Genomic DNA, 288,358 nt, shown 5'->3' with positions numbered 1-288,358 from the left:
GTTATTGGACATGGGAAGTGTCACGCGTGACTGAACCTCAAACGTAGTGGGGTTTTCTTTCTTCGGTATCTCCTGTGTGACTAATCCCCATCTAATTTGGCTGTTAGGCTCAATGAATCATGTAAATGATCACGGTCTATTGGTTTAGCGAATTCCTGAGTCTTAATGTCCACGTACAAACTCAATTGAGTGGTTGTTAAACCCAGTTGAGGCCTCAAATTAAAAAAAAAAAAAACTTATACAGACTTTGTTCAATCTCAATTATTAAAATTTCATCACTTATTCTCAATGGCACAGCTAATCAATGATCAAACATTTCGCACTGCGGCAAGTATCATAGAAACATTTCTGTAAATATCAGGATCTATTCAAAAATAATAAAACTAATTTTGATACATAGATCTATATTTATAAGTGTATAAGTTATTTACACATACACACACACACTTAAGTATACTGCATGTGTAAACACACACACACACACAAGAAGCTGTGATAATTAGCCATACATTTCTAGCCACGTCAAGGTCTTGCAGCTCGTCTCATTATTTGTTAGCAGACCACACGTGCAGAGTTCCAGAGATAGCTCTTCTTCCTGTTTTCTTCTTTTGGATGCAGTGAACTGTTTTCTTCTTTTGGCTGCAGTGAACTGTTTTCTTCTTTTGGCTGCAGTGAACTGTTTTCTTCTTTTGGCTGCAGTGAACTGTTTTCTTCTTTTGGCTGCAGTGAACTGTTTTCTTCTTTTGGCTGCAGTGAACTGTTTTCTTCTTTTGGCTGCAGTGAACTGTTTTCTTCTTTTGGCTGCAGTGAACTGTTTTCTTCTTTTGGATGCAGAGAACTGTTTTCTTCTTTTGGCTGCAGTGAACTGTTTTCTTCTTTTGGCTGCTGTGAACTGTTTTCTTCTTTTGGCTGCAGTGAACTGTTTTCTTCTTTTGGCTGCAGAGAACTGTTTTCTTCTTTTGGCTGCAGAGAACTGTTTTCTTCTTTTGGCTGCAGTGAACTATTTTCTTCTTTTGGCTGCAGTGAACTGTTTTCTTCTTTTGGCTGCAGAGAACTGTTTTCTTCTTTTGGCTGCAGAGAACTGTTTTCTTCTTTTGGCTGCAGTGAACTGTTTTCTTCTTTTGGCTGCAGAGAACTGTTTTCTTCTTTTGGCTGCAGTGAACTATTTTCTTCTTTTGGCTGCTGTGAACTGTTTTCTTCTTTTGGCTGCAGAGAACTGTTTTCTTCTTTTGGCTGCAGTGAACTGTTTTCTTCTTTTGGCTGCAGTGAACTGTTTTCTTCTTTTGGCTGCAGTGAACTGTTTTCTTCTTTTGGCTGCAGTGAACTGTTTTCTTCTTTTGGCTGCAGTGAACTGTTTTCTTTTTTTGGCTGCAGTGAACTGTTTTCTTCTTTTGGATGCAGAGAACTGTTTTCTTCTTTTGGCTGCAGTGAACTGTTTTCTTCTTTTGGCTGCAGTGAACTGTTTTCTTCTTTTGGCTGCAGAGAACTGTTTTCTTCTTTTGGCTGCAGAGAACTGTTTTCTTCTTTTGGCTGCAGAGAACTGTTTTCTTCTTTTGGCTGCAGTGAACTGTTTTCTTCTTTTGGCTGCAGTGAACTGTTTTCTTCTTTTGGCTGCAGAGAACTGTTTTCTTCTTTTGGCTGCAGTGAACTATTTTCTTCTTTTGGCTGCAGTGAACTGTTTTCTTCTTTTGGCTGCAGATAACTGTTTTCTTCTTTTGGCTGCAGTGAACTGTTTTCTTCTTTTGGCTGCAGTGAACTGTTTTCTTCTTTTGGCTGCAGTGAACTGTTTTCTTCTTTTGGCTGCAGAGAACTGTTTTCTTCTTTTGGCTGCAGAGAACTGTTTTCTTCTTTTGGCTGCAGTGAACTGTTTTCTTTTGTCCCAGTTCAACGTGATAGTAAAGTTAGTTCCCCTTTCAGGGCAGAATCTGTTTCTGTTTCAGGTACCCATTAGAGTTGGGTCGAAGAATCTGTTTCTGTTTCAAGTACCCATTAGAGTTGGGTCGGCTCAGGGGCGTCCTGAAGATCCCCAAATTAAAAAAAAACAGTCTTCACCGAGATTCGAACCCAGAAGCCCAGCGCTTAACCACTCACCCACCGCGCCCCCAACAGGTCAATGTGTTACACAATGGAAATTTGTGGAGGGGATTATACATTCATTTCTGAACCATCGTAATTATATTTTGATTGTCAGCACCCTTTAAACATCCGCACCTTTCAAGTCCTAACACAATTTGGATATCAGCACATTAAAGTCTTAGCACTTTTTCACTTTCAGTACCTTTTATATTTTAGCACCTTTAAAATAACAGCTAATTTTAAATCTCTTTAAATTTCAGCACATTTAGATTTTAGCACTCTCTGAATATCAGCATTTTTAGGTCAGGCACTACTGTTACGTGATTCACCTAAGGTCTTTTGGAACACCCAGAATATAAGCTCTTGTAAGTTGTACCTTTTTTACAGTTTAGAACACTTTGAATATAATTATTTTACAGTCTTAAAACTCTTTGAAGTGCAGCAAGCGCAAGTATTCAGCAACACAAAATATTAGATTTAGATTTGTAAACATTTCTTCTGCTTTTTGTATGCAAGAACTTATCAAGGTATTTATCTTTTAGCTCATTAACATTGTCATAATCATCTCAATCTCAGCATCAATACGCAAACAACAAATGTTTCTCATAAGACTAGTGGGCATCCTGTTAAAAATGTATCATTCCGCGCCCTTTTCTTTTTTCTGTTTCATCTACTGAAGAAAATTGCTCAAGAATATTATTTTTTCTTTGTGTGTGGATGTATGTATGAACGAGCGTGTGTGTCAGTCTCTGCTGTCAAGAAATGACAAGCAAGTAAACAAACATAAACAGCGATGTGACCTATCTGCACAGGTAGACATTTACATTTACCTGTCAGCCGGAGAAATGCGCTTTTTAATTAAAGCTATCAGTGTAACAATACAAAATAGAAGCATATGGCTTGCACTTGTTATAATGTAATACTGAATAAAACTCTATTATTCCATATTCCAATGGTATCCCTCGTATTCTGAACTTTTGTATTGCACCATGTTTATCCTAAATTGCTAAGGAGAGAGATGTAACACTTTGATCCACATCGACAAAACATCTCTTCACACCAGGGAGTGCCACTCCATGGATAAAACAGGCATTGAAGACTTAGACAAGAATAGGTAACTCCTCACTTTCGTGCACGTATATACACTGATACACACACACTAACACATGACTTTATCTTATTAGTTCAGAGTTCTCGAGGTGGTGGCCCGCGGTACTGTTATAGTCAATGTTTTTGTTGGCCTTCACTTTGTATTTTACATTTCGCACAGCAGAAGTGGGTTAGAGTTACACCCCCTTGGGATTTAAGCTACAAGGCTGTCTGTTACAGTGATACAAAGTCGTTACAAGTCCAGCAGGGTTACCACCTTTGCTGCTTGGTAGTGTAAGATGTAAGCTATATGATAAACATTCAACTCTTCAGAAAGGTGAACTTTTCCTGTTGCTAAGTTTATAACAAAATAATTGGAAAGGAACCCAACAAAATCTGATAATGGTAAAATGCTTCAAATCTGTGTACAATGTTCTAGCGTTATAACATATAGTAGATAACTTCCAGTAAGCTGCTGTCATACAGGGAATACTGAATAGAGTCGGTTAGAGTTTTGGTTTTGTTTTAGATAATGAAGATCTTACTTTTGAGTGACAAATACTTTATGTCGCCAGCCGTCAACTTACGACCAGAACTAGTTCAAACCAGATGTGAGATTATTTCTTTATCAATAACAAAGAAATAATAATTTTAAAAACAATATTAAACATAGAGTGATAGACTAAGAAATATTTGCCAAAAGAACAATTTAGAGGAAAAATATTTCCAAGTAAAATCAATTGCCTATGAGATTGACTTGAAATGATTATATATATATATATATATATATATATATATATATATATATATATATATATATATATATATATATATATATATATATATATATATAAGCTGTTCCTGGCTGTATTCCATTAATCTTGTCTGGGTCAGTTTGTATATTTGTGTAAGATAACGAATCACTTTCTGTACAATTCATCAGGGTGTACTCTCTGTCAAACTTGAACTTTTAGATAAACAGTTTCTATTTGTAAAGCTTATCTTTAAAGAAAAGAGACGACGAGAAAGGCTTATTATAACTCCCACACAAGAGAGCTCCTGATTACAATAACAGAAGCATTAGTAAACGCGTATGTCATAATTAGCTCTATTTTAAGAGACCAATCAAAGACGTTTTAAATTGAAACTACGGCCAATCAAATCTTGTCATGTGACTGTATCCGAGTTGAACAAACAATCAGATAACGGAGGCCAGAAAACATTCAATCAAACAGGAGACTAAAGGAGAATCATTAAAGCGTTTACACAGTCACGCTTTCACATACAGAAATACAGATCTAAATGAAACTTTCACATACAAAAATACAGATCTAAATGAAACTTTCACATACAGAAATACAGATCTAAATGAAACTTTCACATACAGAAATACAGATCTAAATGAAACTTTCACATACAGATCTAAATGAAACTTTCACAAACAGAAATACAGATCTAAATGAAACTTTCACATACAGAAATACAGATCTGAATGAAACTTTTACATACAGAAATACAGATCTAAATGAAACTTTCACATACAGAAATACAGATCTAAATAAAAATTTCACATACAGAAATACAGATCTAAATAAAACTTTCACATACAGAAATACAGATCTAAATAAAAATTTCACATACAGAAATACAGATATAAATGAAACTTTCACATACAGAAATACAGATTTAAATAAAACTTTCACATACAGAAATACAGATCTAAATGGCTACTGATGAAAGTGTGTGTGTGTGATTGCTAATGTGCATACAATAATGGTCAGATTTGTTTACGTGAAAGAAAGAGTACAGGGGCAGTATGAAGTCCGGACGGGATCTGAGCTCTAGACTAAATGATACGAGAGTCACTGAAGTCTGTGTCAGTAGGGAATTTCAGAAGTGAACAAATTGAATGATCAATATGATTTGGTGTTCAAACACGTGTTAGGGTGTGGCAATACACACTGACTGACAGACAGACAGACAAACAGATAGATAGATAGATAGATAGATAGATAGATAGATAGATAGATAGATAGATAGATAGATAGATAGATAGATCACAACACAGCACCAAGAAGCAATCAAAACCAAAACACTCTGTTGTGATTTAAAAGATTTGGTCCATATCTCCTATGTCCCACTGAAATGATTTAAAGATTTGGTCCATATCTCCTATGTCCCACTGAAGTGATTTAAAGATTTGGTCCATATCTCCTATGTCCCACTGAAATGATTTAAAGATTTGGTCCATATCTCCTATGTCCCACAGAAGTGATTTAAAGATTTGGTCCATATCTCCTATGTCCCACTGAAATGATTTAAAGATTTGGTCCATATCTCCTATGTCCCACTGAAGTGATTAATAAGATTTGGTCCATATCTCCTATGTCCCACTGAAGTAATTTAAAGATTTGGTCCATATCCCCTATGTCCCACTGAAGTGATTTAAAGATTTGGTCCATTTCTCCTATGTCGCACAGAAGTGATTTAAAAGATTTGGTCCATTTCTCCTATGTCCCACTGAAGTGATTTAAAGATTTGGTCCATATCTCCTATGTCCCACTGAAATGATTAATAAGATTTGGTCCATATCTCCTATGTCCCACTGAAGTGATTTAAAGATTTGGTCCATATCTCCTATGTCCCACTGAAATGATTTAAAGATTTGGTCCATATCTCCTATGTCACACTGAAGTGATTAATAAGATTTGGTCCATATCTCCTATGTCCCACTGAAGTAATTTAAAGATTTGGTCCATATCTCCTATGTCCCACTGAAGTGATTAATAAGATTTGGTCCATATCTCGTATGTCCCACTGAAATGATTTAAAAGATTTGGTCCATTTCTCCTATGTCCCACAGAAGTGATTTAAAAGATTTGGTCCATTTCTCCTATGTCCCACTGAAGTGATTTAAAGATTTGGTCCATATCTCCTATGTCCCACTGAAGTGATTTAAAGATTTGGTCCATATCTCCTATGTCCCACTGAAGTGATTAATAAGATTTGGTCCATATCTCCTATGTCCCACTGAAGTGATTAATAAGATTTGGTCCATATCCCCTATGTCCCACTGAAGTGATTTAAAGATTTGGTCCATTTCTCCTATGTCCCACTGAAATGATTAATAAGATTTGGTCCATATCTCCTATGTCCCACTGAAGTGATTTAAAGATTTGGTCCATATCTCCTATGTCCCACTGAAATGATTTAAAGATTTGGTCCATATCTCCTATGTCACACTGAAGTGATTAATAAGATTTGGTCCATATCTCCTATGTCCCACTGAAGTGATTAATAAGATTTGGTCCATATCTCCTATGTCCCACTGAAGTGATTTAAAAGATTGTATTTCGTGGAGCGGCAGTTTTGTGAAGTCTTCTGGGGGGAGTCTGTTACATAGACGGCTAATACTGCGGTCAGGGAGTGTGTGGGTGTGTGTGAGAGAGAGGGAGAGATCGGGGAGGATGAAACTACTGACCTGATGACCAATGCTTCCTCTACGCACTCAGATAATACATCAGAAACAATCCCGCAAGTTGTACTTTAGAGACTGGTCGGATCACTCCCCACGTGCTTGGCATTAATGTCAAATGTCCATTAAATCTATTGATCTTATCATTCTTGGTACACATTCAGACGATTTCTCTACATGGCTCTCTCTCTCACTCTCTTTATCTATCTATCCGTCCGTCCGTCCGTCCGTCCATCCATCCATCCATCTATCTCGTTCTCTCTTCTACACCGAGAGGAAATAATGCCGACAAAACATACTAAAATAAGATGTGTTTAACGCCTTTAAAAAACATGGTTACAAAGACAGTTTGTGTGTAAACACAAACTCAAAACGGGCCCCGAAGTGGTCCAACTAGGCAGGTAAAAAAAACAGAAAGAATATCAGAATGAAATTCTATCAAAAGCAAATGGCAGAGAAAAGGAGAAAGAAGGTTGACAGATCTTGCGTGGTGCCCCAATGGTCCAGCAGACCAAGGTATAAGTGAAAGTGAATGTGAAGTTAGATGTGAACCTGGCCTAACTGGTGTCATACAATGATTATCTAATTGAATCTATTTGTTTTGTAAAGGGTCAATCTCTTATTCAAAGCCTGAAGAAAAAAAACATTTCCGTATAAAAAAAAAAATAAAGTTCTTTAGTTCAGCGTTTTATATAATTGTGTGTGAGACTGCAGTTCACGCGATAATATGAAAATCTACTTATTATGTGTTGTTTTAAATTATGTTCCACTTATATGCATATTAAATACATTTTTTTTCTATTAAAATTTAAATAAAAATTTTTTTGGTAAATGTAGTAGTTAGAACGACAGACGTTACTTCCTTTAGCAAAAAGATTTTTTTTGACAAAAATTCTACAAATGTTTGCGTAAATGTGTTAAAATATGGTAAATAGTCATCTCCCTTACTAAATAATTAATTTTTTTTTGCATTCAAAAAAGAAAAAAAAGTAGCCGCTGCATCAGAACATTCAAAGGTCTAAAATATCATGACGTCGGATTTTCAATATCTTTTCTAGTTTAGGAGATCTAAACGGGACGGACGGACGGACACAGACCACACAAAACTAATAGCGTCTATTCCCCTGTCGGAGGCCGATAAAAAAAAAAAAGGAGAATGGAACTGTTTCTAATATCAACACTGAAGACATTAAACCACAAAGTACGAGCGATCGATGACGCCCACTGGATGCAATGAAAAAGAAGAGACACAAAGTATGTGTTCATGTAAACTGATGTATGTGTGTGTGTGTGTCTAGGGTATGTGTTTTGTGTACAGAACAACGTCTCGTGTTTTTTTTCTCTTCTTTACTTTGACCTACAGCCTTCACTGTAAAACTGATTTTAAAAAAACTCTACAAAATATATATATATATATATGTACGTGTTTGATCAAGAATAAGAGTCCAAATTTTGAACTTAAATGTTTTTCAAACTAAAAACTAATTTTGATTTAGACATTTGGGAAACATTCTGACCCCGTCTCTCTTTATCCCAACAGGATTTATTTTTTACAAAGCCTATATAAACTCACACAGTTGTTGTTATTGTTGTTATTCATATTGTTACCCAAAAGTTTGTTTTTAAAGTGATCCCAAACCGTCGGTAGAGTATACTTGGGTGTGGTGGGGGGTTCTCCGCTGTACGTTGAAGATTAGAATGTATTGAATGTAGCTTGTACCAGTGGTAGAAGAACGTATGAATACATCTGTGGTGACGGAGAACATAGCATTGTATCCATCCGCCAGTTATTGAGATCAAATTTCTCGGACTATTTCCTGGACAATGTTCTCAGGCAAAAAAAACAAAAGCACTGGATTTTAAAAGATGGAGATTTAAAATAACGAGACGATTGTCGAGTGCTGAAAAGTAAGAAGAAACTGAGTTCTCGTGTGCGTCTTATCTTCATTTCTTGGTTATTTGAAACAATCCAAACGGGTGGGGGGGGGGGTACACCGGTACAGGGGACCACGCGTCCACAGAATGGAGGTGGCGAGTGTCGTGGTCACGTGACATAAGCTCACTCAGCAGACGTGTGAGCGTTATCTCCCGCCTTCCTATTTGGCTCACTTACTACAAGTGTGTGTGTGTGTGTGAGAGAGAGAGAGAGAGAGATGATGATGATGGACAAATGTGTCACTCAGTGCATGTTTTCTACAGGTCGGCATTTTATTATTGGTGACTTTAATATCATTTTACCCATCGACCAACACACATTCGTAAGAGATCTGTGAGGGAATGTTAAGTATCATTGACAATGAAATACTATCAAGTAACTCAATGATCTCAATATGTCGTAGAATAACAAAACAATACATAGTTATAAGGAAACGTCTCTAACTGCCGACAAAACAAAATAATCACACAATAAATGTTTGTAAATATGATCAGAAAATTAATGCAAACACTAGTCAACTTTTTTGTTTTGTTTTGTTTATTTCTCGGCGTTTTTCCTACTCACCAACAAACCCACTTACTAAATTTACCGCAACAATTGAACTCGAGTAGGCTTAAACTCTCTTTTTGTTGCGTGTTTCTAGTTAATAGATTAAAGAATTGTATTCAAGATGTTCATGACACTTACAGAGAGCAGATGAAAGCATACTAATTAACACCAGATACGGATTTACAAAGAGAATTAGAAGATTTACTGAAATGGGAATCAATTTGGAGCATGTCTTTTCACCCAGAAAAATGCCAGTTATTAAGAGTAACTAAAAAAAAGTTTAAAAAAAATATAAAACTACTTATTTTCTTCACGGTGCACCAGTCACACAGACTAAAAGTCAAATTATCCAGGTGTATTCATAAATGAAAAGTTATCATGGAATCCCATTATTGATAAAATTATTTAAAAAATCAAACAAAACATTGACCTTTACCTTTACCTATCCCTTTGTCTGTTGGACCGTTGGGCACATTAGGGTTTATTATTTCTACAAATCAAATAGGAACATAAAACTAAAGTGCTATTTAACCTTGGATAGGCCAATAATAGAATATGTATCCTCTGTTTGGGATCCCACAAGAAACTAGAACAAATACAAATTAAAGCAGTGAGATTTATAACCAATGAATATTCCAATTTGATTAGAGTAACACCTTTAGTAAAATCACTAAATTTAGATACGCTCCAGGACAGAAGAATAAAAGTAAAGTAACAATAATACATAAAACACTGAATCATAATTTAAAAATAGACAAAAAAAACAAAACCTAATAAAGTACTCAGAAAGACACAAAGATATAGGCACAATTCTTATTCTTTATGCTAGGACAAATTCGTGCAAGTGCTCCCTCTTCCCTAGTGCCATTAGAGATAGGAATGGGTTACCTGAATCAGCCATGAAAACCAGTGACTTAGCAGATTTTAAGTCACTGATTTACATAACTAGATTGACACATGAAACTCACAGGACGTAATTATCTTTTTTTTTTGAAGTAAAGTCTGTAATGTAATCTACAAGATAAGAGCAGAGAAGGTAACTGGTAGGAGCCTGAATGACCAGGTCAGACAAATGAAGTTCCTGGTCAAGTTAGCAAACGGATAATTGCGAGACTTGCAGATAAAACAGTACTCAACAAAAATTTAGAAAAAATTGATCTTTGCTGGTATTTTCATGGGAAAGAAGAGATGTCAACAACTAAAACTAAAACAGATGGCAGTGAATAAAAGTAGATCCTAAAGGAACAAATACAAACAATAAAACTAAAACAGATGGCAGTGAATAAAAGTAGATCCTAAAGGAACAAATACAAACAATAAAACTAAAACAGATGGCAGTGAATAAAAGTAGATCCTAAAGGAACAAATACAAACAATAAAACTAAAACAGATGGCAGTGAATAAAAGTAGATCCTAAAGGAACAAATACAAACAATAAAACTAAAACAGATGGCAGTGAATAAAAGTAGATCCTAAAGGAACAAATACAAACAACTAAAACTAAAACAGATGGCAGTGAATAAAAGTAGATCCTAAAGGAACAAATACAAACAATAAAACTAAAACAGATGGCAGTGAATAAAAGTAGATCCTAAAGGAACAAATACAAACAATAAAACTAAAACAGATGGCAGTGAATAAAAGTAGATCCTAAAGGAACAAATACAAACAATAAAACTAAAACAGATGGCAGTGAATAAAAGTAGATCCTAAAGGAACAAATACAAACAATAAAACTAAAACAGATGGCAGTGAATAAAAGTAGATCCTAAAGGAACAAATACAAACAATAAAACTAAAACAGATCGCGGTGAATAAAAGTAGATCCTAAAGGAACAAATACAACAACTAAAACTAAAACAGATGGCAGTGAATAAAAGTAGATCCTAAAGGAACAAATACAAACAATAAAACTAAAACAGATGGCAGTGAATAAAAGTAGATCCTAAAGGAACAAATACAAACAATAAAACTAAAACAGATGGCAGTGAATAAAAGTAGATCCTAAAGGAACAAATACAAACAATAAAACTAAAACAGATGGCTGTGAATAAAAGTAGATCCTAAAGGAACAAATACAAACAATAAAACTAAAACAGATGGCAGTGAATAAAAGTAGATCCTAAAGGAACAAATACAAACAATAAAACTAAAACAGATGGCAGTGAATAAAAGTAGATCCTAAAGGAACAAATACAAACAATAAAACTAAAACAGATCGCGGTGAATAAAAGTAGATCCTAAAGGAACAAATACAAACAATAAAACTAAAACAGATGGCAGTGAATAAAAGTAGATCCTAAAGGAACAAATACAAACAATAAAACTAAAACAGATCGCGGTGAATAAAAGTAGATCCTAAAGGAACAAATACAAACAATAAAACTAAAACAGATGGCAGTGAATAAAAGTAGATCCTAAAGGAACAAATACAACAACTAAAACTAAAACAGATGGCAGTGAATAAAAGTAGATCCTAAAGGAACAAATACAAACAATAAAACTAAAACAGATGGCAGTGAATAAAAGTAGATCCTAAAGGAACAAATACAAACAATAAAACTAAAACAGATGGCAGTGAATAAAAGTAGATCCTAAAGGAACAAATACAACAACTAAAACTAAAACAGATGGCAGTGAATAAAAGTAGATCCTAAAGGAACAAATACAAACAATAAAACTAAAACAGATGGCAGTGAATAAAAGTAGATCCTAAAGGAACAAATACAACAACTAAAACTAAAACAGATGGCAGTGAATAAAAGTAGATCCTAAAGGAACAAATACAAACAATAAAACTAAAACAGATGGCAGTGAATAAAAGTAGATCCTAAAGGAACAAATACAAACAATAAAACTAAAACAGATGGCAGTGAATAAAAGTAGATCCTAAAGGAACAAATACAAACAATAAAACTAAAACAGATCGCGGTGAATAAAAGTAGATCCTAAAGGAACAAATACAAACAATAAAACTAAAACAGATGGCAGTGAATAAAAGTAGATCCTAAAGGAACAAATACAACAACTAAAACTAAAACAGATGGCAGTGAATAAAAGTAGATCCTAAAGGAACAAATACAAACAATAAAACTAAAACAGATGGCAGTGAATAAAAGTAGATCCTAAAGGAACAAATACAAACAATAAAACTAAAACAGATGGCAGTGAATAAAAGTAGATCCTAAAGGAACAAATACAAACAATAAACACGAAAATGTGTTGCTGCTAGCAATCAAAGCATTAGCCCTGTGTAATTAAACAATTAAACAGACAAATCCTATACAAAGATATGAAGAGAGAGAGAGAGAGAGAGAGAGAATAAGCTAGAGACAGAACGACCTGGCAATAATAAAAGTCTACTACACACCCCGAGATGTCTACAAGATATAAGGTTAATTGACTAATTAAAGCCTGGCACATGATCTACCCACAGGCTGCTGAGAAACACTGACCTGGACAACAAGCAGCGAGATAAGAAATGGGAAGAGCTTGTCAAGGACGGACACACACACACAAACATATAAAAGTGCATACCAAGCTCAAAACGCATGAAATATGCCAAATCGTAGAACTCTCAAGACACAGGACACATATTTATTTCAAAACACACAATATTTCAAGACACATACACCATGCCAAGACCGGGTCGTGTCAGCATAACGTCAGGACACACGAATGGCTAGTTAAGCGAGATAATGTGGTCATCAAGACAATAATCCATGTCAAGGCCATAAAAATGCATGCTAAGACAATAATAATCCATGTCAGGACAATAATAATCCATCAAGAATGAGAAATCACGTTGTGACCGAATTCGAAAGCACACACACAGGTCAAGACACAATACAATCAGGATACTCAAAGCACAGGTCAAGACACAATACAATCAGGATACTCAAAGCACAGGTCATGACACAATGAAATCAAGATATTAAGCACAGGTCAAGACACAATGTAATCAGGATACTTAAAACACAAGCCAAGACACACGCGATACAAGACCAGAGGTGGCCTTAAATATGTGAAGTACGTGCGTCTGAACAGGCCCACTGTAATCTAGTGGTGGCCACGGTTGTATTGAATATAATCCGCCCTGCATAATATTCATTAAAGACAATACGGACGAAAGAGTTACTAACAATACTTGTACCCAGGTTTAACACGTACGTAGAGGAGCCTCTCTGCTAGTGTAAGGCAGAGGAATATTTTTTTTTGTTTACATTACAAGACACACACATGACATTTACGACACAAACATTAACATGAGACCTCGTACAAAACACATCGATGACAAGACACCTGTCTACAAAGCAAAGCACAGACTGGAGGAAGCACGAAAATTTTGGACCTACCTTGTAGCGTGAGGGTCACGAGATATACCATCACTCCAAGTAGCACATTTGAACACATTTGTAATCTGTCTGATCACCAAGAAACAAAGATTTGCACTTCACCAATATCACATAATAATCCAAACAGGTCTAGACGATTCACAGGTTAAAGGTCATATCTATTAAATCCACTACAGCTTTAGTTCCATTCTGTTCAAATCCGTATTGTCAATTATGCACTTTACTGTAAATGGAAAAAAAAAGGTATGAGCCAACAGGATACAATCTATTCACAAATGTTAATGAACGTTTGAGCGCAATTTAAAACATTCACACATCCGTGTGTTTAAATCCATCTCCAATATGAACAATAAAAAAGTATTTAAAAATAAAAAAAAGGTAAGCCTACGGAAAGCTTGACATGGTAACTAACAAGTACTTGAATTTCCGATTTCTAAATATAACTGAAGTAGGAGCTATTTATAGCACCGGCGTGTGTGTTTCTGGCTCCTAGATGGACATCTATGTTTTGAAAACGATAAGACTAGGTTGTGTCACGGGTAGCGTATATACTTGACTAGTTAGTCATCGTCTGACAAAGAATCAATGACTAAGTTTTATAGCAGAGGTTCTCACGTTGTTACTGTGTGGTGTTGTGTTTGTGGAGAGTTCTGGCCCGACTTTATCACGTTCTTCAAAATAGGCTTTCAACGTACATGTCCATTGTCGTTTGAGAGAGAGAGGGAGGGAGGGGGTGGTGATATATAGAGAGGGAGGGGAGGTGAAGAAAGGAAGAGGTGGTGATAGAGAGGGAGGGGTGGTGATAGAGAGAGAGGGTGGTGATCGCGAGGGAGGGAGGGTGGTGATAGAGAGAGAGAGGGTGGTGATAGAGAGGGAGGGAGGGTGGTGATAGAGAGGGAGGGAGGGTGGTGATAGAGAGAGAGAGGGAGGAGTGGTGATAGAGAGGGAGGGAGGGTGGTGATAGAGAGGGAGGGAGGGTGGTGATAGAGAGAGAGGGAGGGGTGGTGATAGGAGGGAGGGAGGGGTGGTGATAGAGAGGGAGGGAGGGAGGGGTGGTGATAGAGAGGGAGGGAGGGTGATGATAGAGAGGGAGGGAGGAGAAGGAGGAAAGAATGGAGACAGAGAGAGAGAAGGAGAGAGAAAAAACAACAGGTAGAGTGAGAAAGGAAGGGGCACATAAAAAAGAAAAAAAAAGAAGAGCTAATGAAGTAGACAATGGAAGGGACTAGAGAGAGAGACATTCTTCACGTAGCTACAACTGTTGAGATAAAGCAAATTGTTTGCCTGACAACATTGGTGTGTGTGGCTCATGAGGAGTGATTTCACAACAACTTTACTACAACAAAACCAATTGATATTTATTTGTTTGGGAGGGGGGGGGGGTATCATGCAACCGAATCATCGATCAGCAAACAAGACTATAACTATCGCAAGTTGTGTCCAAGAATCGGAATCGTTTTTTTTTATGTTGGTATCGACTCTACAGCCAAAGATGCTTGTGGAAGTAGACTTTCTTTTTCTATGTCTGCAGAACATTTGTTTTAATAATTTCATACGCTGAAAAAAAAAGTCTGTATTGAATAGAAAGGGGCATGTTAGAGAAAGTGAAGGGGGAGAAACTCCGGACGGCAGAAGTGACGCAGACGTCAGCGATTTCGTAGACTTGACACCAGGTGTCTAAGTTCTTTCAGTCAAGTTGTGGACGCACACATGTCAGCACTTCCGGTGACACCGTGAAACAGGTGTTAGTCACGTCCGGGGGAGGGGGGGGGGGAGAGGGGGAAGGTACGACCAAGTCGAGGTAACTCAAAATAACTGCACCACAAAACCGCCAAGCGAATTCCCTGCTATTACTTTTTTTTTTTTTTTTTTAAAACACAAGCTGTTGGAGCGCTTCCATCTTTCTACAATAACAAATATCAATGTGGAAGTTCAAGGTGAAATTGATTGAAGGTCAAAGTATCTGGGTGACACTATGTGAGTTAGGGAGAGAGAAAAAAAAAGAGGGGGGGGGGAAGAGGAAACGAATACAAAGTATACAAGAGCACGATATAACTAACGAACGAATAGTGTGGTCATAGAGAGGAAGAGCGGGACAGAGAGGAAGAGAGAGAAGATGAGATGGAGAAACACAGAGGAGGATGAAAGAAACGACGAGTAGAGGGAGAAAGTGGGAGAGGGATTAGGGGAGAAGGAGAGTGAAGAAAAGGGAGGAGAAAAAGAGAGACAAAACATGGGGGGGGGGGAGGACGAAAGAACGAGAGAAAGGAAACAAATAAGAGTGAGAGAGCAAAGAGGTCGAACATCAGATGAAAGAAAGAGGAAGTGCACCAAGGAGTGGATGCATAAATCCAGCATCAAAGTGTTACCTTGGCGCAGTCTGCCAAATGTTCGAGTATCTGAGATTGTAAAACAACTACCTTCAGTATTCTGTTTTCATATCCGCGGGGATAAGGGAGCCTAGACTGCGTGAGTAGGAGCGTAAATAAGGGAGCCTAGACTGCGTGAGTAGGAGCGTGAATAAGGGAGCCTAGACTGCGTGAGTAGGAGCGTAAATAAGGGAGCCTAGACTGCGTGAGTAGGAGCGTAAATAAGGGAGCCTAGACTGCGTGAGTAGGAGCGTAAATAAGGGAGCCTAGACTGCGTGAGTAGGAGCGTAAATAAGGGAGCCTAGACTGCGTGAGTAGGAGCGTAAATAAGGGAGCCTAGACTGCGTGAGTAGGAGCGTGAATAAGGGAGCTTAGACTGCGTGAGTAGGAGCGTGAATAAGGGAGCCTAGACTGCGTGAGTAGGAGCGTGAATAAGGGAGCCTAGACTGCGTGAGTAGGAGCGTGAATAAGGGAGCTTAGACTGCGTGAGTAGGAGCGTGAATAAGGGAGCTTAGACTGCGTGAGTAGGAGCGTGAATAAGGGAGCTTAGACTGCGTGAGTAGGAGCGTAAATAAGGGAGCCTAGACTGCGTGAGTAGGAGCGTGAATAAGGGAGCCTAGACTGCGTGAGTAGGAGCGTGAATAAGGGAGCCTAGACTGCGTGAGTAGGAGCGTAAATAAGGGAGCCTAGACTGCGTGAGTAGGAGCGTGAATATGTGAGCCTAGACTGCGTGAGTAGGAGCGTGAATAAGGGAGCCTAGACTGCGTGAGTAGGAGCGTGAATAAGGGAGCCTAGACTGCGTGAGTAGGAGCGTAAATAAGGGAGCCTAGACTGCGTGAGTAGGAGCGTGAATATGTGAGCCTAGACTGCGTGAGTAGGAGCGTAAATAAGGGAGCCTAGACTGCGTGAGTAGGAGCGTAAATAAGGGAGCCTAGACTGCGTGAGTAGGAGCGTGAATAAGGGAGCCTAGACTGCGTGAGTAGGAGCGTAAATAAGGGAGCCTAGACTGCGTGAGTAGGAGCGTAAATAAGGGAGCCTAGACTGCGTGAGTAGGAGCGTGAATATGTGAGCCTAGACTGCGTGAGTAGGAGCGTGAATAAGGGAGCCTAGACTGCGTGAGTAGGAGCGTGAATATGTGAGCCTAGACTGCGTGAGTAGGAGCGTAAATAAGGGAGCCTAGACTGCGTGAGTAGGAGCGTGAATAAGGGAGCCTAGACTGCGTGAGTAGGAGCGTGAATAAGGGAGCCTAGACTGCGTGAGTAGGAGCGTGAATATGTGAGCCTAGACTGCGTGAGTAGGAGCGTAAATAAGGGAGCCTAGACTGCGTGAGTAGGAGCGTGAATATGTGAGCCTAGACTGCGTGAGTAGGAGCGTGAATAAGGGAGCCTAGACTGCGTGAGTAGGAGCGTGAATATGTGAGCCTAGACTGCGTGAGTAGGAGCGTAAATAAGGGAGCCTAGACTGCGTGAGTAGGAGCGTGAATAAGGGAGCCTAGACTGCGTGAGTAGGAGCGTGAATAAGGGAGCCTAGACTGCGTGAGTAGGAGCGTGAATATGTGAGCCTAGACTGCGTGAGTAGGAGCGTGAATAAGGGAGCCTAGACTGCGTGAGTAGGAGCGTGAATATGTGAGCCTAGACTGCGTGAGTAGGAGCGTAAATTAGGGAGCCTAGACTGCGTGAGTAGGAGCGTGAATAAGGGAGCCTAGACTGCGTGAGTAGGAGCGTGAATAAGGGAGCCTAGACTGCGTGAGTAGGAGCGTAAATAAGGGAGCCTAGACTGCGTGAGTAGGAGCGTAAATAAGGGAGCCTAGACTGCGTGAGTAGGAGCGTGAACAAGGGAGCCTAGACTGCGTGAGTAGGAGCGTGAATAAGGGAGCCTAGACTGCGTGAGTAGGAGCGTGAATATGTGAGCCTAGACTGCGTGAGTAGGAGCGTAAATAAGGGAGCCTAGACTGCGTGAGTAGGAGCGTGAATAAGGGAGCCTAGACTGCGTGAGTAGGAGCGTGAATAAGGGAGCCTAGACTGCGTGAGTAGGAGCGTAAATAAGGGAGCCTAGACTGCGTGAGTAGGAGCGTAAATAAGGGAGCCTAGACTGCGTGAGTAGGAGCGTGAATATGTGAGCCTAGACTGCGTGAGTAGGAGCGTGAATAAGGGAGCCTAGACTGCGTGAGTAGGAGCGTGAATATGTGAGCCTAGACTGCGTGAGTAGGAGCGTAAATAAGGGAGCCTAGACTGCGTGAGTAGGAGCGTGAATAAGGGAGCCTAGACTGCGTGAGTAGGAGCGTGAATAAGGGAGCCTAGACTGCGTGAGTAGGAGCGTAAATAAGGGAGCCTAGACTGCGTGAGTAGGAGCGTGAATAAGGGAGCTTAGACTGCGTGAGTAGGAGCGTAAATAAGGAAGCCTAGACTGCGTGAGTAGGAGCGTGAATAAGGGAGCTTAGACTGCGTGAGTAGGAGCGTAAATAAGGAAGCCTAGACTGCGTGAGTAGGAGCGTAAATAAGGGAGCTTAGACTGCGTGAGTAGGAGCGTGAATAAGGGAGCTTAGACTGCGTGAGTAGGAGCGTAAATAAGGGAGCTTAGACTGCGTGAGTAGGAGCGTAAATAAGGGACTTAGACTGCGTGAGTAGGAGCGTAAATAAGGGAGCCTAGACTGCGTGAGTAGGAGCGTAAATAAGGGAGCTTAGACTGCGTGAGTAGAGGCGGGGGTGGGAGACTGATGTCATCCTTTGAGAAATCTTGGCTATAAATAAACTTTTTTTTTTTTTAAAGTTCAGCGTTCCATTTTTTTTCCAACTGACGAGATTTCTTCTAGTGTTTTCTATCGTTTGTTCATTGGTGATAGAACGTAGGTGGGAACTTAACAGACACAGCGGTTCTCAACTCCTTTTTTTTTTTTTTTTTACTATCACGTACTCTTTGCGAGACTTTTTCGATATTTTAAAATCTTCACATCTTTGTACAACTTTCACTCAAAATTATATTTTGTTTTGTTTTGCTTGCCACAGTAGAAGACACCGAAAAAGTTGGCACCCAACAGGCAACTCTCTCTATAATTTACCTTCTTAGCCATGACGTAGTTCTCTTTAGACTTAGCCCAAATACTTGAAACAATGGTTCTAACCTCATTAACAAAGGATACTAGTAGAAATAATTCTAATTGAACAGTAGGGATGGCATTTAAAAACATATTTGAGATAATTATGCGAAGTTTTAGCAGGCGTGAGGCGGAAAAAAATAAGGTCAAATGTTCACAAATTTTACTAATGTCTATTTTATTGTATTTTAATTATTTAAAATAAACCATTTTTTTGGTCATTAGCAAGTTTTTTTTAAATATTTTTTTATTTTGTTTGTTTTGCTTTGTTTCAAGGATTTTCGAAACTTGAGAGTTTCTTTTATCGAGTACACCGAGATCTTCATTGATATTTATCACATTTCTTTTATCGAGTACACCGAGATCTTCATTGATATTTATCACATTTCTTGTATCGAGTACACCGATATCTTCATTGATATTTATCACATTTTTTTTTATCTTCTTAGTTTCTTACTGCGCCATTTCAAGGTTAGTTTCTTTCAAGACGAATTTATTTCAAGGTCAGTTTATTACAATCCGTGTTTATTTTAAGGAGAGTTTTTGTGTTCACGTCTGCTCCTCAAGACTTATGATCTCAGCTACTAGGCTGCAAAGCGGGAGGTCTATGCATTAGAAACTGCATTCACTGACACCTGTTGGAAAGTGAAAAGTTGTCTGACGTCCCCCCTCCCCCAATAAAAAAACAAAATAAATAAAACAACAAGGATGCCAATGAAAATAGTTTGAAAATCTCGCGCCAAAACAAGAGAGCTGTTTGAGAGCTGTTTGAAAGCTGTTTGAGAGCTGTTTGAGAGCTGTTTGAGAGCTGTTTGAGAGCTGTTTGAGAGCTGTTTGAGAGCTGTTTGAGACCTGTTTGAGACCTGTTTGAGAGCTGTTTGAGAGCTGTTTGAGAGCTGTGATTAGCAGCCAATAGCCCAAAGAGAAAAAAACGGGAGGGAGGGATGACTGGAGAAAGTAACCAATGGGAAACATTCCCTTCTCTTAACTAAGAGTAACTTTGTCTTTAGCTGAGAAATACGCTGCAGAACACAACATGATGTTGAAAGTTGTGCTACAAAAATGTTGACAAGAGATACAAGAGAAAAGAACTAAAGCAGGAAGATGTCAGTTCCTATGTCAGTTCCCATGTCAGTTCCCATTAGAAAGTCCATAAAAAGGGAATCCAATCATGTGATGTTTCTATGACCACATAGTTTTGAAATACTTGTTCCAATAACTCTCTACCAAGAATGCCAAACGTGAACCTCTCTATTCGGTAGCGCCACCTACCTAGATCTAAACTGATAAAAAACCAAATTGGTTAGTGGTTTGCTAATCGGGCACGGGGAGCTCTTCAGCTGAAGAGCTAATGGAAGCTCGAGACTGTCAACAAATAACGTCACTTCCGCTTAAACAAAACACGTGACGTGTTCTAGCAGACATGAGCATCAAGTTTGTCTGTAGAAATAAACAAAAGACATTCGTCTGTCTGGCCGCATCACGCTTGATCAACAGGAATACACGCACCTTCTTGCACGCGCAGATAAACATACACCGCACACACACACACACAACATTTTTGAGAAGTTTGGTTCAAGACCTGAGTGACAATACTTGGTTGTAGGTTTTTAAAAGGTGATATAGATTTTGGACTTATAGCGATGCTGAAAACTCTGTCAAAACAACAACAACAACAAAACAGCAAAATATAAAAATATAGCTTGTATAAGAGAAAGAAACGCTCAATAACTGTCATTTCTCTCAATACTACAAGATTTATTTTCGTTTTTATAGAAAACAATTGATTAATTATCACTAATTAATTAAATAATTGGTTTGTTGTGTTTTTTTTTATTCATGGTAGTCGGCAATGAATAATTGTGCCAAGTGTTAAAGTGATCCAAGAATTGGAAGTGGAAGAAAAAAGTGTAAAAGAATACTGACAGACAGACAGACAGACAGACAGACGGAGACGGTTAATTTATGCTTTGCAAAAAAAAAGGAAGGGAATAACGAAAAAAAAAAAAAGAAGAAGCACTCTAAATATTGATTAGAATAGAGTGGCGTTTCTCAAACTGTGGGACACCACCTTTTTTTTTACTGATTAGGGAAGGGGGGATCTCGAAGGCATTCAGTTTATGTTCAAGTACAAGCATTACAAATTGTAGTTACAAATGAACTCTAAGATGTTAATAAGGTAAAGTTGACATTATTTCCATAGTTTCAAAAATTTAAACAATTTAAATAAGAAAGGTCGTTTCATTGTATAAGTATGACCTTGTAGAATATATACCGTTTTCTCAAGAGGCGTCTGAAAGAAGATCGAATCAAAATTGTTGGTATTGTTTTTATTTTACTCGAATTTTTCAAGTCAGAAAGGTTCAACTGTTGCTCGCTGTCTTGCATCATCCAGACTTTTGATGGATAAAATAAACTGTATGTTGCAGAAGTCTTACTTAAGATAACAGACGATCACCACACGTACATGCGCTGTTTGCACCTCCCCTCACATTTCTTTGGAGAGTGCACGAAATGTGTTCGACTAGTGGAGCTTCACAGGTCAAAATTTGAGAAACACTGGGGACTGAAACGACAAGAAAAAAAAACCCGCTGGGGAAAATCGTTTCGTACTTAAGGGTTAATTTCTTTTTTTTTCATAAGTTGTTTTTAAGCATATCTCTGACATTACGTAAGAATTGATGACGTCATATTCTAGCACTTTCTACAGGATAGCATGAAGAGGGCCACCGAGGTCCGCTGTGTATAACACACAGAGCCATGACTTGGTTTTCAATTGAAATATGCATTTTTTTGTCTTTTTTTTTTCGGTGCATGAAAAGCCAAGTTTGTTTTTTTAGAAGACTTAAATGTCGCCACAATAAAGTTCCTAGAAGTCGTTATCCTACTAGAAGTGCACAAGATTCAAAGATTATAGACAGAAACATTCGGGCGTTGGTGAATGTTAGGGCAACAAGTCTCTGTTCTGTGTTTACACTACCTCTAGTTTATATTATGGTGCATGCGACTCTTGTCAGATATGTGCGAACTGACGTAACCTCTGCAATGTAAGAGACTTGGGAAGAAACACAACGCAATCTCCGAAGCAAACAAACAACAAAAACATGTCCGTTTGATCCAACATGAAGTATCGTACAACTCTATTTAAAGTAAGAGAATCCCATTAGGAAACTTTCTCTCGACGATGCAGTGCATTAAAAAGTGTTTCTGTAATTTGTCTGTTTTTTTTTTCATGAGGTACGATTAAAATTTATTTTTTTTTAAATCTTATTTTCTTCACTTCCATTTAGTTTGAAAGGCCTGTAGGATAAGACGTAGACACGACATCGCGCCAATTAACGTTTGATGTTCGTCTGCAAAACTATGACTTCAACTTGAAACATTCTTAAGACGAAGTTTATTTCGAAATTTTAATCGGATCTATTCACGATTTGTTTTCAGAACAAAGTGTTGATGTAAAGCTGTACAGAGAAACAAACAAAATAGAACAAATCCTTTTACAAAACAACAACAAAGTTTATCTAAATGGGAAGAACTCCGTCCTTAAAACTATATCTACCAATAATGTAAACGTTATTTCCCCTTATTCGATATTAAACAAAATAATTTATTACCAATAATTAAATGACTAATTAAGTATTTTTGTTTATTGATTCATGTTTTGTTTTTTGTTGTTTTTTTTTTGGGTACAATAAATAAATGTTTAAAGTATCAACTTGATCGGAGAAGGTGTGAGGGAGAAACAGCGTTAACAATTATTTTAGGGGACCAAACACAACAAATTTAACAACATCTGTGAATACTGAAGGATTAGTTTCCATAGTTGCTATTAGAAAAAACAATGAATCTCCACTAATTAATTGTCTAATTTGTTACTTTTTGTTTGATGTTCTGTCTATGTCAATGAAAAACAATAATTGCGCGAAGTTTCCAATTGATCCGAGATTGGGTGTGGGAGAAACAACGCGTACACACTTTTGACCAGACAGACAGACAGAGTGAATTGATAGAAGCTTGGTAATAAAAATAGTAGCGTCATTTTCTTGTCCGTTTAGATGATTATATAAACAAAAAAAAATGTCTGACATGAAATCGATTTGTTTGTTGAACGTTAAAACAAAATGTCTTTAACTTCTAAAGAAGATTTAACCTCTGGCTTTTAGCTAATGTTCATGTTTAAAGATACAGATGTGTTTTACAACAGACCTAGTCTCATTGCATCAAGTATTTAAAATTTAGGCCTACATAAATACATCTCAATAAAAGCTAAACAGTTATCAAAGAAAACTAATGGAACACTTACTTCAGTAGGTTTTTTTTTTTTTTTACCAGAGTCTAGATCCTAAATGATTTTGATGAAATTTCCCAGCACAAGACGAAATAATATTTAAAAACCAAACACGACTGGCAAATTGGAATGTCAAAACTGTCTGGCCAGTCCTAATGCGTACGACATTATTTCCGGTTGACAAACACAGCGGCAGGCGGCAGCGCAGGAGACAATAAAAGAGTCATTCTCTTAAGTGAGAACTGGGCTGATAAAGACGATACTGTGTGGGTAGGTGTGGGTGTGTATGTGTGTGACATAGAAATGTGGAGATGACGGTCTGCTAGAACTTGTATAACTGCCTGGTAGAGGAGTGAAATAATTGGGAAATAAACCTAACTTATAGAAACTATTTAAAATTAAAAAAAAACTATCCAAACAATACTATTCACTATTTCCAGATATAGTTAACAGGCTACCCTTACGATTGTATTCTATTGACAAAAAAAAAAAAAAAAAAAAACCCGCTAAAATTATGCTTAAACGTTAGCAATAGCTATTTCAAAGAGTAAACATATTGGTCATACAAATAGCAGAGAATAGCGTTGACTCCATTAATTTTAAAGCTTTTCTTTTTTTTTTCTTTGTATCCTTGAGTTAAAAATAAAATAAGTGTGATAGTACAAGATCAAAGTCTATAACAAAATAATAATAATAGTAATGAGGAGATGATAGAGTCTAGCATAAGCCACTATTTTAAACAAAGTAACAGCGCATGATTATGTTGATTGCCAGTATTCAATACTGTAAAAGTCCTCTCAATCACAGTAAGTATATCCGAGAGAGCGAGGGAGAGAGAATGAGAGAGACAGAAAGAGAGAGAGAGAGTAGAGTTGGTTTGGTGAAGACATTGCTATATCTTAACTCCTAGTGCTAGGTCTACAAGAAACTTGTAACTCCAACACAGTGGGTGGCAATCATTATTCTGTCCACATAAAAAGAGTGAATCAAACGAGTCCTACGCTGAAACCTGTTACGCGTTTCTTTTTATACGGCAATAAAATGACTGCAACTTTAACTGAGTTTCGTCGGATAGAATCATAACGCGCAGTGGCGTAGCAACGGGTGGGTCATAGCTCCGCATTTAGAATCACTGTTGTGTTGGTATTGTTGGTCAGACTAATTCGTTCACATTTTCAAAATGAAAAGCGTCAGTGAAACCAGTCTTCACCGTGCTGTAGATCTAAATAGTGAAGAGACCACGCATAGTGAAAAGAACAAGTGAATAAAATATGCAGCTACGTATTCAACCAAAATAAAAACACACTTTCAAAGTAGACAAGTCATGAAATATAACATCATTTACACGGGAAAATATAAATCTTGAACGCGCATGCAGGGTGCCTTGATTATTTGTTTTTTTAAGCTCAGAAGGGATTTGTTACGCGAGCTTTCACAGCACCCCTAAGTTGAAAGTCAAGGGACAGATGTTGATGATTAAAGTTTGCTTTAATACAATGTAATTAATCATTTATATTGTGCCTTCTATCCCCAATGTTAGTGACCTTATTCCTTGTTTAACTGACTTTAACAAGGCATTTTCCTAATAGAACAAGAGGTTTCTTTTTATTTTGCGTGCTTGCATTATTTATTTATTTTTTTTTTGCACCTTTTCCCGTTTCGACAACACAGGTGTGACATTTTTGCCTCTTGAAAAAATAATGAATATTGCAAGCAAGCGAGATACATTTTAAAGAAAGCGCAAAATAAAAGAACTATTTCCAAAGTGAACAAAAAGGAACTCGTTTCCTTGAAGTTCCAACATTTGGGTTAATTGAGTTAATTTTAACAGAATTAAGTCAACACTTTTGTCATTCTCTACTCAGCTGGACGCCATTTAGATCTGTTTATCTTTTTATGGAAACTAAACTATCTTGCACCATTTGGAAGTGACGAGTACTATTTGCAAGGATGTCATTAACTTGAAGTTGGTAAGGAACTTTTTCCATTTTTTTGTTCAAAGCACCTCTAAGTAGAGTTTGTTATCAATGAACTGCTATCAAAGAAAGGTTCTTTTCAAGTGTTTCCTGTAGCTCGACATCTAGCGAGCCGCCAAACGTGGTGAATTTCAAGAAGGTTGAAAAGGATAAAAAAAAAAGGAGTTGGCATTTGCGTCTGACATTTCACCGATATTTTTTTTATTAATTTTATAATCCAACGTAATGAAATTCATACTTCCTTGAGAACACACACTCACTGCCACATAAACGCGTATTCATTGTCACAACGTCTCTCATTCTCACAAAGTCTGAGAAACATTTACCTTCCAATAAACTTGCTGTTCACTTTCATATTTTTATTTCTCAAAGAAATACAAGTCGATTATTTTTATTGGTGTAGTGTTTGTGTGTGTGTGCCTCTCTAGACTAGACGTTTACAGCACATTGCTTGAAATACACGAGACATGAATTGGTAGGACTAAGTGCAATCTAATCAATATTAAATCAAATAAAGAATATACAAAACTTTCAATCAAGATCCATCGGCATAGTACATATACATAATATATATCCATACTAATAAGTCATCAACGTTAAACATTAAACCTAAATCAAATAACTTACAGCTTTCTTGAACAACAAATTTTAAGGATAAGTTGCAGGAAGCAAGATCTCGCATGCACTAATCTAGTGACTGCAGGGTGTAGAGGAACTGGCCAATGTTACGCCCACATTCTACGTAATTCAGAGCCTGACATACCATAACACTCCACGGATTAAGACACCATCCCCTAAATGGGAAATGGTTGTAGCGCGGAGCGCGGGGTGATCATGGCGGTGGCATCAGATAATACATCCTTTTTTTCTCGGCGGTCCTAAAACCTTGGCCAGTAGGAAAGTTATACAGTAATTGAGTTCCTGCATCTTTGCCATGGTCACATATATCATTATACTACTTTTATCAACGAAAGACCCAGATACCAGTCAGTAGAGAAAGAAAAATTCCATTTAAAACTCAGCATTTCACAAAGTGAATGTTTCCAAGTACCACATAGACAACGTTTAGCAAGGGGATGAGCCAGCTCAACTATCAACATTTTCTTTCCTTCGGAAATGTCATCAAGTACACGAATCCCGAAATTCCTCAAGCTCCACAAAGATTCGAACCCTAGAACCACTGCTTTACAGCTCAGAGACGGCACACCCAATAAGCTGATAAAAGAAAGGAAAAAGGATCTATATTTTTGTGCACACTAATAAATGCAGTTAATTAAATCACGCAGAAATATTTTTAGTGTCAACAGAAGAGAGATTCAGTAACAAGAAATGAAGACTCCATCAGCTTGCCTAGATATGGCTTCATGTTTGTTGCAAATTTTCAAACACTTTTAAAGATAAAATAATTACTTTGACAGACAATTGTCCTCCAACTCCAATAAGCAGTAGTTTAAAAAAATATAATAAGTTAAGATAATCAAACAAAAAATTAATAATAATATTAGCACCTTAAACTGCTGAATGGTATTTTGTTTCAAAAATTTTGCGAATCTATCAACTTTAAAAAAAAAAAAAAAAATTCTTATTGTGTTTGAGATGGATGTTGCATGTTGTTTATTATGGCTTTAGTTTTATCTTTTCGGGATGGAAAATGGGGGGGGGGGGGGGCAGATATTTTATAATGCTGAAATACCTTTTGGTAAGTAACGCCAATTTTAACCCAAACTGTTGACCGCATTAATATCATTTGACAAATAGACTTGACTTTACGATGTGTGTTAAATTTGAAACACTCTACATTTGCAGTCGCCTTGTAATGTTTATGTGATACACAGGAACGTTTTAATTACATGTTACATAGATGTCTATAACTTTAGAGATCTCTACACGTGCATTAAATTAGACCACGCCCATCATTAACAAGAAAACAAGGAAAGAGAGGGAGGTAGACAAGAGGGAGGTAGACGAGAGGGAGGTATACGAGAGGGAGGTAGACCAGAGGGAGGTAGACCAGAGGGAGATAGACCAGAGGGAGGTAGACCAGAGGAAGGTAGACCAGAGGGAGGTAGACCAGAGGGAGGTAGACCAGAGGGAGATAGACCAGAGGGAGGTAGACCAGAGGGAGATAGACCAGAGGGAGATAGACCAGAGGGAGGTAGACCAGAGGGAGGTAGACCAGAGGGAGATAGACCAGAGGGAGGTAGACCAGAGGAAGGAAGACCAGACAGACTTGTGACCGTTGTCTCCCTTTTTTCCACATAATCATCCTTCTATCTATTAATCCATTTGTCCGTCTAATCATTTATCATTTTCTTCTCTCTGTCTGTCTCTCCTTCTCTTATTGTCTCTCTGGCTGTCTCCCCTTCTCTTCTTGTCTCTCTGGCTGTCTCCCCTTCTCTTATTGTCTGTCAGGCTGTCTCCCCTTCTCTTATTGTCTCTCTGTCTCCCCTTCTCTTATTGTCTCTCAGGCTGTCTCCCCTTCTCTTATTGTCTCTCAGGCTGTCTCCCCTTCTCTTATTGTCTCTCAGGCTGTCTCCCCTTCTCTTATTGTCTTTCTGGCTGTCTCCCCTTCTCTTATTGTCTCTCTGGCTGTCTCCCCTTCTCTTATTGTCTTTCAGGCTGTCTCCCCTTCTCTTATTGTCTCTCTGGCTGTCTCCCCTTCTCTTATTGTCTCTCAGGCTGTCTCCCCTTCTCTTATTGTCTCTCAGGCTGTCTCCCCTTCTCTTATTGTCTCTCAGGCTGTCTCCCCTTCTCTTATTGTCTCTCTGGCTGTCTCCCCTTCTCTTATAGTCTCTCAGGCTGTCTCCCCTTCTCTTATTGTCTCTCAGGCTGTCTCCCCTTCTCTTATTGTCTCTCAGGCTGTCTCCCCTTCTCTTATTGTCTCTCTGTCTCCCCTACTCTTATTGTCTCTCAGGCTGTCTCCCCTTCTCTTATTGTCTCTCTGGCTGTCTGATACTACAACAAACACGTTCATCCGTCAATCTTAAATGCCAGGTAAATATTTGTACGAAGGGAAGCAACCCGATGCTACTAATCTCTGACATGGCTGAGTTCTAGGTGAATGTTGGTGTCTGCATGTTTCTTTTGACTTAGACCGACTACAAAATTAAGCCTTGGCGACCTTCAACTAATTCCTCCTTACCTCACACGCATTCTCTCCCCTTTATCCTGACTGTCGGACATGTATTATTATTTCCCTTGAAAACAGCATGGGGTGGAAGGGGGGCGCGGGGCGGCGGTAGTGATTAAAAGTAAAGATAAGTTTGCAGAGCAAGGTAGAAAATAGAAAATATTTTCCTCAACTAAATGGCACATTCCCTTTCCCACAGCCGCTTCTCACTCCCATCCAAAGAAACTGAAGTTATTGTACATGTCTGCAAGTGCACGCGTCTGGTGTTGGGTGGAACCTCAAGTAGTGAAAAGGGGGGGGGGGCTTCTGAATGGTAAACAGGATGAGTTGCTGAAGGTGAAAAAGTGTCTGTATGAAAAGTAACCCAAGTGTATTAATAGCTAAATTAAGGATTTACTAATCTACAATATATTGATATAAAACATTAATTCCCGCTTCACCCCACTCTTTTTCTGATGTGCCGCCCCTGATAATGACCCTGACTGAAAATATTACCTTTTTGTTTCTCTGAGTCCGTGAGATTTTCTCATAAGCTTGCATAAAAAAAAACTACATTCCTCGCCAGACGATAAGGTGGACCTATGGTGGGTTAAAGGTCAGGACCTAAGTCTTCTTCTTTTGGTCACGCATTGTTTCGACGGGGCGTGGTGCATGCTTAGCGGTATGACACCATGGATCAGACACACGTACTTTATACATTAAAGCAGGGGCGAAGATAAGGATGGGGTGTGGGGTTTGTCGTTAAACTTCGACCATTGTGTCGGTATTTTGTGGCCCACCCACTCTCCGCCTTACTTCCCATCTCAGCACATACACCTGGTAGTCTCATTTGCGAACCTACCATGGCTGTAGCTCATTCTCTGCAGATACAAACCTACCATGGCTGTAGCTCATTCTCTGCAGATACAAACCTACCATGGCTGTAGCTCACTCTCTGCAGGTGCGAACCTACCATGGCTGTAGCTCATTCTCTGCACATATGAACCTACTATGGCTGTAGCTCATTCTCTGCACATATGAACCTACTATGGCTGTAGCTCATTCTCTGCAAATATGAACCTACCATGGCTGTAGCTCATTCTCTGCACATATGAACCTACTATGGCTGTAGCTCATTCTCTGCAAATATGAACCTACCATGGATGTAGCTCATTCTCTGCACATATGAACCTACCATGGCTGTAGCTCATTCTGTGCAGATACGAACCTACCATGGATGTAGCTCATTCTCTGCAAATATGAACCTACCATGGCTGTAGCTCATTCTCTGCACATATGAACCTACTATGGCTGTAGCTCATTCTCTGCACATATGAACCTACCATGGCTGTAGCTCATTCTCTGCACATATGAACCTACTATGGCTGTAGCTCATTCTCTGCAAATATGAACCTACCATGGCTGTAGCTCATTCTCTGCACATATGAACCTACTATGGCTGTAGCTCATTCTCTGCAAATATGAACCTACCATGGCTGTAGCTCATTCTCTGCACATATGAACCTACTATGGCTGTAGCTCATTCTCTGCAAATACGATCCTACCATGACTGTAGCTCATTCTCTGCACATATGAACCTACTATGGCTGTAGCTCATTCTCTGCACATATGAACCTACCATGGCTGTAGCTCATTCTCTGCACATATGAACCTACTATGGCTGTAGCTCATTCTCTGCAAATATGAACCTACCATGGCTGTAGCTCATTCTCTGCACATATGAACCTACTATGGCTGTAGCTCATTCTCTGCAAATATGAACCTACCATGGCTGTAGCTCATTCTCTGCACATATGAACCTACTATGGCTGTAGCTCATTCTCTGCAAATACGATCCTACCATGACTGTAGCTCATTCTCTGCAAATATGAATCTACCATGGCTGTAGCTCATTCTCTGCACATATGAACCTACTATGGCTGTAGCTCATTCTCTGCACATATGAACCTACTATGGCTGTAGCTCATTCTCTGCAAATATGAACCTACCATGGCTGTAGCTCATTCTCTGCACATATGAACCTACTATGGCTGTAGCTCATTCTCTGCAAATACGATCCTACCATGACTGTAGCTCACTCTCTAAAGATACAAACCCACCATGGCTGTAGCTCACTCTCTGCAGGTGCGAACCTACCATCATACTACCATGGATGTAGCTCACTCTCTGCAGGTGCGAACCTACCATCATACTACCATGGATGTAGCTCACTCTCTGCAGGTGCGAACCTACCATCATACTACCATGGCTGTAGCTCATTCTCTACAGATACGAGCCTACCATGGCTGTAGCTCATTCTCTACAGATACGAACCTACCATGGCTGTAGCTCATTCTCTACAGACACGAACCTACCAGGGCTGTTGCGTACAAAACAACACAACCACTCTTGTGGATCATTTCGACACACATTAGTAATGTACGTGTAAGCTGATAAAGGTGGTTCTCAGTAGTGGACCTCTGAGTGGATACGTGAATCCTAGGTGGATGCTAGGTGAGGACTCGATTTAAAAGTCGACTTGGTTTTACTTTATAGGTGGACTCGAGTTGTAAGACTATTGGTGGACTATATGGGTGGACTCGAGTTGTGAGACTATTGGTGGACTATATAGGTGGACTCGAGTTGTAAGACTATTGGTGGACTATATGGGTGGACTCGAGTTGTAAGACTATTGGTGGACTATATGGGTGGACTCGAGTTGTAAGACTATTGGTGGACTATATGGGTGGACTCGAGTTGTAAGACTATTGGTGGACTATATAGGTGGACTCGAGTTGTGAGACTATTGGTGGACTATATGGGTGGACTCGAGTTGTAAGACTATAGGTGGACTATATGGGTGGACTCGAGTTGTGAGACTATTGGTGGACTATATGGGTGGACTCGAGTTGTAAGACTATTGGTGGACTATATGGGTGGACTCGAGTTGTAAGACTATTGGTGGACTATATGGGTGGACTCGAGTTGTAAGACTATAGGTGGACTATATGGGTGGACTCGAGTTGTGAGACTATTGGTGGACTATATGGGTGGACTCGAGTTGTAAGACTATTGGTGGACTATATAGGTGGACTCGAGTTGTGAGACTATTGGTGGACTATATAGGTGGACTCGAGTTGTAAGACTATTGGTGGACTATATGGGTGGACTCGAGTTGTAAGACTATTGGTGGACTATATGGGTGGACTCGAGTTGTGAGACTATTGGTGGACTATATGGGTGGACTCGAGTTGTGAGACTATTGGTGGACTATATGGGTGGACTCGAGTTGTAAGACTATTGGTGGACTATATGGGTGGACTCGAGTTAACGGCTGGTTAAAAAAAAACGGATCACGCAAAACGCATTAATAATAGCCATCATTTTCTGAGCAAAAATAACAACGATTTACTACTGCAGGGGCGAACGACTGTAAAGAAATACAATAAACGGACCAGACCAGGCATGTTTATTCTAATATTGTTCTATAATGCGTAAAACTTGGATGTCTTGAATGGCATTCCATCAACCAGTGAACACGATCCTGTTAGTTGTGTCATGATTTCCGAGTTTGTACCAATCAAAAGAGATCAAATTGCTGGAGGATGAAATAGCGTCCAATACTAATAAATAGATGTATTGCATACTTCTGCATTAAATGCTAACCTCTTCTATATGCCCTTAATAACCTTGTTAAACACATAAATCCCCCCCCCCTTCTTTTCAATCTTTCAAAACAAGAAACAGGTGAGATATGCAGAAGGTGAGAAGCTACAGCACGTGAAGTCAGTTGGGGGGGGGGGGGGACAGGAATGTGATCTTTGAGTTGCTACAAACTAAAAACATGATCTTTAATGTTGAACATTGCAGTCTGTTCGTCTGTCACATTTACATCTCAGTCTGTTCGTCTGTCACATTTACATCTCAGTCTGTTCGTCTGTCACATTTACATCTCAGTCTGTTCGCCTGTCACATTTATATTCAGTCTGTTCGCCTGTCACATTTACATCTCAGTCTGTTCGTCTGTCACATTTACATCTCAGTCTGTTCGTCTGTCACATTTACATCTCAGTCTGTTCACCTGTCACATTTACATCTCAGTCTGTTCACCTGTCACATTTACATCTCAGTCTGTTCACCTGTCACATTTACATCTCAGTCTGTTCACCTGTCACATTTACATCTCAGTCTGTTCGTCTGTCACATTTACATCTCTGTCTGTTCGTCTGTCACATTTACATCTCAGTCTGTTCACCTGTCACATTTACATCTCAGTCTGTTCGTCTGTCACATTTACATCTCAGTCTGTTCACCTGTCACATTTACATCTCAGTCTGTTCGTCTGTCACATTTACATGTCAAACACTAAATGCGCTACGGAAATCTGATGTCCCCATCTCACCTGTATCCTGGCTGAAGTAGTAGGCGCGAAGGAGACTTTCGCTCAACTTACAATGAACACAAAATAGTTTTTAAAATAAACAAGGTCACAAAGAGTTTATGTGGAAACACAAACCCAATATCGGTCCTTTCAGGCATGTAAAAGGGACAGGTTTCGATATTTTCAACACGAATATCAGAAAGTTTGTTGAAATACAAACCATTAATAACCACAACACTATCTCCGCCAATACAAAAAGAAAAGAAATGTAGGTTTCGAAAAGTGTTGCCGATACTATTGCATTGTTATTCAATATCTTAAATAGTTTTTAAGATCTAAACGTGACGGACGGACGGACAGACAGACCACACAAAACTAATAACGGCTATTCCTATTAACTATGCCATTATTAAAACAAGATGTTAAAAAAAACGTATTAAATTTAGCCACACTATTATTAGAGTCTATCGCCCAAGGCGGAAACACCATACATAGCCAGCTTGTTGGTGCATCCGGTGTCCAGAACAAAGGAAGTCTTGAAAAGCGAAGTTTTGTTTACTTTCTAAAACACTGCAGTATCAAACTCTCTGAGCTCCTCCGTTTGTAGCTAAATTTGCTGTACTATTTCATTTGCAACATTCAAGTTCAATTTAGAGTCCTTGACATTGTTGATCTTGAAAATGTCCAGAACAAATTCTACAACATTCAAATGAAACTATTTTGTCTTAAGTATCACACACATACAATGTTCTGCTCACCGCTACTTTATATCGATTAGACCAAATGTCGACAATTGTAATCTAGGCCCAGGGGATTCTAAGAGATGTTTGAATGCACCAATGATTCCTGGATGGCTGGCCCGGTCGTGTGTTGTGTGCAGCAACAAATGAACATTAAATCCTCTGCACTTCAACACTAAAGTAGCTTTAACAAATAGATCGGAAAATGTACAGGGGAGACAATCCAGCCAAGTCATTTTGTGTGGAGAAAGAAAAGTGAATGAAAAAGGTCAAAAATCAATAAACACCCAAACCAGAAGTGGTCACAGCTTAAGCAGCCCGATATAAAGTACAACGAATTTTAAGGAAAGTAGATGTTTAATTGTGTCTTGAGAGCACACCAAATACTGTCATGTTCCATTTCGGTATCTAATCATTTCGAGACGTTGAAAAAAAATTATAAAATAGATTTCATTGCAGAAATTCAATCTGCATATGTTTTATTTTCCCGCCATTTTCTAGGCCAAATGTAATATCGATACTACCCTTATTTTTATTTGGTAATAAAACTTTGAATAAAGCTTATTAAGTTAGTTATTACACTATAAAGATTAGTAAGAATTACTGCTGGCCTTGGCTTAAATATGTGCACCAGTATTTGATCAATAGCTATGGCGTGCCTGTGTGAAATTAGCAGACATGGAATAAAGCTGACCGGTATGTGGGAATAACAGATGACTTGTGTCAAGCCTGTCAACCATTCATTCTGAAACAAACAAAGTAGGCCAAATATCCTACACATCACCGGCAAATGAACGAGTCAACTTACAAAACTGTCAACACCACAATTTATTTGTTGAAATAAGTCTGTCTTGTTGTCTTCAGGGTTTGTCTCTTTTTGAGTACCGGTATTGTAAATGTTTATAAATTTTACAATAAAATATTATTTGACGTTATAAAACTAAGAAAATAGCGTGCCCCTACCACAATACAAGTTCCAGATTTGTCTGAGTTGAGATCCACTGAAGTCATTATATATCTTGTTAATGAGACGTATACAAACACACAGTTAATTAATCACACATAATTGCACATCAACACATTGTTTAGCATTGTGTGGCTTCCTGCACAATGATACATGGCAATCAGTCAAAATCTGAAACTGAAAAAAACAACAAAAAAACAAAAAACGAAAGGGTTTTTAAACTCTACTTCGGTTTTTCCAATGAATGAGTTCACGGCTCGTTTCGTAGTTGGCAACAAGATTTTGTCAATTTGGAGCTCATAGTGCTAAAGCAACTAAAGCTATAGTCTTTATTTTAAACAATAATCGCGTTAATAAATAAATCTAGGTTGACGCAGTTTGAATCGAGACAATCTATAACTAGTCGATCAAAATCGCCTCCAAGGCCTCAAAGGATGTCCACTTGGTCATGTGCTATACGCTCTGGACTGTGGTCTCGATGGTACCTAATTCGAATCCTGCAACCCCCCCCCCCCCCCGGTCGTCCCGTGAGAGCTCCGGGCTGCAATCTAGAAAAAAACAACATCCGAAACGTGTAAAGCAGAAAAAAAAAAAGACGTGGTCAACAAGACATGGGCAGTTAAGTCGACCAATTCTTTTTATTGACATAGAGTTATCTCCTTTCTCTAACAAATGACATAGGTTCCTCCATTACACCTTTTACGTTTCAATGTAGGATGCACATATATATGTTAAATAGATATTAAACTCTATTAAGTCATTGGTTTTCTTGCCGATTCAGGCAACACACCCCATGCTCTAAAAACAGTTAGGAAGAATGAGTACTTATATGATTTTGTCCTATCTATGGAATATGGAATGTACATTCATCTTTGTGTCTTTCTAAAGAAGCTCATTAGATCACACATAAAAATATTAAAACTTATTTTTAGTAGAAACTAGCCGAATATGACCTGTGGCACGCGGGCCTTAATTTTGGGTATTAATGATCTACTGGATTGAATTTAGCTCTATGTCAACTTTGGAGAATGTTTCCTTCAATTTTTTTTTTATTTTGCCACGAAAATAAAAGTAGAGTATGAAAATGGGTTTACCCGTTCAGCCGACATATTCATATACAATGTAAATTACTATGAAAACGGGTTTACCCGATTTTTCAAAAAGTTTCGTTCTTTAATAGAAATACAATTAGGTAAATTTTGTCTATTTTTAGCCCCCTCCACCTCTCCCGTTTGTGGTAGGGACATTCAACATACACTACAGTCTCTGCCATGATCTAAGGAACTTTTATGCCAAGTTGTATCAACATTGCTAAAAGGGTTTTGATTTTTATTCAAGACATACATTCATACATATGCCTTACTTTCTGCTCTATATATTAGATAAATAGAAAGAATCCCTCCCTAAAACTGGCGCAGACTGTACATGCAAAATAAATGAATAAATAACAATACTATTAACTGCTGTGTGAAGTTCAGTCAGCGATAGTGTCCTCAAACACGAGGCCACGGAATGGATATTTGATTCTATCCATGCTAGCAAGCACATACTAATGTTAATTTGATGTGGGAACGTATCAACAAGACGCAAATGTGACATACAGACATACAACATTGGGTCCAACACGTCTCTTAACATTCACACACACGCACACATATAAAATCAAATTCTATTTTTTTTCTATTTCACTTTCTTTATCGCGTTAGTGTAACTTCTTTCTTCAAAAGCTTATATCAACTCACTCCGTCTGTCTGTGTGTCTGTCTGGACAAAAGTTTGTACACGTTTTTTTCCGACACCCAATCTCGGATCAAGCTGAAATTTCGGGCAATTATTTCTTTTACCTGACAACACAAGAATAAAAAAATAATCAATTAGCTAATTAACTATTAGTAATAAATTACTTTCTTAGGTATCTCAAACAATGGAAAGAAATAGTACATGACTGAAGTGGTGGTATAAGCTGAATTAGTCCCCTTTAGATTAGGCTGCCGTCTTAGTGAACACAAACATGAAATAGAAACAATAGATAACTAGACAATCTCCGATGTTCATAGACTCATCTTTAGCAGAGTGGTTACCGCGTAGGCTTTAGCCCATAAGTTCAAATACAGGTCTTTCCTTTTGTTAAATACATTTAAAAGCGACCACCCAGATACCCCGTTTTTTTTTCTCTTCTTTTCCAACTGGTCCAGAAAAATGATAGGATCATAGCGTATTGAGAACGCTAAAAGCATGAAATTGCGCTACAAAAAAAACAACTGGTAAAAAAATAATCTAATCGCACAGTCTAGATCTATTACAAATGTAATTACATGACTGATACAAACTGATTGATACACTTTAATATAAGCTTTGTTGTTGTTTTTTAATAGCATTTTTTTTAATTTTGCTTGTTTAGGATTGTTTTCATACTCTATCCATACCCTCTTATTTCTCAACCCTCTCTTTCTCTTAAATAATCTTCCTATCACATCTTTTTTTCTCTATACCCTCACTTATCTACTTCCTCGTCCCCCTTAGCTCCCTCTATCCCTTTCCACTCTCCCTTTCTCTCTTCTGTATCTATCGCTCTCTCTTTTCTTTAACTTGCACGCACCTAACATCCCACAGATTGTATTTACTTATGTTTCAACATAACAAACAGCAAAGGGGAAAAAAATCAGGTATATCAACGTCACTTAACATGTTCTACAAATAGGCTGGCTTAATCACGTGACACCAACTGAACATTTACTGCCTGCTGCTAGTTTTATTATTGACATTTCTCTTTAGAACTCCAATCTCCACTTTAAAAAACCTTTCAATAATAAATCTTCATATTTCCACAATCTAATGTTTTTGGTTCATCTCCCCCCCCCCCCCCAAAAAAAAAAAACAGCACATAGTGCATATTGACGACAAGTCATAGATATACACACTCTTTTTCCCTTTCAGAACTTGCTGTTTCATTAATTCTCTAAATCCAGCTATAGTTAATCAGCAACTTTGAGTCATATATCTCTGTGATTGTGTGAAACGCAATATAAAAGTACGACAAACCCACGGGGGCAGCCAGCGAGTTTTGAGTGTTAAAAAAAACGAATTTTATTATTTATTTTTTTACAATATCTCTAATCAAGTCACTCCTTCATGGAACCTGGGTGGGTGGGCGGACAGCTGATCTCAAAAAAGGCTGTAACGATTTTCCTAGAAATTGAACAGTTGATGTATGTTGCTTAGAAAAGAATTACTAGCTCGTCGGCCACACGGGAAAAACTCTCGTTTGACCGCTATAGTTTTTTAAAGTAAAAAATAAATAAATGTAAACTTGGCTGGAGACTATATCTAGGTCTATAGCCAACATGGCTATTATTACCGTAAATATGCGAGAACTGAGTAAATTTAAAGTTGCTTCATTTTTAGCGGCCCTCGAAAGGGGAAAAGACGCTATTAGTTTTGTGTGGCTTGTCTGTCCGTCCATCTATCCGTCCGTCCCGTTTAGATCTCAGAAACTAGAAGTGAAAATGAAAATCGGACATCGTGATATTTTAGATCATTCAAAGTTCTGATGCAACGGCTACTTTTTTTCTTTTCCGAAAGTGAACCATCTAATTTAAAAAATTATATAAATAATAAAATATATTTTTCATTTATTAACTAACTCATTGAATAGAATACTGATTCAAATGTTGGTTTAAAAAAAAAGAATTTTGATACGAACTTCATTTTAGTTATAAGTTTCAAAAATAACAAACTACTTTTATAGCGCGCAGTTTTGACATATCCTCATTAAAGGGGCCTACACTTGACAGTCTAAATAAGACTAAATAAAGCCAAGATCTAGATATATTTATAATAAATGTATTAATAATTTGAACAAAAGCTTAGGGGTGCAGATTTATTTATTATGTAAACCAGTGATGCCCAAAATACGGCCCGCGGGCCACATCCGGCCTGCGACGTGGTCCCATCCGGCCCGCCGAAACGTCGGCACAAAGTGAAGAAAATCCCCCTTCCAAAAAAAAATAAGGTTGAAAAATGTATCTTCAACTACTTTAGGGCTCTCTGAATGGATTGGTACCATGACCTTTAACATTTGTGCGTTTATGAACTCTGAATGTAGAATCTACAAGGAAATGTTGGCCGGATCTTTACTTTTTATAAACATGACAATAAGCCAACATCTTTATTTTATAAAGAAAGTGTGACTGTTTAAAAAAATACAACAGCATACACATCGACATTATAAAGTAAATATGGCGACATCCTTGGTTTGAACTACGATTAAAAGATTGATTAACTACTAATAGAGATTGGAGGATTGATGGGAATATTCCCCAAAAAGAAACAAGAAAATGTATCGGTTTTAATGGCACCCACACTGTTACTAACATTTTAAGTAGAGAAATGAAGCTATTTTCTCACGCTTAAAAAATTATAATCGTCAAATATCACACGAATGTATTACTAAATCTAGGGGGTTCTTGTAAAGAAGTTTTAGAACAGTTCATTTAATTTTGTAACTTTTCGGTCATGTGGCCCGCGAGACGAGTGTTGGAAAATTAAATGGCCCGCAGGTCGAATTAGGTTGGGCATCACTGGTGTAAACAATAGTATCACATTAAGAAATCAATCGGATAGGAACAGCATAGTACACCATTGGCTGACATTAGTAACATGGCATTACCCGGCCTATTATTCATGATCATAACATTGGCCTAGGTCTATTAATTGTAAGATTAAACGTGTAAATTCATACGAGTTCAAGTCTAGATACAGTAGATTCTATATCAAGATTCTATATCTAGTTCTAGATCTAGAAGATCTAGATCTAGACTTAGATCTAATAAAATCTAATTATAGACTAGACTTAGATTTAGATCTATTTCTAGATCTAGACTTATATCTAGTTCTAGACCTAGACTTAGATCTTGAATCTAGATTTAGATCTAAAACTTGGTCTAGATCTAGCTAGATCTATGTCTAGTTTGTATGACAAATGACAATGGAGATATTAATTTCTATTTAGCGAGGGGAATGTCTGGTCCAAGTAGACCTACTCCAAGTCTATCAAGTCATTGCTTGCTAGCTCACTACCTAACTAAAATAGGTCACTTTTTTTTTCGTGTTGCCAATATATTTAATTTTGTAAGAAGAATAAATATTTTTTTTAGTTTCTCTTTATCACATGTAACTTGTTATTAATTTTGAATGTATGGATAAGGTTAATAGGTAATTATTATTTTAAAAAATATAAGTGTACGCTAAATGAATATATGGACATGCTGTGGCTGAGTGGTAAAGCACTTAAATTGGAACCAGAAGTCCCGTGTTCGAATCCTGGTGAAGACTCTAATAGGTAGACTACTTCGGGGGCCGATTTTGAGTTTGTGTTTCCACACAAATTGTCTTTGTAACCGTGTTGGGTTTTTTTCAGGTTTATAAGCGTCGCTTATATTTTTACATTAATCTAATATAGATTACATCTAGATTCTAGATTTAGACTAGATCTTAAAGAGTTCTAAATCAGAATTTTAGGTCTAGTTTTAGATCCATATAATGAACATACTAATAAATAATTGCATAAGTATGCCATCCTCTCTGGCCGAATAAAAAATGCGTTAGTTCCTATCAGATGACAGTGTCACTGGTTCGATACCCGAATTGAACCGAAACAAAAATTATTTCTATTTTTGTATTATTATATTTGAAGCTTAATAATGGAGATTTTGGATTTTAAAAAAAATATATTTTAAAATGTTTTTCTTGTTTCACTCTGTGTGATGCGCTTATTTAAAAGTAAGACGTATTACAAATAAGTCTTGAGACTTTTCATAACTTTCACTTCAAACCGCAACGTTATTTTTATTTATTTAACTTCATTGCCATATATATATATATATGACTATATATTAGTAAAGTGTGTTATTAAATTGATTAAAAGACAATGGTATAATGGCAGAGCATGTTCTTGCGCTGATAATGCTCAGAAGATCAATATTAATCAATCAATATCAATTTGTAATATTTTAAGAAAAATATATATCGATTCTTTTTTTTTTTTATAATGGATAATTATAATGATGTCATATTTGTATTGTAATGTCTGTTAACTGACAGGATTAGGGCTGCAATGAGCTTTTCATCAAGTGAGAATAGTGGCCGTACGCACAAACTTACTTCAATTTGAAAACTTTACTTTGTAATTCTGTATAGTTTAGTACATTGTGAATTGATGCAAGGGGATACTGTAGAAGGGGGGGGGGGAGACACCAAGAATTTCACGCACCGTGTGAGGCCAAGCCAAGCGACGCATGCACACCCAATGGTGTATCCGTTAGAACTTGTACTAACATTTCAGGTAGCTACAGGTGTCGAGCCCTACAGATGCGGATTGCGACATTACAAGGATTTAATGTACGTTCAAACTGATTCTGGATTTACTAACTAAAAAAAAAAGGCTTCCACATATTTTTGTTTGTTGTTTTAGTTAAAATCTGTGCGGGGTGGCTAGATGACTATGTACCGCTAGATGACTATGTACCGCCACACTCAGAGCTCAACAAACGTGAAGCCATAGTAACGTTAAAAAAACACACAAAAAAAAAACAACAACAAAAAAACAACAACATTGAGAGCCAAAATCCTAAGAAGTTCATCTGTTAGGATGCAATGAACCAGAACCAGAATAAGTCACAGATACATGTTAAAAGAAAGCCTTGCAATATGGAGGCTGGGGGAGAGGGGAGATAAATAGTGCTGACGCTGCACTTGTTACGCCTCAGTAATCTGATGCGTTAAGAAAGAGGTCATTACCATGACTACTGCACACTTTTATTCAATGTCACTTACACAAACTTTGAATTTCACTTGGCTTCAAAATGATAGTAAATCTACTTCTTTATAATATGGATTTGTAGAAAGCAGATATTTTTCTTTATGATATGGATTTGTAGACAGTAGATCTACTTCTATATGATATGGGTTGGAAGCTAAATAATCTACTTCTTTATAATATGGGCAGTAAATCTTTGTAATATAATCAGTTTAACCGACTTAAATGTATCAAGGAATTAGGTGAGTAAGTGAGCTCAATGCACCCTTAGGACCATACTCTGGGGGCATCCCAGTAAGGTGATGCGAAGGTTGTGAAAAGGCTACCCTAAGCCCAAGTATAGGGAAGTGCCATGATGTGCATCTCTAAAGGCAATATACTACACAACATTTCGTTAGATGGCGCTGTGGGCTGTGCGTCAATAATGCAATGTAACAAATCAGTGTTTCAAACACTTTTTCCTTAACGGAACACTTCGCACAATCTGTGTATTTACTGGAACACTTCGCACAATCTGTGTATTTACTGGAACACTTCGCACAATCTGTGTATTTACTGGAACACTTTCCTTTTATTTAAAGAGAGTTCAATTCACGGATGGCTTAATAGTTAAATTATTCCAGTAGTTTGTGGACCACCTACCTAACCAGGCCTCGTGGAACACTAAGGTTACGTGGAACACAGTTTGGGAAGGCCTAAAAATATTGCCTTTCGTATGAGTCAATATATGAAGCGCGGTAAAAGTTGTAGTCCCGAGTGTTATCACTAAACTATTTGGGGCCACGATTTTTTGTTTCTTCTCAGCGGAGAAAGATGTTAGAAGGATCCGAAGCTTAACAATGTTTGGGGGGGGGGGGGGAGCTACATAGAAAATTAATCCCCCGACATTCATGCACATCTGCACTCCTCTGCTGTTAAGCGTCTGACCTTCCCCGAAAGTAAAGCCTGTGGCCTAATTGTTACAAGAATATTGGAAATTTTCATACATGGCTAAAAAAAAAAAAAAAGATACAAAAAGCAAAACTATTTGGTGCATCATGGGTACAAACTAAAGAAACTGCTGATATGTTTTGTTTTGTAAAAGTATGTGATAGTTTTTTGTGTGCACATTTTTAAAGCTACAGAATCAAACATTGAAGCTCTTCCTTTTGATAGTACACATTTCAATAGTGAGGTCGAGGGTCACTCTATGACTTTAAACTTATCTTTAAAACAAATGTGCAACTAAATAGAAGTCATATGAAGAACAACTCCCAGGCATTGAGATAGTGTTTCAAATTAGGCCTATAACTCAATTCTTCAGTTGGCAACATGAAAGTTCAGTTTCGAGTCCATGTTTAGTTTAACGTGAAAATCTCCAAATTGGCAGCACAACATTTGGTCATGACTATTAAGAATGTCTAAGTTCATGGTTTAAAAAAAAAAAAACGAAAAAAAAAGGGCAGTAATAAGTTTACTAGAGTCTAGACTTTTGTTTTCAGCGCACATCTAGCAAAATTGTCCAGAATTGGCCCGTTGTATTGTCCACGTGTACCCTATGGGAATGTAAACTACCGACCACAACCTGTAAATACAAGTAAAAATGGGTAATAGTAACTTATATATGTAATAATAGTCTTTTGGAACCAGTTTGTTCCCCCTCCTGTTGAACTACATTAACCATTAGGGACTGACACATTGTTTGCATCTGAAGTATTGTTGGGACAAACTAGTCTGAAAATGTCCTAGTGTAAGTTTGAATAACAATCGACATGTCTTTATCATGACATCGTGATTAATGGTAGTCTAGTGTTTCGACCTAGAACGACTTCCTCGTTGCCATATAAAGGAGAAATGGTAGCTACACTTTTAGTGTACACCAGACATGACGCCATGTGGGTTTATAAAAGATGTGTGAGGGAAAGTGACTCAAGACATCAATGAGATCTTTGTTATCTGTTATAAGGAACAAGGAAGCTCACGGTAGAACAGACGTGACCTGAGGTCATTAGTACCGGCCAACGGCCCAAATATGCATTCATGCCATTTATCAAGTGGTACAAGAATCAATATCTCTCTCTCTCTCTCTCTCTCTCTCTCTCTCGCACATAGGCCTATATAAACACACACGCACACAGATAAAGCCAATTATGAAGCAAGTCAACAGAAATGAAAGGATCAGGTTCTAACAGTTCTGTTATCAGCACCGATCACATTACCCGCGGGGAAGTGAACAGGACGCTATCTAGTATCCCAGTGCGAGAATCACTGATTTGCGAATTCCAGATAAACAAACGACAATTTGTATCAAATTTGATCTTTGCCCAGATTTGTTTGTCTGACTAGGTGATAAAGAATTGAACTAAATCCCTGGACAAACACGAAAAAGAAAACTGGCAAGTCATAAGTTTAGATTTGATCTCTGTCCTTCCTGGCCCTTTTTGTTTTTAAACCGCACAACTAGAAAAATACTGGTCGCTGTATCCAAAATAATAATAATTACTGGTAGAAACATTGTTGAATTTTAGACTTAACTCTCTCTCTCTCTCTCTCTTTAACTTTGTTTCTCTCTCTCTCTCTCTCTAACTTTGTTTCTCTCTCTCTCTCTTTAACTTTGTTTCTCTCTCTCTCTCTCTTTAACTTTGTTTCTCTCTCTCTCTCTCTCTTTAACTTTGTTTCTCTCTCTCTCTCTCTCTTTAACTTTGTTTCTCTCTCTCTCTCTCTTTAACTTTGTTTCTCTCTCTCTCTCTTTAACTTTGTTTCTCTCTCTCTCTCTTTAACTTTGTTTCTCTCTCTCTCTCTCTTTAACTTTGTTTCTCTCTCTCTTTAACTTTGTTTCTCTCTCTCTCTCTCTTTAACTTTGTTTCTCTCTCTCTCTCTCTTTAACTTTGTTTCTCTCTCTCTCTCTCTTTAACTTTGTTTCTCTCTCTCTCTCTCTCTTTAACTTTTTTCTCTCTCTCTCTCTCTCTTTAACTTTGTTTCTCTCGCTCTCTCTCTCTCTCTTTAACTTTGTTTCTCTCTCTCTCTCTCTCTCTCTCTTTAACTTTGTTTCTCTCGCTCTCTCTTTAACTTTGTTTCTCTCTCTCTCTCTTTAACTTTGTTTCTCTCTCTCTCTCTTTAACTTTGTTTCTCTCTCTCTCTCTTTAACTTTGTTTCTCTCTCTCTCTCTTTAACTTTGTTTCTCTCTCTCTCTTTAACTTTGTTTCTCTCTCTCTCTCTTTAACTTTGTTTCTCTCTCTCTCTCTTTTTAACTTTGTTTCTCTCTCTCTCTCTCTTTAACTTTGTTTCTCTCTCTCTCTCTCTTTAACTTTGTTTCTCTCTCTCTCTCTCTCTTTCTTTAATTTTGTTTCTCTCTCTCTCTCTTTAACTTTGTTTCTCTCTCTCTCTCTCTCTTTAACTTTGTTTCTCTCTCTCTCTCTCTTTTTCTTTAACTTTGTTTCTCTCTCTCTCTCTCTTTAACTTTGTTTCTCTCTCTCTCTTTAACTTTGTTTCTCTCTCTCTCTCTTTAACTTTGTTTCTCTCTCTCTCTTTAACTTTGTTTCTCTCTCTCTCTTTAACTTTGTTTCTCTCTCTCTCTCTCTTTAACTTTGTTTCTCTCTCTCTCTCTCTCTCTTTAACTTTGTTTCTCTCTCTCTCTCTTTAACTTTGTTTCTCTCTCTCTTTAACTTTGTTTCTCTCTCTCTCGCTCTCTCTCTCTTTAACTTTGTTTCTCTCTCTCTCTTTAACTTTGTTTCTCTCTCTCTCTCTCTCTCTCTTTTTAACTTTGTTTCTCTCTCTCTCTCTCTCTCTCTCTTTAACTTTGTTTCTCTCTCTCTCTCTTTAACTTTGTTTCTCTCGCTCTCTCTCTCTTTAACTTTGTTTCTCTCTCTCTCTCTCTCTTTAACTTTGTTTCTCTCTCTCTCTCTCTCTTTAACTTTGTTTCTCTCGCTCTCTCTCTCTCTCTTTAACTTTGTTTCTCTCGCTCTCTCTCTCTCTCTTTAACTTTGTTTCTCTCTCTCTCTCTCTTTAACTTTGTTTCTCTCGCTCTCTCTCTCTCTTTAACTTTGTTTCTCTCTCTCTCTCTCTCTTTAACATTGTTTCTCTCTCTCTCTCTTTAACTTTGTTTCTCTCTCTCTCTCTTTAACTTTGTTTCTCTCTCTCTCTCTCTCTTTAACTTTGTTTCTCTCTCTCTCTCTTTGTTTCTCTCTGTCGCTTTTTCTCTCTTTAACTTTGTTTCTCTCTCTCTCTTTAACTTTGTTTCTCTCTCTCTCTCTCTCTTTAACTTTGTTTCTCTCTCTCTCTCTTTAACTTTGTTTCTCTCTCTCTCTCTCTTTAACTTTGTTTCTCTCTCTCTCTCTCTCTTTAACTTTGTTTCTCTCTCTCTCTTTAACTTTGTTTCTCTCTCTCTCTCTCTTTAACTTTGTTTCTCTCTCTCTCTCTTTAACTTTGTTTCTCTCTCTCTCTCTTTAACTTTGTTTCTCTCTCTCTCTCTCTTTAACTTTGTTTTTCTCTCTCTCTCTCTTTAACTTTGTTTCTCTCTCTCTCTCTTTAACTTTGTTTCTCTCTCTCTCTCTCTCTCTTTAACTTTGTTTCTCTCTCTCTCTCTTTAACTTTGTTTCTCTCTCTCTCTCTCTTTAACTTTGTTTCTCTCTCTCTCTCTTTAACTTTGTTTCTCTCTCTCTCTCTCTTTAACTTTGTTTCTCTCTCTCTCTCTTTAACTTTGTTTCTCTCTCTCTCTCTTTAACTTTGTTTCTCTCTCTCTCTCTCTTTAACTTTGTTTCTCTCTCTCTCTCTCTTTAACTTTGTTTCTCTCTCTCTCTCTCTCTCTCTCTTTAACTTTGTTTCTCTCTCTCTCTCTTTAACTTTGTTTCTCTCTCTCTCTCTCTCTTTAACTTTGTTTCTCTCTCTCTTTAACTTTGTTTCTCTCTCTCTCTCTCTTTAACTTTGTTTCTCTCTCTCTCTCTCTTTAACTTTGTTTCTCTCTCTCTCTCTTTAACTTTGTTTCTCTCTCTCTCTCTCTCTCTTTAACTTTGTTTCTCTCTCTCTCTCTCTTTAACTTTGTTTCTCTCTCTCTCTCTCTTTAACTTTGTTTCTCTCTCTCTCTCTCTCTTTAACTTTGTTTCTCTCTCTCTCTCTTTAACTTTGTTTCTCTCTCTCTCTCTCTCTCTTTAACTTTGTTTCTCTCTCTCTCTCTCTCTCTTTAACTTTGTTTCTCTCTCTCTCTTTAACTTTGTTTCTCTCTCTCTCTCTTTAACTTTGTTTCTTTCTCTCTCTCTCTCTTTAACTTTGTTTCTCTCTCTCTCTCTCTCTCTTTAACTTTGTTTCTCTCTCTCTCTCTCTTTAACTTTGTTTCTCTCTCTCTCTCTCTCTTTAACTTTGTTTCTCTCTCTCTTTAACTTTGTTTCTCTCTCTCTCTTTGTTTCTCTCTGTCGCTCTTTCTCTCCTTCCTACAAAAAGGAAAAAAAAACAATATTTTTCTTTATTTCTATCAGATCTTGTTCCGGTTTAAGAGACACACAAACGTATATGTAAAAAGTATAATAAAGTTTATTAGAGCATGTGTACCACCTAAAACCTGGCTAACTCGCCACAAGTGTGAAGCCAAAAACTCTAAAATCTTGTTGGATGTCCCTGAATGTGACGTTTTGGTGCAAGATATCCTGACTATTAAAGCAATGCCCCTTAATAAACAAACATGTACAAGGCAAAAACTATTTAAGGCAATGATATGAAACACTAACACGCATCTACATGCAATGAATATCACACTGATTAATGAACATGGATGGCTGCCTGGTCGTGTGGTATTGTCTCTAGATATGTGGCCTCGAAAGTCTCGGGTTCAATCCTCCTCTATCCTTTGGGAGATTTTTATTTGCATGCTACAAAGCTTAATTCTGAGGGAACATTCAAACACATATAAAATGTACAAAGTATGATAGGTCAAACTACTACCTGGGACCATGATATAATCGTATGCCCCCCCCCCCCATTCGTCAGGTGTGCGAAACGCATATAATCTCATTCATCATTTTTTTTAGTGTAAAGTATTACAGATTAAACTAATCATTTTCGTTTCCACTTAACTTTGCATAAATTGTTTTGTTTTGTTTTGGACAATATTAAAATACACAAGAATGTTATAATGAAATTTTAACAATAATTACAAAACAAACTTAAATACAAAACTAATGGACACAAATATCTCTTGTTCTGTACATGACAACTACGTTACACACAAACACACACACAAAACACAGGTATGTCTCAGTCTTATGGAAAGAAATAATACAATAAACATAAACAATGTGGTCAAAACATGTCGCGCCAATACGTCCCCATCACCAAAACGGCTGCGCCAAAACGTCCTGCTTCGCCCCGAATTTAATTGTTGCCAGCTTTTTACATTTATATCCGGCTCATCATAGAATAAACTAAAGAATTAAAAGCCAAATTAGGGAGAGTTATGGCATCAATAGAATTGTTTTACGAACGTTAATGCAAAATTGAAGTTTCGTTACTGTCATTTACAAGCATGTCATTTACATCCATTGATAAACACAATCATACATTAAATGGTCTTTCTCCCCCCCCCACACACACACACATACAATACATGCAAAGTTGTTCGAACCTACTAGGCCCAATTAGCCTTTTTTTCCCCTCTATTTCATGTGGTTTTATCAATCGCATAGAGCTGGTATAATATGTGTGTTAACAGCGATGTATACATTAAATCATTTGTGTTAAGTTGTCAAGAAACCATCAGAATTCTAAATTCCCAACAACAACATTACAAATAACACAAACTGTAACCCCTCCAAAAATCCAGGGTTTGTTTTTCTCCCTCAAACCAGATGCAAACAGTATGAAGATTGACAAAGTCTTGAGTACGATTGACACTGCGTTAACACTCGTACATATAAAAAAATACATTTAAAAGCGGGGGGTATGGGGAGGAGAAATTCCTTCATAACTTTCTAAATAAAAAATGATCTCCAGCCATACATTTATGAAATACATCGCGGAAACTTAATTTTTTTCTAAGCTTATATCAGCTCTGACTGTCTGGTCAAAAGATTGTTCACGTTTTTTCTCACACACCCATTCTCGGATCAAGTTGAAATTAGGCCACAACTATTTCTCTTACCAGACAACACGAGAAGCAGTAAAAAAAAAAAAAAAATTAGTTAATGAACTATTGGTAATTAATTATTTTGTTTGTTATCGAACAAGAGAAAGAAATCGCGATGTGGTGGTAAACGTTGAATTAAAAGCTAACAATAGATAAGTATTACAAAATTATATTTTCAAAAGCGATTGGCTAGCACAGCGGTTGTTATGTTGGGTTGAGCCCTCAAGTTCGAATTTAGATCTAGGTCTTACAGGTCCCTTCCCCCTTTTCCCAACTGGTCCAGGTACTTTATCTCCATGTGAATTCTAGAATGTACCTACATAGCTCTAGACTCTAGATTCTAGATCTATGTCTTATTAGAGGCATTCCTTCAATTAATTGCAGTATAACCCCCACCCTTTTGTTTTCCAGCTAAAAAAACTATCAGTTAAATAAAAAAATCAATAAAAGAAGCTGACTCAGCCAAAAATACAATCTCCGTGTCTTGCAGTGCATGTTACATTTATGTTAGATTCAATATGTAACATGTTTTACGTGTTCAATAGACAGAAAGTGTGTAGTTAATACATATACTAATCATAGAGTTTAGACTTATAGAACTAAATATAGGTAGGAGCTGAAATAATATGTTAATTCAGGTCAAAGTTTGCCGGAAGACGAAATGCATGATAAAAAAGTTATCGTCTGCTGCAAGTCAATGGAAGTTGGTGTGTTTCTGAAGAAGCTTTGGGTTTGGGCTTTGCAATGCATTCTTGTGTGACCGGTGACATACGAAAACAACACACACACACAAAACATAGGCTACGAACACGCAATGGGCATAGATATCTAAAAAAAAAAATGGGCCAAAAGTCTCAATCTTATGTCAACCGTCATTACAACGGTTACGATGGTATCTACACTAGACTGTAGATAAAAATGTATACTAATTCTAGATCTAGTTCCTTTACAATTGTCTCAAAATGTATTTTTATATGGGTGTTGTAACTAAATTAAATTTCTACGTCAACTAATAACCTTGACCTTTCCAAAAGATTGCGAAAAACAAAACTCGTGTTGCAAGTAAATCTGTTTGCTAGTTTGTAATCCTTACTCACATGACATAATCAATTACCTTATCACCGTACAGAGGTCGCTATAATCCATAAAAAGCTTAAAAACATAAACCACAGTTGTTTTTAACGGAACAAGTAATAGATGTACTGTTTTGTGTTTAACACGTGAAGGTCGAAGCTAACAATGTTAAACAGTATTGCCGAGTGTTAGGGCCCTTGCAGGTAAACACAGCAGCTCTGAGCAGACGACACGAAGTGACGTAGCGGCTTTTTTTTTAAATATCGGTGACAAGACTGCAGGACACAGGGCTTGACTCGATAAACATTCAGGACGTGGCAGGAGGGGGGGGGGGGCGACGTGGTGGGAGGGGATGTAAAGCGATCTTCTGCACACTTCAATTGTGCCATATTTCTTCTAGGAGTTGCTGATATGGTAAACTGCCTGATAGCAGAAGTCACACACGATCAATCTCTGGCCCTTTGCTTACTGTCCGAGTTTTACTAGACAACAAAAAACCTGATAAGACTGTAAGTTTAGCCGTTGTCCTCAACAGCGTTTAAAAAAACAAAATGACCCATTTTTCGTGACTGTGGACTTGTAAGTAATTAAATCGACCAGCTTAGGGCGCTTACATCAGCTGCTCAGAGTTCAGGCCGATGAGCAGGATTCGTGAATGCTGGATTAAAAGGCGCCTCACAGAACAATTTGGGCCACTACCCAGGCTGTAACATGATATGTGTCTGATGTATGAAGATAACATAACAAGATTTAAATAAGCCATTAGGACAGCGCCAGATTAAATGGTGTTTTATTCAATGGGACATTCATTTCTTTTTCATTATTGTTGTGGCACGCCCACGGGATTCTAATGATTACACAAAGAGGATTATTTTTAGTCATGGAAAACAATCAAACTTGTGATTATTTAATCTCTCTCTCTCTCTCTCTCTCTCTCTCCCAGCTCTATAATACATGTATCGCAGAGGATGATATACTTTAAAAAAAAAAAAGAATATAAAAAAAAAAAAACTACCCAAGAGAAAGTAAACCAACATTTGAACATTGAGTTTGTTCTAGAAACACACACACACACACACAACACACAAATAATTTGCTTTGGACTATTGTCTACATTGACAAAAGAATAAAGAAGTCAAATGACATATTGATCCACAGCCCTGGAGTCGTCTGGCTGTGTCCCCTGTACAACCAGCAGACATATCACTGCTACTACTATAGGAATGGACTACACGTCGACAGTAATTCTGTTCAACGGAAAGGGGGGAGGGGGTGGAAGTGAGAATCTCTGGATTAATGTTTGAATACATTTAGTCAACAGAAGATTCCCGGCCGACACAATGATCATCAAGTTCTCAGCTGTGGGATGTCCAAATAGACTTACTTCTCAGCTGTGGGATGTCCAAATAGACCTACTTCTCAGCCCTGGGAAGTCCAAGTAGACCTACTTCTCAGCTCTGGGATTTCTAAATAGACTTACTTCTCAGCTCTGGGATGTCTAAAAAGACCTACTTCTCAGCTCTGGGATGTCTAAATAGACCTACTTCTCAACTCTGGGATGTCTAAATAGACCTACTTCTCAGCTCTGGGATGTTCAAATAGACCTACTCAATTTCATTATAAAAAACGTTGAATATTTCACAACTGCACAGAACTTCAAGACATGTATGATCACTAGCTTCAAGACATGTATGATCACTAACTTCAAGACATGTATGATCACTAGCTTCAAGACATGTATGATCATTAACTTCAAGACATGTATGATCACTAACTTCAAGACATGTATGATCACTAACTTCAAGACATGTATGATCACTAACTTCAAGACATGTATGATCACTAACTTCAAGACATGTATGATCACTAGCTTCAAGACATGTATGATCACTAGCTTCAAGACATGTATGATCACCAACTTCAAGACATGTATGATCACTAGCTTCAAGACATGTATGATCACTAACTTCAAGACATGTATGATCACTAACTTCAAGACATGTATGATCATTAACTTCAAGACATGTATTATCACTAACTTCAAGACATGTATGATCACTAACTTCAAGACATGTATGATCACTAACTTCAAGACATGTATGATCACTAACTTCAAGACATGTATGATCACTAACTTCAAGACATGTATGATCACTAACTTCAAGACATGTATGATCATTAGCTTCAAGACATGTATGATCACTAGCTTCAAGACATGTATGATCACTAACTTCAAGATATGTATGATCACTAACTTCAAGACATGTATGATCACTAGCTTCAAGACATGTATGATCACTAACTTCAAGACATGTATGATCACTAACTTCAAGACATGTATGATCACTAACTTCAAGACATGTATGATCACTAACTTCAAGACATGTATGATCACTAACTTCAAGACATGTATGATCACTAACTTCAAGACATGTATGATCACTAACTTCAAGACATGTATGATCACTAACTTCAAGACATGTATGATCACTAACTTCAAGACACTGTTGACTTTGTGATGTTGACTGTACTTTGAAATGAAGTCATTAATTAGTTCAATTATTTAATCTCTCCTCTTTTTCATGACCCCTTTGTATAAAGGTAAATGTACTTACTGACACACACACACACACACACATTCTTACTAAGACCCGTTATTTTACTTATAAAAACTATTCCTTTAAGTTCCTTATTTGTAATATTCTCTGTCAATCAATCGCTCAATTACTTTATGCGATTAATGATTAAAAGTTAATCTAGTTAGCTATCCATGACCGCCCGCTGCAGGTCACTAGTTAGGCCAACATGCTAATTGAAATGAGTGTTGAGAGCTATTGATTAGAGGTCATAGTGATTGGCCGTACCGGTGGCGTGGCCCGGTGGTGATAGTTGGACAATAAAAAAGTAACAGTGTTTAGAGTAGACTTGGTCTGAACAATGTATTACGTTTAGGACTAGTCCACATTTAGTTTATATTACATCCGTCAAATAGATCTAATAATTACAAACTGCCCCTGTTTTCCTGACTGACAGGAGGGGAAGTAACCTGGTCCAGAATATCACCGATGCAGACGTACAGAAGTCAGAACAATCTTGCCCGCAATGAGTAAACAGTTAAGGTATTTGGTCAAAGACGTTATGGGATATTTAGACTTAGGCCTACAAGAAGTCCCTTATTGCTCTCTCTGTCTCTGAATATTTGGCCCACTAGAAGCCCTTTATTCCCCTCTCAGTCTCTGGGGCAATATTCTAGGGCCCTCTACGTTAGCCACCCAATAAACAGATCTAGTCTCTACGTATGGATTATGGGAGCTGAAAAGAAATCTTTCAAAGAACGAGAGATCTAGGCCTACATGAAGCCATTCTTAAACACTGATGATCGTTTGCAGATCTAGATCATGGGTTAAAGATCTAGATCAAGTAGATTTTAATCTTTTCTAGGTAATCTTCTTGACTGGAGTGTCTAGATCATGGGTTAAAGATCTAGATCAAGTAGATTTTAATCTTTTCTAGGTAATCTTCTTGACTGGAGTGTACACACTTTATAAAAAAAAATAGACCTGAGTTCTTGAGTATGTATATCTAACTCTAATCTAACTAGACATGTAGATCTAGATATCTAATAAGAAACCTAGATGTAGATCTATATTTATCATTCTATGTGGGGTGTATAATGTATAAACATATAGATCTATTTTTTATTAACGTAAATGATTACATTTGAACTAGCGACTGGTGTGTGTGTGTGTGTGTGTAAGACTTACCATTGGCATTGGCAAATAATCCATAGCACACAAACACTGACACACCCATACACAACAATCCAAAAAAAGAAATATATAAACACTTAGATCTAGATCTATATATATCTGGAATCTAGGTCTAAACTAGCCCTAGATCTATTTCACACGAAATAGCGGCACAGTGAGACCGACGTGTGATGTCCATGCCGGTGAAAGCTGAATAAGCAAGACCAACTAATCGATCGTCTCCGCTGCGCAAATTTGTGCGGGTCAGTGTAGTCTGCAGTCAATGAGAAAATTATGAATGAATTTAAAACACAATTAGCAAGCCACGTGACGCAATTCGACAATGATGAGTAGTGCCGTCTGCTCTCATAACATTGAATTAACGATTTCTAGCATTCGAAACATTCCCACACTTTTTCCCCCCACCGTCCGAGAGCTACACGGGTGGTTTCATTCACTCCCCTTGCCGTCTGCTTCAAGTCGCGCGACCTACATGAACCACAGGAAGTCCAACCCACCCTTATTTTTTTTTTTATTATTGAGTGCATCCTTGTTGCCACTTGGAGTTGAATAGAAAGCACAAACTTCTGCATCTGGTGTTGAGATGTTTTATGTTACATGCTATGCCCGGAATGTCAGTATAGTTGCCTGATGATTTCGTTTTATTCAACTCCTGAAAGGAGATCTGGCATCTTACACACCTATGATGGCATAAAACTTGATGAAATAGATATTGAAGCTAAATTTAGTAGCAAACATTTGTGTATGTAGAATAACTTAGATTTACTATTTACGTAAGGCAAGGATCGGTACTCGTTTAAAAAAACAACTAAACATACTGCCAAAATGAGAAAAGAGAGAGAGAGAATAAACATAGGTGTGCCTATAATTTTGTGCATGGGCGCCGCAGGCTTATATTCAAGTCATTGCAGTAAACATTTCGAGGAAAGTTAAAGTGTAAATAAAATAGTGTAGTCCTAGACCTAGAGGTATTGTCTTTTTTTTTTGTTTTGTTTTAAATGTATTTTTTAAATGTTTGTTTGTTTGTTTGCTTGTTTTTTGGAACACTCACGAAGAGGGCTTAACTAGACGAACAGGACAATAAATCTTGAATCATAATCTCATTATCTGTTTCCGTAGTACCGAGTTCATTGCACTTGGCGAGGATATGAATAAGGCTCGCTATTCCACAATATACACCACTAAAAGGAACATATTTCCTGTTGGTCCTTCCACGGTACACTAATGAAGGATTCCGCAAGAATATACAGTTTCCGGTATGGACCTGGTCACTTCTGTGATTCAATACGTTTACAGACACCTTCAGTGAGAGTGAAAGAGAGAGAGAGAGGGGGGATGAGAAGAAGTTGATCTCTCATTTCTTCTTTCCTGTCTATTTGGGAAAAGTCATTCTTTAATTCCAAAATTGTTTAAAGCCCTTACCATAGACACACTCTGTCGTTGGTAGTGAAAAGGTTTGTATTAGTTTTGTGTGTTACATAAAACTGTTACGTACCGATGAGACTTTTAATGATACAATAACAAACTCAAATATGGTAGATTAGGATGACTTGAATCTTGAGTTACAATTAATAATGTGTCAACAATAACTTTGATTTTACATTCCTCCATCTCCGGATCCCCTCCTCTTTCAACACACATCCGCACCGTTCCACATTGACACTAACATGCGCACGTAACACAAACGTTTGGAACAAAATTACAGTTTTTTAATAAATAGAAAACAATAGAGTAGTGCGTACATAACAAGTGTAAATCATAGAAGTAGTGCAAAGACGAATTTATTTTCTAATACAAAATCTTAATTTTCACTTATTATCTTTATCCCTACTCAGATTGGGCACGCGCAATCCGTTTCGCATACGGCTTTGCTTCCAATCAATACTCAGCTGAAAAAAAAAATAAATTGAGCCGGATTTACACTTGCTAAGGCCTTTAGTTTTTGATGGGGACATGCGTAAAAAAAAAAAAAACGGCAATTTTTCCTTTGCTTTCTTAAAAATGAGAAAGAATATCTCTGGAACCATTTTTTGGGGGTAGGGACCGAAGCAAGTGGGGGCCCTAAGCTACAGTATATGTTGTTTATGGCTAAATCCAAGACTATAAATCAACAGTAACTAAATAGGTTACTCCTTTTTTTTTATTTGCATAATAATGATAATAAAAATCAAAAGTCAGAAGTCTAAAAAGTTAATTAGCAGTTATACATAAAACACTGAACCCTAATCTTCAAACACAAAACAAAACCTAATAGCATACCCAGAAAGACCAAACGATAAAGGTACAGTTCTTGTCCCATGTGCTAAGATAAATGTGTTCTACTACTCCTTCCCTAGCGCATGCAATGTTCGGCCTAAATCAGCCAGGAAAACCAGCGACTTTGCAGAGTTTAAGACATTGATTAACATACATGACTAGATTGACCTAAGGACTCGCTTAGGACGTAACCATATTCTTTTTTAAAGTAACGTCTGTATTTTATAAGATCCAAAGAAGCTTTCATTTGAAACACATAAAGTTTTACATTTCAATGACTAAGTCTTCACGTAAATCTCTATTCCATTTAAATATGACAAAAAATGATTAATTAGTTTACGTTCAATTAAATTTCTATGTAGATCTTTCTTCAAAATAATCTTCAAACTTGTGGTTATACTCTTTACAATGGCTGTCTGGTCGTGCGATTTGCGCGCTGGACTGTCGTTCAGATTTATCGATGGTCCCGGGTTCAAACCCTGCCCGCTCCCATCCCCCGTCATCTTGCGGGAGGTTTGGACTAGGAAGTAAATTATCTTCCACTTTGAAGGAACATCCGAAACATGTAAAAACAACAAACAACTTTAACACAGTGGTTCCCAGAGTACGGGCCAGATGCGGCCCGCGACGTGGTTTCATCCGGTCCGCCGAAACAAAGTGTAGAAAACTCCCTCCCCCCCCCCCCCCCCCCAAAAAAAAAGAAGAAAACGTTGAAAATGTAGCTTTACTCAAGTTAGGGACTTTTTGTTTTCTAATGGATTGGTACCACGACCTTTAACCCTTTAATGTCAAATGTACCAGGAAAAGTTGAACGGATCTTCAAATTTTTGTGGAACATGAAAATAAGCCGATATCTTTGTTTTATAAAGAAAGTGGGGCAGTTAGGAAAAATAAAACAGCATATGAACAGTATTATGAAATACATATGGCGGTATATATTTAATAAAAAAAGACAAGAAAATGAGTCGGTGGTAAGTCTTACTACAATGTTGCTCGTATTTTAAGTAGAGTAACTCATTTTCCAACGCGTGAAAAAAATTAAAATCCCATTAGATCCACGGTTTTCTCATAAAATTAGTTTGAAATCAATTTCATTTCGTTTTTTTTTTTTTTTTTTTTAACCTTATCGGTCATGTGACCCGCGACACGAGTGTCGGAATATAAAATGGCCCGCAGATGGAATGAGATTGGGCATCACTGGTTTAACATATTGTAAGCTTCAATCTAAAAGCACTTTTGTGATCAAAGATGTGGTCAGGAAAGACAACCGAATTAATAAAAGAAAGGCGGTCAAGATTATCCCCCATTAGCAATATTTACCGTATCACCAAATAAGTTAGTACCTATTTTTTTTTTTAAAGTCTAGATAATATCTTATCTTCTTATCTTATAGGCCTAAAATACAGACTTTATTTCCAAAAAGAAAATATTTACGTCCTACGCGTGTACCTAGTCATTGGTTTTCCTGGTTGACTTAGGCAACCCGTTCAATGCTCTATAAGCACTAGGGAATAAGGAACATTTGTACACATTTGTCCCAATATATAGTACAGACAATGCGTCTGTATCTTTGTGTCTGAATATTTTATGAAGTTTTGTTTTTGTATTTGAAGATTATGGTTCAGTGTTTATGTATAATTGCTACTTTACTTTTAAGTCTTCTATCCTGAAGGCTTTCTAAATTTAGTGATTTTACTAAAGGTGTTACTCTAGTCAAATGTGAATATTCTTTTGTTATGAATCTCACTGCTCTATTTTGTGTCTGTTCCAGTTTCTTAATGTTTTCTTGAGTTGAGGGAGTCCCAAACAGAGGATGCATATTCTATTATTGACCTATCCAAGGTTAGAAAGGAATATACTTATACAGTGGAAGCGACGAGAAGCCATCAAAGAATGGAAAGGCCTGTCAGTGAATGAAATTATATCCAAGGCAAGGGACTGGAATGGAGAAAGACGGTTGACAGTTTTTGTATGGTGCCCCAACATCCAACAGACTAAGGAATAAGAGAAGATGAAACTTATACATACATATAAATTTGTAAGTATGAATGGCAATGTGTTTTTGTGTATACATGAAATAATCTTTGAACAGCTCGAGAATTCCGTCCTATGGCTCAATGGTTGTTTTAAACAGTAATGTAAAAGGTAAAATGCTTGTAACATGTTGGATGTTCCTTTAAGAGTTAAAGATAATCTATATCGAAGTCCAAACTTCCGGCAGAGTGACGTGGGGATGGCAGCTGGCAGGGGATGAGCTCGGGACCATCGAGACGTCCAGACGACAATCCAGCGCTCATACCGCACGACTCCATGATAAAATAATTGGTCATTTTTAGCGACCCCCGAAAGGAGAAAAGACAAAGACGTAATTAGTTTTGTGTGGCCTGTCTGTCAGTCCGTCCGTCCCGTTTATATCTCAAAAACAAGAACAGAAAATGAAAATCGGATATCATGATATTTTAGATCATTCAAAGTTCTGATGCAACGGCTACTTTTTTCTTTTCTGAAAGTGAACCATCTAATTTTGTAAATTATCTATGAAAGCAGAATTTTCACAGAAATACACCTTAAATGAAAAACTTCAGGGAATGTAAGTCTTTTAAAAAGGCCACAGACTTCTTCATTAATAAATCAAGCTTCATTCATAGATTCGCGCATTGGTACAAAAAAATTGCATCTAAGGTCACAATGGAAAAAGTCTCAATGGATCATTATAAAATATATTTTCTATTTATTAACTAACTCATGTAGTAGAATACTGATTCAAATGTTGTTTTTAAAAATAATTTTAATACGAACTTCGTTTTAGTTGAAAGTTAAAAAAAAAAAAACGAATAACTTTTATAGCGCGTAGTTTTGACATATCTTCATGATACACTTTACAACAATCTAAATTACAATCAATAGAGGCCAGATGTAGTTCTAGATTTAGAGTTAAACGTATTTAACAATTTGAACAAAATGTACATCTTTAAATTATTAAGGAAATTGTTTATCTTCTTACAGTTTAGGGGTGCAGATTTATTTATTATGTAAACAGTAGTATCACAGTGAATGTGATGAGAACAGCATAGCCAGTGCATTATAATCCAGTAGTAGGCCAACTAGATCTACATCTAATCCTGATTATGATATTGGCCTAACTCTAGGTCTAGTAATTTTAAGATTTAGCCTAAAGTCATACAAATTCTATTCTAGATCTAGATTATATATCTTATCTTATATAATACAGACGTTACTTCAAAAAAGAAGATGATTACGTCCTACGCGTCATACATTTAGTCATGCATATTAACCAATGACTTAAATTCTGCCAAGTCACTGGTTTTCCTGGCTAGCTGTCCTAGCATATGGGACGAGGAATGTGCCTTTATCTTTGTGTCTTTCAGAGTATTTTATTAAATTTTGTTTTTGTATTTGAAGATTATGGTTCAGTGTTTTATGTATTATTGCTACTTTACTTTTGAGCCTTCTGTCCTGAAGGCTTTCTAAATTTAGTGATTTTACTAAAGGTGTTACTCTAGTCAAATGTGAATATTCGTTTGTTATGAATCGCACTGCTCTATTTTGTGTCTGTTCTAGTTTCTTAATGTTTTCTTGAGTTGAGGGGTCCCAAACAGAGGATGCATATTCTATTATTGGCCTAACCAAGGTTAAATAACATTTTAGTTTTATTTTCTTATTTGATTTATAGAAATTTCTTTTAATAAATCCTAATGCTTTGTTTGATTTTTTTGTAGTTTCATCAATATGTGGATTCCATGACAGTTTTTCATTTATTATAACACCTAGGTATTTTGCGTTTTTAGTCTGTGTTACTGGTTTGCCATGAATAAGATAAGTGGAATTAATTTGTTTTAGTTTTTTTGTTACTCTTAACAACTGACATTTTTCTGGGTGGAAAGACATGCTCCAATTTGATTCCCATTTCTGTAATTCATCTAATTCTCTTTGTAAAATATCTGTGTCTTGTGTTGTTTTTATTGTTCTATATATTATGCAATCGTCTGCAAATAATCTGACTTTTGTTCCTGAAGTAATGCAATTTGGTAAATCATTTATGTAAATTAAAAATAGTAGTGGACCCAAGACTGTTCCTTGAGGTACACCTGAGTTTACTGTTATCGGTGTTGATTTAGAACCATTTACTATTACAGTTTGTTCTCTCCCTATCAGAAAGTCTTTAATCCACTGATGCAGTGGACCATTAATACCGAAATATTTTAATTTTTTAAGCAAACTATGGTGGTGAACTTTGTCAAAAGCCTTAGAAAAATCTAGTAAGATAGCATCTATTTGTTCACTATTATCTAAACCTTTTGAAAAATCATCAATTAGTCCTATTAGTTGTGTTTCACATGATCTATATTTCCTAAAGCCATGTTGGTATGGTGTGAGGACATTATGTTTGTCTAAGTGGTTTATGATGTTGCTACATATTATGTGTTCTAGGATTTTACATGTGATGCTGGTAAGTGATACTGGTCTGTAGTTTCCTGGGTCAGATTTTTCTCCTTTTTTATATAGGGGGGGTGACATTAGCTTCTTTCCAGTCCTTTGGTACTCTGCCCTGGTTAAGTGAAGCCTGAAAGAGTATTTTGAACACTGGGGCTAGCTCATTACTTAGTTCTTTGAGTAATCTAGCTGGAATACCATCAGGTCCAGAAGCTTTATTTGGTTTGGTGTTGGCTAATAGTTTTTGAATTCCATTTTCTTGTACTACTATATCTTCTATGTTGTCTACTTGGTTCAAATTCAGTAATATGTCTTTGTCTCCTGGGGCTGAGAATGCTGATGCAAAGTATTTGTTTAGAATGTTTGCTTTAGTTTCATTGTCATTATGTATTATGTTATGTTCATCTTTTAATGGCGCTACGCCTGTTGTTTCCATTTTCTTAGACTTAATGTATGACCATAGGTTTTTTTTGTTATCTTTAGATATTACATTGTTTATGTATTCACTCTGCAGCTGTCTGCTTACTTTTTGGGTTAAGTGTTTAATTTTTATATACTTTTTGTAAACTCTTTCTGCATTAGTTTCTTTAAATTTTCTATATAGGTTTTCCTTCTGTTTACAAAGCTTCTTTAGTCTATTATTAAACCAGCATTTATTTATATTGTTTGATGTGTATTTAGTTGGTATATGATTTTCTATAATGCTTTTAAGATGGTTTTTAATGAAATTCCAGAGGTCATCGACTGGTTGGTTAATGTCTTTTTCTAATAAGAATGTTTGTTGAAAGTTTAATGCAGCTTGGTGTAGTTGTGTTAGGTTACATTTATTCCAGAGTAAGATTTTTCTTTTGGGTTTTGTATTGGCTACTGCTTTTATCTGACTGTGTATTTTTATGATCTCATGGTCTGATAGACCAGGGATAATATCATAATCAACTACTAATCCAGGTCTGTTGGTTAAGAAAAGATCTAATGTGTTGTTTAATCTAGTTGGCTTTTTAATGATTTGATCTAAACTTAGGTTGTGTAAAGTTTCTATGAAAAGCTCATTTATGTCCTTAAGGTTTTGGTGTTTATCTATGGTTAGTGTTTTCCAATTTATATCAGGTAGGTTGAAATCACCCATAATCCAAAAAACTGCATTTTTATTTGTCTCTTTAAGTGTAGTAATCTGATTACATAGTTCCTGCATGTATTCTAAACTAGAATTCGGTGGTCTGTAAATGCTGCCTATTATTAGATTCTAGGTCTAGTCTAGATTCTATCTGGGAGGTTTCCATTCTGTTTTTAGGTGATCATTTGTATTCCTACTCTACTTTTTAGGTGATCAGTTGGATCGTACCTTATCTTATATAATACAGACGTTACTTCAAAAGAAGATGATTACGTCCTACGCGTCATGCATTTAGTCATGCATATTAACCAATGACTTAAATTCTGCCAAGTCACTGGTTTTCCTGGCTAGCTCAGATCTTATTCCAGAAGAGTTAGAAGAGTCTTATCAAAGACGAAGTGTTGTCCTATTTGCTTTGAAAAAAAAAACGGCAAATGATTTTTTAGAATTTCATTAATTTAAACGATCAAAACAAGACTGTGGCTTAAATATTCCTAGTCCATTGATGACTTTGATGGGGGCCGAATCTTGTTTACCATTGATTCATGTTTTGTCATCGACAATGAATAATTCTGCAAAGTTTCATCTTGATCCGATAATGGGAAGTGGGAGAAATAACGTAAACAAGATATGTACCTGACAGACAGATGGACAGAGTAACTTAAGCTTTTACAAAAAAATGAGGGCATGCCCTCCTTTTGCCGGACCGTATCCCTACTACTAGGTTTCGAGTAGTATTTACTAATAACTTATTTCATCCTTTTAGGCTTCCAACCGAACATAAGGCCCCAACAGTAGGCCTACTTTGCTCCTTTGGTGTTTGCTGGGACGTTTCCCACAGGCTGTAGCTAGAGAATTCGCTTCAATATTTTGTTGGTGAATGCCTGCAGCAACTGGGGCCTGTATTCCTATTGGTCCCTCTCCTGTCTCTGTGCCAACTAAAAGAACTGATTTCAAAAATTGTATTAAAAAATACGAATTTTATTGTGTATGGACAGTGCTTTTGACCGCTAGATCGGCCTAAAACATGAATCTAGAATTATATTTTTAATGATAGTGTTTTTGAGCATAGACTAAACTTTTCTTCTGCAGATACACTATAATATATGTAACAGAAGAAGGCGTAGAGAGAGTGAAGACACAAAAATGCAATTAAGGTTCATGTATGTTTCAGGCAGCTTGAGTTCTTTCCCTTGGCAAGTGGGTTGGGAATAACATTACGAAAAATTCCCGTCAAACATTTTGATTTTATTATTTAAATATTTAAACTTTTGAAATGATAATTGGACAAAAAGAATGATTTCTATTACATAGGCACACATTTGAGAGCCTAAGAAGGATCTTGAAGACAAGCGCAGAAGAGGAGGGTTTTTTTAACTCAAAACCCCCTTGGTTACGCTCATAGAATTTGGTGACTAGTTTGCTTTACCAATAATTTTTTTTTATCGAAGAGGGGGTTTTTAACCTCAAAACCCGATGGAAAAAAAGGGGGGGGGGGTTAAAACTTAAAAACCCTAATAGAATTTGAGGATTGTTATTTGCTTTAGTTTTATGAGGAGGTTTTGAACGTCAAAAAAACTCTGAAAGGGAGGGGGGGGGGGGTTAAAGTCCAAGCCCCCCATGTCTACAATCATGGAATTTGGTAAGGGTGACTGTCGTTTGCTTTATTTTTTTTTTTTTATATTGAAGAGGGGGGTTTTAACTTCAAAACCCACTGTAGAGGGATTTTAAAGTTAAAAAGTCTTCTTGGCAAAAAAAACAACAGTTACAAGTTTCCATCCCCCCCCCCCCCCGAAGTAAACAATAAATATAGAACAGCAGGAAAAGTTATTGCATTATAGTTACCTAGAACCCAAGGGAAGCTACTGCCAATGATAGATGCGAGTGGTTGACCCCTTCAGACACTTGATCTGTCATGTTATGTGGCAAAATATGTAGGTCACATCAGTGTCTAGACAGTCATATGGAAAAAATGCACTATTCCCTAATCTCTGAGACAAACATTATATTTAAGGCGAATGCAACATGAATGCAACAATAAACCACTTCTTATTATATTATGTCTGAAAAGTTGTACCAGTACCAATGCCACAGAGTTCTAAATAAGGAGAGTTACTGGGTTACCTCAATAGTAGAAGACTTGTTGGGTTACCTCCACAATAGGAGAGTTAACCAGTTACCTCCACAGTAAGAGCTACCAGGTTACATCAACAGTAGGACAATTGCTGGGCTACCTCATATTATAGTTCTAGGTCTGTGGTTACCACCCCTTACTTTCATAACTTTATACATTTATCTTCTGCTGTTCTAAAAAAAATCTGACATAAACAAGTCTGGTCAACCTGCAGATGGGTTGTGGTTCAAACTCATAACCATAGCGAGGACACCAAACAGCCACCTTCAATTCATCCAGACAGACTGGTTTTACAAGGCATCTATTCCTATGACAAAATTTTTAAAGTTCCTAAATGTATGTTTTGGTAAGATTTTAAATGTTTGAAATCAGAAAGTAACTAATGCTGAAATTGTTAAATATCAAACAATTAATGGGGCAACTTTCACAGGCAACTTTGGCACATAATTGTTGGCCTCCTTCAGTCCTAACGACTAGGGTTCATCTCACAGAACAAGCGAGATGAAAGCCTGGGCATTGTTTATAGATGGAACGATGTTGCCCACACAACAGTTCTGTGGTCTCAATATCTGAACCACACGTGAAGACCAGGGTTGGACTGGTTGTCAGAGACTATTTGAAACACAAGACCAGAGTTGGACTGGTTGTCAGAGACTATTTGAAACACATGAAGACCAGGGTTGAAATGGTTGTCAGAGACTATTTGAAACACATGAAGACCAGGGTTGGACTGGTTGTCAGAGACTATTTGAAACAAATGAAGACCAGGGTTGAAATGGTTGTCAGAGACTATTTGAAACACAAGACCAGGGTTGGACTGGTTGTCAGAGACTATTTGAAACACAAGAAGACCAGGGTTGGACTGGTTGTCAGAGACTATTTGAAACACATGAAGACCAGGGTTGCACTGGTTGTCAGAGACTATTTGAAACACATGAAGACCAGGGTTGGACTGGTTGTCAGAGACTATTTGAAACACAAGACCAGGGTTGGACTGGTTGTCAGAGACTATTTGAAACACATGAAGACCAGGGTTGGACTGGTTGTCAGAGACTATTTGAAACACATGAAGACCAGGGTTGGACTGGTTGTCAGAGACTATTTGAAACACATGAAGACCAGGGTTGGACTGGTTGTCAGAGACTATTTGAAACACATGAAGACCAGGGTTGGACTGGTTGTCAGAGACTATTTGAAACACAAGACCAGGGTTGGACTGGTTGTCAGAGACTATTTGAAACACAAGAAGACCAGGGTTGGACTGGTTGTCAGAGACTATTTGAAACACAAGACCAGAGTTGGACTGGTTGTCAGAGACTATTTGAAACACATGAAGACCAGGGTTGAAATGGTTGTCAGAGACTATTTGAAACACATGAAGACCAGGGTTGGACTGGTTGTCAGAGACTATTTGAAACACATGAAGACCAGGGTTGAAATGGTTGTCAGAGACTATTTGAAACACAAGACCAGGGTTGAAATGGTTGTCAGAGACTATTTGAAACACAAGACCAGGGTTGGACTGGTTGTCAGAGACTATTTGAAACACATGAAGACCAGGGTTGGACTGGTTGTCAGAGACTATTTGAAACACATGAAGACCAGGGTTGGACTGGTTGTCAGAGACTATTTGAAACACATGAAGACCAGGGTTGGACTGGTTGTCAGAGACTATTTGAAACACAAGACCAGGGTTGGACTGGTTGTCAGAGACTATTTGAAACACATGAAGACCAGGGTTGGACTGGTTGTCAGAGACTATTTGAAACACAAGACCAGGGTTGGACTGGTTGTCAGAGACTATTTGAAACACAAGAAGACCAGGGTTGGACTGGTTGTCAGAGACTATTTGAAACACAAGACCAGAGTTGGACTGGTTGTCAGAGACTATTTGAAACACATGAAGACCAGGGTTGGACTGGTTGTCAGAGACTATTTGAAACACATGAAGACCAGGGTTGAAATGGTTGTCAGAGACTATTTGAAACACAAGACCAGGGTTGGACTGGTTGTCAGAGACTATTTGAAACACAAGAAGACCAGGGTTGGACTGGTTGTCAGAGACTATTTGAAACACAAGACCAGAGTTGGACTGGTTGTCAGAGACTATTTGAAACACATGAAGACCAGGGTTGAAATGGTTGTCAGAGACTATTTGAAACACATGAAGACCAGGGTTGGACTGGTTGTCAGAGACTATTTGAAACACATGAAGACTAGGGTTGGACTGGTTGTCAGAGACTATTTGAAACACAAGACCAGAGTTGGACTGGTTGTCAGAGACTATTTGAAACACAAGACCAGGGTTGGACTGGTTGTCAGAGACTATTTGAAACACAAGACCAGGGTTGGACTGGTTGTCAGAGACTATTTGAAACACATGAAGACCAGGGTTGGACTGGTTGTCAGAGACTATTTGAAACACAAGACCAGGGTTGGACTGGTTGTCAGAGACTATTTGAAACACAAGACCAGAGTTGGACTGGTTGTCAGAGACTATTTGAAACACAAGACCAGGGTTGGACTGGTTGTCAGAGACTATTTGAAACACAAGACCAGGGTTGGACTGGTTGTCAGAGACTATTTGAAACACATGAAGACCAGGGTTGGACTGGTTGTCAGAGACTATTTGAAACACATGAAGACCAGGGTTGGACTGGTTGTCAGAGACTATTTGAAACACATGAAGACCAGGGTTGGACTGGTTGTCAGAGACTATTTGAAACACATGAAGACCAGGGTTGGACTGGTTGTCAGAGACTATTTGAAACACATGAAGACCAGGGTTGGACTGGTTGTCAGAGACTATTTGAAACACATGAAGACCAGGGTTGGACTGGTTGTCAGAGACTATTTGAAACACATGAAGAACAGGGTTGGACTGGTTGTCAGAGACTATTTGAAACACAACACCAGGGTTGGACTGGTTGTCAGAGACTATTTGAAACACATGAAGACCAGGGTTGCACTGGTTGTCAGAGACTATTTGAAACACATGAAGACCAGGGTTGGACTGGTTGTCAGAGACTATTTGAAACACATGAAGACCAGGGTTGGACTGGTTGTCAGAGACTATTTGAAACACATGAAGACCAGGGTTGGACTGGTTGTCAGAGACTATTTGAAACACATGCAAATGGAAGCATTGGTTAGATAATGGTGTGCATAGCCACTTGCGGAAACTGACATAATGCATACAGAAAAACCAACAAGAAAATTAATAATATTAATAAATAAACTTAAAATATAATTTTATTCTTTGTTTTTGTAAGATAAAAGCCACAAATAAAATGTGACTACTACAAGATTTTTATATTGGACACAAATTTATAGTTAAAAAATGTTTCGTTTTCCTAAATTTTTTTTTTGACATTAAAATCTTTCTAATAATGATTTAAGTTACAATACGAACATTCATTTTCAAAATACAACTGCCAATTGTGTAAATTTATCAGTGACAGAAAAACAAGACAAGTCTCTAGCAATACATGTGATGAACGCCAATATTGCAGTACAATGTGCAAACAGTGTCAACATGGAAACACCAACTCAACACATTTCCCAACCCAAAGATATCTGGCATGGCATACATTCTTTACACAGAATGACAATTCATAGATATAGATCTAAATAGATTCATATATAAGTATAATAAAAGCAAACAGTTAAGAAACTGATGCCAGATGCCATTTCAGATTTTGAAAATTTTGCAACAGTAATAAAAGAAAAAACTACTAACTAAAAAGCAAGAAACAAAACTCTGTGAATGTGTAGATATAGTGTTAGATCCAAAGTTTAATTGTCAAAAATAAACATTTTATGTTCATTGAATAAGTTGTGATAAAAACAACTAGAGTGCAGTTACAACCTCAGTTCAAAGTACAAACCATACAATTCAATTTGATCTAGATGTTCAAAGCATTCAGCTGGAATGTGTTTCACAGACTATTAAATAACCTTTTAACACAACGCAGAATACAATGGATGCTCTAAAGTTTGTCAGTTTCAAAGTCGTGAGAATAAAAAATATAAATGTATAAAAGATGTAAATAAATAAAGTTAAAAAAGATTTTTTTTTAAACTTAAAAAATAATAGTATGGGGTTAAAAAAAAAGATTTAAGAAAATGAATGAACTAAAACTATGAAAATGTTCTCATGGTATATTAAAAACAAAGAGCTTCACTTAGAGTAATCAAAACATTTTGAAATAGAACACAAGTCATTTAGAATTCATTTGTTAGCTTTGATCAAGTCATTTCATAGGCATCGCATAACACAATTCAATTCTTATCATTGACAGATCTGATATAGACAAAGATGGCTTCAAAAAGATTTACAGCTCTATAGTAAAGGTCAAAGTCTCTGGCCTCAAGACTGAACGTTAAATAACATAGGTTTCCATATTTATAATTAGGAGGGATTACAGCTAAAAAAAATGGATTTTGCAATTTTGAGAGGACAAACTTGGCATGGTTAGAGGGAGAAAAAAAATCAAGGGAACGCAAGCTATTTGAAAGCACTTCAACAGTCAAATTCATTAATTCGTACACCCCAATCTGAACCTAAATGCATTATTAATAAGTCTTCTTTGAAATAATTTCCAAGTTGGCTATCATTCTCAACAATGTCTATTTTCTATTCCAGGATTATAGTCTACAATAGGCAACACATATTTACAATCAGTTCAACTGGAACAATATCATTGAAAGCCATCCATCACAGTAATATGTCTGCTCTATCACTATGGCACCTTTCCTTAAAAGGTTACGAGCTAAAATTTGACTTAAGACAACTGAATCTGTGTAAGATGGTTCACACCCAAATTTGGGTAGCTTCAATACATTAGAACAAAGGAAATGCAACTGAGTCTAAATATGCTCTCTCAGTAATGTATGTTCTATTTTATTCATACAGCATCTTCCTTCCATTTCCCTTTCACAGCCTATGTGACTCATATTTAAACATAAGCCTTTTATGACCATAGCCTTGACTTTTATGGTCTATTTAATACTTGACTTCATTTATAAATAGAAATGGATATAAGTAATACTTACATATTCATCAAAATGATACTTATAATTTACATTCTACATATAGATCTGTGTATCAATGTATAAAGATTCATTTTATTTTGCACTTACATAACTGTCTTATGTATTGCCAACATTGATGTGCTGTACAATTGCTGTGTACAATATGAAGCTGCTCCATCCACAAAGTTTCAATTCAATAGTAAACAAATCATCAAACACACAAGATGAATTATGTAAGCCAAAAAGATCATGTCAACTGACTCTGGTCAGATAGTAAAACTCTGCTGTTGGAAGAGTCCATGCTCTTGACCATGTTGTCATCTTGTGGAGATGGTCCGTCCTGCAGAGTGTTGTCACCCTCCGCAGAGCTGCGTATGCCAGACATTTCCAGGACAACCTCATCACCATCAGGGCTGAACTTCATGTCCAGGCTACGGTGGCTGGAGAATGGGACCTTGGAGTTAAATCTGTTGGAGTTGTTGGTATTGGAGCCAGCTACTGACCGCTTTTGGCCATCACCAACCTCCACAGTGTCAAGATTAGACATTGAGCTCCGCTTGTTTAGTCGGTTTCTACGATCCCCACAACAGGTATCAGGTTTACAAGCTTCACCATTTGCATTACAGAGCAATGCACAAGGCTGATGCTCCAACTGTGTTTCTTGATACTGTCAAAATATATTTAGGATTTATAGTGTTAGTACTTACAACAACAGGATTGGATATTAAAACAAACACAAAGGCTTGCCACAATTCAGGATAAAAGTTTTTTTTAAATTCAGGATAAATATTTTTTTTAAATTCAGGATAAAGGCTTTTTCAAAATTCAGGATTATATAATACAAAACATTTTATAAGAAATGTTGGTCACTAGAAAGATAAAAATAATAATTTAAAAAAATGTCCATAATAATGTTAAATGATTCTGTTATCAAACTTCTTCAAGTACCAACATCTTTTTTTAGTCTAATTAAATAGAGGTTTTAGAAAATAGTGCAAGCAGTTGAATGGTTAGTGATACATTCACATGGAAAGGTTGAACTTTGAACACATTTTTAAAAAATTATATATATAAATATCATTGACTCTTTTGAAACAGTTATGGATATATATTTGTTTAAAATTGTAGTTGTATTTATACAATTTAAACTAATTAAAAATAGAAAACTGAATAGAATAAGCTAAATATTTGGTTTAAGTTTTTCATCTTCTGCCATTTTCATTCTATTTGAGAATATAAGAAATGGATGGAATAAATAGATTGATTCAACAATTAAGAACAAAAATGAGTTAAATGTAAATTCTCTAATTTAAAACAGTCAATCATAGGATGACTTTTTTTAATTGATAGAAATCAATGTTCCATTTACTAGCAGAACAACACAGACAAAAGAACAATGCTGATTAGTAAACTCAGTTTGGGTTATTTTTTTTAGAAGACTTTTTTTCTTTTTAACCAGACAGCATAAAATTGTTATTCTCAAAAAGCCCACTACATATTAGAAAAGAAAATGGTCTTGCTAAAGTATTGCACAAAAGTCAATGTTGTCCATATTAACAAAACACAAAAGTAGTTTGAAATGTTAATGTGTTCAACATGGAGAGTTGTTTTGCTCTTTTTCAAACTAGCACCTAACCAACAATTAATTAGCGCTAGCAAAAAGCATCTAACAAACAATTAATTAGCGCTAGCAAAAAGCATCTAACAAACAATTAATTAGTCTTAGCAGTAAGCAATGATAAACAATGTAAAATAAACAACCCCAAAAAAAAACCATTTAAAAAAATATAACAGATAAAAGAATATCATTATAATATAAAAAGAACAAAAGTTAGTGATCAACATATTTTAAATAATGAAAGAACTATTTATACCACATAGGATGTGGTAAACAATAAATGAAAAAAAAAAACAACTATAGGATCTTGCATAGGGTTACTAATCACAGAGATAGCAATACTAAAATTAAGGCAGATGATCTATGACTCAAAGTCATATACAAATATATTTAAATTCCTGAGGTAAATCACAATGAATTATAAAGGTCAATAAATTAAAGATAACACAATAATTCACACAAAGAAATGCTGATAATAAAACAGTCAATAAGATTGTACAGAGGTCCCTACAATGGAAAATATTTTTTTTTGTTTTATAAAATTATATAATTGAGATCCCCAATAATGGATAAATCAGGCAAAGCTTTTAAGTAAATTAGCAATATTGCTATAGGCTGCCCATTATTTCTTTAAAGAATGCTAAAATATTTGACAGGGGTAATATAGAAGAAAAACATATCTCCTTTATGCAACTTACTGAGCGATTGTTTTTCTCTTCAAAATGAATGAATGTTAGATTTTAAAACATTTTTTTTTAACACCCCACCCCTCTTCCCCTTCTCCCCAAGAAAGAATCCTGGTTAGTGAATGTATAGATCTAGTACACATTTTAATAGTCCAATGATAAGCATTTAGATCTAGACTTAGAAGACAATGCACAATGAACATTAATTTATTAAACTCTTAAATCAATAAAGCCTTACATCTGGAAATTCCAGAACGTGATAGTTCTTTCAAGAACGCAATAGTCCTTTCAAAACCGATGTAGGATCTAGACCTAGATGTAGTCTCTAGTCAAATTTACATTTATTTATTTTTACAATGAAAAATTATAATGGTCAAAATAGAATTGTTCCCAGTGTAGCCAACTAGCTAGTAATTCTTTTCTCAACGCTATACATCAACTGTTACATTTCTAGGGAAATCGTTAGAGCTGTTTTTGAGATCAGCTGTCTACCCACCCACCTAGATTCCTCCATGATGAACTGACTTAAATAAAGGTAATATTAAAAAAAAAAAAGTGGACAAAATTCCAACCAACTTGAAGCATCACAACAAATAATTAAAATGTCAATAACTTCATCATGGCCTGTAAGTCAGGGTGACATGGATTGTAGACAAACGCTGGTCTACACTATGAAGAACTTACATCAATAAACTCTGGCTGAATTGTTGTTGAATGAATCCCAGCCTTGTGGAATAGAGCTTTGATTTGAGCTGCAAGTGTCATATATTCCTCTATGCCATGACAACGTATGTGGGCCGAGGCCACAATACGATTTCCTGCTAGTTGCCATATATGACACTCGTGGACACCATAAATACCATCCATCTAAGGGAGAGAACATAAGAAAGTGTAATAAAAGATAAGATCCTAACAATGAGAAGTTGAAAAAAAAAGTAAGACTCTGAATGAAAACCATGCATCTTTCAATTCTAAGTTCAATAACAAAGATAAACAAACAAATTGAAACTGGCTTTCATTGCATTGAACTATAAAATTATTGTAAAAAAGTAAAGTTTCCAAAGGAGATCCAGTGGTCTCTGTATAGAATACCTTTAACAATCTTATCTTATAAATTACAGTTGTTACTTCAAAAGAGAAGACACCATAGCGATAGCTATAGCTAACAAGAGCTATATGTGGTCAGCAAAATGACCTGATGTTTTCCACAAATCATGCAACCTTAAGAAATACATTTGCAATGATGTGAATAATACCTCAAATTACAAAAAAATTCCAGTCTTCTCTGGGATTACAGGAGAACCATGGTTTGGAAGGTAAAACATAAATATTATGAATGAAAGTAGAAAAACAGAATGTCACTACTACTTTTTTTTTTCAGCAACAGTGGTTCATAAACATTTAAATTGAAGAATTAGAAAACTATTTATTAATAATCAATTATAATATAATTATAATTAAAATCAATAATTCTAAAAAAATCTAACAATAATGTTCAAACTATTTAAAAATGATTTTTAAATTATTAATAAATCATCCTATGACTATTAATTAATAATTCTCAAACTATAAATCAATAATTCTCAAACTAATAATCAATAATTCTCAAATTATTAATCAAATAGGGATGATGAGCCATAAATACAGTAATCAAAAAGATTTCTGGTTGCAGAGAAGATAATGTAAAATTAATTACTCATAGTTGCCACACTTTCAATATTTTATGATGATAAATTCATAACTTATTTTCATGTTAAGGATTTATTTTTGTTACATTATCACTCTTTTTATTGTAGTAGTTTTTTTATCTCCAAAAAATATTAGCACTTACACAAATCTGATGAAGGCCCAAGGATTAATACTCAAGTGAGGGCGATGAAATACTTCAAGAGTTTAAGTATTTCATTGCCCTCACATCATCAGATTTTTGTTTGTAGTAATACTAAAGACCTAATTGTAAGAGCAACTGACCTGCTCCAGTTCCTCAATGATATTCTCCACATTGACATGAGATGGAACTGTCTGCAGCAGAATGAAAGCAGATTCTTTCACTGAAAAGAAACAAGATTAGATTAAGCTGACTTTAAAGTAAGATAAAACTAAGATTAACATTAGCCATTGTCTGCAGTAAAACAGAGGACCTTAGTGTGACCTTGACATAATCTATTTGTTCCAATATTTTCTATCTTTCTTCTAACATTAAGTATGTTAAGGTTGTTATAACTATTTGGAAAATACTCTAATGTAGGTATACATTACACAAAAATACTCTAATGTATGTATAAATTACATACAAATATTCTAATGTATGTAATGTATAACTTACATAATGGGATAGTTGTACTCAAAATAATGATCACCATCATAATGCTAAACAGGGAAAGACAAATAATCATTAATCTTACAACACATATGTCAATGCAATGAAAGTGATAAATATTGAACCAACAGCATTTAAAAATAAAATGAATGATTTTGTCTTAATACCTCAAATGAAGCACATCTTCAACACAACAACACCTAACAATAAGTTTAGAAGGTATTGAAATGATCTTGATTATAAGATAAAACCAAAAGTCTGACCTCATAGAAGGATCCACATAAAATCTCCAGTCCCCTTCAGCAAACCAGATGACCAGGGCCGAGACAATGACCACCACAGAGCCTAGAGCATCCCCCAACACATGGAGAAATACACCACGCATGTTCAGCTGGTTGGACGATGCTGGTGTAGACAGATAGAGAAGAAGTTAATGCAAGCAGTCATTAAGAGTTTGAATGAGAACTGCAGTAATAAAATGTTTAGTACAAAATGATGGAGATTGGTCAAGATTGAAAGCCATGCCGCATTTACAGTGAAATGTACTCATTATATAATATTATATCCTATTTACTATATTCTATTCAAAATTTATTAACCAACACGCTTAATCAGATAAAAAAGACCTCAAAATATATTAGTTTTATATTAAGATTACTTTCTATACAGTTGACCTTTGGTGGTTCAAAGATTATGGGACCAAGGTGGTGTCGGATTATTGAAAACATCACAATACCATAAGTTAGCTGTACTCCAAAGAATTTAGCTTTACATGTCATGAATAAAATATTTATGTTGTAATGTAATAAGACATTCTCATAAACTTTCAATGTCCAAAACAAAACAATAGAATTTATTGATCTACAAAATTCCTCAACTTTGGGATATTTGCTTGATTTAAGTGTTTTTCTCTTGATGTGGTCTCCAAAGGATTTTCTCTGTATTTTTCCTAAACCATGCCATAAATTAAAAAAAAAAAAGGCAGTGGAAGCTTCACCACTGTCATCCCTCTTAACCATGTCCCATTTTTCAGGTAGAGATCATGTTTTAGGCTTACATTTGCCAACTTTGCTTACCATTCTTAAAGAGAAACAAAAACTTGAACACTAAAAACTAGAGCAGGTAAATTATAAAATAGCAATCACAGAAAGACAATCAAGAATGTATCACCACTTAACTGAGGCCAATTGTTACAGTAGGCCTCAGCACTGAACTTAAACTTCTAGTGCATTACAGACTATTAACTACATTGAAACTACAAAAATATCATTTTTAAATAATTATAGTAAAAACTAATTTTTTTAAAAATAGTATGAAATTGTTTGGTAATTATATAAATGGCATTATAAATGATATCACTTAATACTCTCAGTATTTGGAACATGCATTAAATTAACAGTCCTTACTTCTTAATTTCTAAACAATATAAATTGAATGATTTTGTGAATTTTCTGCAGAACATAAAAGGACACAAATAATATATAATTAATCAAACACTTAGCTGTAATTAACTATAATAAGTTTGGAAGACTTGAAATAGTGGTTACTGTGAATAAAAAAAAAAAAAAAAAAGAAGAGACATTGTGACATTAAAACCATTTCATTACCTAACTTTGGCTTTTTCATTTCTATAGTTATATTGGGATCCACTGAAGTGTATATTTCCTTGTCTGAAGTATCAGAGACAAGAATGCTGTCCTTTTGAACCAATGCTTCATTTTCCACAGGTGCTCCATTAGGCACAGCTTTGTAGGCTTCTCCATCAGGGGTGTGTCTGTCCCCACCATGACTGTGGCCATGGCCATGCCCATGACCATGTCCACCATGAGAGTGACCATGGGAACCACCACCATGAGAGTGACCATGACCTTTAAAAATAAAGAAATGTACACATCAATTGATACATTTGAATGTGCAAATATTTAATTTAAAATAATAAACTAAAATTCTTTAAGTCATTAATGCCATATCCAGCCTGTGAGGCAGTGCTATTTACTGCTTGGAAACTTATGCCAACACATCATAATGAAGTCTAAGAAACTGTTAAAAATAGATGCCAATTTTTCTCTGCAATGCAACCAGTGGCAAGCATGTTGAATATTTATTTGTATTTGTCCCTCAGGTTAATAAAGGTTGAGGGTTCTAAATACACTCATTATTAAAATATGCTAAATAACTCTTAAACTCTTTAATAAGTTGTGCTCCTTTCAGTTTAAAACAAAGAGGTAACCTCTCTTTCTGATAAAGTATGCTCAACATTTTCAAAATATGTTTGAAGTTTCCTGTTTAGTTTTGAGAGAAATTCTCTCCTATTTAGACCTTACTAGATGTGATCATCATAATAAGCTGCTACTGAGTAAGAAATGGCACTAGTTTCACATTCTGCATCTCAAGTAGGACTGGTTAAGAACATCGGAACATCAGAGAAAATAGTGTCACAAAATTTGTAAGAATGTTTTACTTAATTGACTGCTAATTGATTTGTTTCAAACCATAACAAGTCTAGTCCAATTCTTCTCCACAGTTAACTTATCAGCTTCAGATGATGTGGCATAAAATATGATCCTAGGTGAAAGGTTTAGTTAAACTATCATCCGCACAGATGGAATGGATTCAATGAAAGGAATGTGTACAATATAATTAACTAAAAAGAAAAAAGGGAATATATTGAATAGAGGGAATAATATTTAGATGGCATATAATAACTAAAGGGAATAGAATTTAGATTATATATATATATATATTATAAATTATTCAAAGTGAATTTCTTTTCATCCTTGAGACCATGTCTTTTTTTCTCCTTTAGAAAGTTATTAATGTTGTGTGAGATGAATATTAAAAGAGAGACAACAATAATTCATCAACCATCAACTGGCTGCCTGATCATGTGGTATGTGCTCGTGTCATCTCGGTGGTCCCGAGTTCAACCAGCCCAAGCCAATCCCCTGCCTTCCTGTAATAATCTTCATATCGAAACCCTGGAAAACCAAGCAAATATAAAGCTGGTATTTGAACTAACATATTATTTAGACAGATTTTGGTTTCTTTTTTTTCTTCCCACTAACATAAATATTTTTCTGATTTGTGATTGACACATTGTTTCTTGAGATTCAATTCACATTCAACATTACCTCCAAAGAGAACAAGTCCAATCAAATTAATTCCTAATCCAGCTGCTCCTACTATTAACAGAAGTTTGGGATTGTCCACCGTTTCCACCTGAACCAATCTCTTCAGAGCCTCAACAGTAATAGAGAAACAAAGTGCTAGGAGGAACACTGCATTCACAAGGGCACCCAGAATCTCTGCTCTGACCCAGCCATAAGTGTTTCTCTTGGAAGGCCACTTAGAAATCTGCAATGGGATTTACATAAATGAAAGTTAAGTTACATCCCTGGCATTAAAACTAAAAATGGTATTCTAGGGGCATGGTGGCTGACTGGTAAAGTGCATGGCTTCTGAACCAAGGGGTTTTGGGTTCGAATCTCTGTGAAGACTGGGATTTTTATTTTTCTGATTTTAGGACCCTCCTGAGTTTACCCAACTGTAATGGGTACCTGAAAGTAAAAGTGGTTGATCATATACTGACCCACCATATAACACCCTCATTTTTTTTTTTTTACAATAAAACAGATAACCTTTACATTATATTTTTACCCTATCACAAGGTCTGCAAGGGGTACTTTACTTTTACATTCAAAATATATTCTATGCTGACATCCATGACATGGTTAAACTAGTTTTTTTTTTCCTTCAGGTTTGCCTTCTAGACTTCTGAGTGCTTAAGATAATATTCAGCATTAAAAAAATGAGTTTCTTATAATATAATTAATGCTTTAAGATATTTTAGTGTGTCACAAATTTTTTGTGGGTTTTGTTTTACTTATGAATAAATTAAATTTGAAATGAATGCCAAATAGTGCATTAATTTTGTGCTTTTATTTTGTTTCCTACAAAAATATAGTTCCTCTGTAAAATAAGAAATGGAAATAGTTTATGATCAGTTATATGGAACTGCATAATATAATAGGAATACATGTAATTGAATATTTCAATAAAAATACTGCAAAATTTATTAACAGTAATAAATTCAATAATACATATATTAACAGAATTATATCAAATATTCATCATCACTCCTATGAGTTCCTCATGGAACATAGGGCCTCGACAAAAACATGCCACTCTCCACGATCTCTTGATGATGATGATGATGATGATATCAAATATTACATATATTAATACAACTATATCTAATAATACATATAATAATAGAACTATATCTAATACTAGTACATATCTTAATAAAACTACATTTTATGCTGCAAATTTCATAAAATATTATAATTGGAACTTGCCTATTACGTGTTCTTCTACCATTTTTAATATCTCAAACAAAAAAAAAGTTATTGTAAGCTTGCTCCTTTCATTACACTCACCCTGACAGAAGCAAAGCCCACAATGAGAGCCACAACATCTGATAACATGTGGAAAGAGTCAGCCACCAGAGCAATGGAGTTGGTCAGATAGCCGACAATTATTTCCACTAAGAAGAAAGAGGCTGTCATTATAAGCATTGTGCTCAGGCGGCACGTCTTTCCAGAATAGCGTCCCATCTTGATTCTGGTCTGGTGAAACTTTCTTCTGGAAAAAGCAGAATAAAATAAAGTTATAATTATGACATTTTTTTGTTTCTATTTTCAACAGCGTCAACTATATTCATTGAAATACACTGAATCAACTCATTACCTTACAAAAAAATGCTTTTTTCCAATAAAACATGACTGATATGTAACACAGGCAATAAAACAGTACCAGACGGGTCACGACCAAAAACTACAATATGAATACAAACATGATTACAAAATACTAGCATGATTACAAACACAAGTAACACACAGGTTTAGTTAATGATTACTCTGCTAACAATATCAACAGTCCAACTTAATGAACTACACTGAAGCATGAATTTAAAACAGGCTTAAAAAAATAGTTGGGGGTAGCTTAACAAAAGCTGAAAGTATTGGGTTCAAGTCCTGGAGACATTTCCAGTTAGTATGTTTGTGAATCCACCTTCTTTAACTTCACATTCATTTTGAAAAATAAAAGTGTATATGCTGGCCTATTAACATTTCTGTAAACTATTAGTAATGAATTTGAGTTCCATTGAGTCCTCAAGGTCTTTTGTTCTTGATTTGGTTATGACTGCTGCATGACCTTAGCTTACAAGTTTCCAAAAACAAATTGTATTAATCTGGGTAGAAGATGGTACACATTTGTAAACAAAAGTAAAGGATTTATATAATAAAAAACACATGATTGGAAATGTATAGATATTAGTTTCCCCACTAAGTATGTGAATTATAATGGAACTATTGTTTTACTGAACTGAGTTTGAAAGAAATAAACTCAAGGAAAATATATTCTTCAATGTGTTTCTTCAGAATGTTTAAATGCAGGCACCTCTGAACTCACAAGTCAGACAATATTTCTCTCCACAAACAAGTGGTGACAGTAAGCAAGAGGACTTAATCAACAGCACACAGTCCTTGGAAACTAAGACAATAGAAGGCTGACAAAACTCACATTCAAATATGTCTCTTAGTTAAACAACTCTTGTAACTTGGGGAAGATCTGATCCTACAGAAACATTCTAAGACATTTCACAATGACCTTTATAGATCTGAAATGTAAAAAAAGGAATTTCCTAATGAGACAATGATATCATTAGCAGACAATAAATCAGGATGACAAACAAAGCAACCATTAGTGAGAGTAGCATAACCTATATAATTGTGTTCATGTCACACATACCAGAGAGACTGCCTAGAAGAGAGAAGTGTGCATCAGTCTGTCTAAACTATCATTTTATTTCATTAATAGTTTTAATTCAAAGTTTAAGAGCAGAGCCATGGGTTTAGTGTGTGCGTGCTAAGCAGAGCCATGGGTTTAGTGCGTATAAGCTAAGCAGAGCCATGGGTTTAGTGCGTATGTGCTAAGCAGAGCCATGAAGTAGACAGATTTAAAGAGTGCTGGTCGAGTGTTTGGACATTGTGCAAACACAAGCAATCAAAATTTATGTTACATAATGTAATAAAGAAACTAGCACTGTGTACACCTATAAAGCATTGATATCTAAAGAATACTTCATACACTTAGCCACTCCAAACAACAACAACCCAAAGTTGTAGACCTTCAGTTAGAAAGTTCTACATGTACACGTGAACTACATGTAGCCTACTGTCTATTTTTAGACTCCATAAAAACAAATAGAGACAAGAGAATGTGACACCAACGTGTTCATCTTATCTGTGAATTGTGTCAATGTGTGATTTGTTTGTTTTTTTAGTTATCTCTCTTGCATGTACAATAGGTCGGGATTCCAACTATCTCTAACAGATTGGATCAATTCCAAAATATTAAATACTGTCGCGCCAAAATCAACAGCTTGACCTAATGACCTAATGAGGAGCAGAAGTAAGAATGACTTTCTTTTTTCCAAAAGCTTCAAATATGGTCAAAACGTATTTTCCAGATCAGAAGACGCACAAACATATACATATCGTCTTAATGCGCAAATAAGCTACTTGACACAGCCTTGGCACGAGCCTCTGACGTCATCATGCCGCAGGCGTAGTTGACCAAGTCTCCTGTGACCAGACAAAAAGTTAGATCTAGTCCCGAAGGCTCAACTCTACCTGACAGTTTCAAGAAGATCTAGTCCCGAAGGCTCAACTCTACCTGACAGTTTCAAGAAGATCTAGTCCCGAAGGCTCAACTCTACCTGACAGTTTCAAGAAGATCTAGTCCCGAAGGCTCAACTCTACCTGACAGTTTCAAGAAGATCTAGTCCCGAAGGCTCAACTCTACCTGACAGTTTCAAGAAGATCTAGTCCCGAAGGCTCAACTCTACCTGACAGTTTCAAGAAGATCTAGTCCCGAAGGCTCAACTCTACCTGACAGTTTCAAGAAGATCTAGTCCCGAAGGCTCAACTCTACCTGACAGTTTCAAGAAGATCTAGTCCCGAAGGCTCAACTCTACCTGACAGTTTCAAGAAGATCTAGTCCCGAAGGCTCAACTCTACCTGACAGTTTCAAGAAGATCTAGTCCCGAAGGCTCAACTCTACCTGACAGTTTCAAGAAGATCTAGTCCCGAAGGCTCAACTCTACCTGACAGTTTCAAGAAGATCTAGTCCCGAAGGCTCAACTCTACCTGACAGTTTCAAGAAGATCTAGTCCCGAAGGCTCAACTCTACCTGACAGTTTCAAGAAGATCTAGTCCCGAAGGCTCAACTCTACCTGACAGTTTCAAGAAGATCTAGTCCCGAAGGCTCAACTCTACCTGACAGTTTCAAGAAGATCTAGTCCCGAAGGCTCAACTCTACCTGACAGTTTCAAGAAGATCTAGTCCCGAAGGCTCAACTCTACCTGACAGTTTCAAGAAGATCTAGTCTCCTGTGACCAAAGAGTTTATCTAGTGCTTCCAGAGGTACTCTAACAAGCGTGTTTCCTTTTCCTTACTGGTTTTGGGGGCAGAGGGGAAATCTAATTTACTTACTGCCAACACCTAAAAGAATGCCCATACAGGAAAGACTTTCATATACAGTTCCTTTTAAACAGGAGCTAGTCAAATATGTTAATGGGCTCTGACATTCTACGTATTCAATACATTGTATATTCTTAAATATACACAATGTCAAACAAACCAGGCAGACTTGAATATATAACCCAGTAGAAGGATATCCTATGTACCATATACAGACTAGATCGACTACAATATTCAATGGTAGATATATATCCCATATGTACCATGTACAGACTAGATCGACTACAATATTCAATGGTAGATATATATCCCATATGTACCATATACAGACTAGATCGACTACAATATTCAATGGTAGATATATATCCCATATGTACCATATACAGACTAGATCGACTACAATATTCAATGGTAGATATATATCCCATATGTACCATATACAGACTAGATCGACTACAATATTCAATGGTAGATATATATCCCATATGTACCATGTACAGACTAGATCGACTACAATATTCAATGGTAGATATATATCCCATATGTACCATGTACAGACTAGATCGACTACAATATTCAATGGTAGATATATATCCCATATGTACCATGTACAGACTAGATCGACTACAATATTCAATGGTAGATATATATCCCATATGTACCATGTACAGACTAGATCGACTACAATATTCAATGGTAGATATATATCCCATATGTACCATATACAGACTAGATCGACTACAATATTCAATGGTAGATATATATCCCATATGTACCATATACAGACTAGATCGACTACAATATTCAATGGTAGATATATATCCCATATGTACCATATACAGACTAGATCGACTACAATATTCAATGGTAGATCCATATCCTTTAGCGAATAGTAATGTGATTCACAAGACTTTAGAGGCTGGAGAAATATCATAAAGTGATTCCCATCAGAAGATGATGTAGTCTAGAGTTTCATTAAATAATATATACAGATCCTCCGTTATTTTCAAACATTGCAACGTCTAGGGAATAATTTGACTGCCAACAATTTCATTTTCAAATCTGTTGAGCTCAAGTAGACACAAATCTGCCGAGTTTTAGTTGACTCATAGGTCAGTTCGAACTAGATAAAGGTCAAGGGTTGGTTGTTTAACGTATAACTATTACGTTGCTAGCAGTGGATAGCTTCACTGTATCAGTAGCCTATGATAGATAGCCTCAAACGATAGATAGCCTCAGTCCTACACTTCGCCAGTGACCCTCCCCTCCCCACAGTCTCTCTCACTCTCCTAAGAAACAAACGGCATCATTTCAATACTAGAAAAATAAATGAGTCGAAATTTCAAGGCATTTGAATTGGAACCAGAGCTCAGTGGCGTAGCATCCATGGCGCGAAGGGGTTCAATATTGAACCCGGGCCCAAGACCAATAGGAGCCCATAGCTTGTGGCATATTAACAAAGGCGCAAAGGGATTCATTAGCTTGGACCAATGACTAACGACCAATCGGGACTTACATGAAGCCTAGGCGCCCCTAAGGGATGATAACTAAGAAGGAAAAAAAATGAACTTTTTGTAAAAGCTGATTTAGAAAACATCTTCAAATATTCTAAAAGTTATACCCAACTTTATATTCATTTCAAAACGTGAACCTGTGTTTTCAGCTCGAGTCTGTGTACCAGCGGCTTAAACGTCTTTAATGAAAGGAACTGCTTTCCTCGAGTTTATTGTAATGGCGGCTAGCCCTACTCACACTGTGTGCGTTGGTGGTAGCATAGATTCTTTCTCTGTACATTCATAAAAACAGTTGATAGGTTTTCATATTTGTGACAACCGGATGTATGCAGAATTGGTTCCACAAATACCCCAAGTAATGAAATATATCACCACATTCCATCAAATAAAAAGAAGACCAAGGTTATGATGGTGCTTCTAATAGGAGTGGACATTGCGATCAGGCATTGCTTCAACAAAGCAGCCGCTTGAGTACTATGTTCAATGCGCTAATCACAGCTTAAACTTGATCTTGAATTATTCCGCCAGCTGTGTTCAATAAGTTGCAGCTTTCTATGGCTTAATAAAAAAAAAATTACGCATGTGTTTTATGCTCACAGCGCCTTACAATGTCATCAAGGAATGATGCAGTAACAGCAATGAGATTCAGATTAATGTACTAAATATGCTATATTCCCCCAGAGAAAAAAGAACTGCTGGAAGCTGCACACTTAGGGAAAATTTAAAACATTTCGATAAGGGTTACTATTATTCTGCAAATCGCCCAGTACAAAATGTAAGCGCAATCAAAGTTGTGTCAAAAATATTGGGAAATGAGCAGCAATCTCTACATCAAGCAATGCGTCTACTGGAGAAGAACTAGATTCTATAATCAAGTAAGTTATTTGAGAGGTGACTTGGACACTGTAAAAATGACGATTCTGAAGTAGTTCGACCAAGATGCAGAGAAAACTTTCGAAATCCACATTTGACCGAACTATCGCTGTTCTCTACATGACACATTTTTTGAGCAGACAAACGAAATAGTCACCAGGTTTCAGTCGTTAATGCTGAGTTCAAGGGCAAAGGGTTATAGGATGCCACCATGTTTCAGTCGTTAATGCTGAGTTCAAGGGCAAAGGGTTATAGGATGCCACCTTGTTTCAGTTGTTAATGCTGAGTTCAAGGGCAAAGGGTTATAGGATGCCACCATGTTTCAGTCGTTAATGCTGAGTTCAAGGGCAAAGGGTTATAGGATGCCACCATGTTTCAGTTGTTAATGCTGAGTTCAAGGTCAAAGGGTTATAGGATGCCACCATGTTCCTGGTCTTAGCTACTACAAGATTCTAGTTTTCATCCATGTTTAACAGTTTGAAACATAGCAGTGTTTTCGGAATGAAACATTTGTTTGAGTCGTTTAATACTGTTAGAGGTTGTACAACTATTGAGTTTTAAGTAACTATTACTGCAACGGAGTCAGAACTGAATCAAACGCAAACTACTCGATATTTTAGGTCACACAATAAATTTGGCTTATTGGTAAGGGGGGGCACCCACATATTCTTGAACCCGGGCCCTCGGGTACCTTGCTACGCCACTGCCAGAGCTGCAAGTGAAACATGTTGAACACACAAATGACAAGCACGAGACAAGAACTTGACTGGGACACGAGACTTTGGAGACACGGTCTACACGCCCAGTAAATAAAGGTAATTTGTAACAGCTTTTAGTGACTGATGACAGACGACTGGGTCAGTGCTAGCTAGATAGTCAAGTGCTAGACTTTGATTACGTCACACACAAGCACGCAACGACGTCAAATGACACTCATTTCTTTGTTGACCTTTTTCTAAAACACTTGTGCATGAACTCTCAACAAGGCTGTGTGTGTGTGTGTGTTTATCGTTCATATAGTTCTCTTTCTTCTTTATCTAAATATGAAGGGGGCGAGGTGACCTCCCATATTTTATTGCACACAACCGAATGGTCACCAGAAGGACAAAAAATCGAAATCTTGGAAGACAGCTGAAAAACTTTGCTGCTGAACCAAGGGTCGCCAGCTCGGAAGTTATACATAAAAATATAATATAGACCTTATATACATTAACAACGATTTAATTAAAAAATTAAGAAAAAAAAGTTGAAGTATAAATTAGTTTTCAAAAAATAACGTACACGCAGCAGTTAGATAAAACTCCGTTAAGTCATTAAAAAACGCATAAATATATCTGCGCACTTGACTGTCTTCGTGATGGGCCCGGGTTGGAAGCCCTGTCCGTCTTAAGGGAGGATGCGCAAGTACAGAAGAATCTTTTTATTTGTGGGACTCAAACAGCGAAGAGAAAGACTGGAAGAGATCAGTAGAACAAGAAGCAAAGATGGCAGGATGGACATAGACCCAACTGAGGGAGATTGCCCGGAACAGAGTCTGATGGCAGGATGGACATAGACCCAACTGAGGGAGATTGCCCGGAACAGAGTCCGATGGCAGGATGGACATAGACCCAACGGAGGGAGATTGTCCGGAACAGAGTCCGATGGCAGGATGGACATAGACCCAACTGAGGGAGATTGCCCGGAACAGAGTCCGATGGCAGGATGGACAAAGACCCAACTGAGGGAGATTGCCCGGAACAGAGTCTGATGGCAGGATGGACATAGACCCAACTGAGGGAGATTGCCCGGAACAGAGTCCGATGGCAGGATGGACAAAGACCCAACTGAGGGAGATTGCCCGGAACAGAGTCTGATGGCAATGTACTGTTGCGGCCCTATGATCCACTAGGAGTCGAAAGGACCAAGCGGCTCCTTCGACATAGGTCACGGAGGTCACGGACCAAGTCACTTCAGAAAAACGAAATGCACACACACACAGCATGGCGACCGAGATGTCCGCTGGTTCTCTTACTGACATCATCCTCAGTCATCCCACGATGAAGCAAGCCGCACTGCGCTGCACAGTATGAACACAGGGCAATGGTTCTCAAGGAGTGTAACTTAGAGCAGTCCCAAAACAAACACGCGCCGAAATCGTATTCACTAAACAAACACAAAGGACCATAAAATCTTAAGGGGAAGTTATTTGAAACACATCGTAGACTCTCGCTCTCTATATACATGCATCAGTCAGACTATATATAATATGACTGCGATAGTACAAGATCTCAAAAACTACACAAGATCACAGAGAGACTCAACAAAAAATTGAGTTTAATGAAATGCTGATCAAAGAGAAAACTCTTACCAGCAACTTCACTATCCAACTAAATCTGTCCACATTTCAACTCTAAATAAACCCAAGCAGCCTGAATGAATGAAATCAAAAAGTCTTGTATTTTTATTTTTTTTACTTAAGTTCTAGGATAATACCTGATTTCCCCCTAGTGGAGTTGGCGAGATGACGGATGCATATTAGAATATCGAAAAGGGCTTTCAACATGAAACAGTTTAACGTTACTTTAACACTGCTTGCTGCCAATGTTTGTTTGTTTTTGTTTGTTTGTTTGTTTTTTAAATTTCAATTGGTACTGTACTGAAATAAACTTCAAAGAAATACAAGAAAGAGTTGTATGCAGGAAAAAAACAACATAAAAAGCTTGTAGTAAATAAACCGATACATTGAAAGAAAACTAAAGGCTGATAGAAGCTGGAAACGCTAAGTGATAAGCAGTTTTGCATCAGGCATCCTGTTTTAAGGACTACATTTGAGGCCTAGAACACTAAGACACACACACAAGAAAATGTGTCTATACCTCAACTGGACACCCAACAACTCAGAACTTATCTGTCATCCCGTTCCTTGCCTATAGCATTAGTAGAATGCATTCCCTATACATAACACATTCCCTATACATAACACATTCCCTATATAGAACACATTGATATATTGTTATGATGTATTACAAATATATGTCACATTGATAAAATGTATAGCATATATATGTCACATTGATAAAATGTACAGCATATATATGTCACATTGATAAAATGTATAGCATATATATGTCACATTGATAAAATGTATAGTATATATATGTCACATTGATAAAATGTATAGCATATATGTCACATTGATATCATGTATTGCCTTTGTAGGTCACATTGATAAAATGATTAACCTAAATGTTATATTGGTATAAAAAAAGTATGACCTTTGCACTGCAATTTGCTATTATGTACTACCAATGTGTGTATATATATATATATATATATATATATATATTCACACACACACATATATGTATATATAAATATGTTGACATGTTTTGCTTAGGTATATCATGTTGATATTTTGATATTATGTACAGTCAATGTATGGTATTTTTTTTTATCTAATGTACATATGTCATGGTGTCGTAATATGTTTTGCCTAGGACTGTGTGTATGGCTTAGATCGAGGCTAAAGAAATGGCTTTCAAACATAATGCGCTGGTATTCATGTCCAAAACGAGGTGCCACACTGCCACTACTCCGTGTCTTGTTCAGTTGTTTACTGTTTCCAACACAACCAGCGTGTTCGCTGTTTACAACTGATCTTACATACACTAAGGTCAAACACACAGTAGATCTATACATCTAACGTATAATGTCTAAAAGTAACCCACATCTTGCCAGATCGAGCTGCCAAGAGGGAAGTGAAAAGGGGGAGGGCTCTGTAAAGTAAGCGCACAGCCTGGACCTATGAGGTAACACTAGTGGACTTAACGGGTCCTAAGGAACTCGATTCAACACAGGCAAGTTACCCATAGGTCACCAGACTAGTGACCAATCGCTTTCCATGGATCCACGCTGACTCTTGCTTAAGTAAGCAGTTTAAGATGATACACAATGTTGACTTTGCCCCACCCCCACCCCATTACGATAGTACATACTCGATGACTTTGTCCTAATCAGATATGCATTGTATTACGGATAAATAGGCTAAGAGTGAATAGTACAAGGGCTACAAAGGTCTCTTGAACAAAGAAAAATGTGCCCCAAAAAGGATTTTGTTGAATGACATAACACGAGAGATGAACTGGAAAAATCAATTAAACATAAGTCATTGCAATAAATCTATATTTCCAAACAATACGAACTCATTAATACTTGATGCGACTGACAAACATTTTGATTTGAAAACAAATGGGGGGGGGGGGGGGGTGCGGGGGGATGTAGGTTGACATAAATGTTTAATGTTTCTGGGCCCAATCCCATAAGATGTATCATAAACTGAATCATTTTAATGTTCAATATATATTTGTGTCTTACATTAGAAAATAAATTTTAATACTCCAAAAGGCTTGTAGACAGTCGTATCCAATTCACCTTGCTTACTTTACATCCCGAAACTCTGACCACTCTGATGGGATTGCTTTGGGTCCTAAATACCTGCTGGTTCGATTTTCCGGAGTCGACTACATAATAGGATCTGTTTCGATGCTTTAGGATTTGGCCCAAATGAGCGGCTTTTCAGATTAACCAGATTCGACTGTATATTATATAGCAACTCTTCCCCCCCCCCCCCCCCCCCAAAAAAAGTCAGTTTATCATCTCAGTCAACATCAAACAGTTGTCTGTCTTGCTATAGTGCACATTCGGTCACTAGTAACAAATCCACAAAGCGAGGTGGTCTGTTGTAGTTAGAGATTACGTATAAGGTTACAAAGACAGTTTTGTGTGGAAACACAAACTCAAAATCGGCCCCCGAAGGGGTCCACCCAGGCAGGTAAAAAGGCAGGTTTCAATATCATCAGAAATAATATCAGAATGAAATTCTATCAAAGGCAAATGACAGAGAAGAATGGAGAAAGAAGGTTGAACGATCTTACATGGTGCCCCAACAGTCCAGCAGACCAAGGGATAGGTGAAAGTGAAGGTGAAGTTTAATGCGAACCTGGCCTGATGTCATATAATGATTATCTAATTGATCTAATTGTTTTGTAACGGGTCAATCTCTTATTCAAAGCATAAAGGAAAAAAAACAACATAACCGTAAGAAAATTTTTTAAAAATCCTTTCGTCGTTCCATCTGTACCTATAGCGCGGCGATGCAGTTCAAGCGATATGAAAAACTTATTTATTAATTTTGTTTCACTTATATGCATATTAAATAGATTTTTTCTCTTTAAAAAAAAATAAGAAACTTTTTGTAAATGTAGTAGTTAGTATGACAGAACTTACTTAACAATACATTTATAAAAAAAAATTTTCTAAAAAAATCTACAACCGTTTGCATAAATGTGTTAAAAATATGGTAATAGGCCATCTCCCTTACTAGATAGCCTCCCGTGTTTGTTACTATTAATAGTGAATAGTTGTAAAAATGGTGTATTTAAAAAAAAAAAAACTTCTTGCATAGTTGATTTTAAAAGTTAATTTTTTTTATTTTTTTTTGCTTTCAGAAACGGAAAAAAAAGTTGCCGTATCATCAAAACTTTGAAAGGTCTAAAATATCATGAAATCGTATTTTCAATATCTTTTCTAGTTAAGAGATCTAAACGGGACGGACGGACGGACAGACCACACAAAACTAATAGCGTCTATTCCCCTTTCGGAGGCCGATAAACAAAAAAGAGAAAACTAGCTATAAAATGTTGCACAGATCTCCAAAAGAAACCCTGAGATGCACAGATAGATCTTAATAGCTGTAAAAAGTAAGCTCCTACAGTATATAGCGGATAGTCTCGAATGATTCAAACATTTTGTACACACCTATAAGAACAACGTAAAATAGGTATGCAACTACAGGATTATTCTCGTACAATGTAAATTGCATACATATAGATCTGTAATCCGCGTTGTTACTCACATCCATACTCATACGTCATACACTCAGACATAATCATAACACTTGGCTTACATCAGACATATTGCTAACATCAGTATGTTTTGCAAACATAATATGCACATTCCTTATCCCCTTTAAGTAATCCATGCCCACGCATCAAAAGACAGCTCAAAAGAGCCGTCCCCTCTTCATCTTTCCAAGGATGTCTCAGGTGAGGGCTTGCCTTGTAATGTAGGATGCAGGCTTACGGATGGTGTGACCTATCCATCTCCAGCGTCTCTGAAGGATATCTACTTCAATCGGCTTCTGGTTTGTTCTTTGCTACAGTTCCTTATTAGAGATCTTGTCCGGCCAACGGAACAGAAGAATCTTCCTCAGGCAGGTATTGATGAATGCCTGGATTTTTTTTTCATGGTGGTGATGGTGGTTCTCTAAGTCTCTGCTCCATACTGTAGCACTGATCTTGGTGGTGGTGCTTATTTCCCTAGATCCCCAGGGTTCTTCAGCTGACGGAAGCCTCCTCGACCTTTAGCAATGCCGGTTCTGACATCTGCATCTATTCCTCCATGGTTGTTTAGGACTGCCAAGATAGGTGAAGTTTTCCACCTCTTCCAGAGCCTCGCCTTGGACTGTAATGGGTGAGTTGTTGGGCGACTTGAACACCTTTATCATCTCTGTTTATGGTAAGACACATTCGAGCTGAATTGTCCGCAACCGCAACGTCGCTTATCTTTTCCTGCAACTGTTGTTGGCAATTCATCTGCGAAGTCAAGATCGTCTCTAGTGTCCACTTGTCGGTCATAGAGAGATTGATCTACAGCATCTTTCATTCAGTTCAGCACAATTCGGGTAAACACCTTTCGCGGAATGGACAGCAGCGTTATTCTATACCCTCGGTAGTTGGATTAGGAACTAAAGTCACCTTTCTTGTGGAGTTTTTTTTTGAGGTAGCCCCACTCTGGTGGCACTTCTTGTTCCCATATCTTACAGAAGCGAGGGTATAATAGATTCACACTGGTATCAATGTCTGCTTTTATTGCTTCAACTAAGATGCCCTGCAGTAGCTTCTGGAAGTGCTCTATCCAGCTCTTCTTTTGTCCTTCTTCATCTGCTATCACTTCTCCACCCTGACACTATACTAATCTCTATGGCTTGGCAAATTCTATTTTTTTGATGACCGAGTTCAGGTCTTTAGTGCTGTTCTGAAGGGCTTCTTCTTCTGCTTCTTTTGCCAGTGCTTCAAAGTGGTTCCACCTGTTTGACATTTCTGTCTGCTTCCACATAATTTTATTTTTTGCTTAGGCTGCTCTTGTTTTAAGGTGATTTCTTCGCTCTTCTTTCCTTTATCCTCTGAGGAGTTTTTCTGCAGAAATCTCCTCTATGGGTGTATGACTATGACTTTGGATGTGGAGGTCACTGTTTCTTTCACTTTCTGCCACTTCTGTTCTAATGTCTCCTCTTTTAGCATCTCTTCTATGAGCTGGAACTTAAACGGTTGATAGGGTGACCTTGAACTCTTCCTGTTTTGCGCAGTCTTTCAAAAAAATAGTATTGTACAAAAAGAAGATGATCTGAAACAACATCTGCTCCTGTCTGACTCTTGCATCCTGAAGAGAGCGACTGGAACTTCTTCACAATACAGACGTGGTTTATTTAGTTCTCTGTTGACAGGTCTGGTGATACCCAAGTTGCCTTTTGCATTCCTTTGTGTGGGAAGACAGTTCCTCCAATCACCAAGTTGCTTGTGGCACACATGTTGGCGAATCTCTCTCCATTTTCTTTCCTCTCACCTAGTCCCTGCTTTCCCATGATCTCCTCATATCCTCTGTTGTCATTGACAACCTTAAAGTTGAAGTCGCCCATTATGATGATGACGTTCTTTTTAGGTCTACCATATAGGATGGTAGTCAGTCTGTTGTAAAAAAGCTTCTTTCTTTTTCTCTTCACTGTTCGTTCGGGCGAAGCATTGGATAATATCTAAGTCGATCCTCATGGTACATGCGCTTCCCCTCCATTAAGTGCTCTCTGAGTACGCTTAGACAGCACCAGGGGTACTCCTTGAGTGTGTTTAGGCTCCTGCTCATGTCCTGAGAATAAAAAAAGGAGTTCACCCGAAATTGGTCGTCCGGAACCAGTCCATCTGGACTCGCTGATTCTTAAGATGGCGGAGGTTGTACCTTTTCATCTCGGCTGTCTTCCCAATCTCATACATGGCTCGAACGTTCCATGTACCAATGGCGGTGATGGTTCTGATAGAGACGATGGTCCAGATGACTCTAGATTTCACTGACCAGTGTCATAAACCTTTCAGTTGGACATACACTCCCAAGTCCGTGACTTATGTCGATTTACTGTTTGGTGTTTCTGTAGCAAGTGTTTTTTCCACAGGGTAGGGTAGCTAGCTCTACGCCCAACTTCCCTGCTGTTTCAACTTCCCTGCTGTTTCAACTTCCCTGCTGTTTCAACTTCCCTGCTGTTTCAACTCCCCTGCTGTTTCAACTTCCCTGCTGTTTCAACTTCCCTGCTGTTTCAACTTCCCTGCTGTTTCAACTTCCCTGCTGTTTCAACTCCCCTGCTGTTTCAACTCCCCTGCTGTTTCAACTTCCCTGCTGTTTCAACTTCCCTGCTGTTTCAACTCCCCTGCTGTTTCAACTTCCCTGCTGTTTCAACTCCCCTGCTGTTTCAGTCGGGCCTGGGACCGTCCTATGACGAAGTTCGAGTAGGGTTAGACCAAAACATTATCATTCATTATGGGTTTAATGTCCAGACGATTTCTAGTTTTGTTTTTGTTTTTTTTAAACATGCTCTTGGATACCAGTTTCTGATTACATCTTAATAGGTTTCACTCTGAGCTAGACTGATATCTATCATTTCAGCTGAAAGCATCAATAAAAATGATAAAACTAACTGTAAATGGCGTGGGGGTAGAGACATTTCAATAGTTTAGAATTGAACATTTTCTCTATGTTGTGTAGTTTCAAGGTTTAGTAACGAGGTTTAGTTTAGATTCAGGATTTACATTCGTTTTAACTTCATTTGTAAGATTCACTGAAGTTTAGTAACAATGCCAAAATTGAAATGGACGCAGGTATTACCGTGAAAGTGGATTTATTTAACGTGTGGACTTGGACAGAAACTAATTTAGTTGTGTGTGTCAGTGTATTGCAGTGCATGTATGTAGGCTATGTATTTGTGTGTGTCTGCCACCCGTATTTAAAAATGCCTTTTCAGGCTTTTCTTTCTCGGGAAATCCCGAACTTCAAAAAGAGCACTAGATCTAGATCTATGTTGTTGTTTTTAGAATATCAAAATGTTCAGTAGAAACAAAAACAGGCAAAAAAATGCATAGACTCTAAATATTATATCTTATTAATAACCCATGTATGTATATGTCGATATCAAAGAAATACGTAACTCACGCTAAGTCTATTGTTACCTACCAGTATTCTACAAAATTAGGTCACACCTTTGAGCCCGCTAGCTGTAATATGTCCTATTTGTTTTCCTGCCTATGAAATGGTACAAGCATTAAGTCCACACTACATTCGAACATGTCACTCGACCACAACTAGCTTCACTGATAGAAACTGGCGAAAGAGACTATAATCATTTATCAGCACACACCCAGCACACGAAGGCTTAGTGCAACAGGTCTACAGTTGACCTGACCCTAAGTATCGGGGTCATCGGTTTACTGGGCTCTTCTATTACACTCGTGTCAACTGCTACCAAAAAAGACCACACTAAGAATAGATATAGACTAGTAGATATAGTGTTAGTTTGATGAGTTCGGTCAGGACTGTGGTGCTAAGTATGGACCTAAAGAGTCGCTCATTTTATTTTGAGATCAGACTGAATTGTGATTGCAATATAAAGAGCTTGAGTTTTATTTCCTTCGTTAGTATTTTATCATAGACGAAAATGAAGAGAACGAATTGCTTTCTTCCGAATTCCACAATTCAATAAACGACTTAACAATATCAAATTTAAAAAATACATTAGAAATATATTTTTTAAACACAAATTTATTTTTATTTAAAAAAAAAGGGAAAATAAATAGTATAGAAGTCTAGAGCATTAAGTTTGGAATGGACCAGTTCAGTTTGTCCTAGCGATTCACTATGTACTAGCGATTCAGTTTGTACATCCAGAGCTCCAGATTTTTATTTTATAAAATTTCTTTTCCTTTTTTTGGTGCACTCAACACACACACACACACATATATATATATATATATATATATATATATATATATATATATATATATATATATATATATATATATATATATATATATATTTTAAAATCATTTTTGCCTGTATTTTGTATTTAATGCTGTTATGATTTAACTTCTTCCTAAGTGTCAATCTAAGATAAAGATGTTACCCACTTCATTCTTAAAATGTTCAGATCAGTTTTTAGCAATCAAAAAACAAGAATATACACATTTGGTCCTAATGCTTAGAAATCTTTCATTTCCAGTCAACAGACTGTCACTAAGCCTACTTACTTCTTATCTATAGCTACACTACACACAATTGGCAAGTATTGGTCATAGGTCAGGACCTAGTATGAACACAAAAAATGTTGTAATTTAGCCTACATATATTGAATACAAGCCAGTGTAACTATGGAGGATTTTAAAGTGTAGTGAATGTCTTCAGAGTATAAAGAGTTTAATGTCTGATCCAGACTTACTAAATGTTAAATTACATCTAGATGTCTAGTTCAGGTATCACATGACCAGAAAGATCTTTGGGGTGGAGCTGGGGGAGATTTTTGTTGTCAATGTAAGCTCATCATGCAAACAATTGAAGCCTCTACCACAGATTCTTATATACCATAACAACCTTTTAAAAATCAAAATATAGTTTGCTGATTTTTATAATGCAGGAAATGTTAATATTATAGAAATCTTTCCTAGCATCCAGATGTTTATATCAATAACCATAAAATTTGTCAACCAAATAATAACTGCTAGATCACTGTAGATAAGTCTATATCTTGGGTTCATGAAATAAATGTTAAATGCTAGATTCTAGTCTTAGTAGATAATAGAATTCAGTAAATCTATATACTTACAATTAGAGCTTAATTTCTAGATAAATTTAACATAGGTCTAGATCAATATATGTAAAAATACAATGAGAATTTACTAGACTAGAACTGACTTTGAGATTCTAAATATTTGTATTTTCACACATCACCATGAACTGCTAAAGATTGTTTTTGCATTGTCAAGTGTTAGTCAGCTGTGGGTTGTGTGCAAAATAAGTTGGTCTAGTCATAAAATTGTGCAAAATTGTGCTAAATACTTGTACACATACTCATGAGTAATATCGCACTGTCATACCTGACACAGAGGCATTGCCTTTAAATGTTCTAAATCTAGATAGATAGTTAACTTTTCTTCATTAAAACAGAAAAAAAATGGAGATAGGTTTATTTTTTTTAAATGCTAGACTAGATCAGATCTACAGAGCCTAACTAGATATAGCTATATATATATATATATAATATTCTTTAGAGTGACTAGATCTAGATAGCCTACAAAGCCAAAGCCGAGGGATATATTTGATATAACTAGATCAAGGATGATGATTTATAAATAAAATGTAAATTTTATGTTGTAGATCTAAATTCTAGATATCTAGAATAAGATATCTAGAATAATCTCTATAAGATGATGTAGCTAGTCTATTTTATAAGTATTATAAGTATCTAGACCAGTAAAAAAAAAAAATAGAGAGATAGACATACTCAAATTCAAACGGAGAACATAAATATAGTGATTAGTGTATGCTAATATACATTTAAATATGATAGTTATTGTAGTGTACTTTAATTAACTTTAGAGAATATAAATCTTATCTAGATCTAAATTTAATCAATTTAATTCTAGATCTCTAATCTATGTGTCTAAATTTAGTCAAAAGTCATGGGTATATATAGTATATAATAACTATTATATACAAGGAAAATATTTTTTATAGATATCTAGATTCTAGAATCTAGATATGGAATCTATATGGATGCTTACAATTTTGAATTTACAATAGGTTCTAGATTCTAGATCTAAATTTCTAAATTACATTTACAGTGTTATGAGTGTTACTTATAACTTATACTGTGCTGACTTACACTGACACTAGATTTCACTAGCTAGATTAGTTAGGTATACTCACTCTAGTAAACTCTAGTACTAGTCTATTGAGACTGAGTCAAACTCAAATGACAATACTTGAATACAAATCTAGATCTAGATCTAAATCTAAGTCACTTACTAGATCTAGACTCTATAGTCACATAACATAGTGTAACTATGACACTATGACTATAGATATAGATTATAGTCTATAGACATATACTGATACAGACTAGATCTAGAATCTAGATAAGATAGTAAAGAAAGATCTAGGTCTAGATCGTAGATCTAGATCTATAGATTTTATTATTAATATTATACTTTTAGCCATGAGTAACGTAACAATTTTAGCAGATTTACGCAGATAATGTTTAAATTTAAATAAATAAATTTAATGTTATCAAACAATAAGAACTTACTAGAATAGATCTAGATTCTAGTTCATCTAGTCTAGAAGTAGAAATCCTTATTTGCACGCGTTACGGTTTATTGTTCACTCGTCACATCATCATGATCATGATTTCATATTAAATGCACAAGTGGAAAATTGTTACTGCAGACTGCACTGCTGTGAGTTGAGTGCAAACCAGGCTACAGCTACAATTCCATTCTGATTGAACCATTGTTTGTCTTATTTAAATCCAGCTAATAGATATCTATAATCTAAACTTAAATAAATACCAATTCTAGATTTAGAGTCTATGTACAATTTCTTTGGGTTAATAAATTAAAAAAAAAAAAACCAACTTATTCTAATATGCATGAATTGCTAACCGGTCGAACTTTGTAACACGCAACATAAAGTTTATATTTATTTTTGGTACTTTCGTTTCATTGTGAATAACAATTATTATTTTGAGAATTATGTCGCTTGAATGACGTCACATGTCAAATCAAATTAAAAGAAACAAAATATAATTTCTCTCAAAGATAATTTTTCTAAGTTAAATATTTTTAAGGATCATTTTGGCCATACCTACTGAAGGATTTATTTCCCTTTTTGGTATCAAACAAAAAAGTTAGGTCTAATTTCCAGTAATTAAATTGACTATTTTTTGTTTTCATTTATTCTTGCTTTGTTAGTTGTAAGAAATGATTGTGTTAAGTTTCAACCTGACCCGGAGGCACAGTGGCTGAGCGGTAATGAGCTAGGCTTACGAACCAGGTTCCTAGTTCGAATCCTGGGAATTTTAATTTCGGGATCTTTGGGTGCCTCTGATGGGTACCCGACATTAGTTGGGGAAAGTAAAGGCAGTTGTTTTGTGTGCTGGCCACATGCCACATATTATGGTCATCTGCCCTATAGATCACAATCTTATCTTATATAATACAGACGTTACTTCAAAAAAAAAAAAAAAGAAGATGATCACGTCCTACCCGTCATGCATTTAGTCATGCATATTAACCAATGACTTAAATTCTGCCAAGTCACTGGTTTTCCTGGCTAGCTCAAGCAACCCATTCCATGCTCTAATAGCACTAGGGAAGGAGTATTTGTACAAATTTGTCCTAGCAAGGTCTGAATTGGGAACTTTACTTTTCAACCTGATCCGAGAATGTGTGTGTGGTAGAAACATGTTCAAAATTTGTAGGCCTACCAGACAGACACACGAGTGCGTTGATATAAGCTTTGTAAAAACAAAAAAGAGGGGGGGGGGTGGACGGGCTGATATTGCAATGTTTTCTTACTGAGATTCTCCCGACATCAAGAAGGCACTATTCATCATGATATAAAAAAAAAAGTCGCAGGTAAAATTAAGACTAATAAAGGATTATGCAGCACTGGCCAATTACTATTATGTGAAGGACATACGAGATACCGATATATGTAGCCTAAGTTAATGCGTCTGTAATAGACGTGATCGTTGTCAAGTTGTTACGTAAGATAGGCCTATATCATCTGCGTTGAATTGTTATGAGTCGATAGTGCTGCAGACACCTCTCGCGAGAACGGTATACGATGATGAAACGTTTCATCCCTGTTCATTTGAGCAACACATAGGCCTTAGGTTTAGGACAGGGCTTATACAAACAACATCCATTAGAGCTAGGGAGGGAATGACTGCCCTGGTCTCTTTGGATGAAAGAAGAGAAAAACAAATCCTGTCCCAATTCACGAAAATAGAATCCTTATACAGACACCCACTCAAATCCAAAATCCACAAGACTGGCACCCAAAAACGGCTAAAAAGAACTCATTTTGTTCAGGAATCATAGAACCTTAAAAAGAAATACCACTAAGGAAATATCACTATTGAGTCAACAAAGCAGCATAATGCTTTTCTTCCCTGGGACCAGAGTTCCCTCCTTCCTATAAGAGACAGCATCGAAAGCGTAACAAAAGTATCCGATCACAACCAAACAGAGCTCAAGGAATTAGTGAACTCTTTTCTAAAAGCTCATTACCCCAACAACCAATGGGTCAGAGTCTACGCAGATGAATCCTCCCCAAAAAATACAACACAAACTGAGGAGCTGGCATACCAATTGAATGGCCCAAATGGAGAAAGACTAGAAAAGTCAATTGCAACTGGCGATCTCTCAGACAGCCATAGAGCAGAAAGGCAAGCACTGGAACTAGCAGCTACCACACTAATAAACTACCCATGTACACCAAACAGCCAAATTGTCTTACTGACCGATGCCAAAACAGTCCTTCAAAGCCTGAAAAACTCGGATACTTCCCTATAAAACAACTCAGGACAGCTCTTGTAAACCTTAACATCAATAGCCAGGAAACTGTTCTTCATTGGATTCTGGCACACATTGAATTAGAAGGCATGAAAAAGTAGACATACAGGCCAAAGATGGAAGAACGAACAAACAAATGAAAATCCTTCTCTACCCAGAAAAAATGATGAAAATAATAGAGAAATGAGAATTGTAACAGCTCACATCACAAATCTCATTTTTCGACTCAGAACCGGACATAACAGAATGAGGCAACATGTGTTCTGGAAGCTAAAAGTCCTTGTGGAACATCACCAAAGAATGCTGACCATGTTCTTCAAAGCTGCATACTATTTCAAAAGGCCCGAACAAGACTCTGGCCCCAAAACCTTCCTATAGAACAAAACTATACGGAGAACTGCCTGACCTGGAAACCGCTGCACAGTTCATCTCAGATATAAGATTACTGATATGAACCCTCAGACATGTAAAATGAAGAAAGTGCAACGTTTGGTAATAATGTCATTTTACTTAATATTCAAACATGGATTTATAACTGCACGAAAATACGACTTAAGATAAATGGCTTCGCCATCCCCCCCCCCCTTCCTTTCTTTTTCCCAATTTTTTGTCAGGATGTCACATGCCCCTTGATAAAGGTTACTATGGCATCTGCGCGCCCAAAGGACGACAACGCCTTACGCATAAAAAGACAAAGTTAACTTTAAAAACAAGGTTACAAAGACAGTTTGTGTGGAAACACAAACTCAAAATCGGCACCCGAAGTGGTCCACCCAGGCAGGCTTCAATATTTTCAGAAAGAACATCCGAATGAAATTATATCAAAGACAAATGACAGATAAGAATGGAAAATGAAGATTGACAGATCTTGTGTAGTGCCCCAACGGTCCAGCAGATCAAAGGATACGTGAAAGTGAATCTTAAGTTAGCTGTGAACCTGGCATAACTAGTTCCCCTTTCGGACCTTGTGGTCTATAGGGCAGATAATGTAAAGTTCATCTGCTTTTGTGGCCTACTGTTAACGAGGGTGGCATATAGCCAGCACCACGACCAACCGCCTTTGCCTTTCGCCAACTAATGTCAGGTACCCATTAGAGCTGGGTGGACTCAGGGGCGCCCAAGGATTACGAAGATGAAAATCCCAGTCTTCCCCAGGATTCGAACCCGGGACCCCCGGTTCAGAAGCCAAGCGCTTTACGGCTCAGCCACCGCGCCTCCCTTGGCCTAACTGATGTCTTATAATTTATCTAATTGTTTTGATAAGGCTCAATCTCTTATTTGAATCCTCAAAAAAAAAAAAAACTTTTCCGTGCATATATATGACATTATGTTTAAGAAAAGAAAAAAGTAGCCGTTGCATCAGAACTTTGAATGGTCTAAAATATTGTGATGTCGGATTTTCACTGTCTTTCCTAGTTTACGAGATCTAAACGGGACTGACGGGCAGACATTTCACACAAAACTAATAGCGTCTTTTCGGGGGCCGCTAACTAGCTTTTAGTTATAATGTATTGGATGAAATATGTCAGTGTATCATTTAGCATCATTTAGGTTTCTTTTGAGCAGCCTTGAAGATCTACGCCTTTGTCAATGTCATTATAGAGTCAAACCGTCTTTATTAGGTTAGAATGGTCTAGAATAAATGCACCCACTTTTTAAAAGATTTAATTACATTATATTTTTCTGAATTTAGAAACAAACACAAAATCACCACCACTAAAATAGTTTTGCTTTTCAAACAACAAAGCTGTCAATAAATAAATGTGTTGACTACAAATTGTGTGTGGGAATTTGAAAGACTAGAATTGATAGATACCCATAGACATATATATATATATATATATATTGATGTCTATGTAGATACCGTAGTCTGTTTAAGACAGGGTTTAAAATAGAGAGAGTGAAAACTCTTAACATCTTCATTTTTTTTCTAACTACATTTTAGGGTATAATAACTTATTTAAGGTTTTGTACAGTTTGCATTGTGCCTTTCATGATCATGTGACAAGTAAAGAAATACAAAAAAAAAGGTTCACTTTAATGTTTGAAAAAAACAAACAACTTGAGCAATTTGAATGAATAAAAAATAAATGCATTTTTTAAAAAATCCTATTGGGATGCACGGACCGCACGGAAAAACAATAAATAGTTTTTTCACGTTAGTTTTGTGAAGTCTAGTTGCGGCTGCATGGCGCTCAAGTCGAATTCGACTACCAGGGCCATCAGGTGTCATCTAGCAAACGCCGTGGAACGTTCTGGAGCACTGTGGTCATCCACTGCACCCCAAACCAGCTATAGTTGTCTGGACTCTGTTCTGCCACTGGATTCAGCTGGCAAGGGGCGAGAGAGTGAGGCTGATGCAGCGCAAATCTCCCTCACTTTAATAAATTTTCATCGTGCAAGCCACATTCTCATCTCCATGTTCATCAATCAAAAAGTCCTGTGGCGATAGGAAAGTGGCGAAGTGGCATTTGTGAATACACTGGCAGCCATAGCTACAAACCTACACATAGGCGGCCCAGACCGTGTGGTCGCTTGCCAGTGACTGGGACAGCACTGGAACTCGGCAGACGTCTGAGCGTCTAAGCAGCCCTTTTTAGGATAGCACTGCTTACCTCCTAGCACGAGGAAGGGGCTAGAAAAGGTGCCCTAAACATTACCTGTCCCCCATGACCCTGGCCAGTCTCCCGCGACTGGCGGGGATCCCACTAATGCGGGAGAAACAAATCAAACACAAACCTCAAGAAAAAACAAATCAAAACACATGAACTTACACTCGGCGCCTGGAATGTCCGGACTCTCCTTGACCGTGCTGGATCAAACCGTCCTGAACGTCGTACTGCCCTTGTGGCACAAGAACTAGTCAAATACAATGTAGATATTGCAAGAGAACTAGCCAGATACAATGTAGATATTGCAAGAGAACTAGCCAGATACAATGTAGATATTGCAAGAGAACTAGCCAGATACAATGTAGATATTGCAAGAGAACTAGTCAAATACAATGTAGATATTGCAAGAGAACTAGCCAGATACAATGTAGATATTGCAAGAGAACTAGCCAGATACAATGTAGATATTGCAAGAGAACTAGCCAGATACAATGTAGATATTGCAAGAGAACTAGCCAGATACAATGTAGATATTGCAAGAGAACTAGTCAAATACAATGTAGATATTGCAAGAGAACTAGCCAGATACAATGTAGATATTGCAAGAGAACTAGTCAGATACAATGTAGATATTGCAAGAGAACTAGCCAGATACAATGTAGATATTGCAAGAGAACTAGCCAGATACAATGTAGATATTGCAAGAGAACTAGTCAAATACAATGTAGATATTGCAAGAGAACTAGCCAGATACAATGTAGATATTGCAAGAGAACTAGTCAGATACAATGTAGATATTGCAAGAGAACTAGCCAGATACAATGTAGATATTGCAAGAGAACTAGCCAGATACAATGTAGATATTGCAAGAGAACTAGCCAGATACAATGTAGATATTGCAAGAGAACTAGTCAGATACAATGTAGATATTGCAAGAGAACTAGTCAAATACAATGTAGATATTGCAAGAGAACTAGCCAGATACAATGTAGATATTGCAAGAGAACTAGTCAGATACAATGTAGATATTGCAAGAGAACTAGTCAAATACAATGTAGATATTGCAAGAGAACTAGCCAGATACAATGTAGATATTGCAAGAGAACTAGCCAGATACAATGTAGATATTGCAAGAGAACTAGCCAGATACAATGTAGATATTGCAAGAGAACTAGCCAGATACAATGTAGATATTGCAAGAGAACTAGCCAGATACAATGTAGATATTGCAAGAGAACTAGCCAGATACAATGTAGATATTGCAAGAGAACTAGTCAGATACAATGTAGATATTGCAAGAGAACTAGCCAGATACAATGTAGATATTGCAAGAGAACTAGTCAGATACAATGTAGATATTGCAAGAGAACTAGTCAGATACAATGTAGATATTGCAAGAGAACTAGTCAAATACAATGTAGATATTGCAAGAGAACTAGTCAAATACAATGTAGATATTGCAAGAGAACTAGTCAGATACAATGTAGATATTGCAAGAGAACTAGTCAGATACAATGTAGATATTGCAAGAGAACTAGTCAGATACAATGTAGATATTGCAAGAGAACTAGTCAAATACAATGTAGATATTGCAAGAGAACTAGTCAGATACAATGTAGATATTGCAAGAGAACTAGTCAAATACAATGTAGATATTGCAAGAGAACTAGTCAGATACAATGTAGATATTGCAAGAGAACTAGTCAAATACAATGTAGATATTGCAAGAGAACTAGTCAGATACAATGTAGATATTGCAAGAGAACTAGTCAAATACAATGTAGATATTGCAAGAGAACTAGTCAGATACAATGTAGATATTGCAAGAGAACTAGTCAAATACAATGTAGATATTGCAAGAGAACTAGTCAGATACAATGTAGATATTGCAAGAGAACTAGTCAGATACAATGTAGATATTGCAAGAGAACTAGTCAAATACAATGTAGATATTGCAAGAGAACTAGTCAGATACAATGTAGATATTGCAAGAGAACTAGTCAGATACAATGTAGATATTGCAAGAGAACTAGCCAGATACAATGTAGATATTGCAAGAGAACTAGCCAGATACAATGTAGATATTGCAAGAGAACTAGCCAGATACAATGTAGATATTGCAAGAGAACTAGCCAGATACAATGTAGATATTGCAAGAGAACTAGTCAGATACAATGTAGATATTGCAAGAGAACTAGCCAGATACAATGTAGATATTGCAAGAGAACTAGCCAGATACAATGTAGATATTGCAAGAGAACTAGCCAGATACAATGTAGATATTGCAAGAGAACTAGCCAGATACAATGTAGATATTGCAAGAGAACTAGCCAGATACAATGTAGATATTGCAAGAGAACTAGCCAGATACAATGTAGATATTGCAAGAGAACTAGCCAGATACAATGTAGATATTGCAAGAGAACTAGCCAGATACAATGTAGATATTGCAAGAGAACTAGTCAAATACAATGTAGATATTGCAAGAGAACTAGCCAGATACAATGTAGATATTGCAAGAGAACTAGTCAGATACAATGTAGATATTGCAAGAGAACTAGCCAGATACAATGTAGATATTGCAAGAGAACTAGCCAGATACAATGTAGATATTGCAAGAGAACTAGCCAGATACAATGTAGATATTGTTGCCCTGAGTGAAACGCGACTGCAGAAGAAGGACAGTTTACAGAAATTGGCGCAGACTACACGTTCTTCTGGATCGGCAAAAAATAGCGAGGAAAGGCGTGAAGCTGGTGGTCTCTTCGCGGTGAAATCCAAATAAGTCAACAAGTTAGCAGGATTACCAAAAGGCATAAATGACCGTCTAATGACATTACGCCTACCCCTGACCTCAAGGCGACATGCAACTCTAATAAGTGCCTATGCCCCAACTTTGTCCAACCAAGACAACATCAAGGAAAACTTCTACTCGGATCTGAACTCTGCAATAATCAAAACGCCCAAAACAGACAAACTCATAATGCTGAGCGACTTCAATGCCAGGGTAGGCTCTGACTGGAAAACATGAGTAATGTTCTGGGCAGACAAGGAATTGGTCACTGCAATAGCAATGGTGCATTGTTACTAGGATTGTGCACAGCCCACAAGCTGACAATAGCAAATACTTTTTTTCCAGCTACCTCACAGAAAAAAAGACATCATGGATGCATCCCAGGTCCAAGCACTGGCATCAAATAGACTTCATCATTGTCAGACAGTCTGATAGACAAGAAATATACTTCATCATTGTCAGACAGTCTGATAGACAAGACGTCAAAGTCACCAAAGCATTATGCGGAGCTGACTGTTGGACTGATCATCGCCTAATCGTATCTGACATAAAAAATATGCATCAAACCACCTAGACGGCCCAAGAATGCAAAGCGCCTAGATGTTGGTAAGCTCACTGACCCAGACATCAAGCAAGAGCTCATCAACGAACTAGACAGTGAAATTAAAAACCTGCACATGAACATGGATGTGGAAAACAGCTGGAATAAACTAAAGGATTCTGTGTACTCTCTGGCTAGAAGCGTCCTCGGTCAGCCAAAACGCAAGCACCAAGATTGGTTTGACGAAAACAATGTGCAAATTGAACAGCTTTTAACACACAAGCAACATTGCTTTAAGGCCTTTCTGTGTAATCCAGATTGCCCCCAAAATCAGAGAACGCTACACTAATGCCAAAGGAGAGATCCAGCGGAACCTGAGACTCATGAAGGAGTCATGGTATAACAAAAAAGCAGAAGAAATCCATCGACATTCACGGCTTGGAAGCACAAGCTCTCGATTGCTCCTCATGGCGTGAAGCTGTGACTCTCGGAGTCTCAAGATGTTAAGCAAGAATAGCCAGGGAGAAAGAGCGCCGAACCAACAAAAAGATGAGAGAAGAAGCAGGCCTATCTGCAACTGACCTAACCCACCCATGCCACGTATGCGGCCGGCTTTTAAAAGCGAGGATTGGACTGTACAGCCATCTTCGAGTCCATAGGAAATGAAAAATGTGCTCATCTTCGACCACGAAGGAAGGGCTATATATATAGAATTCCTTAACACACTAGTACTTTCATTACCGATATAGGATCTAGACCTAGATTTAGTCTCTAGCCAAATTTACATTTATTTATTTATATTTTGAAAAATTATATCGGTCAAACTAGTTTTCCCTGTGCGGCCAACGAGCTAGTAATTCTTTTCTCAGCGATATACATCAACTGTTATATTTCTAGGAAAATCGTTAGAGCTGTATTTGAGATCAACTGTCTGCCCACTCACCCAAGTTCCTCCATGAAGGAGTGACTTGACAAAAGGTATTGTAAAAAATGACAACAGATTTCATAAGAGTGTCTTGGCCAGTAGACTGATCAAGAGAAAGTTTTTAAAATAATATTTTTGACCTGTGTAAGTTAAGCTTATCAATTTGTGAAAATGGTTTAATAAAAATGTCAAATTGTTTCCTTGTAATAATATGAAATTATTAATAGTTTTGCACAAAAAGTAGTGAAACAAATTTATATTACATTTCAATTTAGAAAGACAAACATAATTTTCACAAATTAAATGACTTAAAAAAACAAACAACACAACTATAAAGTTTTATTTTAAACCTTTACAATTTAAACCTTTACAATTTAAACATTTCAGAATTTAAATGGCTACAAAATACAATAAATGTGAGATAGCAGTAAAATATGTTTTACATTTTCAGAAAGAAAAAAAAAACATGAAATATTTAGAGAATGATATGTTCATGAATTGTTTGCACTAAGTACATATTTATAGTGAAACATTTAAGAGACTAGAACTATAACAAAAAAGAAATATTAACTGGAGACTTCATATGTCCTGAGTTTTTGATTGGTTGTTTGGTTAATGTGCTAAATGTGTTGTTTTTTTTCTTCATTTTAATGTTCAAATTTTCTTTTCTATTTGAAATGTACTAAACATTTTTTGTTTCCAATATTTAAGTGATAATTAGATCTTGATACTAACATTCATTTCTGCCTTTTTGTCATGACATCCTATTCAATAGTATAATATGGCATAAAATACAGCTTGCTCTAATGACCCGGATGAAATGTTGGGTGTTAAACTAAATAGTTTGATGATTTCAGTTTTCAATTTAGAAAATATTGAGTGAAAATTCACAATTACTTATTTGGAAACCTAAAAATGAAAATACTTTATGTTGTGCTAATGAATCAGGACTAACATTTACAGGCTGCATTCCGGAAGCCAATTAGTTATTAAGTAGTTAGAAACTCTAGCAGTCATAATATCTGAAGTGAAATCAATTTCAAGTCAATGTTAATTTACACAAATCATATTTTGACCATCCATTTGTAACATTTGAAATCCTATATACTACAAAACTCATGATGTCAAAGTATCGGTCAATCTAGCAATGTAAGCATCGTATCCTGCCAACTGGTACTGCCTTGCAGCCACTGCTGGGTCCTTGGCTTGATAAATTCCACGACCTACAATGATAATGTCAGTGCCCCGCTTTGTAATCACTTCTGAAGGGGTCAAATACTGTTGTCCTAGATTATCATGAGCTTCTTCTAACTGGACACCTGAAAAAGAAAGAAAACCTTAAATAGACTTTTGAAACCTAAAAAAACAACAATGATGCTGATAATGTCAAACTAAAAGAGAAAGAACATGAATAAAGATCTAAATGTCATTAGATACCTGGGGTCATGTGAATCAGTTCTGGATCAGCTGATAAACTTCTCAATGAAATAAAGCCAATGATGAAATCTTTATTTTCTTGTGCAACTTTCACACAAGCTAAAAAAAATTTTTTAATAAAAATATTGCTGTAAATGAAAAATCATAAACTAGTGGCTTAAATAAAAAAAAGATCTAACAAGTGGAAAATAACTACAAAAAAAAAAAAAAATAAAAAAAAAATGAAATATTAATTTCAGTTAATTGGATATAATTGAAATATTTTGATCCTTTGATTTTGTGAATTTTTCTTCATCATCCATCCTTTTTGCAGATTGCTATTGTTTATGAAATGTTTACACAAATGATGTTGTGATGAATGGTGGCAAAAGGTCTCAATTTATGTGGGTCATGTGGGTGAAGTATATTTTGCGAGTTTTTCTTGTAACAAAAGCATGTATATATATACTGTATATGTTAAATACCATAAGATAATGGACACAAACCTGTCAAATTTATATTGCAATGCCATTTGGGAACAAAAAAGAATTAAATAAACAGAAATTTCCTTCTTTAGGCTTAACTGAATTCCTATATTATAGTGTTGTAATTTATCTTATAGGGCTAGAGGTTATATCTGCTTTATTGATAAAACTGCCAAGTTTAATTCTTTTCTGACCCATTGTATTTCTTTGTTTTCAATTTGACTTTTCAGCAGAGGCTGTGATTACTGTTATTTTTTTAACAAACTTCAAACAACACTGTAAAATGTATGGGTAAATTTCCTTTAGTTTTTGTTTATGTATTAGAGTAGCTGCTTAACATATTTAATGGGTAAATAAGGGATCAGGTTTTGTAATTCTGCATATGATTCAAAAGGTTGAACGCTTATTATCTTTTGGAATACTTTTTGAACTACGATTAATCCACAATATACAAGCTTTAAACCCACTATTAACCCCCTACCCTTTTGCACCATTGTCGTTTCCTTGGACATAAAGAGTGTTTAAAGCTCTCCTTGTATTGTGCTAGTTACATGTTCTCTGCTTATGTCTTCTATTATTGTAATGGTTTGTTTATGGCAAAATCTTAAGATAACAGACATTTGTTGAACTACAGTTTCTAGTACATTCAAGCAAAAAATATTTTGCTTCTTTTACCCTACCTTCACTAGTAACTGTTTTTGACATCTGTGCAATCAAAACTTTTGAACAGAAGTTAAAGTATTGGATTCATAGGATTAAGTACTATCAGATAGTAATCATCTTCTTTTTTGAAGTAACAAAAAGATCTGCATTATATAAGATAAGATAAGATGCAAAAATAAAGTTTTTAAGTAATGGCTAAGCCTTCAATGCATGAAGCCCCTCAAACCGTGACATTTTTTTTTTTTTAAATTGAATCTACAAGTATGTTAATTTTAGCTAGAATGACACTCATTTATTAAAGTCTGAAATTACCAAAGTAAAGAAAAGTTTTAGATTAACTGTGTCCATGTTAAAAAACAAACAACTCCATGTGAGAATCATATCCTCTTTGAATGCCACATTTGAATCCACCTTAAGCAGACCTTACTACCACTTCAGCCCAACATAACTAACACTCTGTAAGACTGCAAAAGATTCTTCAGCTCAGCAGCAAAAAGCTGGCTAGAAGAAACCAAATGCATAAAAAACTTATAGAGTATTCTGAATCCAAATTGGGCATTGATTTGCTAGTTGATTTTTTTTTTTATTGTGAAGATTTTCTCCTTAGTCTTTTGTTATATCCTTATTGCTGATTGCTACAATGGCATCTTTGATTTTAGGAGGACAATATTTGTGTTAGAAATGTGTTAAATTAATTCTACTGTAAAACATTTCTAAGATGTTGACAAGTTCTGTTGAAGAAAAAAACAACTGAAACAAGACTTACCTTCAGTATATTCCCCTGTTGCCAAGTTTCCTACAGAACTCATTTCAGCAATAAGAAGGCAGCCTCTGCCTTTAGAAAGACCTGCCTAATTTCAAGAAAAAAAAATCTATTAACTCAAGGTAGAAACATTAATAATTTCAAACTTTTTTTAAAAATATAAATTATTGACTTTGAGACAGTAAAACTTGTAAAAAGTACAGTAGTAATTGTATACATCTGTTTGTTATGTACTATATCCATGCTGTAGTTAGATCCTAGGTGTGACAATTGGTTAGATGTATAAAAAGGATTCTGTTTGTCTTGCAAGTTTCAGATGTTCCTCAGTAAAAAAAACAATTACTACATCCTAACCAAAACCTCCTGCAGGATGACAGTCCAAAGTGCATACCACACAAACAGGCAGCTATCGCTATAAAGTAAAACTGAATACTTAACTGCAACAGAATTTAGACATTTCTCTGAGATTTAGTCAGTAGTAATGGAAGAGGTGTTAAGTTGACTAACAAAGACCCATGGGTCATTATCTTATCACTAGTGAGTTAAATAAACAAAAATACTTGAAAAATGTATTCTTAAACAAACATTTCACTTGGGGCACTATATAATCACAGGTTAACTCCTATGTCTTAAAATGTTAGTTCACAACTCAACTTGGCTTCTCAGCCACTTCTCTATTTTCCTTGTACATAAAATTCTACATGAAATGAAACTGACTTCATTTGTTCATCAAACTGCCAATATGTTCATTAAGAAACATTACATTTGTTCATCAAACTGCCAATATGTTCATTAAGAAACATTACATTTGTTCATAATGATTGAAAGAAACATCAAGCACAAGTTTCCTTACCTGTTTCAATCCCTGCACAATGCCAGGTCCAGGCAACAAATGAGCATTGATGATATGAGCCCATTCACTGATGTGATACAGCCCTCTAGTATACTGATGGACTACGGTGTTACCTATATCAGCAAACTTTCTAAAATGAGAGTTTATGCTTTTTAAAACTTTTAACAAGTACACACATGCTCTGGTTAATTTATTAGCTTCGTTCTTTTATCAAAACATATATTTCAAATAAAGTATGTATTTCAATGTATAAACAAGCTATAAAAACTGATCCTGGGTGAGACTACGTCATGTTTTAATATTAATATAAATATACTTTTAGAGGCCCCCGAAAGGGGAAAAGATGCTATTAGTATTGTGTGGCCTGTTTGTCCGTCCCGTTTAGATCTCAGAAACTAGAAAAAAAAAATGACAATAGGACATCATGATATTTTAGATCATTCAAAGTTCTGATGCAACGGCTACTTTTTTCTTTTCTGAAAGCGAAAAATCTAATTTTTTTGATGAATAATGCAAGCACTTATTTTTATAAAAATACATCATTTTTACTACTATTCACTATTAATAGTAGCAAACACTGGAGGCTTTTTAGTAAGGGAGATGTCTATTTACAATTTTTTTTACACATTTATGCAAATGGTTTTAGATTTTTGGTCATAAAATATATATTTTTTTTACAATTGCATTGCTAAGTTATGTAATTTCTGTCATATTAAATACTACAGTTACAAAATAAATGTTAACTTTTTTTTTAAAGAGAAAAAAATCTATTTACTATGCTAATAAGTTGGACATAATTTAAAACAACAATTAATAAGTAGTTTTTCATATTATCGTTATATAAGATATCAACCGTGTACAAAACAGTTAGATCAATTAGATACTCATTAAAAGACATCACTTAGGACAGGTTCACTTCTAACTTCACATTCACTTCATCTATCCCTTGGTCTGCCGGACCTTTGGTGCACCACACAGGATTTATCAACCTTCTTTCTCCATTCTTCTTTGTCATTTGCCTTTGATAGAATTTCATTATGATATTCTTCTGAAAAAATTGAAACCTGCCTTTTTTCCTGTCTGGGTGGACCACTTCACTGCTTTTGAGTTTGTGTTTCCACACAAACTGTCTTTGTAACCTTATTTATGTTATTATATCAGTCTATTTTGTTGTTTTTAGCAGTCCTTAAAGAGAAAAGCCAATATATTGTGGGGATTTTTGTACTGTCTGTCTAAAACAATTAAATGTGGTATTGAAAATCTAATTTCACAATTGTCTTCATTGTGATTTTTATAGTTGCAAAAGAATACTTTTTGATATTCTGGAAAGGGGAAAAGATGCAATTAGTTTTGTGTGACCAGTCTGTTGGTCAGATCTAAAAAACTTATTGAAATTTATTGTTTTTTTGTATGCACAAACCATATAAACCATTAATAAAACATATTAAAATAAACAGTTTTAAATTTTTGAAAATTTCGAATAACAATTTTATATGGTTTAAAATTATTGCAAAGTCTACTAATTGTTCTTTAAAAGTCAATTAAATGACAATTAAATCAATGAGTGCGGAGTGTCTATCCCATAGACGGTCTGTCTGCCCCTAAACGCACGGAAAGTCTATCCCATAGACGTTCTTACCCTACCTTTGTTTCGTTGCATTTTTAAATTAAAATTTTCAACTAACAACAGTGGAACTATTTTTACTTTATAAAAGAGTTCTTCATCCTTTGTTTACATAGAAATTATAAGCTTTTGGTTTTATTTAGACATTTATTTATTACTTTTTTTATTTTTACAATGTAAAAAAACGTTGCCATGACTACGCTAGTCCAAGACACACCCACAATGTTGACTATTGAAGAAACTTTATAATTATTCTAAAATTTATCACAAATAAGTACTAATAATGAAGAATTTGATCTAGATATATAGATTAGATCCAGGTAGGTCTAAATTTAGCGTATTTAATTTATTTATATCATATTATTTAGATTATAATTTGTATCTTATATTTAACTATAAAGATGTTTACATTTTCACATTCTCCATTCATTTACCTTTACTTTGATACCAAATATGTTACTATAGCATCATTGGTACTTAAACAATACATTTTTGTTTTAGCCATGTTTGGAACATTTTCTTGTTTTAAAAAAAAAGTAGCATTTTTTGGAAAAAAAAAAACACCGCAGTCAATGAGTTAATAAACCATTTACTAAAAAAGACTGAGAAAAACTTTTGTGATATATGCAGCCTTAAATAAACATGATTTCCTTTATTGCCTACATCTGTATTTTTTTTAAAGTAATCGCACTTCGTTTTAGATTTCTCTGATGAATTTGAAAATGGAAAGTACGAGCTTTAAATAATGAGAAACATAAGTAAAGATGAGCCCTTAATAAATATTAGCTAAGTCATAGCATAGTACTCTGAATTTAAGCAAAGACTTACCTATCTTCAAATATGACAAAGTTGTGTTTGTCTGCCAATTGTTTGAGTTGAGCAATAAAATCTTCACTAAAATCTTCCAGAATATCAACATGTGTTTTCACCATACAAATATAAGGACCAGTTTTATCAACAAGCTGAAACATATCAAATCATAAATCAGAACGCTAATTAACATACAAAGCACATTACAATATTCATACATTTTAGAAAATGCAAAGTAAATAAACCTGTAACAACTGCTTGCAGTCTGTAACATCAGCAGAGAGTGCTAGATTGGTTCTCTTTTCCTCCATTACTTTGAAGAGACGCTGAGTGACAGGATTAGAACACAATACTGCTCTTTCACCATAGGCTAAGGTCTAAATATCAACAAATCATACCTTTATTAATATAAGGGTAACACATTTGCATGTAAACATGTTTATATATATATATATATATATATATATATATATATATATATATATATATACCAGTACAGATTTTGTAACTGTTAAAAATAATGTTATGTGTTATGACATGATTAGGAAGTAGCTAGGAATTAGTTATTTGTTTCGGGAATAGGGTAAAGTTTTAATTAGCGACAAGTGACGTGACAGATCTTTTAAAAAATAAGAACGCTCTAAACGACGCTAGAAGGAGGACGCTTATTGTATAGTAGTAGACTTGAGTACGACATTATTGACATCGGACGATTCCCTTTTTGAGTATTAAACATATTTGTAGAACAACATATCAGCGTCGACTACATATTTGATTGTTTCGGCCTTTCGCCGGTGTTACTGAAGTGTTGAGTTCAGCGTTACCTACAGTCAGATCTACACTAGACAGATTGTCAAGAATCAACACCGCGCAGAGGTCTTAACAACAAATAACTAATTCCTAACTACTTCCTAATCATGTCATATTAACTCCTCCCCCTCCCGCTAAAAAAAATTGCCTGTCAAATTTTTAATCTACTGTCTTAGTCTTACAATGTGCAAGGGCCAAAATGTAGGGAAACATAAAAGACAACACAACTTGAGTCTTGATTGCGATTTCAACTTCTCTTTCTGTGTCCACAATCAAGTTCCTCTGAACACATATTTCCCTCAAGTGTCACTAACTGATACTGTCCAATGTGATGTGCCATAGGTGACCGCAGACATAGTTCGTTTGCGCTGACACTATAGGTGTGTCTATCTATACATCATCACATCAGGTTCCGGAGGTTACACCGCTTTCCCTCACACGTCAGGACAGACAATTTACCTAATATGACAAATTGACATTTATCAATACTCGTTCTCCCACTATACACCTAACGTTCTTTCGGGCATTTACAAGTGTATTTTATTTCCTCTCTCCACTTACTTGTCCCCACACGACCTAACTCTTTATTGATGTATGATCATGATCAAATACAAAGAATAAATTATAAACTTACTTTTCCTTGATGTAACTACATCGTCGCCTTATAAATGCCTTTTCTATTCATACAAACTTACATACAATTCATACATACTACCCGAAATCAATAACCAACATGAGCTAATCTAATAATAACGCAATCGCATATACATTATAACATAAATATCATATTCAAAGATACCTTAACACAACCTAATACATGTCTAGTTATGACTACTAGTTATGTCAATTAATTAAGAATAAACAATTTAAATAAAATCCAACTTATTTACACACTACGGTCTCATAGTGCTATGTTTCACAGGCTATCTACACGACTCATACATTTGTTCTCTCCAACTGGAGTTAACATCTCTTCTTACACCACTATAGCCCGCTTGTGGCCTTCTACCTCTGTATGACTTGCGATTACCGCTACCATAGTCATCTCTTCTACCATCACTATCGGATATAGACCTGCGCCTCCTATCCGAACTCGCAATCTTCTGCTCAGACTGTTCTGCCCTACTCCAACAGTCTTTAGCGATGTGCCCATGTTTATGGCAGTTAAAACAAATTCTGTCATTTCTAGGTTTATTTCGCCTCATGTTGCCATCCCTGCTTTTCCAACTTCTAACCTGTTTGTCAGAAGCGGCGCTGACACCTGCTACATTTCCAAGTAAAACATCTCTAGATAACCTCGGCATGGCTACACCTTCGCAATACCCTGTGTATAATGGAGATCGAAGGAACACTTTGCATGCTTCGAATCTCTTAACTGCGCCGTCTGCCAACCTGACTGATTTGGTATAGCCTAAATAATCCTTAGATTTCACTAATCCCCCTCGAACTGCGAGTGTACTGCTAGCTGTGTCCCGGATCACATTTACCTGTTTATTATTTATCATGCCTGGATATAGTTTAAATCTATCTTCCCCACAATCAACGTAATTAATTTCTTCATCTGGTTCACTATGTCCACTATCACGATCCCTGTCTTGGATGCTCCTTACAAAATTAACCCTATCTGGTGGCCGATTATCCCTCTCTTGTCTACGGTTTCCTTGATTACCTCTCCTATCCCTAGTGCCACTATTATCCTGTGTATTCCCATTGCCAGCTCCATTCCCTCTATGTTTCCTACACTGGTATGCCATGTGTCCCTTTTCCTGACAGTTAAAACATGTAACATCCCTAAGGTTTCTATCACCCGCTTTAGGTCTATCTATTCTCCTATCATAACTTTCCCTGCCATTGTTTTCATTTTCCCAAGGTCTATCATTTAAGCCCTCATAACTATCCCGACCATTGTTCCCATGTTCCCTGGACCTATCATTTCTCCTACCATAATCCCTATCATTACCATCATTTCTCTTTACATAATTTACCAGGTCAATAACTTTTTTGTGGTCGCTAACTGAAAGTGGGTTGTTTGGGTAAGCATTCTTAAAGATCCTAATAATTTCTACCAAGTCTTCAATTACCTTAGGGTTTCTTTCTTTTACAAAGGACTGTAACTGAGGGTCACACTTGTTGATAAAATTGTCAATCAGAATAAAGTTCTTCAACCCCTCGTAGGTGTTCTCTACATTCTCGAATCCGAGCCATTTAGTGAAGAAGTCTTTCTCTGAGTTGATGGTTGTTTGCGGATCAACTTGGCTGGATGGAGTGTTTTCGTAATACTTCTTTCGGAATGTTTCCGCATTGTGCCCGTATGCGGAGGAGTTGTTATGACATGATTAGGAAGTAGCTAGGAATTAGTTATTTGTTTCGGGAATAGGGTAAAGTTTTAATTAGCGACAAGTGACGTGACAGATCTTTTAAAAAATAAGAACGCTCTAAACGACGCTAGAAGGAGGACGCTTATTGTATAGTAGTAGACTTGAGTACGACATTATTGACATCGGACGATTCCCTTTTTGAGTATTAAACATATTTGTAGAACAACATATCAGCGTCGACTACATATTTGATTGTTTCGGCCTTTCGCCGGTGTTACTGAAGTGTTGAGTTCAGCGTTACCTACAGTCAGATCTACACTAGACAGATTGTCAAGAATCAACACCGCGCAGAGGTCTTAACATATGTACATTTTGAATTTATTTCCAATTAGGGTCATGAAACTTTGTTATCTCTAATACCCTGGTAAATTAGATAGCTAAATAAATCTTCTTCATGATGTGATTACATATACTGGTACTGCTTTTTATATTCATACTAAATCTTGCTGAACAGCATTAACTCACTGAAAAAGGCCAAATATTACATTTTATGAGAACTCAATCATTTGGGCTCAATCGTTTTATAGAATTATTTGAGACATTGGGATGTTGAGCTATTGCAGTCTGTGTCAAACTAGGTTAGAAAGCAAATAGTGTTTTATAAAACTTGCCTACACATAAACTAATTATTGTCAACTAAATCTAATTGGTGTTGGATCAGCTATAGTATATTTACATAATTAAATTAAATAAGAAGCTTTCAGCCTTATTAAATAGCCACCTGATACACTTTTTTTTAGGTCAAAGTTTAAAATGTTATGCTATTTTTAAGGCCTTGAGTTTTGAAAGACAAGTAATGTGTCCAAAGGATTCCTTTTCAGGACACATGTCATGGGCAGTTATGCAGTAGATAAAGAAATCATATATAACAGGCCCCCTCACATCTTTAAAAGGTAATACATTTGATACCAATTCAGTTGATAGCCCCATTGCTTACAGCATACCTTATTTAGGCGTATAACCACAAAGCAGTTTAAGTTTTGAGATTTTTGTCCAACTAGACTGTTGAACTCATCATCACAACACTCTGGTTGGAAGATGTCCACTTTCAATTGTCAGTAAAAGCGGTTTTAATTGGCTTAGTGTTTAAGCATGAGTATCATACAAGAATTTAAAGAACTAAAACTCATTGCTTACAATATCTAATTTTAAAGAAAAAAAAAGTAACTATGGATGTGGTGTTAACATTTCAAAACTTTATAACATGCTGGTAATTCCAATATAGATAGAATTTACAGACTATTCATCTATGCTCTAAGAAATTACCTCCTAGACAACTATCAAGCCAGACATTAAAAGAATAGTATTAATCATTTAAAACCAATATTTACTTTAGGGTTAGCTTCATTCTGAATAGCTTGACCAGGGTTGAATCTGTTTTGGGTGATATAATTTGTAACCCTATCAACTGTCTCGGCAGACATTTTGTCAGCATCTTTCAGGACAGTGAGCACATCAGTGATGGTGAATACACTGTTAATAAACAAAGGTTACATTAGTCAGTCTATCAGCAATACATAAATAAATGAGTGTTCTTTGAGTCATAGTAAATACAAGTGTATTCAAAAAATTATAGAAACAATAGAAGATGTAAAAGCCAGCAGTTTTCAACCTGTGGTCTGAAGCAATCTCTCTCTGTTGATTTACAAACTAGACGTTAATTGCAATGAAATGAAATTACTATTTTTACAAATTAAAATACTTTGCTAAAGAAATTTGAAGAACCCAAAATTGAGTGGAAAACTACAAGTCATAGAATTTAAGAGTAAGGAAATACAAGTCTTTAAGTAAACATATAATTTTTTTTTTAAATAGAAATAATACTTTAGAGATTAAAATATACCTATGCAGTTCTATGCCAGCCTTTTTGAGTTTTTCATAGCCACCTTGCTCCCTGTTTAATAACACTACTGCATCTTTAACAATCACACCTTCATTGCTTAAGGCCTTCCAAAAGAGGGGGGAAAAAAAGAGGCAAAAAAACAAACAAACATTAATAGAAATTTTCAAAACATTTAATCATACACAAATAAAATAGGAAAGATAACATGCTAAATTACCTCAGCAGTCTCCATGATACTTAATCCACTGGAAACAACATCCTCTATAATAAGACAAATATCACCATCCTCATATTTGCCTTCTATTAGTTTTTTTGTGCCATAACTTTTGGCTTCTTTTCTGCGAATAAGCATTGGGACATGGCGCTCTGCTGATATGATCTAAAAATTTTTTTAAAAGTTGAATGTTAAATAACAAATAAAACTATATTAAAAAAATACAAAATTTAATGTGGCAAGTCAAATGATACATCTTGGCTCTAAACTCTAAAGCATAGACTAGGGGAGTTTCTTTTTTTTTCTTAAAATCAAGCACATATAACAAAGGAAAATTATCTCCAGCTTATTTTTGTAACATCTAAAATGATGAAGCTACAACAGTAGGTCTAGGTCATAAATGGCGAGGGGAGTGTTAGCTACAGCCCAACTCTTGTTAAAAATTTGAATACTCACAGTAGCAAATGGGAGTGCTGTGTATGGGACGCCACATACAGATTGGTAGTTGCAATGTGCTACTTTTTCCCACAAAAGATTAGCAACATTTACCTGTATTTCGATTAAAAAAAGGAAATATATATTAGATAGAATCTAGTAGAGATCTAGTACTATAGTAGAATCTAGAATAAACATAAATGTTATAATAAGTATGTATATATATTATAGTTCTAAATTCTAATTAAATGCCATTGTTTTTATTCTTGAATAGTAAAGATCATAAGTAGATCTACAATAATCTAGACAGAATCTAGATCAGGGGTTTTCAACCTGCAGGTTCGATTGACATTTAGCCAGGTGTCATCAAAGACCATCGAAAATATTATTTCTTAAATTATAGGACTTCTATCCAGATCTAGGATTTAAAATAAAATTTAATAAGTATCTACAGTTACAGATAATCAAGCTTTAACTTTAGAAGCATTTTTGTTGAAAATTGTATTCAGTTAAGAACTTAAGATCTAGTTTCTAGATTTTTCTCTTAACACTCAGTCTTAAAGTTAAGGCTTAAGCACTTTTAAAAGGTTTCAAAGTTACAGTCTATTATTATTAAGTTTTAAGTGTGATAAAGTACTTCTATGTTAAAATTGTTGATCATTTCCCTTTTTACAAGTAACTCGACTTTAAACAAATTAATACCATTAGTGCATTAGTATTAATGGCATTACCAAAAAATAAATTCCTGAACTTGAAATTAGGATAAATATTTTAATATCACTGCTATATAATGTGTCTGTTCCAGTTTCTTAAGTTTTTCTTGCATTGAGGGGTCCCAAACAGAGGATGCATATTCTATTATTGGCCTAACAAAGGTTAAATAACATTTTAATTTTTGTTCTTATTTGATTTATTAAGTCAGTATAGTCTCCCTTAGTGACACTTATAGACTTAGTCTAATATACAATAGATCTAATTTAGCTACTATATAATGGGTCATTACCATAACATCTGGGTAGGATATTATGACTCTGAGGTCAAAATAAACAGGTGATTGTATCCCACTTTTCAACTTAAAATCTCCAAATTTAACTGCATTTATTTCATGTAAACGTAGGATTAGCGACTGAATAGCAGAATTCATACATGCCGCCATGATCTTTCTTAGCTTGATCCAGATCAATATATGCCAAATTGGCAAGCTAAAAAATGGCCAGGTGACAAAATACTTAGAGTTACCTGCCCGTCTGTAGTCTAGATTTGGGCATGATTTGAGTAAAAAGATGAGCTCTGGACCCCAAAACGTTCCCATTCACCAGCCTGTCTGAATTACTGTTCATTCTGAGGCAATCCAGACATATGTAGGGCCCAGTGGCGTCACTAGGGGTGCGAGGGATGCGGGTGACACCCAAATGGAAAAATTGAATATTGCCAAAACTAGAAAATAAAAGACAAAATGGAAAAATTGAATATCGGCAAAAACTAGCTGATTCAAAAATAAATAGGCCTAAATCTCAACATATATACCCAAATATGACTAGACATATCTACGGTACTAATTTAGATCTATATATTTTATTTAAATCCTTATTGTATATATTTTCTTTTCTTTGGTAAAAATTTCCAAAAGGTTACGTGATAATAAGGGCGACGCAAAGGCAGTTTTTGTTTTTTTAAAGAACAAACATTGTTTGTATTTGCATTGTAGTTATTTTAAATTTTAGTATTAATTAGCCGTGGAGGCGCGGTGGCTGAGCGGTAAAGCGCTTGGCTTCTGAGCCGGGGTCCCGGTTTCGAATCCTGGTGAAGACTGGGATTTTTATTTCGGGATCCTTGGGCGCCTCTGAGACCACCCAGCTCTCATGGGTACCTGACATTAGTTGGGGAAAAGTAAAGGCGGTTGGTCGTTGTGCTGGCCACATGACACCCTCGTTAACCACAGAAACAGGTGACCGGGGGGTGGGCGCGACGCCATGACCAATAAGGAGAGAGTGAAGCAATTCAAATTATTTTACAGGGGTATAATTAAAAATTTGTCTGTTCATTGTAGTTATCAATCAAATTATGAATATTAACCCAGTGAAATGACTTTATCAATGTTTAAAAAGTTAAAATATTGCAAGATAAAGACTTCGTATCTTCTACTAAAAAGGATCTTTCAAAATGTTTACCGTTTTTGTGAGAGGCGTCTGAAAAAATATCAATTAAATTTTTTTTAAAGAAAACATGTCAAAACGTCTCTACTGGCCTGGTTCTTTTTGAATGGTCAGAATGGTCGAAATTCTCTAGTCTGAATGGTCAAATTTATCTCAAGTGTTTAACATCTTTATGTTGACGACCTTCGTGGGACAAAAACTAAAAATTTCGCGGCAAGGCCTCTTACTGAACATGAAGATGATCTTAAGACATATGTGCGCTACATGTACCTTGAACATCCCCCGTGTAATAGTATTGGCCAATGCTGCCTCCTTCTTTAATAGACTTAATATTAGCAACTTAAAAAAGTTTTATTTTTAATTTACAAACATTATTGCATATACTTGTTATAGGCTACATATACAATTCCTTTACAATTTTTCTTATAAACTACCAGTAGGATTCAACGAACAATATAGGCCTATGTAGGCCCGGGCATTATGAATGAAATTGTTATGACAGTGTATTTTTGGCATGGACCAGTATTACAGTAATATAATTTTCACCTCTTTCCTGGTCTGTGACGGTAAGCGCGGCCCTTGGTAACTCGGGCGACGGCCGGGCCGGTATGGATATATTTACGGTCATGGATCTCATTTAGTGTAACGAGGGCTAGATACTTGCATGGCGGGGCCCATCCCTCTCTATGCTTGACCACAGCCGATTACCTCCAATTAGGTGATTCGCCTTGGTCCTGAACATGTGACCGTTGTAGTCCATCAAGGGACTCTTCCGGCCTGCCCGGTGACATTAGTCTAGAACCCTTTCGCCCAGTGGTGCCATGTTATCACCACCCCCTCACATGGTTTAGTCCGCCAGCTGAAGCGGTTTTCCAGGGCATGGCGCTTGGAGCCACATGTGAGAGATTTAAGTGTTGGAAGGGGGAGGCCGTCCACCTAAAGGTGCAGCATGCCGGGCCACCGCCTTCCAGTAACCCCTATGACAGTGTGCAATAAAATAAAAGTTTTAGGCCATCGATTATGCCCCCCCCCCCCCCCAGGAAATTTGTGAGACAGGGCGTGAAAGTTGGTCTTTTTTTTTTTTTCAGGGACAAAAAATCTGTTGTATTTCCACTATAGTTATACACCCATATTTGATTATTCACCTTCACCTATCCCTAGTATGTTGGACCGTTGGGCATCACACAAGATTTATCGACCGTCTTTCTCCATTCCTCTCTGTCTTTTGCCTTGGATAGAACCTCTTTCAATGGCAGGCCCGTCCATTCTATTATGTTGTCTTCTCATCGCTTTCTCTGTTTTCCTATTCTTCTTTTTCCTGGTACTGCTCCCTGTAGGAAGGTCTTTGCAAATTCCTCTAAATATCGACACTGTCATCATGGTTTCACACAATATAACCAAATCTGTGGCACCCCTGGAATAATGCAGCGGGTACTGAGCAACATCATTATTACTCCTTGGCCCACCAGGGAGTGCTATTAACACCACCTACCGAGCAGGCTGTGGTTCGAGTGCTGGAAAAAGTCACAAAAAGCCCGCGGGGTATAGGAGCACATGAGGCGTCCCGGCCGCGCTACCCCTGGTGAAGACTTCCCAGGACTGAGCAAGTTCTAAAACTGCAGGATAAGCCACTGTGCCAAACTTCAACTCACAGTGCCCTCGCTACAGGGAAGAAAAAGAAACCGTGTCTTATATTCCTTTCAACTGCCCCAGACTTGCTGATCTCCGTCTAGACAGGTCTGGATAAAAACAAATTCTCGCTCTGTAAGGTGACATCTATGCACTACGCAAAACAGCAGGGTTTCTGTCCTTGGCTTTTACAAGAGAAGATTTGAGCCCCTCCAGCCCTCACTCTAATGGAGTATGATGACAACTGTTCTCCTTTCCGCTCTGTCTTTAGCCATGATTTAGAGTCTCTTCCGCAGACAGGCCAGCCCATTCTTTGATGTCCTCCCAACACCTCCTTTGTATTTCATTCTTTCAGCCCCTCTTACTCCTCATTGCACTTTATTTGATATGTGCTTTATTTCTACTAGGAAAACTAGAGCGTTACTCACCAAATAACCTCAGACGCTTAATGCAGGAAAAAAGCTTGGCCCGATGAGGGAGCTTACAGCGTCCAAGACTTCTACTCAATTTAACAGTTTTTTTTACTATAATTAAAGTCTAAAAATTATGCTTTATTTTGCCTTTTGTGTGTTAAATGCCAGGTATGTAACCAGAAAGCAGAGCAGCTTTTCATAATTTATTAATGAAGTTAGTTAATTTGATCGAAATTTTTATTCTTAAATTGAAGAAATATGTTAACTATGTATTTTAATAAATATCCAAAACGATAAAAACAAATTCTATTGGTAAAAACAATATCATCCAACTTATGGGCTTGCAACATCTACTATGGGTAAACGAGAAGAGAAGTCGAGTCAATTAAAGCCCCAAAAATATTGCTTTTAATGTCACTTATTAGCTGATTTTCCACCGTGGATCCCAAAAGCTGAATAAATTCTTTTAGGATTGTGGTACCGGTAATGGGTAGGAATAGTTCTTGGCGTTTCCATGACATTTCAAAAATGATTAGCTAATAGTTTGTCAAACTGAGATACAAGTTTTAGATAGGCTACTCAACAATACGTTTCAACATTTCAGTCATTATGAAGTGCTCAATTTGCAACATGATTGTGCAGTCGAAGATTTTGTTGAATCAAATGCTTTATGCAGACCACATTATTGGTTGTGTATATTTTTCCACAGCTTCTTGTTTCAAACAGTATATTTCTAATGATGCCAGGCATCCTTTTTAATAATAATTATTCTTTAAGCTCTCTAAATTATAAGCTTTTACAATGATCTGGATTTTTTTCCCCACGATTATCAATTTTTTTGTCTCAAACGAAACTGTTAAAAGTGAATCTAATACATTCTAGTGTTATTTTGTAGCATATTCTGAGTACCAGGTACATTTTATTTATTACATTACTACATGTAGCCTCTGGAACATTTATGCTAGCTGCTCCTCTGTAGTGGAGCTATCAATAGAGCTTGTGAGCCCAAGAGGATATGAACCTTATTTCATCGCCTGCCACATAAAAAACTTGATAGTCTGTAAATTATGTTTAAAAATTGTCCTAAAAATTAAAATGATAGTTTTTGAACCAACATACCTTCAATTAGTGAATCTCTACACATACACATACAAGCATATAAAAAGAGAGGAGAAAGCACAATATGCTATATATCAACACACAAACACACACAAGCACTGAATCAATAATAAATAAATAAGTTCATTTCATATCTTAGGCATGCATCAACAAACACACACATAGTGAGAAAATATTTAGTACTTTCTGTCAACAGTAAGGATTATGTACATCTAGTAAATCTGAGGAGTCAATGAAAAGCACTATAAACCTAACATCTCATTCATAACAAGGGACACTTTTAAAACTAGTGCTTCAAATCAAACAAGTGTAGATACAAAGTTGGACAAAAATTTATTTCAACAATGTTTCCAATGTTAATCCAGATTTTCAGACATAATATATATATATATAAGTGAACAACATAATTTTTAAATGAGTCTCTGAAATAATTTACAAACATAAGATGAAATTTAATAGATGTTCTTGAAAATAAAAATAATATTGCACACATATTCTAGTTATATGTATGTTCAACTAAGTTATTTAAATTAAACTTAAGAAAACTTTGACAATCAGGAAAATATGTATTTTCCATTAAACTCTATTACTCTTTAGATTAAAGTAGAGCAAAAGAAAATACACAATCAAGGACAGATGTAGACAGTGAAAAGAGAATCTAATCAACCACCGACAGACAATGGTTATGTCTGCTCTGGGTGTTGCAAAATATGTAGGTCGAAGCTGGGGCTGTGTAGCAACGTGAAATACTGAACTTCTCATAAATCTTCATACTCAAATACAAACCTTATATTATAAAACAATATAAAACCAAAAAAAAAAAAAAAAAAAAAGAAGTTGGAACACTAAAGTTATGGACAAATCCTGACACAATCATCAGATTATGAAGTTCTAATTTAAAGTTTGTTCACAAATCTTATTGTTTCTCAGCATCTTAAACAATTTAACAGTTTGAGAATGTACAAGTAAAAAAAACAAAACAACAACAATGTGAATAATATAAAGCAGAATAGAACAAGTTATAGATATATAGATATAATAATGAGAATGAAAGTTTTAGGACTGCAATCACACGTTTTTTTATTTATAGAATTTCTTTAAAAATGAATACAAAAAAATATTTTTTTTGTTACTGTAAAGTATTCCTTGCATTATCTAATGTTAAAAACTGAGATTAATATAAAAAAAGATGATGCCTGAATAAGTAGATAAATAGCATGGCTATCAAGGAGACTGACTTGAAACTTCAGATATAAACACACATATCAACACAGAGATAACTATAGAATAATTACACATAATAAAATTATGCTAAGATGGACATTTTGGGTACCTTGAAATCGGTCTTCCGATACATATCATTTGCCTTTTTATAGACCAGATGGTGATAGGCTGTTCCTAACAAAGACTTCGCACATTTGTCCTGATTTTAATCATTCTAGCAACAAAGAAATTACAACCCTATAACTTGCATTTGACTAGAAGACATTAGCTATGAATTTAAAAACTCAAGATCTAAGGGACAGATGATTTAAAGCCCATCTGATTTTTTTGGCAGAAGATTAACAAGGATGTCATGTGGCCAGTTGAACTATCAACTGCCTTCACTTCCTTGACACTTGACACATGCCAGTACTCATCAAGGTCATTTTAAAAATCCTAAAGTTCAAATTATACTAATCAAAAATAAGAAAATAAAAATTCTGATAGGGTTACATGGAACAAAAATTAGTTAAGCAAAGCTGATTGTCAAAAACTGGATTTGAGTTTGTGAGTTTTTCACAGATGTCTAGTATAAAAATAAAGGGCCTACTAAAAATCCAAAGAGATGTTAACCTGACACCACTGCTATGAAGGCTTATGGATACACCTAACGGCCATGCCATTGACTATAAGTATGTATTACTGGTCTATATACATATAACACAAGTTATCCAACTATCAGGCAACAGTAATGTATTCAAATCTTTTTAAAAACTTCTAAAATTTAGTTAATAAATAATCAAAAGCACCTAGTCCAGATATTTCTTTTTTATATTTAAAATTATTTTTTTATCAGTGAACAAAGTACAAGTCAAAATTTATGAAAGACTCAGTAATTTCTGCTAAGGTAAAATGTAAAATTTACAAATTTAAACAGGAATATTTCATAAGTAAAAAAAAAAAAAGCAAAATGTTAAGGAGTCAATGCTCTGAGAGATGTATATTTAGTCTAGCTTATAGTTACAATGCAAATTATTAAAACAACATTAAAATATCAAGTAATGATTGTAAAACTAAAGCTCTTATACATTAAAAAAATTAAAACATTATAAAACAAAATTGGTAAAATAGACAAGTACTTAGCAAAACTACTATGATCTCTGTAATTATCAAAATGAACTTTAAAATGCAAGTTAAACTAGTGTACAACTACAATGAACAAACAAAAAAACAATGAACATATAAATATGGACAAGAGCACTTATAAAAACTGATGAACTGTTAGAATGAATTAAAAAATTCTTGATGAAAACATGATAATGAAAAAAAGGTAAAAAAAAAGTTTTGTTTGTTTTCAAATATAACAGTACAGGTAATATAAACAAATCCAGTAAAAATAAAATCTATTAACAATAACATGAATTTATCTGTACGCAGACTCTGCAATGACAAGAGATATTTTTGAAGTTTGAATGCCCAATACAACCAGAAAATTCTGTCCAAGAACATCTATTAAAAAAATAATTTTGATTGTGATTATAAAAGAATAAGCTGGGAAGAGGTGTACCGTATTTATTTTAGAATTGTAATCACTAATACTATCAATGGGAAGCGTGGTCGAAAGGCTAAGTGCGCTTGAACTTGGCTTGTCTTGGCTACCTAGAAGGGGGCTCGAGGTTCGACACCCGACTCGGGCAGAGTTGTGTTTACTGAGCGCCTAAAGGCAGCACGGAAAACCAACTCCTAGATATCCCCTCCCCCCTCCCCCCCCCCCCCCCCCCCCCCCCACTGGTCCACAAATGAGATTGGACCAAAAGCGCTCTGAGCATGCTAAAAGCATGAAAGTAGCGCAATATAAAAGCTATAATAATAATAATGTCTTATACATTGACTTTTCTCTGAGATGCATTAGAACCAATTAGAAAAATAAACAGTTGGGTCTGAAAAGTTAGCAAATATTAAATCATTACAGGTATTCTCATTAACCCAAAAGCTATTTCCAGTTTTAAAAAGTTGTGTCTCAAAGATAAATAACTAAACAAAAAAGTTGTAAAAAAATGTTTTTTTATTCAGAATATATAAACAAACAAAATTAGGGGTGCACCGGATAGTCGCTCCGGCTCCGGCTTCTGCCGAATATCCGGCGTTTTTTACTATCCGGGTCTATTCGGCTCCGGTCGGATATCACTACCGGATAGTAAACCGGATAGTAAAAAATACACCTATTTAATATGCATAAAGTGGACCTCGTTCCATTAATGTCTGTTGTAGAATGTATTAATGTTTATATTAAAACAAAATAATGTGCTTAAAAATAGAGCCATTATGAATAATGCACCAAACATCGTTTATTATAAAGACAAGGCGTGTTAATAACTTATTATAAATAGAAATGAAACTTTACATCATAAATGCACTTTACATACAGAGCAGCAATGGCTGGCACTTTTTTCAATTTGTCTCGACCTTTGAGTAGGTTAGTTAACATGTTAAAATGCTACATTCCTTGACTACGTCATGCTGACCAGACGTCTGTCTAGCTGTGCGGGTATATCTCCAGAGGTAGAGATGAACAACTCCCACCCCTTTTATTTGTTTAGTCCATCACATTGAGTTTTTTTTATAGGTAGGTGACCACAAGTTCAATACGATGGACGTAAGTTTAATGTCAGCGTATTGACACTCTCTAGAGGTCACACCTTTCGAGGAAACTGAGTTTGTTTATTTAGTAGTTAATCTTTATTAGGGGGGGGGGGGGGGGGGGGCTGGACTACAAGAGCCACACCTCTAAGGTAACCAGGTATATTTCCAGATGAACAACACCCTCCCCCTTTTATTTGTTTAGTCCATCCCATTGAGTTCATTGATTGACAGGTGACCACAAGTAAGATACGATGGACGTAAGCACTCTCTAGAGGTCACACAAGGGAACTATGTTTGTTTACTTAATAGCTAATCTTAATTGGGGGGGGGGGGAGTGGACTGGACTTCAAGCCTAACATCTACACAGGTATCCGGACAAAGAGTTTGCTTATTTGGAGAAAAATCTTAATCACGTGGTTGGGCTAGAGGCCACACCTTTTCAAGTGTGCCGAGTTACTTGAACATAAATCTTAATTAGTAAGCTGGACTAAAGATCACACGCACCTAAACGAGTGACCTTTAGCTACACAGAACACAAACCGCGAGATTATATAGCCCAGTAAGCCAGTAACTAATTATTTTGTAGAAGACACGACCAGAGCTATATCTTGAAATGGAGAGATAAACACCCCCTACTCTTTATTTCTTTGGTCCTTGACACCCAATGTATTGATAGACATTGATCATTTTTTTAAGCCAGAATGAAAAAAACACAACGTGCTAACAAAGGATATTACACTGTCGATAAATATTTTTCTAACGTCTTGACTTGAATATTACTCCTGCAGTTAAGTGTCTTGATTTGATATCAATATTCTTTATAATTTGTGACAGTCAATTAACTCCCTACTAATTTTTTTTACTTAAGATGCGTACTTAGCCACTGTGTATCAGGCTAGGACGACTTTTACACACCTGACATCCATAGGCTTACTATCGTTCCCTTTTGTAACAGTTACTGAAACCACGAATAAAATAATTAATAAGTAATAATTAAGGAAGCTGTTTCTAACATACGTTCTTTGCATTTAATGTTTCTTACGTACGTTCTTTGCACAATAAAATAAAACAAAGATGTGCATGTTTGCGTGTGTGTATTTTTTTTGCCTTGTATTAAAACCTTTAGAAAGAAAGCTAATTTCATTATTTAATTCTTTTGGCTTAATAAATAACGGAAAACCTTACAGTACATTTTAAAATCGCATAAAATAAATTGAATAATAATACCGCAGTTAGATCTAGCAAACAAAGAAACAATATGCTGGAGCGTAAAAAAAAAAACCTTGACCTCTAACTAGTGGACGGGTATAATTTATCTACATGCTTGACTGACCATGCCAATGTGTTATCTTTTTTGACTGACACCCAACTCTATTGCGTGCGTATGCTCAAGGAAAAAACAATGCTTGATGGTTAACACAAACAACTATACACACTACACTAGGACTACATGTGTAACCTCACTAGGTATATCTGACCAGGTTGTTGGTCTTAAATTCATGAACACATACATCCGACCACTATACAAGGCAGATTGCAATTTACTTATGAGAGATTTACATTAGTAACTAGTTAAATATATACTAACATTATTTACATTGACCTTCCTACACACATCCTTTACAGTTGGTGGCATCGTACATACACACAGACACACTCATGCTATACCGATCTTTAGAAATACTGTTAAGCTTGAATAAATCAATCAGTAACAGAGTTTAAAACAATACGGTATATAAAAGGAAAAAAAAAAACAACCAATATAGGTATGTTATTTAACAGTTTCGTAAAATGTTCAGCAACACAAGCTATTAACAAGACACTTAGGTATCCGGCTCCGGCCCCGGCCGAATATCAAATTTTACTATCCGGTCATATCCGGCTCCGGCCGGATATCAAAAAGTACTATCCGGTGCACCCCTAAACAAAATACAAAGCAATTTTTTTAAAAAAAGATATTCAAATGTACTAATAAGGCCATTATAAAGTACTATTTATAAAGAGACTCAAAAGTTGAATTAGGATGCAACCTTGACCAAAGAAAACCTTCAAATATTTTCTGTGTTTCTCTTTACATCAACAAGAAGTTTCTATTTATAAGTGGCAGTCATAGAATATTACAAAACATCTTTCAATAATTAAATAATATCACACAAGATCTACTCATTATACAGTAAAAAATCTCGAAGACTTGTCCACTTCTCACTGTCTTTATATATATAGGTCATGGATGCGACCAAGGACGGCTGCAGACAAGTTTGTTGATATTCAAAAAGCCAGAGAGTCAAACCCCACATAATAGCAGCAAACCAAGGGAATACATTGGTTTTGGGCTCAGGGACAATTTTCTTCTGTACAAAAAGTTTGGCCAGGCCGTAGATCACTCGAGACATAAGGTACAGGTTGATCTGTAAAGAGTAAATACACCATGATTAACCATGTCAGCTTGAAATATGTTCATGAAATCTTACACTCTAATACTAGTCATTCTTGCACATAATATAATAAAAATCATATTTCAGAAAAAAAATTATTTTGTAAAAAAAAATAATTAAAATAGGAATGTAAACTTCTGAGTTACAAATATCTTTTTATATATTTTTTAAATACCAATAGCCATGTCACTTTTAATGATTAATATATTCAAATTCACACTGGCCTAATGAGTTATGCTGAAGATTAAATGCTGAGTGGTAAAGTGCTTGGCTTCTGAACTGGAAGGTCCCAGGTTCAAATCCTGGTGAAGATTGGGATTTTTAATTTCACAATCTTTAGGATGCCTTTGAGTCCACCCAACTCTAAAGGGTACTGGTACCTAACATTAGTAGGGGAAAAGTAAAGGTAGTTGATTGATATGCTGGCCACATGACACCCTCATCAACTGTGGCCCACAGAAACAGATGACCTTTATACCATCTGCCCTATAGACTGCATGGTCTCAAAAAGAAATATTAATATTATTATGATTCCCAGTCATTTCACCCCCTGTTCTCTTCATCATCTGATCATGAAACAAATAGTCATTGTACAAATCATGAAATAAGCAATTATTTAATATACCGGTAGCCTATTCATTTTTATTTACATGACAAAAAGTGTGACACATAAGATAAGAATAAAATTAATTGCCATTTAAAACTATACAAATTAAACATGTATAAATATAGAAGTCATGTTAAAAAAAAAGTGTTTGTGTTCATCTACATAAGATGGTGACCCGACAAAATAGCACAGACAAAATAGCGTGAAATTTCCAGACAAAACGCAAGACAAAATAGAGCAGACTTATACGGTATATGATGTGTATAGAAGTCCCAGATTATTAGTAATTTAATGTGCTGCTTATTTTTGTTGATGTTTCTATCTTTTTCAATATGAATAGATCTGAAAGTATGCTATGTTTGCACAGAATGAGAGTACTTTAACTCTTTATCTCCGTAATTATTTTCTATGTTCTGGCTGACTTGTTCATTCTTCACATTTGTACATTCTACCCTGTTATGATTACACTTCAATAACATTTTTGTTTGTAATTAGAAAACGTTACTTTTTGGTATAGGAGAATGCATGCTCTATTCATATAACACAAATAAGTTTTATAAAACCAAAAATTTATTTTATTTAATGGGGTCAAATCAACGATGGTATCATTAATTAGGAGAGAAAGAGTTAAATTTTATATCATTCTCCCTTTTCACCAATGTTTAAAATGCATAACTTGCTAAAAATAGGATTTTGAAATGTGATGACCCCGTTCAAGCAGTGATGGAATTTCTACATGACATTTCCTACAATTTAACTTTTTGAAAGTTTGTGTGTGTGTGTATAAATCTGAAGTATCTTTGCCTGTTTTCAAAGTACACTTTTTGAATGTAAATAAATTCTATATTTTGAAATTGTTCATTTTAGTTTATAATAATTTTTGCTTACTGTTTGCATATTTATGTTTGAAGATATCTAAAGTGTTTCCTGCAAAATAACTGAAAAATAATTATAACTTTAAAACAAAAACAAAAAAAATTTACGATATCTATAGTATTTCTGTCAAAATGACAGAAATATATTTTTTCTGCGCTATTTTGTCTGTGCACCACATAAGATAGATAGGTAAGAAAAGATAGGTAAGATAAGATAGATAGGTAAGATAAGATAGATAAGTAAAATAAGATAGATAGGCTATTGATTGTAAGTACAGAAGATTATCCATCAATTCATATTACTTAACAATGTTTTGCAAGTCTCTTTGATAATATAGCACAATTTACAACTTTAATGTTTAAAGAAATAAGACTAAAACTAAAAACAAAATAAAACGACATGATATTCTGAGGATGGGTGAAGTCAGCCTTTATTAGAAAAAAATAAAACTTTATTTCAAGGCCCATTTTCAAGAAAGAGCGATTGAAAAATAAAGTAAAGTGAAAGATGGTCATCAGGAGTTATCAGCAACATGATCATAAGCATTCTAATCGTTCTCATCTCTTAAATGATTTCCACTACTTCTACCACACCTTGGCCTTTCATCATTACATCATGCGCAGGATAATATTATAATATTACATCCTCCCCATCCAATAGAAGCCCTATAGGTAAGTAAACACCCAGACTTACAATATAATCTCACTAAGAATGTAAAGTTGAAGGGGAAACACAATAAATGCATTAATAACATGTCAAAAAATATAAAAAAAGCATTCTACATAATCCTATTTATATATTAGATGAAATGAGGGCTTTAAGTCAAAGCCTTAACAGCACAATTAAACAATGAATAAGAAAAAAATATTTAATTGGGGATGAAATGGTCAGTCACCATATACTGCATGATTTTAAAAATATAATTTATAAGTGCTATTTATTAACATATATTTTCCCTAGTTTTTCAGTAATAAATAGGAGGCCAAACTCTTTTACTAATAAAAAACAATGAATACTATTTAAACAAATGGAAAATCGTGCACCATTACTTTAACCATCATATTCTATTGGGAAGGTACAATTTATGTGGAGCAAGTCTTAACAATCTTGATATTACAACCTTATTTACGTTGAAAATATGACTGATCCAGGTTTAGTTTTTCATGCACGTTTTTTATATAAGTTATACTGAGAGCAGGATAAACACTTACCTGTTCATTCACCTTGTTGTATTTGCCAAAAATAACAAAGCCAGCACAAAAAGCTGAGAGAAATGCATGAAGCTGATGGGACTTGGACTCACCCCATGACAGTGTGGAGGTTAAACCTTTAAAAGCAAAAACAAATAATGCCAGATTCCTTGAATGTGTGTAAGTGGCTTCAAAGATTGCTAAGATTTTGTCCTTAAGACTGAAAAAAAAAAAAAAAAAACAGATACAAATATGATTATTTAAAAATAACAATAGCTAATCAATATATTCATTTAATAATGCAACCAATAAAACAATAACAATCCAATTATTATAATTCTAAATAGAAAAATAATAAAAAAAACAACAACCAGGTTATAAAGATAGTTTGTGTGGGAACTCACAGGCAGGTTTCAATATTCTCAGCAAGAATATCAGAAGCTATGAACTACAAACTATCAATAACCACATTATCTCCGACAAAGTAAATAGTATAGTATAAGTATAGAAAGTTTAGACGATATTCTTTTATTCTAAGGCTGACTGATGGCATGACACCACTAAATATGCATATGTCACAGATGTGTGTGTGTGAACAATGTTAATTATTTTGTAAAGACAGATGCAGAAGATTTAGTAGCATTAGTTTAGCCATGGGTTAGGGTCTCCGCCTATATAGAGTCGAGTTTTGGGGCAATCGGGACACAGCACCATGTAGTGTTAGGGTTACAAACAAGTCGCCTAGGCTAAGGGACCAGGGTAAGAACGAATGTTTTTATTAGTTATATATCTAGCATTAGATGTTAGTCTATTATGAATAAATAGAATTTCGCTTTAGCTAGTTGTTAGCGATATCTTGGTTATTTGTTTATTTAGAGTGACAGTCACAGTCATAGTCTGAGTGACAGTCGCAGTTAAAGTCAGAGTTAGAGTCAATGTCAGTCAGAGTCCAAGGCGATAGATGGCAGTCTGGGTAGCAGTCTTGAGTATGTGACAGTCTAAGTGTTGAGGGACTGAATAGATGTTGCGAAGACCAGTCAGCAAGACAATGAGCGACATGCAGTGATTGGCATCAGATGACATGGACAGCGGTACTGAACTCTAATGCAGTCTGCGGCGCTGGGTCAATTACATGGAGAAGGGAGTAGCCATGGTGGTCTTATTGGCATGGGTAACTAATTGCTGTGTTGTTGATTATGTCTCTATTGTTTATTATGTCAACCAATACACACTAGTTTTATTAGTATATAGTACTGAAGCCACTTGTCTTATTATTTTATTTATGTTAATCATAATCTATATTTGCAATTATCAATTCATTTATCAATCAATCATTACATTTATTACATGATTTTAAAGTGGTCATCGATGCCCTAATTAGAATATTAAATATTAGTTTTAATTAAAAAGTTTGAGTTTATGAGTATTCATTATGTGGTCATTGATGTTGTGACATTGTTGCCATTAGTTAAATTTATATAGATTCAAAGTACTCTAATAATTATGCAGACAAAGTAATTACACACACCAAGAGTGAGAATCATCACTAGACGAAAAGAGCCAATGTAATAATACTGATAAATACATATATAGTAAAATGAGGTAGTGACGAGAGGGGGAGAATCGGGTCGTGATAGCATATATGAGTATAAATTAATTTTATTATAATTACTTTGGTAATATCCCTATGCATTCAATGAACTGATGATAGAGAAGATAAGGTTCAATGTGAACATGGATTATCTGATGTTATTGAATGATTATCTGATTGTTTTCTAAAGGGCCAATCTCTCACTCAAGATCACGAGGAAGAAACTTGTGGTTAAATTGTTTGTAATGTAATAAATTGCACTGCAGTGCATAATACGAAACACTGCTTATTAAATGATGTTTTAAATTAAATTTGACTTATATACATACCATACTACACATTTTTTTTCATTTTTAAAACACAAGTAAACAGGTGTTTTTTTTTAATGTAAGTATTTTATACAAGAGAATACACTTAATTTTAAAGTACTAAAACATCATGATGTCGGAATTTTTAATATCTTTTCTAGTTTCTTTGATCTAATCAGGCAGACAGAAAAACAGACTACACAAAACATTAGGGGGCTGGTAAAAATATAAGGGAAAAATTACAAATGCCTTGTAAATGTAATCCCAATAGCAGTTTAGGTATATGGAAGTCCTAAATAAAAATAAGGCTAAATGTAGCCAGCACAATGACCAACTGCCTTTACTTTTCTGCAACTAATGTCAGGTACCCATTAGAGCTGGGTGGATTCAGAAGAACAAAAGCAAAAATCCTTTGCAACTTTTCATGTGACTAAAGAGGCAGATTCTTGATAAACATTCATGGTTAGGGGTTAGGCATTTGTAATTATCATACACTGACTTTTCCTCACTTCTGCAAATCAGGACTTCTTCTTTACACTTGCCTCCAAATGGATCTATCCTATGCTTGCCATACAATAGATCTTCTTCCATCATTCTAGCTGCTTGGTTTGATCTGTAATTTTTTTTATTGATTTGGATAAAAGGGTAGGTCTAGGCCTTTTTTATGACATCATATAGAGATTTGCTATTGCCTAAGGACAGACTTTTTAAAATTTTGTTGCAGGTATCCCTCCAGAATTATTTAAAGTGCAATTTTTTTCTTGATTAGCAATTTTGAATCAAGGGCTATGGTTCAAGTTGTGTAAGATTTGCCTCAAACCAGTCAATTATTTTTGCATTCTTGAGGTCCAAAAGTATTAAAAGCTAGGTTTCTCCCATCTGGTTGAGATGTTTACTTTATCATTTATTATTGATCTGTTTAGAAGCTTCCCAAATAGTTCAAATTTTTCTTGATCAGCTTAGTTTTTGATTGGCCTGAATTATAAGCTTCTTAAGAGGTAATCTGAGGTTCTTATTGTTAGCTGTCACAGCATTGTTTGAAGAGATAGACTTGTGTTGTATATCTTCTCACTTCATGACAAATGGATTTGGAGGTGCTGTTTATATAAATCACACTCGTAAGATACAATAAAATGACACAGTGTAGAGTTTAATTCTTTTAAACTTGAAACAATAAATATATACACAGTAAATGATTCAGATACTGGATACCGGTACTGTAATATTAGTAATAATCAAATAAACTAACCATCTACCATACTTACTTTAAACAAGCCACATCTAGCTCTCACTCTCTGAGTCCTAACTGTTAACTGACCCTGAATGCAATTGACCCCCAAAACTTCAATTATCTTTCATAATTTTATCCCCAAAACTGTATAAGCGTACTCCCACACCATCTTCAGCCTTGGCCTTTCATTATCCCATCTTTTTGTCACCTCACTTAACTGATGCACATGGACCTGCACTGATGATTATCTGAACTTGTGATGTCCTATTCTTGTGTCCAGTCTACAACCTTAAGCGTGACAATAATGAATGGTCAGAATAGACCCCATCATGAGGTTTAATGGTATTCCTAATGGCACATGTTTGTTATTCACAAAAGCCTATTGCCATTTATCTTGCCAATACAACAAGGACCCAAACAATTTGGCCATTAGCCATTATGAGCTCCAACTGGCATCTGCCTTGTCCTTTTTCGCTGCAGTAAAGGTTGGTGAGTAGGCATAAATACTATTTGCTTGCATAAATGCCATTTATTTATGTCAAATGAATATCTTGTGATGAAACAAATCCGTTATTTAACTGCATTTTTTTTCTCTTCTTTAAAAATCACATATTGTTTATGCTATTTCTTTGCAATTCTTTTTTTTATTTGGTTGTGTTTTGAACCCGAATAAATAATAATTCACATATGACTGGAAAAACCATCTATGGCTCAATTCAGTATTATCGGAAAACTATAAACCTCCACGCAATGATTTCCTGGTTATGATTACTGAGCTCTGAGTTTGTTCACACAAATGCAAGTTCTACAAGACTATTAGAAATAAAGGCCTTGTTTCTTAGCAGTCCCTAACAGGGGAATAGACGCTATTAGTTTTGTGTGGTCTGTCTGTCCGTCTGCCCCATTTAGATCTGGTACACTAGAAAAGATATGGAAAATCTGACGTCATAATATTTTAGACCATTCAAATGATGCAACATATATTAATAAATTATTATTTAATTTCTGAAAGAGATTTAATTATTAAAATCAACTATGCAAACAGTTTCTTCACAAAAATACACCATTTTTACAGCTATTCACTATTTATAGTAACAAACACAGGAGGCTATTTAGTAAGGGAGTTGACTATTTACCATATTTTTAACACATTTATGCAAACGGTTTTAGATTTTTTTGTCAAATTTTTTTAATTTTTTTTTACAATTAAATTGCTATGTTATGTAAGTTCTGTCAAACTAACTACTACATTTACTAAAAAAAATGTTTACTTTTATTTTTACAAATAAAGAATCTATTTAGTATGCATATAAGTGGAACATAATTTAAAACAACAATTAATAAGCAGTTTTTCACATTATCTTCTTCTTCTTCTAACCCTAGCCAGCTTCATTGTTACGAGCTGTGAACTCTTTTGCTGACTGTGTCAAGGAAAAAAAAGTGTGCTGTTTTCTTCAGTTGTTCAGCATTGCCGTACAGGGTGTTGGTTATGTTGGGCTGTAGTGGAAGTAGGGTCTGCCTAAGGTGGATTAGGAAGGGGCATTCAAAGAGGATATGGTTTACGGTTTCATAACTATCTAACATGACCTTAGGGTGAGGTAGTTTACAGGTCATAGATGAAACTGCCTTTGATAGTTTATTGCCAAGAGTGGGAGAACTAACTCACAAATAAACTCTGCACTCTATCCAGAAGAAATGAAGAAATTAATTGTAGATAAAATAAATGAGAAATGGACGAGCTCCCATCCAAATCACAAGAATGATAACGCTTACTATAAGCTATCCTGACAAGACCAATGTCTAATCTTTCGACTCAGGAACGGACACAACAGAATGCGACAACACATGTACTGGAAGCTCAAAATTGGAACCAGTGAAATCTGCCCATGTGGAGTATCACCAGAAAATGCTGACCACATCCTCCAAAACTGCTCTCTTTACCAAAAGGCCTGTATAAGACATTGGCCCCACATCACCCCAATAGAAAGAAAACTATATGGAGAGCTCCCTGATTTGGAAACCACTGCGCAGTTCATCTCATGTATTGGTCTAGTCATATGAACACTTCAACATAACAATGAGAATGATGAAGAAGAAGAAGAAGATAGTTTATCTGCCTTTTCATTTCCCATGATGCCAATGTGTCCAGGGATACACTGTTGTGTGATATTGATATTTAATTTTGATATCATCTGATGGATTATCACAATTAGTGTTGTCAACTCTCTTGGGCTGTTTGAGGTGCTGCTGTTAAGTGCTTGCAGAGTGGATTGGGAGTCTGTAAAGACAACAATATCTGATGGTGATAGCACGCCTTCATATTTGTTTTCCACTGTCTGTAGTGCTATGGTAATTGCCTCAATTTCGGCTTGAAAGTTTGAGCAGTAATTGCCACAGGGTGCACTTATTTCAAAGTGTTTATTTTTAGGGAAAACCAGGAAGGCATTGATGGTGGCTTTGAAGGCAGATCCGTTGGTATATATATGGATTGCTGTTTTGAGATAGCTTTCAATTGTATTGAGCATGCCAACTTTGAGGTCCAGTGGATTTGATTCTTTTGTTAAGGTGTTATTTAGTAAATGTGTTTTAATGGTTGGTTGTTTGTAGTTTAGTCTGGGCATTATGTTTGAAAATCTGGTAATTTTTTTCTCTGTTATTGGGTAGGTGGTGTTTTAGGGCTAGTTCATCAGTAAGTTGGTTCAGAGTTTTTTGCTTTTTTTGGGTTGTTTTTCCTATTTCTCTGTGTTAATAATTTATTAGGATGATCGTCCTCCAACCTTCTGTATCTCTCAATAGCTTCTAATGCTGCTCTGTTGCGCCTTAACTTAAGAGGTTCAATATTGGAGTCTATTTCACAGGCTGCTGTGGGAGTAGTTCTCATACCTCCACTAATTAGACGCAAGGCTTGGTTTTGGATTGTGTCTAATGATGATTGATAGGTTTTGTTGATGGCTACTTGTATGGAGAGACAGTTATCCAATACAGATCTGATGTATCCAATGTATTAACTGCCTTAAGGTTTTCTTTTCAGCTCCCCACGATGTCCCTGCTAGTTGTTTTATTATGTTTAATCTTTGTGATGCCTTTTCTTTTAAATCTGACGTGTTTAGAGACAGTCTTTGGTCTAATTTTACACCAAGATATTATGGACTTTCTTCTTTATTTATTGGTTGTGAGTCTATTTGTAGAATGTAGTTTCTTTTTGCTGTTTTGTTGCTGTGGCTAAAGATTGATGAATAAACTGACTTTTCTTTGTTTAAGACTAAGACTAAGACTAAGACTGCTTTATTGATCCTTACGGAAATTTTGAATACGTATTTTACAAACATTTTTTTTACAACATTACAAAAACTTTTAAAGGTCTTTCTTCTATTGATATTATTGAAAATAATATCAACGTCTATTGAATCATGACTAAGACATTTATTTTTCCATGTACAGTTTGTTCCTTTTTGATGAATAGTTATCAATAGCTGGTTAAAAGAGACTTTCACATTTTAGTGAGGACATTTGGTATTGAACTATCCAACAGTTAACATTAAATCACTTTAACTTAAAAAAAAAAGAAGACTTTTTTTTGTATTTCTGATTTGTGAGAAACAAAAACAACTGTGACTTTTCAATCTTCATTTTCTCTACATACAGTTTCATGACATAATTTTTTTTTCTTTTACCTCCTTGATACAATTAGCTAATGATAATACCTGCCTCTCAATGTGGATCTTTGTTAGTTGTAATTGTCATGAAGTTTTGATTAGCATAATGCTTATCAGTGAGGTTGTCAATATTATGTGTGATGTAAGAACTACATGAGAGTTTCTTCATAACCACAATGTGCTGAGGAAAAACTGCCAAATTGTTCTTTGCCTGAATGTGTCCAATGATTAACAGTGTTGATAAAAAAAGATGTAAAAGTCTTTTGATGCAAGATGCATAAAGGAAAAAAGTTTTCTATCAGGTAAGGCAGCTTTCTTTCTAAAGCTTGACTTTCTCTAGGTTAATTGGCTTGTCAACTCGGCACATATAACAAAACCCATGGTGTTTTATTCATTTAATTTTAAAAATTCAATACAAAATTTGACCCCAAAAAAAGCCTCTTTTATGCTGTTGTAAACAAAAATGTAGATAACAATTTAGATCTATATAAAGTATCTCTCAAGAAAAAAATAAAGTAATGGCAAAATAAAATATATTTTTAAAACAGCCAAGTAAAATTATGTTTATTTTAAACCTTTTCAAAAGCACAGAAAGAACAAAAAAATGGCATGCATTTCTAAAAATATAATATATATATATATATATTAAGAGAATTCACCACACTTTTTGTTACAGAACAATAATAACAAAATGTCTACATCTATGACCCTAACACCATACCTTTGTTCAACAGAAAAAAAAAATATATAAAAGAAAAACAAAAAACCCCACAACATTTAAATTCAACATTATTAAAAAAAAATTATTTTAGCTAAATTAAACATTATTAAAATATTAATATTATTATAGCCTACACATTCTATTATATCATTTTATCTAGAGTCTACATATAGATATACAGATGTATGCAAACGCGACATGAAGCTCTTCGAAATCGACACTAGCAGCTGGGAAGAGGTAGCACTGGATAGATCCACATGGAGAGAGAGCATAAAGGAAGGGTCACGGATTGCAGATGTCATACACAACAGAAGCAGAAAGAAGGGTGAAAATGCAATGATGCCTGGTGATTATATATGCCCAACCTGCGATATCAGCTGTTTATCAAGGATTGGCCTCTGTAGTCACACAAGAAGTTGCAAAGGGAAAAGATCATCTCTCGAGACGTAAAATGCCACAGACATATAGATAACTACATCTAACATGAACTATTGCTTTATACTACTACCAACAGAGCTGCACTGCCTGCCAGAGATAGACAGCGAGCTGCCATTAAAGGGGTCCTCTATGTAAAGTTACATGCCTACCTAAAAAAGTCCAAATGTGTATTTTGGCACCAGAATGTGTTTACAACACTTAAACGATCAACTATTTAGTCAAATACATATATATATATACACACACACATATATACACTTACACACACTCACACACATATATGTATTTTAAAAGCAAAATAAAATTATATTTAGATCTACCTATATATTAAAGAAGACAATTTCCTTTTTAATTAATACAGGCCATCAAATCTGTATGAAAACTGCCACTAATAAATTTAGAATCTAGATCTAATCTATTAATCTAGTAGTTGCAGAGCTCTAAAGACTAGATCTAGAATCTAAATCTACCTAACTAATACATTAATTTATATAATTTTCTAAGTCTAGACTCTAGATACCAGAAAAGACAAGTAGAACTAATCTAGATAGATCTATGTATAAAGACCATAATCTTAGCCTAAATTATATAAATTCTAAATCTAGACTTACTTTTTAATTATTTAGATCTAAATCTACATCTTCTAAATAGATTGTCTAGATTTAGAAGCTTTAGAATAGATTTTTTAGATGTCATCATTAAATCTAAATCTAGATCTACGTGAGATGATATCTAGATCTGGACTCAAGAGTGTTAGGCCCTACCAATCCCGTGGATCCACTACAAACGTAGGCCTACTCCAAACTTTCGTAGGCCAACCTTCAATTTTGATCTAAGAATCTAGATTTAGACATTATCCATCTAGATTATACTAGATTAGATCTAGAATGTAGAGAATGGAAACGTAATGTCTAGCTAGACTCTATAGTAGTCTATAGGGTTGTAGTCTAGACTCTAGATCTATCCCTGTATAATAAGTAATCTAGATCTGCAAGGGGATTTGAATCGATAGCGCTTCAATATCTTTTTTATTAAAATAAATGTAATACGGGAATCAGGGATTCTTGTTTTTGCATTCGACTTTTTTAAGCTCCAATTTCTACTAATGAACTTAGTCACGTTGGTGTAGCAGCTAACTGACGGTACCAAACAGCCACTCCACCACTCTCCCATTCTTCCTTTCTAGACTAAATGTAGATCTTATTGCTATCAAGAACCAATCAAGGTATACATCTGGGCACAATGTGTTCACACCACCTTTTCTGTCCGCCCCCCCCCCCCCCCCCATAGGACGGCTTAGCGAGACCTCCATGACCGCTAAATACTAAATGCGTAACGTGGCGGGTTAAATCTGTATTTGCATACTGGCGGTCATTTTTGTGAGATTTCGCGTAACGAAAAGCATTTTGTGTAACGGTAGGCAGGTCTGTTACATCCTTTCTCTAAATACCAACCAAATATTAAATTTTGAAAGTAAACACTGTTATGTAGGTCTTCATGTTAGACCAAAATACTCTGAATATTGAATTGGTTGGCCAGGGATTTTTTCAAAACTTTTTGCATCAGTTTCTGTTAGTAATTTGAAATGTGCTTTTATGAAAGGGAAAACTTACTTTTTTCTTTACTTTATAGTCTAGTTAAAGAAAATAAATCATTATACCTGCCATTTCTGAATAGGAATGTCATCACAAGTGCATGTGGAAAGCGAATCTTAGCTCCATATCTATTGAGGGGAAAAAAAAAACAATAATAAAAAAATAATTAATTACACTAATTACAGTATATAAATATAGACTAGTACTAATCTAGTTTGTTTTAATCTTCAAATCTACGTCTACCTAGAAGAGAACTATAAATACTATATAATATATATATATTATATATAATCAATTCATTAATGGTAATATCTTGACTCCGAAGATTAATAATATTATAATAAGAATAAGTCTATATATATAGGAGTACATATAGTAATATAGTATGCTTAAAATTATAGACTAATATATAATAATAATAATATAGATCTAGATCTATTGGTATAAAATAAATGAATGAGAATAAGATGACATCTTCAGAAGCTGAGAAACCCTCTCGAAGTCTTAGTTTCTTCTGTGTGATACCATGAATTTAAACCTGCTCCCAATTAATCTTAGTCAAAGTCAAAGCTGTTGTCAGTCTTTTACAGTTAATAGTTATGTTTATTTTAGTATTGAAAACTCACCTGGGCCTGGGCAGTGAAAGTCACTGAAAGTAACACTGAGTCTAGTGGCAGTACTGATGCGCCAGAGTCTCAGTCTGAGACTAGTGCCACTAGTCACTAGTGGACACTAGTTGGTAGTTATAGGATAGGGACAAGATGTAGATTTAGTCTAGATATATAATTGACTCTCATCGTCGATTATCGAGACTCAACAGACTTACACTTTACACTTACAGAGTTACAGACTCATATCCATGAGTCACAGTCACAATGATTATGAGTGAGACTCAGAACTCAAGACTCAACGCACCTCACCGTGACCGTCACCATCTGTCCACCATGATTATGATACGCCGGTATGGCTAAACTTAGGAAAAAAATGATATTTAGATTGACTACCTATATCAAATCTAGACGTTATTTTGATACTCAATTTTACTTACACAGCTCCATTTCGAAAGCCCTTTATGACAGACAATATATGCTTATGTTCTCCTGAGGCTAACAACCGATTGACGGCGTCTATGAGGGCCGCCATGGTTTTGTTGATATCAGGTGATGTCAACCTTTTTATAAACTTCAAATTTCGAGATCTTTTTTTTTTTCTTTAGTTTGTATTATTACTATGCGACTATTTTTTTCACTTTAAGTAGATCTAATGTAGACATAGATCTAAATTTAATGTAGACTCTAATATAATTGCAATGAAAATGATATAAAATACGAAATTTAACTCTAAATCTAGATCTTATTTTTCTGACAAATAATATCTAACGGCGATCATTTTGTGAATGCATGATAGGCATTTCAAGTCTGAGGTCAAGGTTGACTAAGTTCGACTGCACCAGCTTAGAATCACCTTTGACCTGAAACGTTATAATTAGCTTAGACTGCAGTTTTTGAACCCAATAGCCGATTACGTCACGCCGTTATTGGAGTTGTCAGCACGAAGACTAAGCCTTCAGGTTCTTTGTCGATTCCTTGTGTATAGATCTTTTTTTTTTTCCCCTTGAATCATGGCTCTTTCTAGAATTGGGATAGTAAGAATTGAATATAAACCAGGCATGAGATTTTTAGTGTGTCATATATATTTCATGTCACAGGGGAGGGGGCGCAAAGTCCGCATGCTACACAAGTTACTCATACCTCAAAGCAAGCTAGGACTAAAGACGCTAAATCGTGCTGAATAAAGTTAATTGCAAAATTTTGAAACTATCTGATTTTTAAAAAATTATCTAAGGGAAAGAACTTCGCATTTATCTATATTTAAATAATCTTGAAGTTATTCCCTTAATCGATGTTAAACATAATAATTAATTACCAGTAATCAATTGACTACTGGTTAATTTTTATTGATTCGTGTCTTTTTTATGCTTACTTGACCCGAGAATGGGTGTGGGGAAAAATGTTTTAGCCTACCAGTCATGCACTACTTTCTGTGTGCCTGGTCGTGCGGTTTGCGCGCTGGACTGTCGTTTGGATTTATCGATGGTTCCGGGTTCTAACCCTGCCCACTCCCATCCCCCGTCGTCCTGCGGGAGGTTTTGACTAGGAAGTAAACTATCTTGAACTCTGAAGGAAAATCCGAAACATGTAAAACATATCATAAACAACATTTTAATCACGTTTCACGATTGAAACCGCACTATAAGGTTAAATTTACCGATAACAATTTTCTATTCGCAAATTATAGACCCAATATGTTTTTTTAAAGCCAACATATAAAAAAATACAAAATATTGTAATAACTTAAGGGAGGCAACTCAACGCGATATAGATGTTTATTTACTAATATTTACACGGAGACATGACAAACACATAGGACACCTGCCTTGAGCACAGCATCTTCATTTCGGATCTAGACTTGAGCGGAAATCGTCCCCTCTTCTCTAATGTCAACAACCTTCCTACTAGTCACCAATAGTGCGCACCTTCTGTACTATCTTGGATGACTGTGTGCATGGCAGGGTTAGAACATTGCCCCCTTCTTAGCGCTTTTCGTCCCGAAAAGAAACAGTGCAGTGGATGGTTGACAGTTCAGGTGGAGGTCTATCAGTGGGAGCCACATACGCAGGGAACGTGTTTCCCACGAAGTCATCCGCATTGTTTTCCTCCGGTGCCGTTTTCTCTTTCTCCAGTTGACCAGGCTGTTCTTGAGACGATGACGTGGCCGTTTGACACACAAAGAGATAGTGTCAAGCACTGTTTTCAGACGGCTCTCAAGGGAGGTTCAGGTTCACATGTATATAAACGAAGTTCAATGCACCGGGGTTATCCTCAGCTAACAGTCTCACGTCCAGGAGATAGGTCTCTTCAAGTTTCGGATGTCTTCCTCTTGCCAGCTCAGATTTAACCTGGATTGACTGACATTCGTCTATGACAATGTCGTTGATGATGGCAGAAGTACAAATACTTTGTTGGTGGTTTTCTTGGCATCTAAATTCACTGTGTGATGCGCCGCACGTACAGTTAATACTTAGCCTCTGGATGCAATTGTCGAGCCTCGAATTTCCCACGAAAGCACCGGCAGATAGGCAGAGGTCTTTAAGGTCCACAGCAACAGGCTCGGACGCAGATCCGACGTTGTCTTGATCTGTCCGGCTCATTAAGGTACTGGTAACAGGTACAACAGGAACAAACGCTTCAGGACATAACAAACTTCAGTTTCCTCATTTATTTCTTTCCTTTCAATTCGGTACATCCCGTTGAGATTGTCGCAGCAATCGTTGTCACACTTCTCATCTTGAAAGTCACACCCACATGGCTTGCCCACAACACAGCCACAGACAACGCTCCAATCCCCAGCGTCTTTGTCACCACTGTTTGTGCAGCCACAGTCCTGGCCATGCAACTTCTTCACCAACGAGTCTACAGGCAACTGCTCCTTCACCAACGAGTCTATTGTTTTTTTCGGTTGAGACACCATTTTATCAAATTGATCTGTTTGTCCTTTCACTTGCAATACACTTTCTACTACCTTGTTCCCCATCCTGTTAATTTGTTCACACATTGCATCAATATCTTACTGTATCTTGCCAATGAGCTCAACAATCTCTGTCTCAATTTCAAATAGGTAGGTCTCCAGATCTTCTTCTTCATCGATCAGGGCTTGTCGGAGACCAGCTGTAAGCGCCTCCTTGCTACCACCAAGCTTCAAGCGTCTGTACCGAAGTTCCTGCCTTAGCTCTTTAACTAAGAGTTTGTCTAGTTGTTTCAAGCATGCCATTGAGATCGAACCCTACCTCTTGTTGATTCGAGTTGCCTATAATCCCACTTCTGACGCCAATGTAAAAACTGTAGGGAGGCAACTCAACGAGATATAGATGTTTATTTACACAGAGACATGACAAACACATATGACATCTGCCTTGAGCTTCTTCATTTCGGATCTAGACTTGAGCGGAAATCGTCCCCTCTTCTCTAATGTCAACAACATTCCTACTAGTCACTAATAGTGTGCACCTTCTGCTCTATCTTGGATGACGGTGTGCATTGCAGGGTTATAACAATATATATTCTCATATGAAAAAATACAAGATAATTATTCTCATATGAAGCTGACATTTGCTGAATAGGCCTACGTGTTTTTGTGTGTAAAAATGTATCTAAAAATAAATTAAATGTATGTTTATATTATATTATTGTATGTGTTGAGAGTGGAGATAAACAAACAAATTAATATAATCTAGAACTCTAGGCTTGGGTTGGGTAAGAGAGCGTTTCGACGCCAGAATGATAACAAAAAAAAAGGGTCCGACCAAAAGCAGCAGGGCTTATAAAATCTATATTGAATCAATAGAAGCCGAAGAAAATCAGTTGGGTCACGGAGGTTACGGTCCAGTGCCAGTGATTGTATTTAAAAGAATTCTTTTTATGGGTGTAATCATAGACATAAATAAATATAGACTGGAAAAAGGAAATAATTTCATGTAACTTGAAAACATTTATAACTATTGTCGTCGGATTTCCGAATTCTGAAAAGTTGCATGATCTTCAGTCTTAGAGATTAAACAAAACTACACTGCTCATAAATGTTTGTGCTGTATAACAAAGTACACAAAATTGCAAGTCACAAATTTTCGTTTCATAAAACTCTTTTATCGGCCGATCATGGAACTATCGGCCAGTCAATGGGTGTAATGTAGGTGAAAGTTATATTATATATAGGTCTGTGCTGTAGATCTAGGCCAGGTCTATTTGTTTCGAATATTTTTACGAAACATTTTTTTTAAAACTTAGTTACTCATATAAACAACATGGCGTTGCCAATTTTTCGCCAAAAAACTACCCCAAGCGCCAAAAGTAAGTAAAAGCATTTCTAGATCTAATATTATTAACGAAATTCCACAAAAAGAAAACAATGGTAAATCTGAGATAAATGTATTGGAACTCTTTTAACTTCTATTCATTACAATAGGATATGTATTTTGAAATTGAGAAAATTATCTTTTGTACCAATAATTTCAATTTTATAATAAATAATATTATTATTATCTATAATTAATTTCAATAAATTGAAAAGAATTTTTATATTAAACTAGCTAACCTAAGCCTAAAGTGCGGCTTAAGCGGTAATCCTAATTGAAGTAATTAGAAATTAGAATCTATATATTTTTTTTTAAACTTTTTAAAAGCTTCGATCATGACAATCATGTAATGTAGATTCAATATGCATTCATATGATTCATCTTTCCAAACTTATAGGCCTATTTAGCCCTATTTATTCAATCATAACTTGTCATTTTTAAACTTACATTTTGATTCTACAGTGCAAGAAATATTCATGACAGCAACAGAGCAGGGTGACACTGAGACAGTGTGTAAATTACTTGATGAGCTACACATCACTCCTGATATTGCTGCTGTACGTGAGGGATTAGGGCACAGTGCTCTCTCTTTGGCTTCAACTTATGGACAAACATCTGTTGCTGCAGAGTTATTAAAGGTATCATTCTTCAACCCTTTAATTTATTATATAAAGCATTGAACAGAAAATATAACTGCCATTGAATTTGTTGATTAACTGCTTGATTATTGTCTGGGTTGATTTGATGGGGGTCTGTTTTATTGCGTTAGCATGTTTGTTTCATGGCTTCTGACAAATTATTTTCATTCAGATGTTCACACATGTGAAATTACTAAAAAATTGGAGGAAAACAATTAATTACTAATTACAATGAAATTACATTATGACATCATATACACAGCATACATTAGTTAAATAGGTAGTAGATGCAAAAACATTTTATTACACAATAGTAAATATGTCACACCTCAATAATACTATAGTTGTACAGTATAGCACATCTATTATGGCCTTGCAGTGTTTGCACTGCACCAAAAGTCAGCTATCTCTCATTGCAACACTGGCTCAACACTAGCCTGCATTGATTGAGACTCAGATGATTCTACTGTACTTGGCCTTAATTTGTTACCTTTGTGAAAATGAACATTTGGTGAAGTGCGGATAGGCTACTTACCAGAATCAAAACTGGTACCTTTTGGATTACTTCGGGAGTTTGGTAGCCTCATCTCAATAATGATATCCAAGTCCCAAGGGTGAATTCAAAAGAGATCCATCAACCTAGTACAATAAAACTGCCATGCAATTTCATGAGAGAGTTTTCATCAGTGTCCCAATGGCTGGCTGTAGAAGCTGTCATTACACACTGCATGATCACCATGGACTATGAATATGAAAATTCCCAGTGATGTACGCATCTGGCTGCGTCATATAGTGGGTCCACGATTGTGGGTCTGCACTACATATATTATATGGTGGGATCAAACCCGTAATGTTCACATACATTGAGGAACCTTCAGATAGGACTATGACTATCTGCTGCCTTATGGACATTCTCAAAGGCTCAACACTAGCCCACAACACTATCAGGACCCAAGCTAGCTCCTTAGAATAAACAAAGGACTTTGCCTTTGTAAAAGTTACCCTAGAGAAAAATTAGCATTGAAACATAATGTTGAAGGTATTAACATTAATATATATATATATATATATATATGTTAAACAGTGCTTTTTTTGTAAAAAAAAAAATAGAAGCCGGTACTCAGTAGTTGATTGCCTAACTTTTAACTACTAAAAATTAATAATATATGTTAAAATACAAGAAAAGTAATAATTTTTTTCAAAAAGGTGCCGGTACACCGTACCGGTGCATACCGTGACAAACCCCCCCTGCATATATATATATATAGTTTTTTATTATAAAGCTTTTAATTAATTTTTTGTACATGAAGAATGGAGCTAATCCTTGTCTAGTCAGTGGAGTAGGAAGGATACCATTACATGATGCCTGTATTAATGGACATTTAGAAGCTGCACAGCTGCTTACAGAATACATGACAGATAGTGATTTGAATATCCAAGACAACAGTGGCCAGGCAGCTGTACATTTGGCTGCTTTTAATGGAGAAACACAAGTTCTAAAACTACTTATTCAAAAAGGTTTGTATTGATGCATTATTGGCAAGGAATTGATGAGGTTGGGAAGAGAAAAGGAATCTGTTAGGAATAGTAAGTTGGATAAAAAGTCAGAAATCGTTGGTTAGCCTACATGAGGAATCTGTTGGATTGGTTAGGATGTGTATGATATCAAGTTAGAAATTGTAGGAAAGTAAGAGAGGAATTGTAGGAGGATTGTAAGTTGAGAATAGTTAGGATAGTATTGTGGAATTGAAGGATACTAAGTTAGGAATAGTAGCATACTAAATTAGGAACCTGTAATTTATACCAAAATTGTGTTCCTCTTTTTTTTTTTATCAATACCTCTAGTAAAATCAGGAAGGCAGGTGTTGTCTTTTAAAAAAGTATTTTTAATGTTTCTCTTATTCCACCTTACTTTAATTCAAATGTTTCCAATCTATCCAACTTTTTAAAATAATCTTTTCTAATATATAATTCTTAATTAGCATTAGCAGAAATCAAATTCGTTAGTTGTCATTAATATTTAATGACATGTTGCTAAGCATCATCTTAAGTTTTTCAAGTCCTTGGGGAAAAAAAAAATTGTAATAGAAAAACCAAAAGTAAAAGTTTGTGCAATGTAGAGGGTCTATAATAGTCCATATGATTCTATGTTTCTCTCTCATGAAGGGGCCTGCTTAACAATTGTAGACAAGAAAGGGAGACAGCCAGTACACTTGGCTGCCTCTAGAAATTTTGTTGGAATTTTGCAGCTGCTGTTTGACAGTGGAGTTGATTTCGACAGTCAATGTTTCTCTGGCAAAACTCCTCTTCATTATGCTGCCCAGTTTGGAGGTAAAAAAATTATCCTGTTTAAAAATAAGCTGTCATTTTAAAACCTTTATTGTGATACGATTAGTCTGTGGGAAGCGTGGTCGAGAGGCTAAGTGCGCTTGAACTTGGCTTGTCTTGGCTACCTAGAAGGGGGCTCGAGGATCAACACCTGACTTGGGCAGAGTTGCGTTTACTGAGTGCCTAAAGGCAGCATGGAAAACCAACTCCTAGATACCCCCTCCCCTCCACTGGTCCACAAATGGGATTGGACCAAAGCGCTCTGCGCATGCTAAAGCATGAAAGTAGTGCTATATAAAAGCTATAATAATAATAATAACTGTCTTTTTGAAGAGAAACTCAACCTATTTGAATTTTAAATACAACAGATTATAATTTAATATTACAAAGTTCTAACTTGTTTGTTAATAGAGTTTATTAATGGCTTTTTCTGGTTTTAACATTTTAGAGAAAACATTTCACTTCAGGGAAGGTGGATGGTAAAACACTTTACTTCCAAAGTGAATGTCTTGAGTTAAAATCCTGGTAAAAGCTGTAATTTATAAACTGAATATTAGGGTGACCATGATCCTATTTATTACTAAGGGTACTAGACTACCAGACATCAATAAAGAGAAGTTGATAAGTCATTGTGCTGGCCTTTGAAAACCTTCAGAAGCAAATTAGCTTTACATTTTCTACTTATAAAAGCTTAACGATTATAATCTACTTATAATATCGAAGCTACATCATCTACTTATACAAGTTTTACATCATCTACTTATAGAAGTTTTATGTTTATTTACTTGAAGAAGCTTCACATCATCTACTTATAGAAGTTTTATGATTATTTACTTGAAGAAGCTTTACATAATCTACTTATATAAGTCTTGCAATCTACTCATAGAAACTTTATATCATCTTTTTGTATTGGCGGAGAAAGGATTGTGGTTGGTGATAGTTTTTAGTTCATAGCTTCTGATATTCTTGTTGAAAATATTGAAAGCTGCCATTTTACCTGTCTGAGTGGACCTCTTTGGAATCTGATTCTGAATTTGTGTTTCAACATAAACTATTTTTGTAACCATGTTATTAGAGGGAAATAAATACAATCACTGACATGTCTAAGTAATTTCATTGATTATTTCCCTTCTTCACCACCCTCTCTTAAAAGAATTTGTTTTATTCATGTCACGGTCACAGTTTGACAGCAAGGTCGGCCCTTAAAACTGTTGAAATTAAAGTTTGGTACACACTCATCCTTGAAGAGTTTGATTGTGTTGATCCTTAAATCAAAAGAATCAATGGATAAATTATTGAAGGATGGAGTTTAGGCTTGTTGGTTTATTTCTATGTTTAAAAAAAAAGCTCTCAATAATAGTTTATAGACAAGCCCAGAGAGACAAGAATTTTTTTTATAATTATTTTTGAGTGCAACTCGTCTTCTGAGTAAGTCAAGGGCCAAGGACTCATCTATGAAATATTTTGTGAACTTCCTCTTATTTATATTTACCTGTTTTCTTCAGGGCTAGAAGCAGTGAAATTTCTTGTTGCTACGGACTGTGACACAACGCTTGAAGACAAGTCATCTTACCTCCCAGCTCACATGGCTGCCAAATTTGATAAGTTGAACTGTTTAAAGTTTCTTATTAAACAAGGGACAAGTATTGATGCAAAACAAAGAACAGGCAAAGCTAGCACTCATATTGTAAGTAACAAAATACTATATTACTTGATGATTATTAAGTTTTGAGCAGATACTTTAAAACCAGACATAAAAAAAAACAAATTGGTTCACTTTTTTCTTTCTTTCAATTTTTTTTTTTAGCTCTTATGACAATAGGCCTACCTGTATTATATTTTGTTTAGATGACATTTGTAAGCTTGATTATTAGAGGCATGTCATATTAGATGGTACTTAAACTTTATGAAGACATTGGTTTTCCAGGATAATTCAATTATGTATAGGGATTTCTTTCTGTGCCTTTTGTTATGTTGTTTTAAGCTAACCCATTTACCCCTATTCCTCTCTTCTTTGCCTCTTCATGGTTTGACTTTTCAGATTCATTTAGGGTTTTCATAATAGTTGTAGTATCTAGCATTGTGCATGCCAAAGATGATCTGCCTACTGTAAGCTATAAGGATCAATTCAGGCTCCATTTTGCCCTCACTGGCTGGCCTCTGAATGAGACAGTTGCTGAGCTCTCACAAAGGCTGCAGGACACCATTTGAGACCCAAAGAAAAGCCCTTATTGAAGACAGGCACAGAAGACAATAAGGCAATTATTTTGCATGAGATGTGGAAAAATATGTCGCAAGTCACAACTTGCGTTGTCATGTGAAACACTGCACTCATCCTTAATCTTCAAAGACATTGCCATTATCTAGCATGATGAAAAAAACACAAAAATATGTTTTACATGACTGTACAGTAGCAAGTTTGTAGATTTTTGGAGACTAAAACATTAAAATTAAAACTGGAGAGGGCTCGAATAGGAATCATGAAGAAGACTAGGTATTTTTTATTTGATGTGAGTTTAGTGTTTTTACTGAGCACCTGGCAATATGGAACCTTCTCCCAGATACTCCTTCCACCCAAACGTCCTTAGATTGGTTAATACGCATGACTAAATGTATGACGCATAGGATATGCCGATCTTCTTCTTTTTTGATGTAACGTCTGTATTATATAAGATAAGAAGAAGATAAGATTGGACTAGAGTGCACAGAGCATGATAAAGGACCATGTAAGATACACAATACAAAAGCAAAAAAAAAATAAAGGCATTGAGTTTATGTTTAGTCAATTCCCAAGATGAAAGATAAGTGCAGCATTTCAAATGACTTAACAAACCAAGTTGTGACCTGCATATTTTGGAACATGTAATGCTGTTGTTGTCTTTTCATTATCTGCCCCTGTCTATTATAATAATAGCAATATGAGATAGTGACTAAGAACTCTTAGCAAAATATATTTCAAATTGGCTTAATAGGTACCAGGAAAAAAAAAAATTTTTGGTCTTCTGTCTAGGCTTCATGTCATGGAGCATTCAATGTACTACACTGGCTACTTGATAACAGAGCAGAGGTCAATTTACAAGACAGTAAGCCAACTTGCTTTATTTTGAAATGAAATTGTGTAATAGATTTATTTTTGTTTGCAACTTTATGTTTTCCCTTTTTTTATATTGTAAAAATCAAACTTACTATGTAAGCCAAGTGAGATCAGTTCAAGTTAATCATTTAGTGATCCATGAGATGTAGTGTATGCTTTCAATTTTTGATTTGATAGAAACAATTTTAATGAGTAAAAGAATCATTTCTAACATGAATGAAACATAAATAACCAGCTGCACAAAAAATAAAATAAAAATAAAATAGTCAGTTGGTGATTTGCAGTTTGACTATCAAAGATTTAATGTTGCCTGTTTTGAAAAAAACAATATTTAGTATTTACAGTGGTAAAAAAAATATTACAATGCAGTGCAGTAGATTTCTTCTTCTTCTTCTTCATCGTTCTCATTGTTATGTTGGAGTGTTCATATGACTAGACCAATACATGAGATGAACTGCGCAGTGGTTTCCAAATCAGGGAGCTCTCCATATAGTTTTCTTTCTATTGGGGTGATTTGGGGCCAATGTCTTATACGGGCCTCTTGGTAGAGAGAGCAGTTTTGGAGGACGTGGTGGGCATTTTCTGGTGATACTCCACATGGGCAGATTTCACTGGTTCCAATTTTGAGCTTCCGGAACATGTGTTGTCGCATTCTGTTGTGTCCGTTCCTGAGTTGAAAGATTAGACATTGGTCTTGTCGGGATAGCTTATAGTAAGCGTCATCTTTCTTGTGATTTGGATGGGAGCTCGTCCATTTCTCATTTATTTTATCTACAATTCATTTCTTCTGGATAGAGTGCAGAGTTTATTTGTGAGTTAGTTCTCCCACTCTTGGCGATAAACTATCAAAGGCAGGTTCATCTATGGAACAACCAGATAGACCTGTAAACTACCTCACCCTAAGGTCATGTTAGATAGTTATGAAACCGTAAACCATATCCTCTTTGAATGCCCCTTCCTAATCCACCTTAGGCAGACCCTACTTCCACTACAGCCCAACATAACCAACACCCTGTACGGCAATGCTGAACAACTGAAGAAAACAGCACACTTTTTTTTTCCTTGACACAGTCAGCAAAAGAGCTCACAGCTCGTAACAATGAGGCTGGCTAGAAGAAGAAGAAGATAATGTGAAAAACTACTTAATAATTTCTTCTGGATAGAGTGCAGAGTTTACTTGTGAGTTTGTTCTCCCACTCTTGGCGAGTGTGTCAGCCTTCTCATTTCCTGCTAGTTGTGTGTGAGCTGGTATCCATTGAATAACAGTTTTTTTTGCTGTTGTTGTTGAGATTTGTAAGTGCTGTTCTGAGGTTTTTAATATAAGGGGAATCAGAGTTTTGCAAGCTTTGGAGGGTTGTTTTCGCGTCTGTTAGAAAGACAATCTGACTGTGAGGGGAACTTGGATGATTTGCTAGCATGGTAGCAGCTAGTGCTAGTGCTTCCCTTTCTGCTCTCTGACTGTCAGAGAGCTCTCCAGTTGCAATGGATTTTTCTAGTTTTTCTCCATCTGGCCATTCGATAAGTATTCCAGCTCCTCCATTTGTGGTGGCTTTATGGGATGAGCCATCCGTGTAAACTCTGATCCACTGATTGCTAGGGTAATTGGTATGAAGAAAACAGTTCACTATTTCCTTGAGCTCTGTTGGTCTGTAATCAGATTTTCTTTTTATGTTTTCAATATGGTCCCTTATAGTAGGAAGAGGGCTTTCGTCCCAGGGTGGAGATTCATTATAGTGTATCGAGGATTCCAGAGTAATTTTTTCAAGTTGGTGTTTCTTTTTTAGGTTTAGAGATTCCTGTATGAAATTGGTCCTTTTGAGACGGTTTTTTGTGCCAGTTTTGTGGATTTTTGTTCTGAGTGGGTGCCTCTCCAAGGTTTCCAATTTAGTGAATTGGGAATGGATTTTTATTTCTCTTCTTTCATCCAGAGAGATCAGGGCAGCGGTTTCCTCCATAGCTCTTATGGGTGTTGTTTTGATTGCTCCTGTCATTATCCTTAGACCAATATTTTGAACCTTGTCTATTTTTCTTAGGTTGGTTTGGACTGCTGAGCCCCATGCTGTGGCACCATATTCTAGTACAGGTCTTACATAACTGGTAAAGGTCTTTTTCAGGATGTTGTGATTAGCTCCCCAATCTGTGCCAGCTAATTTTTTCAAGAGGGATAGTCTCTGGATGCCTTTACTCTGTGTTTTATCTATTTGTTTTTTCCAGGTTAGTCTCGGGTCATAGGTGACTCCAAGATAAGTAGGGCTGTCATTTTTTTATAAAGCTTCCTTATCTAATGTTAATTTTATTGTTTGTTGTTTTGTTGACAGTGAGAATATGGTATATGTTGTCTTTTTTGTGTTAATGGACATGCCCCAGTCTTTGGACCAATTATTGAGTTTATCAAGAGCATCTTGTAATCGAAATTTCGATGTTCCTACATATTCTTCTTTGCTAATTAAGGCAAGGTCATCTGCATACATGCTGCTTTTAACTTTTTTTGGTAGGTTTTGATTTAGATCGTTTATGAATATTAGGAAAAGTGTTGGGGATAAGACTCCTCCTTGGGGGACGCCATTGTTTATACCCACTGTGTGGCTTCTTTGTCCTTGCATGCAAACTAAGGCTTTTCTATTATTTAGGTATTCCTTTATCCAGTTGTACATTCTGTGGGATATGTGATGCTGGATTAGCTTGAGCTAGAGACCTTGTTCCCAGACTTTGTCAAATGCTTTTTCTAAGTCAACCCAAACAATTGTTGTTGGTTTCTTTTCTTACTACTAGTCTAGACTAGATGATAGATCTAGATCTAGACTCTAGACTACTCTATCTCTAGACTATTGGCAATTGGAATTGCATTTGCCGTATTGCCACTATTGGAGTCTATAATTAGTATAATCAGAGTATTGTCACTATTCTAACAGTAACTAACACTAACTCAACTGGTTTCTTAGGTTTCTAAGTCCTAATTAATCTAGAAAAGGATTTTTTTTTAAAAATACGTTATTAAAGATCTAGTTCTAGATGATACTAGATCTAGACCTAAATGTAATTAATTTTATTAGACACAGTAAGGCTAAGGCCTAAATAAGGCTACAGTTAGATCTACTATTCTACTTATTAGTATTATTACATCTTATAGTCTAAATTAATTATTAGTTTAGTTTCTAGATCTAAAAGTAAAAGTAGGACTAGCACTTCTGCTAAATCTCTAGAGATCTGTCTAGAAATAGACTTAGAAGGTGATAGATTAGATTCTAGTTTATTATGTAATAAATTTACTATTTATTTAGATCTAGTTCTCAATAAGTTGAATAAGTCTATAGATTAGTATAGATCTAGACTGACTAGACATTAATATTTAGATCTATAATCTATAATATTATTTTTATAATCTGTGTTCTTAGACTTATTAGGACTTATTAGATGTAGGTCTAGACTAGGTAAGTCACTAGTAGACTCTTAAATTATTTTAGTTAGATCTAGAACTAGAGACAACATCTAGGGTTATTAGAGTGATTAGAGTAGAGCCCTAGAAAAGGATAGATAATCAAGTAGATCTAGAATAATCTAGTCAGTAGATTTATATCTAGTAGTAACAAATAAAAATAGATATTAGTAACATTTGAGTCTAGGTCATTAGAATACATTTTAGTTAGAATTCATCATTTAGGAGTTAGAACTATTGATTTCAAACAAAGGACATAATTATGAATTAAAGGTTTTCTTACTTTTAATTATACTATTTACATCTAATTTATAAGAAGCATGCTATTGTTGTTTTTAAAGTAATATAATTGAAGTTTTATTTATATTGCGTACAGTATTGCTAACAAACGCGTTTATGTTCCACATTGGGGCTCAAAATTCCACATTTTCAACCTGAGTGTTCCACATTCTGGGTCTTGGGGGTAGGCATGTCTGCTCCTCTAGGAATTGATTCCTTAGCTGCTAGGAGGATTGCTTTGGAGAAAGCTGAGAATGACTTATTAACCTGATTTGATTTGCAGTTTATTGAAGTTGTGTATAGGTCTGTGAGCTTTGAGAATATGTGCCAGTTGGCTTTTTTGTAGTTCCATCTGGGGATGGTGGAGTTTTCTGATATTTTGAAGACGGTATCGATACTGATCAATATGGGTCTGTGGTCACTGGTGGCTAGCTGGTCTGCAACTTCTCTGGTGCACTTTTTGGATAAGTTGTCTGTTGCAAAGGCTAGATCTGGAGTGGTTGATGTTAGCCAGGCTCTTGAAAAAAAGGTTGCTTTGTCCTCAGGTTTATTTAGCAAGATAAGTCTGTTCTCTGCTTGCCATTCTTCAATTTCTTCTCCCCTGGCATTTAGGTCTGGGTATCCCCAGCTCTGAGAGTGACTATTCATATCTCCTAAGATTAGACAGTCTTCTTGGTCAGGTATTTGTATGTGGTCAATCTCTATTTCCTTGTCTGGTGGGAAGTAGCAGTTAAATAGATTAATATTTCCATCTGGGAGAATTAGCTTAGTTCCCATTATTTCTGATTCTGAGGAGTTGGGCATAGTTATGTTGTGGTAGGGATGTCATTTTTAATGAGGGTGAGGATTCCTCCTTTGGGTCTGATTTCTCTATCTTGTCTGATGCAGGTGTAGCCTCTAATGGAGAAACGAAGATTACTGTTCAAATGAGTTTCTTGGATGCAAGCTACATCAATTTCTTTCTCATGCAGAAATATTTTTAGAGCTTCTTTTTTCTTTTGGATGCCCTCTGCGTTCCATTGTAAGATTTGGTCGTGGAGTGTTGGCCAGTAGTATTTACTTTCTTGTCCCTGCTCCTGGCTCCACAGGCAGAGATAGAAGAACCACCAGCTCGCTTGTTTGGGCTCCTTGGAGGCGGAGAGCCTGGCCCCCTACCTGCGCGGTGGGATTCCACAGGCAGGACGCCACATCCATTAGAATCGTTACTGAACTCCAACATAGATGAGGTTGCGTGTCAATGTGTTATGCGCCAGGAGGCCCATTGACTCCGACTTCAGCCTGCTTTTCTTTCTGGGTGTGCTCCCATAGCCTTTGATCATCCAAAATCATCTGCAAGGCAGCAGGTGTTTATTTTCGGAGTTTTCTCTCCTAGATGAACTGCTATCCCTAGCTAACGGGTTTCATCTACCCGGGTTTAGAGTTAGAGCGCCCTATACTCGCTTTTTGCAATCATTTCCCTGGATTTCTGAGATGTTTTTAGTAAATATTCTAACAACTGGAATACTTCACCTCATCCTCCATGACTGCAAACCAGTTGGTCCGCTGCTGTTTATTTGCTATTCATAGCTAACCCTTATATCTAAGGGTCTTTCCCCTATCCGCCACCTGGGGACGCGCTTGGTAGAAGGTGGTAGCTCCCCCAAGGCAGTGCAGTAGATAAAATATCTTTGTTACAACACTTATACTAGCTCGTTGTGTATCTTTCTTGTACATCTGGATTTTTGCAATAGATTTTTTAATCACTTGTACACATCAAATTTGGCATAAAATATCATGATCCATGACAACACATGCATCAATATAAAAATCAACCAGTTAGTTTATCAATTAGTTTTAATTAATTTAGTTTTTATATCTAATATATAGAAAAAAAAACAACAGTAAGCTAAGGGAGATACCTTTTGTAGAAAATAATATTTCTTAGCCAAGGAGAGATAAGTCTTTTGTAGAAAATAATATTTCTTAGCCAAGGAGAGATAAGTCTTTTGTAGAAAATAATATTTCTTAGCCAAGGAGAGATAAGTCTTTTGTAGAAAATAATATTTCTTAGCCAAGGAGAGATAAGTCTTTTGTAGAAAATTAGATCATAAAAATTGAAAGTTAAATTAGTTATAGAATAATTAAATGTTAATGTTAAAATTATATCAAATACTGTATGTGTATTCATCAATTAATAAAATAAAATTAATAAATTGTTAACATTGTCTTACTTACCGTCTTCACAAATTGATTCCATTAACAAAAAAATACACTGACTTATGTAGTTTTATGTGGAGAGCCTAGGGGCCTACTACTAGAATATTGAAGCAGCTGAAATTAATCAGCATAATGTTGATCATCTAGAAAGGCATTAAACACATTATACAGTTATGGTACTGTTTGCAAGAGAATGTTGCCTTCTACAAAATTACTATGAAATTAAATAGTTTAATCTTAGACTTGATCACTTAAATAAATCAGTGGCTCGAAAATGATTGTAAAAATTGAAAAGACTAAAAAGATGAAAATAATAAAAAGTAAAAAATGCTTATATTAAAATGCACTAAAAAGTAGAAATTAATATAAATGTTGTAAAAAAAATAAGAGTTGGGTGTGTTTAGTATGAGTTAAAGTGAAATTCACACCCAACACTTTTTTTTTAACAACATTTATATTGTATTCTACTTTTTAGTGCATTTTAACATAAGCATTGTTTAAAATTTTTTATTTTATTATTATTATTATTATTATTAAAAATTTAAATATGTAGTTTTAAGAGTTAAATTAAGAATAATGCTTTTTTTAAAAGCTAAAATAGGTAAAGATGTTAGATTTAGGTATATACAACTAAATAATTAGGATGGCTGCCTGGTCGTGCGGTTTGCGTGCTGGACTGTCGTTCGGATTTATCGACAGTCGAGGGTTCAAACCCTGCCCGCTCCCATCCCCCGTCGTCCTGCGGGAGGTTTGGACTAGGAAGTAAACTATCTTCAACTCTGAAGGAACATCCGAAACATGTAAAACATTTTACAAACAATTAAAACATCTCCTTTAATCAGTTTTTCATCTATAGCAAGTGTGTCTGTAATTTTTTATTATAGCCTTACCTCATGTAAAGTTAGGAAACATTCTAAAGATAGCATCTAGAGAACACTTACTGCTTTTATCCTGAATATTGGAATTAACTTTTTTTATTTAAAAATTGACCCTTTGGGAGTTAACTTTAGAAAGAAGCCTAAAAATCTCTTTTTGCAGATGACATTCACTGATATTCTATAATTTGTAAATAATGAAATAGCAGCAGAATGTAGTTAAAAAAAACAACAATTATGTGAGAGAGCTCTTGATTGGATGAATATTTGTATTGACTCAGAAATAGTGTGAGCTTCTTGAAAAACATATTGAGCAGAAAAACAATAAATATGTTGACAAGAAGTAAAAAAAAAATATATTATAATTCTATTTAATTCTTTGTACATCTACATCAATGCAAAAACATCCGTTATTATTTGCTTTCTCTCCATCTCTGATGTTAATCCCACCTTTACCTGACATCCATTTAATCCCTTCCACCCAACTGTTCTATTTAACCACAGGAAATGGACATATGTAGAAGCAACTTAGAGGTGAAACCCTTACACCCACAATATTTCACACCAGGAATTTATTTTCAGTCACTGGCAATCTTGAGGTTAGGACCTGTAGACAAAAAATGGTGGAGTTTTTGTTTTTCTTATTCCTTCTGTCCCCTTCCCTAATCACCAGTAACAAATACACAGACTTGAATTTACCTTTGAATCAATATAGACTTCTAATACTTCTAATGAAAAGATGCCATACCTATTATGATAACTTTTATTGCTCAGCAGATCAACTGCTTTTTTTTTTGTCACAGATGATGGGAATACTCCTGCCCACTGTGCTGCACAAGAAGGCAAAGCAGACTGCTTCAACTGTTGTGCTCAGCATGATGCCAATTTAGATCTTCTTAATGCCAAAGGAGACACACCTTTAGATACTGCCAAAAAATCTGGCCACCCACTGCTTATGGCTAAAGCAGGTATTCCTTTTCACAACCAAAATAATATTCTAGAATAGTGCAATGTTTATTAATATAATATACTTAAAAGTAAACAAAACATTGTACTTTTATTGTAAATTATGGGGTCACAAAACTTTTCAATTGCCGTGAATACATAAAATATTTTGGAGTTATTGATAGATGTTATACTTGTTACTTGTGTTTAGTTTTTGCCATTACAATATTTTAGTTGCCAATGTGGTAATGTGCCCACTGTGCCTACAGAAATGTCAGAAGGAAGACTATGACAGGAAACACCCTCCAACTGATGTTGAGAAGTCCATCATGGCTATTAGGAATAAAGCGTATGCATCCCCTTTGCCTAAATATAATGTGTAAGTATCTCACTGAAATTATTTTCTAAGAACGTCTTAGGACTTCAGCCTTCTGTAAGAACCTACATACAGTTCAACAGGAGTATTTGGACAATTTTCACAACAATTACTTGAGCTAACTTGAAAATATGTCACCAATCTTGGGCCACGAGAGCACACATGAAAAACAAGGTATTCAGGAGAAAGAATGTATAACAGTTTAGATTAATAATGATAATAAGGCTTGTCGTTGAGTCAGAAGATAAATGAGGAATGTAGTATTTCCAGTAGCTATGCAGCCCCAGCTGTGACTTGCAAGTTTTTCCACTCCAGCGCAGGCATAACCATTGTCTGCCAGTGGTCAATTTAGATTTTCTTTTCACCATCTATGTCTGTCTTCGGCAGCAGATTTTCTTTTGGTCTCAAATGTGTATTTGTAAGATTCCTCCAGCTGTTTCCTTCTGAAGCTGCCTGCAACCAGATGGATGTCCTCTTTTATGTCAGTTAAAGCAAGTTGGCGCATAAGCTGTGGGGCACCTCTGATACATCGACCACCTTTCAGCTCACCAAAAAAGACTGCTTTGGCATAGGTTTGTCCCCCATACGTGATACATGCCCTACCCAGCATAACTGTCAGACCATAAGAAGCCATTCTATACTGTTCATACCAGCATTCGCAAGGACATCACTGTTTGTAGTGCGGTCTTGCCACCATATGTCCATGATGGAGCGCAAGCATCTTTGGTGAAAGCATTCAAGTAGTTTTAGTTGGTTCCTGTATAATACCCATGTCTCAGATCCATATAGAAGAGTTGAGAGAACCACTGCTTGGTAGACACTGATTTTTATAATAATTATATTATTTTATAATAATTCACTAACAAAACTTATAATGATCTAAGTAAAGTACTGGTAAGTAAATTTCCCATTGCAGATCTTGTGATCTATAGGCCAGAATATGCTATGGCCAAGGGTTAACAAGCACAACAACAAACTGCCTTTACTTTCGCTAACTAAAGTCAGGTACCCATTAGAGCTGGGTGGTCTCAGGGGCATCCTCAAATCCCAGTCTTTGAACCTGGGACCTCCCGGTTTGGAATCCAAGTGCTTTACTGCTAAACTTTAATAAATAGAATTAAATAGAATAAAAAATTTTAGTTAAATATCCAAAGCATAGAAAAAGTTATTGTCTTCTTTACTCCAAGAAACCATCTATCAACTCACAAAACTTCTTATGTCATACAAAACTTTTAAAACATTCAGACCATATAATGTACATACTGTTCAATATTCATACTCTGAGAATATGTAAATGCAGGAACATATTTTTTTTATACATCAGTAGCAAAAAAAAAATGCATTCAGTCTCACCCTACATGCTACTGACAACTACAAATGACATGCTACTGACACCTACAAATTACATGCTACTGACACCTACAAATTATGTGTTGATGACACCTACAAATTATATGCTTCTGACACCTACAAATAATTTGAGTTACATATTTACTAAAACAATTTTTTTTTATATTGCAGGAAACTTGGAGGCAACAAAGTGGGTCTCAAACCAGACTCAGCCAGAAGCACCAAGAGAAATCTTGCCCTCAAAGAAGTAGCAGTACAAGATAGACCTCACCGTGATTTACCAGCCAAATATTTTGGTGAGTTTGTTGATCCCAACCAAACATTTCAATTTAAAATGAAATGAGATTTGCCAAAATTAAACAACACGTTTTTAGCACTATGAAATCTCTTTTGATGGCTGATTTGACACTGCTAAAAATACTCCTGTTTCCATTGTTATCTCTATAACTTGTGTGTGTGTGATACAACATTGATACTGTGATAGCCAAAATATATTCTAAATATACAATAACTTTAAAACCTTAAGATAAGAAAATGTTTTTTTTTATTAAAAATGATTTATAAACACTTGCCAAATTATTTGTCTTTATTTGTACATATGCAGACTTTTCAAAATCTTTTACCTTTGATGTTTGTATGGTGTATAGATTTAAGTTTGATGAAACTGATATCTTCTGGTGATAGTTTCTAGTTATGTGCTTAGTCATAATAGAACATGGATGCTATAAGCGCACTTGACAAAATTGAATCCTATCCAAGTGATTTAAAATCATGGTATCCTATGAAACCATTGTCTACACAAACTGGTTCTGAAGATGATTAGGTCTCAAAAGGAATTTTTTATACTTTTATCTAATTAACCAGTTTGACAATAAAGATAACATATTTGACTTCTTGGAAAATGAAAGAGGCACTATTGCAGTTATCCTTATTTATCCTTAGTGTTGCTACTAGTGAGATACTGTGCATCTGCATTTTTCTTTTTCTTATGCATTCTCTCTTATTAGATTGGATCAGACTGACCTTGCAATCTATAGGGCAGATGATGTAAAGGTCATCTGTTTCTGTGTCCCACAGTTAATGAGGGTGTCATGTGGCCAGCACAATGACCATCTGCCTTTACTTTACCCTAACTCATGTCATGTACCTGTTAGAGCTGGGAGGAGCTCAAAGATCCTGAAATAAAATTCCAGTCTTTACCAAGATTCAAACCCAGGACCCCGGTTTGAAAGCTAAGCACTTTACCACTCAGACATCCCGCCTCATAACATGAGAAATTAATCCTTCAGTGTCTAGCAATATGGCTTAATTTGTCGGGCTTTGTCTTCTTAGATAATTTTACATATTATTTCTCTCACACCCATTCTCGAATCAAGTTGAAACTTTCCACCATTATTTATTGTACATAACAAAACATGAATCAATTTACAAATTAACCAACTTTTAAACCAAAGTTTCCCTTTTCAGACCTGACTTTGCAATTATAATTGGTATATCAAATTAGTGAATTAATTATTGATAATTTTTTTTTTTCATATCAACAAGGGCAATTAATCCTTCAGTATTAAGCAATATGTTTAAATGTCAGATTTTGTCCCTTTAGATAAATGTACACGTTATTTCTTTCACACCAATTGTTTTTTTTTTAAAGTATTTTTTATATTTTACTTGTTTTTCATCAATGCTGATATTTTGAGGCCAGTGTCTTGTTTTGGCCTCTCAATGGAATGCAGTTTTGAAGGACTAGGAATTCTCCAGTGACACTCCACAAGGATAAATTTTACTGGTCCCATTTTTCAGGTTTTTTTAACTTGTGTTGTCTCGTTCTTTTGTGTCTGGTTCTGATGTGAAAAAAAAATATAGATTGTTCATGTCGGGATAGCTTATAATAGGAGTTGTTATTAACAAATAATATAATCAATTAGTTGTAACACATTATTTTTGTTTTATATAGAAAAAGTACTGAGTTAAGGGGAAATTAACCTTACAACATGGAAAGATATAGCAGTGACTGAATGGTGTTATCCCTTTACTCAATTCTTCTTCTTTTAGCCATCTTTTTGCTGCTGAGCTGTAGGCTCTTATGCAGTCTGTGTCAAACAAAAAAAAAAAGCGTGCTGCTTTTTTCATTTGTTCAGCGACAGTGTGTTAGTAGGGCTGTAGTGGCGGTAGGGTCTGCCTAAGGTGGATTAAAATTCAAATAGAATATAATTAACAGTTTCATAAGGGTGGGTGCAGTGTCTACAGAGGGGTAAGTGAGATATATTCTGTTAAGGTGATCATTTAAAGGTGTGTGTCCTGTTCTTAGTTGGAATAGTAGGTTGCACTTTGCATGGGAAGAAATTGCTATTCAGTTTGTCTGGTGTGGTCATTTGTAGTCATTTCTTTGTACCTTGCTCTGCCAGTGCTTTCTTATGCCCTCTGGTTGAGCCACTCCTTTTTTTTTTATTGTTGGCTAATATTGACTTGAGAGTGAGGTAATGCCTTTGTGCCCAGGGATCCATTGCAATGTGACTGTTATATTAAATTTTGCTGTTATATGATGGGTTATCATGATTGGTGTTATCAATTCTGTTGGAGTAGATGAGGTGTTGCTAGTCACTACTTGAAGAGTGGATTTGAATCTGTAAAGACAGCGGTAACTGGTGGTGCTTTGGTTCTGTCATGGAGCTTGTTTTCAGATGTCCACTTTTGCTAGCAGCTATTTGTATAAAAGACAGCTATCCATGACAGATCTAGAGTTTTCTTAAATGTTTTAAAGACAGTCCTTGATCTAGTTTTAAATGCAGGAATTATAGAAAAAGTTTGAGGAAATGCCCTTGTTGTTTTTTTTTAAAAGTATTTTTGTAATATTTTGTCTGTTGGTTTATTCCATTCACTAGCAGTAGGATTTAAGTTGATTGTGAAATGGTGTTTGAATTCTTCTTTGGGTTGAAAGAATGAAAAAAAAAAAATGAAAGTGAGTCAGATTTTAAAAAGTTTATTTTTGGATTTGAATAAAAAAAAATTCTACTGCAGTAACAATTGAACAGTTGGTTTGAAAGAGGTTTAGTTTTGAGCAAGATGTTAGGTTTAAATTGAGAGGGAAGAAGAAAAGTAATTAGTTTGTTTCCTGAATTTTGAGATTTAAAGTTTTTAGTTTTTTTTTAATATTTAAAAATAAAATAAAAAAAATGAGTGACTTTAAATTTCAAGTAAGAACAAACAAATTAGGTCAACATCTATTTATATTATGTAAACTAGGTCAACATCTATTTATATTATGTAGACTATTGGACAGAACTGAGAATACTTCAAAAGTCAACGATTAGAATTATTCCACTCGAAAAGATCGTTTTTCTCATGTTCAATTTAAGTCTACTGTAGAAATACATTACGGAAATGTGCACAGTACTTATTGTTTGTTATGTCTGCGCTGGATGTGGCAAAACATGTAGGTCACAGCTAGGACTGCATTCATCTATGGTCTCAAAGACAAGCTTTTTTATTATATGCATCGAATTATCAAATGGTGTGTATAATCAACGCATCTTATTAGGCCAAATACAAAGTTAAAATTATTTTAAAATATATAGTTATATATAAGTAATTAAGCCCTAAGAATAGTTGCAATTTATAAAAAAAAAAAGATGAGATAAAATGCATTACTTATTTATAAGAAAATGTAAGATTATCAAGACAGTCAAAGAATAAATGAAATATTCGATCACACACAACAACAACAACAACAAATGAACATCTACCTTCATCGTGACTTTGGCTATCTATTAAGAATTAATCTACATATGGCATACATTTAAAATTCGGATGTAAATGTGAGCAATGATTTGAGGTTTATAGTACTGGCAGAATGCTCACATTTTGATGCTTTACTCTTGTCAGAATTGCATTCCATCAGACACTGCAATCATATAATTCTAATTCGTGAAATAGTGTTGTCAAGCAAGAGAATAATCAAAGTAAGATAACATACGTAATGCTTTTTGCACAAAGACAACCAGGATTTATCTCCCCTATTTATTGATCATCAGCATTATTATTGTTATTATTATTTTTCAAATAATATTTTTTTTAATAGCAGCAATATTGCACAAACTAGGCTACTTGTCAATCTAGTTAGGCTCACATGAAAGTCTGCAATTATTTTAATAGTTTGCCGCGTTGATGTGGACAATTTTCTGTTATCTTTGTGCAATGGAAGTGCCATTTTTTTGTTCAGTTATTCTCATTGATGCCTTAATGTAAGCTGTTGTTAGATGGCCTAGTGAGAGTTGTTTTGTTGGTTTTTTTTTGCTTGCAGACGTTCGATGAGATGCATTTGTAATACATTTGATTTGATAAGATCATCATAACTAGAAGATCTCGCGGCCTCCCTCTCTCTCTCTCCTTCTTGTCTGTCTTTCTTTCACTCTCAATCTCTTTATCTCACTCTTTCTCTCCTCTATTTTTCTCTATCTCTTTCTTTCTGTCTCTCTTCTTTTCATTCTCTCTCTCTAATCTTGCGCTTGTGTTCTCTAGTTTCAATTCTAATTTTTTTCTTATTTTGTTTAAAAGGAAATAAACAAGACAATGTTACAACAGTAGAACTAGATATGTTTTATTGACTGATTTCACAACATATTGAATTTCTGACCAAATCTCCAAAACAATTTTAGATACAAACAAACGAGAATGGGAGACATTGATCTATGAACTCTTTTCAAAAAATACATCATGAGTTTTACTTTTCTATTCGACTTTGTTTAGTAAATAATCTACCTTTAACGATATCTCTTCTAAATCTGTACTATTCCAATAAAGCCCTTTCACTTTCTTTTCGCCACATATCTCTTCTAAATCTGTACTATTCCAACAAAGCCCTTTCACTTTCTTTTCGCTACATATCTCTTCTAAATCTGTACTATTCCAACAAAGCCCTTTCGCTTTCTTTTCGCCACATATCTCTTCTAAATCTGTACTATTCCAATAAAGCCCTTTCGCTTTCTTTTCGCCACATATCTCTTCTAAATCTGTACTATTCCAACAAAGCCCTTTCACTTTCTTTTCGCTACATATCTCTTCTAAATCTGTACTATTCCAACAAAGCCCTTTCACTTTCTTTTCGCTACATATCTCTTCTAAATCTGTACTATTCCAACAAAGCCCTTTCACTTTCTTTTCGCTACATATCTCTACAAATCTAAACAGCAAGCATTCGTTTATTTTTTAAATATGTAAACATCGTTGATTTCTTTCGCCTTTTGCTCCCAATGACAGAAGCTACTACGAACAGAAGTAACAGAAATTTAATCCAATGAACACAGTTGTAATGGAACTTCTATCCCCAGTTCAACCCAGACATATGACGTAAAAAAAAATAACCACTGCCTGAATCGCTTAATGATAACACCAAAGCAGGTCCAAGCCTTTTTAAAAATATTAACTCACTACTCGATTCCCACCCCCCCCCCTTTTTTTTTCTTTTCTTTCTCTATAGCACCTTTCTCATATTTTTTTTTTTGCTGGTGGTGGTTGGTGTGTTTGTGTGTGTGTGTGTGTGTGTGTGGGTAACCCCAGGCCGATTAGTTTAAGTTTTTCTTCCTTACAATCCAATATTTCGACAGCTTTCTAAAAATATCCTTCCAAATCTAGCGTCTAGACCGCTACAGCAGCCACCTCAAGGAGATCCAGGTATATCCATTCAACATGTCTTCCTTATCTTGAAAATAATGCACGGGCAAAAAAAAAAAAAAAAGAAATAATAATAATAAAAGACGAAAAAATTTCCCCCACGTTATCACAGCAGACGAGAGAAGCAGTCAGCAAGCTATTCTTCTTCCTTTTTGTTCCTCTAAATCTGGTTGGAATATTTAGCAACAGCTATAGATACACTCTGAAGATCTAGGTATATATGTTTCCTAGATCTGGGTGTGTAATTTGGTCACTTCTGCGCTTAGCATTAGACCAGAACCTTTTGTTCTTTCTAAACACCTTCCAAAAATATTTTACTGTAGAGAAAATTTAGATCGATCGTTCCATAAAAAATTAGGTGTGTTTAGTATGCAGTGTGTATGCCATTAGGCCTACAACGTGCAGTGTGTGTAGTGTATGCCGAAATGTGAAATGTCTTCTACCTTTTGTAATATGTGTGTTGAATTTGCAATTTGTGTACCAAAGGCTGTGTGTGTGTAGTATATGTGCAGCTTTTGAAGTTAGGTCTAATGTGTAGCCCTTCGGAGTGTGTGTTGTGTCTGTGAAGTGAGTTTATCATATGCAGTGTGTGTACCGTGTATATAGTATGTACAATATGCATAATTAGTTTAAAAACCTTTTGGTGCTTTGTGTCTGCATTGTCTTTACAAATATGTAAAGTATGTATTATCTACAGTGTTTGTCTTTACAAATATGTAAAGTATGTATTATCTACAGTGTTTGTCTTTACAAATATGTAAAGTATGTATTATCTACAGTGTTTGTCTTTAATGTGTCCGGTGTATGTGAGAGACTATTTAGTCATTCTCTTCTTATTGTCTTTACTTTGACTCTTTACTAGCCAGCAAACAAAAAATCAGCATGTTCAATAGTTGTATTTCCATTCAAGAAATTCCGTCAGAAAGTGATAGGCCTATTTATCCAACTTTCGGCCTCACCGTGTACATTAAATATGACATAAAGATCAAGAAAGATCTACTTTGAATCAAATCCATACCTATGAGAATAAAGAGCTCTACAGATCTAATACATACATGTCACTATGAAGACCTATCAAAAATACATATAGCCTACATATACGGTTACCAAGACCTATACAAATCTACACATCTATACTATCATTGTACACGTATGATTTATGTATAGCATTCTATAGGTCAGTGCTTATGTTTTTTTTTTTTTTTCGTAAGTCTTGATCCAAAGAAAGCCATCATTTTGTTATTACTGAATATTAATCAAAAATATGATTACTTTCTGATAAAGTGAAACAAATAAGACATTACTAATGTATTTCTCTAGGATTAAATGCTGAACTATTGGGGCCTATTGCTATACGCCCCCCCCCCCCCCCCCAACAATCCGAACTATATGAAGAACCTAAAGCGAGGCTAAGGAAACATTACGAGACTATACACTTTTATTTACAAATATTTAGTCAGTGAACAAAGAATAAAACATTGTAACAATGAAGAACACAAACAACAGAATTAGAACATTACTTAACAGTAGGAATAAATGAGAATATAGGAACAAACAAAACATTGGGTTTTAAGAAAATAGGAGAGTTAAGAAATCAAATCACAAACACATTACAGAGTCGAGCAAAGCAGGTTTTGTTGAAAACATTAAATCAATTCTAGAACTGTGCAGGTATTGTAGAAAAATCAAGTCAATGTAGGAATTGTCGAAACAATCAAGTCAATTTTTTAAACATGTTACAGGTGTTCCTTCAGAATTGAAGATTACATTCTAGCCCAAACCTCCCAGAGGAAGACGGGGATTGCGGCAGGCAGGATTCGAACCCGGACCCATCGAGATGACAATCCAGAGCGTATAACCCTTCCACCAGGCGGTCATCAAATGTAGAGCAGCCCAGGTGTTGTCGAAAAGATCAAGTCAATCGCACGGGTTAACAAAAAAAAAACAGCATTAAAAACAACGGAATAACAATAACAAAAAAAAACAAAACTTGTCAATGAAATACACATCTAAGCGCTGAGAATTATGCCTGGTCAAATTATGCCTGGTCAAATTATTTGTCCAGCTCTAGTATTATCATTCGCCAAACGAATGGCTGAACTCATCACATGTTCCTCTTGAACTCATCACATGTTCCTCTTGAACTCATCACATGTTCCTCTAGGTGTACACCATAAAGACTCAGTCGTCTTTACAAACAAATTTGTTTCGAGTCAAACTTTCAAACTTGTTGACAGCAATCCATACGTTGTAAAAGAGATGTAGCGAGACGTGGAGCTGATAGTAAACACCTTATTGCAGCGTGAAACAAAAGACAGAATTGTGTTCAAATTAGAAAGTAATCACTAGATATCCATCTGTGTACTCTGTTTCTCTTACGGCTAGGTAAACATGGTTAAACATTGGACAGATGATCATAAATAGGTGTATACGTTTATGTTTAAAATTGTATTTGAAAGTCTTATCCCCTCGCTTTACTTGTATGCTTTCCAAAAAGGAATCGATAGCTAGTCAACTCGTGAAACAAAAGCAGTTTTACAGGCCTACATTCCCTAGCACAAACTTCGGGAATGCGATCGTGCGAAGTATCAAAACACCACAAACGTTTTAAATACAGTTTGTCCTTGTACATATTCAATGGATACACAGGTTTAACATTGCTAGGAGGCTTCTTCTGAACAATATATACAAGTTTATAAATAATTACAATTTGATTAGTAAACACAGCGAATCACAAAATAGACATCTAGAGCAATTTAGACTACACAAAAAATAATCATTTAAAAAAAAAGGAAGCTACCAAGAAACTCGTTTGCTGTGACCTGCAGCAAGTTGAGGCGCATTCTATTCTAGTCTGAGAAATCTCAAAACTTGGAAGTATACAAATAAATGTAAAGACCAACCATTTTCTTCGGGCTTCAGTCAATCACCCCGAATCCGAAAAAGAATTTAAGAAAAAAAAAAACACACACACAAATTATAAGTATAAGGAGAGAGAGAAAGAGAGAGGGGTTCTTCAATATGTTGCAGTATTGTAAGACATGAAAGCATCTTCGTTGAGACTGTTTGGTAACTCTTGAAAAGACAAGGAACGTTGGCCTGGATCAGACGCAAGCCTTTTATTGTTACCGTTTCAGTTATTGTATTTATCAGTAAATTGTTATAGTTTAGATCCTAACATAATAAGACATAATAGCAGTACATCTCGTAGCATTAGACACAACACAAAGAACATAAATACTCATGTCTAAATGCTAAACAAACAAAATAGAAACAGCAATAAATTATGAGTTAACAAAATGTATCATCAGCAACACTGGCCGTCGTCAGGACGTCACCAGGCCTTTCAGTCATGACGTCGAAGACACGTCATCACGACGTCTGATCGAATGTCTGTGAAAATGTCTGGCAGAAGCCAATCTTTCTTCAGTTCCCATGATATCAAACTAAATGTTTTCTTCGCTGATAAACCGTTTTTTTGATTTATCGCTCTGTCTAACACAAAGAAAATAAAATGAGGTTGAACATATTTTGTCAGTTCAGAATGAACAAATCCATTGACGAGCTTGATCAAGTGCAATTATTATCATGATCAGGTCATTGAAGGTCATTTGGCATTCATTATCGGCCAGTATAGTAACGTGGTCAATACTTTCAAAACTTCCTTATATTAACTTGGCAATATCTTCCAAGGTCGCTGCTATGAGTTTTTACAGTGACTTGGAAAATATCCTCACAAGGTCATTTCCGTGACGTGGGCAATACCTTCCCAAGGTCATAATATAGGCGTGGACAATGTCTTCACATGGTCACTACTGAGACAAAGGTATGTCGACTCAGATGACCTTTTCTCATCCCGTTTAATTCCTGGAAGATTTCCTCTTCAGCCTGTGCTCAAGCAACAAGACTTGTGCCAAATAAGACCTCAACTAAATGCCTTTCTTTCTTAGGGGATTAAATGGAACTGAGTAAATAAAACATCTGCAGCAATGGAATCACTGCAGTTTTAGAAGCAGAAATTACTGGCCAATATTTTATTTTGATTATTTGGAAAATTATTTGGCATTGCCAAAAAAAAAAGTCATTCTGGCACATCTCCGCTAGCTCCTGATCATAATATTTGTTTGAATTCACACGTTTGACAGATTTCTCCAAAGTTCGTTTCTTCACCTTTTTTTTTTTAATTAAACGAATGCTCTCTCTTTCTAGAACTGTTGAGATTTGTCTATTCATAGAATTGTTTCGAAACTTCTGAAGCAGGTTTTAGGGTGAGCCCATCAGATCAAACGTGAGATCGTCAATGGATTGGCCAGGTAGTCAGTTGGCCACCTTCATGAAATTACTCAACGCCCGATCTTCCAGCTCTGTTTTGGACATAGTGTCTCTTCGGTTGGCGGTGTTTCCCGAGGTTGTCTTGACCTTATCCTTTCCTTTCTTTCCTTTTTTGTCTTTCATCTTCTCCTTATCGTTCTCTTTCTCCTTGTTTCCCTTTTTATTCTTTTTGGTGTTCTGTTTTCCTTTTTTCGGAGGTTTCTGGTTTTTCCCGCCCTTTTTGTTTTTGCTTGGTTTCTTCCCGGTGTCCTTAGCGCCCTGTGTGGTTCCGGTGCCGCTAGGAGGTTTCGTTTCCCCGTTCACAACCATTTCCCGGAAGATGCCCTCGCACGTGTTGCCCTTGTGGATGGCCTTGAACCCTTTTTTGAACTCTTTGTCCTTCTTGTTCCAGAGCATCCCGAACTTGACGATGATCTTGTCGTCTCTCTTGATGCCCATCAACATGTAGCGCTCCGTTGTGGAGTTGATGGTCTGGCACGTGCAGCTGGCCCCGCCTTCGATCACCGCCGTCAGCTGGCGCGCGTTTTTGAAGAGCTTCTCTCCCTTGAAGAATGTCCTTTTGTTTTTCAGGATGAGTTCCTTGTTTCCGTTCACATTACGGAACTCTTTGATCTGTACCCGCATGGCTGAGGATGAAAACAAGGGAAAAGAATTATCAGCTGTTGAAAGTATTTTTTTTTTAATTAAAATTATACAGGCTGGTCGTATACAGGGTGGTCGCTAGAAAAGCGGGAAATTTGAGTCTCAGATGAGATCCTGAAGAACAAGCTCCAAATGCCCAGAGTTAAAAGTCATGGCTTAACGCGCTTGGGGCTTGCTGTTAACAGAGCTTCTGAATAGTGGACGTGACAAGTTACCCTTCACGACGCTCCACGAGCTTGGGATTTCCAGGTTAAGACACTGCTCTGAAGTGCACTGACGACATGTTGACAATCTATGAGTTTAATAAAACATATACCTTTAAAAACTTATAAAAATTATCCTTGTTACAAATAAATAGCTGTTTTACACATTTTCCACTTTTCTATCAATCACCCTGTAGTATCGAAAGTATGGCCATGAATTTAGAGTAGGACAAATTATTATGTGCGGTTTTTTTGTGTGTATGCTGTATGTTTAGCTGGTTTCACAATATTGTAATAGTATTCGATGTCTAAACTTGGAGTGGAGAGTTCGGTGATTTAAAAATATGAATCGAAAATTGTGAAAAAAGAAACAAAAACTCATTTCTGGCAGTTTCTACGTCTTTAATTCAAATACCTTCAACTCCACCAAACACAACCATTGGAGACAGAGCTCTGTCCACCAAACACAACCATTGGATACAGAGCTCTGTCCACCAAACACAACCTTTGGATACAGAGCTCTGTCCACCAAACACAACCATTGGATACAGAGCTCTGTCCACCAAACACAACCTTTGGATACAGAGCTCTGTCCACCAAACACAACCTTTGGATACAGAGCTCTGTCCACCAAACACAACCATTGGATACAGAGCTCTGTCCACCAAACACAACCATTGGATACAGAGCTCTGTCCACCAAACACAACCATTGGATACAGAGCTCTGTCCACCAGACACAACCATTGGATACAGAGCTCTGTCCACCAAACACAACCATTGGATACAGAGCTCTGTCCACCAAACACAACCATTGGATACAGAGCTCTGTCCACCTGACACAACCATTGGATACAGAGCTCTGTCCACCAAACACAACCATTGGATACAGAGCTCTGTCCACCTGACACAACCATTGGATACAGAGCTCTGTCCACCTGACACAACCATTGGATACAGAGCTCTGTCCACCAAACACAACCATTGGATACAGAGCTCTGTCCACCTGACACAACCATTGGATACAGAGCTCTGTCCACCTGACACAACCATTGGATACAGAGCTCTGTCCACCTGACACAACCATTGGATACAGAGCTCTGTCCACCAAACACAACCTTTGGATACAGAGCTCTGTCCACCAAACACAACCATTGGATACAGAGCTCTGTCCACCAAACACAACCATTGGATACAGAGCTCTGTCCACCTGACACAACCATTGGATACAGAGCTCTGTCCCCCAAACACAACCATTGGATACAGAGCTCTGTCCACCTGACACAACCATTGGATACAGAGCTCTGTCCACCTGACACAACCATTGGATACAGAGCTCTGTCCACCAAACACAACCATTGGATACAGAGCTCTGTCCACCTGACACAACCATTGGATACAGAGCTCTGTCCACCTGACACAACCATTGGATACAGAGCTCTGTCCACCTGACACAACCATTGGATACAGAGCTCTGTCCACCTGACACAACCATTGGATACAGAGCTCTGTCCACCTGACACAACCATTGGATACAGAGCTCTGTCCACCTGACACAACCATTGGATACAGAGCTCTGTCCACCAAACACAACCTTTGGATACAGAGCTCTGTCCACCAAACACAACCATTGGATACAGAGCTCTGTCCACCAAACACAACCATTGGATACAGAGCTCTGTCCACCTGACACAACCATTGGATACAGAGCTCTTTCCCCCAAACACAACCATTGGATACAGAGCTCTGTCCACCTGACACAACCATTGGATACAGAGCTCTGTCCACCTGACACAAACATTGGATACAGAGCTCTGTCCACCAAACACAACCATTGCTTTAGAAAAGACGCTATATAGACCAACCATATGGATCGTTAGAGGTTCGATAGTTGGTGAAGTGGAATACCTCTGGGGGAAGCGTATAGATCTGAAAGAAGATTTCTTTCTATTGATTTGAAGAAACACTAAACCTCATTCTAGTGTTAGGTCGGAGACTTTTCAGATCACCCACCTATGTATATCTGAATGTATCAGAACACGTTTTAAAGGTCTAACAGCATGTCCGAGGGTTTCATTTAGAAAATTTTGACACGTTTCGGATGCGCCTCCTTCAGATTTGAAGCTAATTAAATCTTAGTCCAGAATTTTCCCACATTTTTAAGAAAGACGATTAGATCATTGCTAAGAGGATAAAAATAGATAGAAGGGATAGAGTGAGAGAGAGAGAGAGAGAGAGAGTGAGAGTGAGAGAAAGGTGAAAAAAAAGAGAGAAACAAAGAAGGAACAAAAGGTGCATTAACATTAACGAGATTGTATACATCTGTACTTTCTATTTCCACAAAAATCGTGCATAATATAAATTAGAACAATAAAATGTGTAAATAATTAAACGTAAAAAATGCATTCTGTTTATTTGCATGGCTTCTGGCCTGAGGTTCTGATCCACTAGAAGCCCCGCCATTACGTTTTGTTAATTAGTTGATCTGTGTGCTCAGTGTCTTCACCAGGCTTCTTTCCATTTCTTTTTTGACTGTCTTTGTCTCAAACCACACAATTATCTACAAACTTAGATATCTAAGTCCTTCACTCACACACACACACACTTATATGCAAACATATCTAGGTCCATCACACACACACACACACTTATATGCAAACATATCTAGGTCCATCACACACACACACACTTATATGCAAACATATCTAGGTCCATCACACACACATACACACACACTTATTATTAGCAAACATATCTAGGTCCATCACACACACACACACTTATATGCAAACATATCTAGGTCCATCACACACACACACACACTTATATGCTAACATATCTAGGTCCATCACACACACACACAATTATATGCAAACATATCTAGGTCCATCACACACACACACACTTATATGCAAACATATCTAGGTCCATCACACACACACACTTATTATTAGCAAACATATCTAGGTTCATTACACACACACACACTTATATGCAAACATATCTAAGTCCATCACAGACACACACACACACACACATTTATATGCAAACATATCGAGGTCCATCACACACACACACACTTATATGCAAACATATCTAAGTCCATCACAGACACACACACACACACATTTATATGCAAACATATCGAGGTCCATCACACACACACACACTTATATGCAAACATATCTAGGTCCATCACACACACACACACACACTTATATGCAAACATATCTAGGTCCATCACACACACACACACACACATATTATTAGCAAACATATCTAGGTTCATGACACACACACACACTTATATGCAAACATATCTAGGTCCAAGACACACACACACACACACACTTATATGCAAACATATCTAGGTCCATCACACACACACACACACATATTATTAGCAAACATATCTAGGTTCATGACACACACACACACTTATATGCAAACATATCTAGGTCCAAGACACACACACAGACACACACTTATATACAAATATTTCTAGGTTCATGACACACACACACAGACACTATTAAAAGAAGAAGGAAACATCCCGTGAGCCATTTCTTTCTAATCTGTTTGAATTGTCTGCAGAAGCCTCATGTATCCATAATACTGACTTTACTACAATCAACTCTGTTTGAATTGTCTGCAGAAGCCTCGTGTATCCAGAATACTGACTTTACTACAATCAACTCTGTTTGAATTGTCTGCAGAAGCCTCATGTATCCAGAATACTGACTTTACTACAATCAACTCTGTTTGAATAGTCTGCAGAAGCCTCATGTATCCATAATACTGACTTTACTACAATCAACTCTGTTTGAATTGTCTGCAGAAGCCTCATGTATCCAGAATACTGACTTTACTACAATCAACTCTGTTTGAATAGTCTGCAGAAGCCTCATGTATCCAGAATACTGACTTTACTACAACTAACTCTGTTTGAATTGTCTGCAGAAGCCTCATGTATCCAGAATACTGACTTTACTACAATCAACTCTGTTTGAATAGTCTGCAGAAGCCTCATGTATCCAGAATACTGACTTTACTACAATCAACTCTGTTTGAATTGTCTGCAGAAGCCTCATGTATCCAGAATACTGACTTTACTACAATCAACTCTGTTTGAATAGTCTACAGAAGCCTCATGTATCCAGAATACTGACTTTACTACACTCAACTCTGTTTGAATTGTCTGCAGAAGCCTCATGTATCCAGAATACTGACTTTACTACAATCAACTCTGTTTGAATAGTCTGCAGAAGCCTCATGTATCCAGAATACTGACTTTACTACAATCAACTCTGTTTGAATAGTCTACAGAAGCCTCATGTATCCAGAATACTGACTTTACTACAATCAACTCTGTTTGAATAGTCTACAGAAGCCTCATGTATCCAGAATACTGACTTTACTACAACTAACTCTGTTTGAATTGTCTGCAGAAGCCTCATGTATCCAGAATACTGACTTTACTACAATCAACTCTGTTTGAATAGTCTGCAGAAGCCTCATGTATCCAGAATACTGACTTTACTACAATCAACTCTGTTTGAATAGTCTACAGAAGCCTCATGTATCCAGAATACTGACTTTACTACAATCAACTCTGTTTGAATAGTCTACAGAAGCCTCATGTATCCAGAATACTGACTTTACTACAATCAACTCTGTTTGAATAGTCTACAGAAGCCTCATGTATCCAGAATACTGACTTTACTACAACTAACTCTGTTTGAATTGTCTGCAGAAGCCTCATGTATCCAGAATACTGACTTTACTACAATCAACTCTGTTTGAATAGTCTGCAGAAGCCTCATGTATCCAGAATACTGACTTTACTACAATCAACTCTGTTTGAATAGTCTGCAGAAGCCTCATGTATCCAGAATACTGACTTTACTACAATCAACTCTGTTTGAATAGTCTGCAGAAGCCTCATGTATCCAGAATACTGACTTTACTACAATCAACTCTGTTTGAATTGTCTGCAGAAGCCTCATGTATCCAGAATACTGACTTTACTACAATCAACTATGTTTGAATAGTCTACAGAAGCCTCATGTATCCAGAATACTGACTTTACTACACTCAACTCTGTTTGAATTGTCTGCAGAAGCCTCATGTATCCAGAATACTGACTTTACTACAATCAACTCTGTTTGAATAGTCTACAGAAGCCTCATGTATCCAGAATACTGACTTTACTACAATCAACTCTGTTTGAATAGTCTACAGAAGCCTCATGTATCCAGAATACCTACTTTACTACAATCAACTCTGTTTGAATAGTCTACAGAAGCCTCATGTATCCAGAATACTGACTTTACTACAATCAACTCTGTTTGAATAGTCTACAGAAGCCTCATGTATCCAGAATACTGACTTTACTACAATCAACTCTGTTTGAATAGTCTGCAGAAGCCTCATGTATCCAGAATACTGACTTTACTACAATAAACTCTGTTTGAATAGTCTACAGAAGCCTCATGTATCCAGAATACTGACTTTACTACAATCAACTCTGTTTGAATAGTCTGCAGAAGCCTCATGTATCCAGAATACTGACTTTACTACAATAAACTCTGTTTGAATAGTCTACAGAAGCCTCATGTATCCAGAATACCTACTTTACTACAATCAACTCTGATCATTAATATTTATAACTGATCTTATAAAATATCAATAGGATAAAGGCTTGCAAGATTGTTAGGTGAAAAAAAAAAGCATATCAATGTACTTTTTGAACTTTTGGATTTAAGTGAATTAAATGAACATATTTTTTTTCTCTTAAAATTGATGACAACTGGAAATAAAGTCAAACTGGCAAGTCGTCACTAAGGCTACAAAACATAAAGTCAAACTGGCAAGTCGTCACTAAGGCTACAAAACCATCTTCCCTTACCCCGTAACTAGTTCTATATACTTTTCCAATGTAGACTTTACAGACTTTGCAGATCTATAACTGAATTCAGCGTCTCTAAAGAACTGTCTGGTGTCCAGTGTTTCCCGAAGCTCAAAATCCTCATAATCGAGAGTAAGCGCTACGGGGAACACCCGTATTTTGTACCACATCAGCCTTGCGTCGTCCGCCTTACAAAGGCCCCTCAATCGGGTGTGTAGATTGTGACAGGGTTGATTGTTGAGGCTCTCTTCCATCCCCACCAGTGCAAGGAACTCGGTTCCTTGAAACCCCAACGGGGGTTCTGTTTTACTTCCCTGTTGGTTATTCGTCTCTTCTAACGAACGTTTCCACCAGAGTGTCACGTTCAGGCTGAGAAGAGTTGGCCAGATTTTTAAATTTACCTACATTCTCCCTAATGAAGCCAGGAGAGTGAATTACTGAAGCTCAGGGTACAGGAAAACAATGGAGGCTCTGCAGGGATCGCGCTCGGGTAGCTTACAGCACTCACCTAGATCCATTAGCTCGCTAAGAAAGGAGTAGATTTTGATCCGGGAAAGGGGGCATCACTATATAAAGTTTGAGAAACACTGAGTGCAACGTCAACAAAATGTATATTATGTTCACGAATATCACTTATGCTTAAATCACTGTTTTGAGTTTTGACTTGAAAAGAAATAGCCTATAGATCTACGACCAAACTTCCATTGGACCTAAATAGACAAGTATTTGGCTATACATTTGGAATGGGAATAAACAAGTGGTATGAAAAGGTATGAGTCCACGATTTAATGGCGCCCTCTGGCCAGACAGTGGGACATCGCCTTACATCCCAACAGACTAAACTCTGCAAGGGAGATAACCCAAATGAAGATTGATATCATGAGTTATGGCACATGGGTGCTTGGCATGCCACGGTGGCCAGGTGCTTTCACCTATGTTGGTCTTAAGATAAGAATAGATTTTGGTTTGAAATTTAGCTTGTTAAATTCACATCCGTGAGATTTAAACTTTTATTTTTAAAAAGTTTTTAAATATTATGAAGTTTTTGAATTTTCAAAATTCCGTTTGGTAGTAGAGGGGAAAAAAAGTTCATGGTGGAGCATTACATGTACTTGTGGCGTCCAGTGGTTCTTACACTATAAACAGCAGACGTTCTAGATTCTAGATACTTTGATATTTTCTGGAATTGGGGGATCCCAAAAAAAGAATGTTTGTTTTCTGGTAATGACACAAGTTAAGGAGCATTTCAGCCTAATCAAAAAGGAAATTCTCGTTGGTAAGGTTTAGATAGTTTTGGGAAGAATACATTGTATTCCTGTTAAAGACACAAGGTTACAATGACAGTTTTGTGTGGAAACACAAACTCAAAATCAGACCCGAAGTGGTCCACCCAGGCAGGTAAAAAGGCAGGTTTCTATATTTTCAGAAAGAATATCAGAATGAAATTCTACGAAAGGCAAATGACAAAGAAGAATAGTGAAAGAAGGTTGACCGATCTTGTGTGGTGTTTGAGTTCTAATCTTTTTGAAGGCTGGGATTTTTAATTTTGTCTTCTTTACACTCGTTGCGAAAATAATCGCATTTGGTCGCTGTGCTGGCCACATGACATCCTCGTTAACAGAAACAGATAACCTTTCATCATCTGCCCCATAGATGGCAAGGTCTGATGGGTATTTTCAACAAAGTGAGCACACTTACCTACTTCAAGCCGACAGAAATCAGCAATCATGGCTTCGTGTGTGAGCGGATGCTTGCAAGCCGAGCAGTTGTTGTCAGCTGTGGAAGAGAGTCAAATTGTAGACTTCAGTTAACAACGTAAGCTATTACATCGGACAGGAATTGGACTCATGAACACCGGCAGTAGCAGACGTTATTATTGGATGTGTGTGTTTCTGTATGGATGAAAGAGATAGATAGAGAGAGAGAGAGAGAGGAAGACAATATGGTGTAAAGCAAGTATGTTTAATAGATCTGCAAATTAATAAATCAAAAAGTTACGTTCTTGAATTTAAAAAAAAAAGGATAAATTAAATTTGAACAGTGAATGTTGGACATGCAAGCTGCGTGCTTCTTGGTCAGGAGACAAACTCGTTGGACTGCCTGCCCATAATGCTTCACTTCGATCTAACTCCTTTCTGATGCTTTTTTTGTTTTGAACATTGGACCTTTTCAACAACGTGTCTACGCCTGTCTATGAACAATGTATATTAGAAGAGAATTACATCCTAGCCCAAACCTCCATCAGGACGACAGGGGATTACAGTGGGCAGGGTTTGAACCCGGGACCATCGAGACCACCGAACGCCAGTCAGATGACAGGCAGCCATTTCCGTAACCGTGGTGAGAGAGAGAGAGTGTGTAAGTGTGTGTATGTGTGTGAGTGTGAATGTGTCAGTGTGTGTGAGAGTCTGTGTTAGTGTGTGTAATTGAATTAGTGTGCGTGAGTGAGTGTAAGAATGTGCGTATGTGTGAGAGAGTGAGCGATTGTAAGTGACAGTGTGCGTGTGAAGGTGAGAGTGAGTGGCTGTGTTTGCTTGCGTGTGTAAGTGTGTGTGTGTGTGTAGGTACGGAGAATTACAATCCGGGTAAATGTAGGCATTATAAAACATGGACTCTGGTCGCCTGCCATCAAAAGTCTGAGCAGCCTCTGAGTTTTGGAGAGAGCGAGTCATGAAAGAGACACAAGGAAAACACAATGCATATATTCTTCCCGTGTCAATCTCAACCTCCACGCCGCTCCACACCCCCTCCCCTATGTTTTTGGCGTACTCTTGGAGTCCCGCCTATTCGCCCCCCCCCCCCCCCCCGCTCAAGTTTGATTTCTCAGTTGTCAGCCTTAGTGGCAGCCCTAGTGACACTGGTCACACATCGGACCTCGGAACACATGTCAGCTTGTCATAGCATTTGCTAAGAAACGATGTTAAGACATGATAGTAGTAATTACAAACCAACACAATAAATATATTACAAATTTAAGAAAGTCTCTTGATATTTAATTGCTTATCTACTCCCCCCCCCCTCTTTTTAAAATTTTTATCCAAACCCATTCTGGTTCTTTTATATTATAATAATTGTGTCTCGCTGTGAGATAATATTGGATTACTATTCAGACGATTTTTGTTTTTGGTCTCGTTAGTAATATTTTTTTTTTTTAAGTTTTGCTTGAAAAGCAATAATTCAATAAAACTGAACAAAAAATTAAGACATAGTTATAAAGTTAGAATGTAGGAGTTTGTTTTATTAAAAAAAAAAGTTATCTTTAGGCCAACGAAATAATTTTTGTGCTTATTAGCGGCCCACGAAAAGGGAAAAGACGCTATTAGTTTTGTGTGGAATGTCTGTCCGTCCGTCCCGTTTAGATTTGGTAAACTAGAAAAGATAGTGAAAATCCGACATCATAATATTTTAGACCATTCAAAGTTCTGATGCAACGGCTACTTTTTTCTTTTCTTAAACCGAATATCTAATTTTTTAAATCACTTATGCAAGCAGTTTTTTTTCATAAAAAATACACCACTTTTACAACTATTCACTATTAATTGTAACAAACACGGGAGGCTTCTTAGTAGGGGGAATCTCAATCTACCATATTTTAAACACATTTATGCAAACGATTTTAATTTTTTTGTCAAAAGAAATTTTTTTTACATTTTTATTGCTAACTTAGTAAGTTCTTTTATACTAACTACTACATTTACACACAAAAAAAATGTTTACTTTTTTTTGAAGAGAAAAATCTATTTAGTATGCTTATAAGTTGGATATAATTTAAAACAACAATTAATAAGTAGTTTTTCATATTATCTCGTGACCTGCATTGTGACGGCAGTGTCTCATAACGACGATAGCATGCTGAACTAAAGGATTTATTTTTTTTATATTTTTTTTTTACGGAAATGTTTTTTTTCTTGAGGAATAAGAGATTGACCCTTTACAAAACAACCAGAGCAATTACATATTCATTATAAGACATTAGTTAGGCCATGTTCACATCTAACTTCACATTCACTTTCACCTATCCTTTGGTCTGTGGACCGCTGGGGCACCACACAAGATCCGTCAACCTTCTTTCTCCATTCTTATCTGTCATTTGTCTTTGAAATAATTTCATTCTAATGTTCTTTCTTAAAATATTGAAACCTGCCTTTTTACCTGCCTGGGTGGACCACTTTTCGGGGGCTGATTTTGAGTTTGTGTCTCCACATAAACTGTCTTTGTTCTCTATCACATAAAAACGATATTGAGATATTTTTAAATATTTGAAATCTTTCAAAATTCTTCTAAAATGTTCTTTTTGAGATAGGAATCCAAGGCAGATTTTTTTTGTCAAATTTTTTTTTATTTGATATATTCAAATTACTTAATCAAGCAGAGGTGTTCAAAAAATAGTATAGAGTCGTTGTTTTTTTTTTACATACCTAAGTCAGACATAAAGTTGTATACCAGTTGTGGAGTAACTGCCTATAAAATCTTGTTATAATAAATGTTTAATGATTGTGCATATTTATACATACTTTTTTATCTTCCGACTGCGAGGACGTTTGTATTTCAACTAAGTCGTCAACATTACGATGTACAAACGTCAGGAGAATCACACAAGAAAGTCAGGAGAATCACACAAGAAAGTCGAGAAGAATGTCTTCAACGAAGTTTCGAAATTTTTGCTACAAAATGTCGCAGACTCCTCACACAAAAGCCATTTACATTTTAAAGAGTCTAAGTTAGACGTCGCTTACTAATATTTTAATTTTTTTTAAACATTTGGTATTAATGTCATTTTTCTTGGTTAGTATTTAAACATGAATTGATAACTACAATGATACAATACACATTTTCTCCCCTTGATAAATTAATAAATGGATATTTTGCCAGGGAAATATGTATATTATGTACTGCGCTATTTGCTATTGTATTTTGTTTTAAAAATGCTTACAATTTTGTATGTTGATTATGTTTATATAATTCTCTTTTTGAAAACAAAACAATAAAAATAAGCTTATACCGTAACTTATTGCTAGCTCAGACAACAGAATACACTTAAATTATTCATATATATTTTAATATATTATTTTGGCAAATAATAAAACCGTTAGCATACATATTATATAATTATGCAAAATAATCAACTCCCTCTTACAAAAGAGCTTCCCCTGTTTTTGTTTCCTGGAAGAGCATATAGAAGAGGAATGTCCATAAAACACTTGTATATCGATTTAAAGAATTAAAAAGTCTGATGTAGAAATGTATTTTTGTTGTATCTTTTATTTTCCCGACAGAGTGAGGAGTTGTTATTTTTGAAAGGTAACATCGGGTGCATCTTCAGACACTCAATACGGTACTCGTTGAGGGAACAAAAAATGCCAGTTTTGGCAGCAGGTTGAAGTTGTTTGAGTTAGCCAAATTTAATGAGTGTCAACTCCGAATCGCGTTTTTTTTTCCCACATCAGTTGTTGACATATGGCGTTGACCTGTTAGGAAAGAATGTCATCTAGTGTGACAGTCGGAGGGAGGGGGTGGGAAAATCTACTGTTGTCTGGACAGTGTCCAGTCTCATGGTCATCCCATGCTACCTTATTTTACGATACCATTCAGTGACCAGGAAAGCAGAAACATGACTTTATTTTTTCTATTCCTTATAACAACGTAGGCCTACATTTTCTTTATCAGTGGAAGATAGAAGCTGGAAGAAGTCGGTTAGAAGACACACATGAAAAACTTAAGTAAAACAAGGTTACAAAAGACAGTTTGTGTGGAAACACAAACTCAAAATCGGCCCCCGAAAAGGTCCATCCAGGCAGGCTTCAATATTTTCAGAAAGAACATGCAAATGAAATTATATCAAATACAAATGAGAGATAAGAATGGAGAAAGAAGGTTAACAGATCTTGTGTAGTGCCCCAACGGTCCCGCAGATCAAAGGATAGGTGAAAGTGAATGTAAAGTTAGATGTGAACCTGGCCTAACTAGTTCCCCTTTTAGACCTTGTGGTCTATAGGACAGATTATGTAAAGTTCATCTGTTTTTGTGGCCTACGATTAGCGAGGGTGTCATGTAGCCAGCAAAACGACCAACCGCCTATACTTTTCCCCAACTAATGTCAGGTACCCATTAGAGCTGAGTGGACTCAGAGGCGCCCAAAGATTCCAAAGTTGAAAATCCCAGTCTTCACCAGGATTTGAACCCGGACCCCCAGTTCGGAAGCCAAGCGCTTTACCGCTCAGCCACGCGCCTCCCTTGGCCTAACTGATGTCTTATGATTGATCTAATTGTTTTGAAAAGGCTCAATCTCTTGTTCAAATCCTCAAAAAAAAAACAAAAAAATTTCCGCAATAAAAAATTTTTTCATAAAAATGAAGTTTATAAGATTACTATTCATTTTAAATTAAGTCTAACTTATAATGCATACTAATTAGCCTTTTCTCTTTAAAAAACTGCTTGCATAACTGATTTTAAAAATTAGATTTTTCGCTTTCAGAAAAAAAAAAGTAGCCGTTGCATCAGAACTTTGAATGGTCTAAAATATTGTGATGTCGGATTTTCAATTTCTTTTCTAGTTTACAAGATCTAAACGGGACGGACGGACAGACGGACAGACATTTCGCACAAAACTAATAGCGTCTTTTCCCCTTTCGGGGGCCGCTAAAAATACAAATTCATTTCAAATTCATAGAAGTATTGCTAGATAGTTACATAGATAGAGCGTAGCGCTAATAACGCATGGGTTTTCAATGACAATGAAAATATGAGTTTTCTTGGGTATATTTTTGAACATAAAATAGGATTTAGGATAGATCTTTGTTATACACGTCATGACTACATAGTACACATGACAAAGTTTGTGTAGGCCTACATATTGTGCAGCACCACATTTGTGTACACATCAGTGTTATAGCCTACAGTTGGGTAATACGCCTTGTTCAAATGGCGTTAGGGAGAAAGATTTTTTTAAATGCTTGTCCTTGAATGTATTGTGTGTCCCAACTAGTGTGTCATAGCAAGTAATGTGTGTTCTAGCTAGTGTGTCATAGCAAGTAATGTGTGTCCTAGCTAGTGTGTCCTAGCATGTAATGTGTGTCCTAGCAAGTAATGTGTGCCCTAGTTAGCGTGTCCTAGCAAGTATTGTGTGTCCTAGCAAGTATTGTGTGTCCTAGCAAGTATTGTGTGTCCTAGCAAGTATGATATATCCTAGCAAGTATTGTGTGTCCTAGCAAGTATTGTGTGTCCTAGCCTAGCAAGTATTGTGTGTCCTAGCAAGTATGATGTATCCTAGCAAGTATTGTGTGTCCTAGCAAGTAATGTGTCTAGCAAGTATTGTGTGTCCTAGCAAGTATGATGTATCCTAGCAAGTATTGTGTGTCCTAGCAAGTAATGTGTGCCCTAGTTAGTGTGTCCTAGCAAGTTTTTTTGTGTGTCCTATCTAGTGTGTCCTGGCAAGTATTGTGTGTGCTAGCAAGTATTGTGTGTCCTAGCTTGAGGCAATGTGGCCTCGTGCTTTACGTTACTAATCTGTGTTTATACATTTTGTTTTGGTGTTTTATACAGGATAATTAATGTGTCTAAAAATAATTAATAAATACATAGATAGATAGATAGATAGATAGATAGATAGATAGATAGATAGATAGATAGATAGATAGATAGATAGATAGATAGATAGATAGATAGATAGATAGATAGATAGATAGATAGATTAATAGATAGATAGATAGATAGATTGATAAATAGATTGATAAATAGATAAATAGGTAGATAAATAGATAGATAGATAGATGGATAGATAGATAGATAGATAGATAGATAGATAGATAGATAGATAGATAGATAGATAGATAGATAGATAGATAGATAGATAAATAGATAGATAGATAGATAGATAGATACAGGGCACCGGTACATTATAGAAATCCTTAAACAAAATTTTTTAACATTTCGAAAAATGTTTTTTTCTTAAATGATTCTGAACCTCGATGACTTTATGACACCGTTGACCTCGGTGTAAAGGTTCGTGTCGTCATTGACCTAAAACTCCAGAACTGTGACACGAGAGGTGACAGCCTCTTTACAGAAGACGTCGCTATTGACACGACCCAAGTATGTACATTACCAAGACACTTCTATCTGGCAACTGATCTTCCTGGACAGGACTAGAAGTACAAACAGTAACAATAGCATTCAACAAATTGGTCTTGTCATGATTTCTCTTTTTACAATTGCATTAAATCTTTAAATGATTGGCAACTGTAACGTACTCTAGTCTAGGCACAGTTTTGGAAGATAAATATATGTTGATAGGTTTGCGTATAACAGAAATGTATTTCTGACTTGTAAGTATTCATGCCATTTTGTGGACAACTGTGGTGATGGGTAACACTCAAATGGCTGTTGGTTTTCCTTTCGTTTTTTAAATGTCAAAGTTTCTGATGAGATTCTAAATATTAAAGTAGAAAAGTCAAGTTCCCCTTTCAGACCATGCGGCCTGTAGGGCAGATGAGAGTAAAGGTCATCTGTTTCTTGAGCCAATTGTTAGCGAGGGTGTCATGTGGCCAGCACAACGATCAACCGCCTTTACTTTTCCCCAACTAATGTCAGATATTCATTAGAGCTGGGTGGACTCAGAGGCGCCGTAAATATCCCGAAACTAAAAATCCCAGTCTTCAACAGGATTAGAACGCGGGACGCTCCGGTACGGAAGCGAAGCGCCTTACCACTCAACCACATCGCCTCTATTGTAACAATTATCTTATTTTTATTATGATTAATATTTGTGATAGTTAGAGTAGCACTTGTTTTCACAATCCTATTTTGTGTCGGCTGGTACTAAAGCAAAAATTAGCTGAATTCTCTGCCCCTTTCCAAATCTCTCTATCTTGTTACTTCCTTTCTGTCAGGCAATGAAATCAAAGGGAGATAAGTCGAAGGTGTTAACAGTAAAGTACAGCGTCCCGAGGAAGGACATCCAAAAGAAAGAGGGGGGGGGGGGGTTCAGGTGTCGTTTGTTGATAGAAACCTTTTTGTCCACCACTTGGGAACCTCTTCAAGGCCGAGCTCCGTACCTGCCGCCAGACACGGGCGTCTTTTCCAAGGCAGCGGTGTCGTGCCCGCACTAGGGGGTGGGGGGTGAGAGGGGAGGGACAGACACAATAAGCGTACTCTCGGTCAACGACGGACGAGTTGGCTGACACTAATAACACTGTTCTACATTCAAGGCTGAAAGGCCAAGGGTAAGGTCATAGATATAGGAATTGCATGGCCACACATGTTGGCCATACAGGGCCGCCAAATAATGCATGGCCACACATGTTGGCCATACAGGGCCGCCAAATAATGCATGGCCACACATGTTGGCCATACAGGGCCGCCAAATAGTTTGTATCACACAAGTTAGAAATGTGTACATTTTTTATTTTTAAGTAATCTTCAGGAATAAAGATTATTACGTCTTAGATCGAACCTCCTTTAAGACGGGCTAGGATGGCAGTGGGCAGGGTTCAAACCCGGGACAATCGAGACCACTATCCGGAGCGCATACCACCAACAAGCGTGAAACACAGATGTACACATAAAATATGCTATGGCTAAGAAATAAGTGCTTCACGCTTGTAGTTCGAATTAATGTCTACTTCCCTTTTTAGTATGTTGAAATTATTTCCTTTTAGTTATTTTTAATTATTTCCCTTTGATATACTGAATTACTTTCCTTTGGTGCGGTAAAGTTATTTCCCTTCAGTGAAGTGTTCTTATTCTGATTTGCTACCTTTACTGTCAATAAATAGTTTGTATTTCTTTATTGAATGTATTTCTTTATTGAATGTATTTCTCTATTGAATGTATTTCGTTATTGAATGTATTTCTTTACTGAATGTATTTCTTTATTGAATGTATTTCTCTATTGAATGTATTTCTTTATTGAATGTATTTCTCTATTGAATGTATTTCTTTATTGAATGTATTTCTCTATTGAATGTATTTCTTTATTGAATGTATTTCTTTATTGAATGTATTTCTTTATTGAATGTATTTCTTTATTGAATGTATTTCTTTATTGAATGTATTTCTTTATTGAATGCATTTCTCTATTGAATGTATTTCTTTATTGAATGTATTTCTCTATTGAATGTATTTCTTTATTGAATGTATTTCTCTATTGAATGTATTTCTTTATTGAATGTATTTCTTTATTGAATGTATTTCTTTATTGAATGTATTTCTTTACTGAATGTATTTCTCTATTGAATGTATTTCTCTATTGAATGTATTTCTTTATTGAATGTATTTCTCTATTGAATGTATTTCTTTATTGAATGTATTTCTTTATTGAATGTATTTCTTTATTGAATGCATTTCTCTATTGAATGTATTTCTTTATTGAATGTATTTCTCTATTGAATGTATTTCTTTATTGAATGTATTTCTCTATTGAATGTATTTCTTTATTGAATGTATTTCTTTATTGAATGTATTTCTTTATTGAATGTATTTCTTTATTGAATGTATTTCTTTATTGAATGTATTTCTCTATTGAATGTATTTCTTTATTGAATGTATTTCTCTATTGAATGTATTTCTTTATTGAATGTATTTCTTTATTGAATGTATTTCTTTATTGAATGTATTTCTTTACTGAATGTATTTCTTTATTGAATGTATTTCTCTATTGAATGTATTTCTTTATTGAATGTATTTCTCTATTGAATGTATTTCTTTATTGAATGTATTTCTTTATTGAATGTATTTCTTTATTGAATGTATTTCTTTATTGAATGTATTTCTTTATTGAATGTATTTCTTTATTGAATGCATTTCTCTATTGAATGTATTTCTTTATTGAATGTATTTCTCTATTGAATGTATTTCTTTATTGAATGTATTTCTCTATTGAATGTATTTCTTTATTGAATGTATTTCTTTATTGAATGTATTTCTTTATTGAATGTATTTCTTTATTGAATGTATTTCTTTATTGAATGTATTTCTCTATTGAATGTATTTCTTTATTGAATGTATTTCTTTATTGAATGTATTTCTTTATTGAATGAATTTCTCTTTTGAATGTATTTCTTTATTGAATGTATTTCTTTATTGAATGTATTTCTTTATTGAATGTATTTCTCTATTGAATGTATTTCTTTATTGAATGTATTTCTCTATTGAATGTATTTCTTTATTGAATGAATTTCTCTTTTGAATGTATTTCTTTATTGAATGTATTTCTTTATTGAATGTATTTCTTTATTGAATGTATTTCTTTATTGAATGTATTTCTCTATTGAATGTATTTCTTTATTGAATGTATTTCTCTATTGAATGTATTTCTTTATTGAATGAATTTCTCTTTTGAATGTATTTCTTTATTGAATGTATTTCTTTATTGAATGTATTTCTTTATTGAATGTATTTCTTTATTGAATGTATTTCTTTATTGAATGTATTTCTTTATTGAATGTATTTCTTTACTGGCTTTAGATGTCAGAGAAACAATAACTGTAGACACTATCATAGCTGGAGATCTAAATGCCCATTCACCTTCCTGGGGCTATGATGACACTGATCAGTCTGGTAAAAAAGTTCATGACCTGTGCAATTCTACTAACCTTTTTCTTTTGCAAAATAAACACTCTCCTCCTACTCTTCTGCATGCTAGCAATGTTTCACTATCACGACCAGATCTTTCTTTAGTCTCTGCTAACTTGGAATCTGTCATAACTTATCAAGTACTAGGCGATATTGGTAGTGACCACCTTCCAATATTACTGACTGCCACTCTTTCTAAAATGAACACCAAGACCACAAAAGAACCACGAAAGTGGTGCTATAGTAAGGCTAATTGGAAAGGATACGAGACAGCTGTCGACAATGCCCTTGAAAAAATCCATGTAGAGTCTAGCTCTGTCGACCTTGTGTACCGTCAAATAACAACAGCTATCCTGGGCATGGCTAAAAAGTTTATTCCTCGAACTTACCCTTGTAAAAAATTCAAAAACTTTTGGACGGCTGAAATCAACAAACTTGTTATGGCTCGGAGAAGGGCATACAAAAAGGTCCAAAAGAACCCAAACAATCCAACACTCAGGCAGAAATACAACAGACTCAGCCTACTAGTCAAAACGTCTGTTAACAGGGAAAAACGAGAACGTTGGACCAACACCCGTGCAAGGTTAAACCTAAGGGACAGCTCTAAGGCTTGGAGTCTTCTGAGAAATCTCGAAAATGCTGGGCGTACGAAAACAGCAACCCCATTATCTTCACCCAGTGGGGTAACCATTTCATCGAAAAAGAAAATTGACACCTTGTTGAACAAATATTTTGCCAAGATCAACAAGGCTGCCAAGAAGTCCCTAATGTCCAAAGCCATTGATAAAGCTCGCAAAGCTGATGAAAAAAAAAGACCGAAAGGAACCACAGACCACAGTGCTGAGGGAACGATGAACTCCCCATTCTCGATAGGCGAGCTTAATGCTGCCATAAGGAAATGCCAGCTTAAAAAGGCTCCCGGGCCGGATGGTATTACCCCCGAAATGCTTAAACATGTAGGGGGGAAAGGAAGGGCCGTGCTCTTGGCATTCGTAAAGAGAACCTGGGCAGATGGTCATCTGCCCAGGGCCTGGAAACGTGCCACCATTATTCCTATACCAAAAAAAGGGAAAAGATGCTTCCACTGCTGAGGGCTACAGGCCCATCTCACTCACATCTTGTGTGGGAAAGATGGCTGAAAAAATGGTAAATGAGCGTCTGGTTTGGTACCTTGAGAGTGTCCGTCTTATAGCTCCAGAACAGGCTGGTTTCAGGGCTGGAATGTCCGCTATAGACCAAGTCAACATCTTTGTGCAGAGCGTAGCAGATGGATTCCAAAGGACCGAAAGCACATACGCAGTCTTCATTGACTTAAAACAGGCATATGATAAAGTATGGCGGCCTGGTTTGCTTCATAAGATAAGAGCCGTGGGGGTGCGGGGACGGATATATTACTGGATTAGAGACTTCCTACAAGAGCGTACAATAAGAACAAGGATGTACGGAGAAGTCTCAGGGGAAATGACCCTCGAGCACGGCCTCCCCCAGGGCTCCGTCCTGTCATGCGCCCTTTTCACGGCCTTCATAAATGACCTACCGGCTCAGCTAAAATGCCAAAAGCTGCTATATGAAGATGATATTGTCCTTTGGAAATCCGGAAGGAGCGCAACCTCTATACAAAAAGTGCTACAAGAAGACCTCCATACGCTCTGCTCATACACACAAAAATGGAGGCTAGAAATAAACACCTCCAAGACGGACTATTCTCTGTTCACGCTCGGGACTGGCATTCTCGGGCAACCTTTCCAGCTCTCCCTCAACGGAGTGGCTCTCAGCATGGAAAAGCTACCCAAGTACCTTGGTGTAACTTTAGATCGCAAACTAAAAATGTGTGAGCACATCCAGGATGTTGTAAGAAAGGCCTCAGGGAAACTTTGCATTGTGCGGAAGCTGGCATCCACGAAGTGGGGAGCCCGAGCAGACATGCTCCGATCCCTGTATTTAGGAGAAGTCCGATCACAGATAGACTACAGCCTACCTGTGCAAATTTATGGCTCTAGGACTGCTCTTGAACAACTTGATAAAATACAGTCCCAAGCACTAAGATTTGTCTGTGGAACCTTTAGGACAAGTCCAGTGAATGCGGCTGAAATAATGGCTAATATAGCTCCACTAACCCTTAGGAGGGAAAGGTCAGTACTGACCTGCTATGAGCGGTATAAAAGGCTGGATGAATACCTCCCAGCTAGAAAACTAGTGGATGGTTGGAGATGCAGAAGACGTATCCAGATGCAGTCTTTTATGCATCATGCCACTAGACTATCTGATGAAGCTGGCCTCTCCACCAACCGACAAAACATTCAACGCTTTCATCCCCTCCCCCCTTGGTGTCGCCCAACAACCCCAGACATACGCTTGAAATTAGTAGACCCTAATGCCACTAAGCAAAGCCGTTCATCTAACGACCTTCAAATCCTAGCTCTGGGGACCATTAATACCGTCAAGCCCAGTGCTATTTTTGCATACACTGATGGATCGGCATCAATAGATTCTGGAAGAGCAGGCTATGGAGCCTACATCGACTTTCTTGGCTCTCACACAGTCAAAATCTTTGGACCATGTGGTAGTGTTTGCAGTTTTGATGCGGAGACCATGGCAGTCTGTGAAGCCTTAAAAGTCATTGACTCTCAACTAGCGAGGGACATTTGAGGGCAACACAGATTGTTGTGGTCACTGACTCAAAATCTGTACTACATGCTTTGCAAAGCCCCGGACCATGGCCCCCCAATATAAACACTGTCATCATGGCTTCACATAACATCAAACAACGCTATGGCACCCCTGTAATAATGCAGTGGGTACCGAGTCACATAGGTGTGACTGGCAACACAATCGCAGACTCTTTGGCCCACCAGGGAGGGCAAATTCCACCCACTGATCAGGCTGTAAGCTTTCATCAAGCCCTGGCTATAATACAAAACACAGAAATGGAAAAGTGGTTTGAGTGCTGGGACAAGTCCCAAAAAGCCCGTGGAGTCTGGGAGCGAATGAGGCGCCCTGACCGCACTTCCCCGTGGTGGAGGCTGTCCAGGCCTGAGCAAGCTATTATAGCACAGTGCAGGACAGGCCACTGTCCTGTTGGCTCATATTTCTCGCGGCTATGGCCAAATTTCGATTCACGGTGCCCACGCTGCGGGGAAGAAGAGGAAACCGTGCCTCATATTCTGTTTGACTGCCCCAGACTTGCTGATCTCCGTCTCGACAGGTCTGGGAAACCCAAAATTCTCCACCTGTATGGTGACATTCATGCACTACGCAAGACAGCAGGGTTTCTGTCCAGGGCTTTTGCAAGAGAGGATTTGAGCCTCTCAAGCCCTCACTCTAATGGAGTTTGATGATGATGATGGTGATTGAATGTATTTCTTTATTGAATGTATTTCTTTATTGAATGTATTTCTCTATTGAATGTATTTATATATTGAATGTATTTCTCTATTGAATGTATTTCTTTATTGAATGTATTTCTCTATTGAATGTATTTCTCTATTGAATGTATTTCTCTATTGAATGTATTTCTCTATGGAATGTATTTCTCTATTGAATGTATTTCTTTATTGAACGTATTTCTCTATTGAATGTATTTCTTTATTGAATGTATTTGTCTACTGAATGTCTTGCCTCTTTACCCGTGTTTGTTTGTTTGTTGAGGGCTGCTCTTGCCTCTTTACCCATATTTGTTTGTTTGTTTGTTGAGGGCTGCTCTTGCCTCTTTACCCGTGTTTGTTTGTTGAGGGCTGCTCTTGCCTCTTTACCCGTGTTTGTTTGTTTGTTTGTTGAGGGCTGCTCTTGCCTCTTTACCCGTGTTTGTTTGTTTGTTTGTTTGTTGAGGGCTGCTCTTGCCTCTTTACCCGTGTTTGTTTGTTTGTTTGTTGAGGGCTGCTCTTGCCTCTTTACCCGTGTGCTTCACCTGATCTAGGACAACTGTGTACAGATGTTACAGGAGAGTGTCCATTATCTCATATCTTATATCTTATATCTCATATCTTACATCTTATATCGTATATCTTATATCATTATAATCGGGGAAAACAACATCGCATATAATTTTTAAAAAATCAATTCCTTCTTGATGTTTAAATAATATACGAAACAAAATGGTTCGAACCCACAACATTTGCGTGACTAGCGCGACGATCTATCAAATTAGTTACCTACCCTTACTACTACTTGCGAAATTTTAGCTTGAAAATAATGATTCAATCACAGACCTATATAAATATTATAACTAGATAGGAACATGGAAATATATATATATTGAGAGAGAGAGAGAGAGAGAGAGAGAGAGAGAGCGAGAGAGAGAGAGAGCGAGAGAGAGAGAGAGAGTGAGAGAGAGAGAGCGAGAGAGAGAGTGAGAGAGAGAGAGAGAGTGAGAGAGAGAGAGTGAGAGTGAGAGAGAGAGAGAGCGAGAGAGAGAGAGAGTGAGAGAGAGAGAGAGAGTGAGAGAGAGAGAGAGAGAGAGTGAGAGAGAGCGAGAGAGAGAGAGAGAGAGAGAGAGAGAGAGTGAGAGAGAGCGAGAGAGAGAGAGAGAGAGATGGTTATGTACGTAAATGTTTTTCAAGTCGACACGATTGTAGAAAAGTAATAATCTTTAGTTTTCAAAGTTTAGAAATAATGCTATACCAATTTGCGAATTTTAAATAGAATGGGATCACAGAACTATATATTCACCCAAATCAAAGCCATTTCCAGTTAGTTTCCATTGAGATCATTTTCGAAAATCCTAGATCAAAATAATTCAAGTCTTTTGATTTTAATCATCTTTTGTACATTTAAATAGATTGATTACCTAGATTTAGAGAGCCTTCAGGAGAGAAGACTTAAAAGTAAAGTAGCAATTATACATAAAACACTGAACCATAATCTTCAAATACGAAAACAAAATCTAATAAAATACTCAGAAAGACTCAAAGATAAAGGCACATTCCTCGTTCTATATTCTAGGACAAATTTGTACAAATACTCCTTCTTCCCTGGTGCTGTTAGAGCGTGGAAATTGTTGCCCGAGCCAGCCAGGAAGACCAGTGACTTGGCAGAATTTAAGTCATTGGTTACATGCATGACTAGATGCATGACGCGTACGACGTAATCATCTTCTTTTTTGAAATAACGTGTGTATTATGTAAGATAAGAAGGTCTTTTTACCTTATGTATCTAAAAATTGCAAAATAACAATTATGAGACGAGAGTACTCTTATTTTCGATGTTCAATTACTAGATCTAGATCTAAACATTAAATTACATGTTACATAGGTTAGGGTTGAAAAAAAAACTTTACTTCTTAAAACTACTTTACAAAACAACGCCTTGTTTCAGCTTTTACGAAGTTTTTCACATTTTTGTGTAGTGTTAGAGATTTCCATGTCCAGTCTAAGTATATGTCTGTGGATTCAATTGACTTGAGTTTCTAGCTTTATTCAAGGCACGCATTCGCATCATTCTGCATTTACACAATTCTATAATCACACCACGCAATTCTAACATTCGCACCATTCTACATTCGCACCATTCTACATTCGCACCATTCTACATTCGCACCATTCTCGCACTCTGATCAAAAATACACCTTCTCAACACAATTATCATCCCAACTGCAACATATGCATGTGAGACATGGAAGTCATCTGTCAAAATTGAGAAAAGGCTAAATGTGGCTCAACAAAAATGGCTGAGACGGATTTAGGGAGTCAGTTACACAGATCGGGTCTCAACAAAGGAAATCCTTTGTCAAACTGGGAGTCGAACACTTAGTGAGGTTGTGACAGAGCGTCATGAGGTTTGCGGTACTTGTTCTACGACAAAATGAACTACGTATACCAAGAGTTGCGATGACATGGAGGCCAATACGAGGAAAGCGCAAACAGGGACGTCTTCGTATTACTTGGCGACACACCTTCATGGAGGACCTCAGAACAGTGGACACCAGGTGGGAGGAGGCTTCAGACATTGCCAACGACAGGTCTTTATGAAGACAACTTGCTGCCCAATGCGCCTATGTAAGTAAGTAAGTCTGATCATGGGACTATACGGCTTTTGTTAAAAAAAAAAACTCGAAGTCGCCGTTCCTTTAGTCTAGTCCCATGATCTGATCAAGCAACTTTAAGAAAAATGCTTATTAGAATATGTCTTAAAGCACATTTCAAATTTGCTATAATTTCATTTATATTTTTTACCTAAGCTGCCAGGCATCTCTTCCCTACATATTTCTGTTGCCGCCCCCTCCCCCAAGCATAAGGTATATCAGAGTAAGCATTGACTTGACATGATATTAGTATTGGCATACTTAGCAATATATATATATATGTGTTTGTGTGTGTAGAGCACGCGACTTGTTTTTTCACTTCAGTAAATAGTAAGGTGAGATAATCCTAGTCGTGGCAGAATTGCCAGGGGAAACAACTAACCACAAGCCTCCGATAACACCTCCGGGTTACGTGCGCCTCCATTTGAGAACAACTCCGTTACAGATATTCCCAGTGGGAGATAAGTCAATAGACGTGGTACTGAGAAAAGGAGAGAGAACTCTGCACACATATTTCCGAGAAATTCTCCCCATTCCAAGGGAGGAGTTAAATAACCGAATGAAACCTAAGTTAGATGGCAGGATATATAGGGCCCAGTGGGGCTGTTTAGAGGAAATCCGAATGGCTGAATATAAGACTCACGGTCGAAAGAATTTATTACATGCCTGTGAATGTAAGATTGATTATGTAATGAATTGGACAAAAATCCATATTTAGCTAGTTGTTATTTTTCCTGTACCTAAATTGAAGTTATAACATCATGGTGGAACCTGGACACGGATCTCAAAAACAGCTCTAATGATTTTTCTATAAATTTATCAGTTGATTACTAACTCGTTGGCTTTGAGAGGACTATCACGTTCTTAAAAGGACTATCACGTTCTTGAAAGGACTATCACGTTCTTGAAAGGACTATCGCGTTCTTGAAAGGACTATCACGTTCTTGAAAGGACTATCGCGTTCTTGAAATGACTATCGCGTTCTTGAAAGGACTATCGCGTTCTTGAAAGGACTATCACGTTCTTGAAAGGACTATCGCGTTCTTGAAAGGACTATCACGTTCTTGAAAGGACTATCGCGTTCTTGAAAGGACTATCACGTTCTTGAAAGGACTATAGGACTATCGCGTTCTTGAAAGGACTATCGCGTTCTTGAAAGGACTATCGCGTTCTTGAAAGGACTATCACGTTCTTGAAAGGACTATCGCGTTCTTGAAAGGACTATTGCGTTCTTGAAAGGACTATCACGTTCTTGAAAGGACTATCACGTTCTTGATAGGACTATCACTTTCTTGAAAGGACTATTGCGTTCTTGAAAGGACTATCACGTTCTTGATAGGACTATCACGTTCTTGATAGGACTATCACTTTCTTGAAAGGACTATCACGTTCTTGAAAGGACTATCACGTTCTTGATAGGACTATCACTTTCTTGAAAGGACTATTGCGTTCTTGATAGGACTATTGCGTTCTTGAAAGGACTATTGCGTTCTTGAAAGGACTATCACGTTCTTGAAAGGACTATCGCGTTCTTGAAAGGACTATCGCGTTCTTGAAAGGACTATCGCGTTCTTGAAAGGACTATTGCGTTCTTGAAAGGACTATCACGTTCTTGAAAGGACTATCGCGTTCTTGAAAGGACTATTGCGTTCTTGAAAGGACTATCACGTTCTTGAAAGGACTATTGCGTTCTTGAAAGGACTATCACGTTCTTGAAAGGACTATTGCGTTCTTGAAAGGACTATCACGTTCTTGAAAGGACTATCACGTTCTTGAAAGGACTATTGCGTTCTTGAAAGGACTATCACGTTCTTGAAAGGACTATTGCGTTCTTGAAAGGACTATCACGTTCTTGATAGGACTATCACGTTCTTGATAGGACTATCACTTTCTTGAAAGGACTATCACGTTCTTGAAAGGACTATCACGTTCTTGATAGGACTATCACTTTCTTGAAAGGACTATTGCGTTCTTGATAGGACTATTGCGTTCTTGAAAGGACTATTGCGTTCTTGAAAGGACTATCACGTTCTTGAAAGGACTATCGCGTTCTTGAAAGGACTATCGCGTTCTTGAAAGGACTATCGCGTTCTTGAAAGGACTATTGCGTTCTTGAAAGGACTATCACGTTCTTGAAAGGACTATCGCGTTCTTGAAAGGACTATTGCGTTCTTGAAAGGACTATCACGTTCTTGAAAGGACTATTGCGTTCTTGAAAGGACTATCACGTTCTTGAAAGGACTATTGCGTTCTTGAAAGGACTATCACGTTCTTGAAAGGACTATCACGTTCTTGAAAGGACTATTGCGTTCTTGAAAGGACTATCACGTTCTTGAAAGGACTATCACGTTCTTGAAAGGACTATCACGTTCTTGAAAGGACTATCGCGTTCTTGAAAGGACTATCACGTTCTTGAAAGGACTATCACGTTCTTGAAAGGACTATCACGTTCTTGAAAGGACTATTGCGTTCTTGAAAGGACTATTGCGTTCTTGAAAGGACTATCACGTTCTTGAAAGGACTATTGCGTTCTTGAAAGGACTATTGCGTTCTTGAAAGGACTATTGCGTTCTTGAAAGGACTATTGCGTTCTTGAAAGGACTATCACGTTCTTGAAAGGACTATCACGTTCTTGAAAGGACTATTGCGTTGGGTCATTTCCGTATGTTAGGTATTATTGGTTCAAAAGTTGAATAAATGAATGTTCATGAAAATTGTGCGCATTGTCTTCTAAGTCTAGATCTACAAGTCTATTATTGGACTATTATTTCGTGTTGTAGATCTAGACCAGTGGTTCCCAAACTTTTTTGTCTCGTAGACCCCTTTGCATGTTTTCTGGCTTTCGGTAGACCCCCTACTTAACTTGTATTGAATTTTTGCAAATTCATCAAAACATTTTTAAAACAAATTTCTAACTGCAGTGAGTTAAAGAGTGAAAAAATAATTTAAAGCTACAAATAGGGTTATAGAGATCTGTCTATTTTTTTTTATTGACAAAATTCAAATTTAATCTAATTAAAATAACAATTTATATTTATTACTGGAATCACCAAACACATTGGAATTTTTTATTTTTCATTTTTTTTTATTTTTTTTTTTTTGCACATCTATTATCCGTAGCTAGGATATTATGTTTCATGTAGGAATTTGTTGTTGTATGAAGTAGTCCTCAAACATTAAATAGTAATCAATCAATTAATTAATTAGCCTTATGTATCATTGTAAAAGTTTTCGCAAAGAGCAGTTTCTCTTGTATGTCTTGATCTTTCACGTGTGGCTCAAATATTGGGTGCGCAGAACTGTTTTCACTAACAGGAGAAGGGGTGAAGGTGAGTACCTAGTGAGAACCTAAACCAGTCAACTTTGGGCAGGAAGGGCTCATTAGCCTTGGCTTGCAGCATACCTAGCAGAAAGAAAGCTGAATTCAAACTGTGCTGCCTTGCAGCTATACCCGAACATGGGAAAGGTTTCGTGGGTCAACCCTGTTAAAACTAAGGAGCCGGCGACCTTTAGGCAGTTTGCAACACACAGAGCCTGTTCGCCGCTGATCCAGAACTGTATATATGTCGTTTGGAAAGAATTACAAAAGAAGCTTTTAATTTTATAACTCATGCCACAGATGTGACCTCGAACTGTATTGTTGCTTAAAGAAATTCGTTTATTAATATCAGATGTAGGTTTGTGTAAAACAGTTATTTAAAACTACAACGGCGGGTAAAATCAATGTTTTACCTATAGTGTTTTCCGTATTTCGCTATATGTAAAGAGATTTTGTAAGACGCTCACAAACTATTATCTTCTCTATATGATGTAGAAGAGAGATTTTGTGGGTCTATTCTGATCTTTGAGTGTTTGAACGTCTTTCAAATCTTTATCTATTTTGTCAGGGTGCAGGCATTGTCTCAAATGATTCGCCAGCATAATTGATTTCAAATCGGTATAAAAAGGCACTTATGGCAACCGCTAGTATTACAAGGAAGGAATAAATATCAATTTTAAATAATCAGCGCTGTACAGTCTACAATTTTTTTTAAACATTGGTTGCATGTAGACAAAATGAAGCTAGTTAAATAAGTATTAAATTAGATACAAAAATATTTCGTTTGAAAAGCAGGATAAATATTTAAAGGATTAACTCGGGTACACATCATATATTAGTGTATGAAAGAATTACAATAATTTGAAGTTAAAATTAAAGTCACGACCTGCTTAAAAGAAATCTATTATCATAGACCCCCGTGGACATCTCATAGACCCCCAATGTATGTTTTCCCTTTCGTAGACCCCTTGGAAGTCTTCGTAGACCCCTGGGGGTCTATATGGACCACTTTGGGAATCACTGATCTAGACCTTCGCTTAACCAGGATACTTTCTAGGGGTAAACAAAAAAACAAAAACAAAAGACAAGAGAGAGTTGGTGTGATCACGTCTCCAAGACGTTTTTATTTAAATTATTCAATCTTTGTTGTTTACATATAGATCTAATAATTGAAGAATTACGTTTCAATTGTTATTAAACTTTATGTTCTAATTGTCTACATTGTTTTATTCCATTACAATTCTATCTGTATTTATCAATCCATCTTCTACTGCTACATCTAGATCTTTTAGACTTACACAAGATCTAGAATTCTAGATTTAAATTTACTTTATAGATCTACACGAGATCTTGAATCTAGATTTAAATTTACTTTATAGATCTACACGAGATCATGAATCTAGATTTAAATTTACTTTATAGATCTACACGAGATCTTGAATCTAGATTTAAATTTACTTTATAGATCTACACGAGATCTTGAATCTAGATTTAAATTTACATTATAGATCTACACGAGATCTTGAATCTAGATTTAAATTTACTTTATAGATCTACACGAGATCTTGAATCTAGATTTAAATTTACTTTATAGATCTACACGAGATCTTGAATCTAGATTTAAATTTACTTTATAGATCTACACGAGATCTTGAATCTAGATCTATAGAATCACATTAAGAAGACGATCGCATTTGAATGGCATAAGATACACTATTACCGTTAGGTACTAGATTTGACTAGCTTTAGTAATCCTGATTGCTTGGTCATTGTGTTTGCCATAGAATACCCTCGTCCATTCAAATCATTTATCACATAAACCTAAGTGTGTGTGTGTAAGTGGGTATTTATTAAATAGTTAAATAAATAACTAGACATTCAGTTCTGGATCTATAGGCCTATCACCAAGCTAGAATCTTCTATACCATATATCTAGATTTAGTATTTTTGTCTAGACCACTGTCTTTTAATGTTGCCGTGTCTGGATCTATAGACCTATCACCAAACTAGAATCTTCTATACCAGTGATGCCCAAAATACGGCCCGCGGGCCAGATCCGGCCCGCGACGTGGTTCTATCCGGCCCGCCATGATAATAATGATAATAATCCTAAATATTTTATTTGTAAAGAAAGTGCGGTTGTTTAAAAAGAGTAAACCTATGAACGGCTATATAAACAAATATGACGACATTCTTGCTTTGAGCCGCGAATAAAAGATTGTTAAACTACGCCTAGAGATTGTAGGATCGATGGGAATATTTACCAAATGGAGACAAGAAAATGAGATGGTGGAAAATAGCTACAATGATAATTGATATTCACATTTGAAGTAGAGACGTGAATTCATTTTCCGACACCTAAAAACAAAGATCAACTTCAAATATCCATTAAAGAGATCCAATAAAATTGTTTCAGGTCAATTTCATTTCGTATTTTTTTTTTGTACCTTTTCGGTCATGTGGCTCGCGACACAAGTGTCGGAAACGAAAATGGCCCGCCTGTCGAATTAGGTTGGGCATCACTGTTCTATACCATATATCTAGATTTAGTATTTTTGTCTAGACCACTGTCTTTTAATGTTGCCGTGTCTGGATCTATAGGCCTACCACCAAACTAGAATCTTCTATACCATATATCTAGATTTAGTATTTTTGTCTAGACCACTGTCTTTTAATGTTGCCGTGTCTGGATCTATGATATCAAACTAGAATGTTATACACTCTGTGAGAAGATTTATACATACGCTAAGCCAGGATTTTTTTACGGGGTGGGGAGGATTGGGGCGGGGTAAAAAATTTTTTCCTTTTTTTAAATCTATCATTCATTATTTACTGAGAGCAAAGTAATCACTCTTTCAAAAAGTAATCAGCTTCTTTAAGGAGCGCTATTGAAATGTATGCCTAAAAAGAGTTTAAATAGTGCTTTAAAAATCGTGAGTATTTCTTTATTAGTTCTAATCCCTAGGCAAGTAATAACAGGCTAAATTTTCGTATTGGTGATAGGTGAATGCTGGTTGGATGAATGAATGAATGAATCAGGATCCTTACACTGACATATATAGATTTTGTCAGTTTCGTGCTTGGTTCGCGTCTGCTCATTTGTTCTAATAAAGTGTTTACCTACATCCTATCGACCTTTGAGCTCATCCTTCACCTTGCATCTATTTTTAGAAAGCTGATTTTTTTTTAAAATGTCTAGAAACCCCAGACAGGCTTAATTAAAATGCAAACATAAGACGCCGTTAATGGGAGATCTTTGATTGAAACAATTTGTTTTTCTTTCGTCTGCCGGCTTTTAAGTGGATTAACACGTTTACAGGCTCAACATTGATTTCAACGTGCACTAGGGCATTGAGGGGAAATGCTGGAAAAGGTTTTAATTTATTTAAAATTTTTGTTACGTACCAAACGAGTGCAATATTTGCTGCCTCACAAGAGCCTCGAGGCTGAAGGGGCCTCACCATAGTTATTTAATGATAGATGCCTTTCTGAAGCTCTGAATGATGCAGCCTATTGCCAGGCCTTCCCTCCTCCCAGCTGTAATGTTAGATCCTAAAGGAGCCTTCTCCATTCGTTTTAATGGGAACTCCATTACAAATTAGCTCATGACTCCACTAGTTCGTGCCTATTATTACAGTGCAAATCATAAGTGTGTGTGTGTGTGTGTGTGTCATGGAAATATTTTTATATTACACAGCTTACATCAACTCACTGTGTCTGGTAAAAAGTGTGTACACGTTATTTCTCCCACACCCAATGTCGGATCAAGTTTAAATTTTGCGAAATTATTTCGTTTACCTGACAACACAAGAATCAATAAAACAAAATAACCAATTAGTTAATTAACAAGTGGTAATTAATTATTTTGTTTGGTATCTTGAGCAAAGGAAAGAAATTGTACTCGACTGAGGTGGTGGAATAAGCTGAATTATTCCGCTCTATAGGTCGCCGCTTTAAAATAAATTTTAAAGAAACAATAGATAACTATACAATCTTCTTTCATTTGCGCATCACTATCAGAGTGGTTAGAATGTCGGCTTCAGGAGGTTTGAGTCATGAGTTCGAAGTCAGGTCGTTCACTTTTTTAAAAAAAATTAATGCGATTTAATAAAACGATTACGACTAAATTCACCCAGATATTTCATTCTTCCTCTAACCCCCCCCCCCCCCCCCCCCCCCATTTTCCCCAACTGGTCCAGATAAGTGCTAGGATCATAGCGTATTGAGAAAGCTAAAAGCATTGAAATAGCGCTAAAATATAAATCATATTTCTAATGACACAGATTTATTATTGTTAGTCTAGATCTATTACAAATTGAATGACATAACTAAAGTAAATGATAAACTACACTCAGTATAAGCTTTGTTGTTTTTTTAAGTATTTTTTTTTTTTTTTTTGGCTTTTAATTTGTTAAAAAAAAAACAACTGACAACACTCGACTGGAATCAAAAGTTAAACCTTAAGAGTCTCGCGTCAACAAGGGGAGGTAGCCAGTTGCTCAAACTGCTATAAAAAAAAAAACAGACTGGGAATCACTGGTATTGTATTTTACAGGTATGTGATGGTGGCGGCAGGTGGAGGTAACTGGAAAGAAAACAGGTGGATCAGAAGTGGGGTAGGGGTGAGGGGTTTAAAGGCGAGACTGAGATTGTGCTGGTAGATGCTGGTAAGTGCGCAACATCTGTCAGAAACTGGAGGAGAAGGAAGCCAGAAGAATTTTTATACCTGAGCATAAATGACACAAGTTGTCCGCCCTTGAGATGACGCTGTGGTCGGCCTTGTCAGGAGACGGTTTTAAGACTTAAGATCATTCTCCCAGAATCTTACAGTGGCGTGCCCAAGTTCAATGTGAAAGTGGGGGAAACTGAGAGGATCTTGTCTGAAAGAAAGTTCTCTCAAAGGGTATGACATATCTAGTAGACCCATTCCATGACATATCCAGTAGACCCATTCCATGACATATCTAGTTGACCCATTCCATGACATATCTAGTAGACCCATTCCATGACATATCTAGTAGACCCATTCCATGACATATCTAGTTGACCCATTCCATGACATATCTAGTAGACCCATTCCATGACATATCTAGTAGACCCATTCCATGACATATCTAGCAGACCTATTCCATGACATATCTAGTAGACCCATTCCATGACATATCTAGTAGACCCATTCCATGACATATCTAGTAGACCCATTCCATGACATATCTAGTTGACCCATTCCATGACATATCTAGTTGACCCATTCCATGACATATCTAGTTGACCCATTCCATGACATATCTAGTTGACCCATTCCATGACATATCTAGTTGACCCATTCCATGACATATCTAGTTGACCCATTCCATGACATATCTAGTTGACCCATTCCATGACATATCTAGTTGACCCATTCCATGACATATCTAGTTGACCCATTCCATGACATATCTAGTAGACCCATTCCATGACATATCTAGTAGACCCATTCCATGACATATCTAGTTGACCCATTCCATGACATATCTAGTAGACCCATTCCATGAACAGATAACAATTGGTTTTCGGGGTGAGGGAGTCGGGGGAGTTGAAATGGGGGGAGTCGTATTTTATTTCTATGGAACTGTTGAAGGAAAATAAAAAAAACAAACTATTTTGAACAAAGCAAAAATAAATTGAGACATTTTCAGAGGTCTGCCAATAATAAAATTCTGTTTAACATGAAAAAAAAAAACATATTACCTTCTTTATCAAACTTATAGAGCAATTTAATAACTAATCAATGTTAGATTTAAAAAAAAACAACACTTTTTATTCCGCTCCTCCCACTGCGAAACAATCCTGGTTAAGTGAATATATCAAACTACTACAATTTATAATGCTCCAATGATAGGTCTTTACCTCTAGACTTACAAGACGGTGCCCAAACTATTCCTGAACATTAATTTATGAAACTCTTGAATGAATAGCCACACTCCTCAGCATCGAAACGTGTGTTACAATAGAGTCTACACGCGGCACTACCTGAAGATGTTCTGTCTGATCAATATAAATATGTTCTAGTCCTCTAGCCAAATTTAGATTAATTTCTTTTTATACTTTAAAAAAATTATAACGTTCAAACTAGAATTTTACCAGTGTGACCAACTAGAAATCGTTAGAGCTGTTTTCGTGAATCGCGTCCGCCCACCCTTTGCTCACCCAGAATGTTTTGCCCACTCCGAAAAATGTGACTTGAATAGAGGCATTGAAAAGATTTTTCAGCCCAAGGCATATATATAGTGAATTTTCATTCTTAATCTTAAGTTAATCAGAGTAATGTGATCTTTGTTTATATAGTGGCTATTCAGATCCTGTTCTTTAAGCAATCAAATACAATAAGAGAAAATTAAGAGCAAGCGATATGGAAACATTGTTTTTTTTCTGTTTTGGCGGGGGGGGGGGGGGGCGATAAGAGAAAAATAAGAAAACGAAATGTTATTAGGGGGGGGGGAACTAGAGACAGAACAACAGATGTGAAGGAGGCTACATTGAACAACAGATATGAAGGAGGCTACATTGAACAACAGATGTGAAGGAGGCTACATTGAACAACAGATGTGAAGGAGGCTACATTGAACAACAGATGTGAAGGAGGCTACATTGAACAACAGATGTGAAGGAGGCTACATTGAACAACAGATGTGAAGGAGGCTACATTGAACAACAGATGTGAAGGAGGCTACATTGAACAACAGATGTGAAGGAGGCTACATTGAACAACAGATGTGAAGGAGGCTACATTGAACAACAGATGTGAAGGAGGCTACATTGAACAACAGATATGAAGGAGGCTACATTGAACAACAGATGTGAAGGAGGCTACATTGAACAACAGATGTGAAGGAGGCTACATTGAACAGTAGCTGTGTTTAACTTAGACATCTGATACTGCAGTGCTGAAAGCTGCACACAATTATAACATGCTTTTTTAAATATATTTATACCACCGCCACCACCTCCCCCCCCCCCCATTCTAAATGAATTCTAACATCTCTGTAGACTTCACAATGACTACACAACGACTACACAATTACTACACAATGACTGTACATTGACTACACAATGACTGTACAATGACTACACAATGACTGTACAATGACTACACAATGACTGCACAATGACTGCACAATGACTGCACAATGACGGCACAATGACTACACAATGACTGCACAATGACTACACAATGACTGCACAATGACTACACAATGACTGTACAATGACTACACAATGACTGTACAAGTACTACCCAATGACTGCACAATGACTGTACAAGGACTGCACAATGACTGCACACAAAAAATTTGAAGAAAATAAAACCAACTCGAGTAGCACACACATTAGTCGAAAATCTAAGAATTAGAATAAGTCAGAAAAAACACTTTAAGCAATAGCACCACTCTGCAATATCCCAACTCAACAGTAACACTTTTTAGCAATAAAATTTAGCAATAATACATTTCAGTAACGATGTTTGTATGGTGTACTGCGAAATATTCTTAACGGGTCTAGTAAAAGAACTAGTGTTATTTATCCATAGTCTCCCAGGTCATCCTCTCTGTCTTCCGCCAGGCGCTGTGCAGTCGTGGAGATTTTGAAAGGCTGTTTGGTCATGTCAGGTGACTCTCGATCTTAGCATTTAACAATGTTAGCCTGGTTTTTGACTGGGACAAATAGGTTCAAAGCTTTTATTGTTTCAAGTCCATTTGTTGAAAGCCTCCTTCTGATTATAACGTTTCATTGAAAATGTCAAAACTTCACATCTGTTGGTCTCCCATCCCGACATCGTCAATAATACAATAAGAACAGCAGGAGAGTGAATTTCTTGCTTTCTTTTAGATTTAAGCATAGATTACCATCTAAGTTAGGAATAGTGATTCAGAGCAACTCTAGGTTTTTAAAGGTTAGAGGGTAAGTGAAACGATAATACTGTTTTTTGGGGGGTTTTAAAATCTAAGTTTTCAATTTTCATGAGATAAGAATTTTTTAAAATGATTTTTTGTTCAGTGGCAGATTTGTTCCCTTAGTAGTTCTAATGACTTTTCAAAAGAAAGTGTTTCATTTCTAGAACAAAGAAAGTGTTTCATTTCTAGAACAAAGAAAGTGTTTCATTTCTAGAACAAAGAAAGTGTTTCATTTCTAGAACAAAGAAAGTGTTTCATTTCTAGAACAAAGAAAGTGTTTCATTTCTAGAACAAAGAAAGTGTTTCATTTCTAGAACAAAGAAAGTGTTTCATTTCTAGAACAAAAGAAAGTGTTTCATTTCTAGAACAAAGAAAGTGTTTCATTTCTAGAACAAAAAAAATGTTACATGTTTAGAACAAAAGAAAGTGTTTCATGTATAGAACAAAAGAAAGTGTTTCATTTCTAGAACAAAAGAAAGTGTTTCATTTCTAGAACAAAGAAAGTGTTTCATTTCTAGAACAAAGAAAGTGTTTCATTTCTAGAACAAAGAAAGTGTTTCATTTCTAGAACAAAGAAAGTGTTTCATTTCTAGAACAAAAAAAAATGTTAAATGTTTAAAACAAAATAAAGTGTTTCATGTATAGAACAAAAGAAAGTGTTTCATTTCTAGAACAAAAGAAAGTGTTTCATTTCTAGAACAAAGAAAGTGTTTCATTTCTAGAACAAAGAAAGTGTTTCATTTCTAGAACAAAGAAAGTGTTTCATTTCTAGAACAAAGAAAGTGTTTCATGTATAGAACTAAAGAAAGTGTTTCATGTATAGAACAAAAGAAAGTGTTTATTGTATAGAACAAAAGAAAGTGTTTCATTTCTAGAACAAAAGAAAGTGTTTCATTTCTAGAACAAAGAAAGTGTTTCATTTCTAGAACAAAGAAAGTGTTTCATGTATAGAACAAAAGAAAGTGTTTCATTTCTAGAACAAAAAAGTGTTTCATGTATAGAACAAAAGAAAGTGTTTCGTGTATCGAACAAAAGAAAAATTTTTATGTATAGAACAAAAGAAAGTGTTTCATTTCTAGAACAAAAGAAAGTGTTTCATTTCTAGAACCAAGAAAGTGTTTCATTTTTAGAACAAGAAAGTGTTTCATTTTTAGAACAAGAAAGTGTTTCATTTTTAGAACAAGAAAGTGTTTCATTTCTAGAACCAAGAAAGTGTTTCGTGTATAGAACAAAAGAAAGTGTTTCATTTTTAGAACAAGAAAGTGTTTCATTTCTAGAACCAAGAAAGTGTTTCATGTACAGAACAAAAAAAAAACTTACAATATTGTATGGTATAGATGGTTTGGATCTGTGTATTTGTAGCTGTGTAAATGTGTGTTTGTGTTCTGAAGTTTTGAACCGGTATAGGATCGATAAGCTGGCATGCAGTATCGATGCATGGAGATAATCGGATACCCCCAATGGACTTGCTGGTCATGATAACGTCATCACAAAACGTAATATACTCAGAGCGAATATTTCCCGAATGTATCAGGTTGTCATCCCTGGAGTAGATGTCAAAATTGATGTCTTCGTTCAAGCATTTGGAAACCAAACATTCGGGAAACATCCTTTGAGATTTGATTTTCTCATTCAAAGGTAGGAAACATTTTTCCTTTCCATTGGTTTAGTCATTATGTTTTTGTAATTTCCGTGGGACAGTCAGTCTGTTCGTCTGTCTGTTCGTCTGTTAGTTTAAGAGCACAACTACTAAGAACGCTATAGAAAATCGTGTTTCACATCGCCTGATTCATGCTCAAAATAGGTGCAACAATTGTTTTTGTCTGTATGTGTAGAAAATTAAATATGCAAAGTGTTGTTTTTTTTTCAAACACACGCACCAATTTTATAACAATATTTGAAGTCGTATATAGTATAACGTCTCTAAAGCAATTACAGTAAATCTCTGCTATGGAAAGTCCTACAGCATTAACTTTTTGGAGCTTCAAACCAATAACCGAGCATGCCCATTGACAGCACTATCGTAGAGGCGAGATGTGGTAGAGTATTAATACTGATTTTAATTGTGTGTTTCAATCCTTATTTGTTATTGAGCGTGTGTGTGTGCATTGACGCTTGTAACACATGTACTGTGTTGACCAAGATGCCATCGCATGTACAGGATACAAAAAAGATGCTATAGGTCTAGACTAACTATAATGCATTTGTGCTCTTGGAAATATTTTTATAGATTGATTTTTTGTTTAGCGCAATTTCTGTTCAGTGCGCTGTGGTCCAATCACGTGTGGGCCACCTGATGGGGGAGGGGAATGGAAGAAGGGGGTCATCTGGGAGAAAGTTTCCGTGATGGCCTTTTAAATTTAAACTAAAAATAAAGTTGTTCAACTTGAGTTTGAGCTCCAGGGCTTAAGACCTGTCGTTACACTACCACCGAGCCAGGGAAGGGCTTATAAAGTAGAAGGGCTTATAGTTATCTATTGTTTATTTTACAATTTTTAGGCGACGACCTGATTCTCTACACAAGGCCTATCTCCCCTGAGCTAGTATTGTCTCTATATAAAACGAAATTAATTAATTGTGACTAATTATTAAAATAAATGGACTATTTTTCGATTGATTCACATTTTGTTAGGGGCAATTAATAAATGTGGAAATTGTTTCAACCATAGGCATAAATAAATATAGACTGGCCGATAAAAGAGTTTTATGAAACGAAAATTTGTGACATGCGATTGTGTGTACTTTATTATACAGCAGTGTAGTTTTGTTTAATCTCTAAGACTGAAGATCGTGCAACTTTTCAGAATTCGGAAATCCGACAACAATAGATATACATGTTTTCAAATTACATGAAGTTATTTCCTTTTTCCAGTCCGTATTTATATATAGTCTATGGTTTAAACCTTATCCGAGATTGGGAAGTGGAGTAAATCATGTGTATACAGTTTGAACCAGACAAAAGGACGAAGTGAGTTGATAGAAGCGTGGTAAAAAAACAAACAAAATTAAATTGTTGAAAAAGAACAAGATTCGACACAAAGTAACAAGAGGCAACCAACTCGAGAAGAACTCAGTCGGCATCGGAAATATGGGCATCGGAAAACAAAAGTAGCCTATATCACCTTGCACTTTCTATGCCTTAAGAGAAGCGGGAGGAGGTCGGAGGAGAGAAGAAGGGACGTAATCAGTTCACAAAATATGCAGACGTCTTGAATTGTTGAGTCTTGACATCTTATTCAATTATATCTCGCGTCCGACAATGCATTGTGGGACAGTTACTAACAGACATCCAACCATCCGTCAATGTCACGCTTCCAACTCAAATCGCCCCTCCCCCCTCCCCTTTCCACAGCAGACTTACGGTCGTTTAGGACAACTTGTTTCTAACAAAGTAGAACCAGATGTCAGACATACATTAGGTCTATAATCCCTGGGGGGCGGGGCTAAAGTGTTGCATATAAGTTCGTTATTCTCCCTTTTGTGTTGGCATTGGCCGAACTATTCTCTCGTCAACCAACACCAATTAACGTCTGTCAAGGGCTTCTACTCTAGTTTTTTTTCCCTTACAGAAACTGCATTGCAAAAAGATTTTCGTCCCTTTGTGTTGAATGATTCTACATTTTGGGAATAGCTTAACCTTGGTGCCTGGCAATGCCTGCAATCTCCAAGGTTAGGGAAATTAACTGTTTTTTTTTCTCTGAAATGAAAATAATCATTGCTTTTTTACAATCGAGAGATATGTCAACTCATTTGAATGGAGAGTTAAATAGGCTTGTGTGTGTCTGAGTGACCATTTGCGAGTCTTTGTTAATGTATCGGTTTATGATCCTTTAAACGGCTCGATCCAGACATACAATCAATGCATCGATTTTTTAAAATTCAGTGTCCTACTTTTTAATAGCGCAAAAATTTTAGACCAGCGTTTCACAAATAGTAAGGCGCACCCCCCCCCCCCCCCCCAACATACACAGACATCTCTTTTTATCAAGAAGGCAAAAAAGCAGTCTTTTCAAAATCTGTTGTAGTTGTACTGTAGTTGTATTGTAGTTGTACTGTAGTTGTATTGTAGTTGCATTGTAGTTGTATTGTAGTTGCATTGTAGTTATATTGTAGTTGTATTTTAGTTGTATTGTAGTTGTATTGTGGTTGCATTGTAGTTGTATTGTAGTTGCAATGTAGTTGTATTGTAGTTGTATTGTAGTTGTATTGTAGTTGCATTGTAGTTGTATTGTAGTTGTATTGTAGTTGCATTGTAGTTGCATTGTAGTTGTATTGTTGTTGCATTGTAATTGTATTGTAGTTGTATTGTAGTTGCATTGTAGTTGCATTGTAGTTGTATTGTAGTTGCATTAATTTGAGTATTTATGAAGTAAAATACAACTTTTAAAGAGTTGAAACAAGAGAAAAATTACAAAATACTTTAAAAAAAAAAACCACCTCTTACTTTATACAACTTATAGAGACATTATTCTCTTAACAACTAATGAATGTAAGATTTTAATAAAGAACATTTTGTACCCCTCTCCATGTCCCCTCCCTGCCCGAGAAAGAATCCTGGTTTAGCCAATGTATAGACTTTAGAATACTCCAATGCTAGACCTTTAGATCTAGTGTTAGAAGTCGTTGTGAACTTTGTTACTGAACATGAATTGATTCAACTCTTGAAGGATTAGTGACTACATGCGGAAACACCCGAAGACGTGCGAAGTCCGTTCAAGATAAATATTCTCTCGTTCTCTAGACACATTTTTCTTTTTTTTTTTTAACTTAGACAAATTAAAAACGGTCAAACCAAAGTTTACCCAGTGTGGCAAACGAGCTTTTTCCAAAATTAAATACCAACTGTAACATTTCTAGGAAAATCATTTGAGCCGGATTTTTTTTTTTTTTTTAGATCCGTGTCCACCTTTCAGGTTTTTGTTTCCATGAAGTTACGACTTGAATAGAGGTATTGTAAAAAAAAAATGAATTATATAATTGATTAAGCTGACGCCATTTCAACTTGTAAGTGGGGTCATACTGTTTTCGCAAGAAGCGTCTACAACAAGATCGAATCGAAGCGTTCTTTTGCAGAAAGGTGAAATGTCTCCTAAATATGACGTATCATAGTTCTGTTGATGAGATCTACATGAGAAAAACCAGTTCCAGGACGTACTGATGATCTAATGACGATCAAGCCTCGAATGTTTCTTACACTTTAGTATCGGCTAGTCCCAACTTGACCTGTGCTCCTTGTCTAGGACAACAAGTGAGTTGTATAGAGAACAAGTCCTAGTAGGCCTGAACACTCCCAGGCACGCTAGTCAGTCTCAACGTGGCACTCGGCTGGAAACAATGACTTGAGGAAGTGATTAGGCTAAATGAATAGCAAAACAAAACTCCTGTGGGAGTGTCCAAGGGAATGCGAGAGCTTTCCCATTGCACGGTGCAGAGTTGAAATAGAGCTTCCACGTCCCTGTCGATAATCCATGCGCCGTTCCTCAAGGGACTGTTACAATAATGGCGAGTCCTGCACGGTTAGCTTGGTACAACATAGGAAAATGGAGGGGGTTCCCGGTGTGCTCGGCCTTCGGCCATGTATTCTAGTCCATGCGCCCGGAGTGCCGGATGTATCGGAAATAGCGATGTCTTACATAGGCATTGACTTGGACCTCTTCAAGAAAGAATGGTTTTATTCAAGCAGCCAACACGCCGAGAGCTCGAAGAGCTATTGTTTTAAGTGTCCACTACTGATGTCAGGAGCCGATGAGCGATGTGATAGTTCAACTTTCAGTATTACTGTTCAGTACCGTTATAAACAAAAATTACGTCCGTTTTGGTTACAAGCACAAGATAGACTTTCATTTCATTTGTTTATTAAAAACTCAAGTAAAAGTTTTTTTGGTTTCAAAATCAGTTCCTACTTTATAAATCTGATGCTGGTCTGTTAGTATTCCTTCTATTTATTTGTTGTAATACGTCAATAAGGAGTCTTACCACTGAGCTTTACATAATCAGGTTCTTCTAATAATAGTCTAGCGTTTAATGATTTCTATATAAGAAGATGCGCAAACTGTTAAGATTATAGCTAGCCTATGGCGAATAGAATGAACGTTATGAGACGAGATTTGGAAGTACCAGTCCAGTATCCAGGTTTATCTCAGTTAGAACCCATGAAGACTGTGGAAGTACCAGTCCGGTGTCCAGGTTTATCTCAGAACCCATGAAGACCGTGGAAGTACCAGTCCAGTGTCCAGGTTTATCTCAGAACCCATGAAGACTGTGGAAGTACCAGTCCAGTGTCCAGGATTATCTCAGAACCCATGAAGACTGTGTAAGCTAAAGGAAAGAATTCTTATCATGGACATTTTTTTTGTAGATATCTTATACTGAATTTCATCTTAAACATTGTTTTTTGTTAACAATTATTAGTCAAATATTAAACAATAATTTCTAATGCTTTAACGCTCGACCATCCCCCCCCCCCCCCGGTCGGTAAAGTCTAATGAGCAGTTTAGTTTGAAATACCCAGATAACTTTTTTTTTTTTGAGTTCTGCAACATTACAGTAAGAAGATAAACATAGGGTTCTATTTATGCCGAATGCACTTGAAAGAATACAGTAATACTTGGCCGAGTTTCTGAAGAATGTCTCTGGAATGCTGCAAGGTAGAATGATTGCAATGTAATTGCCGGTATTACTGCAATGCAGCCAGGACTAATCAAGTCATGCTGCTGTACATGCAAAGCTCGAGAAAAGAAAACTTTTCAGCGGCGGAAACGCCAGTCTAGTGATAGAAAGGGCGGTCGACCCAGTGAGACACGTCCCCTAATTGTGGATGAGTAGGAAGTATGGTCATCACTTGTAAATTTAAAAGAAATGTATGTAAATTTTAAATTCAAATACAATGTCGTAGTTTTCTTTTACTTTGTCTCGTTCTTGGAGAATGTCGTTCCGGAAGTTCACAACCAGTCAGACACGCCCCCTTGGAGTGTCACGTGAGAATGTTCATCATGCTCTTAGAAGCAGCATACACAAACCAAACAAGAAGCTAGGTTGAGATACTGGCCCCACAATTCATTTCAAAACAAACAAATTATAGAGAGAGAACTAAATGATCTGGAAACTACTTCTCAATATTACTTTCATCTCAGAAACAAACAGGGCTGGCGGAGTTCTCCTATTGGAAACTGAGAACGTAGAGGAATTTTGGTTTCCTTAAAATAGTTTTGAAATGGATACTTTCTACTCTCTTTAGAAAAGAACAGTTCTTCAAATGAACTTTTTTTTTCCAACGAACGTAAACACGTTCTAGCAATGGACATTTTCCATCATATGGACTTATAAAAAAATGACATATTTTCAAATGGACATATCTTTCAATAAACATATTTTCAAATGGACATATTTTCAAATGGACATATATTCAAATGGGCATATTTTCAAATGGACATATTTTCAAAAGGAGATAATTTCGAATGGACATATTTTCAAAAGGAGATAATTTCGAATGGATATATATTGAAATTGAAAAATTTTTGAAATGAACATATCCTTCAAATTTTCAATTCCATTAAAATGTAAAAAAAAAAAATGCTAAATCAGAAATACTTAAAGAGCTTTATTTATGTAGTTCAATTAAAAGAAAAGCAGACATACAAAATAATTACAGTATGGTATCACTTGGTCAGATCTGGTCACAAATACTTACTACAAGTTTGGTTGTTGTACAGAAAGTTCCTACTCAGTAGTTCTTAGAGATCTTGATACAAGGGCAGTAATCCGTTCGGTGTACTTCCGTACAAAATCAATAAGTGTTGATAAACTATGTTTTATTTTTTAAAGTTATTATTACAATTTAAATAAGAGAAAATAATTATCAGAATTGCTTACGGCATAAAAGATGCACATATATACATTTAAACACAATCAATTCCATCCGCAGAGAATCTATCTGAGATGTACTGAGAGATTTCGATATCCTAAATAAAATAATAACAATAATTATAAACCTTTATGATGGTTTCACCTGCTACTGTGGCAAGCTTTCAGAGGAATTTCCAGTCACAACAGGAGTCAAACAGGGATGTCTTCTTTCACCACTCCTGTTCCTTCTAGTATTGGATTGGGTCACAAAAGAAGCCTACTCAAATTCAGGGAAAGGAATCCAATAGCTGGAAGATCTGGAATTCGCCGATGACATAGCCTAATTATCACACAGACTAGAGGATATGCAAGAAAAGGTTACAGCTTTAAGTGAAGAGTAGGCCTCAAAATAAACCACCAAAAAAACACAAAAGTACTTAAAGTAAACAATAAACAAATTGGAGACATTGAAGTGGACTCTGAGACCATAGATCAAGTAGATAATTTTATACCTTGTGAGTGTAGTCAGTGTATCAGGTGGAGCAGATGAAGATATTAAACGCCGTATAAATCTAGCGCGTCAGACATTTACACAGCTAAAACCAACCTGGAAATCTCCGCACATCTCAAACAAGACTAAAATAAGAATTTTAAAAAAGTACAGATTCATCAACAGATGCCTGAGAAATATCCTAAAAATACACTGGCATGACAAAATAGAAAACACCAAACTGTGGGAGATGAGTAGACTGAAAAATATAAGAGGTACAGATCTTAGAGAGGAAGTGGAGATGGATTGGTCACACCCTTAGAAAAAATATAAATAACAGAGCTAGGCAGGTCTTAGAGTGGAACTCCCAGGGAACAAGACGTAGAGGAAGACCAAAAAGAACATGGCGACGCAGTGTACTAGGTGAAGCCGAGAGGACCTGAAAGAGCTGGGAAGCCATCAAAAAGCTAGCAAGAGACCGTGGAGAGTGGCGTGTTTTAGCTGTGGCCCTATGTTCCACGAGGAACTCAAAGGAGTGAGGATGATGATGATGAATTCCATCCATATGAAATGTACATTAAATTACGTAAAGACAAGTTAACTTCAGAGTTCATCCTCAAATCTTGGCGTTCTACCCAAAACGCCCTTGGGGTTCTTCACTCTTTGGTTACATTGGAGTCTTTGGCAGGTCTGACAAGAGCTATAATTCCTGCTAATTGTCTGCAAGCCCAGTTAGCTCCACTTCATTCTCTCCCTTGTGTAGCTTGCCATGTCTACGTTTGTCTAGAATTTTATTATTCCTTTATCAGTTTTTTTTTTTTTTTTTACTCTTGCACAATGTGAACCAAAAAAAAATGTGTATGTAGAATGTGTGTATTGTGGTGGATAGAACAACCTGGCAAGACGGCATATTTCGTCACTGAATAAACATTGTCTACGAGTCTTAAAATTAAGAATATGCACAGTATTTCATACGTGTGAGTTTCATAGTTTGCCACATTTAACGCAGAAAAACACGTCGTCTACTGGGGGGGGGGGGGGGGTCAGTTTAAGTTCTCTTATCGCCATCTCTGCCAGACTTCGGCAATACCTTTCCTTTTGGCTTCCAATATGTAACTCGCTGTCTTTTCCAGAAACTATTTGCTGTCAGGTGCTCCTGTTTAAAACTAATAAAGGCAAGATGGTCTTTTTAAGAGCAGATTGTTCTGAATGCAACACATTTTCTGATCAAAAGTTTCTCTAAAATTAATTAGAATTAAACTGATAAAGAAGTTTTCAAATTTTGTTATTACGTTTTAAAAAGAGTTCAAGTTGAATACAAGATGATATTGATATGAGTGTTTCAAATCAACCAACATAATGTCCAAGATAAATGTGACGAACTAATGTATGGGGGTCAATCCCCCAGAAAACATTTGTAGTGCCATTAATCACTTATACGTTTTCCTGGTTACAATTTAAGTCTGTTAAAAAAGCGATTCAAACAATCAATTATTCACACTATACATAATGTAGCCTGATTACGACCCTTTTTTGTGTATGTAAATGTTCCATAAATGTGAATTTATTAAAAATAATTCTTTTGATCGTACTTTAAAGAGGTTCTGAGCTAAGTGACCAAAGTCACATTTAACTTTTTTACTCACCCAACATTTGTATTGGTTGACTTATAGTCATTGTTGGTTTGTTTCATTCGTTGAAACGTTAAACTTTCTTTAATGTATTGTTATCAACGCACACGCTTAATAAATTAAATTAATATAAGGGGAAGAACAAAATGGATCCGTCGAGAGAAGATTATAAAACCTGCCTTATATTTAGTGAAGTTGCATGAATTCTATTGAATCAATCATTACTGTATACCAATGTGAAAGTTACTCTCCTGGTCTTGCGACGTTTTCGTGTCTAATGTCTGGCATGTCAAGTCCCATTCGCTGCCATATCTCTCATTATTGCCAGGCCTATCTCCCGTTATGTCTTAAATTTTCCATATAAAACAATATTAATTAATGATAGTTAATTGATGAACTAATTGTTTTTTTTTTTTATTGATTCATGTGTTGTCATCAAAAGTTTCAACTTGATCCGAGAATGAGAAGTGGGAGAAAGATTGGGACCAGACAGACAGACAGACAGACAGACAGACGGAGTGATGTTTAAAAAAAAAGGTATAGCGAGTTGAGACAAATGGGAGAGACAAGAAGTCCCTGCTTACCAAAATGTGCATTTAGTTCAACATGAGACCTGATCTTCTCTAAGACAGACCAGTGTTGTTTGGTTACATGATCACTATTGCAAATGTATTTAACTTCCAGTCTCTTTCTCTGTTTATAGAGGCGTCGCTAGTGATGGCTATTTGGGGGTCTGATGCTAATTGGGGCCTGATGCTCAAGGGCGTAGCTAGGAATTTTCCATCGTTTGGGAGCCCGGTGGGCTTGACCTCTTTGAGGGCCCCAGCATTTTGCTTAATATTAAATTTTTAATGTAAAAAAAAACACTCATTTGGGGACCCCTCTCAAGTGGAAGCTCACCCCCATTCATTTGGGGACCCCCCTCAAGTGGAAGCTCACCCCCATTCATTTGACTTCGTTTTTGAGTGCTTATCTGAATAGAATAGTATCTTAGTTTTTCAATGTTTGCTGTCACCAGACAGACTTCCGGCAAACTATAGTGAATAGTTTAAAAAACAACACCCTGTCAGACATTCAATATTGTTTACTTCAAGATGAGACAGACAATGATTTATCTCAAAGGTACTATCTCCCACACAGGTAATGGTGTTAGGCACAGACCAAGGCGTTTAGTCAGTGCTTTGACCGACAATAGCTTCTGGTTAATGATATGATGTTTTAAATCCCACAGAGTTGTTTGCCCTGATCTTACACATTCAGAGCTTGAGATCTATAGGGCAAAGGACGTGAAGGTAATATGTTTCTATGGCTCACGGGTAACGAGGATGTCATGCACAACGACCAACCGCCATAACTTTCCACAATTAATATCAGGTGGACTCAAGGCAAGATTCGTTACCTCCTTATAAAGCCAATATGTCCAGATGTTACCTCCTTATAAAGCCATTATGTCCAGATGTTACCTCCTTATAAAGCTATTATGTCCAGATGTTACCTCCTTATAAAGCTATGTCCAGATGTTACCTCCTTATAAACCTATTATGTCCAGATGTTACCTCCTTATAAAGCTATTATGTCCAGATGTTACATCCATAAAAAGCCATTATGCCCAGATGTTACATCCATAAAAAGCCATTATGTCCAGATGTTACCTCCTTATAAAGCCATTATGCCCAGATGTTACATCCATAAAAAGACATTATGTCCAGATGTTACCTCCTTATAAAGCCATTATGTCCAGATGTTACCTCCTTATAAAGCTATTATGTCCAGATGTTACCTCCTTATAAAGCTAAGTCCAGATGTTACCTCCTTATAAAGCTATTATGTCTAGATGTTACCTCCTTATAAAGCTATGTCCAGATGTTACCTCCTTATAAAGCCATTATGTCCAGATGTTACCTCCTTATAAAGCTATTATGTCCAGATGTTACCTCCTTATAAAGCTAAGTCCAGATGTTACCTCCTTATAAAGCTATTATGTCTAGATGTTACCTCCTTATAAAGCTATGTCCAGATGTTACCTCCTTATAAAGCTATTATGTCCAGATGTTATCTCCTTATAAAGCTATTATGTCCAGATGTTACATCCATAAAAAGCCATTATGCCCAGATGTTACATCCATAAAAAGCCATTATGTCCAGATGTTACCTCCTTATAAAGCCATTATGTCCAGATGTTACCTCCTTATAAAGTTATTATGTCCAGATGTTGACCCACGATTCTGAATCTATTTTGCCCAGATGTCGCTCTATGTTTCCACAAGCTACTTTCCCCAGATGTGTCTCCATGATTATAAAGCAACTTTACCTAAATGGTACTATATAATTCTAAAGCTAGTATGCCCAGATGTTGCAAAAGGAATTTAAAGCTACTCTGCACCGATGTTGCCCCCTTATAAAGTTACTGTGCCCAAATGTGTGCCCTATGATTTAAATGCTACAATGCCCAGATGTTGCCCTATGATTTAAAAGCTACAATGTCCAGATGTTGCCCTATGATTTAAAAGCTACACTGCCCAAATATTGCCCTATGATTTAAAAGCCACAATGCCCAGATGTTGCCCTATGATTTAAAAGCTACAATGCCCAGATGTTGCCCTATGATTTAAAAGCTACAATGCCCAGATGTTGCCCCATGATTTAAAAGCTACAATGCCCAGATGTTGCCCCAGTACTCACGTTTCTTATCATGAATCAGTTTGATGCACATATCATTATCCAATGGGAACTTGTCACACTTCAACATATCCGGCCAGTCGAAGCCAAACGCCTTCATATTACCAACACAGTTGGCCTGTACTCCTTCACAGAGGGACCTGCAGAAGACGAGGAACGCTTGGTCACTTTACAGTAGTATACGAACAAACGGTCAGTTTACAAATAGTACATGGACAAACGGTCAGTTTGCAAATGAATATAGGGATAAACAGTCGGTCAGTTTGCAAATAGAGCGGGAGAAACAGTCGGTCAATTGGTCAGTTAACAAATACTACAGGGAAGAACAGTCAGCTAGATGGTCAGTTTACAAATAATACAGTGAGGGACAGTCAGTCAGTTTACAAACAGTACATTGAGGATCAGTTGGTCAGTTTACAAATAGTACAAAGAGGACTGCTTAAATAAAATGTATTATATATAGACATTCATACGTTAGTAAAGGAGCAGGACACAATTATTGTGTGTTTTCTTTCTTGTATCTCTCCCCAAGCTCCACCCTCCTGGTGCACATTTCTTTGATTCAACTTGTGCAGAGCGGTGCGATTGATTTCAAGAACGCGAGGACATACACGAGCAATGACTTTGAGTGAGAAATCTGACAGCTTGAATGACGGTCTCCCATGTTTATCGAATGGTGATTTTGATATATAAATTACAATCTATTCAAATTTTAATCTACATGAAAAGTTCTATGCTCTGTTTCGATGTTTGTGGTCGAATGGGAAAGAATAAATTTGTCAAACATCACACGGTAAACCAGGAACACAGACTAAAAATGCAAAATACCTAGGAGTAATAATAAATGACAAAACTGTCACGGAATCCACATATTGATGAAACTATTTTTAAAAAAGCATTAGGGTTTATTAAAAGAAATTTCTATTAACCAAATAAGAACAGAAAACTAAAATGTTATTTAACCTTGGTTAGGCCAATAATAGAATATGCATCCTGAACACAAGAAAACATTAAGAAACTGGAACAGACACAAAATAGAGCATTTGACTAGAATAACACCTTTAGTAAAATCACTAAATTTAGAAAGCCTTCAGGAGAGAAGACTCAAAAGTAAAGTAGCAATTATACATAAAACACTTAGACATAATCTTTAAATACAAAAACAAGATCTAATAAAATACTCTGAAAGACACAAAGATAAAGGCACATTCCTCGTTCCATATGCTAAGACAAATTTGTACAAATACTCCTTCTTCCCTAGTGCTATTAGAGCATGGAATGGGTTGCTTGAGCTAGCCAGGAAAACCAGTGACTTGACAGAATTTAAGTCATTGGTTAACGTGCATGACTAAATGCATGACGCGTAGGACGTAATCTTCTTTTTTGAAGTAACGTCTGTATTGTATAAGATAAGATAAGGGCAATGTGGAAATGATGCAATAACTGCTGGAAATATGAACACAATGTTCCTAGACAGTCAAGGGAGGCAATGAGTGTGTTGTGAAAACAAAATCCGTGGACTAGATCTCATGGTAGAAGCACCAAGAAGTTGATGAAGTTGATAAGTGTTGATACCTCAGACTTTGATCCTGGATGTATGTTGTTGATGCTGAAGGAATGATTCATTGATATAATGTTTACTTTATGAACTAAACCAATAGTATTTAGATATAATGTTTACTTTATGAACTAAACCAATAGTATTTAGATATAATGTTGACTTTATGAACTAAACCAATAGTATTTAGATATAATGTTGACTTTATGAACTAAACCAATAGTATTTAGATATAATGTTGACTTTATGAACTAAACCAATAGTATTTAGAGAATTTAGTTTCGAAAATAAAGCAGATGGCTGCCTGGCAATGTAGAATGCGCAACGAATTGTTGTCACGCGTCCAGAGGTCGAATCTACCAGCTGTCAGCCCCTGTTGTCTTCCTGGATATTTGGGCTAGCCCGTCAAAGCAGAACGTGGAAAACTTTCAAGTTAATTCAAGACAACTATCTACAATTTTCTAGCGGACTTTTGGTTAATTAAATTGAATTTTGATATAATTAAAAAAAAAAAGTATATGATTGGTAACTTTTTAAATTATTTTAGAAATGCGCTACTCAGAATATCAAATAACAGAATGGATTTCGTAAGGTTTTTTTTAAAAAAGGCCCACATGCAGCAGACACTCACCAGCTTGTATCATAGACACTCACCAGCTTGTATCATAGACACTCACAAGCTTGTATCATAGACACTCACCAGCTTGTATCATAGACACTCATAGACACTCACCAGCCTGTATCATAGACACTCACCAGCTTGTATCATAGACACTCACCAGCCTGTATCATAGACACTCATAGACACTCACCAGCCTGTATCATAGACATTAGCTAGCCTGTATCATAGACACTCACCAGCCTGTATCATAGACACTCACCAGCCTGTATCATAGACACTAGCCAGCCTGTATCATAGACACTCATAGACACTCACCAGCCTGTATCATAGACACTAGCCAGCCTGTATCATAGACACTCACCAGCCTGTATCATAGACACTAGCCAGCCTGTATCATAGACACTAGCCAGCCTGTATCTTAGACACTCACCAGCCTGTATCATAGACACTCACCAGCCTGTATCATAGACACTCACCAGCCTGTATTATAGACACTCACCAGCCTGTATCATAGACACTCGTCAACCTGTATCATAGACACTCGTCAACCTGTATCATAGACACTCGCCAGCCTGTATCATAGACACTCGCCAGCCTGTATCATAGACACTCGCCAGCCTGTATCATAGACACTCACCAGCCTGTATCATAGACACTAGTCAGCCTGTATCATAGACACTCACCAGCCTGTATCATAGACACTCACCAGCCTGTATCATAGACACTCACCAGCCTTTATCATAGACACTCACCAGCCTGTATCATAGACTCTCACCAGCCTGTATCATAACTCTAAAAATCATGATCGTAATTTATCACCAGGTGGCGTGTGTCGCGATTTGAAGTAGATCTAGTATCGTCTGCAACTAAACCTATCAGCGCCATTGGAAATCACATCGTTGACTTTGTGCTGACATGGCCCGCCTGGCCCACCGAATTTCATCGTTCACTTTGTGCTGACATAACTGGCATGGGCCACTGTCTGTTAACTATCGTATCGAACCTCCTATTTTATTGTTGTTTTGTTCTTTTTGGCTTTTTTAAATTTTTTACTACTTTGTCTCTCTGTGTTATATCTTAGACTTTGGGTGTCCGTATTACAAACCAGAGATACCCACGCAATGCAAATGGCAGATGTTAATCAAAACGAATTGACTCATGAGTCACTTATGACTCGAAATTATAATTAATCTTTTTTGGTCTAATCTTAACATGTACATTACGTATGCAAATCAAATCAAAAGACTCTGTTGTTTTTTTTTTGTGCTGCGTTGTTTAACAAAACTTGACAATAGCTTTAAACCTTAAAATGCCCAAGGGTTGTCCCCCATTTGTTTTCTTTCAGTAGAGAAAAGCCTCCATTGTTTAACTTAGGATTTGTCTGTAGATAAGTTCCCAGTGATTAGGATCATAGCGCATTGAGGAAGCTAAACACAAACGATGGGTAAAAATAGTATTAATCACACAGATTTATTCTTGTTGTTGTTCTAGATCTAGTACAAAGCATTGTTTTCTGTTTATCTTGATAAAATACGATGACGACAACAGAGAATTTAAATGTCCAAATGTCCAGTATAGTAGATATGAAGAAAATAACTTAGGCATAAGAACTGCATTGTCAGCTTGTTTTGAAAATAGTAGTTTACAATTGTATGCATAATTCGCATAGCCTACTTAGTATTAAAACTAAAAGAATACTGCTTTCGGGTGATCATAAGTAGCAAGTTTACATCATACTATTTTGATGTTTGCAAATAGTAAAATCTTAAAACAGTCTTTGGGGAAATAAAATTTCCAATACGCTGTTCATTTCTTTTTGTTTGTTTGCTTAATTCTGAGCATGAAAGAAAGATTGACAGCATAAAAATCCATCCACGGAGGCAAGTATATATAAAAAAACAACTGTTCATACATTTGACATCCTTCACAACATCCTCCGATTAGCTTGTTGAACTATTTGTTTCAGAAGGTTTGAACGTTGATTGGCGTAGTTAATTTTGGCTACAAGAAACAACTTTATTTGCTCATGTTTTGACAGCCAGATCAAACCAATGTCTGGCTCATTCTTCTAGTGCGAGTTACTGTGCAGCAGAGTGAAAGTAGGTCTACATCCTTGAATCTGAGGCCAACAAGTTTCTATTCCTTTATTACGTAACTGTGTACGTGATGGATTCAAAAGAATTGTGATGCCATTTCAATAGAAGCGAGATGTTTGAAAAAAATGTTCTTAAAGTTTCACTCAAGTCTTCACAAAACAGGAACTAAGCGTTTATATGATTCGTAGTTTTGAGAACTTCATTAGATCATACACTGTCTCGTATGGCAAAAACTATTTCTAGTTCATATATTTGAAATCTATAAACGAGACCGCATCACAGGTTCCGCATCACAGGTTCCATGGGGGGGGGGGGGGGTGTTCTAGTTTCACTATTAAAATTGTTCAAAGTAATAAAGACAAATGTACATTTGGAGTGACCACACTAAGAAAGAAGAAAAAACATGGCGTAGTCAGCCATAGTGTTCCGAAATTGTACGATAATAGGATGAGCTTAGATTTGCTTTCAATTTTTTTTACTAATATTTTTTAAAGTAAATCTACTATATTTTACATCTATATTCTAGTACCAGAAGGTGATCTAAATCTAGGCTGGATCTAAAGAGTTCTAAATCAGAAGTCGAAGTCTAGTATTTGATCTAGAAGGCCATATAATGATAATATAAAAAAATAATTTCTAAACGCATGAATTCCCGCTGGCAGAATAGATAAATACATATAATCAGCCATCTGACTGTGTCAAAATCACGTGTTCGATACTCGCTTGGAACCAAATGTAATAATTTTTTTTCTTATTATATTTTAAGATGTAATAATGGAGGTATTGTCTTTTTAAAAAAATGTATTTTTAAATTTTATTTTTTTTGTTAATATTTTAAATATTTTTCTTCTTGTCGACTGGTATGATACACTCTCTATCCTCTTCCACCAATGTTGCATCGAATAATTCAGAGTGGCATTAGCAGCTTGTTGTAAATAGACACTTGGTGGAAATTACTGGGTGTGGTATTTTAAAAAGTCACTAAAAGTCTAATCACCTAGATGTGTCTATAAAATCATTACTTTCTGAAAGAACTTCCCAAGAAAACATGTGGAAGAGTGGAAGCCAGTAGCAGGATGTCAGAGAATGGAAGCCACTATCAGGATGTCAGAGAGTGGAAGCAGGATGTCAGAGAGTGGAAGCAGGATGTCAGAGAGTGGAAGCAGGATGTCAGAAGGACCACAAACTAAAAAAAAAAGTTTGTATTGAGCTGAAGATAAAAAAAACCCACAATGTTGGAAGGAAGGATGTTGGGAAGACGAGACAATGAGAATGTGGCCGTGAGGTAACACGGAAGACGAACCAAGGGCTGTGTTTATCGCGGGTTGAAGGGATTGTTTCTAGACTCCGACATGTCGTGCTGACCTTTAGGAATAGGATTAGACTAGTGAGAAAACAAATGAATGCTATGAGAAATACACCCATGATAGTAGCGTTTTATTTTCTTTAAGCCAGAGGCGTTGTCTTCAATTTTGAAGATTAAGAATGTTTTCAGAGTTTCACCTGATCACACAAACGTAGTTGCGACCTGCATGAAGACAAATGTCCGCCCCAGTTCTATTTTTTAAGTTTTCCTTTCGTCGTCTGAACCTGTATATAAAGCAAGGGATTGTTGTTTGGACCTAAAATGTGTGCCCACTGAGTGCTCTCCAACTGTCTCTTTCAGAGGCCAACTGCTCCCAGATACTTTTCTCTATGCAAGTGAGGGCGAATGGCGACTGCTGAGATATTCCGGGGGCACCTCTTATACGAACTCTTCTTTAAACCGCTCGCCGAAAAAAAAAGTGGCCTGTGGCCATCCCCCATATGGGATGGGTGTCCTAAATAGCGCAGCTGTCGAACGGTAAGTAGTGCTTCTATATTGTCAACACTGGTCCCCAGCAGAACATTTACTTTTGTAAGATAGTCATGCCAGCGTATGCCCATTATGAAATGAAGGCATCTTTGATGGAAGAACCCTAGATATACTAGTCACTAGTCGATGACACATGAGTTTCCCCTATACACACATTTTGAAAATGTATTTATTCCTCTATTTCATTCTCGTGGGAGCAGCACACTCCCTTGTCTAGTTGAAGCAGCACACTCCCTTGTCTAGTTGAAGCAGCACACTCCCTTGTCTAGTTGAAGCAGCACACTCCCTTGTCTAGTTGAAGCAGCACACTCCCTTGTCTAGTTGAAGCAGCACACTCCCTTGTCTAGTTGAAGCAGCACACTCCCTTGTCTAGTTGAAGCAGCACACTCCCTTGTCTAGTTGAAGCAGCACACTCCCTTGTCTAGTTGAAGCAGCACACTCCCTTGTCTAGTTGAAGCAGCACACTCCCTTGTCTAGTTGAAGCAGCACACTCCCTTGTCTAGTTGAAGCAGCACACTCCCTTGTCTAGTTGAAGCAGCACACTCCCTTGTCTAGTTGAAGCAGCACACTCCCTTGTCTAGTTGAAGCAGCACACTCCCTTGTCTAGTTGAAGCAGCACACTCCCTTGTCTAGTTGAAGCAGCACACTCTCTTGTCTAGTTGAAGCAGCACACTCTCTTGTCTAGTTGAAGCAGCACACTCCCTTGTCTAGTTGAAGCAGCACACTCCCTTGTCTAGTTGAAGCAGCACACTCTCTTGTCTAGTTGAAGCAGCACACTCTCTTGTCTAGTTGAAGCAGCACACTCCCTTGTCTAGTTGAAGCAGCACACTCCCTTGTCTAGTTGAAGCAGCACACTCCCTTGTCTAGTTGAAGCAGCACACTCCCTTGTCTAGTTGAAGCAGCACACTCTCTTGTCTAGTTGAAGCAGCACACTCCCTTGTCTAGTTTCACCTTTCGCTACGTTATGGATAATGCCTATATGAAATGTGTTGATGTCCGTAGGTTGATTCTCGACTTCAAACAGTGTAGAAGAGTTACAAAGCATTTGTCCTAAAGACAAAACAATGACCCTTAGGACTTGTAGTAGATTCAGTATTTAAAAGGCTTATATTAATTAAAATCTAAAGAAAAAGAAAATCTAAATCGACCACCTGCGGACAATGGTTATGCTTGCCCTGGATGTTACAAAATATGTAGGTCACAGCTGGGACTGCACAGCCACGGGAAATGCTGCATTTCTCACTAATCTTCGGACTCGAAGACTAGCCTTATTAAGAAAATGGTTTCTATATTCTTCCTTGAACCATACCGAGGCTTTGTGTGTGTGTGTGTGCGTTTTACACGTAAATAATTGTACAGATACAATAACAAATGTTTGTGTGTGTTACAAGAGAAACCATTTCTTTTCACTGAATATCGTTCTTTAAAAAAAAAAAGGTCAGTGTTCAGGGGAAGGGGGGGATATTCCTGAATTATGAAACTGCAGGTAGATCTAGACTTTGTGTCCAAATTGTTTTGAAGATAAGACAGACACAGTAAGACAGACACAGTAAGACAGAGGATGAGTTGGCGAGCTAGTCGTGTTAGAGTGATCCCCCCCCCCTTTCCACTTGGCTCAAGTGGATAATGAAAAGAAGTAAGGCCAAGAGAATTATGGGATTGTATCTGAAAGTGAATGCACATGAAATAAACTAACACAAGCCCCAAATTGAGGTCTACGTACGCATAGCATAGGAATACAATAGCATAAAGATGTGTAGTTCAACTTTCTCAAACTTCCAATACTAATCTATAAGTAAGACAAGTTTTAGCGAGAGGCCGGGAGATTAAAATCAAAACATACTTTGGAGGTACGGAACGGCGCTAGAAGAATGCGTAGCTTTCCTATTATTAGATTGTGCGTCCATTAGAAGTTTGTTAATTATACAAATAGTTCTATACGTCTTTTTGGTTTTCTATCTCATGCATGAAACCCCATCTTGTGAGACACCTCTTCTTGTGAAAGAATCCCATTTTGTGATAGACCCCCACCCATCTTGTGAGACACCTCAGTCTTGTGAAAGAATCCCATTTTGTGATAGACCCCCACCCATCTTGTGAGACACCTCAGTCTTGTGAAAGAATCCCATTTTGTGATAGACCCCCACCCATCTTGTCAGAGACCTCAATTCTACTTGAGACTTTTGGTGATTTGCCCCTTCTTTGGAGCGGTTTCCGTTTAGTTCTGGTGAGCGACTCCGCGTCTTGAAAAAAAAAACAAAAAAAACGCAAAAACTCGAGACTTTTGAAGATAGGTCTTGCTTGACCTCCGGTAGCGCCCGTTCTGTTCTAACGTGGTATAATTGCGAAACAACTTTTAAAATCCCCAAGAAATAATACAATGTAGTTCATCTCCTGGAAATGTTACATACATTATACATATCAGATTCAAAGTTGGAAACAATAATGTAAACTCTGCTGCCAACTTGCACTGTTTTTTCATCGCTTTAATAATGTGTAGAATCTGTAGTCTCGCAAAAATCTACCTCGAAGTGAATTTCTCCTGCAAATGTTGCAATAAAAGTGTTCAATCTAGACTCCATAAATCTAGACAACTCCCCTAATCTAATGCATAATCAATGTCAATTTTCGAGGCGCAGAATGACGAATATAAAATATGAGGAGGTTTTTTTTTGTGCTGTTTTTCGAAGCAAGAGATGAAAGCTCGTTAGAGAAAAACCTGGTCTATTTGTAGAACGAAACAATTTGGCAACAGCCGAGTGTTTCACAGGGAACATCCAGCAGCGGGAGAGGCGGGAATATAGACAAGAAGCAGACGTCACAGAAATGAATGCTGGGAAGGAGGGAAGGAAACTGATAAAATTATTTTATAGCATTTTTATCATATTTAATTTTAAATTTTTTATTTTTTTTTGGCAATCGACCAAGGAGCTAGCTTGTTATAGATGAATAAGGTAAACTGACGAGAAAATAAACAGTATAGGCGTACATAATATTTACTGACAAAAAACAAACTAGAAATGGAAGAAAATGGCGGGTCAGAGAGTCGTCACTTGCTCAGATCTGAAGCACGTGACAGGATACAACTTTTGATGCTCAAGTGGTTTGACTTGTCACAAGGCTCACAAGACTTGTAGAAACCTTCCTACAAGAAACAGTACCAGGAAAAAGAAGTTTAAGGCAAAGGGAATGATGGGAATACAACATCATGGAATGGCATTTCATCGTGTGATGCTCTGACGAGGGAAGAGAGCAGAATGGAATGGTGGAAACCGGTCATTAGAACACCCGGGGTGCCCTAATAGTCCATCAATATAAATCGATTTAAATCAATATAAATCAATATAAATCGATAGCGCAATGTGTTGTTTTTTAGCGGCCCAACATAACCAACACCCTGTACGGCAGTGCTGAACAACTGAAGAAAACAGCACACTTTTTTTCCTTGGCACAGTCTGCAAAAGAGCTCACAGCTCAGCAGCAATAAAGCTGGCTAGAAGAAGAAGAAGAGGAAGCGGCCCCCGAAAGGGGAAAAGACGCTATTAGTTATGTGTGAAATGTCTGTCCGTCTGTCCGTCCGTCCCGTTTAGATCTCGTAAACTAGAAAAGATAGTGAAAATCCGACATCACAATATTTTAGACCATTCAAAGTTCTGATGCAACGGCTACTTTTTTCTTTTCTGAAATCGAAAAATCTAATTTTTTAAATCACTTATGCAAGCAGTTTTTTAAAGAGAAAAAGCTAATTAGTATGCATTATAAGTTAGACCTAAATTAAAACGAATAATAATCTTGTAAAAAGCATTTTCTTAAAAATTTTATTACAGCGGAATTTTTTTTTTTTTTTTTTTTTTTTTTTATTCAGGATTTGAACAAGCCTTTTCAAAAACAATTGCATCAATTATAAGACTACAGTTAGGCCAGGAGAGGCGCTGTAGTTGAGCGGTAAAGCTCTTAACGTCCGAACCGGGGTCCCGGGTTCGAATCCTGGTCAAGACTGGAATCCTTGGGCGCCTCTGAGTCCACCCAGCTCTAATGGGTACCTGGCATTAGTATGGGAAAAGAAAAGGCGGTTGGTCATTGTGCTGGCTACATGACACCCTCGTTAACCGTAGGCCACAAAAATAGATGAACTTTACATCATCTGCCCTATAGACCACAAGGTCTGAAAGGGGAACTAGTTAGGCCAGGTTCACATCTAACTTTGCATTCACCTGCATCTATCCTTTGATCTGCTGGACCGTTGGGGCACTACACAAGATCTGTCAACCTTCTTTCTCCATTCTTATCTCTCATTTGTCTTTGATATAATTTCATTCGGATGTTCTTTCTGAAAATATTGAAACCTGCCTGGGTGGACCACTTCGGGGGCCGATTTTTAGTTGGTGTTTCCACACAAACTGTCTTTGTAACCTTGTTGTTTTTTTTTTACATTTGTTTAAAAAAAAAATAAAGGGATATATTTCCATCTGCTCTTAATCCTAAGGATGAGCGGTGGCTGAGTGGTAAGGTGCTCGGCTTTCGAACCGACGATTCCTGGTTCGAATCCTGGTGAAGACTAGGATTTTGAATTTAGGGAGTCCACCCAGCTCTAATGGGTCCCTGACATTAGTTGGGGAAAAGTAAAGGCTGTTGGGCGTTGTGCTGGCCACATGACAGCCTCGATAACCGTGGGCCACAGAAACTGATGATCTTTACATCATCTGCCCAATAGATCGCAAGCTCTAAAAGAGGAACTAAACTTACTTTTACTCTTTAGTCCTAAGTGAAGTAACTTTTACTAAGCGTCAATAAATTTCTCCAAAATGTAAAGTTTCCCCTTTATTCAAATCGTGTAGTGAGAACCAGGCCTACATACGAAGGCTATACTATATATACAAATATAGCAATAATTTTCGTTTAAAAACAGAATTAGTGGTACGACTTCCTATTGCTCTATTGAAATATAGTTAATTTGAATATAGCAAAAAATTATACCAACTGTGGAATACTTATATACTAGTAGATTTGGGGGCGGGGGGCATTTTTACCCACAACACGCAAGCCCCCTCCTCCCCTCAACATACGCATCAATCGTCCAACAAAGTCACATGTCTCTGGATTTCAGCAGACGTGATATGGGTCGTCTCCCTTCAACTAGGCAATGACGTCATTATGGGATAGGAGGAATGGTTCTTCCGGGGAGAGGGGAGATAACTGCGCTACTTTAGTCCGAAGGAATGGGGTGGAAAAGGACCGGGGGGGTGGGGGAGAGGAGTTAAGCCGAAACGGTGGAGGGATCAAATAATTATTTTTACAACCATCTAAACAACCGTTTCCTACTTGGCAGCGGCCTCGTAGATGCTTCACCTGGTTCTTATGAAACGGATTGTCTTCCATGGTAGTCTGAACGCTCAGAGTTTATCTGGGTTTATCTCGGTTGAGAGATCTGGGTTTATTTCGGCAACGCTCAGTTTTGAGTTTTGTCTAAATTTTTTTTTTTAAAATATAAAAAAGTCATTTAAAACTTTTCACTGCAAAATATTTTTTTTTTACATTTCGCTTGTATGATTGTGTGTTTTAAATAGCAATGGATTTTTTAAAAGTATGATCTATTCTACACAGTTTTTGAGGGGGGGGGGTAAGTCAGTTGTTTTTAGTAGCCACGTATATGCACAACACGCACACTCACACACACACACACACAATGTAAGTTTTAAAGTCAATTTGAATCCTTAAGTCACGTATGAATGTCAGAAAAAGGAATAATCTAGTCGGACAAGGGAGCGCGGTGGCTGAGTGGTTAAGCACTTGGATTACCATCCTGTGGTCCTGGGTTCGAATCTCGGTGAAGACTGCGATTTTTAATTTCGGGATTTTCAGGACGCCTTTGACTCCACCCAGCTCTAATGGGTACCTGACTTTAATTAGGAAAGGTAAAGTTGGTTGGTCGTTTTGCTGGCTAGTTAACCCCCCCTCCCCCTTTGACCAACAAAAAATATACATCTGCCCTGCAAGGTCTGAAACTTTACTTGTACTTTGATCTAGTCGTACAATCAGAGCGATGGTTTGAAGTTGAGGAAGACCCGACGAAATATATCTCACTTGACAGACACAGACTGCAATAGACTGCAACATTAGGTATTCCTGGGCTGCACTGGATATAACAAAGTCTAAAAAAAAAGCCTCCAAACCGCGCGGCTCGGGTTCCAATCTTGGTGTGGACTTGGGCGCCTCTGACTCCCCCTTCCTTTTAATGGGTACATGAAGTGACGCGGTAATCATCTTCTGTTTTTTAAAGTAATGTCTGTATTATATAAGAAGAGAAGAAGAAGAAGATGCGCAACCCTTTTCGGTCATTGGGTCATATACATTTCTAAAACAAAAATCACGGGCCGCTCTAAAACTTGAATATGTGCACTTCCTGGGGGCTGTAGAGCAACGGTGACTTCAAGTGACTTTGATCTTGACTGATTAATACTTAAAGCATATAACTGCCTCCCCCCCATGCCCCTATCCCCTTACCAAAAAAAAAAATTACTGTCACGCAGCGTCCATCATCAGCTTTTGGCTCACGTCTGGTAGAAAATATAAAAACGTAGTCAGATCAACCTTCACCTATTAATTAACATGAAAACATAAGTAAGACCTACAGGCACATGATAAGCAAGAACTGTCTACGATTATAAACATCATAAAAATCCAATCAACAACAGAAATTCAAACTCGAGGTTTCTGGTTGGGTAATTAGGTCACATCACCCAGACACTAGTACACACACACGCACACACACACACACGCACACACACACACACACGCACATACACACGCACGCACGCACCCACACCCACACCCACACCCACACACCCACACACCCACACACCCACACACCCACACACACACCCACACACACACACACACACACACACACACACACACACACACACACACACACACACACACACACACACACAAAACAAAGTTTGAACGTAATTTCCTCAGTTTTATGTTTTCATTTGATTTCTTATTCAATTGTCGGCCGCCATTTTATTTGTTCTACTTAGCAACTCGAACATTTTTAGAACTCGCTAACAAAAGTGACAATATCAAAGTTTGTCTCTACTGTCCAAACAATGGAATCAATAGGTTGTATCTACTGTCCAAACATTGGAATCAATAGGTTGTATCTACTGTCCAAACATTGGAATCAATAGGTTGTATCTACTGTCCAAACATTGGAATCAATGGGTTGTATCACCTGTCCAAACATTGGAATCAATAGGTTGTAACTACTGTCCAAACATTGGAATCAATAGGTTGTATCTACTGTCCAAACGTTGGAATCAATAGGTTGTATCTACTGTCCAAACATTGGAATCAATAGGTTGTATCTACTGTCCAAACATTGGAATTAATAGGTTGTATTTACTGTCCAAACATTGGAATTAAAGGGTTGTATCTACTGTCCAAACATTGGAATTAATAGGTTGTATTTACTGTCCAAACATTGGAATTAAAGGGTTGTATCTACTGTCCAAACATTGGAATCAATAGGTTGTATCTACTGTCCAAACATTGGAATCAATAGGTTGTATCTACTGTCCAAACATTGGAATAAATAGGTTGTATCACCTGTCCAAACATTGGAATCAATAGGTTGTAACTACTGTCCAAACATTGGAATCAATAGGTTGTATCTACTGTCCAAACGTTGGAATCAATAGGTTGTATCTACTGTCCAAACAATGGAATTAATAGGTTGTATCTACTGTCCAAACATTGGAATCAATAGGTTGTATCTACTGTCCAAACAATGGAATCAAAAGGTTGTATCTACTGTCCAAACAATGGTATCAATAGGTTGTATCTACTGTCCAAACAATGAAATCAATAGGTTGTATCTACTGTCCAAACATTGGAATTAATAGGTTGTATCTACTGTCCAAACATTGGAATCAATAGGTTGTATCTACTGTCCAAACATTGGAATCAATAGGTTGTATCTACTGTCCAATCATTGGAATCAATAGGTTGTATCTACTGTCCAAACATTGGAATCAATAGGTTGTATCTACTGTCCAAACATTGGAATCAATAGGTTGTATCTACTGTCCAAACATTGGAATCAATAGGTTGTATCTAATGTCCAAACAATGGAATCAATAGGTTGTATCTACTGTCCAAACATTGGAATCAATAGGTTGTATCTACTGTCCAAACAATGGAATCAAAAGGTTGTATCTACTGTCCAAACATTAACACAAATGTAAACACTGAATCTATTCTGATCAATACAAATGTAAACACTGAATCTATTCTGATCAATACAAATGTAAACACTGAATCTATTGTGATCAATACAAATGTAAACACTGAATCTATTGTGATCAATACAAATGTAAACACTGAATCTATTGTGATCAATACAAATGTAAACACTGAATCTATTGTGATCAATACAAATGTAAACACTGAACGAGGATTATAACAACAAATAATGGACGTCATTATTGCAATAGAACAATTGAAAAGTTGAAAGTACTTATTATTAAGAGAGTATTTATGAAGGCAATTCGTTGAGAAGTACGTACGGCAATGGAAATGCTATCATTTAACAATCTATTCCTACTTAATGTTACAATAATATAGTAAACTCAAGATTCATATTTTTTTTTTTGTTTTTTCAATATAGATAAAAATATATTGGCCTGTAAGGGGATCGAACCCACGACATTCGCATTATCAGCACAACGCTTTAGTAAGTTTAGAATTTAACGAACAAGCCATACGACTATATGCGAAGTTTCATCTTGAAACTGTTTTTTGTTTTTTTTACTCTACTGACTGACTGAACTAATAGAGGAAATTGAAAAAGTAGTCAATTCATTTTCAGGTTTATCTTTTGTAAACTGTAGAAATTATAATCGTGTAATGTCTCGTGTAATGTCATCTCGTGTAATGTCGTTTCGTGTAATGTCGTTTCGTGTAATGTCATATCGTGTAATGTCATCTCGTGTAATGTCATCTCGTGTAATGTCATCTCGTGTAATGTCATCTCATGTAATGTCGTTTCGTGTAATGTCGTTTCGTGTAATGTCGTTTCGTGTAATGTCATCTCGTGTAATGTCGTTTCGTGTAATGTCGTTTCGTGTAATGTCATCTCGTGTAATGTCGTTTCGTGTAATGTCATCTCGTGTAATGTCGTTTCGTGTAATGTCGTTTCGTGTAATGTCATCTCGTGTAATGTCGTTTCGTGTAATGTCATCTCGTGTAATGTCGTTTCGTGTAATGTCATCTCGTGTAATGTCGTTTCGTGTAATGTCATCTCGTGTAATGTCGTTTCGTGTAATGTCATCTCGTGTAATGTCGTTTCGTGTAATGTCGTTTCGTGTAATGTCATCTCGTGTAATGTCATTTCGTGTAATGTCATCTCGTGTAATGTCATCTCGTGTAATGTCATCTCGTGTAATGTCATCTCGTGTAATGTGGTCTAGTGTAAGCTGTGAATTTAAGTTACTCCTTTAGACCTGGACCTGTAGCATTTAAAAAGAACGTCCCCACCCTCCCCCTGGTCACTTCCCAGCAAACTTCATCGTGTTTTTGTTTCCCACCATATTTCCAACTGAAACCTTACAGGTCAAGAGTTTGAGTGGACCATCATTTTTTTTTTAAATTTAGCATTCTTCTTCTCACTATTTTCAAACTAAAACTGTACATCACAAAATGGAGTCTCTCTTACAAGACCAAATAGTTGAAGCTAAAAAGTTTCTTGATAATTTTTTTTCTTACGAAATTAATCCTTGTATTAAAAATAATTATGCTAACTAATGTCCTATGCTAACCAATGTCCTATGCTAACTAATGTCCTATGCTAACTAATGTCCTCTGCTAACTAATGTCCTCTGCTAACTAATGTCCTATGCTTACTAATGTCCTCTGCTAACTAATGTCCTCTGCTAACTAATGTCCTCTGCTAACTAATGTCCTATGCTAACTAATGTCCTCTGCTAACTAATGTCCGATGTACACTAAATAGAACATGACACTCTAAACCGTCATCCCACAATAAAAACTGGGCTCGTGCTAGAGCGTCTCTCATTAAATGTGTTCGCAACGTTATAACAAGATGCAAATCTAAGTTCTAAATCTGCCCTACATACACAATATTTACACATACACACCAATACACACACACAAACACACATATATATTGAGAGAGAGAGAGAGAGATAACACACACCTATATATTTTTATATACACGTATACACACAACTTTACACATACACACCTATATATATATATCCTCTCAAACACCAATACACACACAACCACACATCATTGTGGTGACGAAATCTCTCTGTAAGGTTGAAATGATACTAACATTAATATCGCCCTAAAAATAGTCTTTTGAAAAAAAGAAGATTACATAGACAGTTTGTGTGGCTGAGCGGTAAAGCGCTTAGCTTCAGAACCGGGATCCGAGGTTCGAATCCTTTTGAAGACTGGGATTTTTAATTTTGGGAACTTCGGGCGCCTCTGAGCCCAGCTCTAATGGGTACCTGACATTAGTTGGGGAAATTTAAATGTGCTGGCCACATGACCATGAGGAACTCTACTTAAAAACTCAGTCATGTTCCTCTCAGGCAGGTAAAAAGGCAGGTTTCACTATTTTCAGAAAGAACATCAGAAACTATTGAACTACAAACTATCAACACTTACAACTCTTCATTTCCGTCGATGCCAAAGAAAAGACCTTGGCTTGTCCAAAGTGTTGCCGAGACTGTTGTATTGTCAGATCGACTAACGACTTGATACCATAGGATACGGAGATTTATTCATGCTATTTTTATGAAGATGTAGTTCAGGGGTTCTCAACCTGTGGGTCGCGACCCCTTTGGGGGTCGATTGACGATTTGCCAGGGGTCGCCTAAGACCATCGAAAAAAATGGATTGTTATTGTCTTCTCTTCTATTGCTGTGTGTGTGTGCGGGTGGGGGGGGGGGGTCGTGGCAGAGTGGAGGATGGTAAAAAAGGGTCGCCGAGACTAAAAGGTTGAGAACTGCCGATGTAGTTCGATGTGAACCTGGCATAACTGATGTTATTGATCTAATTGTTTGTAAAGGCCCAAGTCTCTCGTTTTTTTTTTTTTCGTTTTTTTTTAAAGTAAAATTTGTTTTTGTAAAGATAGGTTGTTAGTATGCCAGAAATGACTTAATTTAGAAATAGATTTTTTTTAAAAAACTTTGACAAAAAATCTTAAACCGTTTGCATAAATGTGTTTCAAAAAATGCTAGACGGAAATCTCCCTTTCTAAATAGTTTCTCGTATTGTTACTATTAATAGTGAATAGTTGTAAAAATAGTGTATTTGTATGAAAAAAAAACTGCTTGCATAGTCAATTTAAAAAAATAAAATTTTCATTCACAGAAAAGCAAAAAGTAGTCGTTGCATTAGAATTTTAAAAGATCTTAAATATCATGATGTTGAATTTTCAATATTTTTGTTCTAGTTTACGAGATCTTAAAGGGACGGATGGCGGACAGACAGAACACAAAACTAATAGCGGCTATTCCCTTTTAGTAGGGGGGGGGGTCTAAAAAAAAGGCAAAATTAAAACTGTTTACATTGACTTTAGTTTCAATCAGACCGAAGTCCCGATGACACTTTTAATAGTTCAAAATATACATTCCGTCTAGGGGTAAACAAGGGAGGATTATGTGGGGGCAACACATTTCCACCCATACACTTTTTTTCTACCCCCCCCCCCCCTGCATATATATGAATGCGACATGGCTGACCTTGAATTTTTGGCTTGACACAAGACATGTTTATAGTCCATAATAATTTGTTGCTATCAGTTTGAGAAGAACTAGAGAAGTAGCGACCCTGAGTTATGTGTATAGAACTGGAATCATTTATTTCTCTGTCTATATTAGAGAGACCACCAGTGGATTTGCATACATTAATCACACTCGTCAGCTCGTTGTTAATAATTTAATTTTAAGATCCGATTAACACTCAAAAGACACGACTTAAATAAATACAGTAAGATATCAAAATAAAGCGATGTGGTGAAATGCGTAGGCGATGCAATGAAACTAAAAAAAAAAGAGTATGAAAATAAAAAGAACATTTAGAAAAATAATTCTACAATGTCAAGGACGTTACATTAAAAGATTTTTGTTGCCAACTACATTGCTCTGCACTACAAATGGGAGTGCTCAGAAATTTGATTATGCAGTGCTCAAGGCACAAGAATTATTACATGTTTTCAAAATACAAATTGTATCAATCCTTCCGCTTTCAGTACGCCAGACGCATTAAAAAGAAAGATATTTATCGGAGAATTTTCGGTATCAATTTGAAACAGAGTAATCTTCCTTGAATTTTTACAATGCTACTATTTACTGACTCTTGTATATATGAAATCTTTTACATGTAATTTCTACCACTTCCACTTAGCTGAAAAAAAATTAACTAATAAGAGACCATACAACCTTCTATTTTTGTAAGTACTTGAATAGCTCAGTGGTAAACGTTCGGCCTTCCATCATTGAGGCTCGAATTCAGACTCAAGCCTCTTTCTTTCTTTTTTTTAATTTTTGTTTTTTGTTTAATTGCTTTTGAAAGACAGCATGGAAACATTCTCCCCGAAAGAGCTTGGACATTTGATTCTACAGTGCTGAAAAGCGAAAGACCTTGGACATTTGATTCTACAGTGCTGAAAAGCGAAAGAGCTTGGACATTTGATTCTACAGTGCTGAAAAGCGAAAGACCTTGGACATTTGATTCTACAGTGCTGAAAAGCGAAAGAGCTTGGACATTTGATTCTACAGTGCTGAAAAGCAAAAGAGCTTGGACATTTGATTCTACAGTGCTGAAAAGCGAAAGACCTTGGACATTTGATTCTACAGTGCTGAAAAGCGAAAGACCTTGGACATTTGATTCTACAGTGCTGAAAAGCGAAAGACCTTGGACATTTGATTCTACAGTGCTGAAAAGCGAAAGAGCTTGGACATTTGATTCTACAGTGCTGAAAATGCACACACACACATTATAATGTAGTTTCTTAAAATACTTGGCCAATCAACAGCTTGGTGTACACCGTATACACTAAAAATGATTGCTAGTTATGGATTCAAATCCATGTATGAAATCCTCCATTAGGAAAAAAACATACCTTTGATTTTTCTTATGAAGAAAAGAAAACTTCCGACTCTAGCTCCAGAAAGTTAATAGTCGAAGAATTTCAAGGTTGCACACTAAACCTTTGGGATAGGGCGTTGCGGTGAGTGGTAAATCCCTTAACTACCCAACCGAGGGGGTCTCTGGTTCGAATCCCGGTGAAGGCTGAGATTTTTAATTTCTAAATTTTTAGGATGCTCCTCTTGGACATCTCCGGCCCAAGCTCATCATAAACTATAGGCTACCCTCGGTCTTCTAAATAGCAATTGTTTTGACAATATAAGTACTCTAATGGTCATTTACGTAATTCGCACATGTAGGCTATACTTTTAATTCGGAAGATTTCAAAGGTAGAGTCTTTAGGACAGATTTCTATCTGTGCTTTGCTTTATATTCCTTATTAAACATATTGCACACAACCTAATTTAAAACTATAATAAAACTATACATTTGTAAAACTTATGGAAATTACGATGTGGACTATAATTAAACAAGCCTTAGCCAAGAGGTGTTTGGCCTCTCGTCTACACTTCCCTCATGTTATCAGCCAATCAAACTCTTGGACACCTCCGCCCAAGATAATCATAAACTCTACCCCCGGTCTTCTATGTAGTAACTTTTTTGATGGTCAAAAAGTTCAACAAACAAATTGTTTCTTGCTTCTATATTACATTTATTTTCACTATATTCTGTCGCCCATATATTTGCTAGTTTCTGTAGTCTATATATTATTTAGCTTCTATATTCTGTCACCTTTAGATTTTTGTTGCTTCTAAATTCTGTCGTTTATATATTTGTATAGCTTCTATAGTCGCCTATCTTCTAGCTTCTATATTATGTGGCTTATATAATTTGTAACTTCTATATTCTGTCGCTTATATAATACGTTTCTGTCGACAATATATTTTGTTGCTTCTGTAATATCTCTTTTACCCTAGTTTATATTTTCTCAATATTTTGTTGTTTCTTTATTCTGTCGCTTCTATATTATGTTGCCTAAACAATCGATGTTTCAACTACTTGTTAGCTTGTCTTATAAGTTTCAGACGTTTCCTTCAGAAATGAATATGTATACGTCCAAGCTCAAACTTTCTGCAGGTCGCCAGGGATGGCAGCAGGCAGGGCTCAAACTCGTAACCATCATAACAACATCCGACGCGCATACCCCTCGACCATCAGGTTGGGATTTTCAAATTAGTTCATTTGATTTTCATTTATTCTACATAATAAGATGACTCATCAAACCAATAAGTCGCCATGGTGAACGTCAAATCACGTGATAGTTTGGGCTCGTGACCTATACCAAAATACCAAACAAAGACGCTCATTCAGAGACGTATTCGACTGAAGCCAATGAATTACATTCAGCGAATTCGATTCTCTTTGAATGAGAAACAAAAGTTGAGTTATTTGCCTACAGTTGAAAATTTAGTTGATAATAATACAACTCGTTATTAAGGTAAGACAACTCTATTTCGTGTATGCTATTTTTACACGTAACCCTGAGCCTTATGCACACGGCACTAGATGTTCAGCTCAATGTAAGAGTTTTTTTCAATCATTTAAAGTGCAAAGTTCAAGAGGGACAGAAGAAAGTCAATGATTTACAATTCTATTTACTCTCTTCAACAAATTAGAATAGAACATGATATTGATAGTGAAGATTAGAATAGAACATGATATTGATAGTGAAGATTAGAATAGAACATGATATTGATAGTGAAGATTAGAATAGAACATGATATTGATAGTGAAGATTAGAATAGAACATGATATTGATAGTGAAGATTAGAATAGAACATGATATTGATAGTGAAGATTAGAATAGAACATGATATTGATAGTGAAGATTAGAATAGAACATGATATTGATAGTGAAGATTAGAATAGAACATGATATTGATAGTGAAGATTAGAATAGAACATGATATTGATAGTGAAGATTAGAATAGAACATGATATTGATAGTGAAGATTAGAATAGAACATGATATTGATAGTGAAGATTAGAATAGAACATGATATTGATAGTGAAGATTAGAATAGAACATGATATTGATAGTGAAGATTAGAATAGAACATGATATTGATAGTGAAGATTAGAATAGAACATGATATTGATAGTGAAGATTAGAATAGAACATGATATTGATAGTGAAGATTAGAATAGAACATGATATTGATAGTGAAGATTAGAATAGAACATGATATTGATAGTGAAGATTAGAATAGAACATGATATTGATAGTGAAGATTAGAATAGAACATGATATTGATAGTGAAGATTAGAATAGAACATGATATTGATAGTGAAGATTAGAATAGAACATGATATTGATAGTGAAGATTAGAATAGAACATGATATTGATAGTGAAGATTAGAATAGAACATGATATTGATAGTGAAGATTAGAATAGAACATGATATTGATAGTGAAGATTAGAATAGAACATGATATTGATAGTGAAGATTAGAATATAACATGATATTGATAGTGAAGATTAGAATAGAACATGATATTGATAGTGAAGATTAGAATAGAACATGATATTGATAGTGAAGATTAGAATAGAACATGATATTGATAGTGAAGATTAGAATAGAACATGATATTGATAGTGAAGATTAGAATAGAACATGATATTGATAGTGAAGATTAGAATAGAACATGATATTGATAGTGAAGATTAGAATAGAACATGATATTGATAGTGAAGATTAGAATAGAACATGATATTGATAGTGAAGATTAGAATAGAACATGATATTGATAGTGAAGATTAGAATAGAACATGATATTGATAGTGAAGATTAGAATAGAACATGATATTGATAGTGAAGATTAGAATAGAACATGATATTGATAGTGAAGATTAGAATATAACATGATATTGATAGTGAAGATTAGAATAGAACATGATATTGATAGTGAAGATTAGAATAGAACATGATATTGATAGTGATGATTAGAATAGAACAGGGGTGGGCAAATTACGGCCCGCGGGCCACATGCGGCCCGCCGGAGTGTTTTATGCGGCCCGCCGACACCTACAGAAATCAGTTTTGCCCTGTCTCATTATTAAAAGTTTCAAGTAAACGAAGATTATGCTTATTGGCTATACATCAATACACTCTATTCAAGACACAATCTCTGAGTGTTGGGTAGACTTGGAACAAGATGGCAAGTGTAACAACTGATGGAGCTCGATCTTTGACTGTGAAAAATAGTGTTTTTTATTTAATAAAAAATATCCCAACCATAAACTCTAAACAGGAAAGTTTGCACAAAGCTGCATAAAATTTCAACATTACAATCGCTAATAGAACATAGTAAAAAAGCTTAATAGAGCTAAAGATCGTAACTACGGATAGTTCCTAGTTCCGATTTATGAACGAAATAAATTATATGTATCCGCTAGCTTAGCATGGGCAAGGCAAATGAGAAGAATATAAATTCTTAAGATAGAAATTGTTGTTACTTGAAGGACATTGACTCTGGCTTTGTTACCAATATTTCTAATGAAGAGTGGAAAAAAGATTTGATATGTTTTATGAGCTCTAATGCAATTGATTGCTTGCATGTGAAATGTAAATGTGTGTTAAATCTTTTCAAACAAGTTTTCCCATTTTTACATGCAAGCAAAAGAAAATAATTTGTGTCATTTTCCTTTGCTGAAAGGTGAAACTATTTCTAGTGGAATGATTAAAAGTACAACACTAGATTCCATAATTGTGCAATTTGTAAAAGCAAATTTTAAGACGTCAAGAACCTTGTTCAATACCATCAGCTCACCTTAAGCGCAGAAGCTGATTCAGCTCCAGATGATATAGCTCAAAGCAAAGAGAAGTTCCAGTCAGTACTTACTTAGACGGGAGTCTTATTGATGCCAGAAGCTGTATTTCCACACTTAAAAAAAAAAACTTTGCTGCTGTTCATACTATTTGGGTACACAATACATCTGTTCTTCTTGCTCTTCTTCGTTCTCATTTTACATGTTGGAGGGTTCAGATCAGTAATCCTATATCTGAGATGAACCGCACATTGGCTTCCAGATCAGGCAGTTCTCCGAATAGTCTTTGGAGGGCTCTGGGGCCAGAGTCTTGTTCAGGCCTCTTGATTTTGTATACACCATTAAATGACATGGCCAGCATTCTCTGATGATACTCCACAAGATATTTAACTTCCGGAAGGTAAATTGTCTCATTCAGTGAGCAAGTTTTTTTTTTTTTTTTTTTTGTGGAAAATAAATAAGTATAATCACTGGTCAATGTTGACTGACTGTAATTTGACAGCAGTCACAAGGGCAGTAATATAGTTTAACAGTTCCGTAACATTATGCAAGTGTAAAAAATAAAAAATTGCACATTAAGTACAACTGTATATTTGTGAGGATATTGTGATTTAAAAAGAGAACAGCAGTTGTTTTTTTTTTAAATCGTAAAATTGGTTTCAAACATTGCTATTTTTTGTGTATTTTTTCAACGTGGAGTGTGGGAAAAAAAAGAAAGAAACGTGTTAGCTAGCGTATCTTTCTAAGTTATATATATATATGTGCGGCCCGCCATTCCGATTTTTTTTTTATGCGGCCCTCGATACAAAAAGGTTGCCCACCCCTGGAATAGAACATGATATTGATAGTGAAGATTAGAATAGAACATGATATTGATAGTGAAGATTAGAATAGAACATGATATTGATAGTGAAGATTAGAATAGAACATGATATTGATAGTGAAGATTAGAATAGAACATGATATTGATAGTGAAGATTAGAAACACATGCTTAGAAAGAGACCGATGAGGCGGCAGGTGTTTTTAAAGTCTCTTTGTTCTAACATTTAAAAAGGGGAAGTTTTTATTTTTTAATCTTAAAAGAAATTTTGTTCAATTGGTGTGTGTGGGTGTGTGTTCGTGTGTGAGTTGTAAAACACATGTAGAAATACTCCTCAAGATTGCATGAAAAAGAAGCCAAACATAGAATCCTTTACAGCTATGAAGATTGCTTCTAATATCTTGGATATTTCGTATGAAGAAAAGAAAACTTCCGACTCTAGCTCCAGAAAGTTAATAGTTAAAGAATTTCAAGGCTGCACACTAAACCTTTGGGATAGGGCGTTGCGGTGAGTGGTAACTCCCTTAGCTGCCGAACCGATGGGGTCTCTGGTTCGAATCCATGTGAAGACTGAGATTTTTAATTTCTAAATTTTTAGGATGCCCGTGATGTAAAGTAATTGATCGTTGTGCTAGCCAGACGGCATCCCCCATGGGTCGCGAGGGCTGAAAGGGTTACTTTACTTGTACCTTGATTGTTGACTTAACGGGCACCAGAGAGTATTGGGTTAGGGTATAGGGTTAGGGTATTGGGTTAGGGTATAGGGTTAGGGTATAGGGTTAGGGTATTGGGTTAGGGTATTGGGTTAGGGTATATGCTTCTAAAAGCTGACAATGTATCTGTCCCCGCCCCCCGCTCAAAGTTGATGCCACACAGTAGATACCCTAGTTTGATATTCTGAGTGCAGGTCATGAATTATGTTTAGGTAGGTGAACACTTTTAACCTTGACCTAAGAAGTTACTTAAGAGCGGTCAGTAAGAGAAGTCAGTAAGAACAGTCAGAGTACAGGAGTAGTCATTGAATGTAGTCACTAAAGAAAGTTATGAGATTTATACCAGTCAATAAGTTAGTACCATTGTCAAGTATTTCTATAAAAGATTATTACTGATTATTCACGGATTGTGTGTCATATTTCCTATGTGTTATTATGAATATATGTATATATATATTAAACGTATTATTTGTGTCTGCAATTATGAGAGAGGTACGAACGTAAAAGAATGCATCCTGATATTACCTACTTAAAGCATTATAATATGAACCCGATGTCATCCAAACGGCCATCCAGAATAACATGGTGACAGTATCTAATTAATACACTTAATAACATTTAAAAACCAACTTACCTGCAAGGATAAATGAGTCTTTCCAGACACACGGGTGAGAACAATGAACATAGAAACACCTTAGCATCCGGGTGACAGTTGATGTTGACCAGAGGCACCCAGGAGGCGGCCTGCTGGGTCACCTCGTTCAGGGAGTCGTGATCCAGAATGTTAGGCAGCAGCATGCGGGTGTAGCCGATGCCGTGGCAAAGGGTCAAGTTGCTGGGGATGTCCACACACTTGGACGACAGGCTCCGGCCGCTCATCTTGCCCCACTCGTTTTGATTCCAGTCGCTGAGATACTCCCCTGCATTGTTGTTGTAGTTGTAATAGTAGTTGTAGTTGTCCTCGTTGAAGTTCTGGGCCCTGGCCGAGATCACCTCCAGGAGCGAACAGACGGTCAACGAGATGACCAGGCAGAAGTTTCTGGACAGCAAAATGGACAGCAAACTTCTTGAAGACATTTTTTTTTTTCTTTTCTTGCTTTTCTGTTTTTAGCGATTGATCAAAACACGCTCTTAGGGAATCGCGTCATTGTACACAAACACCTAGCCCCTGTTATGTATCATGGGTCTGAACACTATAGAGTACAATACGTTCTTTACATTGTATCCTTCAACTTGTAAACACGTTAAAATGTCACTTGTTGTTCTCTCTACTGGCTTACGTATCTCTCCTGTTTCTCTCTCAGTCTCACTTTACTCCGAGACAAGAACTCCAAGTCTCACTTTACTCCGAGACAAGAACTCCAAGTCTCACTTTACTCCGAGACAAGAACTCGACGCCTCACTGCTTATTGTTCTTATATCTCGTGGAATGTAAAACTCGTTAGGAGCCGGCTCTACTGGGTCTTGATCCAATGGTCCATCCGGCATCGGCGTAGACCAGACGTGGTTGCACAGGAAGCGCGGCCCTCTCTCCACCGTTGCCTGTTGCAGTGGGTGTATTATCACTGGCCCACTCCCACGTCTTTTTATTTTCCTCTCTTGCTTACCTGTCCAGGTAGACTGCGCGTGTGTGTGTGCGTGTGTGTTGGCGTTACAGACCAGGTGCCGTAAAGAAGTCAGTCACCAACAGCAAGTCAGCTGGATTCTCTTCCCTCCTAGTAGCGGAAAAGTTGCAGTGATGGTCTTTCTAGTGAGGAAAAAAAAAGAAAAATAAATGAAAGTGATCCAAGAGAATTTCTGGGATCTCAAAAAGTTGAATCTTAAAAAAAAAATAGATTTAGTATTCATTCAATGTGACTTTTTTTTCGGTTTCGGTATAAACCCGTATATATTTCAAAAGTTCCACTTCATATTTAATTGAGAAGACAAAATAGACCCAGAATTAATTTCTAAACAAACAAATTAACAAGAGAAAATACAAAACTGAGCTCCCTCTGAAAAACTAAATTCACCCTAATAATTAGGAACGTTTGATAGGCATTTTTAAATATTTTTTTTTTAAGAGGTGGAAATGTATGGTGTCTTTGATCTTCACCCTAAAATTGTTCACTTTCTTTAAATTTCTTTTTCTTACATTCTTTTCATCTTAGAAATTGAACATTTCATTGAATATTTTGTTTCAAGTGCTGATCAAAAGAATGTTCTAGAACATCCAGCTGCTTAAAAAGGATCACATCATTCATCAACGTCTCGTGAACAACTTTATCGAAGGAATCTCAAAGTAAATGTCGAAAAACTCCTAGACATTAAAACTCCTAGACATGTACATGCATGTCGAATGATACATCTTTCTTTTTTTTAGACATAAGGGGACATCACTCCAATTCAATAATCAGCAGAAGGTAGCAGTGCATATAGGGATAGTCTATTAAACTCTTTTAGACAGACGATAGAGATTTGAAGAAGAGATCGTCCTTGTTTCGTCATATATTTCTACTAGAGGAAAAAAAAACTATGTTCTCTTGGTTATAATTAGATTTGAATAACAATATTAACAATAATAATTGTTTTATTATTTTCTAGAAATTTGGAGAACCCATATTCAAATATAGTGCCATCGTGGGCCTACGTAGACAGTGGAAGCGATGGAATGTAGCCTAAAGGATTTTCTGTTGACCTGAGATTCAATATTATATATTGAGAGCGTTGTTAGTGTATGGGTTGTTTATTATACATTATTATTATGTCAATTCCCTTTGGGACACTATAAATGTTTACTGTTGCTAATTTTCGTGTTTAATTACAGAAATAGAGGTATTTCAAAGTTTATTATGTTTAAGTTAATTCTCATATCTATTTATATGTCGCTGGAGTACAGGACTTAAATTCTTGAAAATAACTCATAGATGTAAATTGAGGAATTTCTGTCTATATCCACATGTCATAATCTTGATTTAAAAAGCTAGACACTGATTGTTCATTTGATCTCGTGTTACAAACATAATGCAGATATAACATAACAAAACGCTATTTAGGGGTTATGATGGGGCACAGCCTCCCCTTCCTCCCCTTGCCAATAGTTATAACTTTGAATTACCTCTCATATTTAGCCTCTAGATATTTACATATTGGCCTTTAAATAATTAATTAAAATTATTACCAGTTTAACTAGCCTCGCTCGATTAACAAACCTATTAGTGGAGTGTTGGATACGACAGATTCAGAAACTCCACTTACACAAATTTGAAATGACAAAAATTTCACAGGAAACTGTTGGTACTATAGGCCTATTCATATGAATGCTGTGTCTTCAATGCAATTTATCAGTTTAAAATTGAAACTCATGCATGAGATTAGTGACCAATTTTAGAACCATTAAACTTATTTTCCTCGTTATTTATAACCCTTAGAGATACAATAGTGCCATCAGTACTTCCAGGTTGATTGATTGATTCATTCATTGATTGATTCATTGATTGACAGATATAGATGGGCATTGAAATTATTTAATGGTAAGATAGTAAAGTGAATAAAATAAATCTAAATCGACATAAATGGACAACTAAATACTACAGCAATGTTAGACCTGTGATAAATTATAGAGATCCATATACAGAGGCGTAGTGGGTGGGGGAGAAGAATGGGGCACGATGCCCCGGGCGCCACCCTAAAGGGGGCGTCACACGCAGCCTATATTTCTATGTGATGTTCATGGAAAATGAGGGAGGTGCCAATAATGCCCGGGCGCACGGTTTGCTCTGCCTATATATACATATATATAAGCTCTGCATCTATCACGTAAATTTTGTAGACTATTTTTTGTAAATAGAGATTTCTTAAGTGTGTAAACCTATTTCTAAAGTGCCTATACACATTTCTTGATTCTGTTTATACATTTCTGAAGAGAATATACACATTTCTAAAGAGTATATATACATTTCTTAACACTGTATACACAAGTCCACAATTTAATCTGATTAACTACCTAGCCTACCTTTACTGACATGTCACTTGGACTCTGCCAATGTCATTGTCATGGTGAAGCTGCTGGCGGGTAGGCCACGCCCACAAGCAGCACAATTGAAAGGGGAGGGGAAAGGATGTGAGAAAATTTGTAAAATGATAGATTTGTCTCAGGTTAAACTGTCACAAGTTCAACTGTCTCAAGTTAGTGCTAAAGTAAACTAATAGCACTCAGAGAACATGCTTAAAACATCGACTGGCCATCATCAATAAGTCACCATGACTCACAGATAGATAGATAGACAGACAGATAAATAGATAGATAGATAGATAGATAGATAGATAGATAGATAGATAGATAGATAGATAGATAGATAGATAGATAGGTAGATAGATAGATAGATAGATAGATAGATAGATAGATATGCATATATATATATATATATATAATATATATATAGATAGATACATGGGCGTAGCCAGGGGGGGGGTTGGGGTTCAACCCCCCCCCCCCCCCGAAATGAAATCCCCCCCAGAGGGTTTTGAGTTTAAAACCCCTACCAGGGGTTTTGAGTTTAAAAACCCCTACCAGAAGGTTTTAAGTTTAAAAACCCCTTTCAGGGGGTTTTGAGTTTGATACCCACTACCAAAGGGTTTTGAGTTTAAAACCCCCTACCAGGGGGTTTTGCATTTAAATCCCTTTCTTGTATAAAACAAAAAAAAAATGCAAACGACAATCCCAAAATTCTAAGAGCATATCTAAGGAAGATTTTGATTTTTAAACCTCTCTCTAAAATTTACGATAAACCCCTCTTCAATACAAAAAAAAAGCAAATAACACACTCAAAATTGTATGAGCGTATCCAAAGGGGTTTTGAGTTGAAACCCCTCTTCAGCTGGGTTTTGAAGCTAAAATACCTCTTCAAAATAAAACAAAAAATTCTTTGAGCGTAGCCAAAGCAATGGGGAGTTTTGAGTTTCAACCCTTCTCCTACAGATGGCTTTTTTAAAAGTTTAAAACCCCTTAAGATAGTTTTGAATCCCCATACAGATTTACAGAGCGTTTTAAGGTTGAAAGCCTCTCTCTTCAATATTATTTCTAAAGCAAACTACAGTCACCAAATTATATGACCATAGATAAATGTGGTTATGAATTAAAAAACAAAACAACAACTCCAGATATATTTTAGTTTAAAACCCCCCAACAGATGATTTTGACGATAAAACCTCCCTTTTCGATATAACATCTAAAGCAAAATAGTCACCTAATTCCAAGATCGTAGTCAACAGAAGTTACACATGTCTACCAGTGGCTGGGCTCCATTAATAAAGTGCAATGAAATTGAAATGAACTAAATTTGGCTCTACAAAGATGGCTGACAGATTTTAGGAGTCAGTTATAGAGATCGGGTCTAAATCAAGGAAATCCTATGCCGAAATGGGAGTCGACCCCTTAGTAAGGCTGTGACAGAGCGTCGCATGAGGTTTGCGGGACATGTTCTCCGACAAAATGAATTACGCATAATAAGAGTTGCGATGACATCCTAGTACAACTTGGCGCCACACTTTCATGGAGGGCCCATAGAGCAGGTTGGAGGAGGCTTCAGACATTACCAGTGACAGATTTTTGTGGAAACAGCTTGCCAGCAAATGCGCCGAACGGCGCGGGAGGGTCTAAGTCAGTAAGAATAACACATTGGGTTTTTTAAATAAAACTTTTTAATAGCAAAATAATGCACTGTAGGTAACTCAGAATATGCATTTAGTTGGCTTTCAATACCAGAAATACTGCTTGGCGCGCTGGGGGAGCTATCAGCAAATCCCCCCCAAACCCCCCCCCCCCAAAAAAAAATCCTGGCTACGCCCATGTATAGATAGATAGATAGATAAATAGATAGATAGATAGATAGATAGTTTGTACGTACAGTGCTATCAGTGGCAACAGAGTGTGGCGCTATTATTGTGTGATTTAAACCAACTGATGATCTCAAACTTAAATCTACTGAGACTATTTTATGTCAACACAACATTTGAGAGCATTGAATATTTCAATATCACAAACCTGAACCGTTTAATACATAAACACACACGCTAGTTCAATTAGGAAAACGCATTATAAATTGGTTTAAAGAAGAAATCCACAGAGATACAACTGACCCCCGAATTTTTGTTGTAATAGTCTGCGATCTCAGAATACTTCTAGAAATATCTGGATTCTCATTACTTTGATGTCAAAGTTTATTTTTAGCTTACTTGGTTCAAAAAACTGAAATTGAGCGGGTGAGAACTAAGTGAAGAAGCGTGCCTTAGTTGATGGACAAGATTTGTATGTGCGGTTTTAGGATCAAATAGAAGCTCCATGGCCAGGTAAGAAAGCTACTCAAATATTTATATATATATCTATTTTAAATCGGCTAATATTTGTGTAAGTGTATATATATATATATCTATTTTAAATCGGCTAATATTTGTGTAAGTGTATATATATATATATATATTTTAAATCGGCTAATATTTGTGTAAGTGTATATATATATATATCTATTTTAAATCGGCTAATATTTGTGTAAGTGTATATATATATATATATATATATTTTAAATCGGCTAATATTTGTGTAAGTGTATATATATATATATATATTTTAAATCGGCTAATATTTGTGTAAGTGTATATATATATATATATTTTAAATCGGCTAATATTTGTGTAAGTGTATATATATATATATATTTTAAATCGGCTAATATTTGTGTAAGTGTATATATATATATATATATTTTAAATCGGCTAATATTTGTGTAAGTGTATATATATATATATATATTTTAAATCGGCTAATATTTGTGTAAGTGTATATATATATATATATATATTTTAAATCGGCTAATATTTGTGTAAGTGTATATATATATATATATTTTAAATCGGCTAATATTTGTGTAAGTGTATATATATATATATTTTTTAAATCGGCTACTATTTGTGTAAGTGTATATATATATATATATATTTTAAATCGGCTAATATTTGTGTAAGTGTATATATATATATATATTTTAAATCGGCTAATATTTGTGTAAGTGTATATATATTGTTACGTATTTCTGAATCTTCTGGCTAAATGTACTAGTAGGCACACAAATAAAAACACTGTAAAGAACTTGACGACTAAACTTTCAGCTTCATATAACTTTAATGACTATTAACTCTAACAATTCGTTACTGTAACATGTAGCGTAGAAGACTGTACAATATCTGTCAGTTTACAGTTAGCTATACTTCGTTGTAATTCATCTCTTCACTTCGTTGCAATTCGTCTCTTCTCAACTTCCATCGAGCCGTATTCCACAGAACAGACCAACGACACACTTCCCAGTGTCGCTCCAGGTCTCCAAAACTGAACCAAGTCGTAACAGACCAACGACACACTTCCCAGTGTCGCTCCAGGTCTCCCAAAGCTGAACCAAGTCGTACTCAAGTCTACCGAATCAGAGCCGCACAAGTCTTACATCGACTGTATCGACTGTAACGGCTCACGTCCACTGTAGTTTGCTGTATAGACTTTAACGACAGTAGTCCACTCCAGTTAACTCTACCCTAGTTAACTTGCATCGAGTCGTACACATTTCTCTTCCACAGAGCCGCACACGTCTTACATAGTCTGTATCGACTGTAACGGCTCACTCACGACTCCATACGACTGACTTTCACATTAACTCTCTGGCTTATATAGAGTCCCTAATCGCTTGTCCAAAGTTGCACAAACACGGCTAGTATCCTTTGAAATAACACGTGAGGAAACGTCACATCCTGTCTTTATTTATACACGTAGATTCCAGAAAACACACACATGCAGTGTCATCAAGTCGGGGTCACACGTAGTGACCTTTATCTGTCACTGTTCATTAGTAACTGTCCCCCTACTTAGATCTGTTCGTCCCCTGGAACAACACGTGTGGACACGTCACATCCTGTCTTTGTTTGTACATGTAGATTCCAGGGAACACTAGCTGCTGTGTCATCTCGCCGGGGTCATACGTTGACCTCTACCTATCACTGTTCATTTGTAACACTGCCCCCTTCTTAGATCTGTTCGTCCCGAACAGATTCTACTTCATCACGATACTGATGAAATCGATCGACGATCAAGTAGGAAGCTTTGGTGGTTGCCCCCTTCTCAGAGATGTTCTTTCAATCTGGCAGTTGTCCATCTTCTTACCATAGAAGAATGGGAGCCAAATCCTCATTTTTCAGCAGTTCCTCACAAATGTTTTCATCAATCTTGGTATGGAAACATCGACCTTCAGATGACGACATTGGGCACTCTTGTCGAGAAAATTCATCAGCATTCTAACGAGTTCGTGCTTCACTGGCTGAGTTTTACATTTTCAAGCATCTTTTTACAGAGCTTCTTCAGAGATAACTAGGTTCATCACAGTACAGCAATATTCACATGCTCTTCTTTTAAACAACAGCAACTGACTTGGGTTTGTACGATGTTGGGTTGATCTTCTTGTACAGTTCTATCACAGATGGTTACTCACTACAGTTCTGACATCTTAAACTACTTCTTTTCTGTCCTTCTGGCTTCTGACTTAATTAGCGTTCTTCTAAAACCTCTGTTATACTTCATCAACCTATTCTCATGAGGAATGTTCTTAGATTATTCATTAGTGGCTTCACACTTTCAACTGATTCGTAAGGCTTTCTTCTTTGGTCTGATGGTTCCGGACAGAATCTTTCTAAAAACATAGGCTGTGGAGTTTCATCAGTGCAGGTGGGGGTCTATCAGTGGGAGAAGTGGTGGGCTTGTTTTCTAACAACCTGGGCTATGGAGTTTCATAAATGCAGGTGGGGGTCTATCAGTGGGAGAAGGGGTGGGTTTGTATCTTGATCTTGTTGGAGCCATCCACGTTGCACTCTGCATATGTCGCTTTCTCCGCCTCCTCAATTTGATATTTCTTTGGTTGCGTTGATGTCGTTGTCGTTGTCTTGCTTTCCTGTCGATCAATGCTGATGGCAGCGACTTAGCACATAAGAAGGCATTGTATTTCATAGCTGTAGTCATCAAGACTGTTGATCTAACAAGTTGCTTCAACATTATTCTTCGATGGGTGCTTTGCGAATGAGCTGCAAGTCCACTTGAAGGCAAGTTGTCAAACACGTCATCACCTTCATCCGAGTCTGGAGGACTCGACTGTGGGGCAGATTGATAACATTCAACGTGCAAAGGTCCATCAACTTCAGCATCAGTTTCTATTGTCATTCCTTGACTATCACCAGGGCTTCTCGTGCTGATCTTGACAGCTGGACAAGCTTCTGTCAAGTCTAGAGCTTCTTTGTGTGTTTCTTGGCATTCACAGTCTTCTTGCAAAGTTTCGTACGTACAGTTCTGGTCAAACGCATTGTTGCAGTAATCAAGTTTCGAGTTCCTCTCGTAGACACTGGCAGATAGACAGAAGTCTTTAAGGCCCACAGCAACAGGCTTGGACGCAGACCCAACGTTGTCTTGATCTGTCTGGTTAGTTGAGGTACTCATATCAAGTTTATCTGTAGCTAAAGCTTCGGTCAAACTATAGGTCTCTTCTATTGTTTCTTCAGCGGTCTCATTCTGCTTTTCTTTGAAATAGTAACAGCTACCGTCTCTTTTCATTTCTTGTGGGCCACATTCGTTTGGTTTGCTATCACAGTCACAGATAGCACAACCATCACCAGCATCCCTATCGTAATTGTCTGTATCGCCACATCCTTGGTTGGACAATTGTTCGCTGTTCGTCAATGGTGTAGCTCTTTCATCTGTCGACTCAATCTGATACTGCTGAGTGTTTAGTAGCTCGTTCATCATGATTCTCGTTTGATCTTTTATCGTATCTGTTTGTTCTTCTGTCTTGTTGGGCGTGGTAGCTATTTGTTCATTCTCATTCATGGCTTTGGTCAACTGGTTAAATGAAGAAAATCTGGTGTTGATTTCTGATTCTATCTTCTTAATGCTCTCTTTCACCGAGTTCATTTTGTATTGCAAAGTTCTCAGGAGCTCCATCGTATTAGGTTTGATTTCTAATTGACAACTGTCCGGATTCTCATCTTCCTCCAACAGGGCTTGTCTGAGACGTGCTATTAGCGTTTCCTTATTTCCGTTAAGCTGTAGACCTCTTTCTCGAAGCTCTTGTCTAAGTTCTTTCATGTCAAGTTCAATAAGAAGTTTGATGGAACACATTCTAGCCAGAAAGATCCCACTTCTGACACCAATTGTTACGTATTTCTGAATCTTCTGGCTAAATGTACTAGTAGGCACACAAATAAAAACACTGTAAAGAACTTGACGACTAAACTTTCAGCTTCATATAACTTTAATGACTATTAACTCTAACAATTCGTTACTGTAACATGTAGCGTAGAAGACTGTACAATATCTGTCAGTTTACAGTTAGCTATACTTCGTTGTAATTCATCTCTTCACTTCGTTGCAATTCGTCTCTTCTCAACTTCCATCGAGCCGTATTCCACAGAACAGACCAACGACACACTTCCCAGTGTCGCTCCAGGTCTCCAAAACTGAACCAAGTCGTAACAGACCAACGACACACTTCCCAGTGTCGCTCCAGGTCTCCCAAAGCTGAACCAAGTCGTACTCAAGTCTACCGAATCAGAGCCGCACAAGTCTTACATCGACTGTATCGACTGTAACGGCTCACGTCCACTGTAGTTTGCTGTATAGACTTTAACGACAGTAGTCCACTCCAGTTAACTCTACCCTAGTTAACTTGCATCGAGTCGTACACATTTCTCTTCCACAGAGCCGCACACGTCTTACATAGTCTGTATCGACTGTAACGGCTCACTCACGACTCCATACGACTGACTTTCACATTAACTCTCTGGCTTATATAGAGTCCCTAATCGCTTGTCCAAAGTTGCACAAACACGGCTAGTATCCTTTGAAATAACACGTGAGGAAACGTCACATCCTGTCTTTATTTATACACGTAGATTCCAGAAAACACACACATGCAGTGTCATCAAGTCGGGGTCACACGTAGTGACCTTTATCTGTCACTGTTCATTAGTAACTGTCCCCCTACTTAGATCTGTTCGTCCCCTGGAACAACACGTGTGGACACGTCACATCCTGTCTTTGTTTGTACATGTAGATTCCAGGGAACACTAGCTGCTGTGTCATCTCGCCGGGGTCATACGTTGACCTCTACCTATCACTGTTCATTTGTAACAATATATATATATATTTTAAATCGGCTACTATTTGTGTAAGTGTATCTAAATTCTAGCTAAGTGAATAAGATTTTTAAAAGTAACATGTTTATCTTTTTAAAAAAAAAATAGATTTCTTAAGATTTATTTTAGAATTTTGTTCTCTATGATGGCTGACGGACCGACTGACTGACTGACTGGATGGCTGAGTGAAGAAGAAACGCGACAGACTTTGATGAAACTTCAAATGTTGGTAGTAGTAGCTTACAGAAGTTATAGATGTTGAGACTTTTTAAAGACTACTTCTAATAATAATAAGACTTGTCTTCGAGTCCGAAGATTAGTGAGGCATGCAGTATTTCCCTGGCTACTTCTACCTTTCAGATAAATGGTTAGACCTTTTGAGTCTTGTCCCGACGTGTAGAGAAATGATAATACCTTTTGAATCTAGTTCTACCTTATAGATAGATGGTAACACCTTTTGAGTCTCGTCCTTAGTAGTATTGCTGTCTACTGTTACTTCTTTATATACTAAGAAAGATGTAAAGAGATCTATGAGGGGAATGGGGAAGGGGGGACGGTCTAGCTTTACAAAAGGTGAATCAAGAAAGAAACGAACTAAAGAACTCGACAGAACGTGGAACTAAAGAACTCGACAGAACGTGGCATTGCTCTGGTTTCAGTGACACGCTGAAACAACAGCGTAGAACTGAGAGGTCCAGAAGAACACAGCCTGCAGCCGTGTCACTGTGACCTCGTCTACATCCTCCAAACATCCAGTTTAAAATAACATGTGTGTGTGTGTGTGTGTGTTCAACCTAATCCAAGGAAATTCTAGAATGTTTCTCACAGGGGTAGACTACTCCAGCCACAGGGGTAGACTACTCCAGCCACAGGGGTAGACTACTTCAGGAGGAAGGCAGAATGTTTTTCTAGATTGGAATTTACCTGAGAAAAGAAAGAGAATTGATTTTTTTCAAAGAATCTTTTATAATGGCTTTTAGACTTTTTTTTTCATTATGGCTTTTGGATGCTCTTTTAGATCTGACTTTATTCTATTTTTCTTGATGGCTTTTGGATGTTCTTTTAGATCTGACTTTGTTCTATTTTTCATTGTGGCTTTTGGATGTTCTTTTAGATCTGACTTTATTCTATTTTTCATTGTGGCTTTTGGGTGTTCTTTTAGATCTGACTTTATTCTATTTTTCTTGATGGCTTTTGGATGTTCTTTTAGATCTGACTTTATTCTATTTTTCATTGTGGCTTTTGGGTGTTCTTTTAGATCTGACTTTGTTCTATTTTTCATTGTGGCTTTTGGATGTTCTTTTAGATCTAACTTTATTCTATTTTTCATTGTGGCTTTTGGACATATATTTGTTTTGTATCCTTCTTTTAGACATTTTCTTCAGACATTTTCTAGAATGAAATTTTAGACTTATTAGTAAAGTTTCCCTTTCAGACCTTGCTATCTATAGGGCAAATGATGTAAAGGTCATCTGTTTCATTGACCCACGGTTAATGAGGGTGTCATGTGGCCAGCACAACGACCATCCGCCTTTACTTTTCCCAAACTGGTGTCAGCTACCCATTTAAGTTGGTTGGACTCAAAGGCGTCCAAAGATCCTTTGACTTATTAGCAAATATGAATTATGGTTTTAGACAATTGACAATAGGATGGTTTTGAGATTTAGGACTTGAAAGGCTTTTGTTTAGATCTTGACATTTTAGATATGTCTGTCTGCCTGGTCGTGCGGTATGCGTGCATGCCTGTCGGTCGTCTCCATGGTTCGAACTCTGACCGCTTCCATCCTCCGTCGTCTTGGGCTAGGAAGTAGTTTATCTTCAGCTTAGAAGGAACATCCGAACTATTCAAATATTTTCATTTTGTTGAAATATTGTAATATTTTATAAGTGTACAATTAGTTCTCTTTTTGAATATTAGTAGAAATTCCTCATTAATAATTATAATGATAATAATAAGGCGTTCCTTGGGTTAGGCAGAAGCACATATTACTAGTCATTATATTTGTTGCTTTTTTTTTAATTAAAAACATTATTTTAAAAAGAAGTGTAATATTTTCTTTCTGTCAAGGCTCGGCGGGCGACATGCCTCCCGAGTACCCCGTGTTGCAGACCCCTGCTATAGAAACTTCTCGGATCTCAGCTTTCTTTAAATAAAGAGAAGAGTTTGTTATTTATGTAGAATTAATGTAACCCAAAAAGTAACCCAAAAAGTAAGGCTGCCACTTGGAATGCTGATGTTCTACAGATCTTCCATCTAGAGGTGGATTTCTCTTGACCAGATTCTGGCGAGTTTGTCCCTGACGTCCGTAATACATTTACAAACACTGGACGGAGACAGCGAAACAAACAAAACGTTAGCGAGTACAGATGTTAATGTTGCATCGGTGCGTCCGTGTGACGTGCTATAAAGTGGGAACTGAAAAGTTGATTCTGATCCTAATTTGTGTACATTTGCCATGCGTGACATGGAGGACATGGAGGACATGGTGTCTCAAATTTTAAACAGTTGAGGAAGTGACGTACTTGTTGGCAGTGTCAAGAACTTGTCCTAGTGCTCGCTCTCTCTCTCTCTCTGTCTCTCTCTCTCTCTGTCTCTCTCTCTCTCTCTCACTCACACACATACAATGTATAGCTCTATCACTCACACCTTTCTTTTGTAGTCTTTTTTTTTCATTTCAATTTTTTTTATTCATTCACTCTCATCTCTTCCACCCCATTTTTTTTCTTCAATTTTGGCTCCCCTCTCTCTATCTCTCTCTCTCTCTCTCTCTCTCTCTCTCTCTCTCTCTCTGTCTGTCAAATACTCTCACACACACGTACACACATACAAATACCAATGAGCAAGATTCTAAGTTTGTATACATGATAATCAAATACGAAAGTGAGCAGTCTTCTAGAATATGATATGATATGTTTCCTTGGATAGTGATTAGAGACATGTATCCTTGGATAGTGATGACAGTATGGGCGTAGCCAGGATTTTTTTCGGTGGGTGGTGGTTTGGGGGGTGGGGATTTTTTCTCCTCCCCCCCCCCCGGGCAAAAAAAATGTGTGTGTGTGTGCTTGCGTGCGTGTTTGTGTGCACATAATTAATCTTTATTACATTCTGACCCTTCATTCTTTCGGAAGACGTTTATTGTACCCTAGAATAGGTTCTTTCTGGAGTTAGTGGAAAATTTGTAGACTTCCCGCCATTGTCAGCCCCGCCGCCTAGCACAAGCACTGAACTGCAAGCTGCTTCCACAGAAATCTGTCACTGGCAACGTCTGAAGCCTCTTCCCACCTGGTAATTCATTTTGTCGGAGAACATGTCCCGCAAACCTCATGCGACACTCTGTTACAACCTTACTAAGCATAGGATTTCCTTGATTGAGACCCGATCTCTATAACTGACTCCTAAAATCCGTCTTAGCCATCTTTGTTGAGCCACATTTAGTCTTTTTCGATTTCGGCAGATGACTATTCACTGTACTTTATTAATGGAGCCCAGCCACTGGTAGAAATTTGTAACCTCTCTTGGCTACGCTTTTGGAATTAGGTGACTATAGTTTGATTTAGATTTTATATCGAAAAGGGAAGTTTTATCGTCAAAATTATTTTTTGGGGGTTTTAAACTAAAAAATCGGTGGAGGTGAGTTTTAGTTTTAAAACAAAACCCCTCTTGGCTACGCTCATAGAATCTGGTGACTGATGTAAGGATAGTTTTATCGTAAATTTCGGAGGGGGGTTTGAAATCGAAATCTTTCTTTGCTATGCTCTTGGAATTTGGGAATTGTCGTTTGCAGTCTTTTTTTTTTTTTTTTTTTTTTTTTTTTTTTGGTTTTGTTTTCTAGAAGTGGGAGATTTGACTGAAAAACCCCCCTGGTAGGGGTTTTTAAACTCAAAACCCCCTGGCTGCGGCTGCACTGGGGCAAGTGATAGTTTAGTGTTAAAATCTCACTTAAAATAAATAAAATCAAAGCAAAAAATCAGTTTCTAAATTCTGATCCCCCCCCTACGGGGGGGATCATCTCATTACGGGAGGGAGGTTAAACCCCAAACCTCCCCCCTGGCTAGCTCATAGATGTCACACGCAGGGTCGGAGATAGACTACTGCAACCTATGCGGTCGCATCATTGGTCCCTGGCTTACTTTAGTTGTAACTTATTAAATTAAAACCATTTTATAACGTATTATGTATAAGTCTGTCTGTCTGTCAGGGTTTCCGCGGCCTCCCAATTTTCCAGGGCCTCCTGGAAATCTCCTGTGATTGCAATATATATATATATATATATACCATATTAATTTAATAAAGGGTAATCCCCAGTTAAGGTCCTAGGTTTCCAAGGCTTCCCATTTAACTATGGCCAGCGAGGTCATGGAAGCGAACGTATAGGGAAAGACATGAACAAAACAACAAGGTTCGCTTCCATTAGCCTTCCAGTTAGGAGGCTCTGCTCAACATGACATCTCCATTATGAGATCCGAATGTTGACCTCCATTGTTAAGTCTGTGCTGCTCAGTTGGTAACATGGGAACATCAACATTTACCTTCAGCTGGTCCACAATTACCAGTGCAAACCAAGGGACAGAATCAAACAGGAGCCACTCGTCCAGGCGAGCTTGTTAGACCAGACTTTGTACAAACCAGAAGCCAATGTGGCAAGCTAAACACTGAATTCGAATGCCCTGAAAAGGGGTGAAGGAAAGCCGCAATCAACTTGGACTAGTCTGGCCATAAGAGTCAGTCAAAAGTGAGTCAGAAGCTGCCGAGATGACAAGGAGCGATCTGACCAAAAAAAAAAAACGCCCGCAGTAGATCGTGTAGTGGATGGAATATGCTCCTAAAATAGAACAAACTTTATATTTTCTCTATATGTTAAAAAAACAAAAAAACTTTCCAAACTTTCTCTTTTTAAATAAGTTTCCATTATATCGACCTCACTTTTCTCCGTATCATTTCCTCTTCTTTTTCTATCTTTCTCCTAGAAATATTTCCATTAATTTTCTAAACACATCTGGCTGCATACATAATAAACTAGTAATAGATCAAAGAGTAATATTTCAAACATCTTTACATTGATTTATCATCTAAAAAATAGAAATAGAACACAGGGATATTGTTTTTTAACGAATGAAATTCCGCCAATATCAGTGTATTATTTGGTCTTCTCAAATGCCGGTTGGAACGTGCCGCCCCTCTCGTGCCTCACCTAGCGACGCTACTGGCTTGTAATGGCAATAGTAACAGATGTTGTAATAGTGTCTGTTTTCTCTGCGTATAACATCGAGTGACACGAAGCACGGAGGTCAGTGACAAGTGTCTCTTCGCCACTTCCATGTCAGCCCACTCGCCTGCCCTACATCCATCTCTCTCTCTGCCACCTGATGGCCTCCTTCGCAGGTTGTTCAAGCAAAGACTGGGAGGAAGTGAGAGAGGGGACGGGAGACAAAAACAAAAAAACCTAAGTGATTGAATCACGGGACATGGGCAGGGGCGGCACGGAGGGTGTCTCTAACTTAGGTGCTCTTGCTGCCACCATGGATTCAGTGGGACAATACCGCCCCACGAACAAGAGTATCTGTTGACGACAGTTTTACCGGTGTAGTGTGTGGGTGTGCACAAGAAGAGCGAAGCGGAGACTTAAAAACTAGTAATTACAGACATTCACAAGTTCAAAACACATTGAGAGTCAGAAGTTGGCATCCAAAAAGGTTTAGATCCTACATTTATTAAATATGAAAGTGTAAAGCAGGGAGACTGAATGACTAAGTTGGGAAACTGAATTACTAAGAAGACTGAATGACTAAGTTAGGAGACGGAATTACTAAGTTGGGAGACTGAATTACTAAGTTGGGAGACTGAATTACTTAGTTGGGAGACTGAATTAATAAGTTGGGAGACTGAATTACTAAGTTGGGAGACTGAATTACTAAGTTGGGAGACTGAATTACTTAGTTGGGAGACTGAATTACTTAGTTGGGAGACTGAATTACTAAGTTGGGAGACTGAATTACTTAGTTGGGAGACTGAATGGCTAAGCAAATATTAGCCATTTAATTCTTTTCCGTTTTACTAAATACATGATGAGTCCAAATCTCCCTGCTAGCAAGTTATTCCTTAATATTTCACTTCAAGAGCAGAACATGTCTTAATTGTAAGCCTAAAGTCTTCAAGTTCCAGTGTAATGTCCAACATATCACTAAATCTAGAATAATACAGATTTGAAATCGATTGATGTAGAGGTTTGTATTTTACGGTATGTATGAAAAGCAACAAAATAAAAATCTAGATAAAATCAAGACTTTAATAAAAGGTTTGCATTCATCAATATTCGGTTTGAACTATTCGACAAAGAACTTAAGAACACAGTCTGTTTTTTGTTTTTTTTAATTTTTGCTGAAATCAAGATCTAACATTACAAAGTTGAAACCTCAACCACAATATGTCACAATTTCAGCAGAAATAATTTTTTTTACAACAAAGTTCATTTCTTTCAGCTGTTTCAAAGATGTTTCTTTTTAATACGCCTAAACTAAATCTTTGAAAACATTTGTATTGTATTTTTGCAAGGTTTTTAAAACCAAAGATCATATTTTTTACTTCTGTATGAATAGAGAATTCATAGAACACTTAGTGACCAAATCTCAATTCCTACTATTAGGTTACACTCTCTTTATGAGTGGAATGAAAAAGTTGGTCGAAAGTCTGGAAATTTCCACAACTAGCTAATAATATAAATGACGTGGGTTCGAGCCCCATACCGAATCCACCAATACAGACCGATCCGAAAAGATCCGATCTTATTTGAACAGAAAGTAGGAATCGATTATAAAAATATATATAGTACTTGTTTAAACTATCAAGATAGATCTAGATTCGAAATAAAATATTAAATAATGGAAACATGTTATTCCTAGTTCTATGATTCAAACTTAAAACTAGTATAATCTTTTCCTAAAACTAAACTATGGTTTATACTTACAACTTCTTATATATTATTCAGAATGCCTCGTTGATTATTCTTTGAATCACTGTTCAAAAGGATTGATAATTTATTCACTTATTTAAATACTTTGTAAAAGTCGCTTGTTTACCGAATTCGCATACGAAAAACAGTAAAAAGAAATGTGTAATCGATTCCTCATTTAATCTTAATCTATATTTCTGTAATGTTTCAATCATAGACATTAATAAATATAGACACATGAAGGAAGTAACTTCATGTAACTTGAAAACATGTATATCTCTTGTATTCGGATTTCCGAATTATGAAAAATTGCATGATCTTCATTCTTAGAGATTAAACTAAACTACACTGCCTTCTTATTTACAATATATATAGGTGTGAAATCGATATGAATACTTCACTTTTATACTGCTCATAACTGCTGTATAATAAAGTACACAAAATTGCAAGTCACAAATTTTCTTTTCATAAAACTCTTAAATCGGCCAGTCTCTATTTATTGATGTCTATGGCTTCAATCTAACGCAAGGAGTTGTTCTCCTGAGCTTGCACCCAGTGTTTCGAGTCCTCTCCTCATTTCTAAACAAGACGGTGCGCAACAATGTTTTTGGACGTCTGTTTATATATTTAACTCTTTACTTATACCAAGAAACATTTGAGTCGAGTGCAGGAATCCCCGCTGAAAATGTGTTAAAAATAGCCACATTTTATTGTATGATAACTATATTTTGAAAAAGTATCACTGTCATACCAGAGTTTTCACTGTGCGGCCAATAGCTAATAATTGTTTTCCCAAAGATATAAGTAATTAGGTCTCAAATTTATAGGGAAATTGTTATAGCCTTTTTCGATATCCGTGTCCACCAACCCAGGAAGAGTTTGCAAGCCAATAAGAGGAATGGTTTAAAGAACGTTTCGGTGATTTGTGCTGTCATATAAATAATAACAGTAAATCAATATGCAGAGATGGAGCTTGAACTGTATAAGTCTATTGTAGTCCAATTTACTTCTTAGCTTAGTAGTTCGAGGAACACTTTTGACTATTTTACAGGATTACAGGATTTTTTTTAGAATTTGAAAAGATTATTACAACTTACCTCACACCTCCCACAGGACGGTACGGTATGGCAGCAAACGGGCTTTGAACCCGGGACAACCGATACAACAGTAAAGGGCACATACCACACGAAACATGATGAGGATTCGAATCCATGTCATTCTAGTAGGTAGCCAAGCACCTACCATTTATGGCACCACTTCTCAAGACAGGCACTAGGTTGATAGTTTCATTGTTTTGGTTAAAAAAAAACGAATGAACTATTTAGAAAACTGAAGGCCTTACCTTGTATTGAAGTCATTGGTTTAGACAGTAGAAACAATTTATTTCCAAGTCCTAATGAACACGAGGTGAAATTTAAATCTCCTGATATTTCCTAATATCCCGGCACATTTGATGCGATCACAATTGAACTTTTCGCCCTGCTTACTTGATTTCAAGAGCTACTGTATTTCTTATAGTTGGGTTTTAAATCTCACTCTCTATGTGGGGATTCCCCCCCCCCCCCCACCTCCATTAATTGTCCACGAGCCACCTGTTTGTACCCACCTCATCACCTACATTGAAACTTTGTTGCAGGCTGTACAGTGGGACACTGGGTACAAGTTGTTGTACTGTAGGGTTACATACAGGCGCTGGGCGAGTGGCGCGGGGGGGGGGGCGATCAGAGGTAGGGAGAGAAAGAGTGTGAAACCATGAATTACTTCGAAACAGCGCCCTCGGGGTGTTGAAAGGCTATTGAAAAGACTCTCAATTGGAAAGAGAGAGAAAAAAAAAACAGAGACGCAGAGCTAGGTTCAAATTTGGCATTTCATTTGGCAGCCCCGAACAAAGGCAGCTCGCTGGTTTAAGGGGCGCAAGGTGTTGGTGCTTGTCATGCCACTGTTCATGGCCCCTTCATACATGTTCAAATCATTGATAAACTAAGCATTTTACATTACATAGGTGTGTATGTGTGTGTGGGGGGGGGGGAGACAAAAAAGTGAGGCGGACATTTTTGTTAAAAGAATTTACAAGAGAAAGCGAGTCTTGTGAACAAATGAACAATAGTTCTTTACTGTCCTAGGAGACTTAACGATGTTGGCACTTGATGATCTATTGTTATTGCCTTCTGAGCCGGTGTTAGAGACAGTCTCGATACATACTGTTTCTAGTTAACTATTACGACTGACCTAACCAGGAAACTATCAGCTATCCCTCTGAAGGTCCAATATTCGGGGTTTAATTTATTCAATAACCCTCCTCTCTCTCTCTCTCTCTCTTTATATCTATCTATCTATCTATCTATCTATCTATCTATCTATCTATCTACTCTTCCGTTCATTTTTTGTCACTCACTCTCTTTTTTTGTCCTAGTATCTTTTCTCACTCTTTTGTACTTTTATATTCTCCCCTACTTCATCTCTTTTTCGCTCTTCTTCTCCCTCCATCTCTCTCTCTCTCTCTCTCTCCCTCCCTCTCCCTCTCACTCTATCATAATAATAAGGCTTGTCTTAAAGTCTGAAAGAAGGCTGCAATATTTCAATGTAGACCAGGCTGTGACCCAAATACTTTAACAATGAGGCTCGTTGAACAGAATACTCCAAGGCCTCCAGCATGAACTGATTTTTTTTTTGAAAGTGGAGGCCAGTGTCTCTCTGAAGACTCAGTGTCCACTGTTACAGGCCAGTGTCTCTCTGAAGACTCAGTGTCCACTGTTACAGGCCAGTGTCTCTCTGAAGACTCAGTGTCCACTGTTACAGGCCAGTGTCTCTCTGAAGACTCAGTGTCCACTGTTTACACATCCGCACATTTCAGATGGAAAGGAAACCAAGAAGGAAGTAATGGTTTTATTTAGTTTAGTAAAATGTTTAGGAGAAAAAAAATGTAAAAACTTTACAGGAAAAAAAATGCACATAAGTAACAAAGTGATTTTGATAGTTTATGTTACACACAAACTCATAAGGGGCCCCTGTGTCTCGGTTATACTCACAAACATGATGTTACATGTAAACTTACATCAAGATCACAGAGGCTATTACTGTCATTATTGTCACTAATATTGTGATACATTCTTCTTCTCAATGCTTTAAAATTGTGACATGTTAGAAAGCCGTAAAAATAAAATCTAGTAGACTAGCTGCACCATTTAGCAGTTAGCACTTGCCAGGCTCAGATTAGCGGCGGGCCTCGAGATTGATGGGGCCTCAAGGTTGAAAGGCCTCGCAATTTTTCTTTCTCAAACTTAATGAAATAATTGAGCCTCCACGCCTACATTATCTCAATATTATTAGATGCAAATCAACATACAATAAAATAATAATTTTTTCTCAATAAATGTAAAAATATATATATATATATATATATATATGGATTTCTCTTGCTATTAAGAAAATATGTTAATTAAAATGCTCATTAATAAAATTAGTTGTTAATTATAAGAAATAATATATATAATACTATAATTGGAACTTTGGAAGAGTTTCTCTAGAATCTAGTCGATAAAGAGTTGTTGTTTTTTATCCACTACTACAAAAATTTAAACTAATAAAGTAAAAATTGATAGGACGAGTAAAGTATGTGAATTACTTGACATTCTTTCTTTCTTACTTGACATTCTTTCTTTCTTACTTGACATTCTTTCTTTCTTACTTAACATTCTTTTTTACTTGACATTCTTTTTTTCTTATTTAAAATTCTTTTTTTCTTACTTGACATTCTTTCTTTTTTACTTGAAATTCTTTTTTTCTTACTTGACATTCTTTCTTTCTTACTTGACATTCTTTCTTTCTTACTTGACATTCTTTCTTTCTTACTTTACATTCTATTTATTACTTGACATTGTTTCTTTCTACTTTACATTCTCTTTATAACTTTACATTCTTTCTTTCTACTTAACACTCTTACTTACATACATTCTATCGTTTTCTTGTGTAGTGTCGGCATGGGTCAAATAGATAAGGAAAGAAACGGTCGTGTCACGGGTCTTAATGTCATTAGTCATGACAATTGGACATGTCACGGTCTAGCTAGCAGTCAATGACAAAACTATCAGGCCCATCTTTCACTGGTTAGTGTGGGGAAACAGAGGGGGGCGAGGGGAGTGTAATGGTGTAGGTTGTCGGTCGTCTACGCTGCCAGATGACACTGACACCGTTAACAAATACGAGACACACTGGCAGTGACATGAGACAGTGATAAAACGAACAGCTTTGCCCAGGAACAATGTACTCATTACAGGAAGTGACGTAATACCGGGACAAATGGTAAAAAAACATTCTACGTTTAGATGAAAATTCCAAAGTCTAAAAAGTTCATGTTTCTTCTCTGAGCTAACACAAAGCAGCATGTAGCATGCGCTGCTCATCTCAGATGCTCCTCTGAATTCTCGAACATTCAAATGAGAAGAGAGAACGTTTGAAACATATGAAGCAACTCTCACTAGTTCCTTTTTTTAGCTTCCGTGTGGCTTCATTCTGTTGTGTCCGGTGCTGAAACGAAATATTATATGGTGGCCATGTCCGGACAGTTTGTAATAGGCATCTTTTTTTCTTGAACTTGGTGTGAGAGCTGGTCCAACTCTTGTTTATTCAACTCTCTGTTTTTTGTTGTTGTTTTCATTTCTTCCGAGTAGAGAGCTACTTTGGATTGTTGAGTCATTCCTCCATCTATGACCAATATGTGTCGGCTTTTTCATTGCCATCTGTTTGAATGTGTGCTGGTCTCCACTGGATGGACGTTCTGACATAAATGAAGATTATCATTGTCGTGGGCATCTAGAGTTGCTTCTTGTGGGATGTTTCTCTTTTGTGCACCATAATGGTCAGGGCTTTAGTTTCTAAGGACGCGCTATATTGGTGTCATTGCTCTGCTTGTCTTTGCCTTGAGATGGAGTTCTCTGTTGTGGTTTACTTCCCCAGTGTTGGGTTAGTTTGTTTAGTTTGCGTTAGTCTTCGCGGGGTAGTTTTGAAATCGTTATTACTATAATATTGTAATGGCTGTCTCAAGGAATGCGTATTTTCTTGTTTAGGGACGCAGGCTTGGGACTCTGTTAGAGTCAGTCTGATTTGTTTGGTATGGTCTGTGCATCTATGGCATTGTGAATGTTTGTGTGTGGGCTTCGCGAGCCCTGATCTAATTGTGGCACCAAGCTTAAGGTGTGCTATATTTCATTTGCATAATATGTATAGCTTGTTTTTGCCCTTGTAAATACTATTGATCTTCATTCATCTTTCATGTCATAATATTCATACATTCATTAAATTGTTGAAAGTACACTCTTGTTGTTAACTCATGTAAGTTAACTTCTCGTTATTGTTAATATTGTTCATGTTGAACCATTTATGTTCAGTTGAATGACATGTATTCGATGTTCAGTAAGGCATAGTTCTAAATGCCATTACTCTTGGTTTTTGTTTAAACTGGCGAGGTGGGGGAACCTGGGAGTTCAAGGAACTTATGTTTAGTGGGGAACCTGGGAGTTCAAGGAACTTATGTTTACCGCTAAATCAACGAGAAAGAAACCCTCCTGACAATCATGTCCTAGCCCAAACCTTCTGAGGGGTTCGAACTCGGAACTATCTTGATTATAGTACAAAGCGCACTACCAGGAGATAAATGTCTCTTAAGTCCCTCAGCCCTAGAAGCAATCCCTTTGCTTGACCCTGAGTCCGGGCCTGCCCTGATAAAGATTTAATATTCCTTTGTGACTCAGTAGTGTCTAGAACTTGACTTTGTGGTTGACTTGTCAGTCCTTGTGACTCAGTAGTGTCTAGAACTTGACTTTGTGTTTGACATGTCAGTCCTTTTGACTCAGTAGTGTCTAGAAATTGACTTTGTGCTTGACATGTCAGTCCTTTGTGACTCAGTAGTGTCTAGAACTTGACTTTGTGTTTGATATGTCAGAGACCAAAGTACGCCCCAGTCACACCAAATATTTAACATTCAAAAGCACGCACAGCATCAGGCTGCATAATTGATTTCTACTTCGTAATAAAGAATATCATATTTGAGTCTGCCACCTGGTCGTAGCTATTGTTTGGTCGGCTACATAGGGTTATTAATGATGGGATCAAACGTAAGCAACAAGATTGAAAGATCTTTTCCCCAATGTTATATGCTCATTATTATCATGACCATTAGGTGTTATGTTTTAATGACTAGTTCCCTAGTGTTAGATGTACTTATGTTTTAATGACTAGTTCCCTAGTGTTAGATGTACTTATGTTTTAAGGACTAGTTCCCTAGTGTTAGATGTACTTATGTTTTAAGGACTAGTTCCCTAGTGTTAGATGTACTTATTTGTACTTATGTTTTAAGGACTAGTTCCCTAGTGTTAGATGTACTTATGTTTTAAGGACTAGTTCCCTAGTGTTAGATGTACTTATGTTTTAAGGACTAGTTCCCCAGTGTTAGATGTACTTATGTTTTAAGGACTAGTTCCCTAGTGTTAGATGTACTTATGTTTTAAGGACTAGTTCCCTAGTGTTAGATGTACTTATATTTAAGGACTAGTTCCCCAATGTTATATGTACTTATGTTTTAAGGACTAGTTCCCTAGTGTTAGATGTACTTAAGTTTTAAGGACTAGTTCCCTAGTGTTATATGTACTTATGTTTTAAGGACTAGTTCCCTAGTGTTAGATGTACTTATGTTTTAAGGACTAGTTCCCCAGTGTTATATGTACTTATCTTTTAAGGACTAGTTCCCTAGTGTTAGATCTACTTATGTTTTAAGGACTAGTTCCCTAGTGTTAGATGTACTTATGTTTCAAGGACTAGTTCCCTAGTGTTAGATGTACTTATGTTTTAAGGACTAGTTCCCCAATGTTATATGTACTTATGTTTTAAGGACTAGTTCCCTAGTGTTAGATGTACTTATGTTTTAAGGACTAGTTCCCCAATGTTATATGTACTTATGTTTTAAGGACTAGTTCCCCAATGTTAGATCTACTTATGTTTTAAGGACTAGTTCCCTAGTGTTAGATGTACTTATGTTTCAAGGACTAGTTCCCTAGTGTTAGATGTACTTATGTTTTAAGGACTAGTTCCCCAATGTTATATATACTTATGTTTTAAGGACTAGTTTCCCAGTGTTATATGTACTTATGTTTGAAGGACTAGTTCCCCAATGTTATATGTACTTATGTTTTAAGGACTAGTTCCCCAATGTTATATGTACTTATGTTTTAAGGACTAGTTCCCCAGTGTTAGATGTACTTATGTTTTAAGGACTAGTTCCCCAGTGTTATATGTACTTATGTTTTAAGGACTAGTTCCCCAATATTATATGTACTTATGTTTTAAGGACTAGTTCCCGAGTGTTATATGTACTTATGTTTTAAGGACTAGTTCCCCAATGTTATATGTACTTATGTTTTAAGGACTAGTTCCCCAATGTTATATGTACTTATGTTTTAAGGACTAGTTCCCCAGTGTTATATGTACTTATGTTTTAAGGACTAGTTCCCTAATGTTATATGTACTTATGTTTTAAGGACTAGTTCCCCAGTGTTATATGTACTTATGTTGGTCCATTTCGAAATGCACATTTGTGTACATTTTAAAAATATTCTTTAATGTTGTTATATTAGTACCCTAGTAGATATATTATAATATAAGTACATTTTAAGTCATTTTTATATAGTTATATCGTATGATATAAAAACTAGTTGATAGTTCAAGAGGTGCGTGTTTTTGTGTGAGCCAGACGTTTGGGTCTATAAAAGACTGACTTGAGATATAATTGTCAACAAGCTCAGATACTACTTACCTTAGACCTCTTTCTCCCTCTGCTTCGCTTTTTCAGAAAAGTTATAGAAGTTAAAAAGTAATACTCAATACTACGGTTAGCTCTCTGGTCGAGCGGTATGCTTTTCGGAATGTCAACATGATAGTACCTAGTTCAAATCCTGCCCTGCACAAGAGAATTAAGAAACTGTTTGAATGAAATTCTTTTCGAAACAAACATCTGAAACATCTAAAAGAAACCTTCGCCTGGGTGTCCCCCACCCCCCGGGGGGCCAGCTTTGTTTAAATTAGAGCATTCGAGAAAGTTCCTAGAAAAGTCAATGGAGAAGTGAGGGGGGGTGCTGGTAGAGAGGAGGTAACTGACTAATGAGATGTGACCCATTCATTCCCTCTCCTCGCTGTTACTTGAATGTCCCCCAAGTTGTCGTGTGTTCACTTCTTACCCCCCCCCACACACACACACCCGCTGCGCCGTCGTTGAGTGTATGCGAGGACATGGCACTTAGCATGTCACACCTGTTGGCGGGTACTAATGATATCTTGAAATGGACCATCGAAATGACATCGAAGTCAATTAGTTTAACTGTTTGAGAATCAATTCTCCTGGTTAAATAAATCAATAGAAAAAAAAAGAACACTTTCGTAGTTAATGATGTTGCGTAGGATGGTGACTTTTGTTTTATGAATCTATTTTATTCTGCGTGATGCAAGATGTGGTCGTGTGACGGGTTCAAAGTTCAAATGTTCTAGTATTCAATTCCTACTATCAGCTTGCACTCTCTTGATGGTTTGAAAAACTTGGCTGGGAAAAATTTTTTATTCCGAAAACGGCTTTAACGATTTTCCTACATGTTTGACAGTTTATTTCTATGTTAGGAAAACAAAATCCCTGACCAATTAGTCACACAGAGAAAAATCTGGTTTGGCTGTTATAATTTGGCTTACGTCATTTCATCAACGAGAAGATTTTTTTTGAAACACTACGTCACACGGCTTCAGCGGAAATTCCCGTACTCGACTCGAATGCTTCATTGTATTCAATATTGAGTGGGATACATTCATAGACGTGCATGAAGATTTGGCGCACCGTCTTATGTAAAAGTAAGCTGTAGGAAATGTACAAATGTCAAATACAAAACTAGATCTAGATTCCAGGGGAATGATTGTATGAACCTCATTAGAAAGACTCATAGAACATTACAAGAAATGAAGAAGATTGAGAAATGATAGACCGGCATTAGCTTCATGAAGACAAAATTCATAAGAAAAAAAACAACTTGTGTCATAGTGCCACACAATGTGCAATGTCCAATCTATTGCTTGATGTGAGAACCAGAGCTATTAGTATTTATAAAGCATTTTACATTTCAATGTTCAATTTAATGTAAAACTCCAACCCTACTGCCTTGACGTTTGCTCGTCTCTGACCTTCGTTATTCTCGTCCCGAGTTCAAAACCCTATTCTCTGCCGTTTGGCAAGAGTCTTGGTCCACCATATGATCTACATAAAGTACGCCTGTTTGTACAAAGCTTATATCTACTCACTCGGTCTATCTGTCTGTCTATTAGTCTGTCTGTCTGTTTGTCTATCTGTCTGTCTGGTAAAAAGTGTGTACTCGTTATTTCTCCCACGCCCATTTTCGGATCAAGTTGACTTTTTGAACAATTATTTATTTGCATAGACAAAACATGAATCAATGATTTATAAATTAACGAATTAGCCAATAATTACTGGTAATTTATTATTTTCTTTGATATCGACAAGGGAATTAATCTTTCAGTATTCAGAGTCACGGCAAGGGTTTCGTGCCCTTAGATAATTGAACACGTTATTTATCCCACACTCATTCTAGGATCAAGTTGAAACTTTAAATTATTGTTTATTTTACCTAACAAAACATGAATCAATTAAAAAATAACCAATCGGCCAATTAATTATTAGTAATTAATTACTTATTTCACGTTGAATAAAGGAAATAATTTGTACATTATTGAGATATATAGTTGTAGGTATGGAGTTCTTTCCCTTGGATAAGTTTTTTTTTAAAGGACTTTATATATTTTATTGTCTACTTATTATTATTATCTATTGCTATACATTGGTAGGACCTTCTGGTCCTAACTTAAGCACAATAAATGAGTGAACATATCAGTTGCTAGAACGCATTCTACAGAGTGACTAGAAGTATTTCAGGCAAATGTAAAATGTCGATGAAACGAGAAAAAGTGAAACCCAAACTCAACTCTAGACCACTACTAGCATAACGACCAGCCGGCTGTCCAACACAGACTTCCATAACACAATGCAATCTGCAAACTGACAGACTCCTTGTAAAAGAGAATGGTTGAGAATAAAACTAATACAATTTACATTTAGATTTCTGAGTTCTATATTATTTTTATAATTCCGCTATTCAGCTTGCAAAGTCTTGGGCTAAAAATCCTGAGTTGGTAGCTGGGTGGACGCGGTTGTCGAAATAGTCTGTAACGATTTTCCTAGTAACTTGATAGTGGATATATATCTTTGGGAAAAAAGTTACTAGCTATTTGGTCACACTGGGGGAAAAAACGTTATAATTTTCAAAGAATGAAAAAGAAATAATTTAAATTTGCTTGAGAACTAGAAAATCCATATCTTGAACAGACTACGTCTGCGGGTATTTCCGTAAGTAGGCCTTATTATTTTTTAAATTATAGACGTTTAGGAACATATTGCGCTCCATCTTCTAAGACTAAATTTATAAATCTATCATTAGCATTGTATTTAATATAATATCTTCAATTTAAATTAAGAGCAAAATAATCATATTTACATTAGCTTAAGCCCGATTCTTGGGGGAGGGCGGGGGGGGGGGTAAAAAACATCTTGTGTTTAAAATCTAACATTCATTAGTTGTTAGGGGCTAAATAGCAACGGTGTGTGGATTATTCATGAGTTAGTACTTTTTTACAAAGTAATTTATATGTTGTTGTTTTGTTTTGTTTTGTTTATGGTACTTACGAAAATTCATAGATGAATTAGAAATGAAGTCCTCGTTTACCACTGATTTCAAAGCAACACTCTATTACACTCCACAAGGTGTTCAGTTCAAAATATTATTTTAAAGCAGCCAGGAGACAGTGAAATCCTCCTGTTGGTTTGAAATGTCTGGAGAGAGTCAGTGGCACTGCGCTAACTTCTCTCCCTTCGTGCTGGTAACAGGACACGATGAAGTAGGAATGGGTTCGACAGAAGAGAGAGAGAGAGAGAGAAGGGGTGGGGAGAGAGAACTGTAACATACAAACAATTAAGAGATATGAAAGTTAAGAGATGGGGGGGGGGTAAAATATCAACTTTGTAATCAACTTATTTTGTTTGTGAAATACACGAACAAATCAATCAGTGAAACAGCTAATAGGGAAACATGAAGATGAGGGTAATGCTGACAGTGAACATGGTTAGGGTAGCTCAGTATTTAGAGATCTATCTATCTATCTACATCTATATATCTATATATCTATATCTATATATATATATATATATATATATATATATATATATATATATATATATATATATATCATGGCCGTAATTAAATCCCCCCCCCCACAGCAAAGGGGGAGGGTAGAATTTTGTGACTGATTTTTTACTTTGATTTTGTTTATTTAAGGTGAGATTTTAATATTAAACCATCACTTGCCCCAGCGCAGCCAAGGGGGGTTTTCAGTTTAAAATCCCCCTTCCAGGAAGTTTGCGAATTAACCCCCCTCTTATATAAAACAGAAAAATAATGCAAACGAAAATTCCAAGAGCATAGCCAATGGGTTTTGAGTTTAAACCCCCTCAGAATTTTTTTACGATAAAACCCCCTCTTCAATATAAGACTAAAGCATACATGTCAACAGATTCTATGAGCGTAGCCAAGAGGAGTTTTGTTTTTAAAAATCCCCTACAGAGGCTTTAAGTTAAAACCTCATCCAAAGGGGTTTTAGTTTAAGCCCCCTTCCAGCGGAGTTTGAAGGTAAAAACCATCTCCTCAATATAAAAATAAGCAAATTACACACTCAAAATTCTATGAGCGTAGCCAGGGGGGGGGTGAGTTTAAACGCACTCCTCCAGAGGGCTTTAAGTTTAAAACCCCTCCAGATGGTTTTGAGTTTAAAATGCCCCTACAGATAATTTTGAGGTTGAAAACCCTCTCTTTAATATTATTCTTAAGCAAATTACTGTCACCAAATTCTGTGAGCGTAGCTAAGGGGGGTTTTAGTTGTTTAAAAAAAACTGGAGATTTTTTAGTTTGAAACCCCCCAACAGATGGTTTGACGATAAAACTTCCCTTTTCGATATAAAATCTAAAGCAAACTACAGTCACCAAAATCCGAGAGCATAGCCAAGAGAAGTTACACATTTCTACCAGTCTCTGGGCTCCATTAATAAAGTGCCGAAATTTAAAAAAGAGTAAATGTGGCTCAACAAAGATGGCTGAGTCGGATTTTAGGATTCAGTTATAGAGATTGGGTCTCAATCGAGGAAATCCTATGCCGAACTGGGAGTCAAACACTTAGTGAGGTTGTGACAGAGCGTCGATTGAGTTTTGCGGGACATGTTCTTTGACAAAATTAATTACGCATACCAAGAGTTGCAATGATATGGAGGCCATTACGAGAAAAGCGGAAACAGGGAGGACCTCAGAACAGTGATAGATTTTTGTGGGGATAACTTGCTGCCCAATGTGCCAAACGGCGCGAGAGGATGTAAGTCCTAAGTAAGTAAGTATAGCAGATTAGGTTTTTAAACTGGAATTTTTTATAGCAGAATAATGCACTGTAGATACCTATATACAGTGCTTTTTTGTAAAGAAATAGGTGCCGGTACTCAGTGATAGATTGGCTAACTTTTAACTGCCAATAAATTAAACGTTAAAATACAAGAAATGTCATATTTTTCACCCATATTGTCACAAAAAAAAATATATGGCGGAGGGGGGAAGAAAAAAAAATCCCCCTCCCCAAACCATCCCCGAAAAAAATCCTGGCTACTCTCATGATAAATATTAAAGCAAACTACAGTCACCCAATGCCATGGGCGTAGCTAGGATAGGATGTGGTTTCTATGTTTTCCTAACAGTAGCTGGTCTTCACTAATAAAGTGATTGAGTATTTGACCAGCACCTTTCCTTTATTGCGCTGTAGACACTTCAGAAAATGGTTGAAGCTCAGAATGAAGAAAAAACAAGGTTACAAAGACAGCTTGTGCGGAAACACAAACTGAAAATCGGGCCCCGAAGTGGTCCACCCAGGCAGGTAAAAAGGCAGGTTTCAATATTATCAGAATGAAATTCTATCAAAGACAAATGACAGAAAATAATGGAGAAAGAAAAGTTAACAGATGTCGTGTGGTGCCCCAGCTGTCCAGCAGACCAAAGGAAAGGTGAAAGTGAATGTGAAGTTAGATGTGAACCTGGCCTAACTGATGCCTTATAATGAATATATAATTGATCTAATTGTTTTGTAAAGGGGCAAATCTTTTATTCCTCAAGAATAAAACATTTCCGTAAAAATATTTTTTTTTCGTTTGATTGGTGTTTCATTCTCATCCGTCCACATTGTAGGTCACGCGATAATGTGAAAAACTACTTATTAATTGTTGTTTTAAATTATTTTTGACTTATATGCATACTAAATAGATTTTTTCTCTTTAAAAAAATAATATACATTTTTTGTGTTTAAATATAAGTACTTAGTATAACAGAACTTACATAACTTAACAATACGAATAAAAAAAACATTTGACAAAAAATCTACAACCGTTGGCATAAATGTGTTATAAATATAGTACCCTGCGGTCTCTCCTAATAAAGAGAATCAAGTGTTTGTTACTATTAATAGTGAATAGTTGTAAAAGTGGTGTATTTTTATGAAAAAACTGCTTGCATAAAGGATTTTAAAAATTAGATTTTTCGCTTTCAGAAAAGAAAAAAAGTAGCCTTTGCATCAGAACTTTGAATTGTCTAAAATATTGTGATGTCGGATTCTCACTATCTTTTCTAGTTTACCAGATCTAAACAGGCCACACAAAACTAGTAGCGTCTTTTCCCCTTTCGGGGGGCCGCTAAAAATTACACGTTTTTGCCGCTGGGGAGTTAATAGCTCTTGCCAAGACTCCATAGCTGGGAAGAAAAAAACTTTTTTAAAAGTAAAATTTGTATACCCCCACCCCCCAACTCATAAGATCATATTTTGAAAAATTATAAGTCAAACTAGAATATTAGACCAACTAGGTAGTAATTTGTTTCTCAAATAAATAGTTGGACTGTCAAATATATAGGAAAATCATCAGAACTTTTTTCGAGATCCAAGACCTTTTTTTTTTTTTTGGTTTCTTCCAATGAAAACTTTTCAAGCTGACAAATGGAATTATAATAAATATTTGAATTGCAAGACAGAATTCTTGAAACAAAACATGGACTTATTTTACGCTTTGATTAGAAATTTGTCAGCCAAGACATTATCATGAGGCTAATTTAGTTCTGATTTACAGTAGTGGCTTTTAACCAAATACCACAGATTACAACATATGTCGAAGATTCAAGTGCACGCCGCACCTAAGAATCCACTATGGCGGCGCCCATGTATCAAGACACAGTAGTAAGGTGAGTTCCTTGGAGCTATTTCTTGCCTGAAACAACAACAAGAGGGTGTAGAAGGGTTGTGCATCCAATCCCTAGAGTCCCTCTTCAATCCGTCACCTTATGACAGGACCAAATCTTGGTGTGCCTTTAGTCCAACCCAAATTTCAGACTTTATACCTCCTCCAAGACTCCCTCTTCTCAAAGAGAGGTGGGTGGGTGAGGCGTTTTTCTACTGCTAATACAAAATCCTTAAGAACAAAACAGATTCAATAAGACAGAACAAAACAGATTCCTTAAGATAGAACAAAACAGATTCAATAAGATAGAACAAAAGAGATTCAATAAGATAGAACAAAAGAGATTCAATAAGATAGAACAAAACAGATTCAATAAGATAGAACAAAACAGAATCAATAAGATAGAACAAAAGAGATTCACAAGATAGAACAAAAGAGATTCAATAAGATAGAACAAAAGAGAATCAATAAGATAGAACAAAACAGATTCACAAGATAGAACAAAATAGATTCAATAAAATAGAACAAAAGAGATTCAATAAGATAGAACAAAAGAGATTTAATAAGATAGAACAAAAGAGATTCAATAAGATAGAACAAAACAGATTCAATAAGATAGAACTAAACATATTCAATAAGATAGAACAAAAGAGATTCAATAAGATAGAACAAAACAGATTCAATAAGATAGAACAAAACAGAATCAATAAGATAGAACAAAAGAGATTCACAAGATAGAACAAAAGAGATTCAATAAGATAGAACAAAAGAGAATCAATAAGATAGAACAAAACAGATTCACAAGATAGAACAAAATAGATTCAATAAAATAGAACAAAAGAGATTCAATAAGATAGAACAAAAGAGATTTAATAAGATAGAACAAAAGAGATTCAATAAGATAGAACAAAACAGAATCAATAAGATAGAACTAAACAGATTCAATAAGATAGAACTAAACAAATTCAATAAGATAGAACTAAACAGATTCAATAAGATAGAACTAAACATATTCAATAAGATAGAACAAAAGAGATTCACAAGATAGAACAAAAGAGATTCAATAAGATAGAACAAAAGAGAATCAATAAGATAGAACAAAACAGATTCACAAGATAGAACAAAATAGATTCAATAAAATAGAACAAAAGAGATTCAATAAGATAGAACAAAAGAGATTTAATAAGATAGAACAAAAGAGATTCAATAAGATAGAACAAAACAGAATCAATAAGATAGAACTAAACAGATTCAATAAGATAGAACTAAACAAATTCAATAAGATAGAACTAAACAGATTCAATAAGATAGAACTAAACATATTCAATAAGATAGAACAAAAGAGATTCAATAAGATAGAACAAAAGAGTTTCAATAAAATAGAACAAAACAGAATCAATAAGATAGAACAAAACATATTCAATAAGATAGAACAAAACAGATTCAATAAGATAGAACAAAACAGATTCAATAAGATAGAACAAAAGAGTTTCAATAAGATAGAACAAAACAGAATCAATAAGATAGAACAAAACATATTCAATAAGATAGAACAAAACAGATTCAATAAGATAGAACAAAAGAGATTCAATAAGATAGAACTAAACAGATTCAATAAGATAGAACAAAAGAGTTTCAATAAAATAGAACAAAACAGAATCAATAAGATAGAACAAAACATATTCAATAAGATAGAACAAAACAGTTTCAATAAGATAGAACAAAACATATTCAATAAGATAGAACAAAACAGATTCAATAAGATAGAACAAAAGAGATTCAATAAGATAGAACTAAACAGATTCAATAAGATAGAACTAAACAAATTCAATAAGATAGAACTAAACAGATTCAATAAGATAGAACTAAACATATTCAATAAGATAGAACAAAAGAGATTCAATAAGATAGAACAAAAGAGATTCAATAAGATAGAACAAAAGAGATTCAATAAGATAGAACTAAACAGATTCAATAAGATAGAACTAAACATATTCAATAAGATAGAACAAAAGAGATTCAATAAGATAGAACAAAAGAGATTCAATAAGATAGAACAAAACAGATTCAATAAGATAGAACAAAACAGATTCAATAAGATAGAACAAGGTCATAGGTGAAATGATTCCCTAAAATCTTTTTTTCAAATTATTTTTTTCAATTCCAGTGCACTTCCACCCAGCGACATGTATCGACTGTCTCATCCACATAAAGACACAACTTAAAAGCTATTGCCTTTAGATCTAAGCGGTCTAGTTCAAATACCCTGATAATCTACGCTATAGGGAAGAAGGCCATTCACGCCGTTGATAGATATTTAAAATCGGTTTAATATAATTGTTTATGGTCGAAATTCATTTCAAATTTAATTAAAACTCTTCTATAGCAACACACAAAAAATACTTCACCTTCAAATCTTCCCCACTTCTTAAATCTTTGATCTCAAGACTTTATATTCTAAAAAAAAGAAGAAAAAAAAATAGGTAAAAAAAATTTGAATTGTATTTTTTTTTTGTGTGTTCACTGTGCCTATGGTCTACAGGTAGCAGAGAGTTTCAAAGGAATTGAAAGACATCCTAGCTCTCCATTGTGAGAGTTAGACTGTGTATTTTGGCAGGCCGAGCAGAAATGTAAGCAACAGAAACATGGGGTTCCACTCAAGTCGTTGGACAGATGGAAGAGCTCATTACGATGGAGGGCTACCGTTAAGCCCGTGTTTCAACTACATCGGTGGTGTACACGGGCGCCCTACTACACCTCATACTCCCTCACGATCTTCCCCTCTGCCGTCCCACCCCTCCTGTATCACATAACATTAAAACGTCTAAAACCTTCAAACCTTTTTTTTTTTTCCAACGAAAGAAAAACATTGGAATTGATGAGGACTGGCAGTTCATGGAGTGTGCGCGTGCGTCAACTACGTCATTTCCGTTTTTTTTTTTAAATAAATATTTAACTAAACGGTATATACAAAGTAGGCGAAAATGTTCCTTTCCAAATGCGCATGCGCAGTTACACTGTTTATTTAGATAGTGGTTTTATTGAAGGCAATGGGTTTAGGATAGTTTAGCGAGGTGATTGAGGTCTTTGAAATGTAGAATTTGATCTCGTCAGCTAGACACAGAAATATGCGATTGATCTTTTGCTTGACGTTTATATGTTTGTTGGTTTGACACGTTTCAGGTGTTCCTTCAGATTTGAAGATAATTACATCCTAGACCAAACATCCCGCAGGACGGCGAGGCGGGTTCGAACCCAGGACCGTCGTGGGTATACCACACGACCTGGCAGCCATAAAGTAACCCTAAAGAATATTTATTTTATTGGTATTTAGGGCCTATGTAAATACGTATTTATGTTTCGCTTGCAAGCAAATAAAGCCCATTAAGTGGACAAGAGTCCCCGATCTAAAATTTGCAGGGAAAAGTGGTCTAGTTTACGTTTATGTAAACAATTAGGTCTAGTTTACGTTCTGTCAACAATTAGGTCTAGTTTACGTTCTGTCAACAATTAGGTCTAGTTTACGTTCTGTCAACAATTAGGTCTAGTTTACGTTCTGTCAACAATTAGGTCTAGTTTACGTTCTGTCAACAATTAGGTCTAGTTTACGTTCTGTCAACAATTAGGTCTAGTTTACGTTCTGTCAACAATTAGGTCTAATTTACGTTCTGTCAACAATTAAGTCTAGTTTACTTTCTGTCAACAATTAGGTCTAATTTACGTTCTGTAAACAATTAGGTCTAGTTTACGTTCTGTCAACAATTAGGTCTAGTTTACGTTCTGTCAACAATTAGGTCTAGTTTACATTCTGTCAACAATTAAGTCTAGTTTACATTCTGTCAACAATTAGGTTTAGTTTACGTTCTGTCTCAACAATTAAGTCTAGTTTACGTTCTGTCAACAATTAGGTCTAGTTTACGTTCTGTCTCAACAATTAGGTCTAGTTTACGTTCTGTCAACAATTAGGTCTAGTTTACGTTCTGTCAACAATTAGGTCTAGTTTACTTTCTGTCAACAATTAGGTCTAGTTTACGTTCTTTCCACAATTAGGTCTAGTTTACGTTCTGTCTCAACAATTAATTCTAGTTTACTTTCTGTCAACAATCAGGTCTAGTTTACTTTCTGTCAACAATCAGGTATAGTTTACGTTTCTGCCAACAATTAGGTCTAGTTTACATTCTGTCAACAATTAGGTCTAGTTTACATTCTGTCAACAATATGGTCTAGTTTACTTACTGTCATAAATTAGGGTTAGGGATATGGTTAGTTTATGTTCTGTCAACAATTAGGTCTAGTTTACGTTCTGTCTCAACAATTAGGTCTAGTTTACTTTCTGTCAACAATTAATTCTAGTTCACTTTCTGTCAACAAGAAGTTCTAGTTTACGTTCTGTCTCAACAATTAGGTCTAGTTTACTTTCTGTTTCAACAATTAGGTCTAGTTTAGGTTCTTTCAACAATTAGGTGTAGTCCACTTTCTGTCAACAAGAAGGTCTAGTTTACGTTTCTGTCCAACAATTAGGTCTAGTTTACGTTCTGTCTCAACAATTAGGTCTAGTTTATGTTCTGTCAACAATTAGGTCTAGTTTACTTTCTGTCTCAACAATTAGGTCTAGTTTATGTTCTGTCAACAATTAGGTCTAGTTTACGTTCTGTCTCAACAATTAGGTCTAGTTTATGTTCTGTCAACAATTAGGTCTAGTTTATGTTCTGTCAACAATTAGGTCTAGTTTACGTTATGACAACAATCAGGTCTAGTTTACGTTATGTCAACAATTAGGTCTAGTTTACGTTATGACAACAATCAGGTCTCGTTTACGTTATGACAACAATCAGGTCTAGTTTACGTTATGACAACAATCAGGTCTAGTTTACGTTCTGTCAACAATTAGGTCTAGTTTAAAGTTAGCTGGCACAACAGGTTGAGTCTAATGTTTACTTGCTTTAAAGCCTAGTTTAATGTTCGCTGGCGATTGTAATTAGTCAGAGAGCCTTGTAGGCGTGTTTGTACAGGGGAAATCATTTGGCTATATGTCCCAGATATACTCCCACCACACCTAAAATTTTGGTGGCATAGTGGTACAGCGCTTAGCTTCCGAACCATGGGGTCCCTGATTCAAACCTCGTTGTAGACTAGGTGCTTGAGATTTTTAGAACTTTTAGAACTCTTCTGAGTCCACCAGCTCTGATGAGCACCTGGCATTAATTGTGAAAAATAAAGGCAGTTGGTCGTTTTACTGCCCTCATGACACTCTCGTTAACTAATGGCCGTAGAAACAGGTAAGCTTTATATGATGTGCCCCATAGATCGCAAGGCCTGAAAGGGAAACAACTTTACTAACAGTTACATTTAAAGGTTTGCAACGATGTTTTTAAGATTGTTCATTATTAGATTTGTATTCACGTATTTGTTTTTTCTTCTGTATACTTCTCTTTCACAACTCCCCCCACCCAATTTTCTTTTAAAATAAAAACTTTCTATCTAGATCTATCTATCTAGGTCTGTGCTCCCACTTAATAAATATACTGTCCAATAATTCTAGTTGGACTTGTAGTTTCGTACTTAGATAATAACCAATGATGGTTACCGGATGAAGATAAGCTAATCATGTGACCAAAAATAAAATAAAAAACATAAAAAAACTGGCCTCTATTTTTACATTTTGTTACTGAAGTTCTAATTTTAAAACAAACAAAACCGTCAAGTCAATGCTGTCTGAAGGATAGGAATAAGTTTCAGTTTGAAATTTATTATTAGACAAGAACAGGTTTATTTGGCTCTTCTTCTTTCAAAGCAGAAAACCTGGCATGCTTTTTTTTTACTATCTGTGACAGGTGAGTGCAGCCATCGGCTTGCCGCCAAAAATAATAAGAATGGCATCGCACTGATACACTATAGCAGACGTGGTTCACGTGAGGTCTTCACTCTGTCCAGGTCAGCCAATCATTCTAGCTCTTTTGACTATCACAGACGTAATTGAAGCTTTAAAACTTCTGTTCTAATTGAAAAAAAAACAACATTTTAATTAGGCCCTTATCTTTATATTTCCTGTGTCTATGTGAAGAAAGTGGAGTTGTTGGGATGGTCAAAGGGGGAAAAAAAAGGGGGGGGGCAAGTATTTCACGAAAAAAGTGGTGGAAAACAAATAGCATAAAAGTTTGTTTTTACGTAATTCTTCGTTTATGAGGCTGATAGTGGTCTATCCTTTCTCCTTCTATATATTTCTTGAAATGTTTCAATATTGCAAAGGGTCCTTCCAGTGAGCTTTGTATAACCAAGTAGACAGTGTATGAAATGTTCATTGTCCGTCTATTTATTGAATTCAACTCTTTGCTGAACACAAAGAAACATTGGAGTTGAGTGCGGGAATACCCGCTGTAAACGTGTTCAAATAGCCAAATCTAAGTTTGGGATGATTTATATTTTCAAAAATTATAACAGTCAAACTAGAGTTTTTTTACTGTGTGGCCAATTAGCTAGGATTTTTTTCCCGAAAATATGCATAAACAAAACAATCAATTCTCCAGGAAACTCGTTAGAGAAAGAAAGACAGAAAGAGAGAGAGAAAGAGAGAGGGGTGGGGGGGGGAGAAAGGGAGAAAGAGAAATATTTGACCTCAGTGCTAGAATACCCGCCGAAAACTTGTTTTAAATAGACAAATTTAATTTTCAGATGATTTATATTTTAAAAAATTATAACACTCAAACCAGAGTTTTTACTGTGTGGCCAATAAGCTAGGAATTTTTATTTTTTTTTTACAAAGATATTCTTAAACTGTCAATTTTCTAGGAAAATCATTCGAGCCGATTTCGAGATACTCATCCAGTGTCCATGCCCCTGCCAGTTTCCTTGACGAGTTTACAAGCTAATAAGAGGAATTGTATTTAAAAAAAAGAAATAAAAAAAAAGAATACATCAGAGCTACTGGTATAAAAAAAAAACAACGACTATATTAATTTGTTGAAGATGCATGGTTTGGGAGGGGGGTGCTCCTCCTTCGTGATCGAGTATGAGAACATTTCTCATTTCCTATGGACTCGAAGTTGACTGTAAAGTCCAATCCTCACTTTAAAAAGGAAAAAGATTCCCTCCAGACCTGTTGCTTGTTTAACTTACAATGTGTATGTCTGAGCAAGTCATTAATTCCTTTAGTGAAGACTTCCCTTCATGTCTCATTAGGTAGAGACTCATCATGACAATCTCTCAAGCATGGATAGCAAGCCATTGTGTCTCCCGGTGACACTTGGCCCCATTACCTAGGAAAAGTGTGTGTAAATATAGATAGATAGATAGACAGACAGACAGATAGAATCATTTATTTATTAATATATATTTATTTATTTATTTTGATGTATTTATTTATGTATTTTTTTATTTTTCAAGTTTGCCTGGTCACGAGTTTGTCTCCCACGACCAATCTGGGATCAAGTTTGCCTGGTCACAAGTTTGTCTCCCACGACCAATCTCGGATCAAGTTTGCCTGGTCACAAGTTTGTCTCCCACGACCAATCTCGGATCAAGTTTGCCTGGTCACAAGTTTGTATCCCACGACCAATCTGGGATCAAGTTTGCCTGGTCACAAGTTTGTCTCCCACGACCAATCTGGGATCAAGTTTGCCTGGTCACAAGTTTGTCTCCCACGACCAATCTGGGATCAAGTTTGCCTGGTCACAAGTTTGTCTCCCACGACCAATCTCGGATCAAGTTTGCCTGGTCACAAGTTTGTCTCCCACGACCAATCTCGGATCAAGTTTGCCTGGTCACGAGTTTGTCTCCCACGACCAATCTGGGATCAAGTTTGCCTGGTCACAAGTTTGTCTCCCACAACCAATCTGGTATCAAGTTTGCCTGGTCACAAGTTTGTCTCCCACGACCAATCTGGAATCAAGTTTGCCTGGTCACAAGTTTGTCTCCCACGACCAATCTCGGATCAAGTTTGCCTGGTCACAAGTTTGTCTCCCACGACCAATCTGGGATCAAGTTTGCCTGGTCACAAGTTTGTCTCCCACGACCAATCTCGGATCAAGTTTGCCTGGTCACAAGTTTGTCTCCCACGACCAATCTGGGATCAAGTTTGCCTGTTCACAAGTTTGTCTCCCACGACAAATCTGGGATAAAGTTTGCCTGGTCACAAGTTTGTCTCCCACGACCAATCTCGGATCAAGTTTGCCTGGTCACAAGTTTGTCTCCCACGACCAATCTGGGATCAAGTTTGCCTGGTCACAAGTTTGTCTCCCACGACCAATCTCGGATCAAGTTTGCCTGGTCACAAGTTTGTCTCCCACGACCAATCTCGGATCAAGTTTGCCTGGTCACAAGTTTGTCTCCCACGACCAATCTCGGATCAAGTTTGCCTGGTCACAAGTTTGTCTCCCACGACCAATCTCGGATCAAGTTTGCCTGGTCACAAGTTTGTCTCCCACGACCAATCTGGGATCAAGTTTGCCTGGTCACAAGTTTGTCTCCCACGACCAATCTCGGATCAAGTTTGCCTGGTCACAAGTTTGTCTCCCACGACCAATCTGGGATCAAGTTTGCCTGGTCACAAGTTTGTCTCCCACGACCAATCTCGGATCAAGTTTGCCTGGTCACAAGTTTGTCTCCCACGACCAATCTGGGATCAAGTTTGCCTGGTCACAAGTTTGTCTCCCACGACCAATCTCGGATCAAGTTTGCCTGGTCACAAGTTTGTCTCCCACGACCAATCTCGGATCAAGTTTGCCTGGTCACAAGTTTGTCTCCCACGACCAATCTGGGATCAAGTTTGCCTGGTCACAAGTTTGTCTCCCACAACCAATCTGGTATCAAGTTTGCCTGGTCACAAGTTTGTCTCCCACGACCAATCTGGAATCAAGTTTGCCTGGTCACAAGTTTGTCTCCCACGACCAATCTGGGATCAAGTTTGCCTGGTCACAAGTTTGTCTCCCACGACCAATCTGGGATCAAGTTTGCCTGGTCACAAGTTTGTCTCCCACGACCAATCTGGGATCAAGTTTGCCTGGTCACAAGTTTGTCTCCCACGACCAATCTCGGATCAAGTTTGCCTGGTCACAAGTTTGTCTCCCACGACCAATCTGGGATCAAGTTTGCCTGGTCACAAGTTTGTCTCCCACGACCAATCTGGGATCAAGTTTGCCTGGTCACAAGTTTGTCTCCCACGACCAATCTCGGATCAAGTTTGCCTGGTCACAAGTTTGTCTCCCACGACCAATCTGGGATCAAGTTTGCCTGGTCACAAGTTTGTCTCCCACGACCAATCTGGGATCAAGTTTGCCTGGTCACAAGTTTGTCTCCCACGACCAATCTCGGATCAAGTTTGCCTGGTCACAAGTTTGTCTCCCACGACCAATCTCGGATCAAGTTTGCCTGGTCACGAGTTTGTCTCCCACGACCAATCTGGGATCAAGTTTGCCTGGTCACAAGTTTGTCTCCCACGACCAATCTCGGATCAAGTTTGCCTGGTCACAAGTTTGTCTCCCACGACCAATCTCGGATCAAGTTTGCCTGGTCACAAGTTTGTATCCCACGACCAATCTGGGATCAAGTTTGCCTGGTCACAAGTTTGTCTCCCACGACCAATCTGGGATCAAGTTTGCCTGGTCACAAGTTTGTCTCCCACGACCAATCTGGGATCAAGTTTGCCTGGTCACAAGTTTGTCTCCCACGACCAATCTCGGATCAAGTTTGCCTGGTCACAAGTTTGTCTCCCACGACCAATCTCGGATCAAGTTTGCCTGGTCACGAGTTTGTCTCCCACGACCAATCTGGGATCAAGTTTGCCTGGTCACAAGTTTGTCTCCCACAACCAATCTGGTATCAAGTTTGCCTGGTCACAAGTTTGTCTCCCACGACCAATCTGGAATCAAGTTTGCCTGGTCACAAGTTTGTCTCCCACGACCAATCTCGGATCAAGTTTGCCTGGTCACAAGTTTGTCTCCCACGACCAATCTGGGATCAAGTTTGCCTGGTCACAAGTTTGTCTCCCACGACCAATCTCGGATCAAGTTTGCCTGGTCACAAGTTTGTCTCCCACGACCAATCTCGGATCAAGTTTGCCTGGTCACAAGTTTGTATCCCACGACCAATCTGGGATCAAGTTTGCCTGGTCACAAGTTTGTCTCCCACGACCAATCTGGGATCAAGTTTGCCTGGTCACAAGTTTGTCTCCCACGACCAATCTGGGATCAAGTTTGCCTGGTCACAAGTTTGTCTCCCACGACCAATCTCGGATCAAGTTTGCCTGGTCACAAGTTTGTCTCCCACGACCAATCTCGGATCAAGTTTGCCTGGTCACGAGTTTGTCTCCCACGACCAATCTGGGATCAAGTTTGCCTGGTCACAAGTTTGTCTCCCACAACCAATCTGGTATCAAGTTTGCCTGGTCACAAGTTTGTCTCCCACGACCAATCTGGAATCAAGTTTGCCTGGTCACAAGTTTGTCTCCCACGACCAATCTCGGATCAAGTTTGCCTGGTCACAAGTTTGTCTCCCACGACCAATCTGGGATCAAGTTTGCCTGGTCACAAGTTTGTCTCCCACGACCAATCTCGGATCAAGTTTGCCTGGTCACAAGTTTGTCTCCCACGACCAATCTCGGATCAAGTTTGCCTGGTCACAAGTTTGTCTCCCACGACCAATCTGGGATCAAGTTTGCCTGTTCACAAGTTTGTCTCCCACGACCAATCTGGGATCAAGTTTGCCTGGTCACAAGTTTGTCTCCCACGACCAATCTCGGATCAAGTTTGCCTGTTCACAAGTTTGTCTCCCACGACCAATCTGGGATCAAGTTTGCCTGGTCACAAGTTTGTCTCCCACGACCAATCTCGGATCAAGTTTGCCTGGTCACAAGTTTGTCTCCCACGACCAATCTGGGATCAAGTTTGCCTGGTCACAAGTTTGTCTCCCACGACCAATCTCGGATCAAGTTTGCCTGGTCACAAGTTTGTCTCCCACGACCAATCTCGGATCAAGTTTGCCTGGTCACAAGTTTGTCTCCCACGACCAATCTGGGATCAAGTTTGCCTGGTCACAAGTTTGTCTCCCACGACCAATCTCGGATCAAGTTTGCCTGGTCACAAGTTTGTCTCCCACGACCAATCTCGGATCAAGTTTGCCTGGTCACAAGTTTGTCTCCCACGACCAATCTCGGATCAAGTTTGCCTGGTCACAAGTTTGTCTCCCACGACCAATCTGGGATCAAGTTTGCCTGGTCACAAGTTTGTCTCCCACGACCAATCTGGTATCAAGTTTGCCTGGTCACAAGTTTGTCTCCCACGACCAATCTGGTATCAAGTTTGCCTGGTCACAAGTTTGTCTCCCACGACCAATCTCGGATCAAGTTTGCCTGGTCACAAGTTTGTCTCCCACGACCAATCTCGGATCAAGTTTGCCTGGTCACAAGTTTGTCTCCCACGACCAATCTCGGATCAAGTTTGCCTGGTCACAAGTTTGTCTCCCACGACCAATCTGGGATCAAGTTTGCCTGTTCACAAGTTTGTCTCCCACGACAAATCTGGGATAAAGTTTGCCTGGTCACAAGTTTGTCTCCCACGACCAATCTCGGATCAAGTTTGCCTGGTCACAAGTTTGTCTCCCACGACCAATCTGGGATCAAGTTTGCCTGGTCACAAGTTTGTCTCCCACGACCAATCTCGGATCAAGTTTGCCTGGTCACAAGTTTGTCTCCCACGACCAATCTCGGATCAAGTTTGCCTGGTCACAAGTTTGTCTCCCACGACCAATCTCGGATCAAGTTTGCCTGGTCACAAGTTTGTCTCCCACGACCAATCTCGGATCAAGTTTGCCTGGTCACAAGTTTGTCTCCCACGACCAATCTGGGATCAAGTTTGCCTGGTCACAAGTTTGTCTCCCACGACCAATCTCGGATCAAGTTTGCCTGGTCACAAGTTTGTCTCCCACGACCAATCTGGGATCAAGTTTGCCTGGTCACAAGTTTGTCTCCCACGACCAATCTCGGATCAAGTTTGCCTGGTCACAAGTTTGTCTCCCACGACCAATCTGGGATCAAGTTTGCCTGGTCACAAGTTTGTCTCCCACGACCAATCTCGGATCAAGTTTGCCTGGTCACAAGTTTGTCTCCCACGACCAATCTCGG

At 36.6% G+C, this 288,358-nt stretch overlaps 5 protein-coding genes and 1 long non-coding RNA gene across 17 annotated transcripts; 1 reads left to right on the top strand and 5 right to left on the bottom strand.

Annotated features, from left to right (window-relative positions):
• Positions 1 to 19,828: 19,828 nt before the first annotated feature.
• Positions 19,829 to 49,666, bottom strand: LOC129928658 (uncharacterized). Its single transcript, XR_008780120.1, has 2 exons — positions 49,425 to 49,666; positions 19,829 to 21,509 (listed from the first exon to the last, which is right to left on the bottom strand). It is a non-coding gene; the product is annotated as an uncharacterized LOC129928658 (long non-coding RNA).
• A 17,222-nt stretch (positions 49,667 to 66,888) lies between these two features.
• On the bottom strand, positions 66,889 to 95,540 carry LOC106065282 (uncharacterized). 8 transcript variants are annotated; one of them, XM_056044041.1, is made up of 10 exons: positions 95,500 to 95,518; positions 78,358 to 78,454; positions 77,211 to 77,415; positions 75,903 to 76,125; positions 74,379 to 74,639; positions 73,035 to 73,176; positions 72,778 to 72,821; positions 72,423 to 72,502; positions 71,136 to 71,318; positions 66,889 to 68,814 (listed from the first exon to the last, which is right to left on the bottom strand). In XM_056044041.1, exons 3-10 carry the CDS (start codon positions 77,385 to 77,387, stop codon positions 68,395 to 68,397), a joined length of 1,530 nt encoding a protein of 509 aa, XP_055900016.1. In that variant the 5' UTR covers positions 77,388 to 77,415; positions 78,358 to 78,454; positions 95,500 to 95,518; the 3' UTR covers positions 66,889 to 68,394. The 8 variants fall into 8 exon arrangements, with proteins under 8 accessions (XP_055900016.1, XP_013079514.1, XP_055900015.1 ...); XM_013224060.2 differs by lacking the exon at positions 95,500 to 95,518 and adding an exon at positions 95,145 to 95,383; XM_056044040.1 differs by lacking the exon at positions 95,500 to 95,518 and adding an exon at positions 94,776 to 94,900.
• A 9,074-nt stretch (positions 95,541 to 104,614) lies between these two features.
• LOC106065284 (uncharacterized) lies at positions 104,615 to 117,776 on the bottom strand. The gene is made up of 11 exons (XM_013224067.2): positions 117,586 to 117,776; positions 116,604 to 116,696; positions 116,151 to 116,312; positions 115,934 to 116,037; positions 115,422 to 115,563; positions 111,148 to 111,279; positions 110,921 to 111,054; positions 108,469 to 108,598; positions 107,619 to 107,703; positions 105,726 to 105,824; positions 104,615 to 105,607 (listed from the first exon to the last, which is right to left on the bottom strand). The coding sequence occupies exons 1-11, from the start codon at positions 117,736 to 117,738 to the stop codon at positions 105,405 to 105,407; spliced, it is 1,437 nt and encodes a 478-aa protein (XP_013079521.2). The 5' UTR covers positions 117,739 to 117,776; the 3' UTR covers positions 104,615 to 105,404.
• A 9,897-nt stretch (positions 117,777 to 127,673) lies between these two features.
• Positions 127,674 to 141,815, bottom strand: LOC106071632 (peroxisomal membrane protein 4-like). Its single transcript, XM_013231782.2, has 4 exons — positions 141,442 to 141,815; positions 140,459 to 140,521; positions 130,875 to 131,073; positions 127,674 to 128,153 (listed from the first exon to the last, which is right to left on the bottom strand). Exons 1-4 carry the CDS (start codon positions 141,534 to 141,536, stop codon positions 127,905 to 127,907), a joined length of 606 nt encoding a protein of 201 aa, XP_013087236.1. The 5' UTR covers positions 141,537 to 141,815; the 3' UTR covers positions 127,674 to 127,904.
• A 3,079-nt stretch (positions 141,816 to 144,894) lies between these two features.
• LOC106071630 (ankyrin-3-like) lies at positions 144,895 to 161,392 on the top strand. Of its 3 annotated transcripts, none has more exons than XM_056043112.1 (9): positions 144,895 to 145,139; positions 145,768 to 145,943; positions 147,254 to 147,461; positions 148,110 to 148,274; positions 149,777 to 149,958; positions 151,282 to 151,354; positions 158,955 to 159,119; positions 159,331 to 159,475; positions 160,994 to 161,392. In XM_056043112.1, exons 2-9 carry the CDS (start codon positions 145,782 to 145,784, stop codon positions 161,163 to 161,165), a joined length of 1,272 nt encoding a protein of 423 aa, XP_055899087.1. In that variant the 5' UTR covers positions 144,895 to 145,139; positions 145,768 to 145,781; the 3' UTR covers positions 161,166 to 161,392. The 3 variants fall into 3 exon arrangements, with proteins under 3 accessions (XP_055899087.1, XP_055899085.1, XP_055899086.1); XM_056043110.1 differs by lacking the exon at positions 144,895 to 145,139 and adding an exon at positions 145,146 to 145,300; XM_056043111.1 differs by lacking the exon at positions 144,895 to 145,139 and adding an exon at positions 145,203 to 145,361.
• Positions 161,393 to 165,394: 4,002 nt separating this feature from the next.
• LOC106065558 (secreted frizzled-related protein 1-like) lies at positions 165,395 to 272,800 on the bottom strand. Of its 3 annotated transcripts, none has more exons than XM_056043115.1 (5): positions 272,617 to 272,800; positions 244,316 to 245,428; positions 219,065 to 219,201; positions 179,275 to 179,352; positions 165,395 to 171,450 (listed from the first exon to the last, which is right to left on the bottom strand). In XM_056043115.1, the coding sequence occupies exons 2-5, from the start codon at positions 244,756 to 244,758 to the stop codon at positions 170,810 to 170,812; spliced, it is 1,299 nt and encodes a 432-aa protein (XP_055899090.1). In that variant the 5' UTR covers positions 244,759 to 245,428; positions 272,617 to 272,800; the 3' UTR covers positions 165,395 to 170,809. The 3 variants fall into 3 exon arrangements, with proteins under 3 accessions (XP_055899090.1, XP_055899092.1, XP_055899091.1); XM_056043117.1 differs by lacking the exon at positions 272,617 to 272,800 and adding an exon at positions 269,638 to 269,791; XM_056043116.1 differs by lacking the exon at positions 272,617 to 272,800 and adding an exon at positions 263,173 to 263,191.
• Between the last annotated feature and the right edge of the window lie 15,558 nt (positions 272,801 to 288,358).

The sequence above is a fragment of the Biomphalaria glabrata genome, chromosome 10 (genome assembly GCF_947242115.1).
Source record: "Biomphalaria glabrata chromosome 10, xgBioGlab47.1, whole genome shotgun sequence".
In the NCBI taxonomy this organism is placed as follows: domain Eukaryota; kingdom Metazoa; phylum Mollusca; class Gastropoda; family Planorbidae; genus Biomphalaria; species Biomphalaria glabrata.
This window is presented reverse-complemented; position numbering and strand designations above follow the sequence as displayed.

What these genes read in the sequence shown, in the direction of transcription:
- LOC106065282 (XM_056044039.1), bottom strand. Translation starts at nt 95,525, where the DNA reads ATGTTGCGTGTTACAAAGTTCGACCG. An exon ending in CGTGTTACAAAGTTCGACCG is followed by an intron (nt 77,416 to 95,499) that starts GTTAGCAATTCA and finishes TGCTTTTTCCAG; the next exon opens with AAGAAAGTTTCACCAGACCA. An exon ending in TTCAGCCAGAGTTTATTGAT is followed by an intron (nt 68,815 to 71,135) that starts GTAAGTTCTTCA and finishes ATATTTTGACAG; the next exon opens with TATCAAGAAACACAGTTGGA.
- LOC106065284 (XM_013224067.2), bottom strand. Translation starts at nt 117,738, where the DNA reads ATGGCGGCATGTATGAATTCTGCTATTCAGTCGCTAATCCTACGTTTA. An exon ending in ACTGCAAGCAGTTGTTACAG is followed by an intron (nt 111,055 to 111,147) that starts GTTTATTTACTT and finishes GATATGTTTCAG; the next exon opens with CTTGTTGATAAAACTGGTCC. An exon ending in ACTGATTCACATGACCCCAG is followed by an intron (nt 105,608 to 105,725) that starts GTATCTAATGAC and finishes TTTCTTTTTCAG; the next exon opens with GTGTCCAGTTAGAAGAAGCT.
- LOC106071632 (XM_013231782.2), bottom strand. Translation starts at nt 141,536, where the DNA reads ATGGCGGCCCTCATAGACGCCGTCAATCGGTTGTTAGCCTCAGGAGAA. An exon ending in TTCCTATTCAGAAATGGCAG is followed by an intron (nt 131,074 to 140,458) that starts GTATAATGATTT and finishes TTTTTTTTTCAG; the next exon opens with TCTTAAGGACAAAATCTTAG. An exon ending in ACAACAAGGTGAATGAACAG is followed by an intron (nt 128,154 to 130,874) that starts GTAAGTGTTTAT and finishes TACTCTTTACAG; the next exon opens with ATCAACCTGTACCTTATGTC.
- LOC106071630 (XM_056043110.1), top strand. Translation starts at nt 145,255, where the DNA reads ATGGCGTTGCCAATTTTTCGCCAAAAAACTACCCCAAGCGCCAAAA. An exon ending in TTGCTGCAGAGTTATTAAAG is followed by an intron (nt 145,944 to 147,253) that starts GTATCATTCTTC and finishes TTGTACATGAAG; the next exon opens with AATGGAGCTAATCCTTGTCT. An exon ending in TTATGCTGCCCAGTTTGGAG is followed by an intron (nt 148,275 to 149,776) that starts GTAAAAAAATTA and finishes TGTTTTCTTCAG; the next exon opens with GGCTAGAAGCAGTGAAATTT.
- LOC106065558 (XM_056043115.1), bottom strand. Translation starts at nt 244,758, where the DNA reads ATGTCTTCAAGAAGTTTGCTGTCCATTTTGCTGTCCAGAAACTTCTGC. An exon ending in AGACTCATTTATCCTTGCAG is followed by an intron (nt 219,202 to 244,315) that starts GTAAGTTGGTTT and finishes CGTCTTCTGCAG; the next exon opens with GTCCCTCTGTGAAGGAGTAC. An exon ending in TTTCTGTCGGCTTGAAGTAG is followed by an intron (nt 171,451 to 179,274) that starts GTAAGTGTGCTC and finishes TTTCATCCTCAG; the next exon opens with CCATGCGGGTACAGATCAAA.